This window comes from Oryctolagus cuniculus, chromosome 1 (genome assembly GCF_964237555.1).
Source record: "Oryctolagus cuniculus chromosome 1, mOryCun1.1, whole genome shotgun sequence".
Taxonomy (NCBI): domain Eukaryota; kingdom Metazoa; phylum Chordata; class Mammalia; order Lagomorpha; family Leporidae; genus Oryctolagus; species Oryctolagus cuniculus.
The window spans coordinates 50926644-51208472 of NC_091432.1; the positions used below are offsets into that span (position 1 = coordinate 50926644).

At 44.8% G+C, this 281829-nt stretch overlaps 2 protein-coding genes and 1 long non-coding RNA gene across 3 annotated transcripts; all 3 read right to left on the bottom strand.

Annotated features, from left to right (window-relative positions):
* Nucleotides 1-59202: 59202 nt before the first annotated feature.
* LOC138849461 (uncharacterized) lies at nt 59203-64898 on the bottom strand. Its single transcript, XR_011388311.1, has 4 exons — nt 64771-64898; nt 61522-61659; nt 59938-60050; nt 59203-59299 (listed from the first exon to the last, which is right to left on the bottom strand). It is a non-coding gene; the product is annotated as an uncharacterized lncRNA (long non-coding RNA).
* Nucleotides 64899-79780: 14882 nt separating this feature from the next.
* INSC (INSC spindle orientation adaptor protein) lies at nt 79781-208706 on the bottom strand. The gene is made up of 13 exons (XM_017348278.3): nt 208585-208706; nt 179095-179195; nt 150406-150751; nt 149383-149435; nt 147904-148027; nt 130898-131011; nt 123367-123492; nt 103282-103453; nt 99186-99364; nt 89922-89988; nt 87424-87579; nt 85685-85761; nt 79781-80366 (listed from the first exon to the last, which is right to left on the bottom strand). The coding sequence occupies exons 2-13, from the start codon at nt 179148-179150 to the stop codon at nt 80238-80240; spliced, it is 1599 nt and encodes a 532-aa protein (XP_017203767.3). The 5' UTR covers nt 179151-179195; nt 208585-208706; the 3' UTR covers nt 79781-80237.
* Nucleotides 208707-236151: 27445 nt separating this feature from the next.
* LOC100008770 (calcitonin gene-related peptide 2) lies at nt 236152-240664 on the bottom strand. The gene is made up of 5 exons (XM_002708831.4): nt 240535-240664; nt 239501-239595; nt 239070-239228; nt 237137-237321; nt 236152-236609 (listed from the first exon to the last, which is right to left on the bottom strand). Exons 2-4 carry the CDS (start codon nt 239584-239586, stop codon nt 237162-237164), a joined length of 405 nt encoding a protein of 134 aa, XP_002708877.2. The 5' UTR covers nt 239587-239595; nt 240535-240664; the 3' UTR covers nt 236152-236609; nt 237137-237161.
* Between the last annotated feature and the right edge of the window lie 41165 nt (nt 240665-281829).

A 281829-nucleotide genomic window follows, 5' to 3' on the forward strand; every position in this document is an offset into this window, starting at 1 on the left:
TCACACCGTACCTGATACAATGATCTCACTCGCTACAAGATTTTATTCCTTAGCAATTACACTCCCACATGGCACTGCGTGCCGTTATTGCCTGGAGCACACATGTCAAATTAAAGAGCAACTTATGCACCTGATATTTAATTATTGCCTAGTACTACAGACACCCGGGGAATGTCAAAGTGAGCAGTCCTGCTTGGGAGAAACAGAAACTGAAATCTTCTGCGAGGGAGCAAAAAAAAAAAAATAGGGATAAAATATGTATAGGCTACTATAGTTTCTTATTCAGCCGTCTTACAATTCACAGTTACAAAACCTGCTCTCCCCAACCTTGAATAATTTACCATTTTTTTCCCTTCATCCAGAAAAGTCAGCAGAAGGAGAGTTGCAGGTGAAGGTGCTGGGACCCTATTGGTACTTGTTTGCTTATGTGATTGAAGCCATCTGGGTCTGGTCAAAGTTGAGTTCTCCGGCCAAGTTATTCTTTCCCTAACAGGCTCTGACAGGGGAGAGGGTGCCTCGTGTGCCTCACCAGCCCAAAGGGAAATGTTTGCCCTCCAGGCTAAGCACTCAGGAAGCGCCATCTTGCACTTCAGTACGCTTGGCAATACATTTAAAAAGTTAACCAAAGTTTGTTCCCAGCATGTTTGTCCAAAAGCTGGGAAGGTGAGAAGCTATGAAGTTGTCAGGATCAGCCTCAATTGGGGGCTGCGCATTGGAATAATCTGGAGAACTTCTCAAATGTACTGATGCTCAGAATCCCATCACAGACGAATGCAGTTAAAATCCGGGAAGGGGACTGGATACCTTTGAAAGCTCCCGAGAAGAGTCTCATGTTCAAGTAGAGTTGAGAATCGCTGAACTGGACAGCAACCAGCCAGACATAAAGGGACAGTTATGGGAGCTGCTTCCTGTCCTCAAAGTGACAGATTCCAAGCCTCTATGCCTTTGCACCTGCTGGTCTTGCCTCCGGAGTGACCACCCCCATCCCTTCTTTCTACCTGGAAAAGAAAACGTTCATCCTTCAACATCAAGTGCAAATGTCACTTTGCCTAGGAAGCCTTCCCTGATTTCCTCAGGAAGAGTGGCTTCAGCAGGAGCCAGACGTGGGTTCACTCAGGGATGGTTCTATCCCACTGCCCCGTCAGAGGGGGTTCCAGAAAGGAATCCCCGTGTCTCCAGCCACCATCTGTGTCCCCCAGCTGAGCAAATTCTGAGAGTGTCTTGGTCTCTTTTGCTCCACATAAAGAAATTCAATTACCCATTCTCAGAATTGCACCACCTAATACTAAAAGGCCTTAATAAGAGTGCTTTGTATTTAGTAAACGGCACAGCTTGTGAAAACCCCCTCCAAACATCTGGCAGGAGGCCCAGCAGAGGTAAGGCTGGAACCTCTAATGATGGCAACATGTAAACAAGTGTTTTGTTTCAACTGATAGTCATTAACTTCCAGTGTCAGCCTTATCCCCCAGAGGTCTGGTTCCTCAGCCTTGCAAAGGCTTCTGGGAAACAGCAGCCCAGGGCGGGATCTGTGTACTTCCAAGGAGGCTGGGGAGGGGGAGGGAGGCTGAATGCTTCTAATGAGAGGGAGGAGATCTGGAGACTCTATCCGCTTTCCAGGGACTTCGATACTGGATGAGGATTGACACAACTGTGTCACCAGCTGGGCCTGTGATTGGAGCCAGGAAGCCTCAGTTTCTCTGTCTGTCAAATGGAGTTAACAAAGATCTCTGCTTCACAGAGCAGTTGTGAGAAAAGATGCAGCAGCCCGGCTCCTGGCACAACGCTGGCTTGCAGAAGGCAGTTGACAAGCAAAACAACTCTCTCTGTTGTTCCCTTCAGACATTCCAACTGGGAGCCCTTTTGCTAACTCAGTCAGGAAAGGCTCCTTGACCGCATGATCACTGGGCTGGGGTCTGTGGTGTTTGTGGACACGAATCCTTAAATAAACGCCATAAGGGAACAGGCTCTCCCTCTCTCTGACCACCAACTAGTGATCTGATCCTGAGTAACCCTTCACGTTCTGATTCAAGTGCAGCTACCAGTTCACTCAACAAACATTAATTGAGTAGCTACTATATTCCTGGCACTGTACACCCTAAAATGACTTAGGAGGCGTGGGGACACTGCGAAAGGAAGCCCCCTCAGCCCTGCAGGAAAAGAGGCCTCCACAAGAGCTAACCAGTGCACTTACTCCCCATGTAGGATCTCTGTCCTTAATGTGTTGTACTATGTGAATTAATGGTAAAACTAGTATTCAAACAGTACTTTATACTTTGTGTGTCTGTGTGGGTGCAAACTGTTGAAATCTTAGTATATACTAAATTGATCTTCTGTATATAAAGATAATTAAAAATGAATATTAATGAAGAATGGGATGGGAGAGGGAGTATGAGATGGGATGGTTTGCAGGTGGGAGGGAGGTTATGGAGGAAAAAACAGCTATAATCCAAAAGTTGTATTTTCGAAATTTACATTTATTAAATAAAAGTTTAAAAAAAAAGAGCTAACCATGGTGACTCTTTCTTCCTGAACTTAATACAGGAGACTAAGGAAGTGGGAAGGGACTGCAATGCAGGCTCAGTGCAGACCGTGGCTCTTCCCACAGCGGGCCCTGAAGCTGGGATGACCACCCAGAGTTATTTCTCGCTGGAGGGAGGGGCCAGCCCGGATGCCCCCCAGGAATCAGTCAGAGCAGGCTGCCCCTGAGCAGAGCCGGACCTGGGAGAGGCTGTTCTCTTCAGGACTCAGTGCACACAAGCAGCGCATCCCCATGAAGTTCCCCACAGCACACGTGAGCCGTGCCCTTGCTCCGAACCCACCTCGTGCCATGCCAGGAGCATCACTCCTGTCATTCTCTTTGATCGTCACAGTGCTTCTATGAGATAACATCTATGGTACAGAGATGGTCAAGCCACTTGTCCAAAGCCACAAAGGAGGGCTCTGTTCCCAGGGACCCCACCCTGCCCTTGACATTGCACTGACTCCTCCCAGGAAGTCTTCCTCTTCGGCAAGAAGCTCCCGCCGTCCTCCCCCAGCAGTTAAATGTCCCCATGGCACTCGCACAGCTCTCTACAAAGCCCTCACCCCTTGGCCTGCACACAGTCCCAGTAGCTGACATCTCTTTTCCATTTGCCTTGCCCCTGGCACCGCCCTAGCACTTTTCACTTATTTATTCCTCTAATCTTCCCAACTGCCCTCCGACATTTGGTTTGCACCATTCCTACTTCACAATGAGAAGGCTCAGGAGACACAGGACAGGTAATGACTTCCCCACGGACTCCCAGCCTGGCCTGGAATGCAGGAGTTCTGGGGCCAGACACAGGACCCACGTCCTCCACCCGGGAAATGTGCTCAAGTCTCACTCGCCTTTCCCACCCCAGGGCCTGACCCAGGACTCAGACATACTAAGTTCTTTGTAACGTTTTGCTGAATAACGGAATGCTGGCTTACACATAAACATTTTGAAAATAATTTGAGTGGATGTATATGAACAAATCCTGGAAGAAAAGACAAACATCGTTTGCCTTGTTGAAACATTAAGATCATGTGTGAATTTGATTCTTTTAATATCTGATTATTGATATTGTATTGGTTAAGAGTTCAAAAGGCATAGGAGAAACTTCCTCTCCCTTGTCCATCACTGTCAGGTAGGAAGAGTTCTATTACATTTCTGGCTGCATTATTGATGGAGTACAGGCCCTAGAGGATCGAACCCAGGTCAGAGCCCAAGTGGCACAGTAGGACAATGCCAAACCAATTCTAATATGAAAAGATCAAAATTCCTATCAACACTCCAACTTGGAAGTGACATTTGAATGGAGACCTGAATAGCAACAAGAAACCAACAATCTGGGAGGAGAGCATTTCAGGCGTAGAGCGGAAGTAAGTGCAAGGGTCCTGTGACAGGACTAAGGTTCTTGGTGTTCCCAGGGGCAGAAAGAAGGCCAGTGGGCATGGGAAGGAGGAGGAAGTGGAGAATAAGTTGGAAAACATCAAGGCCTGACCATCTGGGTCCTTATAGACCTTGGAAAAGGACTGTATTTTATTTCTTGTATAATGGAGAAAGAACCACTGGAGGAGTTTAACCAAAAGAGAAATGTAGGATGACTTGAAAGACTACTCTGGGCTGGCACTGTGGCTCACTAGGCTAATCCTCCACCTTGCGGCGCCAGCACACCGGATTCTAGTCCTGGTCGGGGCGCCAGATTCTGTCCCGGTTGCCCCTCTTCCAAGCCAGCTCTCTGCTATGGCCCAGGAGTGCAGTGGAGGATGGCCCAAGTCCTTGGGCTCTGCACCCGCAGCACGCCGGCCACGGCGGCCATTGGAGGGTGAACCAACGGCAAAAAGGAAGACCTTTCTCTCTGTCTCTCTCACTGTCCACTCTGCCTGTAAAAAAAAAAAAAAAAAAAAGACTACTCTGGCTTCTGAGAGAAGAATGAACTATATAGGTAACAAAAATGGAGTAAGAGATTCAGTTCACTTTCTCTTGGGTGTCTGGCCTAGCCATTCAGCTCCTGTTTCCAACACCACTCAGCAGTCTACATACCCTAGTTCCTCCTGCTACCACCCAATTCTCCCCAGGACTCAACCCCCTCATGCTATTAGCTGCTTCAACCACCCTCCCACCTGCCCAGCTGGCTCTGCACAAGTTGAAGCAGGGTGGATCTTCCAGATCCCAAATAGGCACTGGCAAAGGTTTTATAAGATCCATGAAAGCAGAACACGGTCGGATACAGTTCATCTCCAGGTTTCTCTAATGCCACACAGAGTAACAGCTTCAGAGATATTGGTTGGGTGAATGATGGATGGATACAGATGTGTATGTGACACATCTTTGGCTGAGATAAAAGGATCCTCCAAAAACAATGAGGGCAGAGCCATGGGGAGAAGTTACAAGGAAGTTGCACCCCAGCAAACATCACCTTGTCTTAAAGGCTCCAGGCTAAGTGGGGTGAAGTGCACAGGGCTCCTCCTTGGGTCAGGTGGAAACACTAGGCTGCCAGGCTGGTTCATTAGTGGTCTGCCATCGCACATGTGCAATTGAGTAATTTCTATGTTAACTACCGCCTCCCAGCCATAATGAGTGCTCATAACTGTGTTTTATATAAAGCCGATTACACATTGGCACAGAGCTCATAAAGGGCCAGCGATTATGAACTGTGCTGGGGCGTCCATGGTGCACAGCCCCACCACCCATGTGGACGCATGTGAATTGACAAAGGATCCCTAAGTTGGAAGGGGAGGGAGCTATGTGTGTACGACTCCCAGCAGACCAGGAAACGTTTCTGATATATGTTTCTCTCAAAGCATCCTGGTACCAATCCAGAAGAACTCAAGGCAGACTTGGAGCTTGATGAGAACACTAATCTAGGGGAAAGTTGTTTTCTAGAATGCTCTTTCATTTTCTCAGTCTCTATCATACTTACTCACACTGACCTGTGAATATAGAAACATGTACAATGTTTGACTTTTCTTTTAAAAGAATTTTATTTAAAAAGAGGCCACCTCTCATACCTGGGTTTGGTAATGAGGCAGTAAAGGATGTCAGAGGACTGGCATAAAGTCTGAATCTGCAGAATTGGGTTCCATTATCTTCCCCTCCACTTACTAGGCTACCTGGAGTCAGAGCCATCACTTTGCTGGGTCTCAAGCCCCTCATTCATAAAATTGGAGAATGGCAGCATCATTCCTTCCATTTTTGGCAGGGTTGTTGTAAGAATTAAAGTATAACAGGCCAGCGCCACAGCTCAATTGGTTAATCCTCTGCCTGCAGAGCCGGCACATTGGGTTCTAGTCCCCGTCAGGGCACCGGATACTGTCCCGGTTGCCCCTCTTCCAAGCCAGCTCTCTGCTATGGCCTGGGAGTGCGGTGGAGGATGGCCCAGGTCCTTGGGCCCTGCACCCACATGGGGGACCAGGAGAAGCACCTGGCTCCTGGCTTCGGATCAGCGCGATGCGCCAGCCGTAGCTCGCTGGCTGTGGCGGCCATTGGAGGGTGAACCAACAGCATAAGGAAGACCTTTCTGTCTCTCTCACTGTCCACTCTGCCTGTCAAAAGAAAAAAAAAGTATAACAATAATATGTTTTGTGATTTGTTAGTTTCAGGCCCTTTATATGTGTTAATTCATTTAAACTTCTTAGCAACTCTCTGGCATAGGCAGTAGTAACATTCCTAGCCTTAAAATGTGGATACCGAGAGGTTAGGGTGTTGGTTTAAGGTCACAGAGCTGGTTAGTCAAGGAGCCAGCGCCGAAGTCCAGGCAGTGTGATTCCAGAGCTAAAGAACAAGCCCAGTAGTTGGGACAGAGTGAGATTAACTACATAGAAAGAACCCACCACCTTCCTATTTACCACCTGCAGGCCAACTCTATGCACAAATCTTTGCTACCATCATCAGACCCGGTTCACTGTCATTAATAAAGGAATGGAAATGACATTAAGGGTCTCAGTGAGGCAGAGCCAGTATCTGGTGCCCCCAGGGACTAGGTGTCTGGGCTAATCAGGCAGCAGACAGAGCCCCTTAACCCCAAAGTAATATGGACACTAGGTTAGTGGGAAAAGACCACAGGGAGGGAGATAGGAGATCTGGACTCTAGTCCTTAACTGGTTGTCACCTGCCTGCCACAGAACCAATCAAGGTCCACAACCCCCAGAATTTGCCCAGAGAATGGCAGGTCCAATCTAAACTGGTGCTCGGATCCAGACATAACAAGTAAAATGCAGAGAAGAGAAGCAAAGACATTCGCATTGAAATGTGACGTAGACCAACCAAGGGGTCCTGGGTCCTATTTCACTCCAGTTTTCTTCCACCAGTCGCAAACCATGTTTGGATGACCCTGCTCCTTGTCCCAAGTCAGCCCCTGGCTCAAACATGGACACCTAGGAAGACAGGGTCAGGGTGCCAAAACTCTGGCTCAGACTCCCGGGGGTCTTTGGCACACCCCAGGGCAATCAGAGCCCCATTCTGGCCTCAGTTTTTCCCATGTGTAAAATGAGGAGGTCGATTAAACAAATTCTAATGCTTCTGACATCTTGAAAATTCCACATCCCCAAGCCTCACTTCATCCACAGCCATATACCAATATCCCTAGGGCAGAGCAGTTTCATTTAAGTCAAGAGCTTTCCCTGCACATAAACAAGAATGTAACAAAGGCCTCCTTTCTCTGACTTGTTAGCACTCTCACACACATGCTCCTACACCCTTACAATGCGCACACAGCCCACCTCCTCCGTAGTCACGCATAAAGGCACACACACAGGCCAGGCGAGGAGAGGCACAAACACCTGGACTCTCTAAGCTGCTCCTACCTCCCACCCCCTGTCTCACTCGCTCCCCACCCTACCCTCTCTGACTCCCCTGCTGGGAAGCAGTGGGGGCCTTACACGCCACTGTGAGCTACTTAACTTGATGGGCTGGTGCCACCCAATGGTCAGGTTCAGAAGTGCACCCTTCATTCCAGGACCCAAAAGGTATTGGAAAGTGCCCAGGGTATATTTGGTCTCCATCCCTCTCCTTCTCATGTGGCTGTATCACGAACTGCCCTAAATAGATGAGGCTGAATATGGTCTCAAAACCTTTCAAACAAAGGTTCCCTTAGGTGACTCCCCTAGTTCTTTCCAATGCTCGAGGGATTGCCACTGACACTCAGGACAGCCTTGGGTTAGAGCCTAAACATATTTGGTGCAAACTGTGTGCTTAGCACCATTCTAGACGCTTTACCTGTCACGCCTACTGTCTTTACAGGCCATGTATCACTGTCTTCATTTTCAAGAGCTACAACCAAAAAGTACAGCACCATGATATGACTCCTGCTCTGTCTGACTGAAAAACCAGGGCTCTTTTCAGCAGCTATGTGGCCACCCTGCACACTCACCTTGTTATTTGTACCTGCTCAATTCTAATCATTCCTTCAGTCATCAATTCCTTCAATGAGCAATGATTGCGCACTGTTTATAGACCAGGATTAGGGGCAGAAGATCCAATAAACACAAAGGTGTGACCCTTGCCCTTAAGAATCCCCTGCTTTCCCAGAACCAAAGACCCTCATGTCTTCCTGGGTCCCTGACCTGATGATCTTAGTGGATCTTCTTTGCTAAGTTGGATAAGAGTTCTGAGAAGAGGCCACAGGGAGAAAAGTGAGCAAGCTCTAGCCCACGAGTGACAAGGCAGCTGCCCCACAGAGGAAGAGGGAAGTTGGCGTCCTTGCCCCCAAACCCCCTCACCCACACGCTGCTGGCTGGGAATGCCGCAAGCCTGTCCAGACCCCAGACCCACCTTGAGAAGGAAGGGGAGGGGAATGCAGTTATGTGGGTCAGAGCAGGTGCCTTTTGAACTACCCCGAGAGGTGAGACAGGAGCAGCGGAAGCACATAAGTGCTGGAAGGTGAGGTGATAGAATAAAGCTTTAATGATAATTGGAGTTCTTACTTCAGAATGTTATTCTGACATTCGCAGCCCCTACAACCTGATTCCAACTTCCATTCCTAGTTGTCCGCATCTTCGACTATTTCCTCATGGATTTACACTGCTCCTGACCTACTTCCAATGCCCCGAACACACAGCTTACCAGTTCCTAACTTGTGCTCTTTCGTTTACTGATTAATGCACACAGAAATAGAATAATGGAATCCTGGAAAGTCACACACTTGAATAAGTCATCCTGTCCAAACTTTGTGGCAGAAAAGAAATAAAGGCTTATTCAAGATCACACAGTGACCGTAAGGTGTATTATATTCATGGTCTAATTGGATTCAGATACTCCTTTCTAATGTGAGGACATTTTGCTACTTTCACTCTTGGTTTCCCCCATTCATGTACAATTTGATATTTATGTACATCTATCTCCTTTCTGAAAAATCTTTTCATCCTCCTCTTCTCTCCACTTACCCAGTTCAAACTCTACTGAAGTATAAGTCTTTGAAGATAGAAATATATTTTATTTTTCCAAAGCCTTAACTCTTAGTACAATTGCTGATATGTAAATGCTTAAGATTGGATGAATGAACAGATAAATGGAAGAGTAGATAGTCAGGGGGATGGGAGGATGGATGGTTGGGTGGCCAGACAGAAGCATAGATGGGTAAAGCTGTTCATATTGGGTGCCTGAACTCACATCTTACTTAGTCTTCCTGTCTCCAATTTCCCCACAACCCAGCCTATCCTCCACAGTCAAATTAGAATGATCATTTTTAAAGACAAAACTGAGTCATTGTGTCTCCTCTCTAAAAGCAGTTAGAGACTTTCCTGTTATTTAATAGACAATTCGAGACTAGTTGTCATAAAATACTGGTCTTTTACATAGTTCACCAGGCTCACAAGCTACTGCCCTCCCAGTGCACACACATAAGCAGCACAAACACTAGGGACACTTGACAATATGCCAGTTCCTGAAAAAGCATACACATCCTCATTTTAAGGACTTTTTTCTGCCTTTCCCCAATCCTCACATTCCTTTCTCTACAGTATCAGAGTCTGTTAAGATCCTAACAATCCATCAAATCCCAATTCAGATGCCACCTCCCTAAGTTCTCTCCAATTTCCCAGTGAAATTGCTATGTTCAGAGCCTACAGTCCTTTGAGCTTTGGTGAACATAGGACATCTCGTTTTGCCCCTTCAAGAGTGACATTCTGAGGTCTTTATTCTGGATATTGTAGTTGGTCACTTTGCGTCCATCTCTTCCTGAAGATCCTTAGACACCAATATGACGCAAAAAGTGAGTGCTTATTCAGAAAGATGTCCTTACTATACCATATGCTCCAATTGTAACCAAGGATTCAGTTATATTTAACTCTAAAACCACTTAAATTACTTCCTAAGCCACTATAAATGGGAGCCCTATAGGACCTGGACACAATGTCTTCAACTAGAAATGGTTCTAGGGCAGGAACTGAATGGGACCGAATAACTGAAAACAATTTGTAATCAAAAGATGATCTCTTGAGGGAAGTAAGACCCATGGAAAAGAACTACATCTCAAGGATGGAAGCCCAAGGAGTCAAATTTTGAGTCAACATAAAAATATTTTTCATAATTAGAGCTGTACAATGATGGAACAGTCTGTCTCAAGAAGTCATGAGTCCTCTTTTTAAGAATGTTTAATAATTTATTTGAAAGGCAGAATTAGAAGAGAGAGAGAGAGGCAGAGACAGAGACAGAGAGAGACAAAGAATCTTCCATCTGCTGGTCCAGTCCCCAAATGGCCTCAATGGCCTGGGCTAGGCTAGGCCAGGCCAAAGACAGGAGCCAAGAGCTTCATCTGAATCTCCTATGTGGGTGCAGAAGCCCCGGCACTTGGGCCATGTTCTGCTATTTTCCCAGTTACGTTAACAGGGAGCTAGATTGGAAGTAGGGCATCCTGGTCTCAAACCTGCACACATATGGATGGCAAGGGTGCAGGCAAAAGCTTCACTTTCTATGCCACAATGCTGGCCCATGAGTCCACTTGCCCTGCAGATATCAAAGTAGTGGCTACAGTTGGTCATTGAGGACAAATCTGAGCATATGGGATCCTGTACAGGAGGCCACAGCAATGAGTGTGAGGTCAAACCATATAACTTGTAAGATACATTCCAGAACTGAGAATTTATGATCCAACAAACCCCCAAGGAGTGGCCCAAGAAAATTACCAAAACTATGAATTAACTTTTATTGCTCATTCCCAGCCTTCATTCTAGTGCTCCCACCCACACTGACTCTCCAAGATCTCTACCACCACAGAGTTGCTGGAGGTCAAGGATCCTCTCGATGGCCCTCTAATATCCCCTCCACCCACCCTGGAGGTCACCTGTGTCTTGGTGGGCAGTTCTCATATACACCAACCACCAGAAGTTCTCAGTAGGACTGGGGCCAGGTGCTCAGTGTGGTAAACCCACTTACCAGAGGGCAGCTTTCACTGGCTTCTCTCCTTTCCTTGTTCACTTCTTCATCATCTCACTGCCACCCGGGATCACTTTCTAAATAATCTACTTGTTCCCAGATCTTTATCTCAGGGTCTGCAATAGGAGATACTTTTGTCAGCAGAGTCTGTCTTGGGGGATCCAACCTACCCTTCACAGTAAGAGACCAAAATACAGGCTTCAAGATTACCCAGCACTGCATAGAGAACACAGTTTGATGTTGGGCAAGGTAATAAATACCTGTGAATCTATTTAAACTGTAAAAGATGTTCAGAAGACCATCTTGCCAGACTTCATTGTGACACAGTTCTCTACGGTGATTAAGCTAATGATCTCAAGAACATCTTGGAGTACAGGATAGGTCCTAACCCCAATGACAAATATCTTTATGAAGGACAGAATAGAAGACACAAAGTAGAAGGTCTTGTAGAGAAGGCAGAGATGGGAGTGACACAGCACAAGTTAAAGGTTCCTGGAGCCACTGGCAGCTGGAACCAGCGAGAAAGAATTCTCCCCTGGAGCCTTTAGAAGAAGTTCAACCCTACTGACACCAGAATTTTGGATTTGAAGACTCCAGAATTTGAAGAGAATATATTTCTGTTGTTTTAAACAACTACATATGTGGTACTTTGTTTGGGAAACTAATACACAGGTATTATTTTCCTGGTTTCACAAATAATACAACCAAGGCTTATAGACAAGTAGCCTGCCTAGAGTCACTCGATCAGAATATGGCAAAGCTAAGATTTGAACCCAAGTCTACCTGAGAGCATAGTAGCCACTCAAAATCCAATGCGAGTGAAATGAGCAGTGCAATGCACCTAGAACTACGTCTGCTAAATCCACACTCAGCGTTAATTCACTCCTTCTGTCTGAACTTGTCCTTCCTGACACCCATCCTACCCATTAACTATTAGAAGGTGGCCGAGAGTTAATAAGATAACCTGCTAAACCATAAGCTGATACCTCACTTCTCCTGGAGGGAGCTTCCACCTGGGATGCATTTACTCGCATGAAAAGATTCTTAAGAATTGACTTGTCTGATAAGTATTTCAGCTCCAAGGCAGCTGGTAGAAAAGATAGATTGGGACTGTGCTTTGAGTTAATGTCACTCTGAATTGAAGATGTGCCAGCCTCATCAGGACAGCTTCTTTAATTAACCTGCTAATCCTGTCAGGGATTGGGTTCACTCTCTTTCTCCAGAAATGTGTTATGTGTCTCTTCTTTCACCACTTTGTCATTTGCTCTACTTCAACTTCAAGGTGTCCTTTAAGCTGCACTTAAAAAGACTCTCTGTCCTCCAAGTCAGCAGCTATTGCAAAAGTGGCCCCTCAAACACAGCCTCATTGCTGAACCATCACAGCTTTTGTCACAGTGCCTACTCATCGAAAACAGTCAGCAATTTCCATGCAATAAATACACCTCCAGCAACCACTGTGTGTCTGGCCCTATCCTAGGTATGGCAAAGAACCAATGAATTAGTCACATCCAGGTGCTGCTGCAGGCACCTGCTTTCAGGGTAGCAGGAAATAAAGCTGGTGACCACCATGTTTCCCAAACTTCTCACTTCATGGCAGGCACAGAGAATGACAATAATTTTCAGGGCAGATGGGGATAAATTCACAAGCCTACTTGTGTTCAGAGGCAATTAGATCAGGGGTTCCTGTTCCCCATGTCCATCAAATCATCCCCCTGGACAGGAGGAACAAGGAGCTCTAGTTGCTAATAATTCAATCAGCCTGTGTCAATTTGGAAAATATGCTATAGAAATGAAACCCTAGCTGTCACCTTTTCGCTTTGCACGCATTTTTGTTCCACAAATAGATTCTACAGCTAAAATCCAACATTGGCAATACTATTCCAATTTGTAGAACACATTCTGTTAATGAGGGACAATTTTTTTAGCTACAACCTTTACGCTCTTTTTTTTTTTTTCTTTAAAACTTCAGACCTAGCTACCTTTGGATGGATAGACGGGGCTCACAGGAAGCAAACAGAATGAGCAAGATGTTACTCCAAGATGATTGATAATGTAAATTCAATAGCTAATTCCACTTATGGTTTTGTGTGATGAATTGGGGAGGGAGATTGTACAGTCTGTTTTCTGATGAACTTTTATGAAAAAGATCCTCCAAAAATGGTTCTGATTTCTAGGGATTCCACATTCTGAACAGTTTTTGAAAATATTGAAACAAAGCAAGAACTAATTAACTCTGTCCCAAAAAGAACAAATTGGTGCTCTGGAGATTATAAAATCCCCCTGCATATGAATGAACAGATGAAGACGTTTCCTCTAAAGTTACCCTTAGCTGTACTGATTAGTAACCTGTTGTGTTCATCCATGTACTGGAGTGTTTTGGGGGAGAGTAACTTGGTGAGTCAACTCAGCACCATGAGGGACACCCTGAGAGAGACAGCACAACCCCAGTGGTTTCCTGTAAAGTGCCCAACACAATTCTAATCAATAGAAAATATCTGACAAAAAAGGCATAGTCTACAAGACAGATATGATCAAAAATATGTCAGTATCTTCAAACTAAGGACCCTTTCTGTATAAAAGGAAAATAGAGGCTCATGAAAATTAAATGCAAGGCATGATCTTGAATTGGATCCTGAACCAGAGGCTGGTGTAGGGCATACTATAAAACACATGTTTGGGATAATTGATGGGAATTTAGTAGCATCTATCACTTAGTATCAGTGTTAAATTGAGTGATTTCCAATGATTGCACTCCAGTTACACCAGAAATGACTACCTTCGTAGGAAAAACACAAGGAAATATTAAGAAAGAAGAATAGGGTGATTTTTCTAAGAAAGAAGAATACATATAATGATGAGGAAAGATGACAAAATGTTACAAATATTGACAACTGGTATACAAGAGCTCTTTCACTGTGACTGAATTTTCTCATACAATTAAAATTATTTCAAGTTAAAAAATTGAATGATATGCAAATCCTGAAAAGTTACAGCTTGCATTTTCTATTGGTGCTTTCTCTCCCACTCACTATGTCGCTGTGCATTTTAAATAAATAGATAAATGTTAGAAACAAAAAGGTGAGCAAGACCAAGCTTCCAGTGGAACTTACATTCTGGTGGGAGTAAATGAAGGTCTTGCTCGTCATAGACCAGATCCTTCTGCTTTAATGCAACACAGAAGAGAGAGCAGGAGCTCGAGATATAGAGAGATAATTACTTAAACATGGGGCCATTCCACCCACAATTAGGACGTGCCCTGGAGGAAGCCTGAAAGGGGAAATTGCGGTGAATCACCACTCTCTCAATTGGCTCAGTTCCCATAGGCTTTCATCATGGGGCTTCTCAAGCCCTCTGGAGTGTGATTCTATGAAATTTTCAAGGGTTGTTTTGGTTCTGAGACTTTTGCCTTACACTTCTGGAACATACACACATACTTCCTAAGGTGAAATCAACTAATGTGACCAGTTGGTGGATTCATGATGAAGCCTAAAGTTGATAGTGAAGGCAGAGAAAGTGGTCCATGTATAAGAGATAGCAACCTAATAAACTCTCTTTGTGTTCCTCAGTTCCTTTAACTACTGCTTTCTTGTTTCAGGAAGCAAAGCTCTGAGCTTAAAGCACAGGCTGAAGCTATCACAGTGCTGAAGGACTTGACCTCCCAGAGGAAAGTTTACAAGGTGTATGAAATGTAATCTTAACTATAAAGCCATACAAAGTTTGGATTAAAATCAAATCTAGCTTTTTTATCCCCAAACCATCAGGGTTTTGCCCTAGTCCATAAGAGGCCCTCAATTACAATCTGTTGGTTAAAAAAAAAATTACCTTTCATTATGATGCATTTCCTCATTTTTCTTCCATATTAAGAGTGACAATTTCCATTTGTGATGATCAGCCACAACGTAGATGCAAATGTGCTAAGAAAAATTAGGTATATCGGAGCAACTGTCTCATAAAAGACCATTTTACATCCTAACCCAGCAAGCTGAGAATTACTCCTGCTCTATGTACTACATGCAAATGCTCAGATTATAGCTAATTATAATGTTGCAAAGCAGAGCCAAGAAACTGCTACAATACTCCTACTCTCCTTGGGGAACACACCATGAAAAGAACTTTTTTTTTCCCCTCCTTTGTAAATTACACTATGATATAATTGGGTCTCACTGTTCATGTAACACTTCGCTCAGGGATAACACAAGAGAAATGAACAATGTCTGACTAAGTCCCTGTTAAGATCATTAAATGTAGATCACAACACACTAGCAAGCTCCCAAATCTGGAAGTGTCACGGTAGCAAAACCGGGAAAAGGAAAAAGTGACAAGTTGCGTCATATTATTTCTCACGTACAATAGAGTTTAAGGTAATAAAGTGTTAATGAATTCGGCTTTGTGTAGTTGGCATTGTGAGAGAACTTTTTTTTATATATTTTTACTACATTGTAGGAAAAATTGTCATATTCTGTTAAGCAGCTGTTTAGAGAAAAGCTTTGACAGTGTGTAATTGACTCTATTTTTACTGCATTTTCATATGGCATTGTTAGGATTATATACTGTACTGAGTTCTGCTTTTCAGTTCTACACTGAAAATTTTCCCTTGAACAAGTTTTCCATGGGGATGAATTAGAACTCAGCTAGCCATGGCCGGCGCCGCGGCTCACTAGGCTAATCCTCCGCCTAGCGGCCCCGGCACACCGGGTTCTAGTCCCGGTCGGGACGCCGGATTCTGTCCCGGTTGCCCCTCTTCCAGGCCAGTCCTCTGCTGTGGCCAGGGAGTGCAGTGGAGGATGGCCCAGGTGCTTGGGCCCTGCACCCCATGGGAGACCAGGAAAAGCACCTGGCTCCTGGCTCCTGGCTCCTGCCATCGGATCAGCGCGGTGCGCCGGCCGCGGCGACCATTAGAGGGTGAACCAATGGCAAAGGAAGACCTTTCTCTCTGTCTCTCTCTCTCACTGTCCACTCGGCCTGTCAAAAAAAAAAAAAAAAAAAAAAAGAACTCAGCTAGCCAGGCACAAGTTGCACATCCCAGGCTTCTCCCACACCACCGGACTTCTTAATCAGAGTTCTTGAATTATTATCACAACACTTTAGACCATAAGGGACCTCTAAGAACCCCTGCAGAGCTGTTGAGGTGGTCACAGTTGTTCGCAGAGGTGTATCCTAGGCATTAAAACTGAAAATTATAGATGATTTTTCCTTTCTAGTGTTTTGCTTGGGTCTTTTGATTTCCTAGTTTATTTCAGCAACAGCATCTTTCTTTCATAAGGGGGCAATGTTTATATTAAGTCATCTCCTCCAACTCATATCCCCATCCTTCTTCTCATCCACCATATTGATTAGGTATTGCAAACACACTTGGTCATTACATTCCTAAGATCTTGGGCATTTTACATTTAGTTTTCGTTCCCTTTACATTCAAATCAATGTGTCACAGAGTCTAAGAAGACATGCCATCTTTGTCTCTTCTTTCCAACCATCTCTGACTGTACCAACGTAAAGGTGACTGAAGTTGAGAAGAGCTGTGGCAGTGGAACTATTGACCAATCATAATGACAGGGCACCTACCCATCAGAAAAGACACTGACTACCAACACCCCGTTCTGTCATCCTCTCTGGACATCAGCAGCAGTTAAGACCATTGCCTGCTGGAGTCAGAAAGGTTTGTGTCTTACTCTTGGTTCCATTATAAACTGACCATGTGATCTCAGATCAGTTAACCTCTGAAAACTCTTTCAAATCATTCTTCCAGGTATTATCACGATGAAATGAGATAACACACTTATAAAACACTTAGTAACATGCCCCCCACACAGGGAGTATTCAGTAAGTGATTGCAATTGCTGTTATGGACAAGAAGCCAGCACATTCTTTAAGAAAACTGAGGTAGTAATAATCTCAACAACTGTAAATTGATTCTCTGATTCTCCCACCCTCACCCCCATTTGTGCACCTTCCCCTTGCCTATTCATACTTTTTTGTGACCTTGTGCTTGCTGCCAAATGAGTAGAGCAAACTGGGAGCTCAAGTTATTTGCAAATGCATATGTCAATGTCATAGGGTGAAAAGGGTGACATCATTTCCCATCTCACACACACACATACACGGGGAAATTGTATGGTATTTGTCTGAATTGTTGTACAGCTCTCTGAAAAAGGAAATGCCACTGTTGCTCAGTGTAGAGATGACCATGTGTGGATGTAGAGTGATTACTTTTAATTATGATATTAATAGCTATAACATGCAACATGCATATAGCACTCTTACATGTTATTTATATTACATATATAATATTTACTTATTAATTATATTATATATTTATATGTAATTATATGAATGGATTTACCCATATTGCAGGTCTACAAAACAAGTGGTAACATGATATCCGTTTTACAGGTGAAGAAGCTGACACACAGAGAGGTAACATGAATTGAATTGACCACAATCATACAGAAAGTAAGGAGATGAGCTTGGATTCACAAGCAAGAAATCTAGCTTCAGGAGTATGCTTTGACTGTTCTCTTACAACCTAACATGTGCCACTTATGGATTATTACTTCTGTGCCAGGCTATCTGTGTTGTGATGTTTCATTTACCCACATTTACTCAACATCATAGAGCTAGTAAAGAATAGAACTCAGCTGCACACTCATGCCTACCCTATTCCAAAACCATGCTGAGAGTCTCTGGGATACACTAGGTCCCAAGCATAGGGCAGCTCTGGAGGACACTCCCAGGGACCCACCTTGAATGCTACTACCATTAGAAATGTTCCAATCAACACCTGCCCATGCTTCCCTCTCCTTGCTTGGAATCCACACAACACATAGTGCCTGCATCTCAAGAGCTTGCTGTCTTGGGGCTCTCTTACCTTGTCACATGAGTTATTTAAATCTTTCAGAAGCAAAATGCAAGTCACTTGAAAGTAAAGCTCTTATTTCCTCTCTCATATCCCTGAGTACATGGTATAGAATGACATTAAATGGAAACTCTCATTTTTGGAACACTTTATGTGTAATCTAAAGAGTGGGTTTTCCACAAAAAAATAACTGGGCAATCTTTGCACCCCAAATCCTCAACCTTTGTCCATGCTCCAATGACACCTTCAGTAGGAAACAACCTTGTCATTCTTATCAACAGCAAAATTCAGCAGCAAAGACAATGGCATCCTCAGAAAAGCTTCCAATAAAACAGGTAGAGTCAGGAGACATCTTAGATTAAATGTTCACGATAATTTTATTAAAGAACTCATCAAACCAGTGCATGATGTGACTTCAACTTCTGGATTTGATAACAATTCTAATTCTCTCCTGGAAGCCCCATGGTCACTGATATTACTTTGGCACTGGTTCTCACTCATTCTTCTAAGTGATCCTCCTGTCTCAGTTCATGACCTCTCTTTTCCATCCTGTCTACAGCAAAAACAAAAGATTGTATCATGGCCAAATCCATTCCCATTTCCTTCTGGGTATAGAGATAGTTGAAATGCACAGCCCTTAGATGAAGCAGAACAAAATCTAGGTACCAGCAGGTATGCTATCTAGTGAAGACACTCTCTCTGCTCTTCACAGATCATTCCTTCCTCTGGAGTCTTCTGATGGCAGAAGAGACAAACAAACTCCCTCTGGCATCTGGTCCAAGAGCTCTAATCCCATTCGTGAGGACTGAATCTTCTTTTTTTTTTTTTTAAAGATTTATTTTATTAGCCGGCGCCGTGGCTCAATAGGCTAATCCTCCACCATGCGGCGCCGGCACACCGGGTTCTAGTCCCGGTCGGGGCGCCGGATTCTGTCCCGGTTGCCCCTCTTCCAGGCCAGCTCTCTGCTATGGCCAGGGAGTGCAGTGGAGGATGGCCCAGGTGCTTGGGCCCTGCACCCCATGGGAGACCAGGAAAAGCACCTGGATCCTGGCTCCTGCCATCGGATCAGCGCGGTGCGCCGGCTGCAGCGGCGGCCATTGGAGGGTGAACCAACGGCAAAGGAAGACCTTTCTCTCTCTGTCTCTCTCTCTCACTGTCCACTCTGCCTATCAAAAATAAAAAATAAAAAAGATTTATTTTATTTTATTTGAAAGAGAGTTATAGAGAGAGGTAGAGACAGAGAGAGGTCTTCCATCCACTGGTTCACTCCCCAGATGGCCACAACGGCTGGAGCTGCACTGATCCGAAGCCAGGAGCCAGGAGATTCCTCCAGGTCTCCCACTCAGGAGACCACTCAGGTGCAGGGGCTTCTTCTACTGCTTTCCCAGTCCATAGCCGAGAGCTAGATTGGAAGAGGGGCAGCCGGGACTAGAACCAGCGCCCATATGGGATGCCGGCGCTTCAGGCCAGGGCGTTAACCCACTGAGCCACATCGCTGGCCCCAAAGCCTGAATCTTCTTTTTTTTTTTTTTTTGACAGGCAGAGTGGACAGTGAGAGAGAGAGACAGAGAGAAAGGTCTTCCTTTGCCGTTGGTTCACCCTCCAATGGCCGCCGCGGCCCGCGCACTGCGGCCGGCGCACCGCGCTGATCCGATGGCAGGAGCCAGGAGCCAGGTGCTTTTCCTGGTCTCCCATGGGGTGCAGGGCCCAAGCACCTGGGCCATCCTCCACTGCACTCCCTGGCCACAGCAGAGGGCTGGCCTGGAAGAGGGGCAACCGGGACAGAATCCGGCGCCCCGACCGGGACTAGAACCCGGTGTGCCGGCGCCGCTAGGCGGAGGATTAGCCTAGTGAGCCGCGGCGCCGGCCCAAAGCCTGAATCTTCTTACACCTCCCAAAGGCCCTACCACTAAACACTATGACCTTGGGGGCTAGTGTTCAACATAGGAGCTCCTGGAGGACACAAGCATTCTACCTCTGGCCCTCAAAACTAACACCCTTCTCACTTGAACATACATTCATTCTTCTCCAATAATCCCCAAGTCTTAATTCATTCCAACATAAACTTCAAAGTCCGGATTGAAGTGTCATCTAAATATCAGCTCATTTCAAATATGGATGAGATTCAAGGTTTGATTCATTCTGAGGCAAAGTTCTCTCTAGCTGCAAGTCTGCCAAATCAAGTTTATGTGCTTCCAAAATATACTGGTGGATAGGCATCAGATAGGCATTCCCATCCCAAAAGGGAAAAGCAGACAAGTAGGAAAATGTAAGTAGCACCACGTTAAGTTGAAAACCAATGAGGCCAACAACATTAAATTTAAATTTTGGGAATCATCTTTGACTCCAGATTTTGCCTTATGGACACCCTGGAGAGAGTGGTTGTTTCCTAGACTCTGAGTAGCCCCATCTCCTGGCTCTGATGGGAAAAGTCCACACCACAGCCTTCACAGGTGAGGTCTTGTGCCTTTGGTTCCCTAGGGCTGGAGTTGCATGCCAACAACCCTACAATACTGTGTCTCAGTATAGTCTCACTCTCACTTAACTCCAGCTCTTGTTTTTGCTCTTTTGTGCTCTAATTCCCTGATATTTAAATATTCTGTTCCTCTTCCTGGAGAGTCTGTCCCATCCTTATTCTTTTTTTTTTTTTTTTTTTTAACAGGCAGAGTGGACAGTGATAGAGAGAGACAGAGAGAAAGGTCTTCCTTTGCTGTTGGTTCACCCTCTAATGGTCACTGCGGCCAGCGTGCCACGGCCGGCGCACCGCGCTGATCCAAAGGCAGGAGCCAGGAGCTTCTCCTGGTCTCCCATGCGGGTGCAGGGCACAAGCACTTGGGCCATCCTCCACTGCACTCCCAGGCCACAGCAGAGAGCTGGCCTGGAAGAGGGGCAACCGGGACAGAATCCAGCGCCCTGAGCGGGATTAGAACCCGGTGTGCTGGCGCTGCAGGCGGAGGATTAGCCTATTGAGCCATGGCACCAGCCCCCATCCTTATTCTTTTTTTTTTTTTTTTTTTTTTTTGACAGGCAGAGTGGACAGTGAGAGAGAGAGACAGAGAGAAAGGTCTTCCTTTGCCGTTGGTTCACCCTCCAATGGCCGCCGCGGCCAGCACACTGCGGCTGGCGCACCGCACTGATCCGATGGCAGGAGCCAGGTACTTATCCTGGTCTCCCATGTGGGTGCAGGGCCCAAGCACTTGGGCCATCCTCCACTGCATTCCCGAGCCATAGCAGAAAGCTGGCCTGGAAGAGGGGCAACCGGGACAAAATCCGACGCCCCGACCGGGACTAGAACCCAGTGTGCCAGCGCCGCAAGGCAGAGGATTAGCCTATTGAGCCATGGCGCCGGCCCCCATCCTTATTCGTTATTCAGTTAATTTCTCATCCTTATAACCCAGCTCAAGAGATTTTTTTTTGAAATATCTGAAACCCCTGGGTCTGAGTTATTAAATAGCAGCACTGTTTTTTTTTTAAGATTTTATTATTTATTTATTTTTTATTTGGCAGAGTTTACAGAGAGAAAGAGAAAGGGATGGAAAGAGAGAGAGAGATCTTCATCTGCTGGTTCACTTCCCAAATGGCTGCAATAGCCCAGGCTGTGTCAGGCCAAAGTGAGGGATCAGGAGATTCATCCAGGTTTCCCACATAGGTGGCAGGGGCCCACGCACTAGAGCCATCTTCCTCTGCTTTTCCAGGCACATTAGCAGGGAACTGGATGAGAAGTGGGACAGTCAGGACTCAAACTGGCGCCTATATGGGAGTCCACCATCACAGGCACTGGACTCATTTGCTCCACCACAACATCGGCCCCTTAGCAGCACTGTTAACCTTTTGGGCCATTTAATTCTTTATTACGGGAGGTTGTCTTATATATTACAGGATGTTGAACAGCATTCTCAGCTTCTGCCCCATATATGCTAGTAGCAAGCCCCTACTTCAGTTATGAGAATTAAATATATCTCCAGACATTGCCAAATCATCTACAGTTGAGAACCATGCTTTGGATGGAGAAAGAGAGCCCTTCCCTAGCTAATACCCCACTCCATATTAGCATTTATCATATTGAGTTTTAATGGCCACCTTCCCTCATTATGCTGTATCAACATGAAGAGAAGGCTCTCTACCAGCACATTGAGCATGTCTGGTACATAACAGACTTCCAATAAATGTAAGTGAATGAATGAGAGTTAGACCCTCAATAATGGAGTGAATGCACCTCATCTCCTTCCACTTCCCTTCATAGCTATCCTGATTTATTCATTCTTCTTCAACCAAGTTCTCTCTTTGCTGGACTCCCCAAGAAGTTGGATTTTATTACAAATTGCCTCTGCTAAAGTCCAGATCTTTTCATTTGATGAGTATCTCAGCCACCAAGAAAATCAAATTTAAACAAATTGAAAGGCAGAAAGACAGAGAGGGAAACAGAGAAACAGAGATACAAAAAGAGAGAGACAGAGAAAGAAAGACTCCCATATGTTGAGTCACACCCCAAATGCCTGCAACATCTAGGGTTGGGCTAGACAGAAGCCAGGAGCCTGGAACTCCATTGAGGTCACCCACGTGGGTGGCAAGGACTCACATCCTGTTGCCTTCCCAGGTGCATTAGCAGGAAGCTAGATCAGAAGTGGATGAGCTAGGACTCCAACTGGTGCTCCGATATGTGATGCCATTATCACAAGCAGAGGCTTACTCATTTTGCCACAATGCCAACCCTGAGAAAGTCCAACATTTTGCTTCTTTTTAGGAATCAGTGTAAAATTTAATTTCAAGCTTAAAAATACTGGTCAATCTCTTCCCCAATAATGCATAGTGTTGCTCCTGAAACAGCTCCTTGAGAGCAGCTCCCCTGTTTTATTCATTTGTATCTTTTTTTTTTCTTTTAATTTTTTGACAGGCAGAGTGGACAGTGAGAGAGAGAGACAGAGAGAAAGGTCTTCCTTTTGCCGTTGGTTCACCCTCCAATGGCCGCCGCTGCCAGTGCACTGCGGCCGGCGCACCGCGCTGATCCGATGGCAGGAGCCGGGTGCTTATCCTGGTCTCCCATGGGGTGCAGGGCCCAAGCACTTGGGCCATCCTCCACTGCATTCCCGGGCCACAGCAGAGAGCTGGCCTGGAAGAGGGGCAACCGGGACAGAATCCGGCGCCCCGACCGGGACTAGAACCCGGTGTGCCGGCACCGCAAGGCGGAGAATTAGCCTAGTGAGCCGTGGCGCCGGCCCATTTGTGTCTTTGCTCATACCCAGTTGGCCAGCACTCTTCTGTGTGTACAGATGCATATGGGAATGAGCCCAGCAATATTTTCTGAATACAAGGCAAGCACACGCTACAGTAAACTCTGAGAAAGCAAGGGTGGTGTCTGTTCACCAGTGACTCTTCCAAGCTCTTAGCCTACAAATGAATGAATGAAAGATTGGATGGGTATTTCCTAAGGTATGTTTTCACACCTGGGCTGCTATTAAGCTTTTGCATCCCACTAGGGAGGATAAGGTCAAGAATTGGGAGCCACCCTTGAAGAGAGAAACTGACAAGTTTACATGAGGAGGAAAGCAAACTAGGGAGGGAGCCTGGAGCCAGTTCAGAAGAGGACAAATTAAAACAACTGGAGAAGTGCCTCTGTGGGGGCTTAGCCTGTAACTCCATGCCTCTGCAGAGCTGCCTTACAGAAGAAGGTTTGGACCTGTCTTGTGTTATCCCAAAGACTAATACAGAACAGAAGACATGGGTTGAGTGTCACTAACAGTGCAGAGTGTTTTATAGTCAGTACTGAGGAGGGAGGGAGAAATGGAAAGAGAGGAAGGAAGAGAAAGGAAGGAAGGGTATGAGCTGCCTCAGGTGGGTCTCTTCGCTATACCCTGTCAAGTCGGACTCCAAAAGCTTCCCACGAGACTGGTAGGTGCTCGACACAGAGTAGCCACTATTATTAGGTACTGGTTATTGTTGGATCAGCTGATCTTGAACGTTTCTCCAGCCCCAGGAGTCCCGGATTCTCACTCAGAAAGCCCCCGAGTGTGATGCCTCCCTTCTTGGTGGCGATTTTGCCTTCTCGCCTCCATTGCCCTTCACTGCTGTCTCTTCAATCCTTCCACCTCACCAGTTCAAAAGACTTTCCCAACACATGACAACAAAGTGAAAATAGCAGAAATCAAGTCCCAAGTTTCTGTCAAACCACCTAATCATAAAACTGCCAGAGTCAAATGCAGAGTCTGTTGATCAAAAGTCCCTGTTACAACAATGAACTCCTGACCGAGAGCTTGAGTGGCCAGCTGGCAGTGACATTGGTCCACGTAATTCTGCACCTAAGCTGTCCTTCCAGAAATGCTTCCCGAAACACTGGCTCATACCAGCCTCCATGGTGGCTATCCCAGCACCACAGAGATGACGGATAGGCTTAGGCTTTTTTTCCCCCTCCTTTCAAGGAAACAAAGGTGTGGGAGGCCCAGCCAGGTAGATGAAACTCCAATTTGCAAACCCTTTGGGAGGGGTGATACTATAAGAATAATCTCTACCATTAATCAGGTTCAATCAGGAAATGTTCCTTCAGAATGTAACCATGCATAACCGATACCTCCTCTTCATGTCATTCTCTCTTATTCACTTCGTCACAACAAAGATACACACACTCAAGTATAGCACAGCATATTCATCCAAAAATATTTATGAAACACATACTGTCAGGAAAATCCTTGCATATATATACACAGACACACTAGGATGCACTGACATACACATTCCACAAATGAGGTACATACATTAATACATACAAATACAATTATGCATAAAACACATAGCAGAGTGGTTTGCACATGTGTATGATCATACAAAAGCATGCATATAACACTAGAGTCTTGGTGAAAGTGACAGAAACTCAATTATCATTGGATTTTATTAGAAGGAGAATTCATCACTCAGAATCAAGATGTGGTGGGACAATGAAGTTGGAGGCTAAGCAAGAATGTTGTTGGTCTCAGAATTAGCTGAACTGCAGAACTATAGCTTTATCAATTCCATGGCCCACTTTGGTCTCTATTCTCTAATCTCTACTTTTTTTCTTATTTGTTTAATTTTATCTGTTTTATTTTTTTTTGAAAGAGAGAGGGAGCAAGAGAGAGAAAGAAAAATCTCCCATTCAATGGTGCATAGCCATGCCAAAGCCAGAAGCCCAGAACTCAATTCAGATCTCCCAAGTGTGGCAGGTGCCCAAATACTTGAACCACCTGCTGTTTCTCAGGGAGCTCATTAGCATGAAAATGTAATGGAGAGCCGGCACCACGGCTCAATAGGCTAATCGTCCACCTAGCGGCGCCCCAGTCAGGGCGCCGGATTCTTTCCCGGTTGCCCCCCTTCCAGGCCAGCTCTCTGCTATGGCCCAGAAGTGCAGTGGAGGATGGCCCAAGTGCTTGGGCCCTGCACCCCATGGGAGACCAGGAGAAGCACCTGGCTCCTGCCTTCAGATCAGCGCGGTGCGCAGGCCACAGTGCTCTGGCCGCGGCGGCCATTGGAGGGTGAACCAACGGCAAAAGGAAGACCTTTCTCTCTGTCTCTTTCTCTCTCTCACTGTCCACTCTGCCTGTTAAAAAAAAAAATGTAATGGAGAATAGAACCAGGACTCAAACCCAGGCATTCCAGTATGGGATGCAGGTTTCTCAAGCAGTAGCTAAATGCTGTTCCAGTTTCTTCTCCTCTGATCTCTATTTTTCTCTGTGTCGGCTTCATAAGAAAGTGTGTGCAAAGTCAAATGTGAGAAACACAGTCACAGGCCTCCTGAACCCTAGTATGAATTTCAATAGATGGAAGTTACTACCAGTACTGGCCAGTTCCAAGATCAAAAATCCAAGGTAAGGGATTATTGATCCTAATGCCATCTGTTCTAGTCAGCTTAGGATAGGTTATGCTGTAGTAACAAAATTATATATATATAAAAAAAAACACTTAAAATGTCCCTGGTTTATTGCCACAAGATTTATTTCTCATTTATGTAACAGTTTATCATAAGTTAGCTATGGCTTTGTCCCCAGTGCCATCTCCTTTCTGGGACCCAGGATGAAAGAACAGCCTTTATCTAAATATCACAAGTCTCCTGGCAGAAGGAAAAAAGAGATGGAAAGTTATGCAAATACCCTCAGAACTTCTGCTCAAGGATGGAATGTAGCACTTGGGATCTCACCCCATGGGCCAGAGTGAGTCTTTTGGTCATACCTGGCATCTACAGGGGGAAGGAGGCAATGCATTTTTAAGAGTAATACAATCTATCACACCATCATCTCCTGACACCTGTGACCAGATGAGTGTGAACTGAGACAAGAGTCAGGATCAGACTGGGCTACTGTGCTGAGAGTAAGAAAGGAAAGAGGCAGTTGCCCTAAATGGAGGGAGCTGGGCAGATAGTTTCATTGGGTTGCAGGAGTATCTTAATGAATTAGTGTGCAAAAATGTGCTTGGCTCAACACACTACACATCGCGAATGTCACCCTCCTGTCCATCAACATAGACACAAACATGCAGGCATGTGCACACATGTGCATGCCTATGCACACATACAAATCTGTAGTGGTGCATGTGAGAGTGCATGCATGCACACACTGGCATCCAGTATACCTTCATTTACATGTGAACCCACACACACTTGCCACCCTCAGGCACACATGCACACTCCAGCTCAGCAGGGAGTGGCTGCTTCTGCGGCTGGAGAGATCAAAGGCAGCTGCTCCCTCTGCATATTTAAGGAGCCCCTGCTGCTTCACTGTAGCTCTTAGCTGAACCCCCTGCCTAGCCAAAGCCCCACTCTGGGAAATGCCTCCCACAGCCCCAACTCTACCCCAGGGAAAAGCCTTGGGAATCTAATCACTTCCTTCCCCAAGCCTTTTAGGAAGGACCCAGAGAGAGCCTCCAGGCAGTACTGGGGGGCAGTGACCTGGCCCCAGCTTCAGAGCCCCCTGCTGTAGTCAGGGGCATCCCCACTGGGGCAGCCAAGCTCAGTCCCAGGGAAGAAAAGCCACTGGCATAGGCCATTCATGGAGAACACTGATGCTGCCCAGACTTGAAGTAGGAATTGAATTTTTGTGGAACAAACCCCAAACAGAAAGCCAAGCCTGGGTCATATTCCCGGCCTTGCCACAGACTCATCTGGACAACTCCCTTCCCTCTCTGAGCCAATGTCCTAGAACTGTAGCAATTCAGAGCTAAGAGAAACCATCCAGTCCAGGAATGGCAAACACCTGGCACATCTACCCCTTGCCGCAACACTTACTATGCCAGACATCACTAATCCAGCTCAGCATCCTCTCTAGCCAGCTCTGCAGGCAGCCTCTGAACAATTGCTTTTTACAAAATACTCTCTGTGTGGATACTAACTCACCAAAGCAGACACATGAACAGGAGCCCATCATCAATCCTAAAGTAATTCTGAGAACTCACTGAACCCATGAGGGAAATGAGGCTCACAAGAGGAGTCTTCTTCTAATCCCCCAGAAGTTAGGAGGTTGAGTTAGATAAACCCTCAGTTCTTGCCTCCTCTTGGGTACAGTTAGAAGTGATACGTGAGTTTCATCTTATTTAGTGTCTCTGATCAATTGGCAATGGCTGCAAGAAACACTGTGTTGAGGATACTCCCAATACCAGGCCTGGGCTCAGTGGGTAAGGGCACCATGATCAATTACCAGCATTGCCATTAGCACTAGCATGCAGAGTGGCATACCAGGCCCCAGTCTAGGTTAAGCCTCATTTATATGGGAATGAATAATACTTTCATATATGAGGACAAGCCAGGTAATAATCCTGACCTGCCTGCAAAAGGAAATTTGCTTTTTCCTAGGAGTGAAGATGTTTTGAGTTGAACTCTGGGAGGTAGGTAAATGCTTGTTTAAAATGCTACTGTCAAGAAGGAGAAAAGTCATGAACTTGATAGCCAACCACCATCTCCTTATCCCTGGGATCCTGCAAGAGTTCAATTTTATTACTAACTCAATCTGCCCATCAGAAAATATGAACATTGTATTTATATCCATACTCTCCAGTTCCATGAATGTGATGATATCAACAAGACAACCATCACAACAATTTACTGAACACTGCTGGTTACACACTAATTATCTCAGCGTTGTCTAATTCCCTCCACATTGCTGCAAGCTAGGCTGTATACTGCACTTTACAGACCAAAAAAAAAAAAAAGGCGATCAGGGAAGTTATGACTTCTTCAATATCATCAAGTAGTCAGAAGGTTGGATTTGAGTCCATATCTGTATGACACCAAAGTCTTTTTTCATTATACTAAGTAATGGTCAGGTCTGAGTTAAAATAAGAGACATAATGAGCTCTGTGAGTAAGAAGCCTGGACAGCTTTGGGAAAGGGGCAGAAGGAATGTGATACTGCTGTCTAAATCTTGGTAGTGTTTCCAACATACTTCACTTCTCAAACTGTGCACCCACTCTCCTACAAAATTTAATACTAGTCCACCAGTATTACCACATTTATAGGATTTGATAATTTATATTATAAAAATTGTATTAATTTAAATTTTGCTTGAATTGTACAAATTGTTTAAATTGCTGTTTAATATAATTTATTCCATCTTTAAGCAACAAAAGGTTTATATGAAGAGAATGGAAATGAAGAGAATGGAAAAAAATACAAAAAAGCACACAGAAGAAAATAAGAAACCCTCCTAATTTCCTAATCTCTCTGCCAGAAATAAGCATTGTTAATGCTATAATGCACAATCTTCCAGAACTGCTCCACATACAATTTTTATGTGGTAAATTTATTCCTCAATACTATTATTAAAGTTTACCTTTTTTAATGATATCTGATACTATTCATTTATATCACCATTTAAGTCAATATTTACTCAATGTTTACCAGTCCATTGTGTGTATATATCATATTTACTTAATAACTACTTAAAATTGGCACTTAGGTTGTTTCCAATTAAATGTCATCATCATATAGCTAAATCTTTGTACATCTTACTAATGAGTAATTTCTTTAGAATAAATTGCTAGAGTTTGAGGGCCAACTATATGAATATTTTAAGGATTTTGTTACTTAACCCAAATTGCCCTCCAGAAAAGTGTGTATCAATTCTATCAGCTTCTCCAGATCTTTGCCCCAACTGGACATTTCACTTTAAAATCTTTGCTTCTTAACACTTGTGAACATGAAAACAGAGTGATGCACTTTGGAAGAGTCCCCGGAGGCACCCATGGGCAGAGGCATTGACTGTGGAAATGGATGTGTTGATTTATTTAAGTGGACAAGTGTCAGCACCACTTGAAACAAAGGTGCTGATACACTAGATCATGTGACAACACTCTACACAATGGCACTGCTGTACTTAGATTGAACATACTGTAGAGTGCTGTCTCCCAGCCAGACACTAAGCCCTGTGAGGGCAGAGTCGATGCCATATTTATCTCTGAAACTTACTGGAGCTTAGAGCAGGATCCCACCAAGAAGTAGCATTTCTAAATATCGTGTCTTCATGTCTGTCAGTGTTGAGATGTATTGGGACTTAAAGCATCCAGCCTACAGTCCCACTAGAAATACTAGAAAGGGAGGTGGCTTGGCTCAGGAAGGCATGGGTGGTGTTTGTCTTCAGGAGTTCTAATCTCAAGTACTGACTCTTTACTTGGAAAAGTTCCTTAATTTTTCTGAGCCTCCTTGGCTCATCTAGAAAAAGGGATGATAATAATAATGATTCTACTAGTCTAGGGTAATTAATGAGGCAATGCAAGTGAAAGCCTTTACAAACAGGCACAGTAGTGATGTTCCCTGGCTTGTGGTTATACTGAACACTGGTAGTTGATTTATGGATGCCCCTCATCTGAGGCATAAAGGTAAACTCAAAATTAATCAGTTCAAACTTTTTTGCTTTTTGAAGATCCAAATGGGAGCAGACATTTGGTGTAGCTGTGAAGATACTCTTGTGATGCCTGCATTCCATATCAACATGCCAGAATTCAAGTCTGACCTCTACTTCCCATCCAGTTTCCTCCTAGTCCCTACCCTGGGAGGCCTCAGATGATGGCTCAAATACTTGATTTTCTGCCACCCATGTGGAAGACTCAGATTGAATTCTAGGCTCCTAGATTTGGCCAAGCCCTACTATTGCAAGTATTCAGAGAGTGAGCCAGCAAATGGAAGATCTCTCTCTCTCTCTCTCTCTCTCTGTCTCTCTCTTTCTTTCTCTCTCTCCTTTCCCTCTCTCTGCCTTTCAAATAAATGAAAATAAAGATTTTTTAAAGAGTATCCCAAAATGATTAGGGTTAGAGTTTCCAAGATTTGTAACATTGATGAAGAAACTTAAATATTTTTAATCTCAGTTATTATTGACTATAAAATGAGGAAAATAATAAAGTCTACTTCACAGAAGAAATAATATATCTAATGTGAATATCCAGTGAAATAAAATAAATGTGAGGGCTCAGCCCAGTCAGGAGGCATGGCAGGAACCAAAGAAATATCCCCTACTCCTTTCTATCAACTATAAACTTGATTCCCTTAAAAATCAGCTTCAGCACCCTGGATGTCATCTTTTGTTGTGTAAAAAATCACCCAAAAATTTACTGGCTTAAAATAACAACTACATATTTAGCTCAGAATTCTGTGAAATTAAATTTGGTCAATTTGGGCTGGGATCAGCTGGGTGGTTCTTCTGCTGGTCTCCACTGGGCTCATTCTTATGGTTTTAGTCAACCAGTGACCTTGCTCCATGTCTGGCAGCTGACTGAAGGTTAGCAGGGGCAAAGGAGGTAGTGCTCCTTGGGTCTCATCATCCAGCAGGCTATTGGGGGCTCATTCAAATGATGTTGCCTGCAGATGTCCAAGAGTAGTAAGAGGGATAGTCACTGAGAACATGGGTACTAGTGCCCCTCTGGTCAAAGCCACCACATAACCAAGCCCAAATTCAAAAGGTAGAGAAATAGACTCCACCTCTGAATGGGAGGACTCCAAAGTCACGTTAGACAGTGGTATACACACTGGGATAAAAGAATTTCTGGCCATATTTTTAATCCATCTCAAAAGTGAATACTTCTTCTATGGCTGTCTGTACTCTGGGATCCAATCGTTCTCCCAGAAAGTAAATCTCTGTGTTAAAAAAAAAAAAATCTTCCATACCTTTCCCAGGGTTCCCTCAAATCAGTGCCAAAATGGTGCCATGATCTCCAGCCTAGAAGCCTGCTGAGCAGGAAATGGAGACAAAAGAACAAATGCTTAAATTATCTGATGAATGTCAGATACATTAAACTAATTTATGTAATAATGTAAGCACAGTGATGGGAAGGTAATATGAGAGACATAAATTATACATTATTATTGTCAGCTCTAGCACTTATCTTAGTAGCGTGTCAAAATACATCCTGATATGTTAACATTTATAGAAATGAACAACAAGTGCTTGTGCTCAGGGATCCAGCAGTGAGAAGCTGGATGTAATTTGCATGTGTGCACCAAGCCGTCATTGTCTTTGCCAGTACAGACAAGGTAAGGAGAAGAGGGTGCCCTGGGTGCTCGACTTCCCCAGAGAGCCCTGGGATGGAATCCCCTGGGAATAGGTTCCAGGGTGTGGTCAATATAGGGAGCCATGAAAGAGCATCCTTTTGAGGTCAGACTCACAACTTACAGGTTTTTGATCCAAATCATTTCACTTCTTCAAACCTCAATTTCCATACCTGTGAAATGGGAATAGTAAATCTGTCTTTGAAAGATGTCATAAGGATAAAATCAAATTATTTTGTTTCTCTTTACACTGAGGCATCCTTTGGGTAGTGGTGATGGGAGGCATATCTGAAGCAATCATAAACATTGTGCACTAAAGGAAGGCTATCCCAAGCACAGCTAATGACTCTAGCTATTCTTTTGTTTATTTATCTCCATTACATCCACCAATTACTTTCTGATGTTCTTCATTCCCTATTGTATTATGGACAGACTATAATTCTCATGTCCACAGTAAAACACCAGGAAGCTCCTAATTAGCAACATCCTAGGGCTAGCAAGATCCACGGGGAACTTCGCGTTGATCTTGGACACAGTCAGGGCCTGGCCTCTGAGGCAGGTGAGACTCAACATCCATGAGACAAAGAAATCACTAAGCATTAGAGGAATCAGCTAACAGGAGAGAAGCACAGCCCTGGAAAGGGAATCTGGCAGGCAGGTTCAGGCAGGTGAGCAGCCATCCTCAGAAGGGATAACTCATGGATGACAGCCCTGGGCCACATACACACCCTGACTTCAGGACGGAGAACCAAGAGAGGGTTTCTAGCTAAACCAAAACTAAGCCCAGAGGGAGATAGGATGGTTGTGGGTGGGAGGGAGATTATGGGGGGAAAAGTTGATACAGTTCAAAAGTTATACTTTGGAAATTTATATTTACTAAATAAAAGTTGAAAAACTAAGCCCTGAGTCTAAGCAACCATGCTACAGGAGACTGAGAGAAGAGGCAGGCAGAAGCTCAGTGGGCAGCCCCAGACAGACAACATGTACAGCCCCAGCAAGGGCAGAAGCAGACAACAGCTGTTTATATTTCGCCCACCCAGTGTCCCCACTGGTCTGGACACAAAGGTAGGCTGACTCTACAGTGGGAACAGAGGGGACAGAGGTGGAGCAGGAGAGCAGCAATGGTCTGGAGGCTGGAGACTGGATCCCTGGAGTCTGCCTCCCTTCCTCCTCCCTTTCCTTAAGACTGTTCCCTTCTAGGTCTATCATTCCTTCCAAAGATTCATCTTGGGCCAGCCCAGATCCCCTTCTGGACCTCATTTCTCCACTCTAAACATGAGGCAGAGAGTCCTTTTCTCCTAGTCTATGTATCTTCTGGACTAGGAGGATCTGAGTGATGCCTTCTTAGATATGGGATAACTTAAATAAGTTATGGTTATGCCTCCTTAGCTACCTTGTCTGCCTCACCCTATCCCAGTCCTGCCCCTCCAACTCCTAGGACCTGTGTGATGTAACTATAAGTTTATTGGAAGTTTCCAGAAAAAATCTCATACTACTCATGCTCTGCTCTCACACACCCCTAGATATTTGATTCAGAAAGTTTAAAATCAGTAATTCCTGGCAGTATGGTAGCAGATTCTAAAGGAAGAGTTTCACTATCAGGACATGACCTCTTCAAGGCCAGGACACTTTTGAAAAGAACAATCTATGGGGCCGGCACTGTGGCACAGTAGGTTAAAGCCCTGGCCTGGAGCACTGGAATCCCATATGGGTGCCGGTTCAAGTCTCTGCTGTTCCTCTTCTGATCCAGCTCTCTGCTATGGCCTGGGAAAGCAGTAGAAGATGGCCCAAGTCCTTGGGCCCCTGCACCCCTGTGGGAAACCTGGAGGAAGCTCCTGGCTCCTGGCTTTGGATCAATGCAGCTCCGGCCCTTGCAGCCATCTGGGGAGTGAACCAGCAGATGGAAGACCTCTCTCTCTGTCTTGCCTCGCTGTAACTCTGTCTTTCAAATAAATAAAATAAATTCTAAAAAAAAAAAGAGAGAGAGAGAGAGAGAGAGAGAGAGAAGAACAATCGTGTTACCATTTGCCCAGCAGTGCCTCATGCTTTAGAAAAAGATCAGAAAACATGTGATGACTGAGCAGTCATGGTTCTTTCTTAGGATACATTTAATGGAGAACATTCTGTTGAGAGCATTCTGATTGGAGTCTCCAGACCAACACACAACATTCAGCCTACAGCATGGGTCAGCTAATGATAACCCTCGGAAGAAAAAAATAAAAAAAAACCTCCTATTTCATTTTTAAAATAAAGTTTTGAAAAACCCTAGCCATTCCCATTTTTTTGGCTGTGGCTCCTTTCACATGACAGTGGCAGAGTTGAGTGGTTGTGATACAAACGGTAAAGTCCTGGGCAGAAAGTTTGGTCTCTGAACTAGAGAATCACAGAATACAAGGCATAGGCAAGGGCAGATTGCCCCAGGAACAGATCCTGAGTGCTCCATGCCTTTGCTTCTGCTACAGCGTGGTGGCTTCTCCAGTTTTCCCAGGCACTGTGTTGGCATAAAAGAGCACAGAGCCCCGCACCACACAAGGGCACGCCAGAAGGAAGGGATGCCCAGGAAGCAGGCTTCGGCTGGTGGGAAGGCCAATCCTCCCCCAATCTGATCTACAACCCCCCTGATACCCAACCAGCAGTATCGTTTTCCCCATCTCCTAGCAAAGCCAAGCAACTTTGCCCACCCATTTGCCATTCGACAAAGTCTTTTTAACAGATGACTTTTAATAAGTTAATCCATTCATTGTCTGGAGCTCTGCAAACTGACATAAAAGCACAATGACGCCTAATTAAACTTGTTCTGTGAAAACTAATTTGTCAAACCCAGAAGCACAGTTCATAGATAAATGCTAATATTTGAAAGTCAAATTAAAGTTGAAAAGGTTTGTAATAACAGTTAATTAACTCTTGTTTTGTTTTCCTTCACTGCAAACTTGAACCAACTGCATCGCGGGCGCCTCTTTAACATTTTGGACCACAAAGATAAAATTCAAAGCTTTGAGATACGCCTTTGATGTTGGTATTCTCTGCAGATTCGATATTATTTTAAGTCTCTTTGTTTAAAAATTCATTTTTATTATCCCTGCATGAAATGCATGGCAATTCCCCAAATAACGAGCCATCAGTGCAATTAACATCGTCGATCGACACCCGCGTCCTGATAATTAATACAGACGCGCTGCCTCCCCAGCGAGAACTGTGAGGGCTTGATTTTTCAGAGCAACTGTTCATTTACAGACTCAGCTTCAACCTAATGAAAATGGATTGTGAAACTTTAATGAACAAGACTTTGCTGTCATAATAATAAAGACTTTGAAACAACGCGGAGGCCTCCATAGCAAGCGTCTGGCGCTGTGCTTGTTGCTACGGTACATCAAACCAATTAAGCTGTATGATGAATATTTACACCGAGTTTTTTTTCAACTCTATGACATAAGATAAACTCGTAAAAGTGAGCATTAATTCTGCATCCACAGTCTCTGACATTACATTGCAGCAAAAGACGCATTTGCCTATTCAAGAGGCTGTGCCTGCCCACCTCTGTTTTGTCTTCATAAATGTCAACAAAGGATTAGAACGTTCTGAAAATCCAATTTGCATACACAGGTTATGAGTAAAAGTAAAAGGAAATTATCTTCCTTGAGGAGTGTATGTGTGTGTGTTTATGTTGCTTGTGTGACATGTATAATATTCCTCCTGTGGGCCTGTGAGTGAATATGCATCTCTGTACTTGGGGGAGTGTGTGCCTGCTTCATGCCTGTGGATCAGTGGTTGTATATGAATCATTGTGCATCAACGCATCTCTTTGGACGTATGTTTGTATATAAATCTATATTGTTGTCAATGTGTATCTGAGAGTGATTTTGCTGGTTGACTTGGGTTTATGTGATCATTTCTTGTATCTATTCAACAATTTTTATTGAGCATCTATTATGTACAAGACATGTAGAGTTACAATGATTATAAAATCTTTGAAAGCATATCTACTCAGAGAGTTATGGTTTTGTAGGGAGGCTATATATATATATATATATATATCAATTAATAGCCAATCACAGTCATGCAGGATAAGAAGGCAGAAAGAAAAAGTGTTTTTGATATGCATAAGTGGGGCATATAACTTAACCTAAGATCAGTTAGCAGAGAGTTCTTCAGAACAAGTGGTACTTGAGCTGAGACTTGGAAAAAATGAGGAATCAGCCAGGTAAATAAAAGGCACCAGGTGCTTTTGAATTCATACGTGTACCTGTGTACACACCAGATGGATTTTGTCCAGGGTCTGAGGTCTGTATGCATCCTGTGTATGTACACATATGCACCTCTGAATACTCAGGTCTCAGTACCTAGGAATGAGAACCCTCCCTGCCAGGCAACATCTCAAAACCAGAAACCATTCCTCTGCTTTATTAATAGTCAATAGGAGAGAAAAGGGGCATGCCTTGGGAAGGTGCGAGGAAGCAACTCTGGCTCTGAAGATCTGTTGCCCCCATTTCTGTTCTAACCCAAGTTTGCAAGCCAGGCTTGCACATTCCCACCATTGCCTGTGGCCTTTATTTATAGATGCTTTGAGCCTCCCAGGGGTTGCTAGAAAACGCATTTACTCTCTGGTGTTGGGCAGAATCTCATTAGCTTAGGATTTTTTGAGTCACACATTTCCAAACTTTTCCAGAAGTTCAAGTGCCATTTATAAGCAAACTTCAATAAGTTCTGAGCCTAGCTGTATCCCAACCACACACAGCTGTGCACACATATATGGACACAAAAGAGGAAGCCCTGATAAGAGTACATTTTAAAAAAGAAAAGAAAAAGAAGGAAGAAAACCAAGGAGTTAGCACTGCTAACTCAGGTTTCCCCATGCTTCTCAGATAAGCCATATCAAATTCATCTAAGATTCCATAATTTGTTTTCCAGTTGGAGGTTACAATATAATTTACCCTGTGTGTCCAGAGTGCATCCAACTACAAGGAAGAAAGCAAATAAGACCTGAACCATCCAAAAGAGTTGTCAAGAACCAATGTACTCTATCCACAGGGAGTCCTTCAGGCATTTGTAAACTCATTTGACTCACAACATTCTTGCATGTTATTTTCCCAGCCTACAAAAGAGGAGAGGGAGCCAATTAATTTGTCGAGAAAAGCTACAATTCAGGGATGTGATAAACAGAAGTGGTGATGCACAGGTTTTGTTCTGGAGCCATCCATCAGTGGAGGGAAACTGTACTCCCCACCTTTCCTGTGGCCACGCCAAGCAGTAGTGAGTGTCTATAGTGACAACCCTGAGCCACCCGGAGACTGTTGGTTGTACTCAGCTTTCTCTGGTTAAGAAGAATACCTGTCAGTCCTGCAAAAGGTACAGATTCAGTTTTGCTAGCACATACCGAGTGCCAAATGAGCACGGGGCTTGCTGCTTCCACCAGTTGCCTCTCAGAATCCTTACGGAAATCCTCAGAAGTGGCATTTGTTACTTGTAATTTAGAAAAGAGGACATAGAAGCAGAGAGGAGCTGTGTGGAAAGGGGCGAGGATGGATTTATCTTTCTCCTTCCCAATCCTTCTTCCAGAGCGAGTAGACCCCGGGGCGCTTATAAAGGAGGCTTACGACCTCTCTGCACCTCAGCCAGCAGGTGGTGCCCCATCATTTTTAGAGGCTCCTCTCCCTTTTCACTTCTGTACACCTTTGGGCAGCATCCTAGCGCCTGCTTGGCCTCCCGTCTCAGGACCAGCAGAAATAGGGGATTCTGAAAGTGAAGTGTAAAGAAAGATACATGGCTACTGTGAGTGACATTGATCAGAGGACAAGCAGCCTCCCACACATCACAATGGCTTGGTGACATCTATACTCCCCCAGGTGTTCTCTCATCTAGTCTGCACAGCCTGACAATTTTATTAATGAGGGGTTTTCAAAAAGTTCATGGAAAATGTGTTTTAAGAAAAAAAAATGTGGGGCCAGCGCTGTGGTATAGTGGATAAAGCCACCACCTGCAGTGCCAGCATCCCACATGGGCGCCAGTTCAAGTCTCGACTGCTTCACTTCTGATCCTTCTCCCTGCTAATGTGCCTTGGAAAGCAATGGAAGCCCTTGGGCCCCTGCACCCATGTAGGGGGACCCAGAAGAAATTCCTGGCTCCTGGTTTTGGCTTGGCCTAGCCATGGCCATTGCAGCCTTTTCGGGAGTGAACCAACAGATGGAAGATCTCTCTCTCTCTCGATCTCTCTCTCTCTCTCTCTCTCTCTCCGCCCCCCCACCTATCCCTCTCTGTAACTTTGCCTTTCAAATAAATGAATACATCTTTTTTAAAAATACCCATGTCCCATATTTCAGAACTCGAGTTTAAAAAAAGAAAGAAAGAAGAAAAGTGCATGGATTTCAATTTCTTTGCATGATATAAGCCCATCTTTCAGTTTCATTTTCCACAAACTTTTACAAATACACTGGCACACCGATGTATATTACAGAACTCATCTACACTGCACCAGTCGCCATGCAAGCATTATCTTTCATCTTTATAATGCAGTAATGTATCGCTAATCTTTACAATGTAGATAACATGACTCCAAGAAATATGAGGTTCTAAGTTTCACAAATTGGCCAAAGTAACAAAATCATGAGTGTCAGGACTAGAATTTAATGCAAGGATGTCCAACTGCAAGACAAGTGTTCTTTCTATTATATGATGCTGAGAATAAGTCTGCAGCCCTAAAGGGGCTAAGGCTGTCATATCCACAGAAAGCCATTCCAATCTGGGTTCCCAGTGCAGAAAAAAAATCAATTATTTCTTATCATAGGCTACTTAAGTAGCCCAGCTTCCTGGTAGGAGGCTCTGAAATTTTCAAGTGTGGAAAAAGACCTGGTTCAATGCCTCCAGGAGCAAAATGGCCTTGTGGTCCAGCCTAGAAATTTAGGACGAGAGTCTCCCAGAGTCCTAGCACCCTGAAGCATCATCTTGTCTAACATCTTTGCAACAACTCCATGGACCTTACTGAAAAACTCTGAGAGGCTGGAAACTCCCCTTAAACAGGACTTGTACCCTTTCGTGGGGCCTAAGGGGAGGCCAGGTGCTCTGGTCAGGTCTGAGCCTTAGCAGCCTCCACTGGTCAGGACTCTCCCTTCCCCCATATAACGTTCATTCCATCAGACAGCATCTCCTCACCTCCTTCAACACTGGGGCACAGGACCCTTAGGAATTATTATCCCAAAGGGCTAAGTATCTACAGAGTTACTAGCAAAGTACCCCAGAAGGAGAGTCCACTTAGTATATGTTAGTACCACTATCATGGTTGTTGTTTAAAAACAGTATCACAGGGCAATTAGCAGGAAGTGCCACTGATGCCTGCTGAAGACCCTAAGCTGCCTTTGATGAACATAAATTGTGCTGAAAGGGGGATCTGGATCCTAATCAGGACTCCATCATTCAAGGTGATGAGGAGGAAGAGAAGGGGAAGGAAGGCGATGATTTTGATGACTAGAACCACATCGAGAGCAGCCACTATTTCCACCATGCTTCTAGAACCTGGCATATTAAATGGAATGCTTACTTTAGAATGTAAGAATGGATGATCTTATTCCACCCCACCTCCCATTTTACAGATAAAGAAACTGAGGTTTAAAGAGTTCAGGAAATTGCCAAGGTCACAAAGTCTGTGAGAGATGGGATCAGAATCCTGGTGACCCAAGAATCCCTGAGCCCTGGCAATTAATCACTGTGTGAAAGTTCCTATCACTCTCTTGCTGTGTGAGTTCGAGTTAAACAAGTCCCCTTCCTGTGCTTTAATTCCCCGTAGTCCAAGGATTTTACAGTTCCAGCAGGCAAAGAAATTACCCAGAGAAAGACAGCGGGGTTCCTGAGGAAGCCAAGTCTCCCAGACAGGGCATATCACCCTGTACCTTCCTGTGTATGATTTCCCTCCCCAACTGCCAGGGCCGCTATTGGACCCATCTGATCATGCAAAGCAGAAGGAATTATTCAAGACCAAACCTACTTTGCATACCAATTCCATGTTCTTCTGTGTGGGAAGGTTCTCACCCCTTTTAACAGTTTAGAATAATGTACATCAGATCTCAAAAAAGAAAACAAAAGTGTAACAGAAAACTGGAGGAAGAGGAATGGGCTGGCTCTTCTGCTGGTTGCTCTCTCTGGCAGGGGCTGAACTGGGGCTGCCTGGAAACCAGGACGGCCAAGGCCAGGCAGGCTGGGAAGACTTCTGCTATTGGTACTGGGCAAGGGGTTCTTGAATGTCTAGATCATGGATATGTTGAGAATCTGGTAAAAGTCATGGACTCTCACTTTCAGGAAAAAAAAAAGGCAAACATAAAATTTGTTGCACAATGACGGGATGTTCCCCAAGAAACTGAAGCTCAGGCATGGATCCCTGGCTCAAATAAGAAGGAAGGGCTCAAGTAAGACGTATCATGGAGTTTAAGGCCCATCGGGTCTTTTGGGTATGCAGCTATGTCAATGAGCACTAGGGAAGATGCCTGAGTCAGTAACCCCGCCCCCAAGTCAAATATAGTTCATTTGAGCTGCATAAAGACCTCTGTGTCCTCCATTGAGATGAAAGGTGGGCCAGGAGCCTCCTCAAGGCAGCAGAGCCTGCATGGGCTCATCTGAAAATATGTGTGTGGGGGGGTGTTCTGCTCTCACTTCTCCCCAGAGAAACAGAAAGGCCTGCCCTGGCTGCTGACTCTCTCAGGAGACGTGGCTATGATTCCCTCCAGAGCTCCATGACATGCTTTGAATCTTTCCCACAAATCTTTTTGGCCTATGTTGGCTTGAGTGACCTTGTTCACGTAACGAAATAATACTGAAGACAGTGTGGAGCCAAAGAGAACCAGCAAGTCCACACCAGGTCTGAGTGTCAGGGACATCTGTGTGAGTGCGGGCGAAATCTGAGCAATTATGTGTAACATCTGCATGGGTGTGTTTGTGTAACAGGCTGAGTGTGTGTAACATCCAAGCGTTTGTGACATCCTGAGAGAATGTGTGTGTGAGATCAAAGTACGGGTATGTAGCACTGGAATAAGTATGCATACTTAGCTGGAGTCAATAAATGTTTAAATCTGTGACCTGTCAGTTGTGATTTGTATCAATTGCCCCTCTACAATCTGGTCTTACGCTCAGCCCAAGGGTCCCATCTTTGAAAATCTCACCAGGGCAGATGTTCTCTGGAAGCTTTTCTGCCCAGACTCATGGACCGTCACAGACAAGAGCAGCCAAATTCTTCCCCTCCCTGCTCTTCCGCCACTGTCAGCTGATACCCTGTAACCCCTTAGCAACAGGGGAAGCTCACCCTTGACCTTGGTGTCAAGCCAAGTTCAAGCATGATGCTCAAAGCAACCTTGGGTGTATTCAGAGCAGCGATAACTACTCTGGATCACAGGTGAGTAAAAGTGAGGTGCATAGCACTGAAGGGAGTGGTCTGCATCACACGGGTTAGGAATAACAGGGTTTGGACTCTTGTTCTCCTAATTCCAGAGTCGGGGCCCTTCTGATTATGTCATTCTCTTTCCAATCAGACTCTGCAGATATACTGGTCAGCTTTCCCCAGTCCTACTCTGGCCTCAGCTCACTTTCAAGCTGCGATCAAGAGCTCTCATATGAGCATTGATGGAAACGCTGAGCCTGTGACAGCAGAAGTACCTACACTCCATTTGCTGGTGACTTTGAGCCCGCTAGCACTGGGGATGACATGGAATGAAGAACACTGAGACCACCAGATGAGCAGAGCTATCATCTGATAGGTGCTTGGAAGGCAGGTTCATTCTGCTGGGTTTTGGAGATTGGTCTTATTTGGAGAACAAATGACATACAGCTTGCTGCATGGAAAGTCCTCCTATAAGAGCTACATCAGCCTTGTTTCATCAATGCCGAAGCAGAATCCAGAAAGTCCAGGAAACAGCTAGCCTGGCTGAGCACTTCTTGTAGCTGTTTCTAAAGCTCTACCAGAAAAATGAGGAGACTCTAGCAACATCCAACAGACACTAGAAGGCATCTTACTTGACTGACACCTGGGAGAATGGATGGTTTCAGCATCTGCTGAGGCCACTTGAGGAGTTTAGCATTGGCGGCTGACTGTTTACTATTGCTTCCTCTTAATTTGGTTCAACAAGACCTGCACAGCCCATAGGTGTGCCAAACAATTGCATGAGTTAACACCTAGCTCATTCCCCCAAAGCATGTCTTCCTTTCTCAGAATTCCTCAACTGGACTTCAAACTCCAATGAGATTCTCCCTGTAAAATGGGAGCTCTCTGACTTCATGCCCCATCCTAACTCTGAGATTACACAGAACAATATCCATAACTGACACGCCACTGTGAATCAGTCCATCAGAGCCTTTCCTAGGAGCAAGGTTTTATGAAAGGATGTGGGAAGCACATTCAGAACCTGGCCAAGGTGAGGGAAAGGTAGAGGAAGTGGAAACTCCGAGACCACAAGCTAAAATCCCAGACGATGGGCTGTACCGACATCTCAATTTGCAGAAGTCCTGTCCGCACACATTAAAAACGGTGATCGTTATGACTGAGCAGTAATGAAATGAGTTCTGCCTGCTGGACTCAGTTTTAAGCACTTCATATATATTAACTCTCTTAATTACTTTTATATTCAGCTCTTGGACTAACTACTTTGCACCAATAAAGTAATCCATGGGCTAAAAGATAATCAAAGTGGCTAAGATGAGTAGATATAATAGTGAAACTGTAAGAAACAAAGAAAGAAAATAGCCTATGGGTAATGACTCTGTGTCACCTATATTAGCTTGGAAAACACTTTCCTGCTCTTATTAAACTATTTTCATTGGATGTATTTCATCCTGACTGTCTTTTTCCACCTTGTCTAGAAAAACATCAAATGAAAAATGATAGATTTCTATTAGAAATAGAAGACAAAACCACCAGCACCACTATTAATGAGGTGATTTAAAAATATATATATTCAATCAAGAGTAATTGAGGCTGAACATAGTAAGTCATGGAAAATTATAAACTATGCCCACTCTAGGGCATGACTGACTATTAAAATCTTTTTCACACCATTGCCTACAGCAAGCAGCTGGGCACAATGCCATGATGGAGGTGGCAGCAGAATGGCCTCATTCCCTAGCCAGGCTTGCAAAGAAGAGGACAATCAGATGGATTACCAAATCAAATTTAACTCTTTTTATGCCACCCCCAAGTGGATTTTTTGGCAAAGAACAGCTAAGACTTCTCAAGAGCAAGTCTTGAGACAGCTTATTTATTTGAAAACATCTATCAGATAATTTTATTAAATATCCACCATCTAGTTTTGTATTAGCTATCCTATTTAAACAAGGAGATGTGGCCCATTTTACTGACTCACAGTTAGAGAAGCAGAAATGGAGTTAAGAGAAGTCCAGTGATCTCCCCAGTGTCACAGAGTTGATCTGTCACAGAGCAGACAGTGTATACCTTAACTCCAGAGTTCTCCTGACCCCACAGTTGCCTGGTTTGCTTGTACATTCCCAACCCTGGCTCAGTGCAAACCACCAAATCTCAGCGAACCAGAATTTCTGGCACCTGCAGAATTCCTTTAACTTCATCTTGCATTTTCCTCAGTTAGAAAGAAAACTTCCATTCAACCTTGGCAGTAGAAAAAATTGTTACAATGCCCAGATCTCTTCTGGAACTAGCCAGCACAGAACATAGAGTGAATTAGATGATTTCTCAGAAGGAACTACTTGCAGAAATAATGTCTTTGCGTGTATTTCCCACCGCACAAGGCTGGGAGTAGATTTGGAGGGTGAGTGGGAATCTCAGGATCCCAGAAAGTCCAAGTTCTCTAAGGCAGCCCCTTATCTTCTTGTCATCCTTCTGTTTCCCTTACCCATACTCCTTATATTATAGATTAGGATGTAGAAGGAGACAGAAACTTAACTTACTTGGATGTGAGCTGATTCTAGCATGTATTATTTGTTTCTTTCTAATAAATCCTTAATATGAGGCTGATTCATTGTGTTATGCTCTGTATCTTAAAAAAAAGAAAAGTACATGTTCTATTTGGGTGAAGTAATTTATTAGCTAGGTGCTATTTTGCCAAAGCTTGAGCACTCATGGTATGATGGAAAGAACTCTGAATCAAGCATCAGTTAACAAAAATTCGAGCCTCAAATCCACACTTGTTGCTAGGATGACCACTGAACATTATTAAAACACCTCTGAGTCTCAATTTCTTCAGCTTTGGGCAGAACAAATGATACCAATCTATGCCCTAAGATGGTTGCAAAGATCAAGTAATACAACAGCTATGAAGGTATCTGGAACATTTACAAGGGCTGTAAAACATGCGTGTATCACCATCTCTGATATGTGCAAGTCAAGCACTGCCTGGTCCGGAAGCAGAGTGGCATGAAAAGAACAAAAGGCTTTGGGATCAGACCAATGCTGGTTCAAGTGGTGAATCGACCATTGACTAGTTGGACGCCATAGAACAATTCGTTACCCTGAGTTTCAGGTTTTCACCTACAAAGTGAAAACAGCAATGCTCTCCTCACTGAGTTATGGGGAGCACTACAGGGGTGTGCTGGTGAGTGTGTAACAACCAGACATCTGAACAAACAACAGCAGCAGCAAAAACCTTGGTTTTCAGCATTTACTGATGTCTGCGGTGTGAAGATTCTGCATCCGATCTCATGTTGCCAACATGGCGACACCAAGTGCCAGATTTGGCAGTGGTGGGCATAACTGGAGCTCACAAGTCAGCCTGAGCCTGCCCACCCCCTAGCTCAGATGAATTCATTCCGATCTGGGACAGGTGCCCCTGGTATAGGAAACCAGTCACTTTATTTTGCTTGGGCCTTGTCCTCCAAAAGTCAGAATCTGTGGCAGACCCTGAAACAAGCTGGAAACAACATCTATAGCAGACTCATTACTGGAGCAAAGGATGTAAGCGTGATGCCTGGTACCACTGTGAGGACCACATGACTGGAGGATGGCGATCAGCAGAACAGGGAGGAAGCTTCCCCTCCAAGCCTGGACACCGAGGAGGACCTGGAATTCAGCCCCACTCTCAACATCGTCCAAACCCTCTTCACGCCACCATCACCTAGGTAACTGGGGCAGTGTGGGATTAGTTGCCTGGCAACAATGCCTACCACTCCATTCCTCAGCAAACCATGTGCCCTGACCACCGGTGACATTCCCTCCTGAGACCACTGCATGTCTCAGCTACCAGACCCTGGCTAAGCCAGACCCAAGGGCCATTTTCAAGAAACTGCCTACCCAGAAAGCCAGAGTTTTGTGTGTTTGCATGGGAGAAAATCTTCAAAGACAAAGATCACAGTCAAGCATCCAGCAGACTTGAGTCTAGTCTCAGCTCCATCCTGGATCAGCTGCTGTGGGACCTTAAGCAGGTTGCTTAACTACTCTGAGTGTTTGTTTCTTCATCAACCAAGGAAAGATTTTTCCTCAGATCTGTACAAGGGGTGGATTTTCTCTCATCTGCAAAATGGGAACATCTAATGCCTGCCACAGTTTCTTTGAATCCAAGTGTATGACAAGTCCTTTGAAGTATACAAATACAGGAGGAGACAAGGTGATTATTGTCATCGCCAGGAGGACTGGCATCATATCAACTTCCAGCCTCTGCAGAGTTCCCCCAGACTAGGATGAGGCCCTGACACCAGGAAACCAAGAGAAAAGCGAAGCAAAATCTCTTCCAGGACAAAGCAGGTGACACGTTCTAATGGACTCTGAAGAGGGTTTGTGTTCCTGCCCTGAACCGGCATAGTTGTAGTCATTTGTACCGGCAGCCCGGAATGCTGCCCAACAGCTCTTTTTGTCCGAGAAGGAAATTGGCAGCCCAGGGAAGTGAGCAGCTCTCAGGTTGGACTTGATTAGGAACCAATTTGGGCCTGTTAGCCGAGCCTCCAGTATCATCTCAGCCAATTACTGACCCAGCCTGGCCTGCAGCTGGCTGCTCCCTTCCAAGCCGGGCTCTTTTATTTCCAGCAGAGCACTCCCCTGTGCCTGAGGCAAGAGACCAGGGTGACTGTGCCCCATTAAAAAGATGGAGAGAGAAATAACTCACTCAGGAAAGTAATGGTGTGGGTGGGGCTTGAGCTGGAGCTTTAATTAAAAGAAAATTCTCAATAAACCGTCTTGTGGCATGCGTATAATAAGTATGGGAATTTATAAACTCTCCCCAGCTATGGGGCTCTGATGACTATTAAACTTCCCATCTGGCAGAGGAATTTTGGCCTGATGGGCTAAGTGTGCTGCTCCATCTCTGCCAAGCCAAACAGGCTGGCAACCCAGGAGGGAGGCCCCTGAAACCATGCTCAGACCTCCCCTGCACCCCCCTTCAAGGACTTCATGCGTTGGGCTGTCCCCCAACCAGGGCTGGCCCTGGGAAGAACCATGTCTGCCAAAAGACTCCCCTCCCTTCCCCTTTCCCAGCCACTGCAAGAATCCATGCTCACCCCTGCCTCCCTTCAACAAACGCTGCTCCAAGGATTGCGAGGGAGAAGACCAAATCTCAGAACAACAAGCTGCCTCTCCTCCAGGGCTGGTGCTGCCTTGTAGGTTGAGCACCTCTCACTCTTCAGCACGCCATCCAAATCTCCCCACTGTCTGCTCCCTCTCTACTCTATTTCTTGCCACTCTCTGCTTCCCACACACCTCTCCATGGACTCTTCTCTTGCCTGTGGGTCTTTGCTTATACTGTTTCCTCTGCCTAGAACATCCACTTTCTTATATTCTTCCATGGTGTAGAGAAGTCATTAAGGGCATGGACTTTTGGGCCAATCTAGAGTTGCAATCCCAACTCTACGACTTTTTAGTTGTTCAACTTGGGGCAAGTTTCTTCACCATTAGTGCCTCCCATTCCTCAATGAGAAAATGGCTGTGATATCTACATCATAGGGTTATTATGAGAATTAAATGAATATGTGTGTGTATGTGTGTTTTACTCGGTGCATGCTATTATGTAGTTACTTGTTATTATTAGCCTTTAAGACAAATGTCACAAAGTAGGACCTGCAGGCCAAATCCACCTGCCTATCTTCATCAATAAGGTTTCATTAGAGCAATGTCACATCCATATGTTTGCATATCATCCACGACTACATTGCTGCTACAATAGCAGAATTGAACATTTATAACAGAGGTTGTGTTGTCCCCAAAGTCTAAACTCTTTATCTTCCGTCTCTTCGCAGAATAATTCCATTGACTCCTACTTTGAGATTCAGTTAGAGAAGATACTAAAACAAATATCCCCATCTCAGGTTGCATTAGGCCACCCCCTTCATCCTCCCGTGCCCCCTCCCCCCCATGGCTTTCTCCCTTGCATGCTTGTTGCATTAGTGCAGTGACCCATTGAAGCATCTGCTCCCACCTTGCACCAGAAGCCCTTCAAGGGAAAGAACCACATTTTCTTCATTTGCTTTCCCTCAACAAGGGCACACTACCCACATTATGAATAGTGGATGAACTAGGTGGGGACTACCCCTGGAAACACACAGAGACCCAATCACAAACTTAGTAAGCTCAACAATGCTGCCCAATTTGGGGTGAAGCAGACCGAGCTCACTGAGTGGGGTCTCCTGGGACATTTACATGATGGACCTCAGGCTTATCTGATTTTGTCTTTGCTCCCCAAGTCAGAGCCATTTCAGAATGAAGTAACTTTAAACACACAAGATGATGAGAGATAAGGAAGGAAACCTTGATGCACATACATATTTTTCATTATCATTAATTTTCAATGTGAAGATTTCTTCACCATCTTTCATTGACATTAGTGTGGTGCTCAGAGGTACTGGCCAAGCTGTTCACATCACATTGAGGGAATGGTGATGATGAAGTGGAAATGGGAGTAGAAACCTAGAAACACAACAGAGAATAACATTCCCAGTATGGGGGCTGTGTAGATGGAAAGATTATCTAGTCTGAGGATTTTTAGAAATTTTTTTCTGACTACCTTCGGTCAAGAAAAGAAAGACATCTAAGCTTGAAGAGAAAGGTAGTGGGAGGAAGAGTAATATGACATTGATGTACACCTAGTGTCAGATTCATACAAACAGGAGCTACTAACTACTCAGCCCTGTCACCTGAACTGTTCTACGTCGTGCATAAGGCAAGGATCTGGCCATAGGTAAGCAAAACAAAAAACAAACAAACAAACAAAAAACAGAAAAGGAACCTTAGTCCCTGCCTTCAGGGAGTCCATCATTGAATCAGAGTTTAAAACCAGTAGGACTGTAATAGTCTTTGTAATCCTGAATGAAAACCCAAGCAACAATGGGACAAAGAACACCTGAGACTGGATGGGAACTACTACCATGAAATCTCAGTTTAACCAGATTCCCAGCTAGTGATGCACTCATCATCAGCAATGTTTAAAACAATAAAATATCCCATAGCAGAGAGATAATTCAAAAAAGCCCTTGGTATCTTTGTAAAAAGATTTAGCCTATGTAAATGCTTGCTGCATAAACTGAGTACCCAAGAACACTGAGCAATGGACCAAGTGAGATAACTGAGAGTTGCCAAGAGAACCATGGGCAGCAGAAATCCCAGGACTAGAAGTCCCCATCATCTCAGCATTTTCTGAAGTATGTTCCTTGGAATATTTCTAGACATTTTACCTAGAAATTGCTTAAAAGTTGTCTTTTTAATGAATGCTGCAATGTTTTGTTTTAGTGTGTTTCTTAGAGAGAGCGCATATATTATTTCGTAAGTGACTCTCATTAATTTGACCAGGAAACATCTTTTCTGTAGAGGGTCACCAAGCTCTCAGGTTTTGAGAAGCACAGTTGGCAATAAGGGTATCAATAACAGGGTGAGCTCTTTAAGGAAAGAATGATTTACTTATCTTTTTTTTTTTTTTTATATCACCACTGCCCAGGACAGAACTTGAAAAAGACAAAGTGCTTCTAAAAATGTCAGTGTTTGGAACTGATCCAAAGTAAGAGGCTGATGTCCTGAGCTTACACCATGAACCTTTCCTAGCCTCAGGCCTGTATGGATCTTCCCTCCCTCTATGGTTTCCAGATTCGAAATAAGCTCAACTAATACTAGGGGATTTCCAGAGGAAATTTAGGTAGCCCTGGAATTTGTCCCATCAGCTTTGGAGAAAGGGTATACTTCCCTGAGAGATAAGAGAGTCCAATTCTTTTGAAATAGTGACAGCCTATGGACCTTCCTTCAGAACCCCATGGTGGTCAACCAGCTCATGACTACCCCAAAGCAGCCTTCACACAAGAAGAATATCATGTGTCAATGTCATCTGAAATTAACAGGTTGTCCAAGCTGGTAGAATCTTAGATAGTGTTTTAGCAGAAATTCTCATGCCAGTTACAAATAAGTTTCAATAATTTCCATGCACAAAATTCCATAAACATTATTCCTGCACCATTCCATAGACTATTAAAGTGCCTGATAATTATAGAAATTCTTTTATTGGCTGCACTAATTTCCTCTTGAAACATCTCAATGTATCAACTCAAAATTAAGCATCGAGATTATGCAGTTGCATTTAAATATATTAATAATCATAGGTAAACAAACCCAAGGCTGAAATCATCCACAAAGAATGGGGGGCAGCTTGTTGGAGGTTCACAAACACAATGCAGGATAATTATATGCTGAAACACTTAACCTTGGGAACACACAGAAAATTTACAAAGATCAATTGCTCATAAAAAAAAAGAAAAAGTTTTAATCAAATGAGAGAGTTATCTGATAAATGGTTAGAAAATTGATGGGAATTCCATTTTGATTTGATTAGTTGTACTATTTTTATGTCTTGAGTAAACAGAATTTGATTATACCGCTGAGCTCTGTTTCTGCAGAAATATTACAAACCCATTAGTGGATAACAAGAAAGTGGAGGTGGAGGTTTCAAAAGACACTTTTAAAATTACAACCCACCTTATCATCTCCTTCTCCTTGTTTTCCAGTTGTATTAATTTACTAGAACTGCCATAACAAATACCACAGACTGGGTTACTTACACAACTGAAGTTTATTTTCTCATGATTGCTGACGCTGGAAGTCAGAGATGGAGGTGTCAGCAAGGTGGGTTCTTCTGCAGTTCCTCTCCCTTGGCTTGTATATGACTTTCTTCCCCCCATGTCTTCACAGTGTCTTTCTTCTCCCCATGTGTGTGTCTGTGCCCTAATCTCTTCTTCTTTAAGGATCACCCATATAACCACACTGTACATTATTTCTCTCCTTGAAGACCTGACTCCAAATACAATCATATTCAGAAGTACTCTAGGTTAGGGCTTCAACATATGAATTTGGGTGGGACACAAATGGACACTAACATTCTCTTCCTTACAAAGTAGGATAATGTACCAAAAAATCATGAAAAAAATGTACAACTGCACTCCCCAAATCTGTCATCCACTCCAAATGACAAACATTTCTATGCAATAATCTCCTACATTTCTCCTTCAAGTCCTCAGCATCCCTCCCACGGATTCCTATAGCAGCTTCTATCCTTGACCTCTCCAATATCCAGCAGTCAGTGTGATCTTTCAACATAAAAACCATATAGCTGTTTCCTCAAAGCCTTTCCTGGATATTCAACCATCCCCAAGTGCTAAACCATTGTCATCCGTGTATTTCTAAAGGAAGAATCATCGGAAAGCTACGCTGACACAAACTTGGAAAAATTTTTGTTGTAGTATTGTTTCCAACAGAGAAAATTTAGAATAACCCAAATCGCTAAGAATAGAAGACTAGTTAAATAAACTCTACAAGTGTGTCTATGCATTAAAATATCATGTAGCCATGAGAAGGATGGGGCAGGAAATATGTTTATTGACAATGTAAAGATCTCTGTTGTCTTTTAAGTTAAAAAAAAATAGCCTAGTGGTTAAGATACCCACTCCCCACATCAGAGTGCCTAGGTTCAGCTCTCCACTACGCCCTTGATTCCAGCTTCCTGCCAACACAAACGCTGGGAGGCAGGGGTGAATGCTCAAGCGTGTAGGTCCCCGTCAGATACATGGGAGACGCGAGTTGAGCTCCCAACTCCCAGCTTCAGCCTGGCACAGCTCCAGTGGTTCAGGGCATTTGGAGAGTGAACCAGAGAATGGGAGATCTGTCTTGTCTATCTGTCTCTGTGTCTCTCAAAAAAAACAAACAAATAAGTAAGTAAATAGCATTATTTTTTTAAATCTAAGAAAGTAATGATGTATGTATATAAAATGTTTGTATATGAAATAATAGTCCTTATAGATGTATGAAAGACAGATTTACAGAAAGATATAGATCGAATTGTTACCAGTGGTTATTTTTATTGGGTTAGGTTGAAAGTGAATATTTTGTTTATTTTTCTGTATTATCTAACTTTTAAAAATAATTCTATATTGTTCATGTGATAAAAAAAATTAAAGCTTAGAAAGCAGAACTTCTATTATTTCCCTCATCCTCACAGATATAAGTTAAAACTTGATATCCAAAGAGCGTGACTTCTAAAGATCTTCATCTGGAACCAGACTATTTTTCCAGGTGCACCTCTCCCAACCCCAATCCATCACTCCATTTTCCCCAAAATGACACACTGCCTCCTATCCCAGTGACTTTCCCATGCTTTTTTCTCTCTACTAGATTATTTGTCCTCACACTCGTTGATTGCAAACTCCTCTTCGTTCTTTAAAACCCATATCAGGGGTCGGCGCCATGGCTCACTTGGTTAATCCTCCGCCTGCAGCGCCAGCAGCCCATATGGGCACCGGGTTCTAGTCCCGGTTGCTCCTCTTCCAGACCAGCTCTCTGCTGTGGCCTGGGAAGGCAGTAGAAGATAGCCCAAGTGCTTGGGCCCCTGCACCCGCATGGGAGACCAGGAGGAAGCACCTGGCTCTTGGCTTCAGCAGCTCCAGCCGTTGCACCCAATTGGGGAGAGAACCAACAGAAGAAAAACCTCTCTCTCTCTCTGCCTTCCTTCTCTCTTTATAACTCTTTCAAATAAATAAATAAATAAAATCTTTAAAAAAAAAATAAAACCCATATCAAATGTCATTTCCTTGTGAAGTTTCCCTACTCCTCAAGGCATGATCCCACCCTCTTCTAGATCCCCACTATTCTTTGTTTATACTTCTTTCACAGCAAGAGCCTTCTTCCATTTGGGTTACTTTTTATGCTCTGTTCACAACTCCATGAGAACTTCTAAGACAATATCCAAAAAGCCCATGAGATATTGGTTCCCTCTGCTAAAGAAGTAGCCTTGATGTAGAATGGGAGAATTAAAGAAATTCTGATTCCATCACAAAGGCACTCCATGGGTCCTCTTGTCCTCAATCAACCACGCTGTAGAATTCAGATTGTAGGCCAAGGAATGCTACATCCACCATCAGCCAGACCCACTGGAATGAAGAAATCAGCACAGAAAAGCTTCCTCCTTACACAGTGCAGGCCTTTGGATTTGGTTTGTCATTGTCTTGATCCATTTGGGCTGCTATAGCAAACTACCAGAGACCGGGTGGTTTCTAAACAACAGAACATTGATTTCTCGCAGTGCCGGAGGTTGTGAAGTCCAAGATCAAGGCACTGGTACACTCAGCGTCCAGTGAGGGCTGGTTTTCTAGGTGACAATTTATTTGCTGTGGCAGGGACAAGGAGCTCTCTGGGGCCCTTTTTATAAGGGCATTCATCCCAGAGCTCATAATTTCATCACTTCTCAGTTTTCTCTTACTATCAATTCGAAGGTTAAGATTTCAGCATACAGATTTTGGCAGGACATAAATATTCAGACCATAGCAACCATGTTTCTGAGTCTGCATTTACTCATTTGCAAAAACCTCACCTCAAAACAAAACCAGCACTCAGTGGACTCTCTCTTAACATCTCTCATTCTGCACTTCCCGGGCAGCTGTCACCTCGGCCAGTGTGAGATCCCTAAGCACACTGCCAAATTCAGCTAGCATTTCCTTGTACTGAGACTTCCTCCGTGAAAGCAGCAGCTCCCTGGTTTTCATTCAGGAGAAAGCTTATCTACTTGCCCACTAGTAACAAACAGTTCACAGGCCAGCTCAGCCCACAGATCTCACTTTGCATGGTTTATTAAACATGTGCGAATTGTATATTGTGTTTCCTCATTGAGTTAGATCATTCATTCAGTAAACGTAAGTGTGCAGCTTGATGAAACTTTACATACACAACCTTTGTCTAACTACTACCTGCAAACAGAAATTTTCTAGAACCCTGTAAATTTCCTTTGTGTCCATTCCAGGGAATAACAGCCCCTCAGAGATAACCACTACGCTGATGCCTATCTATCATCATAGATCAGTTTTACCTGCTCTGAACTTCATGTAAATGAATCATATTTCTTATTTGATGCAAGATGTGTCTGTGTTATTCACCTGTGTTATCACACACACTAGTTCATTCTTCTAATGGCCCCTAACTTTGTTGGCATCTCGCTCCCCCTCCCTCTCTGTGCTCTCTGATCTGTTTTCATCTCCGTGACTGTACTGTACGTCCTCCAGATAAACACTTTTTGAAAATCCTCTCCCTGCTTCTTGGAACGCTTCTTCTTCCTCTGCCTACACTCAATTTCATTTCAGCCTTCAGGCCTCAGACCCAACCCCTCTTCCCTTGGGCTAGCCTTTCCACCCTTGTCCAAGACTAGCCGAGTTCCACTTTACATTCTCTGGGGTGGCCCCGAATGAAACCTCTCAGCCTTTCCCTTGACCCAGCTTTCACTGCGAGCAGGCCCCATGCTTGCTCTCCATGCTCCCCATTGTAGGCCATGCCAGCACTGAGAGTAGCCAGACATTCTTGAACAATAACTGAGTAAAGTATCCAACTCGGTGCTTGGCCAACAAAAGCTGGGCCATTCTCTTCTCCTCTTATCAATCTCAGCCCTGTAGAGAAGGCCCTGGAAGACATCACCTCATGACTCTCTTTTTGCAGAACAATTTCTAAAATATTTCCACCATAGACATTCATTTGAGGTTGAATAAAATCTTGGCTTCATAAGGGACTGTGATATTTCTTTGACTCCTTTCAAGGTCATGGTCAAGGATGCAGCTAGGGATATAACGAGCACAGGAAGAAAAGAATCAGGATAAAGTGTTAACACTGGCTTTCTCAGGGTGGAGGACACTGTAAGTTAGGTGTTTTTTTTTTTTTTGTATTTTAGTGCAATTTCAAAATTTTCTGTATTGACTATGCTTTGATTTCATTGTGATAATATAGCATCTTTTTAAGGAAAAGATAGTCCTCTCTGTCTGCAGCAGAACCTGAGAAAACCTCAAATTGAATTTTATCATTGATGCCCACAGTCAGAATCCTATAATCCCTGCAAAAGATTCCCTTATTAGACAGCCTAATGGGAAGCCAAGGGAGCCCAAGCAGCCATGGGTCAGTCTCCTCCCCAGATCACAGGGTCCTTACCCATCTGGGACAGATCACATGGCTTTGGCCCAAATAAGCTGGAGAGTTCCCTACTCAGCAGAACTCCCTAGGCCTTAGGAAAAAAGTTGCTGCACCCCCAGACACAGGGAGGTCTGAGAGTCCATGCAACTATTCGAGAGCCGTTTTCCTGGCCTCCACCGTCAGGCTATTTTGTCCTCAAGTAAAGTGATTCCAGCACCCTTGGCACCTTCTTCTAGGAAGCTCTCAGCATCAACCATCTCTCTTAAAATATACTCCCATGGGCTGACCACCGCATCCAGGAATCATTGCAATGTGCAAGCCTGTATTAGGACTAGCATCTCCTTTGTTCTGATGTTACACCCTCATTAATGTCAGGATCCAGCTACAATGGAGAGGTTCAGAGCAGAGAGCATCAAGCCAGACTGCCTCCTTCAAATCCCAGACCCAGTACCCACCGTGCAGTGTTGGCCAACACAGCCGACATCTCTGTGCCCAGATCCCTCATCGGCAAAGTGGTGATGAGAACAGTACCTTCCTCGGAGGGCAGAGAGGAGGATGAAGGGGTCTGCCTGTGAGAGCATCAGAACAGCACCTGGCACAAGGTGAATGTCATGCAAATGTTAGCTGCGATTATTATCGTGAGTGAAAAGGCACCAGTTTTCTGTCAGCCTCTTCTGTTTTGTCCCTATCAAGAGAGAGTTTACTTCCCAGAATTCCGCACTGGCAGACACTAAGATTCAAGTTAAACCCCTCAGGTCTCAGACTTTCCCCATCTAGGAACTGTGAGATGGATTCTTGAACCTTGAGGCAGCAAAACGAATTTGCATTTTTCCCAGAGAAATTCCAGCGGGAAAGTGAGACACAAAGTGAGAGAGGGGCAGAGAAAGAACAGTGACAGAGAGGCGGGGTGGGGGGCCGGGGAGGGGGAGGCAGACAGAAACAACAGATTGAAACTGCTAGCTTGGCACCAGGAAGGAGAGCCTCGGAAAAGATGTTCATTTCCCAGCTGGGTTTTGTTTCTGTGGATTTTTTTTCCCTTCCTTCATTTGTGTTCACACTTCCCCCTCTTGTGGCTCATCAGAAAATCACAGGTGCTCCTTGTCTCCAAAGGATCTCACAACTGGTGAACACTCGGGGCTGGCAGTTCTGGCTAAGGCAGCTGAGTCAACCCCTACCTGAAGCCAAAGAAGGAGAAGAGACAGGTGAGAAAGGGAGGCCAAACTGTTACCTGGTCCTTACTCAAGTTTCACATAGCCAGAAAGAATCTTCTCCTCCTCTTGTAGTCAAGACAGAGAAGAGTTCCCGGAACGACTCACAGTGCCAGGTCCTCTCAAGGATACTCCCAGAAGGCTTGAGGTGGAAGATGGATTCATTTAGGGACAGGCCAACAGGAGAGAAAAATGATACAGAATGGCCCAATGAATCCATCATCACTTACTCTCACCTTGCTCCGAGCCAACTCACACCGCAATCTGTAACAAAATGGCCCAACATCCAAGGGTTAGGGTAAGAGTCATCCTTTAATAGTATCTTTGCCAACTTGTCCCCAGACCCTTATCCCTAGCAGAAGTGTTTGTCTTCTCCTTCTCCACAGCACTGTACCTATGACTCTAATGTAGCACTGATCAGATCTGCTTCCTACTGTAATTACATGGGTCCCTGTTTTATCAGCCCACAAGATAGCAAAGAGGAAATGGAAGAGATTGGATTTCATTCATCTCCAAAGACCTAGCCTCTAGCATAAGGCTTCTTGTACAAGAAGTGTTTGGCCAACCTTTGATGAACATGACCTTACCCGTGGGCAATGAATGGCTCCACTCCATGATACAGTGGCCAGTGAGGAGGGTCTGAGAGTGAAGTTGTCCCAGAGGGAACCCATTCCTTTCCATGAGGATTTTGCATATAGAGACAAACATCTATTGCTCCATTTCAAATTTACAGTCTACCTGCATTGAAAAAGTAGTTAAATGATCTCTGAAACTTATTTTCAAATAGTTCAGGAGAAGAGGAAGAAAAGAGGGAAGCAAGAAAGGAAGGTAAAGAGGGAGGGTGGGAGGAGGTAGAAAAAGATGGAAAATGGAGAGATTTAAGGAGGGGAGGAAAAAGAAAGAGGAGAGAGGAAGATGCAACTGCACCATCTGATGAATCAAGCTGCAAGATACATGGATATCCATCGGACATGTCTTTTGTTTTTTATGCAGTTTTGAAATGTTAAACAAAAATTTGAGAAAAATAAAAGCAATGATTTTAAATTGGCACATCAGCTTAAAAATATGGGAGATGCCAGTGTGAGCAACAAAATCAAGACACAAATTGAAATTAGCTTCTCAACCTGGAGACAGGTTGTAAGCCTTACAAACAACAGGAAGTTTGAATACAAGTTGTAATGTTAGTGCATTTTTCATGGGAGAAAGTTTCTGTATTTTTCATCATATTCTCAACAGGTTTATAACATCCCATATCTCCCCAAAAAATGTTAATTTGGTAACCTAAATGGAACCCAAAGAATTGCTATTAGCAGGCTTGTAGGAATCAATAGCTGGAGATTGATGGACTGACTAATCAATTTTCAGAGACAAGAAATACCTTGGAGATCATGTAGCCCAGAACTGTGCATCCAGATGGGGAGCTAAGCCCAAAGAGAGGTCAGGGAGTTTGACACTAACAAATTTAACATGTTTCACTGCCTCATAAATGACAGCCAGGCCCACAATGAATGCCCTCCTTATACCATGGGGAATTTTTCGCAGAGAAAAGCCATCCTAAAAAACATTCTCAGACAATGGGCATCTTGTCAGGCCTCATAGACAAGGACATGCATCTTTGTTCTGAACCAGATGACCACATTCTTACAGAGCTGATTGCAAAGGAAGCTTTGGGAGGGGGTTATGGGTGTCTCGGTGGGACCAGAGACATTCTCAGCTGTAGGGTAGAAGGAGCAGGCCACTAACTAAGATTGATGGATGGTGCCAGCCCTGGCAGACCAAACACAATGCAGGGATGGCCAAGTGGGGGAACAAAATTAGTTTGCAAGATTAGAACGTATTAACACAAGTCAGACAACTGTCATGTCACAGCTCTTCACCGTAATGCTGATTGGCAGGCAAGCATTTCTGATTCTGATGGCCACGGAGGCGAGGCGTCTGCAATCTGTCTCGCATGACATCCCGCTGGCTGGCAAATCCCCCCTGCTGGAGAAGTCAGCTTTTCTTAGAAAACTGTGTCCCCTGGGTCTTGTTTGGCAGGCCCCCAGGCCAAAGGTGTGTGGCAAGGTAGTGAGGGCCGGAGGGAGTAGCAGTTGTCAAGAACTTCAGCTGAAGTGGAAAGCTGTTTCGGGCTCAATGCAACAAGTGCTTTCTGATCATTCACAGGCCTGGTATACTGGGATGAGGAAAGAGACACCATAATCCCTGTCTCAAGGAATGTTCATTGCCTCTGGGGATCCCACACCAACACATGGGGTCAGGTTCAACAGTGATACAAAGCAAAGCTGGAATCAGCAGGCCCATCTCTTGGCTGAGTCCCATCTATTTGACTGTAATGAATGCCCACTTATCTCTGTCCCAATCGCTCTTCAATGGGCCCTACATAAGGTCATTAGATCAGTATATAAATTTTCAGTACCATTCAAACTGGTAGAAGTCAGTCAGGACTGACTTACACCCAAGTCCTAGCTGAAACTCTATTGGTTTGCATTGTTAGAAATTTTGAGTGTGGGTCTTCTAAATTAATTTGATAATTGATTTTTATCTATATTCATTAAATTATAAGTATTATATTAAATATTGACTTTACTTATGAAAGTATGTGTGTTAACCTCGGCTCAGTTATATGGCAATGACAAGCACCCCTGAAATGCCAAGGGCTTAATGAAACAAATGTGGATTTCTCACTTCTGCAAAATTGGCTGCCAGTCTAGACACCTATCCAGGGTAACTCTTCCTCGGGCTGCTTTTATTCTGTGGCTTCTCTATCTCAACATGAGACCACTGGATGACAAGAATCAACTGGAAAAATACTCAATTCAAAAACAGACATGAAAGAAGATAAAAAGAAACAAAAGTCAAGATACACAGAAAGCACAAAATGAGGTGACAGAAATGAATGGTTGCAATAAATGTAAATATACTGGGCCAATTTGAAGACAAACATTGTCAGACTGAGTAGAACTCAAAGTCAGGCAGCCCTCTCTGATCAGAAGGAGCATCCCACAGTAACATGGCATTCCTGGGTATGACCTTTGGAACTAGGATGTGACCCCACATGCGTATATGCCCTCAGGTGGTGGGCCCAAGGCTCCTTGGATTGTCTGTATCAATGCTACACTTACTTTTTAAAATAAATTGCAAACTTCTTATGTTTGTTCTTGAGCTGGAATAATTTCAGCATTATCAAACTTACTTGTTCTTTGAATATTAGCTCCTACTCAGCTCTCAAACAATCTGTTTTGGTTGCCATTTATAAGTTTCATCACAAATGTGGTAAAGAAAAACTATGCCCAAAAGAGCTAGGATATATTTTTAAATGGAAGTTGGAGATAAATAGTTTTGTGGGTTATGCATTGGAACAGAAAGGAAGAATTGAGTTTTAATGCAAAGTTTTCAATCTAGGGTAAAAGGATGGATGGAGGGAATTGTCACTCTCCGAAATGAGGATGACCATAGTAGCACAGGAAAAAACCCTGCTGGAGATGGGGAATCATGAAAAGGGTTTGTGTGTAAATGTTTGGTAAAGAATTTCACAATAATGGAAACACTAACACTGAAAAATCTAGATCATTCCTCTTGAAGAAGACCTCAGGGACAATTAAATATACAAAAACCACAATGACTCACAAAATTCTATAGATACATACATACAACTTGGTCTGGGGAGTTTGAAAATAGCAAGTTCCAAGGATGTAGGGTGGGATAATGCCAGAGAGCATGTTTACCTACACTGTAATGTGAACCATGCCCCCTGGGAATTGTGCAACCAATAGCCCTGATCCAACCAATTTAACTCTCTTTGGAAGAGTGAGCATGGAGAAAGAAAGACAGTGAACCTGGGCAGCAGGTGCTGCAATGAAAACCTTCCTCGGTAAGAAATGACATGTTCTACATAGAACTTGTCATGTGATCAAGTCCTACATTGGTTTGCAAGGCCAACTTGAGCAGAAGGTTTTATTTTGTTTGTTTCTTTTTAGTCATGGAAAGCCACATGTCTTAGATTTATAGGTAAAACTTTGATTTCCACAGGGTTGATCAACAAAGACTCGAATGACAGAGACAAACTAGATGATTTTCCATGGGATACTGTTCAGCAGATATTTCACTTATCCATGCAAACCATCTTCTTTCCATAGTAGGGTCCTCCTTTCCATTATTGAACAAATTTCCATGTCATTCTGGAAGAAAGGGACACCAAAACCAGAAGATATCCAAATACCAATCGGCCACAGGCAGGGAAAAAATAAAGCACCAGAATGCTGCCACAGAAGAGGGGAAAAGGCTTCCAGGAAATGGAAACATTGAAAGCCTTACACTGTAAGTGCCTAAAGAGAGCAGGGAGACCTTGGCCATTTGATTACAGGTTAGGAAGTCGTAGTGTCTCAGAAGACGCTCACGACACGTCAAAGAATCATGACATCTCAGAGCTGTGAATGATTGGGTATTTAATAAGCTACTTTAAATTAAACAAGCAAAATTTTCATCAAAGTACCCATTCCAAAAGGATAACTGAATATTTGAGCACCTGGAACAGAAAAAAAAGGATTACTGTATTGATAGAATAATAACTGCTAATGAAATACATATACCGTTGAAGACAAAATTGTTGACATACTGAGTACACTTTCATTGTTTCACAAGCAATGATGGCAGGTTAATTAGGATATTTTATTATAAGGAATTCAGATTCAAATGAATGCAAAAATATAAAAATTGCAGATTACTCTGTATTTCTCTGTATGAATAACAGATGTTACATTTTTAATACCAATTTGAAGTTGCTAATGTAGGTATTTAGGATAATTCTTACTTCCAAACAGCATATTTTCAAGAAACTAAAGCTGTAAGAAAAACTCCCATAGTGTATGTTATTTCAGCTTCAATGACCACTGTTGTGACTGACTGAGTGAAACATAACAGACAGACGCTGAATAATCAGATAACTTGACCAATTCTGATAGGAACAATAGATACCTTGAAACTTACAGTATTTGACTCCTTGATATCATAACAACTATTTTATCTGCAACATTGCTTCTGTTTGGCTAAATACGAACAGTCCTTATACACCAAGGTATGACCTGCTCATCAGTTGATGTAGGATAATAAATTGTCTGAGAAAGGAAAAACAAAGAGAGACTTCTGATAGCTCCACACCACTACCTGAGGAGTGTTGCCATTCCACAGTTTAGGGAGGTAAAAGGCAGGCAGATCCCAGTGGTCTGCCTGAATTAAGAAGATGAAGTTGGGACTGAGAATCCAAGGCACTTGAATTCCTAGGATGGAAAAACAGAGAAGAGAGGGTAACGTGTGCATGTGTGCATACATTAGAGCTAGGGGAAGAACTACTCAAAAGGATTATAGTAAATAATACCTAGTGCTCACACAAGGCCAAGAATATTCCGTATTCCTTCTTACAAGAATGGAAAACATCTTATAATTCATAAGACATTGGATACACAGTGTTCAGAAAAGCACTCATGCCTTAGTGGGAAAAAATGTATACACAGACTAATGGCTACTCTGGTTCTCCCTAACAACAAATAAAAACAACCCTTGAAAGATGAAATTGTTTCAAAATAACTTTACTGCATCCTAGCACAAAGCTCACAAATGTATGCAGGAATATAAAAATATCCAGTTCTTAAGAAGTAAAATCCATACTGCTTGCAAACAAACAATAATAATCAGGTACTTAAAGACGTATGAAGCTAAGACCCATTATAAGAAAAACAACAGCAACTGATCACAAAATACTGCAGATGGTAGTTTTGTCTCGGAGAATATTAGTTACTATTTATGATCCATATGTTCAAGAAGGTAGAACATGTTAAATTAAGAAGATAGAGCATACAAAGATATGACAGACATTTTTCAAAGATTCAAACTAGGGCCAACCCTGTGGCATAGTAGGCTAAGTCTCTGCCTGCAGCGTGAGCATCCCATATTGACACCAGTTCATGTCCTGGATGCTCCTCTTCCAATCCAGCTCCCTGTTAATAGCCTGGGAAAGCAGTGGAAAACGGCCCAAGTACTTGGATCCTGGAGACCTGGAAGAAGCACTTGGCTTCTGATTGGCTGAGCTCTCGCTGTAGCAGCTATTTGGGAAGTGAACCAGTGGATTGAAGACCTTTCTCTCTGTCTCTCCCTCTGTCTGTAACTCTCACTCTCAAATAAATAAAATCTTTTATTAAAAAAAGATCCAAACTGAACACCTTAAAGATAAAGCTGAGCATATATTTATACGTCATTAACAGATTAGATATTGCAGAAGAAAAGATTAGTGAACTTAAAGATATAATAGTAGAAATTATAAAAAATAAAACAAAAATTTTAACAAAAACTGGGAAAAAATGAACAGAATATGAATGAGCTCTAGAATATTTCAAGCAACCCAATATACAAGTAGAGTACTTGAATGAGAGGAGAATGTGTAAACCAAAGAACTCAAATAATGACCAAAATATCTTCAAACTTATAAAAATAACAAATATACCCAAGAAGAGGAAATAATTCATATCACCATAATCATATAAGAAAGCACATCATGGAATATCACAATCTAATAGCTTAAGACAAATGATAGAGAAAAAAATTTTAACTGCTAGAAATACAAAATTTGTTATACACAGAGGAGCACAGATAAGAATGATAGCAGACTTTTCATCAGAAAACACACACACACACACGAAAGCCAGAAGACAGTGAAACAAAAATGGTTTTTAGGACATGGGGACAAAAACCTACCAACCAAAATTCTGTGTCCAGGGTAGCCATTTGGCATAGTGGTTCAGATGCTGCTTGGGATGCTGGCATTCCATATCAGAGCTCCTACATTCAAGTCCCAGCTTTGCTTCTGATTATAGCTTTCTGCTCAAGCACAGCCTGGGAGACAGCAGGAGATGACTCAGTGGGCCAACCTGGATTGCATTAAGGCTCCTGGCTTCAGCCTGACCCAACCCAGGGCAATTACTAGCATTAGGGGAATGAACCATTGGATCATTCTCTGTCTCTCCCCGTCTGTCTGTCAATCTCTCTCCCCCCCCTTCAAAAATTAACTAGCTGATTAATTAATTAAATTCCATATCCTACAACAAATGCTTTTACAGTCAAAAGCTAATATAATGCAATACTGTCTGATGCCTGTTACAAGAAACGTTAAAACAAATTCTTCAGGTACAAGAAAAAGTGATACTAGATAGAATTAGATAAAAATTAGATATTAGATGCTAGATAGAATCTAAAACACAAAGAAATGAAAATTACAGGCAAAAAGCATTATATTTTTTGCTTCACTGATTAACAGGGACTGGGGATGTAGGACAAACCTCATCATCTCTGAGTGTCTTACTATCCTCCATCTTCAATCCAATCATGAAATCTTCCTTTTCTAAAGTTACTTGCAAAACACATGTGAAGTAGTTAGGAGAGTGGATCGGATGTGAAGTTGAGCATCTTGAAATGCATGGAGGAAAAAAATACCTGCCTTCTGAAACCTCTTCTACTTCATGATGAACAGGGCTCCAATTTCCCGATTGCTGTATATGCTGAAGCCTCTCATTGCTCACTAATATTGGGCACAAGTATCATAATGCATCCTTATAGACCAGTAGGGTGAACATAAGAATGTGTCTTCTAATTAGATACCACATAATCTGTGATAGCAACCAAGATATATAAGGAAGATATTTTCCTTTCTTCTGACCACTAGTTCTACCCATCTAAGAACAGTTTTATTTGCCTTTCATAGCTTACTCCTTGTAAAATTCTGTGATCCATTCCCAACCTGATGAACATGATCAGAAAGTCTGTAAGTGACCTGAAATTTGCTCACAGACCACTATGAAGGCCAGGGCAGTTTCCAAAGCATCTAGAAAAGTTTTTATTCTGGTGTGTGTCCCTGCCAGATTGTGACTACTGTGCCAAGAGGCTTTTTCAGAGCATATCATGTCATCCATTGCTTGAATCCCATCCCTGATTGAAGATGAACACAATGTGATGTGCCCCTTCAATTCACAATTCAAAGTGTGAGTCAAGAACTGATCTGGAGAATGCAGAATGCTTCCACCACCTCCTAAGGAACATCTGGAGTATATGAATCCTCTGCTGCCTTTGTCTATTTCAATGCTTCCTTGATGACTGCTATCCACATTCCTTCTTTGACACACCCCCTGTGAATGACTGTTATCTCACTGAAGTTGGCTTCAAATCCAAACTTTCCTTTTACAATGTGTGTGCCCAGAATAAAGGCTGGACAAGGGCTTCCCTTCATCCTAAGCATGCCTTGAAAAATAAAAATCTTCCTCTTTTCCGGGTCCTGGTGCATCTCATTAAGGAACAGTGATCAATGTTCCTGTTGGTGATATCTACCCATTTATTCTCCATATTCCAAAATTCCATATCATTGTCAAAGACATTATGCACATACGATGCAAACTATGTGGAACTTCCCCTGGTTCTACAGAAATCTGAACCAGCTTATAAAATTCTTACTTTTATTTGAGCCCTGATGGTATCTCTTTGCCAAAAATTGGAAAGACGCTGCTTTTAGCTTTGAGTGTGATATAAGCGGAAACTGGTATTTCTTTCTTCTGCTCTTAACAGCATAAATGTGCCTAAAAATGCTTATATACAGAGTTAAAATCATCACACCAGCTTTGAGGAGCATTAGATGATGTTCAATTGAAGAACAATAGGCTTAATGTCCCTTTTAACCCTCTGTTACTGTTGGAGTACCTCATCCTCTTATTAATTACATACAGATGTATGACATTTCTCTTTTCCTCTGAATAAAATGAGTATACCTTATATTACCATGAGACTATGAGTTAGACTCCATTTGTTTATAGATAAATAATTTTAGAAGCTGTACACAAATTGCTCTGTTCTTGGTCTCATTCTAGAGGAGAATTTAATGTTTTATTACATTCTAGAAAAATACAAATAACTTTTCATAAAAATAAAACTAATTCTTGGGTAGATCACTTTTTCTCCACAACTAAGAAGCATTTTGATATTAGCCCTTGTATTCTGGTGGAACAGCCCTCATCCTGGAAGTCACATCAAAACTCGAGCAAAAATCTGCTCATGTTCTCTGGCCTGATGAACTTTGTTCCTACGAGGACCTCCAGAAACTTCTCACCTGAGAGAATCACAAGACTCAGAAAATTGCATTTAGACAAAGGATTTCACGCACTTCTAAGTTTTAGATACATTTTACTATGCTGATTGGGAAAAAAAATGCTAAAATAAAAGAATACAGAGAGATAAAATTAAAGAAAAAAGAAATTAAAAAAACATATACCTGAATTGTCTACCAAATGATAGATTAAAAAATTATTTAAACATTAGAACCTAAAACAGTACAAAAGTCATGAATAAGTTCTTTGAATACACTAATACAATCTACAAACATCTGGCACACATGATCAATACAAAAGATACTAGAAATGAGGAATGGGACTTAATTTGGATTCAATAGAATTTAAAAGATCATAAGGAGAAAGTATAAAATCTTTATGCCAATAAATAATTGAAACATGAATTTTAAAATCCTCCCAAGAATACAATTTACTAAAAGTGACTCTTGTAAAATAAAAGGGGACTAGTCTAATAATTCCCAAAGAAATTTGAATTGTACTTTAAAATGTTTAAAAATCTTCTCATACAGAACCCTAGCAGCAGCATCTTACAGTTTTGCATATTATTCAAAATATTCCTATGTTGCAAATTATTCCAGAAAGAGGCCTTTGTAAGTTTCATTAACTTTGATCCCTAAACTTAACACAGACAAGTGCAGAGGTCTTCGGTCTCAAGCACATCCTTCACTGGAAGCCCCTTTGTATTCAAACAATGCATACAAGACCCAGAACCCATGCACTCCACCCAACCTGTACAGTCTTTTCATCAGATACTTTCAATTAATCTTATTTTTTAAATCCATAAAACACTCCTACTACTGTTTTATACAACATTTACTATGATGTATCCACATACCTGTCACTTTCTTTACTTTTTCTTTCCTTCTTGCATCGCAAACCCTCCTTCTAGAGGTTTCCTCTACTTAAAACAATCATTAGAATGGCAGTGGTTTGATGACAAATTATCTTAGCTATTGTTAATCTGAAGGTGTTACTTTCCCTTTACTCTTGAAAAATATTTCCAAATAAATAATTCTTTTACCATGTGGTAGGAAGAAAAATGACCACTCCCCAAAGGAGCACACAGCCTAATGCCTGGGATGGTGAATAAGTTACACTCATTGTATGGCCAAAGGGAGTCTGCAGATATAATTAAGGCTACTGAACTTTAAAACAGGAATATAGGGAAGCCTGCAGATGAGGCCACTCTAATTGCATGAGTCTTTCAAAGCAGAGGGTCTCTCTTCCTTCAGCAGAGATAAGCAACTTCAGAGTAAGAAGAGAGGTGCAACAAAGGGGAAGACTGAAGATTCCAAGCATAACAAGAACCTGAGATTCTGTTGCTGCCTCTGGGATACAGGGGCCTGTTTGCAAGGACCAGAAAGAAGCCTCCAGAACCTGAAGGTTGCTTCCCCCTTGACAACCAGCAAAGAAACAGAAAGTCTAGTCCTAGGCTGCAAGGAAGCAAATGACACCAACAACCTCAATGAGCTTGAAAATGCAGTCCTCCCAGAACCTGCTGGCCAATACTTTGATTTTAGCTTTTACCTGAAACTCGGAGAAACCACCTGAGCCCACCTGGACTTGTGACCCACGGAGATAACCCATTTGTGTTGTTTCAAGCTGATAAATATGTGATAATCTATTGACAGCATTAGAAAAGTAATGCCCACTACAATAACAACATCATTTCACCTACAGCTTTCACTTTTGTTGTTGAGAAATCAGCTGTTGTTCTAATTATTAGTTTTTACAGTAATCTAGTTCATCTCTACCCACCTTTAACATACTGCCTTTGACTTCAATGTTCTGCAGTGTCATTTTTCATGTCTGAACGTGCCGGCACATCACACTGATCCAATGGCAGGAGCCAGGTGCTTCTCCTGGTCTCCCATGTGGGTGCAGGGCCCAAGCACTTGGGCCATCCTCCACTGCACTCCCGGGCCATAGCAGAGAGCTGGCCTGGAAGAGGGGCAACCGGGACAGAATCCGGTGCCCCGACCGGGGCTAGAACCCGGTGTGCCGGTGCCGCAAGGCGGAGGATTAGCCTAGTGAGCCGCGGCACCGGCTGAGTTCTCCTTTTTATTTTATTTATCATTAGAGTCTCTGAAAGTTCTTCAACAGTGTTGAACAATGTTGAGCCCTTACTTACATCTTCAGATATGGTCTCTGCCCAATTCTTTCTTCTCCCTCTTCTGGAATTGTAATTTAATACGTGTTGAACCCATTGACTCTGTATTCAATTTTTTCATAGCTTCTCTTCCATAATTTTTCCTTAAAGACTCTCAGATGTATGCTTTTTTCAGATATCTCTTTCAGCTCATCAGCTCAGTATTCAGCTGCTTCTGATCTGCTTTTAAAACCATCAAGTGAATCCTCACTTACAGTCTTTTTGAAATTAACTGAAAAGTTCTATTGTTTGTTTTAAATCCACTTAGTCCTTTTGGTAGTCTTATTCTTCTCAAATATTGTGAATCCCCTTTTTATTTCTCTAAAAATTACATATTCTAATTTATATTCTGTATAGGTATCTATGTTCAGTGTAGATCTAGTATAATTTTTTTCTCTTGACTTTCTTGTGAGTTTTTTGGACTTGGTTTATGTATCTTGGAACTTTATCTGTCGAACTGCTTTTTGAGGTCTTTGAAATTGTTTCTTCCAGAGAGAATTGGGCTGTCATCTGACTTAAGGACCACTTTCATCAAAATTCTTGGCCAGGAGATTTTTCTTTGGATCACTCAGATAATGTGAATTCAGGCTGAAAATTCATATGAAGGCCATCTTGTGGCACAAATTTCTCTCTTTATTGGTGCCAAGAATACAATCAGGAAGTTTTTCCTCCAACCTTCTGGGTCATATGTCTGGGTTTATTTCTAGCTCACCCTTACACTAAATATGAAATCCTTTATGGACCCAACATTTTTCTAGGGGCTTCTCTTTAAATTCTCCACATGCAGAAAGTTCTGAATTTTGTTTTAATTCACAGTACCATGCAAGATTCTAAAAGTTAAAAACTCTTTTATAATGGGTTTAGCAAATGCGCTCATAGTAAAAACCCATTTTGGGTTTCTACTGTCAGTTGATTCATGGCTTCTTATTCTTTTACCAGTTCATGCAGGTACTTTATAAGATATTATATATAATTTATTCAGTGTTTTCCATTGTCATCAGTAACATCAGTGTACCTTGTATCTGTCACACTGCTAAAAATGCAAGCTCCAGGCACCGTTCCGCAAGATGAGTTCTTCAAGTAGAGGTCAAGGTACCACCTACCTCTCTTCCTCTCTTTCAAGTACCTTCTGAGGAACCAGGACCCAGAAAGAAGGGAGCCTGTCCCACACTCCAAAAATTAGGTAAACTTACTTGCCTGCTTCAGATCTGCTAATTCTACCTGTCCCATTCCTGAAGCTCAATCTCATTCCTGTGTCTCTGTCAAATCCTGCCATGCCTGCTCTACAGTTCTGAATCTTCCTCATTCTCTTTCGGCTAACTCAAACCAGTCCATATCTACACAGAAGTATAGAAGTGGATTAGACCAGAAGTTCTCAACTGCAACTCATTTTTAATAAGCCAATTCCATTTTGGGAACCCTGACAACTTCTCCATCTCTTTCAGTATTCTTTGGGAAAAACACTAAAAAGTTCTACATCCTCTCCTGTGCTAAATACTGGCAATAGATTCTAGAATGTAGCTTGTGGTATGAGAGGAAGAACTCCAAACTTTGGAAGCAAGGTTTCTAACCCAGATCTTCCATTTTGAGTTACCACTTAAATTCTCTAAGCCTTTGTTTCTCTAAGCTTTCATTTCTTCCTTTGCAAGCATATCTTTGTCAAATTATTAGAAGTACCACAGATTATTTCTGATTATTTTTGTAAAGTATTTAATTCACAGTATTGTACTTATAGGGTGGACTCTGGTGCAGCAGTTAAGATCCAACTTGGGATGCCACATCCTGTATCCAAGCACCTGGGATGGAGTCCTGGCTCTGCTTGTGATTTAACTTTCTACTAATGCATACCTTTGGAGACAGCAGTGATGGTCAAGTACACCCAAATGGGAGACCCAAACTGAGTTCCTGGCTCCTGGGTTTGGCCTGGCCTAGGGCCTCAACAAATAGGAGTTCAGTCTATCTCTCCCTCTCACCCTTCCTTTCAAATAAATAATTTTTTTAGATAAGGCTTAGTTAGGTATTAAATTGCTAGAACAAAAAAACCCACACATATTATGGAGTTCATGTGGTCAAGATTGTATTACTCTATACTTTGAAGACTGGACTTAGAGCGATTGCAGGAAGAATGAGAAGACTTCATGGTCACATCTCTCTCAGCTGTGATGCCATAGTATTTGAAGTTAGCTAAGGCCAAAATGGGGCATAGATCAGTTTGGGATATAGAATGGACTAAAAACCAAAACAACAATAGTAAAACTCAGAATATGGTAGGAGAGAACTTGAATCAGAAACAGGCAGGCAATATCAGAGGAACAAATGCTAAGTACATGTTTCACACTGCTCTTCCCTTCCTCACCACTGCAGAGGTTGCTAATTAATAACAATGATAAATAATAACTATGTTGAAAATAATAACAGCTAAAATTGGCACTGTTATAAGTTCTTTAACAAATTAATCTTAATAACAATCTATGGTACAGGAATTGCTATTGTGAGCATTTTACAGATGAAGACACTAAAGCAGAAAAAGAAATTTGTCCCAAATCAAGCAGGAAAGAGAGCCATCTGGCTTCAGAAGCCAAGGCCCCTTAGTCTATCTGATATACTGCTTCCCTAATGTGAGCATACTTTCTTGCTACTGTCAGAATTCCCACCAAGAGAGTCATGCTGGAAACCACCATCAATTATCAGAGTTGGCACATGAAATGTAATCTAATTTCCATCTTCAGTCCAGAGATTCCTGGCTTAGGGATTTATCCTAGTGAGGCACTGGTGAAAGCAACAGCCACCAATGTCTTTAGACCCCAAATTATTTGTAGCTTCTTTTTTTAAAAAGATTAGTTTTATTGGCTGGCGCCGCAGCTCACTAGGCTAATCCTCAGCCTGTGGCGCCGGCACACAGGGTTCTAGTCCTGGTCGGGGCGCCAGATTCTGTCCTGGTTGCCCCTCTTCCAGGACAGCTCTCTGCTGTGGCCTGGGAGTGCAGTGGAGGATGGCCCAAGTCCTTGGGCCCTGCACCCCATGGGAGACCAGGAGAAGCACCTGGCTCCTGCCTTCAGATCAGCGTGGTGCGCCAGCCGCAGCGCGCTGGCCGCGGCGGCCATTGGAGGGTGAACCAACGGCAAAAGGAAGACCTTTATCTCTGTCTCTCTCTCTCTCTCACTGTCCAGTCTGCCTGTCCAAAAAAAAAAAAAAAAAAGTTTTATATATTTATTTGAAAGGCAGAATGATAGAGAAAGAGAGATTGATTCCATCTGCTGAAATTTGTATACCTTATATAAAATGTAAAAAAAAAAAAAAGAATTTGGAGTCTAAGATCTCCAAATGACCTCCTCTTGGCTCCTGGGTCTACATTTACATCTCCACAGGCTCCAAGATCTGGAGAACCACTTTGGATTGGACTTTGATTCTGGAGAGATGATCAGGCCACAAACTTGCATCCAGAGGCCACTGTATCAGAATCTGACACAATTTCCTTCCTGCTGTACAAAGAATGGAGCAATTGCTGAGCTGGGTCCTGAAAACAAGGACTTTGTTTTGTGTGGTTACCACATGGTCCCTTCCTCTCTCTTTGGAATTTGACAAGCAAATTGGCATTTGTGTTGCTGAGACTGTCATAGAATAGTGATTGTTAATTATACCCTAGATGTCCTGCCTCATTCTGCCATAGATGTATTATGCTAAATGTGTGTAGTGAGCAAAAGATCTTAAATTTGATTTCAAGTTGCATATCTCAGCATGCTGCCAGACCCGCCCCAGGTCAGAGAGCGCCCCACGAGGCCTATTGGGAGTTCTCCTTCAGAATTCCTGGTTCTTACTTACACCAGGAAGTATTCAAAGGGTCCAGCAGATGTCAGTGTGAATTCTTAAGTCTCTCCAGGTAGAGTATTCACAGATCAAATTACATCACTCACTGCCCTGGAGAGCTGTCTCAACGGGGTATTGTGTGAGCCTTAGCTTCAGAGACAGTATTTTCCATAAAGATCTACTCCTCTAATTGGTAAAATTCTGACCTTACATCTCCACCCCAAAGCCACATGAATGATGCAGTCACAATTATAAAGATTCTTCAAGGGATGAGACAAGTGAATAAGGCGTTTGTTAAATATAGCTCTGTCTATGCCAGCTATCTGGTTTCCTCTGCATAACCCGTCTGGATTGACTCAGTGTCTCAGTTTCTGACCCAGTAGGCTCTCCCTTTATAAGCAGTGATGATCAGGGAATTAGTCTGATTATAGCTTCAAAAATCAGCAACCAGAGATATTACAGCCATGCTGGTCTTTGGTATGTACATATGCTCCTCTGAATAACTTTTTGATTTGTTCTGGGGTAATTTACATATTAAGAGAAGTACAGAGAACAATATAACAGACATGAACATGTCCAGATTTAACAAAAATTGGTATTTTACCATTTTTTCCATATATACTTTTATTTCATTATTAATTCAATAGGGACTTGTTTATCGATCCTCAATTACATTCCCTTCTCTCCCTCCCCAGGAGTAGATATTATCTTGAAGTCCATGTGTATCCTTCCTATCTGTGTTAGTTTTCTGGGGTTGCATTAATGAAGTACCCCAAGCTAAATGGCTTAAACAAAAGAAATTCATGGTCATACACTTCTGAGGGCTGGGAGTTGGAGATCAACGTGTTGGCAGGGCCATGCTCCCTCTGCAGGTGCTAGGGAAGCCTCTCTTCTAGTGTCTGATAATTCCTTAATTTAGGGCAGCAAAACCCCTACTTCACATGGCACTTCCCCCATGTATGTGCCTCTGTGTCCAAATTTCCTCTCTGTTGAAAGGATACCAGTTATGCTGTTAGGAGTCCCCCTTACCCCAGTATGACTTCATTTGAACAAATTAGAACACTATTTCCAAAGATCACATTCTGAGCCACTAGAGGTTCTGAGGGGGACAAAATTCAAGCCATAATATGTAATTCAAGCATTAATACTTTCACCATATCTGACTTTTCCATAAACATTTTATAGAATTTTGAGTGTATTCAAGTTTTGTTATAAATGGTATTGTAATGTGTATGTCTTTTTTAACTTTTTTAACCAACAATACATGTATTTTTTTGACAGATTTTTCTAGTTAATGTATAGTTCTTCTCTGTATCAATTTACCACTATCTCTTACCTCTGCTAAAATTTAAAATATCTACAGGGCTCAAAACTCATTGGACTAGGAGATAATAAAAGGCTTAGGCCCCATGAGCTCCCTGATTCTGGCCCTTGCTAAGGTGATAATGCCTCTTTAATTGTATTTTGTGTACCTGCAATTTCATGATTTCAGGCCTCAGCAGGCTCCACCATGAAGCAAGTTCCAGGCAGCAAGAGGAGAGTCGCATAACTGTTAAGAAATATTTTTAAACAACAAAGAAGAGAAGAGACATATTTAATTGATGAATATATCTTGAAATTTGAATTTAGCTAGGGAGAGCCCTGGGATGAAGGCTGCATGTCCCAAGCTAAAGGGATAAACCTGAAGTGGGTTTCTGTGGCCCATAAGGAGGAGTGAAAAGTCCACCAGTGGATCCAAGTCCTCCACAAAGCCGTCAAACCCAGGTGCCAAGAACTAGACAAAGAAGTGGCCATCCTGGGCAAGTCCTTAGAGAAAGTGAAACGTCCACCGATGCCTGGACTCTGACCTCCCAGTGGGGGTGAGACGATGAAGCACTTCCGAAGGAGCAATCCTGGAGGGAGAGATGTCAGTCACCACTCCTGAGGGTCACTTTCTTCCCCTTTGATGGTGCAGCATCCAGGGACATCCAGGTGTGACCACCTTCTGCTTTTTGTATCTCCATCTCCATTGCTCTTTGAGGAGCCCCCATGGGAGAGCTCCATGTCACTCCCAAATTCTGAGCTCTTAAGGAAAATGCTGGAAAAAATGAAATGCACCTTCCAGTGGTAGCAAATGAGGTTGGATGTGAATTTTAAGGAAAGACCTCCACTTTGCCCGCTTGCTACCTGGGCTTTTAAAACATCTTGTTCAAAATTCCATAAATTCTCTCCAAGCACCTCCACACAGAAGCACCAAGCTGACGTGAGATGGTGAACTACTCCAGGTGGAAGAAATTGCCACCACCACCCCCACACCTTGTTCTTCAATGCGAGTGTGGGTTTAGCAGAAAGCACAGCACAGCTGGGAACAGGGTGACACCCTGAAGCTGCACTTCTCTGAGCCTTCAATGAAGACGGAAACATAAGGACCCTCCCACAAGTGATGTGACTCTCAGGTCCCTGCTGTCATCCACAATCACTAGTGTGAGAGATGTGCCTGTTTCCATGCTGATGATGGGATGGGTGTGCTTGCCGTGACACTGCCTCTGTCTCAGGGTGGGGCAGACAGAAGCCAGGACTTAAGAAAAATTCTATGTCAACACATAGGTAAACTGACAAGATTTTTGTTTGCATGTGATGCCAAAATGTGGAAAGAAGCAAATTGTCTTTTATAGGCTTTTCTGTGCATTTCCATTGGAGATCTGCAGTTTCTTTGGAAGACATCAAATCTGATACACACACATACACACACCCACATTCATACATAAATACCTTCTAATTACTGCTTTTACCAAACATATATATAGCTTCCAAAGCTACATAAAAGTCGCAATGAAGGAGACAATAAGATTGTGAACATAAATAGAATCACTACAAAGGGTTCGTTGGAAGCTTCTAACAAAAAGAAATTTAAAGCAGTTGTTCCCAAAAGCTCTTTCTGCTTTATAAACAGGGCTGCTGATGTATAGCATCCACTTTTATCTGTGATGATTTGGTCTGAAACTAGAACAAGGAGTAGCTATTTTAGAGATTTTCTCGGTGTTGGTTAGGAATTACACTGGTTTTCTATTTCATTATTTAGGTTATATTTCATTCTCATCCTTATTTAGGTTATATTTCATTCTCCTATTCTCTTTCTCTTTGAAATAATTTATCTTTCACTGCAATTTTTATTTATTTATTTGAGAGCCAGAGTTACAGAGAGGCAGAGGCAGAGGGCGACGAGAGAGAGAGAGAGAGGTCTTCCATCTGCTGGGTCACTCCCCAAAGAGCTGCAATGACCGGAGCAGGGCCAATCCGAAGCCAGGAGCCAGGAGCTTCCTCCCTGTCTCCCATGCAGGTGCAGGGGCCCAAGGACTTGGGCTATCTTCCACTGCCTTCCCAGTCCATAGCAGAGAGCTGGATTGGAAGTGGAGCAGCCAGGACTCAAAACGGTGCCCATATGGGATGCCAGCACTGCAGGCGGCGGCTTTACCCACTATGCCACAGCACCAGCCCCTTAACGCAGTTTTAACAAGTGAATAATTAAAATTATCTGTGTTTAAAAATTAATGAATTTTAAATGTAAGCACTTTTTTAAATAAGAGAAAATTTAGAATTTGACAGAGTGTTTTACTTTGTATAGAAATGAAATAAAACATGTGTAATAAGTATGATAGTTGTGGGCCTTTGATCAAATCCTGTCTTCTGTTACTAATTATGTGGTCTTGGACAAGACGTAGAGTCTCTCTAAAACTCAGTTGCCTTATTTGTAAAAAGGATCATAATCACTACTTAGCAAGGGGCTGGCACTGTGACTTAGCAAGTAAGACAGCCACTTGAGACACCAGCATCCCATAAGGCCACTGGTTCAGGTCCTGGCTGCTCCACTTCCAATCCAGTTCCCTGCCAATATGCCTGGGAAAGCAGAAGATGGCCCAAATACTTAGGACCCTGCACCCACGTGAGAAGCTCTTCTGGAAGAAGCTCTTGGCTCCTGTCTGGACTGGCCCAGCTCCAGTTGCTGTGGCCATCTGGGGAGTGGACCAGTGATTGGAAGATCTTCTCTCAGTCTCTCTGCCTCTCTCTCTCTCTCTCTGTTACTCTGCCTTTCAAATAAGTAAATGAATCCTTTAAAACAATCTACTCAGCAGGAGTATTTTAGAAATTTAGTGTGGTGTAGGTACAGTGTCTGGCATAAAGCAGACGCTTATGCTTAAAACTGCCAGTGTTGGTGGCAAGAGCTGTCGTTTCTTGGATCCAAGTCCTGACTTTTCCATGCAATTGTTCTAGGCATATTTCTTTACTGCTAGATGCAGGATTTAGAGATGGGCCAAGATGATCTCTAAAGCCTTTGCAGGAGTAATACTCTCTTTCTCCCACACAATGGGTCTGCATTTGCAGCACTGTCAAGTGGAACCAGGCAACCAGAACAGAGGCAAAGCTGGGATGTGGTTGACTGTAACTGAAGTCGTGTTTACTGCGCACTTGCCATAAGGCATTGTACTAAGCCTTTCCCATGTGTTAAATCTCACAACAATCCTAATGATTAAGGCAGTCCTTATCCTATCCTACAGATGAGGAAACTGAGGCACAGAGAAATATGCATTTTCTCCAAGGTCATACAGTTGGTAAGTTATAGAGCCTGCATTCAAACCAAGATACCTATAGTTTAAACAACTCTAGACTAAGAATTTTGCAGCTTTTTTGGAATGGACTGACTTACAACTAACCCACTATCTTCGAGTCTAACATCAAAGATAATCCTAGCACTTACTCATTTTTATTCTTCCCTAACCCTAGAGCAGCCCCTTATAATAAGTTTGCTGGAGAATGATGATGGTTCTACAAAGGCCCAGAGCCAAAGCTACCTTCCAAGTAAGGGTCCAGTGCTAAGTTTCTACTTTCTTCCTAATTAGTTTTTGAAGGCAAACAGATGTGACTGAGTCCCTACATCCATATTAACTGATTTTGGAAATGCTCATTAACCTCTCTAAGCCTCAGTTTCCCCATCTGTGATGGAGAATATAAATGAGAATTTTCATAATAGCACCTAACTCATAGATGTGAGAATGAGAGGTAACACATGGGAAAATGACTGCCCCCAGGAGGCACTCATTAAAGAGAACCAGGATTAGTCCCATTTCGGGGCGGGGCGGGAGGGGGGTAGAGAAGATAAAGTTCAAATGAAGCCACTCCTTCAATTCTCACTTGTCCTGAGGCCGAGTGGGTTCTCAGCCCCGGGGCCCTCTGTTATGATTTCCTGCCTAGCGTGGCCCAGAAGCTGCTCCTAGGCGTGTGCAAGCTCTCAGTTGACACACTCCAAGGCTACTTTAAACTCAGTGGGACTCAGGGTCTCATCAGCTGAGGCTGAGTCATGTCATCCTGCCTGCCCTGCAGGGGAGGGAGGATGGGACAGTCTCCCCGCTTCCATGGCCTCTAACCGTGAACTCCATCCAGGGCTGATGTCATCCTTCCAGTCCTCTTTTCAACTTTCTTCTTCAAAAGCTCTGCTTTTTGTATTAATATTATTTTTAAAAAATCTCAACTCTTTGGTCTGCATTTTCCATTCTTGCTCAATTCTTTTTTTTCCTCCTCCTCCTTTGCGTATTAATAAAGTTCCCTTTATGTGTAACACCATCTCTTCATGCTATGAATTTGCGGGTGTTACAAAAAGATGCTCTTGAAGGGACAGTAATTATTCGGAGGCATAATATAACCAGAGACAAGATGTGACCGATAAGGTCCTCTAAGGGCGAGATTCAATCACAGAGGATCTTACAATGCAGGCTTAAGTGATGTCCTTTGTGTCCCTGCACCTGTGAATAGTCTCAGGTTCTTCATTCTTAGATCTTTCCTTTCCATTCTGTATCACAATCTATGTTACAAAATTAGATTTATACACCTACCGCTCCCAACCCTCCTTATCTCAAGCAGAAAAACCCAAAAAGGTGCAAGAATATGTTCTTTCACTTAGTGCATTTTCTTTAGCTTCCCTTTTGAACTCCTGCCCCTTGAAGTAAAAATCTGGTGAAAATCATCACTTTTCCCTTTATCCTTCTAAAAAATGCAATTGTTGATGGCCCTGTTCTACCACACTGAGTGGCTGGAGACCCAAACGAACGGTGGAGAGTAGCGGAAAAGGGGGTGGGTGTGTTTTCAGTTCTGACACCTCATTTTGATGAGTGTGGGACTTGAAGAGATGAATGAGGGGTGAGGGATATTGACACATTGGACTTTCTAAAATTGAGTGAGCAGTGGGAGAGAGTTCAGAAAATATGTCACTCAGAAAGTAGTGTAACAGAGAAGACTTGATGGAAATATAATCAATGTAGTGGCTTTTAAACATGTCTGAAAATTCTTTGCTGTTCCTTTCTTCAAATGTGGAGATTAATTCTCCTCCCTTGAATGTGGGCTAGGTTTAGTGATGTGCCTCTACCTAAGAAAATGTAGGGGAGGGAAGTAATCACAGCTATTTCACAGGCCAGGCCGGACCAAGGATGGATTCTGCCCTGCTCTCTCCTTGGATCACTAACCCTGTGGGAAACTAAATGCAGGACTCTCAGCCAGCCTGTGGGGAGGACTGTGTGAAGAGGAACAAAGGCCTCCCACCATCTCGCCAGAGTGGTGAGTGAGCCATCATAGAAGTGAATCCTCCAATCCTGTTCATGTCGCTACATGAGTGTACCCCTGGACTACACCTTTTTTCTATATAACAGTTTTTATGGATTGAGATGTAATTTGTATATCATAAAATTCACCCTTTTAAAATGTGTAATTCAGTGGTTTTGGAAATACTCTCAGAGTTGTGCAACACTCACTACGAACTTCCATCTCCTCCAAAAGAAATCCTGTACTTGTCAACAGTGACTCCTCATCCCTCCACCCCCACCCCGCCAAACCTCTGACAACCATTCCTCTCGAACATGTACTTGGAGTGGAATTCTCTTTGTTTAACATTTTGAGGAACTGGTTTTCTTTTTCAAAGTGGCTGTGCCATCTTACATTCCTGTAAGTAACATACAGGGATTACAACTTCTCCACATCCTTGCCAGTACTCGTCATCGTTGTCTTTTATTTTTGCCATCCTAATTGGTATAAAGTGGTATCTCATTACAATTCAGATTTGCAGTTCCCTAATGAGTGATGACACTGAACATTGTTTTATGTTCTTTTTGGACATCTTCATGTCTTCTTTGGAAGAATGCCTATTCAAACCCTTTTTCCATTTTTAACTGGGTTATTTGTCTTTTTATTATTACTGTGGATTCATTATTGATGGTAATGTCAATCCTTTATCAGTTGCAGGACTTAAAAATCCATTTTTCCCATTTCATGTGTTATCTTTTCATTTTCTTCATGATGTTCATTAAAGCACAAAAATTGTTACTTTTGATGAAGTCCAATTCATCTAGTGTTCTTCAGTCATTTGTGTTTGAGTGTCATATCCAAGAATTCATTGCCTAGCCCACACTTATGAAGATTTACACCTATGCTGTATAGTTTTAGCTTTTTTTTTTAAAGATTTTATTTGTTAATTTTAGAGGCAGAGCTACAGATAAAGGGAAAGACAGAGAGAAAGGTCTTCCACCCTCTGATTCACTCCTCAAAGGGCCACAATGGCCAGAGTGGGGCTGATTTAAAGCCAGGAGCAGGAGTTTCTTCCAGGTCTCCCATGCGGATGCAGGAGCCCAAGCACTTGGGCCATCTTCCTCTGCTTTCCCAGGCCATCAACAGAGAGCTGGGTTGGAAGAGGAGCAGCTGGGACACAAACTGCATCCCCTAAATGGGATGCAGGCGCCACACGCAGAGGCTTAACCTACTACATCACTGCATGGGCCCCATAGTTTTAGCTCTTACATGTATCATGCACTTTCCATTAATGTTTGTCTAAAATGTAAAGCAGTGATCCAACTTGAGTCTTTCACATATAGATATCCAGTTGCAGGTCTTATGGAAACTCCCAACTCCAATGGCTATTAGGCTGCTGGTTGGCATAGCTACTGTGGTTTTGAGACTACTGGTTTTCAAGGATACAACAGAGCTGTGGCAAGGGGTTTGGAAACAGGACAAGTTAAAAATACAACAAAGCTCACTGTTCTTTCTGAAACTTATCCTTTTTTCTTGCATAAACACTCCTTGAATTATTTCAAGGCTTTGATTAATTCCCAGAGTTCCAAAGAAGCTGATTTTAACAATCTTTGACAGTGTTCTCATTGCTTTTATGGAAGAGCAGACTTTGTGAGTCCTGACTCTGCCCTTCTGAAATACTTCCAACATCTTGGAAACTAATGAGAAATCTGGAGCCGTATCTGCCCAGATAAGCCATTCCTGAAAACCTGACCCACAGGAAATATAAGAACAAATGTGCTGCTGTTTGAAGCCACTAAATTTCAGGTTAATTTGCTTTGTTTGGTGGATAACATGCAATCGATCACTACTTTCAACAGTTTTGAAGGCTGATTGTGGAAACAGATAGTATTCCCTGACATGAAAACTTGAAGCATCAGAAAAATTTTCAGATTATGGCTTCACCTAGGGTGGAACTTTGTGACCTTGGACACTGCTCAATAATAGAGTGAGGTAATGAGTTTCACTGAAAGTGAGTGAGCAACTGCAAAGGATTATTTTAGAGGGGAAATTGTCAAGGAGGTTAAGGCATAAAGATAGGTAACTACTAGATCATCCATAGTGCCATTTCCAAATTGGAGATGATGACCAAAATGATGAAAGCAATAACAATGACAACAACTTACATCATCTGGACAGTCTAACTCAGTAAGTTATGTAAGACACTATTACTAAAAGCAAGAGCTTTATATAAGTACTTAGAAGACCTTGATTTGAATCCAGGGTCTACCATTTTCTTGCTACTTCAGCTTCACTGTCTCATCTATAAAGTTAGTTTTCTGTGTTTCCTTGTACATAAGACAAGAATGGTAGCTACTACACATGTGGAAGAATTGAATAAACAATATACTGAAATACATTTTGATGTATATTCATGAGTTAACATATACAAAGATATGGAATAGGTGTTTGGAACATGGAAGCATTATACCGTGTTTTTATCCTTTTCACCCATATTACTTCAGGTGGGAGAATATAGACACTATCTTTATATTCAGCATAGGACATCAGAAAAGGCTCTGGTAATAGATGCTGTCAGGTTCAAATCAGATCCCAGCACCACTTACTAGCTATTATCGATGGGTGATTTATTAATATCATCATGTCATAATACATCTGGATATACTGATGATCGTGTGATTATTGTGAAAAATAAATGAAATACTACATTTTAGATGCTAAGACCAGGATGTGACACATTAGGTTAACACACACTGGTATTTGGGAATTCAAGAAATGTTTCTGGAGTTATATAAAGATCACATCACAATATGATAGCATTAAAACTTTCAGAAAGATTCAGAGATGTTTTGTGAAAACAATCAAAAGCTCTGACTTTTGCATCTGCCAATTTCGGTAGTATAAATTCTCCCACCAAGGCCAATTTCCAGCTAGCTAACGTGAGATCATTGAATGTTCAGTTGGGAGAGATTCTCTCAGCTATTCCTTGAAGGCCAGTATGAGTCAGCTGTAGGATATCACTGCTTTCAAGCATCCTTTTGAAGAGGAATCACTCAAAAAAACCCTTCATCTTAGGATTCTATTCACCAGCAGGTGAACAGGAGATCACACAAGAGCAGAGGAGAGGCCAAAGGAAGCTGAGATTCTGGTGTCTTTGGAAATATTTTTGAAAGTCATTGTGATTTCTTATTAAATCACTCAGAACTTGATGCATTAATGTACCTATGAAAACAAGACAACTCTACGCAGTTTTCATAGTTGGAAACATTTTTGTGGTATGAAACCTTGGGAAATAAGAATTTAGTTTAAGACACAATTTAATCAGAAAATCCAAAACACATTTTGCATGATTCTATTTATTAAAGAACAAACTTTCCTTCCAATATTCTGTCCAACTATGAAATTCATCTTACATTTTTGGAAAGAGTGAATTCAACTTTTAAAAAATTTCTGGACAGTTAAAATACTCTGTTTCCAAAAGTTTTAAAAAATGATAAGTGAGAGTAGAAAAAACAAGATGAAGTGAAATCGCTCATGACAATCTGTCATATAAACCATTATGCATTTCAACATCTGCAACTGAAAAGCCACAGAAGTCAAAAAATAAAAACAAAAAAGATTCCAAGGACCACAGACTGTTAGATGATGTTGTATAACATATTACTCCCTATTTCATGTAAAAAATAAATTAAGTATAAATAAGGAGGTGAGGAGAGCTGGCGTGTACTCAGGTGCGTCCACAGTGTGTATTCAGAGAGGGCATGAGTGGGGTCCGCGGCTTTCCTCTCCAACAGGCGCTACACAAAACTCTCCTCCATGTTGCTGCAGAGTAAGAAGGAATCCACAAGCCGGGGCTGGACCAGCTGCTGGAAGTCAGAGTCCTGGAGGCCTTCAGGGCAGACCCCAGCCAACTGACGCAGAGCAGCCTGGGGAGGAAACAGAAAGATGACTGAGCCAGGCTCCAGGGCAACGATTTCCTTCCGCCACACGGAGAGGTGCGTTTCAGGAACAGTGTACTCACCAGATCATTTGAGCTGCTCACTATGTGGACCTCCAGGAAACTCAGTGATCATTTTGGCCACCTGGACACCATGGCAGTTTTATCGCATGGTCACCCGGTTTCACCTGCACCTTGCTTACTGTGACACATTTCATCTGGAACTGTCTTAACGACTGATAATAATGGCCTTGCTGCAGAGACAGTCTGACCATCTGCTGTATACTCAGAGTTCCTGCGCTGACCTCAAGCTTCTCACACAGGAATAGAACTGGCTTCTGGTGTTTCTCTCCTACACTGGAGTCTGAGCTCACCAAGGGTAGAAATCCTGTTTTATATTTCTCTCCCCCATCCAATCTACAGCTGGCACCACAGTGTTCACCATGGCTTTAATACATTTTTGCTGAAAAGAAATGAACATATAAACTGCTTTAAAGCTGAGAGAGCAACCTGAAACTGTAAATGTGACCCACGTGCCTTCCTTGACCTGCTTATATTGACTGAAACACGGCATCCTAAGTTCTCCACGAATATTACATCTTTCCCTCTTCCTAAACAAGCACATTGAAGGTACAAGGCACCCCTCCTCACTCACTCCTGGAAAAGCAGAGAGTCGAGGTAGTACCCAGAATGGCAGAAGAAGCAAAGAAGGAAGGCATGCCAATACTTACTGAATATCCACACACAATAGTCCGTTCATTCCCTACACCATTCTGCAACTCACTTTGGAAACAAGAGAATCGAGGCTCCGACAGGAAAAGCAGCCTTCCTCAAGATCACTCAGCAATCTTACTTCAGGACCTTCTGACCTACACACACAGGTAGGATGCTGCAGCCTAAGAACTCTGTTATACCGAACAAGGCAGGAGTAGAGTTCATTACCTAGACATGGCAAGTAGCCTGTTGCTGAGGAATCTGACCAAGGGCCAAGAAAGAAAGGAGACAATGGTTTGAGCCGACTGATGAAGTCACAGTGCTGGCATGTCTATGGCAGATTAAGTATAAGGAATGTGTGCCTCTGTACACATGAGCAGATCTGAGATACTGGCGGCACAGAGGTGACTCCCCAAGGCTGGCTTTACTCAGTCTGCCTGCTTCTCCTAGGATGTAATTTACCCCAAGGGCTGAGCTCCATAGCACTTTTGACCCCTCTTGGGGCTCCAAATGGAAGGAATACCCAGTAGGGATGGAATTGGGGAATCATTTTGCATGTGAGGATAGGAGGCCCTGGGGCATTCTGCATCATTAGAGGTAAAAATAAAGCAAGAGGGAGAGGGGACAAAGAGAGACAAGGAAATAAACAGAAAGCAGGTTGCATAAGATGATAGCAAAGAGACAAAGAAAAAGAGGCAACAGAGAAACAGAGCAGAAAGTAAATGCACAGAAATGAACTTGGTAAAGAAAAAGACACCAGGCATGAATTGTGATGGAGACAGCAAAGAAAATAGTGACAAAGGGAAAGTGCCTTTGCTGGGAGAGGGACAGGAGACAGGGAGGAGGAGGGGAGGGGGAAGAGAGGAAAAGGAAGTCGAGGGGGCCAAGGGGATGATGGGTGAGGGGGACAAAAAGAGGAAGATGGGGCTGGCACCGCGGCTCACTAGGCTAATCCTCCACCTGCAGCGCTGGCACACCAGGTTCTAGTCCTGGTTGGGGCGCCGGGGTCTGTCCCGGTTGTTCCTCTTCTAGTCCAGCTCTCTGCTCTGGCCAGGGAGGGCAGTGGAGGATGGCCCAAGTACTTGGGTCCTGCACCCACATGGGAGACCAGGAGAAGCACCTGGCTCCTGGCTTCAGATCAGGGCAGCACCGACCATAGCAGCCATTTGTGGGGTGAACCAATGGAAGGAAGACCTTTCTCTCTCTCTCTCTCTCTCTCTCACTGTCTAACTCTGCCTGTCAAAAAAAAAAAAAAAAAAAAAAAAAAAGGAAGACAACCCTTGGGAAGAGGGAAAAAGGAATAATAATAATAAAAAAAAAAAAAAGAGAAAAAAAGAACAGATCCTCTTTTCTCCAGGGTCCCCAGAAAGTCAGCCAGACCTGAACCCCACACAGCACAGAGCACCCACTCCTCAGTGTGCACCACTCTCAGAGGACCCCGCGCCCTTCCCTGGCCTTTCTCAGCCTCTGCCTCCCTGGGAGTGTGGATAGCCCATCCTCCCAGAGCCTCCTTCCCAGACGGCCTGAAAACACCCAGGGATGAACCAAGCCCAGCAGCCCACTGACAGCTGCTTCATTAAGGAAAAATCAATTCTGTCTGTGAGAGGTGATCTTCGGCGCCACCTTGCCAGACGCGGAGATGGTAATGGAAATTTCCTCCCTCCACCTGAACAGAGGTCTTTGGGGCTGGAAAAAAAGCTATGGGGAGGAGCAGGAAGGGTAGCTTCCAACTCTGTCTGCCAGGCAGGGCTCCTAGTGGAACCCATGTCACCAGCTGGGCATCGTACCCAGACATTGCAGCCCTTCTGAAGCCAAGCCACAAATACCCACCATCACTGGGGGCTGCAGGTAAGTAGACAAGTCGGCCAGTCCCAAACTGAGGCAATAAACAGGCAGGCACCAAGCTCAAGATCCTATAGAAATACTAAGAGCTAACTAAGGGCCCTTGTCCTAAGGAAGCTTCCCAGGCCAAAGGGAGAAATAATGCTTCCCCATGGGTCAATATAGTGAGACCAGGGCCACAGATGACCAGAAGAGAAAAACTGTGGCTGGAAACAAGATAATGTGGCCCTAAATTCCAGACTCCAAGAGGCAGGCAGGCCTGTTTGAATTCTAAGAGCTTCCCCTCACATCACAGGGAACATGGTTAACACAACCTGTATCAGACAAGGTGCAACAAATCCAGGGAGGGAAGCCAGGGAACTTCGGTATGCTCATTGTCTTTGCACCACAGACAGCTCCTGGGAAACTTGATGTGGAAGAGGCATTCAGATCAGAGCCCAGAATGATGGCAGGGCTTGAACTAACAGTTGTGGGGAGGGCACTTACCTGGGGCAAGGGTAAGGCATGGTTCAGGCTTGGCCAAGCTGAACAGGGCCTAGAAGCCACAGATCTCCGGACCCCAAGATTGGGTTAGGACTACACTGTCAAGGGCTGAACAAGGGCCCACAGATAATGGGCAACCATGGCAGGGTTCATGGAAGTGTCATGATTATAAACTGCCATTAGGAAAATTAACTCAGCAGTCACACGGAGGGTGGATTAGGGAGGAAGAAGCTCTCCATAGCATCTACCGACTCATTCACAAGAACAAATACAGTTCCCTTTCCACCTGAAAGTCATTGTAGACTTACACACAGTAGCCAAGCCCGCTGTGTGCTCTCCTTCAAGTGAATAGTAAAAATGACAATTGTCATAATAAGCCATCATATCTAAATGGGGCTTTATGACTACCAAAGTGTTTTCAATGCTAGCAACATTTCAGACTCAGGCAGTCACCAGTGGCTGAAGCTGTGAGGACAATCACAGCTGGGGCTGTCATTTCATCTTCATCAGCTGTTGATTTCCCCCTATTTTGCTCGTTAGTTGGGGCAGAATTAAGAGAGTCCGTGAACCTGCATAAGAGTTACATCCTTATTTCCAAACTGTCAGTGAAACTTAGTGTTTCCTTCTGTTGCGAATGTAGAACAAACCAGTAAAAATCAGATATTTTCATATCCCACGGCTTAAAACACCTCCAAGTAGCATTCATGGCAATTGGTAGTCAAGACTACAATGCTTATTAGACCCACTACTAGATCTGACTTAATGTGTTGATTGAAAAGCACATATATCATATGGTTAAATATTTTAATATATTTGGTTTCTTTCTTAGTTCTACACAGTTTATGCATTTAAAACAATATTCTGGGGTGAGGACTTGACACAACAGTTAGGTTGCCAATGGGGACACCTGCAACCCATACCGGAGAATGTGGGCTCAAGTCCTGGCTCTGCTTGTGATTCCAGCTTCCTTCCTGCTCATCATACCCTGAGAGGCAGCAGGCAGTGAGAGGCCCAAGTAGTTGTGTCCCTGCCACCCATATGGAATACAATTCTGGGCTCCTGGCTTTGACCTGGCTTAGCCCTGGTTGCTGCAGGTATTTGGAGAGTGAACCAGAAAATGGAAAATCTTCATCTCCACCCCTTCCCTTGCCTTACAAATAAAATGGAAATAAATTTTTTAAATGTTCTGAAAGGGATCCATTAGCTTCACCAGACTGCCAAAGGTACAAAGAGTTCAGGTTGCTTGTGTGACCCAAAGTAAAAGCTTCAGGAGAGTTGAGATTATCTCATGTTTCCCCCAACAGCTGTGTCCTCAGAGCCTAGAAAAGCTAACAGCACATACACTCATCCAGTCAATATTTACTGAATGAAATTTGTAGCACTTAATGACTTCCGCACTGTCACATGGCTCACCGGTGGTAAGACCAGGGCAGGTCTGACTGCAATGCCCTGCCATTTCTACAACCACACAGCACACACTAGGAACACCCAGAAATGAGATGCTCTTGATAGAAATATGATGGGGAAGAAGATAACTCTGAAATGGCTTGCAGGATCCTTAACTCCTTAAGTGGCTCCACCTTTGTGTTCTTGAGGACCAATGATTTGCCACTGTCTTCTGGAAGTCCCATCGCTGTGATGAAACAATGGCTCTCATGGTATCCAGGGAGGAACGTGTGAACAAGCATGCTCCCCACCTGGTACCGCTGATTCTTTCACGGTAGCACCTCAGCGGCAAGCGGCTGAGAGGGGACTTCCCAGGATGCATTTTCTTGGGTTCAAGGTGAAGACCCTGGTAGCTGGCTGCTGTCTGGTCATGTTCCCTCCTTTCCTATTCCACAAAGGAGGAGCCCAGCAGAGGGGTAGAGGGAGGCTTTTCTCACCAGGTCCACTTGGCGGTAGAAAGGAGATACCATATGCTAGCTCCCCGGTTCTGCAGGAACCATCACAACCATACCACCACCTAGCATTCCACCTACCTGCTGCTCTGGTTTGATCTCTGTTTCCAGAATCTAAAAAGTTCATGGTTACTAAAACTGTGATAATAGGATGGGGGCCAGTTGCTCAGGCCCTATCTTTCATACATACCTCACTTAATTTTCATCACAATTTTGTGAACTGAGCGAAACAAGGATGATAATTATCACCATTTCAAAGAGAAAAGTTGAACGGAAGAGAGATTTCACTGGCTCACCCTGCATATGCAGCTCTCCAGGCCCCTTGTCTGCACTCTCATGGGCCCATGAAACGGCTGGGGGAAGAACTTACCAGGCAGGCCACCAGCACAGCGTCACTGCTGTTCCTCTCCGACGGGGACCTGCAGAGCTCGATGAGACGGGACATACCTGCGGAAGAGCCAGGGAGAGACTCAGGCTCAGGATGCGAAGACCAGGCCAGACTGACACAGAAGCGCTGGCTCTCTGCATACCCACGCCACACACGGGCCCTGCACACACAGGAGGCTCACCGGGAGGGCTCCAGCCTGCTGCAGAAGGGGACTGAGCCCACCCCCAGGAGTCTGCGGCAATTTTCTGCTGACCAACAGGAGTGGCACAGCGCAGCCAGCACGAGCAGCCCAGCAGCCCAGCAGCCCCGCAGCCCCAGCTACAGCAGCTGCACAGGCCCCGCCCATCTCTGAGAATGCAACTTCCTGTTTGAGCACTTCCGACTTGAGCAGTGCTGGCTCTGGCCTTTATGTCTTTACCAGAGGAACTCCCCAGCCAACATTACATTTTTTTCCACAATTGCATGTTTCGATCAGAAAATCTACTGTGGCTAAAATTATTGAAAACTACAGATTCTAACCATGCTTCCTAGAACTTTATGAAAGTTAAATAAGTGATTTTCAACACAGATTTAAACTATTTAAGAAAGCATAAGATCATAGCAAAAGGTATGCAGACAGCATCTGCGTGTTTTTCCTGCATCCGATCTCTCTAAAGCAGGAACCCTCCGCTGCCCCAGGTACCTCCTTCTCTCTCTCAGGGTACCTCCATGTTTGGTGACACTACTGGGCCTTTCCCTGCCTCCACTTAGAGTGCCCCTCCTCAGCATTCACACCAGAATGACTCCCCAATGATTCACCTCCTGGCTAAAACCTCTTGACTCATGGAGATACGCATGCGCTCCTTCTCCTGTCTGCCTAATTTGCCATGCACGCTCTCTGAGCACTGCTCCTGTAGCCAAGTGCATATCTCCTCATATCTCTCACCCCCATGAGGCTGTACGTCCCTGGGGTCAGGACAAAATTATATCTAATGTTTCACAACCAGCAGTCAGAGCTTAGCATAGAGCGAGTGAGCTGTAAATATTTGTCGTGTAAATAAGTGACTAAGTAAATGAATGAGTGACTTAATGAATGAGTTAACAGTGAAGAAATGGGGGCTGACACTGTGGCACACTGGGTTAATTCTCCACTCGCTGTGCGGGCATCCCGTGTGGGTGCCGGTTCTAGTCCCAGCTGCTCCTCTTCCAGTCCAGCTCTCTGCTGAGGCCTGGAATAGCAGTGGAGGATGGCACAAGTCCTTGGGCCCCTGCATCCACATGGGAGACCAGGAAGAAGCACCTGGCTCCTGGCTTTGGATCAGCCCAGGTCCGGCCATTGCAGCCATCTGGGAAATGAACCAGTGGAGGGAAGACCTTTCTCTGTCTCTCTCTGTCTGTAACTCTACCTGTCAGATAAATAAATAAAAATATTTTAAAAAATAGTGAAGAAATGAAGTGATGAATGAACAAAAGGACAAATTAATGAGCAAATGAATAAGCAAGGAAATGAATTAGTAAGCGAATAATTGCATACATGTATAAATGAACAGTGAATGGAAGTACGGGGCCCAGGGACTCCACAGGTGAGTAATCATCACAGCCAGCTTACTTCTCTGGGTTCCTCCCTCTAGGTGCTGTGCCCTGAGGCTCTGGCACAGCCTTTCCCAGCGCCCCAGCCAGCCCCTGCCCATGTCCACTGTTGCCAGCACACAATCACTCCAGCCACAGCCCACACCACTCACAGCTGAGACGCACAGCTTCCCGGGCCACCTCTGGGTCTCTGCTGAGCCGGGCCAGGGTCACCGCTGCTTTCTGCTGGACTCGCTCACAGGCTGCCACTTCGGCGGGGGTCCCAGACCTTGGCTTTTCAGACAGCATGCCCATGATGAGCTGAACCCCTAGGCAGGAAGCAATGAACACTTGGTACCCGCAGGGCCAAGCTGGCAGAAGGCTGCAGGGCTCAAACAGAAACTGTCAGGGAACAAGCGGAATAAGGCACCTCCTCTCCTCCTTCCACTCCCTGGGGGTGTCCCTGGTTTCAGGTAACAAGTCACTATACTTGGAGGGGACATGGAGAGCACATATTGATTTTTCCTAACCCTTTGAGAGTTTTTGCTACATGCCTAGCGCTGTGCTAAATGCACAGTAAATGCACAATCCTCTAAAACCTCCCAGTAGTCTCATGAACTAGTACTGTTATGATTCTACTTCGACGCCCAGAGAGAGGTGAACTGTCTCACCCACAGCCACTTAGTAAGTGGGGAGCAGGTGTTGGAACTCCAGTAACTGGTTACTCCCATCACTTCTTCAACCTCTGATGCTGCTTGCATCTGAGACAGGTCCAAGGGTGCTAAGTCCCCTGACAGAAAGCGACCTAAACCTAGACTGGACATTCACTAGATGAAGTGTTTTAGAGTAGACTCAAGCACTAGAAGAGGTGGAGTGGTCAGAACAGGTGGCTTAGGCCCTTAGATGGCTCAGAAGCCTTCCCCAGAAACCAGACCCATCTTCTGATTGTTCTACAAACCAGCGTACCCACAGGCACGCCTGCCTGCCTGCCTGCCTTCGCCCACCCTCTCTGCAGGAGATGCCCCTCTCCATCCTAGCCTTCATTGGAATAGCTCCTGCTCTGCAGCTTTGTGGCAAAAACCCACCTTTTTCATGCAACCTGTGACTTAAACCATGGGCTCTCAAAGTCCAGAAGGACTCCTACTGTCTTCCACTGGCCCCTCATTGCATCACCACCATTGCCAACTGCCCAAATCCTGCCTCACTTTTGTAAGTAGCCCCCTTATCAGACAGTCTTCACTTAAAACCTGGAGATGGCCACTGACCCCTGGAAGAGCATGCAGACTTGGCCCAGTGCTAATTCTGTGCCAGAAACTCTTTTAACACACATCAGTCCTCACATCTTCCCTAGGAGGTAGGGCCTGCTGCTATTCCCATTTTATAGATGGGAAAACAATGAGGTCACACGGTAAATAACAGAGCCATATGGTCTCTGCTCTACCACTCTCTCTCCATGGCATTACTGTACTGTGGATGTCACACTTTTGTCTTGCTGTCACTTTTGTCAGCTTGGGCTCTCCTTCCAGGCTGTGAGATTCTCCAGGACAAAGGCAGGTACATATTTATCTCTGTGTGTGCTTGTTAAGCACAGTGCTGGGCACATGGCCATCTCAGGAACTACTGGCAGAGTCAGCCAGCAGCCCTTCATAAACCACAAAACCATCTACAGACGCCAGCCATTGCAATCTCAAATTCATGGGCCTGGGGAGACACGTTCCCACTGACCACTTGAACCTGCCACTGACAGAACAGGGCACAGATGATCCCTCTCAGCCTCTAGGCCTCAGCTGGCTCAGCAAAATTTCTCATTATTAGCTCAATCACACAAAATTAACACAAAATGATGCCTTTCAATTAGACACAGAGCCATGGGGGATGGGCAAGGGTACGTTTGCTAAGGCAGCAAGGCAGGCTGGGCTTACCACTAGCAAAGGCAGTCACCAAGGCTCCCAGCTAACTCAGCCTCATTAGCGTCTCTGGTTTCCAACCAGTTGCTAATTGTTCCCTTATTATCTGTCCCAGGAAGCCCTCGGCGCTTCCTGTTCCCAGCTGCAAGGCAGTCACCTTGTCCTCCAGCAGAGGTTGCTCAGATCAGCTTCCAGGGCAATGAAACCTGGCCCCACCTCCACTGGATCTTAGGGACACACTCAGCACAGAGCAGAACAGGGGAGCCAGTGGGCGCAGACGTGCTCTCACTGCAGGCTCAAGGCATTCCGACGACCTGACACCCACCCTCACCCCTTCCCAGGCACTTTAGTTTTCTCCTGGGGGTAAATCCAGTAAGATGGAAACGATTTAAAGTTGGAATGCATCCCCTCTGAAAAATATGTGTACTCTGGGATCCTAATACCTACCTTCTCCTCACCACCACCCATAGCCCCTTACCCTGGGGCTACCCCACCCCCTCCCTGCCTTCTTCTCCCTATGGTACTATCACCATATGACATTCTCTATCTTCTTGTTCATTGTCTCTCACTAGACTTTCAGCTGCAGGAAAGCAAGCAAACATTTACATATTGACCCTGCTGCATACACACTTATGTTTGTGCAAATGTGGAGACATGGGTATTTATGCACCTATACCTATGCATAAACATTCCTATCAGCATGAAGGCATGTGGCTCCCTATACCCAGATGACCCATAAAGCACGCACACTGCTGCAGACACACCATTTTCCTGAATGATGTCAGAGGCACACTGCTCCAGGACGGACATGTTTGCCAAGATGGTCACAATCTGGAAAAGAAAATTGGGAAACTAAGAAAATATGCATCACTGATCCAAATGGAGCTCTCCACAGGTGGTCAGTCAGGGGCTCAAAGCATCCCTTCATCCCATGACTCCTTACTGTCCCCCTGGCCACTCCTCCTTCCATCCTCATGGGCTCCTGCCACCAAGATGTGTTACCCCAGTGACCAATGTCCATTCACCAGCAAATGGTCCTGAGATGTCCCTCAAGGACCCCAGGACCCAATGGAGAGAACAGTGACACAGGTGACACAGGGGCCCCGCCATTTTTCTGCATGGCCCCTCTGATCCCAGACCTTGAAATACAGACAGGATGGGCAGGTTCCTGGCCCCTCTAACTCTTCTGTGCTGGCTCATCCTTGTGACAGCTAGCACCTGCCCTGGATTGGGTTCCCCCATCTCCACTTCTCCATGACACTGTCTCCCACCTACTCTCAACCTGAAGTGAATGGAGAGTAAGGTCAAAGTAGAGCACTACACTCCAAGCATCAGATGTTGCCTGGAATCTGATGAGGAAGTTCACACTCGCTCTGCTTGACAGGCCTGTGGTCTGAAAGCCTTGTATGTCATCCTACAGAAGTCCACAGGAGGGTGGGTTCTGCCTATAGGAAAGGGGCACTGACACCAGGTGGACTGGAGCTGTGATTACAACTTCATGATCTTCATGAGCTGCAATCCTCTTTCCTTGAACTCCCCGGCATAGTCAAGAGAACACAAAATTGAATTAATGGGCCAATAAAGGACCTATTCCAGGGACCCCAAACATCAAGGTTCCCAAACATCACTGGAATATATTAGAAATGTAATATCTATTAACTCAGACACTACTGGCATAACCAGCGAACTGAAAATTCACTCACTCTCAGGAAGCAGACAGCACTCTGAAGTGCTAATTAAAATAAATAGTTAAGTAAAAGAAAAACCCTTCTCCAAGGTACGAGTCAGTCTCTCCTCTCTCACTCTCTCTCTCTTTCGGATTCATTTTATTTATTTGAAAAGAAGAGTGACAGAAAGCGAGAGAGAGAGGGAGAGAGAGGGAGGAGAGAGAGAGAAACTCCTCAAATGGCCACAACAGCCAGGGCTGGGCCAGGCCAAATCTAAGATCCTGGAGCTCCATCCTGGTCCCCCACATGGGTGGCAAGGGTCCCAGCACTCGAGCCAAGTCCCACTGCTTCCCCAGGCTCATTAGCAGGAAGCTTGATCCGAAGCAGGGCAGCCGGGACTGAAACCAGTGCTCTGATATGGGATGCCAGGGTTGTAAGCAATGGTTTGCTTTGCTATGCCACAATACCTGCTGGATGTTCTATCTGTCTTTAAGTGTTTCTTCAGAGTGTCTGGCACAATCTAAGCAGAGGCAGTGCCCCCAAATCTAGGACAGTGATTTGCAGTCTTCTGAGGACAAGCTAGGCAGCTTCAATTCTGAAACTGGGCAGCAACATGATCTCTACTAAGAATGATGAATACGTCCATTATTCTGGATAATCGATGCACATAAAATCTCTTCTTTTATGCAGAAACTTAAGAAAAATTTGCCATCTCAATAGAATGTCTGCTTACCCCTTCTCTAAATGCATACTGAAGAAGGAGACTGCATTCCTAAGCTACTGTGGCATTTGTATGTGTCAGCGGCCCCTTCCATCTCAGACTTGGCCAGGGATCTGGATGGGGAAGCATGACTGCAATGGGTAGCCGGGGCAGAGACAGGAAAAAGACCTGGAAACTTTCCTGAAAGCAACCGTGCAACACTGGATGTTTTAAAATGGAAGTGACAAACTCACAATTTGTGTTTCAGAAGATAATGAATTAATAGAGGTTTAGTTCTTAGAAGCTCTTTTTCTCCTCTTTCAGGACTATGAGTGCTTATAGTCAGTAAAAGGAGTTAGACAAAGACAAAACCCATCCTTCTGTGGACTTCTATAGGACTGATATACAAGGCTTTCAGACCAAAGTTTAGTCAAAGACACAGTCAAAAAATGCAAGATTCCCAAGAGGCATAAAATGCAATCTTGCAAGAGAGGAGAAATAAGTCAAGTTAGTGACAGATCGGAGTTCATTTGGTTTCCTCTGGGCTGTTACTGCAGCAGGTATCATCAGCCTGGCCTATCTGAACAAAGACACCTGCATGATATCTAGGCTCATGGAGGAAGGGCAGGAGGGAGGAGGGGGGAGGGGGGAGAGAGGGAGGGAGGGAGGGAGGGAAGGAGGGAGGAAGGGAGGAAGAATGGAAGGAAGGATGGAAGGAAGGAAGGGAAGAAGGGAGGAAGGATGGAAGGAAGGGAAGAAGGGAGAGAAGAGAAACTTTTGTCTGCAGCAACGGGTTCATTACATGGCAATTATTAGCTGTGTCACAGGCACAGGTAGGTCTTTGTGTCAGACTAATTTAGATCCCGTTAATGAAAATTACTTCCTCTTTACAGAGCCTATACCCCATGTGGTTTTCTGAGGTGCAGATGAAGTATTCAATTAAGCACAATTTGAATAAATGCCAATTATGATCTGCTTTGAGTCCCCCTTATGCAACATCTTTATGTGTACCGTGATGTGGAGGGGAAAGAGGTCAATGCCTCTTCTCAGAGCCAACTCCACGGCTGAGATTTTAGAGACAACTGGTTTACCCGGCTGCATGCAGGACAGCAGCACTGTCAGGGAACAGCAAGCAGAGTCAGGCAGGCAGCTTTCCCTGGTCCAGGCTAGTTCAATACTAGCTGATGATGTCAATTAGCTCCTATTTCCCATGAGGGGAATGACACTGTTTCCCCTGCAGCTATTTGGTGAACACAGAGGATATCATCAATGGGAGAGATGCTAGGTGAGAGGTAGTGTGGTATAGGGCTAGTCAACCAGATCAGCCTCAGTTCAAACACTCGCTTCACTTATTTCCTGTAGGGCTTTGGCCACATTATCTACCTTCCATGTCTTGGTTAATGAAGGTGTGTCAGTTTCCTGTTGCTGCTATACATAACAAATTTCCACAAAATAGTGCCTTAAAACCACACATCTTTATCTTGCAATTCTGGTGGTCAGAAGTCCTAAATGGGTATTAGGGAGCTGACATCAAGTGGTTCATGGGACTTCATTCCTACTGGAGGCTCCAGCGGAACCTAAGTCCTTGCCTTTTCCAGCTTCTAGAGACTACTTACATTCCTCAGCTCTTAGCTTCACCTTGCTCTCACCACTGCTTCCTTAACTGTATCTTGCTCTCTGACTCTGACCCTTCTGTCCCCCTCTTATAAGAATCTTTGTGGGTCTGGCGCTGTGGAGTAGTGGGTAAAGCCACCGCCTGAAGTGCCAGCATCCCATAAGGGCACCAATTCAAGTCCCGGCTGCTCCACTTCCAATCCAGCTCTCTGCTGTGGCCTGGGAAAGCAGTAGAAGATGGCCCAAGTCCTTGGGCCCCTGCACCCACGTGAGAGACCCAGAAGAAGCTCTTGGCTCCTGGCTTCAGATTGGTGCAGCTCCAGCCGTTGTGGCCATCTGGGGAGTGAACCAGTGGATAGAAGACATCTTTCTCTCCCTCTGCCTCTCCTTCTCTCTGTGTGTACCTCTGACTTTCAAAAAAAAAAAAAAAAAAAGAACCTTTGTGATTACCTTGGGCTCGCCTGGATAATATTCTCATATCAAGGTCCTTAACATAATCATAATGTGCAAGACCCTTTTGACACATAAGATAATTTATTCACAGGTATGGAGGAGTAGGAAATGGAATCTGGCACGGCCATTATTTGGCCTTACTACAGGAGATAGAAATAAGATAATATATACGGCTGGCACCGTGGCTCACTACGCTAATCCTCCACCTGTGGTGCCGGCACCCTGGGTTCTAGTCCCAGTTGGGGCGCTGGGGTCTGTCCAGGTTGCTCCTCTTCCAGTCCAGCTCTCTGCTGTGGCCTGGGAAGGCAGTGGAGGATGGCCCAAGTCCTTTGGCCCTGCACCTGCATCGGAGACCAGGAGGAAGCACCTGGCTCCTGGCTTCGGATCAGCGCAGCATGCTGGCCATAGCAGCCATTTTGGGGGTGAACCAGAGGAAGGAAGACCTTTCTCTCTGTCTCTTTCTCTCACTAACTCTGCCTGTAAAAAAAAAATAAGATAATATATACAACTATTATGATTTATTGTTTCACTAAGCACTCAGAATCTGTGTTAAATGAAATGAACATCACACGACCCCAGGGAGCAGAGTCTGAAAGGACTCAGGCCCTGAAGGGCTATGTCCAGATGCACTAACTAAAATGACAGGATCATCCATGGGGCCAGGCACTGGTGTTGCCCAAATGTGCTGCTCGTGGGAAATCCCTCCCAAAGGGAAGTAAGATGTCAGAGGAGGAGAAGCCCTTCTGACCAAACAAGTAATTTGGTGCCCACTACCTTCTGGGGCACTTTGAAATTGTTCCTCCTTTGGCCTCTAAAGGTCTTAGAAAAATTGAGGCAACTAGTAAATTGACCCAGAGTAGCAGGGGAACCCCCCTCTCCATGTCATTACTTTAAGAATAAAATATCCTGTGCAGTAGGAAGGAGGTTGGTAAAGCCTTTTGATATCCACATATGCAGAGGAACAGGCTCGCCCTGTGCTGGCCCAGAGCAGGTGTTCTGGAAACACCTGTCCACAGACCGATGTGAAGATATCGATCAGGCCCACCTCACTTCCTTAGAATGACCTCAGTGGTCAGTCCTGATCACATCCTGATCTGACTCTTCCTGGACTCCCTCTCATGTGTCATATAGGAAACTCATAATGAAGAACAAACCATGTGAAAGATCTATGAAGAGTGCCCAGGAAACCCAAATGGAGACAGGTGCTCTCATTTGACAGAATTTACAACACAGAAAATCTGACATAGATTTAATGAAAAGTTATTATTACTTCTATGCTGTGTAGGAATTAGGACAAAAAGGCCAACAGTGCATATAACTGTAATTAGAATTACTCTTTAATTGCCACATGGAACATTTAGATTTCTATTATCACTGCATTAACTATAATTAACAATGTCAGTGTAGTATTACCTATAGCAGTTTATACTCTTTCATATATGTCATATATGAGTAAGCATGGATACCAAAAAATTTTGCACCAAAATAAACATGTTAATTCCATTTTTCCATGAATTTTGTGAAGTATCCATGTATGTACTTGACAGAGCTTTATAAACTATGGAGGAATTTCGAGATGTCAGTCAAGATTACAATCCCTGTTGGCATTTCTGATAAGTGAACTCCTGCTAAGTGGTAATCAAGGTGGGTAGAAATACAATCTGATCATTCTAAAATGCCATACAGGGTGGACATTTGGCAGTGGTTAGGACACCACTTGAGATGCCCATGTCCCATATCAGAGTGCATGGTTTGAGTCCCAGATCCTCCACTTTGCCATCCAGCTTCCTGCCACTGCATACCCTAGGAGGCAGCAGCAGGTGATGGCTCAAGTATTTGGGTCCCTGATGTGCACATGGGAGATCTGGACTGAGTTCCAGGCTCCTGGCTACAGCATGGCCCAGCCCTGGCTGATGCAGGCAATTGGGATGTAGACCAGTGGACAGAAATTTTCTCTCTGTCTGAACTGTGATAACTAATAGAGCACCTAAAAGGGGATCTATAGAAGTGAAATTAACGCTTCAAGACACAATGACTTTGAACAGCCCTTGTCTCGACTGTTGAGGAACATTTCTTTTTCATACTATTTGTTGAACTCTTTACTTAGTATAGAGTTAATCATGTGTATAAAGTTCATTGAAAATAGATCTTAGTAAAAAATAAGAATGGGAATAAGAGAGGGAGGAGGGAGAGTGGTGGGAGTGTGAGTGGGAGGGCAGGTATGGTGGGAAGAATAACTATGTTCCTAAAGTTGTACTTATGAAATGACTGAAGTTTGTATTCCTTAAATAAAAGGATTCTGGGGAAAAATTTTAAAAAATGAAAATAAATAAATGAAAATTTTAAAGTAAGCAAAACACCAGATGATATATTTCTATGGGAAATGTATATCACCCTCTATCTCAGTGAAACCAATTAATTTCTGAAGATTATAGAAAGTTATTCTCAGTGAAAGAGTTGGTGTGGGTTAGTCAAGATGCCCAGGTCTCTTCCATCCTGGGTTGTTACTGTTTGATGGGCAGAGCAGAAGTTCACCAACACACAGCCCACTTCCTATCTCCCTTTGTCATGTCTGCTGGATTCCCCAGGCAACACAGTCCCTGGAAAATATGCCCTGGTCATGAGAACGCAGGGCCCACAAATTGCTTGAGCACATCCACCTGCAGGCCACAGTTCCCTCCTCTGGATCAGCAAAAGGGGTGAACAAGTCCAAGCCCCAGGCTTCCCTCACCACTGTGCCAGTGAACTCCTGTAGGACAAATTAAGTGAAAGGGTTCTCGTTAAGATGTCCAAACAAAGGTGGACAAGGTGTAGATTCAAGTCCAAAGAGGCTCCATGCAGCACTGGCATCGTTGGCAGATTCATTACCGGAAGCCTCACGGGAGATTTAATCTCCTAAGTATTTGAGGAGGCGGTGAGCACTTCAGAACCCAATTCATCTTCTTTGTCTTCATTACAGAGAGCCCTCTGATCACCTCAATCCTCCCTCTGCTACAGGAAAGAGCCATTTGTTTCATTAATGGGTACACTCTCACTAGCTAAGTGGTTGCTCAGAGCCAGGGCAGAAGGTGAAGCCACCACGAGGACAGCAGGAGACGTGCCTGGCTCAGGCAGGGGCAGGAATAGCTTCTGATTCAAGCTGCAGAGAGAACTGCTCTCTGCCCAGACCTTGACCATGTTCTCCTGCTACACTGAGCACCCTCCTTCCTAGGAATCAGTGAGGCTTCGAGAGAAGGCCGGCTGCTCCAGGTGATCAGAAAGGGGTCTCTGCACAGAGTCACAGGATGTCTGAGCTGGGAGAGATCAGGCCCTGTCGGAGGTTCCCATTCAGTGCTCTGTGCTACACATTCAAGTGCCAATACCAACGCTAACCCTGACAGCAGCTTCCGTTGATTTTATAGTTGCTGTGTGCTAGGATCTGCGCCAAGAGTTTATACTCATCAGCTTCTTTAATTCTTATTGCAGATTTGAAAATATGTGTTATGTATCTTCACTTTACAAGGGAAGAAAGTGAGACACAGATTGAATGGCCCAAACTGACATGATTATCAATAGGCGAAAAGCTCTGAACTCAGGTCATGTGATTTACCACTGGCTCTTAAATGAAATGACGGGAGTGAGCCATAGGAGAGGCACTTGAAGACACCTCGGATAGGTGAGAGGCCAGGCAGATGGAGGCATCCAACCCAGGAAGCAAACAGCTTGAGTAAAGCTGATTACACCTGGTGGGCCTTCCAGCCTCTTCCCCACACCCAAAGGCTGTGAGAGCAGTGGGCATTGGGCAGCCCTCCCTCAGGAACCAACTAGGCCAGTGGTGAGCTCAGTAAATATCTGTTTCTATCACATCTTGTCTCTATGGGGGCTTGTCCAGCTGTAAGGAATGAGAAAGGAAGACACTAATCATATCATGCATGGCTCGGTAGGCCAAGCTGAGGATTCGGGATAACTCACTAGTCATGCTTTTCTCTAGAGCAAAAGTTTTGAAAAATAATGATATTCACCATTTACTAAGAACTTAGTAGGAGCTAAGCATTGTATCAGGCCATTACATCTATTTTCTCATTAAACCCTCACAACAAGCCTGCAAGGTAACAATTCACGCCCCAATTAATAGATGAGAAAGCCAACACCCAAGAGGCTGTGACTTGCCCGAAGTCACCCAACTAGTAAATGGCCCCAGCAGAATCAACGCTCAGTCTCCCTGATCCACAGCACACTGCTCCCTTCACTTCATTTCAAAGGTGGCAGTGGACAAGAATCAAAGACCAAGGTCCGAGTCAGACCAGAATTTAAATGCTGGTTAGCTAGTTGCCAACCACACTATTTGGAGGACATTCTCATCTATAAATTGGGGCAAATATCACCAGCATCATAGATTATGGGAACCCTCATATACTAGAAAAGCTCTGCCTTGGGAGGGTCTGTGGTCAGCTGCCCTTCCACAGGTGGTTCTAAGGACAAGAAACAGCTGATGATGTGCTGCCCTGCTTCGTCCCTTTCTTGCCTGAAGCAGGCATTTAGGGAACTGGGCCAATGGTGCCAGCTCGAGGCTAGAGGCCCTAAGAAAGTCTGGGGAAGTATAAACGTGGAGCGTGCCCTCATAAAGAAAAATGTACATGAAATAACAGATTAGGAATAGATATCATTAGATAAGTCAACAGTGAGATGTGGGCTGTGACATATGGGTCTTATCAGAGCAGGCAATTCTAGAGCTCTGGAGCCAACAGGATAGGCCATCCTGGAGGTGCTGGCATAGGCGTTGGAACTCAAAGATGTGTCGGCTTCAACTAGTAAGGTGAAAAGAAACAGATGTGGGGTGGGCTAAAATTGTGGCAGTGATGAACTAGCTTGGGAATTAAAGGACCATCTAACTTACAGCTCAGGTACCTGGTGAAATTTACAGAGCTCCAAAATTCATTAGATCCATCCCCAACATGTATACACTTTGGAGGGGAAATAGACCTAGTAAGGCCAAAGGTGAGATGGCATAAAGTTCTAGAGAATCACAGAACAAAAGGTTTAAAAACCCCACTCATGCAAAGTTTTCAAACCCTTTTAGTAGCAAAACCCTACCTCACCCCAACAAAACCTTACATGGAGCTCAGATATAAAAAAAAAAAAAAAAAAAAAAAAAAGAACTGTGACTGAAATAGAGACTGAGGCCCAGAATCAAGGCTTTGCCACAAGCCCCTAATTTGATGGAGGCAGACAGGGCAGCAAATTCACCACATCATTACAATGTTAGACAGGCACCAAGTCGACTGGAACACAGACCTTCCGAGGAGGTCCGGGAACCTTCCCATGTGTGTCTCTGCTTCCCAAGGTGGACAACCTGAGTGGAGATAGAGGAAGGCCCTGGAGTGGTTGGAATGAGCAAAGTGGTAGGGAGAGGACTCAGAAAGACACTACAGAGCCTATGAGAGCTGTTGAGAACACATTCTTTTAGCTTCCCACAGAATGCAAAGGCCAAAAGTCAAGAAAGGGGATTAACAGAACTCATTACATGCTGCTCGGCATGGTGTCCTCCCTGCCCTAGAAACTAAGTCCTGGCCAGGCTCTGTCTCCATGGTTACAGGCCGGCCTAAGCTTCTCACCTGGTCCCGAGTATAAGGCGTGTCCACTCTCTGCTTGTCACTGCAGGCTTCCAGGAGGACGCGGATGGCATTCAGCTGCAGGAGCATCTCACAGGCCATTGTGTCAAAGAAGGTGATGTTGGCAAGGGCCGCGGAGGCCAGCAGGAAGACTTCACCAGAAGAGGCCTCTTGGCACAGTTCTGGATGGCAAAAAAGATGAAAATAGCTTCAGGGCCCAGTGCTTCATGGAATGACCTCATTTGTTTCCCACGACAGCTCCGGGTGATCATTTGGGCAGGTGTAATAACACTGGTTTTACAGGTGAGGAGAACAGTTACTCTAAAGGGAATAGTATCTGTCTGCATCAGTGGCAGATCTGGAATTCGAAATCCAGTGTGTGACTCCTATTCACTCCTTCACCAACTGTGTCTCAGGCACCGCTGGTGGCAGGGTGAACAAAGAAAGCACAGCTTTGCCCTCGTCAAGCTCTACCCTACTAGTAGCCAAGAGAGAATGAAATTTTAAAGAAGTTTGTAGAAATAACTTCAAGTTCTGATCAATATTGGGAGGAAAATATGGAAGCACTAAGATAATAGCTAGGGACAAAAAGGGTGCATAAAGAATGGGTCGCTAAGAATGGGACTTCACAGTTGAGTCCTTAAAAGAGGAAAAGAGCTAGTTGGGGAAATACTTAGGGGGAGAGAATGCTCTCAGCCAAAGGCCTAGCAGGTGTAAAGGCTATGAGGCAGCAAAGACCTTCTAGTCCATTCATGTCTCAGGTAATAGACACTACATTGCTGCAAATGTGCCTTAAGGAAGAGGCAGGCGGAAGGTAAAGTAGAATGATTCAACTTCTCCAGCTGTCATTAGCAAAGCCTCTGTACTTCCTTTTGGTCCCAAGATAAATATTACCCAGCTGAGGAAAGTTCTACACCAAGCCCCTGAATGTCAGACTCTTTGTCCCTAATCCTAGTGGTAATGGCCAGGTCCTGTGACCAAATTCTCCCACTGGAATTCTCCAATCTGGAATTGTACTTAGGACCAATAAGAAAAATCAACCCCATCCCTCTACCACCTATCACATTCCCTCATGGGCTCTACAATACCAGGAATGGACTCTGCCTCAGGAGGAGGCAAAACAGCCTATGCCCACGGTGCTGCCCTCATCCCAATGGACCTGACTTCTGATCCTCAGCTCCAACTTGAGGACCAATCAAAGTGTTTCCTGAGCCCAAGATCTTTCCTACTTATAATTCCTCTACCAAAATCACAAAAGGAGAGGCCACCATTCAGAAGAACAGCCCCAGGAGAGAAAGAAAGTTCCAGAGACAGAGTTGAGCTGTGTTCTAACCTAACCCCTAAGGGGTTCTTGACTCCAGCCAGAGAGTTGGTATTCTCAGGTTCTGATACTGCAACTGGCCCCTCTTAGTCCCTTCTAGTGAATGCAGTAACTGGTCCCTGCCTAAAAAGGGACAGATAGAGTCACACCTATAGTGTGACTCAGGCCATTTAAATTCTGAGCACAAAGTAGAAAATTACTGTCCCCATTTACAGGTGTGAAGCTGAGCCTCAGAGAAGGCAATAGCAGTCAAAGTACCACTTACAGAATGTTTACTCTGTGCGAGCCACTACTATGTATTTTTATCCCATTAAGTTATTCAGTCTTCACAGCAGTCCAATTGTTGTCACATTTTTATAAATGAAGGAACTGAGCATTCAGATGATAAGTGATTTGCCTGAGGCCTTATGAACAGTAAGGTAATTCCTGGGGCTATGATACCTAAATCCCCAATCTTCCTATACTCCAGGTTGCCCTTGGCTCAGTCCCGCACTGAATCACTGCCTTATTCTCAGTGATGCTCCTGCAGACCTAGGTTTCAGTTCTATCAGGAGAGGAAGGCTTATCTCTGCAAGTCTGCTCCCACAGCCCAGCTGGGGCCATTAAACAATCCAGTCTTGACCTACCCATTCAGGTATAGGACAATAGATTAGCCAAGAAATTGAGGATTCCTTGATTCCCCTCATCCAGTGACTGCTCCATCATCTGGTTTTTAGGAAGCCACTGGTGTCTTCCAACCCCTTCCAAGTTACCTCCTCCATCCAAGCTCTGGGATGAGACTATAGAACTCACCAGCCCAGTTTGCTGTACAACTTCTTCTAGGTCCCCTCATTCTCATGCAGTTGCTGTTGCTGCCGACACAGCAATTATTAACACAACCATCTAAGTGCCTTTTAATTTTGCTGCACATTTATTTGAACTCAGGCTGAGTCACCTGGGATGTGTTAGGGAGATTAAATTGAGGATTCTAGTGACTCATTTATAAATGTTTCCAGGGAATGGCAAGAAACTGGAGAACTACTTCCCACCAAAGAACAGAGCTCTGGCTTCCCGCCCAGAAGATATATTCCATCTGCTGAATCTTGGAGTAGACTCTACAATGCCCCTTATCAGGATGAAATAAGTAGGAGGACTCCCCTACTTCAGGGGGAAATTCAGCATGGGCAAAGAAGCAGGAATGGACATGTGAGAAGAGTGAAACATCATTTGGGCTATATTATGTTTTGGTTCATTTATTTGTTTTTTAATTCGTGATATTTATAAATTGAGGTATTTCCTATAAAATTTAATATTTATGCCTTCTCTGTAAAATGTAGGCATTTCCTACATGGCAACAATCAGATGGAGTTGACCAGTGACTGTCTCCTTTATGTGCTTTTCAATTCCATACAGAACCCAAACCCCTTATTTTCTTCTTCCATCTGACTCAACTCATTGGTGTTTCCTGTTGGTCTCTTGAGGCTATCTGTGCATGAGGCTCCTGGTACAAGTGCATCTTGATGATGTTGTGAGACCTTAAGAGTTCCTCAACCTCCACAGGCCTAGATTTCTTCCCCTAGCGTGATCTCTTGAGCTCCTGCCAGCCATGACTTTCAACAGTTGACTTTCATGGTTTCCCAATTTTTTTGAAAAAAGGTGACACTGACAGATGGATTTCTGCCAGCCTGGCCTGTGGGTACCACTGCCCTGGCTAGAATCATCCACAAAGTCAACTTAATCAATGTCTCCTAGGTGAAAAGTGTTTGCATATCTTAAAATTCTAGAGCTAGAAGGATCCTTGAGAGAAACAGGTTGCAAGCTTTCATTTTACACACAAAGAAAATTGTGAAGTGAGCTTGTGATCTGACATAGTAAGTCAATGGCAGAGTCTCACCTGGTTCCTGCACAGGGTTGCTACCCAACAACTCTTCATAGAATGGAGGAGTGAAAAGACAGAACCCTAAGGTATTCTGTGCTGCCCCTAAATCGGTGTTTTTGCAGGTATTCCCAGCTCTGATATGTTAACTCCAAACACTAGCCCTAAGGTTTCTAATAAAATTAATTAGAGTTCATTTCCAATAAAATGTGGATATAGAGACAGTGACAGAGTTAGGGATAGAAGTAAAAACAAAGACCAGCACCAGGGCCAGTACTATGAAAAGAAAGGAAGTGGCTTGCAAAGCAAGTTCCCTGAGGACTGTTATCCAGACAAATCCTTCTAGTTTCTGCAAGTCAGTAAAGAGAAACTAGAAGAAAGCATATTCTAGATATTGGACTATGACTCTCTTGCCAGGAAAACACACGTCTGCTGGAAGAGTCAAATCTTTCATGGCCACCTGATGAGAAAGCAACAGAGAGATCTCAATGGCAGACTGTGGAAAATTGATGCTCTCAGAGAAGTCACTGGCCAAAATCTTCGCTGCCATATTCTTTGGGTACAATAAATCCTTTGGAGCAAAGTCTATCAGAGGTTTTCTGGTCAAGGATCTGAACCTCAAAATTCAAGGGCCCCTCCTCCATGGACCCCTGAACTCCCTTCTAAAAGGCCAACTCATCCCAACCTGACCACAATTCAAGGTGCTTCTTAGAGGACTCTATGCATTTTCATCTGAGACTTTAGACAATAGAGCCCTTCAAAGCCTGCCTGTGATCCACCAATGGCTGAATTTCAGCCAGTGTGCTCATCCAGGAAATACGTGGGGTGCAATGCTTAGCAGACTGGAAGGCCTTCCTCACCTTCCTGAAAACAACCACCAACACCCTCTCATCCATGGGTACCGCCCACTGAGGGTGACTCACTGATGAGGGCTGTCACGATCTCCTCCATGCTCTCCAGGAAGCTACTGAGGTGCTGGGTGAAGGGCAGGTGCGGGGAGGTGACCTGGGCCACCACGGCCGCAGCCTCAGCCCTTGTAGCCTCTGAGTGGCTGTCGTCTGTCAGGATGTCGGCCAAGCACAAAACGCCATCCACCTGCAGATGGAGAAAGGGAGCTTCCCTAGGCATCCTGACAAGGCACCACTGCTCATGACAGTAACAAGACACACAAGGACCCCTACATGTCCAGCCCGGACTTCCTGGGACAGCCTGGAATCCAATGCGGAGCAAAGGACAATCCAGCGATGAGGCCCCCACAAAGACCCAAACTTGAGCAACTGGAGGTTGCTCCTTTGAGTCCACCAGAGATCAGTAACCTCCCATGGACTCTCTACATAGCAGACATCCATACAGTGTGTAGGAGCTGGATTGCAGTCACCCACCACAGCCAAGCGTAGTAGAAAGAGCAACCACATAGAAATTTCACATCCCCAAACTCCAGCCTTGGCCCCCTCTTCCCTGCCTCATGACTTGGCATTGGTCACCCAGCATCTCTGAGACTGTTTCCTGCCCCCTTCAGCAGAGTATGGAGAGATTAAAGAAACAAAGCAAACAATGACTGATCCAGAGGAGATCTCCAGAAATGCTGCCTTCCTCTTCCCTTCCTTGGATTTAGCAGTAGGCCAAACCCAACATCTTTCCTTCTCCATCTTCTTCTTGGTTTGAGTCCTGGCTACTCCACTTCTGATCCAACTTCCTGCTAAAGCACGACCCGAAAGGCAATAGATGATGGCTCCAATACTTGGGTCCCTGTCACCCACGTGGGAGACCTGGATGAGTTCCAGGCTTCTGGGTTGGACCCAGCCCTGACTGTTGTGGACTTTCGAGGAGTGGATCAGCAGGTGGAAGAGTTTCTCTCTCTCTCTCTCTCTCTACCCCTCTCCCTCTCCCTCCCTCCCTCCCTCCCTCCCTCCCTTTCAAATACAAAGGAAATAACTTTTTACAAAGTCATGGGTTTGGCATTTGCACCCGTATAGTTTGGCTTCAAAGGCCAGGTTCTGAACAGGACATCCCACTGCCTCCTACAATGCGGCACCTGAACTCAGACCCCAGCCTCCACCAAGGGTCAGTACTTGAAATTTATTGGATGAAAAGGGAGCAGTAGCTTTTCAAAGCCAGTTCAGCTGCACTACTGCAGCCCCTCAGATACCCAGGACATGAGTCTGCCTGAGGATCCCACCAGCGACCATCAAGGAGAATTTCCCCAGTTAGGAGAGGGAGACACGGATGGGGCAGGGAGGAAGGAGAAGCATGCACGGATGCTCTCCCACCTGCCCCAGCCTGCAGCTCCTGTCCTTACATCCTCTTTTCCTGCCACTCAGCTCCAGCACCTCTCTCGAGGCCTGCATTCCGTGTGACTAATTACCACCACTGAGTTCTGGCCTGCCTTTAATGGCTCTTGGGAGCTGTAAGGTCCATTAGCTGTGAAAGCCTTTGGCAATCTCAAACTCCAAGGAGACAAATGTGGAAACAGGAGCTCAGGGAACTGTCTGTAATAAAACTCACCTGGATGTGCTTAATAAACAGGAACAAACAGCAGCAGCCAGCCCTGGCAGGACTGGATTTGCGCCAGGCGTCTGACAAGCAGGCCCTCAGAGAGGGGCCTCGTTTGGCCCAGGGAAGGGTGGGGGTGCCTCTGGGCCCAGAGACAGGAAGCAAACCTATTGCCAACATAAGAAACCTCTTAGGCCGTCTGCCCATCATTCTCTAGCCTCCTTCCAGCATGAATCATGCCCGTTGCTAAGAAACTATGGGGTCTCCAACAGGGAAATGTCTCAATCAAGCCAGTCTCCTTAATCTCATATCTTGGTTGCAGTTGGGGTTGCTACCCAGGTCCCCAACTCAGTTGGAAACACCAGTCAAACTAACTCAAATCAGCACGCTGCTGTATTCCCCAGCACATGCTTGGAGATAGGCCAATCTGAACAATCAGAGAGGCCACAGAGCGGATGTTCCCTTGGGCCGGGGTGCTGCCCAAGGCCGAGGCACAGACCTACTGTCCTGGCTAGAGAGCTGCTCTGTAAACACAACAAGCAAGATTTCCCTGAGCACATACTACATGCCAGGCCTGGGGCCAGCGCAAAGATGCAGGGTGGCGGGGTGCAGGGGTGGGGTACAGTGTGGCCTCCTATGAGGATGCTGTGTGGGGAGGCCTCTTGGAAGCCTGGTTCTCCTCTTCTGGGCTCCTGTGCCCAAGTACTTCTGGTGTGGTAGCCTCTGTCCCACTAAAGGGCCCTGTTGCTCCAGATGTGGACCAGATGCATCAAGTTCACCACAGGCTTCTGATGGGCAGATGCCTGCACCCCACCCAGACCTACTCCAGCTGAGTCTCAGGGGACACCTGGGAGCCTGCTTCTCAACAGGCCCATAGCTGATTTTTCTGCACTGGCAATTTGGAGCAGCACGGCTGTCAAGAATCTCTGTTCCTTTGTCTGGTTCCCACGCTCCTCTGCCATTGCTGCCAACCCAGGGACTGCAAGGTTGCTCACTCTTGGCTGCTCCAGGCCAGGCAGCAAGTGGCTTTCAGTAAAGGGGATACATGCAAGAAAGTCATTTAGATCTAAGACTTGAGGGCACACTTTAGGCAATTAAAGGCAAAGGAACAAGCCTGCAGATGGAGGAGGTTGGTGAGCAGAGGCAGCTGCAGGGAAGAACAGCATTGGAGCAATCGTCAGCACAAGAACACAAGCTCCCCAGGTTCCCGGCCCTGCCGAGCATGCCCAGCCTGACGGGGACCCCAGGGCCTTCTTCCCTTTGGGTTCCCAGAGGATCTGTGAAGTCTGCCTCTACAATCACCACCAGCTCATTGTCTGGATCTCCTTATCATTTCTGTCGTACGCTTCAGGTCTCTTTTGGTAATTCATGGAAATAGATCATCCCTTCCAAAGAGAATATATGTGGCAAATTTATAAGGTGCAACAGATAATAAAATGAACATGTCTACAATGGTACTTCAAAAAAGTTCATGGAGGGGCAGCCACCTGGCAAAGGGGTTAAGACACTGCTTGAGATACCAGCACCCCATATGGGAATGCCTGGGTTGGAGTCCTGGCTCTGCTTCTGATTCCAGTTTCCTGCTAATGCACATCCGGGGAAGCAGCACATGATGGCTCAAGCATTTGTGTCTCCGCCACTCACATGGGAGACCCAGGTTGGGTTCCCAGCTCCTGGCTTCAGTCTGGTCCAGCCCCAGCTGCTACGGGCATTTGGGGAGTGAACCATTGGGTGGAAGGTCTATCTTTCTACCTGCCTTTCAAATATATAAAATAAACATGTATTCTTTTTTTTTTTTTTTTTTTTTTTTTTTTTGACAGGCAGAGTAGACAGTGAGAGAGAGAGACAGAGAGAAAGGTCTTCCTTTGCCATTGGTTCACCCTCCAATGGCCGCCCCAGCCGGCGCGCTGCGGCCGGCGCACTGCGGCTGGCGCACCGCACTGATCCGATGGCAGGAGCCAGGTACTTCTCCTGGTCTCCCATGGGGTGCAGGGCCCAAGCACTTGGGCCATCCTCCACTGCACTCCCTGGCCACAGCAGAGAGCTGGCCTGGAAGAGGGGCAACCAGGACAGAATCCAGCACCCCGACCGTGACTAGAACCCGGTGTGCCAGCGCCGCAAGGCGAAGGATTAGCCTAGTGAGCCGCGGCGCCGGCCACATGTATTCTTAATGGATGGAAAATGGAACCAAACTGTAAGTTTATTTTGTTGCAAAAGGTTTTGAAATCCATATATAATTTTTTTTCATAATATAGTTTTTCCTTGAACTTTTGGAAGACCCATTCATATGCAGGGATCTCAACATTCTTTTAAAACAAAATAAACTTATCTTTCAATTATATTTCCCCAAAACTTTCTGAGCCACCTACATATGTATAGGTGTATATCCCAACAATTATAGTCTTAGAAATTAAAAACAAAACTCTGCTGCAAGCCTTGGCTTTCTTCTGCTGATGGTTATTGAGTTTTCTGCTTATTAGTCCCTTGTTTTCTTTAGAGATTTATTGTGTGCATATTTTGTTTAATTTTATATACTTTTACACTTGCCATAAGTACTATTATACAGCAATTTCCTTTTCTCCCCAGTAAGCATAATGCTTATGAAATTCCTTCCTTTTGTCTTATGTGGCTACAGCCAATTTATTTTCTGTTTTATAGAAACCTTTTATTTAATAAATATAAATTTCATAAGTACAACTTTTGAATTATAGTGGTTCTTCCCCTCATACCCACCCTCCCACCCCCAAACCGTCCCACCTCCTACTCCCTCTCCCAACCCATTATTCATTAAGATTAATTTTCAATTATGTTTTTATAATTGAATATATAATTTTATATTCAGAAGATCAACTCTATACTAAGTAAAGATTTCAACAGTTTGACCCACACAGACACACAAAGTATAAAATACTGTTTGAAGACTAGTTTTACTGTTAATTCTCATAGTACAACACGTTAAGGACAGATGTCCTACATGGGGAGCAAGTACACAGTGACTCCAATTGTTGATTTAACAATTGACACTCATTATGACATCAGTGTTCACCCAAGGCTGTTGTCATGAGCTGCCAAGGGTATGGAAGCCTGTTGAGTCCACAAACTCTGACATTATTTAGATAGGGCTATAATTGAAGTGGAGGTTCTCTCCTCCCTTCAGAGAAAGGTATCTCCTTCTTTGAATGGCCAATTTATTTTCAACATTGTGTGATATTTCATTGTATAAGTTGATTGCAATTCATTTTTTTCTCTTGTTGATGGACATTTGATCAGTTTTCCAGTTGTAGCCATTATGTACAATGTTACTATAAATACTCTTTTAGGTGTGTTCAAGGAACACTTGCCTGTTTCTTAAGGGGTGTTGATCTAGCAGTGAAATTCCTAGGGCCTAGGTTTGATAGCTTCAACTTTACTAGTACTGACAAACTGTTTTGCAACATCGTTGTGGCAATTTACACTCCCACAAACAATATATTTGCATAAGTTCATTTAACTCCATATCCTTACCAATACTTCCTATTGTCAGATGAGTGTAAAATTCTACTTTAATCTGCTTGTCTTCACTTAACCAATGAGGTTGAAAGGTTTTTCACATCATTTTGTTTTGCTTTTCTTTAGTTTCTTTTAACTTTTTTTCACAAGTCAGATTTCCTCTACTATGAATTGCCTGTTCACTTGCTTTCCTCATGTTCTCTTTGGTGGGCTTTCATAGGGACCAAATTTCCCTTGGCTTTAATTGTGAAGCTGCTGACTCACCAATGCCCTGCTGCCAGCATGATGTCACCAGGCCAAGTTCATCTCCACATCCACCATGTCTAAGCAGGCACAATGCAACCCAGATCAGCCCAGAAGGTCAATGAAGGGCCCTAATCTCCAGGCTCTGGACCTGAGCCAATCAATTAATCAATTCCTATAGCATCAGAGCATGCACAGGCATAGAAGTCAGATCTACCCAAGTCTTAATCCTGCCTCTGTCTCTTCCTTGCTGAATAAGTGTCTTACCTACTTTCAATGCTCATCTATAAAACTGGTATAATAATACCAATCTCACAGGGCTATTTTTCTCATAAAACAGAGAGAAAAATATCAACCTCATTAAACAAGGGGTGCATGTGTAGCTCCTGCCACATGAAACACCATCACCCCTTCCATCCCCAACTATTGGCGGCAGTCAACTCTCCTAGTCCTGGAGCCCTGAATACCAGTTCACCTCACTTCCGCTTGCCCCAGTATCATGACTGAGCTTCTCTCCAGGGCCCCTCCAGGACAAGGATACTACTGAGAAAAGCAGTACTTTGGGTTGGGACACTCAAGTTTACCCACTTGTGTGGACATCCTGCAACCATGCAGACCAATAGTGGAAGTGATTCCTGCTTTAATTCAAAGCCAGGGACAGGAAGCAGAATAATTATGAGGAACTATTTCCTCAGAAAGGAAAGTAGAGGAAAATCAGTACTTTCCCTGCATTTTTGCAGTTCAATAAGCAGTGACTGAACACCTACATTGTGTCAGGTGCTGAACACAGAGATGAAGCAGAAGAGACAAAGACAGAAACAAAACATCACAAGTGAGACAGAGCATGAGAGAGAAGCAGTTGGGGGCAGAAATGACTGGCTAAATGGTGAGGATACAGGAGCTCAAGGAAGAAAAGACATTGCCCAGGCCACACAGCAAGTTAATGTCAAGGCCAGGGCTTCAATCCTGGTCTCCTGCTCTTTGACTTACACTTCCCTCAGCAGAGCCCTTGGGGAGGAAAGAAGGAAGAAACTGGTAGGAGGGCCAGGTTGGCAGGAGATGCTCAGCTCAGCTCCTATAATGGTTCCAGGAGTAGCCCAGCCTGAGGCCAGCTTCCTCAAACACTGGTCCCACTTCAGGAATGTCTCCATCCTCAAACCACCCACTTCCCATCCCTGGTCATAAACATAATGATGCCAAGAGAACAATCTAATCAACGCACCTTCAAATCCCTAAAGAAATTGCTACTGGAAGCACTTATAGATAATTAGCTTTTCCACAGAGTGAGCCTGGGCTGAAGGCCAGACTTTCCTCCTGCGAGGGCGTGCAAGTAGTAAGGAGGAAGGCCAGGCCTGGCCATCACCTGGGCAGCAGAGCCAATGCACCTGAATGTGGACACAGAGGAAGCTGGAGAATGCTGAGATTGCCCTGCAGAGTGGGAAGAGGAGCATGGAACCCATGCAGCTGGAGAGCCCAAAGTGTACAGGAACCACCCTGCCAGACTGATGAGCAACTCTGTCCTGCAGGTTACTAGGAAAGCACCAGCGTGGCTCTATGCAACCATCAAAGGCACACAGGCTCATACACAAAGCATATCATCTATACTGGTCAGCGAGTTCTTAGTTTTGGGCTTCTTTGGGGCAGGGGGTGGTTGTTTATGTGTTTGTTCTGTTTTTAGTTCTTAGGCAGAGGCAGAAGAGCTGCTTGCTGGACTGTAACAATTACGCAGCACCACATGAATGTAGTGAACTCTCAACCACAGAGAGGAAGAAGGATCTAAAGACCTCAGAGTCTTCTCCTTCACTCCTCTGTCAATTCAGACATCTAAAGGCTGCAGAGAAACACAAACAAGGGGGAAGCACAAGGCACTCAGAATCCTGTTCGTGGGTCCAGGCAGGAAGGATCTGGCTGTCCAGACTGGTTGGAAGGAAACATTCAGTCCTAATAAGAGAGGGGCACAGAGGACGTGCCTGAGGAAGCAGACAAGTGAGGGGCCAAGTGACAGGGCAAAGCACATGGTGGAACAAATGAACCCTGGGGTCAGAAGCAGAATCTGAATGCGGAAGTGCAAGGCTCAGGACGGAGTCTGAGTCACTCAAGGTGAAAGCCTGTCTCTCTAAAATGACGAGCTTGTTCCATGGCACAGCGGCAGAGCTCACAGCTCAAGAGAAAGCCGTAGAAGCTAAAACAGGGCTTCAGACGGATAATATTACTTTCCCCCAAACTAATACATCCCAGGCCCCACTCAGCCTCTTTCGTTATTTCAAATCAGACTCTGGGTAAACGCCGAGTGCCAAAGTGGACAAAGACAAACATTAATATGGAACAGGGAAACACTGGATGAAAGGGATTATACTACCAGTTTGGCAGCAAGTCAGTGGGGGAGGGGATGGGAAGACAGAGAGGCAGAGAAAGCAGAGATGAGTTATTTAGGAGGAGAGAATTCATGGATTGAATCATTTAAGAGTATAAATAGAAAATAATTTCCCTGTCAAACAGATGATTTTCCTTAAAACAGATTTTCAAACAGATGTTCCAAAAGCATTTGGGGGATGGGCTTCCCTTTGGACTGTGCTGCTATGAAAATATCAAATTTTCACCAAAGCACTGGTAGGCACAGCTGGGACCTGGATTATACCAAAAGCAAGATCAGTGGCTCTCAGCCTAGTTCTCAGATGATTGGAATCATCTGTGAAAGTTTTTAAAATATTAATATCTGGGCTTTCCAGCCAAGAATTTGAGTTTTATTATGGTAGACTCAGCATTAAAAAAAAAACCCTCAAATAAGTCTAAGACATATCCTGCATTGATCACCACCATGGTTTCAGAGGTGCCTGTAGTACAAGAAAGTTGCAAAATTTAGGAGTGAGGAGAGCCTGGACTATTTGCTGTCTTGGTGAAACACACAAGTTACATTCTCTGAGCCTCTGTTTCTTAATACTTAAAATGATAATAATGTCATTCTTAACAATAAAATCATGAATGAAATATTGACATTCACCCTGAAATCAGTATCAAGACAGATCTACCCCTCATCACTGCTCTCACTTAATACTGTACTGGGCAAGGCAATTATACCTGAAAAGAAAAAAGAAAGGTTTATACCTTTGATTGGAAAAGAAGAGGCAAAATTGTTATTATTTACTGATGATATGATCAGGTACACAGAAAACCCAAGAGTCTACATAATATCCAAATTAATAAGTGAATTTAGCAAAATCATTGGATGCAATGTCAAAATTGCATATTCTATATAATAGCAACAGTTTTAAAATAACATTAATGAAAACCACTGACATTAGCATAAACATATCCAGAAATAAACCTAAATAAAATGTGCAAGATATCACCACTAAAAACTCAAAACACTGCTGAGAGAAATTAAACATGGCCTATAGTAAGTAGAAAGATATACTATGTTCATTGAATGGAACACTCTGTATTGTTAAGACACAGAGTACTTTTTTGAAATTATCCAAAATACTATAAATTTTAGTATATGTGCTGCCAAAGCGAGCACCCAAAATACTATAAATTTAAAGATACCAGTCAAAATCTCAAGAGATATTTTTGTGAATGTTGCTAAGCTGATTATAAAAGAAAAAGCACTTAAGAACTACCAAGAAAAGTCTTAAATTAGAACAAAGTGGTAGGATTTAAACTACCAGATATCAAAAATGTATAGGACTAGAGAGACCTTTTAATATATTAGTACAAGAGTGAAAAAAAAAAGACTAATGGAACAGAAAAAAGAAGTCTAGAAACAGACCCATCTATCTATCTCCACTTTCCTTATAAAAAAGCCACCACTTTAATTTAGTAGTGAAGGGATGGTCTTTTCAGTAAATGATTCTGGCTCAATTGGATATCCTTAGAGAAAAAAATAACCCTATAATACCATTAAAAAGTTAATTTGAAATAAATCATAAGCCAAAATGTGAAAGGTAAAACAATAAAGCTCTAAAAATAAAATAGAATTATCTCCAGGACTTTAGCAGAAACAGTGATCCTTTAAATGGAAACAAATTAGTGCTAACTATAAAAGATCAACAAATTGAACATCAGTAAGAAAATGAAAAGGCAAACCACAGGTTGACAATACATATTATATATTAGATATGACACCATATTTTTAAAATATTTTTAAACATTCATAAATCATTAAAAAAATGTCTTTAAATGGCAAAAGTCTCAGACCAAATTTTACAAAAGAAGATATACAGTCAGGAAAAGAAAAGTGCTTAAAATCACTGCTCATCGGGACAATAAAAACAGTAAAAGATGACCGCAAGGCAAGCAGAGCACAAGCAGCTGTCCCAAATCTACAGGCAGCCTAACTTCTCTGAAGCAGCCAAAGAGAGACAGAAACAGCCTTGGTAAACCGTGTACGTTCATCCTCGGTGTGTGTGTCTTTCCTCTCCCCCCTCTTCCTCCCCCAGGTTTCCACCTCTTTCTCATCGCCCTTCCCTCCCTGTTTGTCTGTGTCTCTGTGGACAACCAGAAGACTCACCCCTTGGTGTCAGAGACGGAAGATGCTGGCCCCAGTTCCGGGCTTTGAGGGCAAGCCTGCTGTCAGGGCCAGACTGTGCCCAGAAAGTGCCCCCCAGTCAAAATCCCCTAAACATGCACCTTCATCCATCCTCTCCACATCCCGGCCCCAGAGCCCCACTTTCCTCCGCTCTCCTCCATGCTAGCACTTGCCCCACTCCAGGAGCCACAGGGTGAGCCAGCAGGCACCGCTGCACCTGCCCAGTGCCCTGAGGGCCCTCCGCTTCCCTGCAGGCTCAGCGTCCTTTCTCCCTAGCACCAGCATCACCTTTCCTTCTGGCTTCCTATTTTCTGCTCTCACCAGATTATTTGGGGTCCAGGCAGGAAATGCACACTGCCTAGCATTTCACCCTGCCAAGTTCACTCTTCTCATCCCACACGGTCCCCCAAACACACACACACACACACACACACACACACGTCTCCAATGCCAGGCTCCATCTGTGAATTCTTAGGGATAGAGAGGTGCGCAGCTCCCTTCTGGCAATTCCTGGAGGGACACCACCCCCTCAACACACCCCAGCTGCAGAGAACAGGCACCAGGACTCCCAGGTGTGCAGCGCTGCACCTGACAACTTTCGTTCCTCACATTACATTTCACAAAATGACTTGCCAAGTCGTTTGATACCAGTAGAACAGAGATCTCTATCCAACGAGAACATTCAGACTCAGGGGGATTAGGAACCCTCCTCTGGCCCCTGAGCACAGCAGTGCTAAATGAAGGGCTGGTCCCAGAGGGCCTCCACTGCCCCCAGCCCGGTGGCCTCTACCCAGTCTCAATGGCCTTTAGTTCATCTGGCAAATCGCAGGCTGTCTCTCACAGCTCACCTTGGCCCACCAGCCACCCTGAGTCCACCTGGGAGCCTAAGAACTTGGACTCAGGGCCAAAGGCGTTGGAGGAAGAGATAGTAGAGAAGCCGGTGCAAATGATCAAGGCTAAGTGGTCCAAAAGGGGGCCAGGGCAAGCCCGGTAGCAAGGTGTGTCTCCCTCTGTCCTTGCTGAGTGATGCTATGGGGATTCCTTTCCCCTCTTCCCACCCCATAAGGGCTGGAAACCATTCAAGGAGGCACTGCCAGGCTGTGTGAAGTCAGATACCCTGCCTTCTGGTCCCAGCCCTGTGATGCTAGGGACAATGTGGGTGTCCAAGTCACTTGACCTCTCTGAGTCCCTCCTTGTCACCTGCAATGGGGAAGAACTCTTAAAGCTGTATTTATTTAGTCCCGTGTGTGTAAGCCCATTCCCAGGTGGGCTCAGGGGGCTGGTGAGTGAGTCTCTCTGGGAGGAGAAGCTCAGATGAAGCTCTGAGGCCAGATGGTGCAGGCCACTGCATACAGTGTGAGATCCTAGCCCGGGGCAGCAGTCAGGAGGGAGGCTCAGAAGAGCAGGCAGCTGAGTCGGATGTCTACAGCTGCAGGGGGACACTCGGCTGGGACACCCCAGTACAGGCAGAGGCAGCCCCCAGACCCTCTGGGAAGGGAAAATGGCCCCCATTGGCAGAGCACTGACCCATTTCAAGTTTAGCATCTGCAAGGCAGGGGTGACTTTTACCCGTGATGAAACTGGGATCAGAAGGGTGCAGGGTCACACACCTGCAGAGTAATTGTGAAGCTGGACGTCGAACCAGGCCTGTTCACCACAGCACACCGTGCCGGAGGCAGCTTTCTCAGGGTGCACCTCCAGGGCCAGGGTGAGGGCTTGGATTTTGCCAGTGGGGACTGCAGGATCCAGGAGGGTTTCCATCCCAGGAAGGCATGAAACTGACTTTGGGGGGAGCCCGGGAGTCGGAGACATGCCGGATTGCAAGATTTGCCTACAACCTGCCCTGGAGGAGACTGGCTTCCTGGGAAGAAGCCCTCCTTGCCCTGAGTTTGTAAATCCTCCCTCCCCGCCACAGGACGCTCTGGCCAGGTCTGCTGATCCTGGGCCCGGACCCCATCAGCCTGAGCAGCTCCAGGAGCGAGCCGCCTCAGGCAGCCTGGAGGCGCTGCTGCTGCCCAACTTGTCCACCAGGGGCTGCTGTTGCACAGCGCATGGGGTCCCGCGCAGCCCCAGAGCACGGAGCCTGCTCCTACAACCTGACCGCGGTGCTTAGACGCATGGACTGCTCTGCTGCCCCAGCCCTTCTCTAAGCACATGGTGGCCCGGGAGAGCAAGGAGCAGCCCTCCAGCGGGCAGGCGTTCTTTCAGTCTGGACAGCACCAGTGGCTCATCTCAGCCTGGAGCTTGCGAGGTGGGGAGCGGGAGGCCGGGCAGTGTGCCTGATTGTGATCCTGCCTCCTCACATCCTCTCCCATTCCCTTGCTGTAGACTTGGCAGAGGGGACGCGAACAAGCTCACTCACAGACCCCGGCCCCCTTGCCAGCCTGGGGAGGTGACAGTGCCATTCCCCACTCCTCTCTGCCTGTCAGCCACCGGCCCATCCCAGATAGCTGGCCTGGGACCCCTCAGCCCATTCCCCAGGCAGTTGAAGGCCATTTCCTGGGGGCAGGGGAGATGGAGGAAGGTGACAGGCATAGGTGGGCTGAGCCCCAAAGAGAGGTGGGGAGCATGTGGGCCCTCCATTCTGAGCACACTTTCTCCCTCTCAAAGATCCTCCATCCTTCCCTCCTTCCTTCATTTAAGTCAGAGTTACAGAGAGAGCAGAAGAGACAGAGATAGACCTTCCATCCACTGGTTCACTCCCAAAATGGCCGCAACAGCCAGGGCTGGGCCAGACCAAAGCCAGAGCCAGGAGCTTCATCCAAGTCTCCCATGTTGGGGGCAGGAGCACAAACACTTGAGCCATCTTCCACTGATTTTTCCCAGGCCATTGGCAAGAGCTGGATCAGAAGTGGAGCAGCCAGGACTTGAACTGGTGCCCAAATAGCATGCCAGCACTGCAGGCAGCAGCTTTACTGGCTAAGCCACAGAACTGGCCCCAATCAAAGATTTCTTACTGGCACTCGTAACCCCTTTCTCCCTGGTCAGCCTCACTTGTATGTAGGAAAGTACCCACATTGCTCTGAAGTCTAACACCACAGGGGCGGGAAGGGGTGGGCTGAGGGAAGATACCTAGGAGTGGGAGTTAAGAAAGCAGGGCTCTCAACCCAGTTCTATCTCTCCCGATGCCTCTCCCAGTGCTGTACAGCCTCAACTTGCTGCTGTGTAAAATGGGGCGGAGGTGACCATCTCTCCTGGCCTTCCTTAAAAATGAGCCTAAGAAAGGAATGAGCAAAAGGATGGGAAACACTGGTTAAAATGCTTTGTCAGGGGCATGCGTCTGGCCTAACCGTTAAGCCAGTCGTTTGCTCCAGTCCCACACTGGAGTGCCCGAGTTCAAGTCCCAGCTCCAGTTCCGGATCCCAGCTTCCTGTTAGTGCAGACCCTGGGAAGTCGCAGTGATGGCTCAAGTAATGAGTGTCTGCCACCCATGTGGGAGACCTGGATTGAGTTCCTGGGTCCTGGCTACAGTCCTGGCCCAGTCTTGGCCATTGTGGGCATTTGGGCATTGAACCAGAGGACAGGAGTCTCTCTCTCTCTCTCATAAACTCTGTTTATCAACACTTACTGTCTCTGACCATCTGCAACCACACAGGATGAAGGCAGTAGAGAGAGATACTATAACACAGCAGCTGGACGGAGCCTGCCCCACCCTGCCCCTCTTGCAGCCCCCTCCCTCCTGCCCAGGCTCTCTCTGTCTCACCTCTCATCCACCAAGCCCCGCAGGGGTCAGGGAAAATGCAAATAGATCACAAGAAGCTCCCCAGGGACCAGGGAAGGGGAAGGAGGGAGCGGTGTGGAGACAGGCAGCAGTTTTCCCGTCTCTCACCCTTGGCGATTTTCTTCTTGGACTTGAAATTGAGCCCTCCCCCTCTCTCCCTGCTCATCTTTAATTTCTTTATCGATTTTCATTAAACTCTCCCTTTGGCTCCAGTGCAGGGTAAACTAACTCCTTATTTGAAAAAATAAAGCACAAGCGAGGAGCTGGAACTAAAAGGAAGCTCTTTGGAAAGGGAGCTTGTCTTTGGCATTAACCATGGAGGAGGCAGGGACTAGAACCGTGCAGGACACTGTCCGAGCACTGGGCCGAGTGCCCCCCAGCCCCTTGTGGCCCTGGATCTGGAAGTCCCAGCCCCTCTGATCTCTGGCCTTGTGAGGGACCAGTCCCCAGTCCAGCTCTAGCCCCCAGCCCCCTCCAGCCCCACCCTGGTCGGCTTCACCCAGCCCTGGTGCTGACCCCATAGCGCTCTGACCATCCCCTTAGCCCCTCGGGACACCTGGAACCTTACCGGGGTCAAGGCAGACTCCCTAGACGCAGGTTCTCTGGGGACAATGCAGAGTTCTTCCAGGCCTCCCTGAGGAGGCAGACACATGGGCCAGGGAGGAAGAAAGAGAAACAGACCCCAGCAATGCTTCCTCCATGCAGGCTCCAGGCTGCATACCCCACCACGTGGCTGCAATGCATCAACACAGCAGCCCAACGAAGGAGATGTCATCCCCATTGCAGAGAGGAAGCTGAGGTTGAGAGAGAAGTGACTCGCTCTCCTAAACACCTCTGGCCTTCCCCAACCCCTGCGGGCCATGCCTTGGTGATGCCAGCTCTAGTCCCATAGGAAGGCCACCTGCCCAGGCCACGCTGGAAGACCTGGGTCCATCTACTCCCACTGAACTCTGTGATCTGGGGCCCTCACTCAGCCCCCGCTTTCTTCCTCCACACTTCTCCCATGCATGGTTCACGGAGCACTGCCTCCAATTCACTGAACGTGGAGCTCCTTCAAGACTCACAGTCCCACAGGCTGATCCCCAGAGGCTCTCTGCCTCTGCCAAGGCTGCTCTCCCAGGCCCAGCTGGGGGCTCCTCCCTGCTCCTTCTGGGCCAAGCTCTACTTCCTAGTGGCGCTGCCTTCCAGTGGCCCCAGCAAGACAGCCCTTGCCTCCCCCCTGCTATGCCGCCGGCCCTCTGCACACCCAGCCATCTCAGGAGCCAAGCAGTAGGTCAACTTGTGTCCCTCCCTGGAGCCCAGGACGGAGCTGCAGAATGAGGAGGGAGTGCCTGCTGGGGACACAGGGAAGGCAGGATAGGCTTCCGGAAGCCAGGCCATTCGGGGAGAACGCTGTGGCAGCGTGGGACCACCCTGAAAAGAAAGACGGACCCTCACAAGGCCCTTGGGACACTTCTGGAGTCACCTTTGCTGTTGTTGCAATCTGATGCTCTCCAGCCCTGCCCGGCTGCTACCCCCTGCCCAAGCCAACAGCAAGGCCCTGCTCCCAGGGAGCCATTCCCTGCCATCCCCACCGTGAGCGCCAGCTCTCCCCGGGGTAACGAGCAGCGGCTTGGAAGCAGCCAGGCCTGGGTTTGAATCCAATTTCTCCATTCATGGGCCGAGGAACTCAGTCTCTGCTTCTCGCTCCCTCTCCTGTTGGGAATGCTGTGGGCACTCCTGCTGCAGCCCCACCACACTTCTCCATGCTGTGCACCTCGCTGCCTCTTTGACCATGCCGGCCCCCTCCCCTTGGTGTGCCAGCCCTCCCTTCCTCGCCAGACTGTAGCCTTCCCAAGCCCACTCCTTGTCAAAGCCCCAGTGATCAGCAGTGTAACTGCCACCATCCTAATAGCGCCCATTCCTTCATGCCTCCTGTGTGCAAGCTCCATAGTACTGCACATCCATTGTCACTAATAGTCCTGGGAGGTATTCTCTTATGCTCATTCTACTGACCAAGGAATTGCATGTCGGGGCCAGCGTTGTGGTGTAGTGGGTTAAGCCTCTGTCCACAATGCCAGCATCCCAATGGGGCTCAGGTTCAACTCCTGGCTCCTCCACTTCTGAATCAGCTCCCTGCTAATGTGCCTGAGAAAGCAGCAGAAGATGACACAAGTGCTTGGGCTCCTGCACCCATGTGGGAGACCTGGACAGAATTCTAGGTTCCTGGCTTCGGTCTGGCCTGGTCTCAACTGTTATGGCCATTTTGGGAGTGAACCAACGCATATAAGATCTCTCTGTATTCACCCCCCCCCCTTTTCTCTACCTCTGCCTTTCAAAGAAAATAAAAATAATAAATATTTAAAAAATGAAGGAAGGAAGGAAGGAAGCAAGGAAGGAAGGAAGGAAAGAAAAGAAATTGCATGTCCAAGAAGCTAAACAAGTTCCCTAGGGTAACCCAGCCAAGTTCACAAGTTAGCGAATCTGGGTTCAAAGCCAGGATTTTCCAACTCTCTTATTGCCAAGTCTCTCCTCTGCCCTGGAGAGACAGCTTTGCAACATGAGGGACAAGTGACTTCCTAGAGTGAACCAGCTGAAGCACGATGTCATGAGACAAGTGAGTGAAGTTAAAAGTGATGGCGCCAGTGCTGTGGCATAGCAGGTAAAGCTGCCACCTGCGGTGCCGGCATCCCAAATGGGCACTGGTTCAAGTCCCAGCTGCTCCTCTTCCAATCCAGCTCTCTGATGTGGCCTGGGAAAGCAGTAGAAGATGGCCCAAGTCCTTGCGCCCCTGCACCCATGTAGGAGATCCAGAAGAAGCTCCTGGCTGCTGGTTTCAGATCAGCCCAGCTCTGGCCACTGGGGAGTGAACCAGCGGATGGAAGACCTGTGTGTGTGTGTGTGTGTGTGTGTGTGTGTCTGACTCTCTGTAACTCTGTCTTTCAAATAAATAAATAAATCTTAAAAAAAAAAAAAGTGACTGACTGGCAGACAGCAGGTGTGGAGAAGCAGAGAAGGGGCTTCACCTGAGGGACTGGATGAGCCCGTGGCTGAATCCCCAACCTCGGAAGTCGCCCGGTTCCAACAAGGTGTGAGCGTCACAGAGCAGGGCTCAGGATGGGTGCAGAGTCTGGTGAGGGCGCGAGACCCGGGCCTCTGCTGGGGGCTGTGCACAATACAGTGAGCCCTCCGAGACTGGAGGAAAAGGCAGAGGAAGTTGCAGGACAGAGACGCAGTTCGCCAAACCCAGCACTTTTCTCGCTGCCTATTAATTAAACAAATCCCAGGAAGGATGCCAAGCCAATAAATCAGGAAGGGGAGGCTGGGATGTTGACAGTTCCTAATTAGGCCAGGAACCGTGAGCTGTGGTGAGTTGTTGGTGGGCAAGCGCTCCAGCACGTGGTTCTTCCCCACCTGCCTGTCATTCTGTGGTTTCCACAGCTTAGCCAGCACCTAGGCTACCGCACCTCCCATCCTCCATACTGGCAGCTGCTGCTGGCCTCACTGGAGCCTTGGAGGCCAGCGCTGAGCAGCTCACACCAGAGAGGGTGGCGGGTGTCAGGGGGCACCCAGGGAGGGGCGAGGATGAGGGAGACGAAGACCTTCCCACCTTCCTGCGTGTTTCTAGAACGTCTCACAACTTTGGAAGCAGCATGATATGGAGGCAATGAGTGTGGGTGTTGGCATCACATCATCAGACTTAGACTCCCGGGCTGCAGAATGGTTAACAGTCCTGACTTTGGCCCAGCAGAACTGGAATTAAATTACTGCTGTGTGCTCCTGAGCAAGTTGCTTCACTTCTCTGAGTCTCCCTTCCTTCTGCAAACAACAGGGATGAGAACAGCATTCAGGGAAGGCAACTGTGGCCTGGACCGAATCGCACGGTGAAAGCAGGGGGCATAGCACAGCGCTGGCCCAGAGCAAGCATGTGAAGTGTGCTTGTGCTGGGTGTCACTGACCTGGCACCCCCCGCTGCCTGCTAGAACAGGGAGAAACACCTCCCGTAGATGGCCACACAGTCACTATGCTCAGCTTTGGGGACACAGTGATGCTGCACTGACTCAGCCATGCTGTTGTGGAGTGAGAGTGGCTACACACGACCAAAACAGGCAGCAGGCTGAGTGTGACCCACAGGCCATTCCATGGGACATACTGGGCTAGAAGTTGAGCTCCAGGAGATAAGGGGTTTGGCCTGATCTGTTCACTGCTGTATTCCAAGCACCTTAATGATACCTGGCAAACGGCAGATCCTTAATAAATATTTGAATATTTGCTGAGTGGTCGAATGCCATGCTGTGTGATGCTGTGGAAGCAGCTATTTTACTTCTCTGGGCCTCCATTTCTTCATCTGTGCGATGAGGATGCTTTCGAGCTTGAGACAAGCATCCAGTTAGACCAGCGTACTTGTGGAGTCCCTGTGACGGTGCTGCCACTGCAGGAGAGTGTAGTTCTGCCCATGAGCCCTTCTCGGGGAGTTCTACTGCTGCTCAGAGCCCAGCACAGGGGAGACGTTACAGGCCCCCTGTCTGACCTGCAGGAGGGGGTGCCCAGATGGACCGCTATCCCCTATGCCGCAGGTGCTCTGACACACAAGTGCAGGGACACATTCAGTGTTCTCAGAATGTGAACAGCAAGGCAGCAGAACAGGCTGGGCCCCAACTTGGCTCCAGCACTTACTAAGTGATTTTAGGAAGTTGCTTTTCAGTTTCTTTGTCTTTAAGATGGAGCTATTCAGAGTGCTTGCCTTACAAGGTTCTGGTGCATTAACCAAGGGATGTGTGTACTAGGTTGCCTCAGCACCTGCACAGGGTAAGCCCTAGACAAAGAGCATCCTTGCCTCCTCTTGTCCAGCTGAGCAGAGCCCAACTCTCAGGCCACGGCCAGCCTGTCTGGCCTGAGATGCAACCGGAGTTTGGAGCCGCAGCTGAAAGGTGGAAGGAAAAATCGCCTCCAGTTGTCCCAGCTGCACAGATTTTCAGATCTAAACAAAAAAAGCCCTACTTGTTTTTCTTCCCTGAATTTAAAACTTCCTGCTGTTCTGAAAATGCATGAAAGCAAGTGACCCACTGCCTTTGGAGGGCTGGTGATACCAAGCCCCCGCCCTTTCCTCCTTCCATTCATCGCGCCCACCAGAAACACACTGATTGGCCATTTGGCCTTTTTCCAAGGAGGAAGTTTTAAGGGAGAAGAGAAGAAACGTCAGCACATAACACTGAAGGTGCTCACTGCATGCCCATCACTGGACTCCCCCTGCCCAGGTCTCTCTGTCTCCTCTAGGTCCCCATCTAAGAAGGCACACTCATTTGCATGTCTGTGCTCACAGAGTCCACTGGAACCCAGAGAAGCACAATTGGTTTCAGTCTCAGGAGACCTGGGTCTGGATTCTGGCTGTTGAAATTTGTAGCTACACGACCTTGAGCACATCACTTCACTCCTTGGCGCACACTTACCCATTGTTCAACAGTACCAGGGCATCAGTACTGACCTCCTACTGCCAAACCCAGTGCTCACAGCAACTGAAGGTGAAGGCTCCCAACCCTGTGGGAAGGGGGCATTGTCCAGAGGGCTGGCTCAGGCTCCTATGCTATCATGCTGTGCACCCTTAGACAAATTGCTTCCCCATTCTGAACCACAGACTGTCATCAGTAAGATGAGCAAACTCCCCATCCACCCTTGGCTGACAGTCTCTCTGAGTCATGATCCCAGGACCCTGTCCCAGTGTAGCTGGAAAGAGACAGGGTGGAAAATAGGATGATCACTTGTCTAGGAGCCCAGACCAATGCGAAGAAGCTAGGAGTAGAACGGGGGATATCTGGGCGGCCAGCACCAAACTTCTGGACACAGAAACAAAGGAAAGGGGACAGTCTGCTTGCCCCATTCCCACCCAGAGCAACGCACAAGAGCAGCCAGAGCACCTACACAGGACCCCATCGGCACCACAACTGTCTTAAGACACACCCAGCCTGCCTGCTTCTCCCCCATAGGTTTTCATCCTCTTTCCTGGAAACTTGGTGGGAAATTCCAAAACATCAGCCCCGGCTTCCCCCACCCCAGACAGGCCCATCAGAGCACCTCCCCGACCCACCCTACCGTGTGCCATATTGACCCAACTGCCACTTGGATTTGGACTTCAGTTTCCATACCCAAGCCCCCTGGCCCTCAGTGGAATGGAACCCTACCTGCTCTCCTTCGTACGGCTCCATCCCCTGAGGAGTTGGACCCCTTCCTTCTCCTGGGGCCCTGCTGGGAGTGAGAGACCAACCACCCTGAACCTCAACACCACTCTCCACCCAACTTGCCCACTCCTGCTCAGCTCCACCCACTGGGCTCTGTCGCTCACGGCACCCAGGAGTGGCAGAGCGCACCTTTAGGCCTGGACTGGTCGTGCTCCTCAGTCTCTGTCCCCTTCACCTCTACACTCACTCCCACAGGTAAGGTTCCAGAAGCCACACCTGAACGGTGCCAGAGAGGAGGAAGGGCTGAGAGACTGCTCTGTGAAGAGGGCCAGATGGCCACCATCTTCCCGCCTGGCTCAGGGACCTGAGCTGGCCTCACCTTCTCCAGCTGATGGACACCCTCTTCCACGCAGCAGATGGAGGCCAGTGTGCGGAGCGCCTGGGGGTACAAGCACCGGAGGTTGTCCTGTCTGCAGACCTTGAACAGGGCTACAACACCTCCTTCCTGTCAAGAGAAAGAAAATGTCATGTGACCTCACTGTGGCACCTCCCCTGGGGCTGCCTGGAGAATGACTGACGCCCACACCCAGCAGACAGCTTCTGGGTCCACACTAGCGCTCACACACTCACAGCCATGCTACAGTCACGGCTGGCTCCACAATGTCCCTCCTGCTAATCCAAGACGGAGCAGGGATTCCTCAAATGCTTCTGGGGTTTAGAGGCCAGGGCCAGGTTCAACACCATTCAACATAGCTCTCATATCCCTGGCAACTCCTTTCAGCAGTGCCCCTACAAAGCAGACCTTGAGCCATCAGAAACATGAAGGACTTCAAAAAGATTGTGGAAAAATCAAAGGAAAAGAGAAGCTGATATTAGTGCAAAAATATTTGCAACTGGTACATAGATTTTTTAAAAATATCCATGTTCCACAAAATGTTTGAAACCACTTGTAGGTCCTAGAAACAGCTCTGAAGCAGGTGGAGGGAAGTGAAGAGTAGACGCCCAGCACTGGCTGGCTGTGCCAGCAGTCAGTCACCTTGCTGCTCCTCACACCTCCTTCCTCCAACTGCCGGGGGAGGCAGACAGAAGGAGACTTCTATTTACACCAATAACAATTTATTGCTGCTGCATGATGGGAAAAAATGAAGTCCAGGTGGGTAAAATTATTCACCCAAAATTCATATTATCCTTATTTTGACTCCTTTACTCTTGCTTGTAAAAATGAATCCTTTAGTGTGAGCAGAGAGTTCTCCTTCTGCGAGAGCTGTTTATGCAAACTTCTTTACCTTCTCTTGGGAAGTCTTGCCAGCAGTGTTTCCCACCAGGCAGAACTCTGGGAGTGTGGGGCTCATCTCCCGGCTGCCCAGCTGCGAGTCTGAATTATTCTGTAATAATCACTTGGAGCCTGCCCTAGCTCTGTGAGCACAGGTTACACAGGCGACTCACCACGGTGCCCGGCAAAGCAGTGACAACACTACCTCGCTATCCAGGCTGAAGTTGGACCTGCGTGCCTGGGTACTCACCTTGTCACTCCTGGGTCTAGCTAAGCCCATTGCACCTGTTCCCAAACCAAGAAAAATGTTGTAGACAGCAGGTGAATTCAGCACCATATCATCCTCTGACACATTTCTGAGAGCTCTGTCAATGGAAACATGTCTCGAGTATCTACTGCGCGCCAGTCCTGTGCAAATGACTGAACCAATGGTGAATGAGCAATGGGAAGAGAAAGCAGTGACCACCACGGCCCAGCAGAGATTCACCAAAATCACTCCACTCCAGATCTTCCCTCCCCTCCACTCCAAAAAGACCGGACCTTAGGCCTTTTCCTTCAAGGAGTTTATCTCCTGATCACAACAAGGATCAAGAGGAAGGCGTCCAGCTCGGGGTGTGGGATGATTATTTCTGACATTTTAAAATCAAGTAAGAGAAACATTTCTGTCCCTACTTTCCTCCTTGATCTGAAGGGAAAGAGGACATAGCTTAGGGCTGGTAAAGTCATCCCTGCATTCAACAATACTAACAATACTAGTGCTTACTACATGCCAGACCTTGGGCCAGGCCCTGAGCAAGACTGCCTCAGTCGCCATCCTCGCTGAGCTCATGGACTGGCAGTGCAGGCGATCTGAAAAGCAGGCACAAAGCTGTGTGTAAGGGCAGTGAGGGGCAGGTTCCAGGAGCCCCTAGCATAGGCTTAGAGGTTTGCAGAAGGATCAAGACAGAGACACTCAGATTTCCAATGCACATCATTACTCCAGGAAAAATCAGTCTGCCACATGATAAGACTCTTACCCTCTGACCCTTTGTTCCACAATCCTTTATCCCTGCCTTCCTACCTTCTCATGGGACGGCTGCTGAGGATCCCACACAAAGACCCTGCTCAGCGAGCCACGGGAGCCAAATCAAGTTATTCTTTAGAGAAGGAAAGAAACAGGAATCCCAGCATCTCCCCAGCCTGCCTCTGGTCATTAAAATAAGCTCCTTCCATATGAAAATACATGTGAATGTATATTTATATATGCATGTATTTAATCATATAAATTATATAAATATTTTGTTGATAGGTACTGATGGATAGCTACATCTGGAACAAAGAACACAAGGCCCAAAGCCAGGATGGATGTGGCTGCCTCCTTGGCTCAGGAGGCACTGAGCCCAGCACAACTATATTTAAGCCTCTGCACACACTGCACTAGACCCCCATTGTGTCCTTACCCAAGACTGTGAAAAATGTCCTTCTTAGCATTTTAGTTTCTGGGAGAGGAAAAGGGAAAGTCTGGGGCCTAGACTAAGAAAGACCAGATTATTATGGCCCAAAACCTGGCTTTGCTGCTTGTTAGCTTTGGCTAAAAAGAGGGTGATGACTGCGCAACTGGGGGAGCAACTGAGTTGATGTATGTGGAAGACCCTAGAACCTGGTTCAAGGCAGAAGCAGGCAATGGAGGGTTTCCTAGCTCCAAGGGCATCTTGTGCCCTCACAAAAGGAGTCCCGAGGGCTAGGATAGGTGAGAGAAAGGCAGTAATGTGGAGTGGCCTCATGGACCATTCTGAAGCCCCCATTCAGGACGCAAGAGCAACAGTCAGCCTTGAGTACAGCTGGGAATCTCCTGAGCTAGCAGAATCACACTGCTGGCTGGAGCTTGTTTAATTTTATAGAAAGCTCTGGGCTCAGAGCCCAGCTATATAACAGTATGAATTATTCACACAGGCTTAGGATGAGCTGTCAGAGCGCTGGAAGAGGCCACTTGTGGGGTATCTATTCTGGTGGTGGCAAGAATAACCAAGGAGAGAGAGTGGGGGTGGGGGGGCAACTTTGAGACAGCACACGGAAGGGAAGGTCTGGGGTCTGGGGTCATTCCGTGACCTTCAGAGGAACCCGAGAGCTAGACAGGACAAGCCTGAGAAAGGCTGCCCAGAGCCTCTCCTAGAAATAGAGAAAGGCCCCAAAGAGGTAGATGCTGGAGGCTGCTGTGAGGGACTGCCCCTCATCTGTCACAATGTTGGGACAGCTCCTGAGCATCCAAGGTGGGGATTACGCATCGGGCATGCCAGGGACGCCAGCTCCTGCCTCGCCGTCAGGACTGGACACCAGCACAGTGATTCTGTGTGAGGAACTCCCCTGGCCATCTTCCAGGCTGCAAAGATGAGAGGCACCACAGAATCTCCTCCCCGCTTCAAGTGTCTGTCCATTCTAACCCGAGAACCAGAGACACAAGGGTCAGTCGACCTGGGTAAAATCCCAGCTCTGCATGAATGTTTATGACCTTGGACAAGTTGTTTGCATTCTTTCCGAGACTCTCTTTTCCTCAACATGAAGACGGGAATTGGAATTCTAGCGCATCAAAGAAGTGTTGAAAGGATGATCTGAGATAAGGATTGGAGAGCTTAGCACAGTGCTTGATACACGGGAAGACTCAGTAAATAAGGAAGGATGTAGAAGAGGGAGGAAAGCAAGGGTAGGGAAGCGGTGAGAAGGGAGAGGTTGGTAGAAGGAAGAGATGCCCCCAGGAGCAGCTCAGAGCATAGCTGTGGTTGCCAAACAGCTGCTTCAAATCCCACTCTGTCCCTTGCTAGATGTGTGATCTTCTCACTGCCTCAGCTCCTCCACAAATATAGGATGGGGGTAGACATTGCACTACAGCAGACTGTTAGAAGGTTTAAAGAAGTAAAGCACTTAGAACATTATATGACACATAGTCTAATAAAAATGTTGATTTGGGGGCCAGCCCTGTGACGCGGTCCCAGCTCCCTTCTAATGCACCTGGGAAAGCAGCAGATGATCCACATGTTTGGACCCCTGCCTTCCACATGGGAGACCCAGATAAAGATCTGTGTGTGTGTGTGTGTGTGTGTGTGTGTCCCTCTCTCCCTCTGTAATTCTTTCAAATGACTAAATACATCTTTTTAAAAAAATGTTGAATTTGTTATTACCACTGCAACTTACTACAGCCATTGTCACCTCTGTCACCATCAGAGTTGACCACTTCCAGCTTCAGAAGTCTCAGATTGGCTGTTCTCCCTCTCGCCTGCCGGAGCCTCCCCAGCCTAGCCTTCGCCAGCCTCACACCTGGAGTGGACCAGCTGCTCACTGTGTGCTGCATCGGAAGCAGAGGAAGAGGATTCGCTGATGAAGAGGGAGATGGAGTTATTGTATAGGGGTTTCGCTTGGAAAGAGGAGGACTCTAGCTTTTAGACAACTGGGCTGGTAGCCTAGAAAAGGCATCAACTCCAAAACCAGATAAATCTGGTTTCAAGTGTCAGTTGCTCAAGACATCCAACTGCTGTGTCTTGGAGTCCATATCTGTAAAACAGGGTCACCGATGCCCATGTCAGAGAGAGGCGTGTAAACGACATGACACCTGTGTGGAAAGTGCCAGAACAGGGCTTGGCACAGGGAAGCAGCCAACACACAGTAATTCGTATTGTCCTTGTTGTTCATGTTCAGTGAGACGCACGTATCCCTGCGGCAGGCTCTGCGAACACTCAAAGGATCATTCCAAATCTTTAAACAAGTACTGTTTTTGAGAGCTGGGAGCTAGTGTTAGGGCAAACAGGAGAATTAAGTAGCAGAGGTAGGGGTGGAATAGTAGGAGGATTAAAGAGAGAAATGGAGAAAACAGTGAGTATATGAGGAAAATAGATCACTTACCTTTATTTTGAAAAATGATGGAGAATAAAACTAAAATTACATCCTGAGTTTTCCCATAAAAGCGCCAACCAAGCCAGGCAGCATGGTGGATTTGGAAGGCCTCTTAAATACCACAAAGCCCAGCCTCCTCAGATCATGAACCGGGAGCCAGTGCCCCAGTGGCCCAGCCAACCACCTCCAGTGAGTTCAGGACAGAGGTGGGATGAGCGCTGCTCTCAGGCCCCATCCCCAGGCCTTTCCACAAATGCAAATGTTTAGGATCAGCGCTAAAGTGGAGCTAAGTCCTCGTTCCCAGAGGAGGCTACCTCTGAGGGAAACACCAGCTTTGGCTCAGCCCTGAACAAGTGTCCCTTCTCTGCTTTTCTGAAAGAGGAGCGCAAAAGCAGGCAGGGGGAGCTGTCTACATCAAGCAGCACTTGAGATGAGATCTTGAGTGCCCAAGCCCTGGAACAGAACCCCTGCAGCTTCAGAGCCTGTGCCCAGCAAAGTTTCATCCCGAGGAACCTCAGAGATCTGTGCTTTTCAAAAAGTATAAAACACCTTCAGGTCCCATGCTGCCATTCAGAGTAAGTCTCACCTCTCCCAGGCCTCACATCCACACCTGGAGCCCAAGCCCAGCCAGTGTTTGCAACTCATTTTGGAAGGAAAATACAGTCATCATTTCAAAAGAAATTCAGCTAGCTTCCTTTGAAGTCAATCACTAAACTGATGCTGAAGGGTTGAAGCAATTGTCCGTTCCACCACAGCACCAGGACAGACCTGCACAGGGTCAGCATGCAGGAAAAAACTGAGAGGAAGAGGATGCAACCAGAGTTGAGATGAACTAGGGCAGGCATCTGGAGCAAAGCCACCAGTAAGGACATTTCTATCAATGCGTCTGGGATCGAGTCCCAGATCCACTTCCAATTCCAGCTTCCTGTTAAGGTACACTCTGGGAGGCAGCAGGTGATGGCTCAAATACATGGGCTCCTGCCACTCATGTGAGAGACCCAGATTGAGTTCCAGGCTCCTTCCTAGCTTTGGCTTGGCCCAGGCCCAGGTGTTATAGGCATTTCAGTAGTGAACCAGGTGATGAAAGATCTCTCTGTGTGTCTGTGTCTGTGCCTGTCTCTGTCTCTCTAAAACAAAGTGAAAATAAAATATTTTTTAAAAGAAGATTTAAAATGAATTTCTGAAATGGAGCCTGTTCCAGTTCAGCCTAAACTCTTCTCTCTTTTCATTTTTCTTGGAAAAGCCCTTGCATTTCCATTTGCAAGGAGGAGGAAAGCACTGGACAGGCACAGACTAGGTGGATTTAGGAACCCACGTGGTTTTGTTTTTTTTTTTGTGGTTTTTTTTTTTTTTTTTTTTTGATAGGCAGAGTGGACAGTGAGAGAGAGAGACAGAGAGAAAGGTCTTCCTTTGCCGTTGGTTCACCCTCCAATGGCCGCCACGGCTGGCGCGCTGTGGCTGGCGCACCACACTGATCCGATGGCAGGAGCCAGGTACTTATCCTGGTCTCCCATGGGGTGCAGGGCCCAAGTACTTGGGCCATCCTCCACTGCACTCCCTGGCCACAGCAGGCCTGGGAGAGGGGCAACCGGGACAGAATCCAGTGCCCCGACTGGGACTAGAACCCGGTGTGCCGGCGTCGCAAGGCAGAGGATTAGCTTAGTGAGCCACAGCGCCGGCTTGAACCCACGTTGTCTTGATGCCTGCTGAGCACTGGCCAGCGTCCTTTGTGACAAAGTGACAGAAAGTCAAGTTCTCCTCCTGTTTTTCCAGAGCATATAGCCAGATGCTGAGGTTCACAGGATTCCAAGGGGCATAGGAGGAGAATGAGGTGCTGCACAGGGCCCTCAAGAATAAATGCCTCTGAATTTCAGGTATTTTTGTCATCTTTGTAGACCCATTCCTCCTATTTCTCCTGATAACACTACCACTAATGATTATGTGGTACAAGTTGTTATGGGCAAAGGATTAAGAGATATGGAGGGGAAGGCTCAATAGGCTAATCCTCTGCCTGCGGCGCCGGCACACCAGGTTCTAGTCCCAGTCAGGGTGCCGGATTCTGTCCTGGTTGCTCCTCTTCAGTCCAGCTCTCTGCTATGGCCTGGGAGTGCAGTGGAGGATGGCCCAAGTGCTTGTGCGCTGCACCTGCATGGGAGACCAGAAGAAGCACCTGGCTCCTGGCTTCGGATCAGCGCAATGTGCTGGCCAAAGTGCGCTGGCCACAGCGGCCATTGGAGGGTGAACCAACAGCAAAAGGAAGACCTTTATCTCTCTCTCTCTCACACTGTCCACTCTGCCTGTCAAAAAATAAAAATAAAAATAAAAAAAGAGATATGGAGGGGGCTTAATCTTTTTCCTTTGAATGGGGTCAGAAACATTACATAATCTTATACACAGGATGCCAATGGGCCAGATAAATCAAAACGCTATACATCAGGTGGTCTTTGTTTTAGACTTCGCCTGTGGATACCAGGGGTACCACAGCTATCAAGGAAGGAAGGACATATGGAGATAGGGAAGGAGGTTTGATACATATGATAGACACTGCAGAAAGAAAGATGGAAGATCTAGGGGCAACAGCCATCAAGTTAGAAATGAAATCAGAGGGGCTACCCACCAAGTCCCAGGTAAGGAAGGTGACCCTCTTAAGGCTAGGCAGCAAGCTAATGCTGGAGCCAGAACAGACCTTCCAAGCCAGCAGTTCCCACCGAACAAGGGATCTCCCTCTCCTTTCCCCTGGGCCTGCCATTTGGCCCCAGATTATGCAGCTCACCTTAGCTATGATGCGACACAAGGCAGCCCCCTCTTGGGTCAGGCTGAACAGGTTCCCTGTGCTGCACTCCGTCGTATAGATGTTGTCTGAGGCATCGATTTTTCTCACCAGTGCCTAAGAAGAAAAAGAAAAATCAGCCTATTACATACCCATCTGTGCTCTGATCATCTTCCTTAATGGAATACCCAGTGGACCCATGCCCCCAACAGTCCCCATGGAATCTACACTCCTGCTTCCTCTACTGCCCCGCGGTGGGGCAACAAGGCTCTGGCTTTGGGAAAGGCATGGACCTCGGTGAGGTCTGAGCTATATTTCAGAGATCAGGGCTCATTTCAAACCTAAGGGCTTAAGCAACACATTTGGAATGTATTTTCAGTTCAACTGAAAATCGGCTCTCAATACCTGCAGACTCACCGGATTATTTTCTTGAGCTACTCACTCCTAACAAGAACAGAAAATATCAGTGAAATAAACCATCATATTGAATACCAATGGGGCTGGAGCTGTAGTGCAGCGGGTTAAAGCCCCAGCCTGCAGCACCAGCATCCCATATGGGCACTGGTTCGAGACCCAGCTGCTCCACTTCAGATCCAGCTCTCTGCTATGATCTGGGAAAGCAGTAGAGGATGGCCCAAGTCCTTGGGCCCCTGCACCCACGCGGGAGACCTGGAAGAAGCTCTGGCTCCTGGCTTCAGATTGGCGTAGCTCCAGCCATTGTGGCTATCTGGGGAGTGAACCAGAGATGGAATACTTCTCTCTCTCTGCCTCTCCTTCTCTCTCTGTGTAACTCTGACTTTCAAGTAAATAAATAAAAATCTTTAAAAAAATAAAGAAAACCAATGAGTTGTCACAGCTATGACCAAAGAATCTGCTCAGTTTGGATGGCTATTATCCAATGGTAGACTCCATCTGAGTTACAGAGTGGGGTTAAGTCAAGAAAATCACTCTCCTGTGGCTTCTGTTCAGGTGACATCTCTATTAGGTGTATAGTCAGGCCAACTTAGCAACATGGGAATCCTGTCCAAGGGTGGGTAACTCAGTGAGGAATGCCATCCTGACCAAGGATCCAAAACTAATGGTTGGAGGCACTGGGAGTGACTGAACTAGGACCAACAGAGGTCTAGAAGAAAAGCAAATGCAAGATTCACTAACAAATAAGATATGAAGATTATTCCTAGAAGAGCTTTGCTAATTTCTGGAAAAAAACCTTATCGTGTAACTTGAGACCACTTCATAATCAGCCATTTGCTTTGGAGCATGTGATTTATTGATTGTAAATGAGTCCTGCCTGCTAATTAATACGAGTTACTCAAGTTTCTCCTAGGGGGTGTGCAGATAGAGGCTGGGAGACTGCCTTTGAAACCATCAGATGGGGAAGTTAAGAATTCCTTAGCTGGGTACTCTGAGCAGCCACGTGTGCCATTTCAGCTGCCATGTTTATTTTTTAAGATACAATGATGGATTTGTTTTTAAACAACCATGGTGTAATGGAAATGACACCTAAAAGGAAATGAGGACCCCAGGGTTCTACTGCAAAATAGGATGATTATAGATAATGTTAAATCAGGTGGTATTTCTCTGTTTTAGAAATAGAGATGTTTTCACTGCAAAGAAATGCTCAGATAAAAAGATTTTCTTTGATTGGACATTGAACAGTGTACATATGTAATAAAACATCGCATTGTACCCCCATAAATATGTACAATTTGTATATGCCTGTTCAATTTTTTAATTTAAAAAAAAAGGAGATCTGAGTTCTAGTCTTAGCTTGCCTTTAACACACTTTGCTAATGGAGTGTGCATATGATTCAAATCCTGGTTCTGCTACTTCTGTTTATATGTCCTGGAGCAAGCAATTTAGCCTTCCTTTGCCTCAGTTTTCTTATACATAAAATGGTGGAAACAACAGTGTCTACCTCTTAAGGTACTTGTGCCCATTTCTTAAGACTGTTAGTTTATACAAGGGACTTCTACTGGTAGACACAAATATTAGCATTTACTATTCTGTGATCTTGGGCAGTTGAGATAAATCCCATATACTTTGGCTTTCTCAGTTGTAAAGTGGTTAAACTTAAAGGAGTTGAGGTTCATAATAAATGGTTTTATCTCTTCTTTATTTAAACTCATAGGAATTCCTCACATGCATAGCATGCTAATCCTCTACATATAGAAGCCCAAGATTAAACATGTATTTACTCAAAGTACATTAAATATAAAAATCATACCCAAAGATTAAGCAGAGGCCCTTGAAGGAGAGTCAATAAAAGGTAAAATTAATAACTGAGACTTGTCACTACAACCCTCTACAATGAACATACTTCTTAGAATCTCCCCCATCATTACTGTAAGCAATCACACATGTGATACTTATGCTCATGTAAAAATGCAGATTTCATATATTGGGGTCCTGTACCTAAATAGTAATTACCTAATGTTCCTGATTAGTGTTTGCACTTGAAGCAAATTAGCATTACATTAAACAATTCAAACCCAATGTCTTTTGCAATCAGCTGCTAATATTAGACCATTTATGTCTGAGAATAAATTCATGTTAATGTCTATACACATATATACACTAATTACACCTCAGATATGCCTCATTTAATCAGATCTCTGACAAAGAAAAGTTGTAAGCATCTTTTCCAGAGCTTACATTTGGAAAGATACAAGACCAAACGCCCTACTGAAACACCACAATCTGTCAGAATAGGAAGGGTCAAAGCTTTTGTCCAATCCTCATTTCAGTTAGTGAAACTGACACCCAGAAACTTGATCTGGGGTAAAGCTAGACCCTGACCCCTCTGTACCTGATTTCTTATTTTCAGAGGTCAGTGAATCCATCTCCTTCCATACCTGCAGGACACTTCATGTCACCTGCACTAGCAGATGGAGGCCTCGAGGCAAGGATAACTAGCTGGCCGCATTAGTGGTTCTTACCAGTAGGAGAGTGGTTCTCCACCCTGGCCTCTCATTCCCATCTAACATTCTGTGCAGGAGTCACTAGGGCTCCTCCAACAGAAAGCATAGCTGACTGGAAACCCTGCTGCTCCTGACCTTGTGTTGGATCTTTCCCTGAGCTACTCCAGCTGTGACTGAGAATAGCAGGACTGGGCCAGGAGCCTCTTCTCTCAGGTGGCCGTGGCTCGGTTCTCTGTCTGCTTCTCTTCCTGCTCCACCCCTCCTTCCTCCTTTTCTTTCTGAGATGTCAGGCCTGCAATGTGCTTTCCAAACTGCAACTGCTCTCTCCCTTCTTCCTTCACAGGAATTGCCTACCCATTCCTGTCCTGATCTCTGTTTCAAACTAATACAGTCTCGAAAAATCAAGATCCTTTTTTTTTTTTTTTGCCCCCAAGAAATCAAGGAGACATTGGAGAAGTTTCAAAAATATGCTTCATCAGTCTGTATCATGAGAAGAGTGGTGAAAGAATGAAAACAAAATAAATAGCCTGGATAATAAATGTTATTAAAAGACAAACTAGGCAGATATGAGACAAACAAGTGAAAAAATTCTAAAGACCAGGACCCAGGAGTAACAGGAGTTAAGGAGATGTGTGCACTCTAACTGCTCTAAGTAAAAAATTGGAAAAGAATGATCTGTTTTGTTTCACAATAAGAAAAAACTGCAACCCAGTAAAATCTGTCTGACATGAGGTAGGCTCTCAGAGAGCAGGTGGAAATGAGTTCCTTGGAGGATCCTGGAGAATATTATGAAGCCTCCCCCTAACGCCTAAGATAGAGAGTCCATAACCAGACATGGCAGAGCAGCTCATCTATGCAAAGGAGTTCCTAAAATGTGACAGATTAAAAATGGCTACAGTCTTTTCTACTGCTGTAGAGAGATGTGTTCTGATTCTCCTTCCCTTGAATCTTGGTTGGCCTTAATGCCTTGCTTGACCAACAGAAGCTAACACTTGGCTGACATAATGTCCTAGGATTCCCAGGGCCAGATCATAATAAGCCTTGAAGCTTCTACCCAGGCTCCCAGGCTCCTTGAAACAGCCTTTTGGGAGCTATGAATTGACAGGTAAGAAGTCTGATAACTCTGAAACAGTCAAGTTGGAAATATATATATATATATACACACACACACACACACACAGACACACACACACATATATGTATACATACAAGATCTCTATCAATACTCTTAGCTGAGACCAGCCTTCTAGCCATGCCCTCCAAGGTGCCATACATGTGAGTAAAGCTGTATAGGCCTCTACAAACCATCTTCCAGCTAAATATCACCTCTGCTGATGCCTCATGGAATGGAAATCACTCAGTCAAGCCCTATCCAAATTCTTGGCCCTTAAAACCATGGAATAGAATTAAAGTGGCTAATGTTGGGATTTCTTTGTTGCTGTTTATTCTGTTTTTGTTTTGTTTTGATGCTTTAAACGTGTTCCAGAACATAGGAACAGACTACAGAGATCAGCATGCATAATGCTAAGGCTTACTGGATACACATCCAGAGGAAAGGTTTTGGATGTGGGAACATAACATCATTTCTGTCTCAAGAGAACATGCTGGAGAAATACATGAAGTTTGGACATACTAAAGAAGAGCTAGACAAAACAACAGCCTAATCCAAATGTAGATTAGTAAATGTTCAGATGGGAAAATATCTTTTGTGTGAGGATATCTAATTTAGGAAGATAAAAGTGGTTAAGATTTGTTGGATTTGGAGGAATTTGGAAGACCCAGAACTTAAGTGATTCCATTTGTCTCAATGAAGGAAATCCTAAAGTCTTTAAGAGTTGCTAGAAAAATAAAAGAATGTGCCAGAATGCAAAGGGAAATATAAGTGGGGAAAGCTGCTCAGATCCAGATCCATTTACTCTATGAGCCAGACAGAAAGACATCCATGTAAGAAGGAAAGTAAAACATTAAAAATTCAACTGAGTTCCTCTTAACAATTTTTTTAAAGATTTACTTATTTATTTGAATGTCGGAGTTGGAGAGAGAAAGCAGGGAAGAGAGAGAGAGAGAGCTCTTCTGTCCACTGGTTCATTCCTCAGATGGCCACAGTAGCCAAGGCAGGGCCGGGATGAAGCACGGACAAGGAACTCACACATGGGAACAAGTGCCCAAGCTTCTTTTAGGTCTCCCACGTGGGTTCAGGGGCCCAAGCGTCTAAGCCATCTTTTCTGCTTTCCCAGGCCATAGCAGAGAGCTGGATTGGAAGAGCAGCTGGGACTAGAACTGGAGCCCATTTGGGAACCTGCTGCAGGCAGAAGGTTAACGTACTGAGCCACAGCGCCGGCTCTGCTCCACTTTTGATCCAGCTCCCTACTTATGTGCCTCGGAAAACAGCAAAAGGTGGCCCAAGTGTCTGGGCCCCTGCCACCAGGTGGGAAACCCAGATGAAGCTCCTGGCTTTGGCGTGGTCCAACCCTGGCTCTAGTGGCCATTTGGGAAGTGAACCAGCAATTGGAAGACCTTTCTCTCTCTCTTTCTATAATTCTGCCTTTCAAATAAATAAATGAATGAATCTTTTTTTCTTTTTTTAGAAAAAAGAGATTGACAGAAGGAAAGAGAACAGTAGAGACATAGTTCATTACTGGGAAAAAAAAAAAAAAAAAGAAATACTACTCAAGCCTGAAATATTCAAAAGGTGTGGAAAGTTAGTACACTGAGAAGCACGTGGCAGAGGGGCTGGTCCTCACGAGGCCCACGGAGCCAGACCACAGGAACATCAGTTGTGGTCTCAGTTTAGGGATTTTCTGAGGCTGATTCTCCATATGCAACACAGGGATCTTAAGGGCTAACCAACTTTCTAGCAAGAGGCAAGGACAACAGCCATGACGATATAGAACTAAAAGTGCCTTTGCATCCTATCCCAAAGGAATAGTTGCTCATTTGTCCCTGACTTGAGAAATGAGTGACCTCTTACACATTTTGAATTCGATAGCTAAAATTTTTTGTCATACATTTAAAACACAATGTTGGAAGGGATGTAATTTCCATAAATATTGCCATAAATAAAACCATTACATCATTCTTTGAGATGTAGTCAATGGAATGTAAATACCAAAACAACTTGATACCATCATCATCCATTGAAAAATAACCTATTTTTCAACATTTTGCATCTTTTCTTCATTATATGTATATTCCCATTCTAATTTTCCCTCAGAATGTTACCTTAATATATTTATGTTTTAAGTGTTATATTGATCACCATTATCATACTTCCCATTGAAATTTGAAATTTAATTTTATTTGTCATTGTTTATTGTCTCCAAAAGTTTAAAAACATTGCCTTGATTGAGTTACCACTACATTTATTATTAGCATAATCAGTCAAAACAAAATAGTTTATAAATTTTGTTGAATGATTATCAATCCCAAAAATTAAAGTTTTGTTATAAATATATCTCAATGAGATGAATGAGGCTTTTATCCTTTTCAGATTTTCATATTCATACACTTATCCTTGACTGAATATTGGCTGAAAGCTATATGTTTAACTATAAACTCTGAAAAATCTTGTTCCCATAAATCCAAGGGGGAACAGGAATTTATACAGCCACATGCTCAATCCTTGCCGCACCTTCTAAATTATGTGACCTATCATCAAACACTATTTTTATTATCTGGAAGCTGATAACTCTTGTAAATTAGTCCTTAATTCTGGTGAGAACAATGAATTGGAAACCACTAGACTTGATTTACAAAAGAATTTGTTACCCAATTATTAGAGATGTTCCCTCACTCATTCTCAAGTTCTGAGGCAAATTAGAAAAGTACTTCATCAAGACTTATCAATTAATTATAAATAGTAATCATAGACTTTTATTTTAGAATATTTTGGTCACCCAAATTATTCAGAAAGAATCTGGAAAATTCAAAATGTTATTAATTTCAGTACCACCACACTTCTCCAGTAAAATATTTTGTGCTTCAAATGTTTCATCAAACCCTTGAAGCTACACTTTACACATATTTAATTTATAGAAAATACCCTAATCTGATTGGCAAAGACAGTCCTTTCAAGCCAAGCCAATCAGACAAGTCACACTTAACTTTCTCTCAATAAAGACCTGATTTCATTTTTAACTAAAAAATGTGTTGATATGTTTTAAGAAATCCTAGAAACCACTGATAAATAATTATGAAGATCATTCTCTAAGGTACAAATGTTAAAAACTGTTGATATTAAAATAACTTAGATCTAAAATAAAATGTATATGTTATAAAGCTGAGATAAAATTATGTACTGAATTTGTGACCCTGCAAAATAATATATTGCTAATGTTCTAAGTTACTATAAATCAAGGGCCAGCATTTCAGCATAGTGGCTAAAAACACTGCCTGCAACATGGGCACCCCATATGGACACCGGTTCCAGTCCTGGATACTCCACTTCTGATCCAGCTCCTTGCTAACGCACCCAGGAAAGCAGCAGACGATGGTCCAGGTCGCTGGGCCTCTGAGCCCATGTAGGAGACCCAGATAAAGCTCCTTGCTCCTGGCTCCCGGCTTTGGCCTGACCCAGCCCCAGCCACTGCAGCCATTTGGGGAGTGAATCAGCACATGGAAGATTCTCTCTCTCTCTCTCTCTCTCTCTCTGTGCCTTTCAAATAAATACAAATAAAACTTTTTGAAAAATTATAAATCTAAGAATACAATAAGAGACAGTGTTCCTTCAGTAAAGAGTTGTATACATGTATTGAACTTTGGTGTTTTTCTGTAGGAAATAATTAAAACAGAATTTTAAAATCAGAAATAACTTGATCAATTTCAGGCATTCTTATGATCAATCTTCCTTACATTTAAAGATGGAAAATGATATACAATGCTTAAGTCTAATTATAATTAGTTCATCTTAAGCAATAGTTTCATCTTCTGCTAACAGAGTATAAACCGATACAAATATTTCAAAGAATATTCCCAGAAAATGGACTTTAGCTGCTTTCTTAAACAATGAGTAGCAAATCTGAAGAAAAAATCATGTAAATCTTGTATCCATATTCAAGATGTATTCCAATACATCTTGAAATACTTGATTATTCTCAAGAACATTCCAGCTACATTTAAAAGAATTATAAATCCTTTAGAATTTTTGGATCTTCAAAAATGCTTTTCCTTCCAGCTAATATGACAACTGAGAGTTGAATATAAAAAACAGCTGAAAGGAATTGTTTTGATGGAAATAGTGCTCTCTCTGCTTTGATCTAAGGAGAATGTTTCTCAAGAACAATACCCTACAGTAGTCACACCATCCATGGGGCATGTGCTACAGGACCCTCAGTAGATACCTGAAATTCTGGCTAGCACCAGATCAAATATACACAGTTTTTCCTGAAATAAAGTTTAATTTATAAATTAGGTACAGCAAGAGATTAACAACCAATACTAAAGAGAACAATTAAAACAATAGACCATGGCAAAAGCTATGAGTGTGTGGTTTCTCTTTCTCAAAAAAAATCATAATTCCTCATTCCACTCTGGTAATATTTTCAGACCACAGCTGTCAGCAGGTAACTAAAAATCACAGAAAGCAAAACCTCAGATAATGCGAGCACTACTTTGAGCATAAATGGATGAAAGAAATCAAATAAGCGGGAAACTTTCAGAACCACCCCTCCAAGCACGCACTCACACGCAGTGTACCACATATCTGAATTCAGAAAATTCCCACACTGGAAAAAAATACACAATTTCTAACGTCTCTCTCAAGAGAAACAAGTGAAAAACAAGGAAATAATTCACAGGGACCTCAGGGTTTAACGGTTCATTCATGATGGCTTCTCCTTGGCTTGAGTCACCACTCTCTCCCTGAGGTTCCTTCATGGCAGTGCAACACCGTGAGATTTGGGATGGGTGATAAAGACTTTTTCTTTGGAGAGTGATAGAAGGAATATCAAAATCTCAGAATATTATTGGGAAGATTATTTTTAGGAAAGAACACAAATAAAGATTGGAGATCTGGAAACAGATTTCCTTGAAACTCTATATGCTTACATTTCTCTTAGGAAATATTTGGGACCCTGGATAATGCAGTGCAGTTAAAGCAAATGTGAAGAGCACTGGTCTAAGTCACTTCAAGGAGCTTAAGTCAGCATTTAGCAGAGGCTAGGAATGAAGACATCTTGAATATGCTGGATGGGAAAGAATGTAAGTCAAGCAAGTCCTAGTAAAGTAGCTGCAAATTCCTGACTTTGCAGGAAGATAAAAATCTTATCAAATGCCTTTCAGTGAGAAAGGAGACATTTTTCTCCCATATATGGTAAACACAATACCACAATTAACCTATAGTGCCTGCTTTCCCAGTGAGTGTCTATCCACAAATCTTTGTGGACTGTGGACAACAGAAACAAATTGACATCTTGCTGAGGCTGCAACCAAAACCATACCCTCAACCCGTCCACTTTCTCTCAGCCACAAACAAGAGTCTGTTAAGGCCTTTGGCAAATCCTTAGGCTGAGTCCCAAGGCAAAATGTTGCCTGGGGTCTCTGCCCTAGGAACTGAGGGTTGGCCTATTTTAACTCTCTATGACTGTAGGGCTAGTGCTGCGATACTATTGTGCATCCAGTGCACTAACAGCCCTTTCAATTTTGTTTGGGAGAAACTGAAAATTTCTGCTCAAAACCTTCCTGTTACTATACAAACAGCTTGAACTGCAGCTGCTGAAGGAAATACAACTTTATCCCACTCCTACCCTGCCCTGGGAGCCTCACCATGGCTGGCTGAGATGAAGAGAATAAGAAAATTGAAAAAATGGCATTTACCTATGGAGTTGGAACTTTGAATTATTCTCAAGAGTAAATGGATTCTAGATAGTTTTCCCCTTTATTTATCTTCCATGAAGTTTTAAAATAGGATAGGCAGTACATCAAAATTTTGCAAATCTTTATTTTTCTCATCTTGCAGTTACATTTGCATTGTGTTTATGTTGCCATTTAATCTCACTGCAGCCTCTGCTTACCAGTATCAGAAATAGCTGTGCAAAACCTGAGCTTGGAAAATACACGGCAACTTCAAGAAGTTCATGGAAAAACTAAGACAAACGTTTTATTTATTTTTGTCTAAAATTGACAGAGACACAGAGAGAGAGATAACTTCAACCTATTGGCAGACTCCCCACATGCCTGTGAGGGCCAGGACCAGATCAAGACTGAAGCTGGGAGCTGGGAATTCAACCCAAGTCTTCCACATGGGTGGCAGGATCTCACATTTGAGCTATCATTGCTGCCTCCCAGGGTCTGCATTGGCAGGACGCTCGAATCAGAAGTGAAGCCAAGAATCTAACACAAGTTTTCCAATGTGGGATGCAGTTACCTTAACCACTAAGCTAAGCATCAGCCCAGATGAGTCTATTTTGTGCAAAGAATTGTGAAATTTATGCATATTTTTCCATATTACTCATTTTCCATGAACTGTGAAGACCTCTCATGGAGTAGGAAGCAAATGTTGAGCTTGAGTGGCAGCAAATCAATCTAGGAACCAATTTAATAACCATAATATTTCTGAACCTTCTGTAAGCAAGGTCTAGGGTTGCCCCAAGGTGATTCCAAAAAGATCCGCAAAGAGGTGTGGGCTGTTATTCTGGGGGAATGGCTTCATGAAGGTGAGAAAGGACTGCTTGCACAGATGGCCAACCTGCTCCCCTAAGGCACCCCAACACACTCTTGCCTCCAACCTAGATAGGGATGTCGGCAACACCACCTTGCTGGCTTGCTCCCCACTCCTCTATGTCACTCACTGAGAGTGTGGGATGAGTTGTCTGGGAAGAAGGAACAGAGTGTGCTCAAATGAGTGCCTCTCTTCTCTTAGGAAGGTCCCTCTCATTTGATCCCTGTTGGAAGACAGGTGCATCCCTCAGGTGAAATCTGAGATTGTCCAATTCAACCAGGGACAAGGAGAAATTTAGTTGCAAGATAAAAGTTTTAACAAGCTCACCTAACCACAGAGCCAAAGCTATGCCTCTTAATCTATTTTATTAGGATAAATGTGAAACACTAAACAAAAATAAAAATGATTGATTCAATGAATAAATGTATGAATATAACATCTATCCACATGAAGCTGAGTCAAGGATTCCAAGATATGGAGGAGAGTCAACTGATTTACTAGAGCATGCCCTAAGTCATCCTCAAGTGAATGATTTATAAACCAAGTTTTCTCCCTTTATCTGCCACATGGCTAACCCTGTATTCCCAGATAGATTCATCATTGCTCATTCATTTTCCCATTGCTGCATCTTACCAGTTAACCTTTAACTATCTCCTTCCCTACCAAGTACTTAAATTATCTTAATCAACAATCAGGAAAGTAGAGGAGACCTCTTTAGCAAAGCTTGTTGCTGGTCTCTCTTAAGGCAAAGCAGGTCACTTATGAATAGAATAGATGACACACTCAGAAGGGTGCCACCAATCCTTCATGTATTATTTCATTTAAATTGAACCACATTCCACTGTAGAAGGGAGGTAATTCAGGGTCAGAGAAATTAAGTAATTTGCCCAAGTTTACATAACCAATAAGTAGAAGTCAGGATTTAAACTGATAGTCCTCCAAATTCCATGTTTAGTTCACTACTCCACAGTGCCTGAATTCATAGAATTACATCCTACCAAGAATGGAAGAAATGGAAGAAACTTTACAGTTCATTCAGTCCAACGTCCACCTACTGCCCATGTCCTCCCAGCCACAGCTTGCTCATCTCAGCAGTGCGCAGTTCCTAAGTCAGCTCCTTAAATTGCTGGCCAGCCCTGCTGCTCCACAAACTTCTTTTCCTAACATCTTATTTTTATGCCTCATAACAATCATAGATATTTATGGGGCTCAATGTGATATTTTAATACATGTATAAGTTATATATATAATGGTCAAATCATGGTAATTAGTATACTGTGTGCTAACAAACTTCTGTTTACAAGGATTATCTTGTAGATTCGATCCACTGGCCCAAACCTATCTTCCCTTTGGGTCCCTAAAGCACAGAACCTTCTAGATAGCACAGTTTTCAGCTTAACCACCCCCTGACCCTCCAAATATTCTGCAAAAATCTTGATCTTCAGCACCTCCTTTCCCCAGAAGCTTCCTCCAAGTATACTCATTGCCAATAATACACCGAGAGCCTGAAACTGGACAGAACATTCCAGGATGGGGAAGATCAGTGTAGAGTAGTGCTAGATTAATACTACCCCATTGTGAGCACCTATCACCATGTTGTGTGTGTGTGTGTGTGTGTGTGTGTGTGTATGAGACAGACAAAACGACAGACATGGGGGAAGAGAATGATTCCTCTGCTTGAGAACTGACAAGATGCCCAAGTGCTAAAAGGATATTTCCCAAAGTGCATCTCTGGAAACACCATCATCTCAGTATAAACAAGTAGGTCATTTACCAATAAAATAATAAAATCTGTGCTCCTGTTGAATATTCTATGCCAGGTATTGTGTTATTCACTAGAGATATCTGCATGAACAAACCAAACCAAAATTCCTTCCTATGGAAGCTACAAGACAGACAAGAAGTATTATGAGTATCTGAGGACCTTTGGAAAGATTTTAAGTGCAGAATGGAATGTCAAAAGAATTATGCCACAAAAAAACCGGTTTAATTAAATTAACTAATTGATTGATATGGATTTATTTAATTAATACAAAAACAACCCAAGTGCATAATCCTGTAATAACTAATAATCATTATTATTAGCATCCTAGGGGACAGCATTTGGGTCACACAGTTAGAACACTGAATACAAATTGCTCTGCCTTCAGCAAGACTATCTTCTGATGTCACCCATGTCCTCTGTGGAGTTTCTAATGTGAAGACTCTAGGGGTGGGCATCTGGCATAGCAGTTAAGACATTTCTGATATGCACTTCATATCACAGTACCTAGGTTTGAGTCCTGGCTCTGCTCCCAAGCCCAGCTTCCTGCTAATGTGCATCTTGGGAGGCAGCAGGTGATGGCTTAAGTATTTGGGTCCCTCCCCCAACATGGGAGATCCGGGATTCCCAGTGCTTCAATATTCTTCACCCATCACTCCCTTGATTTCTTCATCTTTTTTGTGTCCATGTCCCACTGCTCCCTCTGGGACTTGAGGGCTCAGTTCAGGGCACTGTCCCCAGCTTGAGCCATTACTGACCCTGCATGTGATTGTCAGCATTGGCTCATCAAGATAGAAGCACCTGTCCTAGTTCCCAAGCCTTCAGCAATCCCTCCCCTTTGTTCTAGACTCTCAGAACAGGGAGGGTATCCTTTGGGTGGTGGTCTGTGATTGAAAGTAGAACTGATGTGAGATGCTGGCCTAGGAGCATGGACCCAAGATAAAACTGAAATAAGCCAGGCCCTAAAGGCCCGTGCCCTGTGCCAAAGGAGGTACATACACGGGAAGGAGAGAGAGGGAACTGTGTCGGGAGAATGACTGAATTTGGAGAGAAGTCTACATGGAAAGGGATTGGTTATTTGTGGGAAAAGAATGGCAAATATGTAGCACGATATTTCTGTAACTATAAATAACATATAAATACCTTTCCTAATGAAAACCTTATGAAATCTGCTATCCTGAGAGGCTTTAAAAATAGCAGAGGGCAGGGGAGAGAAATGTGTATTTAACCCATACTACATGCATGTGCCAAGCCCCTTCCATATGTGTTTGCTCAGTCCTCTCTCTCCTCTTTCTGTGGATGAGGAATGGGAGGCTGAGAGAGGCTAACGAACTTGACGAAGGTCCTCTGGTAAACCAGTTCGAAAGGAGATCTGTCAGGCTCCAAATCCCTCCCACTTTCTGGAACCAACAGGAGCCTGCCTAGGGGCAGGGGCTGGACCTCATGCCTTTTCTAGATTTGGTTCTGTTGCCAAAATGTCCCAAATTTCCAGCCTTATTCTCTGCAGGCGCTTAAGTAAAGATCCACTGGGTACACTGTGAATGATAGTTCCACAAAGAAGACTGAAGCTGGGGCAACCATACTGAACATGTAATGGGAGATGCCAGGTTCTGCCATCACCTTGCTGTGTGGCCTTCAATAAGCATCTTCTTTCTCTGGGCTGTCGTTTCCATACCTGGGAAATGCAGAGTTGGGTTGGACATCCAGGAGGCCTCAGCCCAGGGCTAAGGATCTCATGTCACAGATGCTAGAGATGATTTTGGTGGACATCTTCCAAGAAAGGTCACTTTAGGGGACAGCGCTGTGGTGTAGTAGGCTAAGCCTCTGCCTGCACCACTAGCATCCTATATGGGCACCAGTTCAAGTCCCAGCTGTGCCACTGCTGATCCACCTCTGTGCTATGGCCTGGGAAAGCAGTAGAAGATGACCCAAGTGCTTAGGCCCCTGCACCCACATGGAAGACCCAGAAGAAGCACCTGGCTCCTGGCTTCAGCCATTGCAGCCAACTGGGGAGTGAACCAGTGAATGGAAGACCTTTCTCTAGTCTCTCCCTCACTCCATCTGTAACTCTAACTCTCAAAGAAATAAATAAAACCTTTTTAAAAAAACTTTAAAAATCAATAGTATTAAGTAGAACTGACAAAAAAATACTAAGAGGGATAACATATTAAGTTGTTCAGGGCAAGGGCTGATCACGTCACCGTTTCTCATGGTGTCCATTTCACTTTAACAGGTTTCCTTTTTGGTGCTCGGTTAGTTGTCAGCGATCAGAGAAAACATAAGATATTTGTCCCTTTGGGGCTGGCTTATTTCACTCAGCATAATGTTTTCCAGATTCCTCCATTGTATTGCAAATGACCAGATTTCATTGTTTTTTACTGCTGTATAGTATTCTATAGAGTACATATCCCATAATTTCTTTATCCAGTCTACTGTTGATGGGTATTTAGGTTGATTCCAGGTCTTAGCTAATGGGAATTGAGCTGTAATAAACATTAAGGTGCAGACCGCTTTTTTGTTTGCCAATTTAATTTCCTTTGGGTAAATTCCAAGGAGTGGGATGGCTGGGTTGAATGGTAGGGTTATATTCAGGTTTCTGAGGAATCTCCATAGTGGCTTAACCAGTTTGCATTCCCACCAACAGTGGGTTAGTGTCCCTTTTTCCCCACATCCTCGCCAGCATCTATTGGTGGATTTCTGAATGTGAGCCATTCTAACCGGGGTGAGGTGAAACCTCATTGTGGTTTTGATTTCCATTTCCCTTATTGCTAGTGATCTTGAACATTTTTTCATGTGCCTGTTGGCCATTTGGATTTCCTCTTTTGAAAAATGTCTATTGAGGTCCTTGGCCCATCTCTTAAGTGGGTTGCTTGTTTTGTTGTTGTGGAGTTTCTTGATCTCTTTGTAGATTCTGGTTATTAATCCTTTATCTGTTGCATAGTTTGCAAATATTTTTTTCCCATTCTGTCGGTTGTCTCTTCACTCTCCTGACTGTTTCTTTTGCAGTACAGAAACTTCTCAATTTGATGCAATCCCATTAGTTAATTTTGGCTTTGACTGCCTGCACCTCCAGGGTCTTTTCCAGAAATTCTTTGCCTGTGCCAATATCTTGCAGGGTTTCTCCAATGTTCTCTAATAATTTGATGGTGTCAGGTCGTAGATTTAGGTCTTTAATCCATGTTGAGTGGATTTTTGTGTAAGGTGTAAGGTAGGGGTCTTGCTTCATGCTTCTGCACATGGAAATCCAGTTTTCCCAGCACCATTTATTGAATAAAATGTCCTTGTTCCAGGAATTTGTTTTAGATCCTTGATCAAATAAAAGTTGGTTGTAGATGTTTGGGTTGATTTCTGGTGTTTCTATTCTGTTCCATTGGTCTATCCATCTGTTTCTGTACCAGTACCATGCTGTTTTGATTACAACTGCCCTGTAGTATGTCCTAAAATCTGGTATTGTGATGCCTCCGGTATTTTTTTGTCTGTTCCACTTAATACTTTTGGTTGAATACTGTAATCAATACACAATTATTCTTAAGTGCTGAAACTTAACTGAAAAGTGATTGCTGTTAAATATAAGAGTGGGAATAAGAGAGGGAAGAGATGTGCAATTCGGGACATGCTCAAGCTGACTTACCTCAAACGGTAGAGTTAGAAACATACCAGGGGATTCCAATTCAATCCCATCAAGGTGGCATGTACCAATGCCATCTCACTAGTCCCAGTGATCAATTTCTGTTCACAATTGATCATAATGATAGGACTAAGAACCAAAGGGATCACATAAACAAGAATAGTGTCTGCAAATACTAGCTAATAGAATAAAAAAGGGAGAGAATGATCCAACATGGGAAGTGAGATACACAGCAGACCCATAGAATGGCAGATGTCCTAAACAGCACTCTGGCCTCAGAATCAGCCCTTAAGGCATGCGGATCTGGCTGAAAAGCCCATGAGAGTATTTTAGGCATGGAAAGCCAGACACTCTGGCAAAAAAAAAAAAAAAAAAAAAAAAAAAAGACTAAATGAAAGATCTCCATGAGTGAGATCCCAGTGGAAAGAACAGGTCATCAAAGAAGGAGGTACCTTTCTCTGAAGGGAGGAGAAAACTTCCACTTTGACTATGACCTTGTCTAAATATGGTAAGAGTCAGTGAACTCAAAAGGCTTCCATAGCCTTGGAAACTCATGACAAGAGCCTAGGGTGATTACTGATGCCATAAACAAGAGTGTCAATTTGTTAAGTCAACAGCAGCAGTCACTGTGCACTACTCCTCATGTAGGATCTCTGTCCTTAATGTGCTGTACATTGTGATTTAATGCTATAACTAGTACTCAAACAGTATTTTTCACTTTGTGTTGCTATGTGGGTGCAAACTGTTGAAATCTTTACTTAATATATACTAAACTGATCTTCTGTATATAAAGAGAATTGAAAATGAATCTTGATGTGAATGGAAGGGGAGAGGGAGCAGGAAAGGGGACAGTTATGGGTGGAAGGGAAGTTATGGGGGGGGGGGGAGAAGCCATTGTAATCCATAAGCTGTACTTTGGAAATCTATATTCATTAAATAAAAGTTAAAAAAAAACTTTAAAAATAGAAAAAAAGAAAGGTTACTTTAGCAACATCCCTCCAACCTGGCTTTACCGCTCCCCCCAGCCCAGCTGCACTGACCTGCACCTCCCGCGTCAGGGCCAGCTCCAGCAGCTGGCCAAAGTGCTGCCCCAGCGTGCTCAGGGTCTCACTCACGCAAGCCTTCATCGACTTCAGGACATGCTCACTCTCAACCTGGAGGCACCTGGGCAGGAGAAACAAGGGGGAGAGTCACTGGAAGAGGCAAGGGGTCAGCCCAGAGCCCTCGCAGGGACCGAATCTGGACCCACTCCAGACCTGGGGTGTGGTGAGAGTGGGCTAAAGGGAAAGAACTTCCTGCCTCCAACTCGCCCCTGGGTCCCTCAGTGTGCAGGGAAGTGCCAGCTGCCATGGAGTAACAGTCCCTGCCAGGGGGGCAAACGGCCATCAGAGAACAGCACATCCATCTCTGCAGGCTCCTCCCTCATGAACCACCAGCCTTGTGGCCAGAGTCCATCTGCTCCAGTGCTGGGGAGGGAGGGTGGAAGCCTTGTGGCCAGAGTCCATCTGCTCCAGTGCTGGGGAGGGAGGGTGGAAGCCTTGTGGCCAGAGTCCATCTGCTCCAGTGCTGGGGAGGGAGGGTGGAAGTCTTGTGGCCAGAGTCCATCTGCTCCAGTGCTGGGGAGGGAGGGTGGAAGCCTTGTGGCCAGAGTCCATCTGCTCCAGTGCTGGGGAGGGAGGGTGGAAGCCTTGTGGCCAGAGTCCATCTGCTCCAGCGCTGGGGGGGGGGGGGGTGGAAGCAGAGGGCTGGGGGCCAAGGCTTTGCCACAGCTCACTCTGGAGCTGGATGCCAATGCCTGCGGCCCTCTAAGAAACGGCTGCCTACAACGTGCAGCAAGCAGTCTTGAGGATTTTCTCTGGACAGGAAGAACAGAGGGGAATCAGGCTCACGTTTACCCCTGGGGCCTGAGAATGTCCTACCTAGGCAAGGCAAGCCAAAGCCCCCTGAGAGCCCCAGGCAATGCCAAGCTCCAAGTTTTGCCTTCAGGACATGGGGCTGGGAACGCTGTCAACAGACACTTGGAGGTGTGTACACACGACAGGGAGCGTGTGTATGTGTCTGAGTGTGAACAGAGGTATGTTTATACATGTCAAATGCAGGAAGGGGTGTGAATTTCTGTGATTGTGCAAGAGTGTGTTTATCTGTGCAGGAGCCAGTGAGTGTCTCTGAGCATTCGTGTCTATGGAAGGATGTGACAGTCTGCTCTCCCCTTGCCTTGACTTGGGCGAGCAGCAGGTCTCTGAAAGTTGTGGGAAATCTTCCCCTTGTTACCAACTTCTCAAAAAATCTTTCTTCCTATACCCCAGGCTCCCCTCTGCTTCTCATTTTATCCCTGAGACCAAAAGATAGGATAAAAAATTCCAAACAAATTATCCAAGCTTTCAAAAAAGTCAGAGAAGAAACCTCTAGGTGCCCCCGCCATCAGATCTCCCCATTCTGTTTCCGAGAGAAGGCAGCAGCTCCATCCTGGGCTGAAAGATGGGCTGGCAGACGCTGGGAGGCCCTGGCCCCGGACATACCTCTCTGTGATGGCCGAGAGCTCTGAGCACTTCTCCATTAACAGCTTCTCAACCTGCAGAAAAGCACAGCAGTTGTTCTCGATTCCATAGCGTTGGTGAGGACCAACTGCTGCACCAGCTGTTCTGGGACACAAAGATAAGGAACCAAGTACTCTGACTTGGGGAACAAGTACATCATAAACTAGATCCCTGAGTGATGCGGTGGCAAAAGAGATCACTGTCAGCTGCTTTGGAAGCCCTACAGGAGAAAACCGAGCAATTCCTTGTGCCGGGGGATCTGGGATACTTCAGTAAACACAGGCTACTTAAGCTGGGCTTTGAAGCACCACTAGAAGTTCATTGTCTGCAAAATGGACAAAGGACAAGTTAGAAGCAAAGAGCAAAGTACTCAGTTGAAAAGTGCATGAGGTAACACTCTGAGCTTTGAGAAGAAGGTTCAAAATCATGGGCTGTGTAATCAGAGAATCTTGGGTTGAAGCTGCTCGCACCATCCAGTGCATCCCTTCGGGCAAGCTAGTGAGCCTCTTGAAGCTCTGTGTGCTAATGAATAAAATGCAGAGGACAATTGTAATACATTTTAATCAACTGCTTTAGTTTATATGTAAAAACTCACTTAGTCCTCACAATAAGTCTATGAAACAAATACTATTATTATACCCACTAGGATCAAGGAACAGGACAGAAAGAAGTTAAGTACATTGCCAAGGTCACACAGCAGAGCTGACAGTTGGACCTAGGCAGCCTTACCTCAAAGTTGGTGTATTTAACCATTAGTAGCTTTGCACAGTGGTGGTGCCTGCCTCTCAGGCTGCACAGGTTAAATCAAATGTGTAAGAACACCCAGCACAAGCACTTGGTAGAAAATCAGTTCAGATTCTAATAGTCTTTCTCCACTCCTTTACCAAAGAGGGAGGGAGGGAGGCCCTGGGGCAGCAAAGGTTCACTCAATGCAGTCCAGACCCACTCTTCTCCAAGGCACCCCTACTCCCAGCACCCACCCACCTCCATCCCGGGGCAGCTGACCTGGCTCATTTCCTGTGAGGAACTCCTGCTGGCAGCAGTGTACTCGCTGACCATGGAGCGGGCGTGGCAGGTGAGACGCACGCTCATGCTGTGCACACGAGCCCAGCGGTCTTGGGCCAACTTCTGCCCGATTCTGCGCAGTTCAGTGCTGATGACCCAGCCCCGCTTGAGCAGCAACTGCAGGGGGTCCCCAAGGCTGGGGCCACCCGCCAGGATGAGGTCGCCCTGTGCGTCCTCCTCCAGACTGATGGGCTTTGCCTGCAGGACGCACATGCACTCACACTCGGTCATGAGCTTCAGGTCCTCCATCCAGCGCTGGACTGAGTCCACCTGCATCAGGTGCAGCCTGCAACCAGGGAATAGTGCCAGGAAGACCATCAGTACCCCACAGTTTCCAAGGGCTCCAATTCCAGTCCATCCGGTGTTTCCTAAGCATCTACTATACGCACTCAACACTGCTTCTTCCATTCATGAACCTTTGTTTTAGAGATAGTAAGATGGAGGCAGAGGCCAGTGCTGTGGCTCACTAGGCTAATCCTCCACCTTGTGGCTCCGGCACACCGGGTTCTAGTCCCGGTCGGGGCGCCAGACTCTGTCCCGGTTGCCCCTCTTCCAGGCCAGCTCTCTGCTGTGGCCAGGGAGTGCAGTGGAGGATGGCCCTAGTGCTTGGGTCCTGCACCCCATGGGAGACCAGGAGAAGCACCTGGCTCCTGCCATTGGATCAGCGTGGTGCGCCGGCCGCAGCGCGCTAGCTGCAGCGGCCATTGGAGGGTGAACCAACGGCAAAAGGAAGACCTTTCTCTCTGTCTCTCTCTCATTGTCCACTCTGCCTGTCAAAAAAAAAAAAAAAAAAAGAAGATGGAGGCGAGAAGTTTTGAGGATAAGTGATTAGACTAATAAATAACAAGCCATGAAGTCTGACAGAACAGCAGATGGTCTGTACAATAAGGGTGAAATGGAAATAGCCCAAATTATCAAATAACACATTAAGTGAGCTCTGGCATAGCAATGTGGTTATATAGTATACATGTATTTAAAATAATGCTTTCCAGAATATTATAGCAAATAAAAATGTGTATGTAAAACAAGGAAAGCAGTATGCAAAATGTAACTGCACACACAACAATTACAAGAATGTTAAATAGCTCTGTCTAGAAAAAATATATAAAGATATCTAAATGCTAAAGGCTCTTTGAGTTGTAAAACTAAAGTCTTTAATTTTTTCAACTTTTTACTAATTTCCAAATTTCCTATAGTGAGTATGGATGTCACTTTCATAATGGAATAAATTTAACTCTCTTAAGTATAACACCATGAGAACATAGATTAGTTCCGAAGATCTTAATCAAATAAAAATCACTCTAAAATCCCCTTAGTCAAATAAAAGCCAGTAATAGCAGATAATTAATGAAGCATTGGACATCTGTCAAGAGCCTTAGTTTAGTATCACATAAGTGCCAGGCTCTGCAGGAAAAACAGAGACGGAGATGTCTAGCCTCCATTCCCAAGGAGCCTTGACTCTGCCTTAAGAATCAAGACAAATGAATGAGAAGTTAAAAGCCAATAAGAGGCTTCAGCACCATTTTACAACAGAAGACATATGCAATTAACCATGAAGGCTGAGCTCAAGTACCGTTGTCTCTGGCTAGTAATAGAGCCTTCCAAAGAGTCTTTCTGTGGCTAATCCTACATCCCTCAAGCCATTCTCCACCTGCCATCAACTCACTCAATCATTCTACAAATAGGCCTGCAGGCTCTACAATGTGCCAAGTATAGCTTGAAGACCTGGGCTGTGACAGCAAACAGATAATCCTTTCCCTTGTGAAAGTTAGATTTAGTAAGAGGACCATCAATTTTCAAAATAAACCAACAAGGTAGCAATATGTTGGTGGCAGTGAGTGTTAGGAAGGAAAAGAATAGAGAAGACACCTAGAATGTATCAAGGATGGAAGGGACAAACAGGCATTGCAGTTTAAAAAAGTGGGTCCAGGGAGGCTCACAGAGAAAGGGACATTTTGAGCACAATGTGAAAGACATGAGGAAGTGAGCCAGGAGGATGTCCAGTGAGCATTTGTTCCAGGGAGAAGGAATGGCAAATTCAAAAGCTCTGGGGCAGTGAAGTGACCTGGAGATGTGTGAGGAATTCCAAGGAGAAGTCAGCCAAGATGGGAGAAAAGGTAGAAGCAATGGGGGCAGGGAGGTGGAGCCTATAGGCCTGCAAAGCATAAGGTGAGGACTTCACTTTTATTCTGGGTCAGTACAGCCTAGGGCACCAATGAGGCCCTCCTGGTGAAGCAAAGCTATCAAGTACAGTTGAAGCAATTAAGGCATACTACAACCATCAAGGTTAAAGTCATGTCTTCATGCTTATGGATATTTAATGAGAAGGAGCAGGACTTTCTGAAAGATGCAGTTGTTTGGGTATAAAGCTTTCAGATGTAATTTTTTTAACCAGGTGGCATATAATGTATAGCCATGGAAATTACATGTGTGTTTGTCTAATAGGAAACTGCCTATTTTAAACTGTTAAAAACAAAAACTCACCAAAGATCTTTCTGTCTCATTCATCTTTCATGAGGCTATTGTATTTTTTTACAGAATTTGCATATACACATATCTACATGTTTGGGTCTATGCATATGCATACAGACACAGATACAGAAAAGAGGGAGAAGAAAATCGCCTAAAGTATGAAATCACAGCATGCTGCTTCCTATTCTATCTTTATAAACTCATATTTAGCTTCTCTGGGGTGGAACTGAGCCACATGTACTATGTAGACCACTGCTAGTCTTCACAACTTATTATCACTTTCCTGTCATTGCACAGCCCCGCCCCCAGTTGACTCATGGTGACCTAGGAGGAGTCAGTTCATATTTTTCCCCACACTCAAATTCTTACACAGACTTATATTTAAGAATATATACATATACATAGTTTTCTGACCCACTGATTGTTTTAGAATATACACACCTAGCCATACTTTAATCTTCTTACTTAACACAAAAATCCCTCCAAGTCAACAGGATTCTAAAACATTATTGCCAAAGTCTAAAACTTATTCAGCTTTCATATATACCAAATTATCAAATAATTTTTTCCATTGTTGGGTATTCATTTTGTTTCCAATTCTTGATGACTATCAACAATGCAGCAGTAAAACATTCTCATACATATATGCCCTTTCATGTCAGTATCTCAAACCAGTAACACAAATCTCCAAGAGCAGAACTGTATTCAATTCATGTGGACATATTCACTTCCTAAAGCAGCAATGCTTCATATTCTCCAGATAGGGTATTAGGGCTTTCTACCTAGATTCTGAAATGGGTTGTTCCTCTGGTCAAATACCTCAGTGCCCTCCCTCCCCACATCCCCAGGCCATTACTCCCTGATTAAGTAAAAACTCCAGAGCATAAGATAAGAAACTTCCATAATCTGCGCCCAGTCTCCCCACATATCTCCATTCTCCACCTTCTCCCAATTCTTAGTGTCCCTGTCACAAACACACTCTCTATACTTCAGGCACACTACACCCACCGATTTCCCAACCACACCACCCTCTTTCACAGTCCCTGGTAGCCTCGAATATACTTAAAATACTCTCAGACTAAAATCCCCTTTCCTTCTTCTCTAACTGGCAAGCTCCTATTCACTCTGCAAGACCCAGCTCTACTATTACTTCCTCTAGAAAGCCTCAGCCGAGCACCTCAGTACCTCCTCTGGGTCCCCGCAGCATCCACTGGTGCACTAATAACACTCTTTCACAGCTGATATTTCTCTGAACTCTCAAGTCCCGGGAGGGCCAGTCCCATGCATCTGACATATGGCCTGTGCCCAACACGGATCAGTTACTCAGTTAATACACACCAAGACATGAGTGATCAAATGCCAGGCATTTATTGCTATACCTCTGTACCATACAGAAGATTTCATATGCTTTCCTCCTCACTCAAGCTACCCAGAGAGCACCCGAGGCTGACATGATTAATAAAGGAATATAAAAGTTGGAAATGCATATTGTGGTTGTGTTCCAGGGACACACACCTGGGAAACAATCTGACCTAAGGCTCTAAAGAGGCAACAGATGTACTAGTCATTCCACCCCGTGACTCATTCGCTCCATAAACACTTTGCAGTGGATGTATGCTACTTTGTCTTCCCAGCATCCCTCTTCCCTCTTCTATCAATAGCAGAGACAACTCACACTAGCTACTCCTTATGTGGCTGCTCTGGCTTCAGGTTTTCCCTCTTTTTTGAGAAAAGCCCCCCTCCTTCAGATTCTATGAGTGCCCCTGGTGGTCTTGTCTGAGCAGTGTAAAACTTCTGGGTTACAGTTGGTGGTTGATGGGGGGTTGGGGGAGGAGCGCCAAGGGCCTGAAACATGCTGCACTAATTCATTCTCTCCAATTGTGACACTTAGAACCGAGAGTCACAGAGACTGGAGTTACCACACAGGGGTCATGTTAAGGATAGTGACTTCAGTTGTTCCATGAGAAACCACAGGATCATTCAGGGAGTGAGGAGATAAATCCGAGAGTTGATTTCTATTGCTTAGACCAAAAGATCCTTCCCTAAAATGCAAGTGCACAAACCACTAGGCAGTGATGAGTTGGTGTCATTCCTCAGAGTAAAAGTCTTCTGGGAATTCAAAGGAGAGAGCCATCCCTTCCAGCTGGAGAGCAGGGCAAGGTACTTGGAAGAGGAGGCTGTGCAGCTGGGTAGAGTTTGTGCATGTCAGGATAATGGGAGCAAGTTCCAGAGTGGGGCACTCAGCGGGACAACGGGCAAATCCTTTGGACTAGAGCTGTACATTCTGGAAGAGCAGGAGCTGCAAGGAAGGCAATCAGAAAGACAGAACAGGGCTCTGGTCTTGAGAAGCCTTGGATACCAGAGCAGCAGCAGGGTGTTTATGGTGCAAGCTCTAACAAGCTGTCAGAGAGGCAAAGCACAGCAACAGCAGTGGTGACCGAGAGGGCTGGTAGGCCACACCACACCCAGGAGAGCGCCTGACACAGCGGAAACCCATGTGCCTGGGCTCAGGGTCAGCTTTCCGCACGACTTCCTGAGGAAGAGCTCTGGGACTCTCTGAAAAGAGACACTTGGACCCCCTTACCTCTGGCCTGCAGGAGAAAGAGCCATCCCAGCCCTGCAGTCACGGAAGGGCTAGGAAACGAGAAAAGGGGTGTCAGGGCCACCAAATGCCCCAGGCCTGGGCTCATCCTGACACATCTGCTTAGATCCCAAACTCATATTTTTGTCTAGCCCTCCACCCCCAATGCACACAGGAGGCATCATCACTCTTTGCTCCTCAAGATCTTTAAAAAATTAGAATGAAAGTGAAATTTCAGAAGCTGTGTTAATTAAAATCCTAGTTGATTCCTCACTCAGCTAGAAGAAGTAGACAAAAACAAAACTATTGATTTCTCCAGGATCTGTGTTTTTGTGGCTATGTCTGTGTTTGTGAACAATTCATCTGAGTGGGTGTCTGTCTATATTATCTGGATGCCTGTATCTGCATGTGTGGGTGTCAGTTTTTGTTTCCCTACATGCACAAATACTCAGCTGAGTATGTGTGTGTTTATGGGTCTTAATGTCATATAAACTTGATGATTAAAAACAGTGGGGCATGGGCTACACTTAGCATCCCTCTGTCCAAGAAGAGAATATCAAAAGGGAAGAAATAAAGTAACTTCACAATGGAGAAACCTGGAAGACACCACCTTAACTAAGTGCTCGAGGTTCACCTCACCAAAGAGAAGTCATGTTCACAGCATGCATCCTGGTTACAGGATGGTAAGAAGCCTACCTCCTCCTCCCTGGGCATTCATCCTCCAAAAGACATAACTTCAGTCTCATCATGGAAAAAAACATCAGATGAACGCAAACTAAGGAATTATCTATAAAATACCTGGTCAATCCTCTGCAAAGCTGTCTGAGGTCATCAAAAACAAGAGGAGACTGAGAAACTGTCCTAGACAGGAGGAGACTAAGAAGTGATGACTAAATGTAATGTGAAAAACCAGGTGGAATCCTGACACAGAAAAGGGCCATTCACTGAAAAAAAAAAATTCAAATGATATCCTGAGATATTAGCAGTAATATCTCAAGTAACTGCAACGGACTAATGCTGATTCCTCAGCTGTGACAAAAGCAGTGGGGAAGTTGGATGAGGGGTCTATAGGAACATCCTGTACTATCTTTGCAACTTTATGTAAAACTAAGACTATCCTAAAATTGCAAAGTTGAGTTCTAAAATACAGAGTAGATAGGGGAATCCAAATGAATTTCTCTTCCCTCCAGGAAGAGGTTCACTTCCCTTGCTTCTTCCCCAACCCAATGCACAAGCCAAACCTGGCTGTCTCTCCAGCTTTGTGTAGTGAGTCCCACGGGAGGAAGACCTAGAAAGCCTATGCTGCAGAGAATGGGCAGGCAAAAACCGGCTAAAAAGCAAGTATTAGACCCCTTCTCCAAGAACTTGGGAGAGGAAAGAAAGAAAGGGGACCCTAGTCGGGCTGGCAGGTACAAAGTGTTCTCTCAGGGGAAAGGAACAGGGCAAACCCCACTGATATTTTTCTCCAGTCCACAATGGCTGAATCCCAAGCAGGCCTCTTGTACCTGTGCCTTCAGTGCTTGGCTGCCTTGGGGAGCCCTTCCTCGGAGGCCCTCTGCTTGGCTAATGGTGACTGTGCTCCCTCCTTATTCACCTGGACAAACAGGCCTTGAGCCAGATCCTCCTCAGGATGGAGCAGCCTGCAGTCTTAGGGCCATAAGCAAAGGAGGACCTAATCCAAGCACAAGCCAACAAAGCTTGCGTGTGGCCACCTGGAGGTACAAAGACCTAGCTCGCTTCCCATAACCTGTGTGTCTTTAGGAAAACTGCTGTTTCATTATTTTTTCTTTTCCTGAAAATTCTGAAATGATATATATATATATATATATTGAAATGTAATATATGCACATCAAAGTGAACAAATGATAACAAAAAATGCAGTTTGATAAATTTTCAGAAAGTCAACACATCCATGGGCCCAGAACCAGAAAAAGAAACAGAATTATGAGGAGAACCCAGAAGTCTCTGCCCTCCTCTGGTCACTCAGTACCCTGACTTTAACAACGTAAATTAGTAGTCTTCAAAATAAATTTCTTCACTTCTTTGAGCCTTGATTTATACCACTGTAAAATAGAAATAACAGAACCCTCTACACAAAGTTGAGGGAAGTATTGATTAATTAGTGAATGGGATGGGCCTAGCATATTGCATGATACAAGGGAACAGTTCCCCTTGCTGCCCGTTCCCATATCAACATTTTGATCCCTCAGTAATAACTCTAAATACAATGGCGGCTAGCATTTGCTGAACACATTCCATGTGTTGGGCACCATGCTGCATACTTTATATCAATTATTTGATTTACTCCCCAGGTCTTTTTTCTAACATTGGTATTATTGGTATCTCCATTTTATAGATGAGGAAACTGAGATACAGAGAAGTAAAACCACCCAGGTAAAAGGTGGTAACATTGATATTGAAACCTTGACCTCCTAGATTCCAAAGTCTGCTCTTAACCTGTTTGCTCCCCCTAACCCCTACCCTTTTCTAAAAGAAAAAAGTGAAGGGTGGGGGGGATGAGAGGAGTAAAGAAGCAGCCTTGATCCAGGGAGACCAGGACCACATTCCCATGCAGGGGCTTCAAGGGCCATTCTGAGAAACAGCAGGATGAAGGAATTTGTGAGTCACTGACTGTCTAAACTCTGGGAGAGTGGCTGGTGCTGTGGCGCAGTGGGTTAAAGCCCTGACTTGCAGCGCTGGCATATGATATGGGTGCTGGTTCGAGTCCCGGCCACTCCACTTCCGATCTAGCTCTCTGCTATGGCCTGGGAAAGCAGTAGAAGATGGCCCAAGTCCTTGGGCCCCTGCACCCATGTCGGAGACCCGGAGGAGGCTCCTGGCTCCTGGCTCCTGGCTCCTGGCTCCAGATCAGCTCAGCTCTGGCCTTTGCAGCCATTTGGGGAGTGAACCAGTGGCTGGAAGACCTCTCTTTATCTACCTCTCTCTAACTCTGTCTTTCAAATAAATAAAATAAATCAAAAAAAAAAAAAAAACAAAACACCTCTGGGAGAGAGGGTAGAGGAAAATGAAGAATGGCAGGCCCCAGGGGCGCAGACCTGCTCCAGGGTGTTCACTTGCAGGAGCCACCTTCCCGAGTGACAGTCTCAGAAATGAGGATGGATACGGCACAATGGCGAAATCACAATCTGGTTTTCTTTAAGAATGAGCTGAAAATAACTTATTTTTAGACACTGTACAGATCCCTCCTCTTTCATCCACCAACACACACACACAGTGGGAAGAACAAACAGAGCACACCAGTCAGCTGCGGACTCCCTGCCTCCTCGTACCCCCGCTCAGCGGCTACTCCCCACGCCCTGTCTAGCTTGCACATCTCACTTAGGTCCAGGCCCACGCTGACCAGGCCAGGGAGGACACTGGGAGGTTATGGCCCACCAGCACAGAAATTCTAATGAAACAACTCTGTCATCTTAACTTTCTTACTTAAATGTGAGAAGATGAGGAAAACTTCTAGGAAGATGACAGTGATGGCAGCTTAGTTTTTAATGTCTACAGGTCTCCACACAAATACTGACAGAGCAACCAGATAATGGAACTCCCCTGAGTAATATTTACAACAAAACTGAATGACAAGGTATCTCCAGAAGCCACAAAACACAAGCAAGTGGAGACAAACCTCAACAACTGTGGGACCTGTTCGGTATCACTTTAGGACAAGAAGAAGGAAGTAATAGGGTGGCTTCAGACAACATGAGAAAGGAGAACCCCAAAACTGGGTACTTACCAGAAAGCACAGTATGAAAATTTGAGAATAGTAGTTGAAAGTAGAAGGGTGCTGGTCTCTTTAACAGCAGGTGAGCACAAGGGGTCTACTGTGAATTCCCAAACCTCACCCAGCAGGAACCTCTTCTATAACCAAGTACCACATTAAACTTCTGGGAGTAGAATCAGAATTGGGTAGGACAAGTACAACAGAGGTAAAAGACAGAGATATTTAGATCAATGTGAGGGAAGGAAGCAGAGCTAAGAACTCGCCATATTTTGGTCTCTGGACAAAAACAAAAGTCAGTGGAGCTCTAGGAAGTCAGAAGAGCTTTCTTGAATCCTGTGTTCCTCTAAAAGTTCATAAAAGCTAATTTTACTTAAAAATGAGCAATAAAAATTATTGCAATATTATCCCACACATAGCTATTTTTAAAAGAAAATAAAGAGCAGAAACATAGCCCTTCAGTGAGAAAAGGCCAGGAAAATGCACTCATGAAACAGATAAAATCATAATTTACTATTTCAAAATAAATTTAAAAATCTTAAGAAAATGACATAAGACTTAGAAGAGAAGCATAAATTCTCAGGAAGGAAATTGTCCTAAACCCAGAAATGATCCAAAATAAAAGAAGAAAAATCATTTTAGAAACAAAGCCTCTACAAGAAACACATAATATCTTAAGAAGTCAAAAGTAAAAATTTTCAAGAATTTAAATGAAAAAACAAGATAAAAAGAATTTAATAGGGCTGGCACCGCGGCTCACTAGGTTAATCCTCCACCTGAGCACCGGTACCCCGGGTTCTAGTCCCGGTTGGGGCTCTGGGTTCTAGTCCCGGCTGCTCCTCTTCCAGTTCAGCTCTCTGCTGTGGCCCAGAAGTGCAGTGGAGGGTGGCCCAGGTCCTTGGGCCCTGCACCCACGTGGGAGACCAGGAGGAAGCACCTGGCTCCTGGCTTCGGATTGGCACAGTGTGCCAGCTGCAACGCGCCGGCTGTAGCAGCCATTTGGGGGGTGAACCAACGGAAAAAGGAAAACCTTTCTGTCTCTCTCTCACTGTCTAACTCTGCCTGTCCAAAAAAAAAAAAAAACCAGAATTTAATAGAAAATGGCAAATATTAAAGTTCAGTAGAGATGAGCCAACATTCACACAGTTAAAGTTACTGTGGAAAACACTCAAAGCACAGGAATAAAATAAATACTAAAAACTATATCAGGAAAACTTTCTTGTGGAGGAAAAAGGATTTTAAAGTGCATATTTGGGGGCATAGCAAGTTGTAGCACAACAAGTCAAAGTCAGTGTGTGGGACACTGCACCCCACATTAGAAGACCTGGGATCGTGCCACCCTTACACTTCTGACCTAGCTTCTTGCTCATGTGCCTGGAAAGCAGCAGATGACGGCCCAAGAACCTGAATTCCTGCCACCCACCTGAGAGACCTGGATAAAATTCCTGGACCCTAGCTTTGGCCTAGCCCAGCCCCAGATGCTGTAGGCATTTGGGGTTTACCAGTGGATGGAAGATCTTTCTTTCTCTGTCTCTCCCCCTGTGTCTGTAGCTCTGCCTTTCAAATAAATTAAGTAACATTTTTAAAAAAAATTGTTAAAACTTTATATACAAAGGACATACTTCATACATGGAAACAAACACATAAGACATTACTTAGTAAGATTATGGATAAGAGAAAACAAAGTCAGGAAAGAAAGGAGACAGACAGGAAAAGAAAAAGGGAGGGAAGGAGTCCTTTGTGGATAAGGGACAGAAAATTATGCTATTATTAGATTATTTCCGAGAAAATATTTTATATCAGAAAAAAATGTAGAGTTGTTGATTTAAAACTCTGAAGAAATAAAGGGTGAGCCAAGGATTTTCTATTCATCCAAAGTGCTGTCAAGTGTAAAGAGAGAAGGAATCCTGAGTTCCAAGGGCAGAAGTGACGTTGGTCAACAATCCTTCATGAATAATCGGGAAGCTAAAATCAACAAGCCCTGGACACTGATTCACACAGATGATGACTGAGAAGGAATAGCCAAAGATGATATCCAGATTTTAATGTGAGCACTAAATGGGCAGGAGGAACAAAGTGAGAAGACAGATTGACATAGGGTGAGTCCAACAGAACCACCAGCTCTTTTGTTCAAGAATTCCAGTCCTAGGCCCAGTGTTGTGGCATAGTGGGTTAAGCCACAGCCTGTGGCACCAGCAACTCATCTGGGTGAGTCCCAGTTGTTCTGATCTAGCTCCCTTCCAATGAAACCAAGAAAGCAGTGGAAGATGGTTCAAGTGCTTGGGCCCCAGCCACCCACGTGTGAGACCTGGAAGAAGCTCCTAGCTTCAGCCTGGCCCGGCCCCTGGGCATTGTGGACATTTGGGGATTGAACCAGTGGATGGAATAACTCTCTCTCTCTCTCTCTCTCTCTAACTCTGGCTTTCAAATAAATAAAATAAATCTTTTCTAAAAAAAGAGAATTCCAGTCCCTCTGTCTTAGAACTTCATTCCAAAAACCCCCAGGCATTCCCAGCATCCATGTAGAGTGTGCAGCCCACATACTCTCATAAGTCCCACTCTAAATATTTATTCACTCATTCAATAAATATTTACTTAATGCCTCCAATGTGTCAGGAACTATTCTAGCTGCTTGGGATCCATCAATGAGCAAAACAAATCAACATCTCTGCCTCTGTGGAGGGGCCACTGGAGCAGGGGGAACAAACAATAATAATCAATATAATAAATGTAGAAATATACTATGTTAAAAGCAGACTTCTTTCAGTAACAAGTAGAGGCAGAGTAAGAGTAAGAGGGACCAAGATTGCTCATGCGAGAAGCAGGGAGGTAATTACTATTTTATATAAGTCATCAGTGTAGTGTAGTATCATTGAAGGTAGGACCTGGGCCAGTAATTTCAGGAGGTAACAGAATTAGCCATGTTGCAATGTGGGTACTGAGCAGTCCTAGAGGAGGGAACGGTTAGGGCTGGGCAAGAGTATGCCTGGTTTGTTTGAGACAGATCAGGGATGACTGGCTGGAGCAAAGTGAGCAGGGAAAAGCCCTGGTAGATGGTGAGCTCAGAAAGGGATCAGACCCGATCACATGTGGCCGTGGAGGCTGTTGTAAGCACTTGGGGTTTTTCTGAGTACCACCAGGTGTCAGCTGGGTCCACCCAGCCCACACACCTCTCTATAATGCAACCTGGAAGAATCTTTCACTGAGTGCTTTCTAAAGCCAACACATAGAGCAATAGAGTGACATAACCTCTGCTATGCACTGAACTATAAACTATTTACCAAACAGTTAATTTAAGCATAATTATTTATGCAACAAGCTATAAATAATTTACAGTGAGATTAGTGTATTAACTTCCAACCCCTCTGCAAAGGGTCTGGAAGGGCCCCAGCCAAGTGTGACTAAAGGAAATGTGACTGTACCGATCTTAATATTTTCCAATGTTTTCATTGTCCTGCTTCCGATCCCCTTCTAAATCTCACGCTCATCCACACAGGACTTTCTGTGCATCAGGCTCCAAGGTCACATTTAAACAGAGAGCCTACCACACTTAACCAGTTCACAGCAACCCTGTTTCCAAGTTGGTGCAGACCTCCTGTGCAATATCAGACACATTAAGGATATTGTCTTCCCTTCAATGGCCTCTAAAAATAGACCCTTTATCCACCTTTTATTTGAGGAATGGTCAATTTTCTTCTGTGCTTCTCTGAACTCTCTCCCATCTCCATGCCATGACCTGCTCTAAGCTGTGGCAGTAGAAGGAAGTTTCAGGTTAACATTACTCAGAAATCCCAATTTTCAATGTTCACTCTACCACATAATGTTATGATTGGTATATGTGTTCCACATAATTTCTTATTAATGTAACTGTTCAGATAACAGGGAAGAGAGAGAACCTCACGTTTTTGGATAACCCTTAGAGTGCTGGGGAAATGGAAACATGGACCACCATCACATCTTAAAGCTAATGCTAGGAGTAAGGGGGAATAGACCATGGCACTACTGTCACTTTGTTGCATCCATTTCTCCAGGCTGGGCTTGCTCTCAATCCATAGGAGGGTTACAGGGTAGAGCAGAGATTTGACTACTCTAACAAATCATTTTTTAATGTAACACAGTTCCAAGCATGCTATAAGAGAAACTATTTATTGAGTACCACTTGTGTACAAGACACATATAAAGTACTTGCACATATGATATCAAACTTATATGATTCCCATCTTACAGAGAAGGAAAAACCAAGGCTGAGAGAGGTGCTTACAACTAGTCAATGATAGTGCCAAGACTTCTGCCCAGGTCCACTTGACTCCAACACCTAAGCTCTCACCACTCCTGAGTCTGTCCAGCATTCTAACAGTGCTCCCAGCCATCTCTATTCAGAAACCCAACAACACTGAATGTGGCTGCAGGCCACTGCTTCCAGCCCAGATGAGCCAATGTGTACACAGAGCTGCCTCCTCTCCCTTGACTCAGAACCCCATCTTGTTTTTTTTTTTTTTTTTTATTGCCAGGCAGAGTTAGACAGTGAGAGAGAGAGAGAGAGAGACAGAGAGAAAGGTCTTCCTTCCATTGGTTCACCCCCCAAATGGCCGCTATGGCCGGCCGGTGCACTGCGCCAATCCGAAGCCAGCAGCCAGGTGCTTCCTCCTGGTCTCCCATGAGGGTGCAGGACCCAAGGACATGGGCCATCCTCCACTGCACTCCTGGGCCACAGCAGAGAGCTGGATTGGAAGAGGAGCAACTGGGACAGAATCCGGCGCCCCAACAGGGACTAGAACCCAGTGTGCTGGCACCGCAGACGGAGGATTAGCCTAGTGAGCTGTGGTGCCAGCTTCAGAACCCCATCTTGTTAACTCTCAAACTCTGGCATTTTAGATGGACTCTGATTGAGGGGAGACAACATTAACACCACCTGGCTTTTCATGAAATCATGAATGCCTTACATCTAATCTCTTAAAAGGGTGTGTAGGAGTGGGCGCATTGCCAGTGTATGTATGAGCATCAGTATGAGGACAGCAGCAGCAAGAAGATCTGATGAAGAACCATCACTCCTCCCACGCTCACCTCTCAAAAGCTGCATGCCTGTGCACAAGACAAGCACCACTGGAGCCTCAATTTCCTGAGCTGTTCATGGCCCCCTCATTTCCAAACACTGGCCGAGCTTCACCGAGGTCTTCCAGTCCCCCGGCTGGGACTTCCAGCCTCTCACCTTCCGTGCATGCTGATTGCTTTCCCCACCTCCTCTTCACCTTGCCTACCCACACGCATCCTTGAAGTCTTGGCTTTAATATCTCCTCTGAAGGTGCCTTCTATTCCTAGACGAGTTCACATCTCACGTTTACTAGGGGTCTATAGCACCCTCTCTTAAACCTGTCATGCTCCATCCCAATTGCTTCCTTGTAAATGTCTGCTTTATCCTGTAGACTATATGCAAAGCCAGCATGCTTCCCCTGGCACTGGACCTGACACAGGAAGATACATTCATGGAATTGAATTAAGTTTAAACATCCACCAGGGGCTGGTGCTGTGGTCAGCAGGGTTAACACCCTGGCCAGAAGCGCCGGCATCCCATATGGGCACTGGTTCAACCCAGCCACTCCACTCCTGATCCAGCTCTCTGCCTATGGCCTGGGAAAGCAGTAGAAGATGGCTCAACTTGGGCTCCTGCACTCGTATGGGAGATGCGGAAGAAGCTCCCAGCTCCTGGCTTCGGATCGGCACAGTTCTAGCCCTTGCAGCCAATTAGAGTGAACCATCAGATGGAAGACCTCTCTCTCTGCTTTTCCTTCTCTCTCTCTCTGTGTAACTCTGACTTTCAAATAAATAAATAAGTCTTTTTAAAAAATCTATTAAATGGGGTGGTGATAACCTGTGCTATTGGTCTCATTGGATTGTGAGATCCGAGGGAGATAGAATCTGTAATCATTACAGGAACATTTACTGAAGACGCACCCTGTGCAACTGTCCAGTGGACCACTTTAACATGTTGTACCCTGTGAGGAGGGTACACCTGGGATTTTATTTTTACAGATAAGGAAACTATAGCTTCGAAAGAGTGGGTAACCTAGCTAGGATCACACAGCTTATAAGTGGTCAAGTTTGACTCTGAGCCCAGCTCATTGGACTCTAGACGCTGTGTTCCTGAAGTGAACTATCTGATGAAAAGGCTGTGCTCTGTTCAAATACCAGGTTCAGCATGATTGGTTACACAATGTCAATGCCGCCTCACATGTGGGAGTCTGGCTAGTCCTACTGTTTATCTTCAGTCTTTGTGGTGGTAACATGGGATCTGATGTGTATACCAAAACACATTTAGCAGGGCAAGTATTTGGCCTACTGGTTAAGATAACGTTAGGAAGCCTGCAACCACATTGGAGCACTTACCTGACTTTTGTACCTGTACTTTTGTTTGTACCTGACTCTGGCTCCTGACTCCAGATTCCTGCCAATGCAAGCCCTGGGAGGCAGCAGCTGATGGTTCAAGTGATTGGGTTCCTGACATCCAGGTGGGAGACCTGGATGGACCCCTAGCTATAATGGGCATTTGGGGAATAAACCAGGGGAAGGGAGCTCACTTGCTCTCTCTCTTGCTTTCCCATAAATAAGTAATTTTTTTAAAGGAAAGCAGTGAACTTTTTCATTCCTATTCTGTTCTCCTTACTTAAAGAAGAATACTTTTATTTGCCAAAGTGGAACGTTTGGGAGATTCTCAGGTCTAATGACTCCCTCACTATCCTGAGACCTCAGTGTGGTTCTGTGACATGCAGGTGAGGGTAAAGAAATCACCACTAGAGGGTTTCCAAGAGCTAGTTACAATACCATCTGCAAGGTTCCAGAAACTGACATCAGCCCCCGGAACCCAGTGGGAGGACCTGTTTCCCCCAGAAAGCCCTTGTTCTACTTGCAAGCCTCAGGCTCGGACCAAGGATTTTCCATCTTCATTTGTGGGAAGACTGCAGGAACAAAATATCCTCCACCTTGGGCTGCCCTGGCAGCTCTGTCCTTCAAAAAAACCCTCAAATGCAGGGTCCAGGAGACGTGTCCTATACCTGCAACTCCTACAGCAGCACATGGAGAGGCCAGGCCCGGAGCGTGACCTCCACATGTGTTCGGTGGGTCTGCTAGCACGAGCCTGTTCCAAGAGCTGAGGCACAAAGGTGAACAGGAGAAAACTCAGCCCTCATGGCACTCCGCCAAGACAGGCAGGGAAGCACCAACCACCCAATCTGGTAAATGGAACAACAGTAGCTAATGTGTTGAGTTCCAGCGTGGAACCAGGAGGGGTTGTAATCCTCCAAACATTTTATCTCCTCTAATCCTAAAAGGACAATTGCTACTCCTGTTCGGGGATGAGGAAGCTTCTGCTGGAGAGGTCGCGTGGTGTGCAAGTTGGGGAGCCATTACTCAAACCCAGTCCCCCAGAGTCCAGAGTCTCAGCTTTTATTAATAAACATTGCACGCTGTCAAGAAGCCATGAGCAGGACAGTTTGGGATCACAGAAGACTGAGGGCCTGACTCTGCCTGGGAATATTTACACAAAGGAAATGACATTTGCCCTGGTCCTTAGAGGACAGCAGATGGCTAGGACAACAAGGGCAAAAGGACTTCCATATACAGGAGACACCGTGTGCTTAGGCCTGGAGACACAAAAGCAGTAATATGACAAGAAGTTTCCCTGACCCAGTGCATCAGGGGCCTGTGCATGTGTGGCCAGGAAGGAGTCCAAAGAGAGATGGGGACCGCCTGATCCAAGACCATGAATGCCATGATTAGGAATTTGGATTCAATCCTGAAGGTAATTTGGAGCCACTGAAAGCATTTAAGAGGCGGACAGTGAGCTAATTATGCAAATCATCTGTAGAAAATAGACCAGAGCAGGGTTTAATACTAGACCAGAGGGTGGCCTGTTGTGAGATGATGGTCATAAAATGGAGAGAGAGGACAGAAGCCTGAAAAAGGCAGTGGCATAGGGCAAGAAGATACGCAGATCTTGGAGGGTGAAGAGGAGCTATGGGGGGCAGGGAGGGCAGGACCAGAGTGGGCTCCTGGGGAGTCTGCACTGGCCAGCATAGGAAAGACGTCCAGGGAACAGCCAGCTTCTGTTTCACTTGACTTCTGTTGTGAGGCACCTGTGAGGTACACAAGGCCACATCGGAAGTGGGGCCCAGGCCCTGCAGAGAGATGCCCCAAACAGGGCCCAAGCTTCCCAGGGAGAACAGCCATGGTGAACCCCACATGGCCTCATCACAAGGCCATCAAATCCCAGCCATGGTCACTGTGCCGCCACATAATGAGCTGCTCTTCTCAATGCTTGAGTCTACGGACTGTGGCTCATTAAGGTTTTGGACTGCATTAGTGCTGAACTTCCCATAATTGCATAGCTCGCCTGACTCTCTGTCATTAGCTCTCTGGTTCTCTGGGCTCCACCCCTCCTATTGGATTTGCTGATTGACCCAGCATAAGATGTCTGGTTAAATAGGGCCACCGGGCTGTGTGGTGGGGGCTGCCCCTCCCCTGCCCGCCCCCCTGTTCTCAGGGGTTCACCTGTCCTCATTGATGAACTTCAAGCTGCCATCCCACTACACAGACAATCTTTGCTTTGCAAGAATAGTCGGCTGGTCCTATCACTCACAATGAGGCAAGGAACCAACAATTGAGGTCAAGGCAGAGGGACTGGAAATGAGTCACATTCCCTTCATGGTGGAAAACCACCAAGTGGGAGCCTGTAGTGTCTCTGGCCAAAGAACCAGAGGGGCCAGGGGCCAGGACTGGGTCATTGGATTTCCTCCTTCTTCATGATGAGCTGGAACCTACACCTGATGCTAATAAAGAGGGCCTCTGGGCCTGGGGAGCAAGGAGGGCATCTCAGATGGAGACAAGGCTCCCAGGAGCCCTACCTGGCTCCCAACAGATGTCTCCTCCCCAAGGCGCCTGTCACTGCTCTCTGATGGAGGCTTTCCCGGACATCTGGAATGAGGTGGCCAAGCCCCCAAATCTGGACTTTCTGGAGTCTGGCAGACTGCAAACACAGAGCCAGCTGCAACCACAGTCGTCTCCACATGCCACGCTACTGGCCAGATGACATGGTTTTCATTTTTTGTGCTTTTTTTAATACTGGAATTATCCAGGGTGGAGTAGGGCTGAGAGAAGAGAGTAGCCAAGTCTCATTCCAAAGGATTGCACTATGAAATAATGCTCTCCAGGACTGTTCAAAAGTCAGAGGGCATTAACTACCTACACAACAGAGAGGGAAGATTACCAAACACAGAGCACCTGCTGGGTACCAAGGTCCCTCTGCTCCCACTCTCGTAGTGGTTTGATAGTTGCATATTACATTCCCATTTTACAGGAGTAGAAATTGAAGCTTGGAGGCACTGCATAATTTGTCAAAGGCCTCACTGCTTACAATGATAAAAAGCTAAATTTGAGTGCTCATTACATTAATGCTTGAAAAAAATCCTATGAGGTTTTCATACTGAAACATGGATAAATAGAAACAAACATCCAGGCAATATGATACTAGAACCTTGCTCTTGACCATGACTGCTCTGCTCTTTGGCGGTCTTTAGCAACTTAGCTGATATTCGGACCTGTACATCTGAAGCTGGGCTCTTTCCACTACAAAGACTGCCCTTTTATGACACACTACTGCTTTTTTTAAAGCTGTGATCATTTGAAAACGAGGCTGTATCTGGTCATTTTTCAAACTCTTGCCTCATGTCTTTCTGAGAGAGAATAGGATTTGTGTTATTAAAATTCAGGACAAACTGCAGTTCCATTATCCTCATCATCATGGATCTCTGATGAACATGTAGCACAAGCCCCACCAGGGCTAAGGGGCCAGGGAGCCAATATTAATGGTGAATAGCGGGAAGTGACAGTCTCTGGACTCTGCCCACCTTTGTGTCTCTCCTCCCTGTCACTGCACCTTGCCTCCTGGATTGACCACTTCATTCTTTAAAACTCATCACTGGGGAGTGTCACTGTGCCTGACCCTTTGGATGCCAGTGGGAACAATTTTCCCAGCTCAGCAGACACATGCCTGGCTTCCAGCTACTGGCACCAGTTCCCCATTCCCAGGTTATCCTGCTGGACTGGTATCCAGTGTTCCTTAAGTAGAAATCTATGTCTACTTTCCTTGCTCATTTTAATTTCTTTTTACTTAGAATAAAACTTCAATTAAAAAGTCTTCAAGGGGCTAACAGGTAGCCTGGTTGTTCAGATACGTGCATCTCACATAGGGGTCCCTGGATTTGCTCATAGGTTCCTAACTCCAGCTTCCCACTAATGTGGTCCCTGTAAGACAATGAATGATGGCTCAAGTAATTGGGTCCATGCACCCCACATGGGAAACCTGGATTGTGTTTCCAGTTGCTGGCTTCTTCCTTGGCCCAGCCCTGACTGTTAAAGACATCTGGGGAGAGAAACAATGGATAGGAGCTCTCTTCCCCTCATTTTTCCCCTCTCCTTCTCAAACAAATAACTATTTTTAAGAATTATAAAGCCTCCAAAGTTGGAATTCATACTTTTCTGTCTTATTCCATTCCTCCTTTTGAATGATATGGGGAGTTCTCTGAAAAGAAGTGCTTTATATGCCAACAACTCTTTGTAATGGACTCCAAAACATTTACTGAGTACAGTTCAGCAAACAAACGATTATGGCTCACTGTGCTACATTTAACATTTCAATGTTAACAGAAAGGATTATGGAAGTACAGAGAAGGATTACCTAACCCAAGCTAGGGTATCCAGTAGGTTTCCCAAGTCAATCCCCATAGGATGCCTGCAAGTTCACCAGGAAAAACAGCAGAATCAGAAGAGGATAAAGTTTCAGTCAAAAGCAACACTGTGTGCACAGGAATGGAAGCCTGGAATCACACACTGGGCAAATGGCAAGTGCTAAGTGGAGCCAGAGTAGGAGGCAATGGTGAAAATGGCTGTGTCAAATCAAATCTGGAAGCATGGTAGAGTGCGGGGATCTGTAGATCTATCTGCATTACATTCCATCAAAGCAGGATACCCCATGTCCCTTAGAACAATCATTCTGGCCACATCAAGTAGCTTCCATAAAACCAAACAGGACACACACTCCCAAGCTATAAGGGCTCCCAAACCAGTATTTCTTGCAATTTCCACCCCAGCTACAAGGCAAACATTGGACCCCTTTGCACATTTCGTAGGAAGGTATGAGAAGACCTTGTTTTAAACAGCAATTGCTTTCCCAAACCTGTGGCACTAAACTCAGACTTTTTTGTCCAGTAAAGCGAGAAGGGCATCCAAAATTCACTCACAGGCTCCTAGAATGTGAAAGCTGGAAGGACTGCAGAGGTCTTTGGTCCATTGCCTCATCCTAAATAAGGAAACTCAGGCTCAGAGAGGAAGAGGATTGCCCATGGACACACAACATAGCGGAAGGCTGGCCCTTGGCTCCTAACCCATGCTCTCTATTACACTGGGCTCTCCTGCAAGAGACTTGATGATAAAACCACAGGCTTTTCTTTCCAGTGATCTTAAAGACAAAAAATATTTCCGAGTAATTCTTTAGAAGAAAAAATGAATCTTCAAGTTCTCTCTTTCAACCAATTAAATCTTTGGCTCCCACTCAGACAGAACACTTAATCAATTTAAAGCTCTATCTTATCCTGTCCCGACAAATTGCAGTTTTCTACCAAAAAGAATGAGAATAGCTTTCTAGACAGAGAAGAATGGCTTGGAGAAAAGAACAAAATTAAGCTGTTTAATTTCTCACACTCACCTGAGACTCCCAGCCAAGGGTTTGTTATTCATTCCTCGAAGATTTATTAAACATTTATTTATCTAACTATCACCTAGCAAGCCCCTGCTGTGTGCATTCTAATCACAATCAGAAGCACAAACTTGAATCAGGTATCCATTTAGCCCTCAGGACATTGATCATTGGGAGGAGAAGGTGGCATACACATAAATCACTGTTGGACTACCCAGGATCTGGCCTAAAGCAAGTTAATCCAAAATACAGATCATTTGAATAAGCGGTGAATGAATGAAGTGTGTCTCTCTACTCCAGACAGTTCCTACATGAGACCTGCCCTGGGGGGAGGGCACAGAGCCTCTACACTGACCTGCTAGGGGCTGGATAGGAGGAGGAGCTCACAAAACACAGCTCAGGAAAGACAGGGCACTAAATAGGGACAAGGGGCCTGCAGAATATTGTGACACTTCTACTACCTCTTTCTGGGCCTCAGTTTCCCCATGTTACCACCAAAGGACAGCACCGATAAGCTCTGAGAAAACTTCCAGCCACAATATTCAATGCCTCCATGATCCCAGTTCCCGGCACTATGTAAGAATTTCAATCCCACCTCTCTTCTTAAAAATAACTACTGAATCATGGCCCTCTGCCTTTTCAAGGTCACACCCTGTATTTCTGTGGATTTCTCTTGGGAAATGGGAGAAGGGAGGGAATTTGATTCTAGCTTTGATTGGCCTTCAGTTCAGCTTAAACAACAGAAAAAAATGTCCAATTATCCCATTGACAATTACAGTCTGCACATTTCACCACAGTCATAGAAAATGACCCAGTAGCATAAAACCAGCCACAAACCAGAAGTGCACACATGCAAGCCATTATCTACTTCGTGACAGACTTGCCTGCACCGGCCTCCATGGCTCAGGAGAGCTGGACGTCTCCTAGGTGGGGCAGCAGCAACCCAGGAGGCTGCCTGTCACTAGCTGCATCCGCACCCATCTCTGAGTCTTCTCAGACTCCAGGTGAAGAGAATCTGGAGGAAGAGATTCGTTCACAACAGCCCTTGCAGATGAGAGCCCCAAGTTGTACACATGCTACAAATCCATGCCTGATCAGCCCAAGAGGGAAGTGGATTAAGAACGTGTAAGTTCTGTGCAAGCAGAGACATGTTCAACCCAGTCCCCAGCACGTCCCTGAGCACACAATGCGAGATCTGCACTCAATAAATATTTGTGGAAAAATTTGGTTGGAGAGTAATGAACAAATGACTACCTGAATAAATGATTAAATGATTTGCTTGTGTGATGCCCCATGAACACTGCAGACAATGACAGAGACTAGATAGGCTATGGACATGGTTTAAGTACCATCTAGCTACATCTATCCTAGCTCTGCTACCTATAAGCTCTGTCCTTTGGAAAATAACTTCCTCTGAGCCTCAGTTTCCTTAGGGATGGACATGGTGGCATGCTGCCCAGATTCCCTTTTATGGAAGGACTTGTTATCCTAGCCACTGGGAACATCATTAGTCAACAGCTTTTAGCTGCCTGGCCTTCCAGATACTGTGTCAGAGCCACCTCACCTGAAACCATGTCCTTCCTACTTCTGCCCACGTTAAAAGAAAAGTGGCTGGCGCTATGACGTAGTGGGTAAAGCCACCACCTGAAGTGCCGTCATCCCATATGGGCGCCGGTTCAAGTCCTGGCTGCTCCACTTCCAATCCAGCTCTCTGCTATGGCCTGAGAAAGCAGTAGAAGACGGCTCAAGTCCTTGGGCCCCTTTACACATGCAGGAGAGCCGGGTGAAGCTCCTGGCTCCTGGCTTCTGATAGGCGCAGCTCTGGCCATTGCAGCCAATTGGGGAGTGAACCAGCGGGTGGAAGACCTCTCTGTCTGTCTGTCTGTCTGTCTCTCTCTCTGCCTCTCCTTCTCTCTGTGTGTAACTCTGATTTTCAAATAAATAAATAAATCTTTTTTTAAAGTGCTCAACAAAATAAGTGTAATAGAATTTAGTCTGGCAAATGACAGTTCATGAGGTAGGCATCACTCAGAGCCAGAAGAGGTTCAGAGAGCTCCACAGCACAGGTGCAGGCAGCCTGCTTTGAGGTTTATCCTGGAGGAAGACAAAGAAAACACAGTTTACCGATTAGAGTGGACAGACCCTGATTAGAGACTAGTTGGTGGATTCTGACTTGTAGTCTCTAGTTTTGTTTTACTGTTTAAGATACATAGGAAGCTGGTTTGCTGACATAGGAACGTAAAGCACTGGGGAAGCCTCAGCCTACTGATTTCCCAATTAGAATGTTTTTTGGTGCTTGTTTGGTTTTGTTTATTTGAAACGCAGAGAGAGAGAGAGAGATCTATCCACTGGTTTACTCCCTAAAATGCCTGAAACAGCCAAGGCTGGGCCAGGTCAAAGTCAGAAACTCCATCTGGGTCTCCCATGTCTCCCTTGAGCCATCATCTGCTGTCTCCTGGAAGCATCAGCAGGGAGCTGGATTGGAAGCAGAGGAGCCTAAACTTGAACTGCTTCTTCTATATGGATGTCAGCATCCCGAGCGGCAGCGTAACCCACTGTGCTATAACACCTACACCTTAATCAAAAGTGCTTAACTTCTTCCAAAGACAGTTCAAGTTGGGTATAAAGGCCCTGGCCATTTTGGACAATGAACGACTCTAATTCCAAAGCTCCCTATGAGGTCAGCTGAGGCTGTCAAAGTGCCAGCATCACAGCTCGGCTTCACCTTCTACCCAGGCCTCCTCCCTTCCTCTCCTTTCAATGGTGCTGACCCCACAGGTGCTGCCAAATGACCATCTATCTCCAAACTCCATCTCAAAGGCTGCTCCTCAGAGAACTTCAGCCCCTCACTGGCAAAAACATGCATAATGATTGTGCACATGGGCTATGGTGAAGATTAAATGAAAGCTGTGTATAAAAGTCCCCAGCCCATAGCAAGTTCTTCAAAGAGTGAGCCAACTTTGGTAACTGCCAGCCCTTTACTCAGTACTCCCACTCTGACCATTCACTGGCAGGAACCCAGAGAGAAAATATCAAGATGCCCTAGCTTGATTTCCAGGCAAGAGAAGCACTGGAAAGAAGTGAAGGATGGAAGAAGACGTGTGGACTTGGCTTTGTGAGGACAATGAGCTCCAACTCATCCTCCAGGGACCACCCCATGCAGACAATTAAACCACAAGACTTCAGGGTCATCAGGACCCTGAAGAAGATAAGGCCCACGCCACGTGGTAGCAGGCACAGCCCTGCTGGTGCATACAGTGGTGTCAGGACGCTGACCAGCACGGTGGCACCATAGCTAGGTTCCAGCACCACCACCACACTCAGAGTCTACTCCAGATGTGAACAAAGAGGCCCAGAGACAGAAGACCAAACAAAGACCAGCTAGGGAATAACAGCCACTGTCTCCTGTTGTCCAGGGAGCTCATATCTGGCCCCCTTCACTCCCACCAATTAAGCCTTGACCCTCTAGGAAAGCCCTCTGACCTGAGCAGTGAGCAGTGCTTCCCGACAGGAGGAGGAATTCGTTACTGCTGTGGGTATGGGCTGGCGAGGGAGGCTGTGCACTGCAAAGCACCCTGAGGCCCTAGAAAGACTTCCTTCCAGGACCAAAGTACTTCCACGGGCTTGTGAAGCCGCCATCACTGCCGCCATGTTATGGAAGACAAAACTGGTGCTCAGACAAATTAAGCAGCTGTCCAAGGTCATAGAACTGGTAAGAAGTGGAGCTGGGATATGAGTCCAGTGCTTTCAACCATTCAGGCCTATATTTAAGGATTCTAAGAGTAGAGTTATGTGATTTTGCTTTCTGGTTTCATTGTTTTGAAATATGAAAGTATCCCCAGAGATTCAGAGGCAATGAGCGTTGGTAACCTCTGCACTGGTCAGACCACCTGTCTTGGCCCGTGCCCTTAGATCAGGGCTGTTGCTCCCTGCCTCCTACTCTCTGCTGGGAGGCTGTGCCTAGAACAGCTCCTTTCTACTGCTACTTACTCACAAAGATTTCAGATACCAATGGTCTAACCCATACGATTCACCCAGGCTGCTGGATGATCCCATGCAACTTGACTGTACTTACTTATTTATTTTTGTATACTGAGGTGAACAATGGCCCTACAAAGTGAAATGCAGTTTCCATGGAACACAACAGAAAGAAGTCAATTACCCAGCATTACTTATTTATCAGGGAACAATAACCATGGTGTTATTTCCCATGAGAGGCCTCTGCAGCTTGAAACAGGAAAAAAGAAGGGGTGGCTGCTATTGTCTGCCTATAATGCAGCATCAGATTGGACAAATTAACCCCTCTGACATCCTGTAAATACACAAGAGCCTTCTCTGGGAACATGGCCCCACGCACCTGATGCTAGAACCTGGTAGCCCCAGGGATTGTATCCCCACAGTGTTCCAGGTAGCCCCAACAAGACCAGGCTGTGAAGGTATTAGAGGGAAAAGCACCCAGTCTTCGCAGCACAGCCTGCCCAGTCAGAGCTGCACATAATCTTGTTCATAGGTTGCAGGTTTTATGGCTGCCAGAACTCTGGGAGTTAGGCTAGTCTGAGTTTTACTCCCAAGGTATTTGTTTTGTACGATCAGTTTAAAATCCTACCCTGCTTATGAGGGTAATAATTTGATTTCTAAATCATTTTTATGCAATTTAATTTCCTTTTACCATTAAACCTCCTGAGGAGGTAGAAAGTGGTAAAGAGAGACAAGTCAGTGGTTTCCAGGGTACAAATGGTGTGATCTTTGTCCCACAGACTGGACACTGAGGACCTGTTCCTCATCTGAAAGTTCACGTTGACTGAGCAGTGTCTGTGTATTAGATAGGAGCTTTATACGTATTATTTTAAATTCTCATAACAACTCAACCATGTATGAATCATCCCCATCTGACAGAGGAAGAAACTGCAGCCCCAAGTTACAGCTAATAAGTAACAGAATCAAGAATCAAGTTGGGGCCAGCTGTGCAATGTAGCAGGTAAAGCCACCACCTGTAAGGCCAGCATACGATATGGGCACTGGTTCGAGTCCTGGCTGCTCCACTTCCAAACTCACTTACTGCTAATGGCCTGGAAAAAGCAGCAGAAGATGGCCCAAGTGCTTGGTCCCCTGCCACGTACATGGGAGACCTGGACAGAGCTCCTGGCTCCTGGCTTTGGCCTGGCCCTGCCCTAGCCATGGCAACCATCTAGGGAGTAAACCAGTGGATGGAAGACTTCCCTATCTCTTCCCCTCTCTATCTGTAACTCTCTCATAAAAAATTTTTAAAAATCAAGCCAAGGCACTCAGAACTGCTAAACACAATCCTCAAACTACCCTGTGACAATGGCTTTCCCAGTCTGTCCAGGCTCTGCTCTGACCATCAGAGCACCCTGCAGCCAAAGTTGCTCCACCCAACCCATCGCCTGGGGGCAGGGCAGGGCAGGAGAGACTCTGCTTCATCCAGAATATGTCCACATTTTCCCAGTTTAAAGTCCTAGGCTATTGGGAGTCTCTGACTGTGACTCCTCATTTTCCCAGTGAAGCCACCTTCTGAGAGTGAGGGGTCTGCAGGAGGTCTCTGGAAGAATACTCTAAGATTGCCTGCAGGAAGAGCTCCTGGCACAAAAGGCAATCTGTGAACAACAGGTCCTATGCATGCCACACACACTGCATGTATGAATTCATTTAGTCCTCATATCAGCCCTGTGAGGTGGGTACTGTGCTTATTCCCTCATTTGACACATGAGGGAACCAGGGCACAGATGGGGTTCAGGAACTTGCACAAAGCCACGTAGCTGGTAAGAAGTAGAGGTCAGCTTTGAAGCCACGCAGTCTCATGTCCAAAGCTGAACCCACTTGCTTACCTCACAGAAGGCCATTAGCCATTCCAAACCAAGGTGGGCCCCGTCCCTGAGAACACACACAGATCCTGACAGGTCTGTATCTCACCACCTCTGGGTTCTGCCTTACAAACACTGTATGCAAAGATGACAGAGCCTCTATGTGGTTTTGCTTACACTTGGCTTCCAGCTGCACAGAAATTGTTAATTATATCCTAACAGTGTTCTCAGTCCTTTGGAACATACCTAAACTAACCCTATATCCTTAAACCTCTTTATTTTAAAAGCATTTATTTATTTATTTGAACTGTGGAGTGATAGAAAAAATGGGAGACATAGAGAGAAAGATCTTCCATCTACTGGTTTACTCCCCCAAATGCTTGCAATAGCCATGGCTGGGCCAGACTGACACTAGGAGCCTGGAACTCCACCTGGTTCTCTCACAAGGGTGGCAGGAGAACCTTGGCCATCATTTGCTGATTTTCCAGCTGCGTTATCAGAGAGCTGGGTTGGAAGTAAAGCAGCCAGAACTTGAACTGGCACTCCAATATGTGATACCAACATCACAGGCAGTGACTTAACCCACTGTGCCACATGCTGGCCCTGAAACCAAGTACTTGACCCATCATCTGCTGCCGCTCAGGCAAAATGACAGGATGCTGGATCAGAAGCTAGGATCCAGGACTCAAACTGGCACTCTATATGGGATGCCAGTGACCCAAGTGGCAGCTTAACCTGCTATATCACAATGTCCACCCTTTAAATCTCTATATAATGATCTCTTTGGGGGAGCAGACCAGTACCTTTATAGAGGATAACCCAGTTCTAATAAAATTAAATAATTCATAATTTTTCTCAATTTTAAAAGCAACATATACACAAAATAAAACACTCACAATCCAAACAAGCAGTATGAAAATGAAGGATGGAGTAAACAGATACCCCTGGTAATCCAGAGGTGCGGGGGTGAATGTAAGATTTAAGTATACATTTAATATGTAATACAAAACATTACAAAACAAAACCATGAGTTCATATTCTCATAAAGACCACTCTGATTCTGTCATCTCAAAACAATCCCATCAAAATGTCTCAAGAAAAACAAGGCTAAGCAGAAGCCCTGATCACTCTGAGGTTGCAATTTTCTTCTGTGGGTCAACCCTACCTTAGGGTGACCAACTGTCCACGCTTGCCTGGGACTGAAGGGTTCCCAGGGACACAAGACTTTCTTGCCAAAATCAGAGCAGTCCCCGGCAAACTAGTACACTTGGTCAACATGGATCTGGGCTCTGCTTCTTGCCTCCAGGATGAACCAAGTTAAATCTACAGATTAACTAAGCTGTGGTATACACTACTTGTGGTCCTCAGTTTCCTTCTTCAGGCTAAAAGCTCCAAAGCTCTTCTCCCATTATTTGCTTCATCTGCTGCTCAGTGGGGGCCTCCTTCCCACTCCCAACCCTGTTCAACTCAGGCATCAAAGATCAGCTCGGGTGATTCTCTCCTTGGTGACTTAGGGGAAAGAGAAGACCTCTGGATTTACACCTGCAAAAAGCTCAGGAGGACCTGCACCAATCCCAAAGACCCCCAGTGGCTCCAGCCCCATGACCAAGAGAGATCAAGAAACAACTTTTTTTTTTTTTTTTTTTTTTTGACAGGCAGAGTGGACAGTGAGAGAGAGAGACAGAGAGAAAGGTCTTCCTTTGCCATTGGTTCACCCTCCAATGGCTGCCGCGGCCGGCGCACCACGCTGATCCGATGGCAGGAGCCAGGTACTTATCCTGGTCTCCCATGGGGTGCAGGGCCCAAGGACTTGGGCCATCCTCCACTGCACTCCCTGGCCACAGCAGAGAGCTGGCCTGGAAGAGGGGCAGCCGGGACAGAATCTGGCGCCCCAACCGGGACTAGAACCCGGTGTGCCGGCGCCGCAAGGCAGAGGATTAGCCTAGTGAGCCGCAGCGCCGGCCGGAGATCAAGAAACTTCTATGCGGTCTCCTTCTTAGCAGCACACCCCTCTCAATTCTTTGTTCCATTGTCTTCCTCCACATTACACTGCAGCTCCTGGGGGGATGGGATGGCCCTGATTCTTCTCTGTCCCAGGGCCCAGTCCTCGCCATATTAACTGATTAAACGCAACATACCCAATGCCGCAACCCAGGTCTCCTCCACAGACAATGCTTGGAGAGATGGGGCCACCTGTAGCCTCAGGATTCTGAGGCTTGGCCTCAGCCAGAGTCCAGATGGGTGCAGGTCTGGCCCTCAGAACCACTGTAGAACTTACCGCTGCCCTGGCAGGGGCATGGAGTCCAGGTGGCGGCCTCCGGGCAGCGCCATCATGTTGATCCCAATCTGTAGCAAGGCCTGCCCACAGCGATCGGGACCCTGGAAGGCGAAGGCAGGACAGGTCAATGAGGACCTCACAAAGAGGATATGCAATCACTCTGTCTTCAGGATCCAGGCCACAGGAGCAAGGCAGGTGTGGAGGGAAAGCGTCCCAGCCTTCCTCTCCTTTTAAACTGACCTCACTGACCTCACACAAGTAAGGCAGGACTCAGGTCTGACCTTGGTTCTAAGTCTCTAGCACTTTATATGCTCTTGCAATCTTTTCTGATGTCTCATTTCTAAACATTTACCTGACCATTTTGGTCTGTACCAAATACCAGGACACATAGGCTAGCAAGTATTGCACAGGACATACTTGTACTAAAACAGTAGCCATGGTTTATCTGAGATTCACATTTAACTGGGTGTCCTATATTATTTTCTAAATCTGGCAACTCTACATGCTAATTCTCTAGCTAGACACCACCACAGCATTGGGTTACTCACTGTGATTATGCTTAGCTCTGTCTTGGAAAATTTGACCCTGTAATGGGTATGGTGGTTGCTTTCCCAAATCCATTCCACTTCAGCTGATGTAATGTCACCCAGACTGCCAGCTATTAGTTCAGGAAGAGTGTGGGACTCAGTTCGAGCCAATGAACCATAACAGGATTGCTCCTAGGAAAAGTTTTCTTCACCCTAACAGAGAATCACAAGGTAAGACACTCTCTCCAATTGGACTTGACCAGAAAGCATATCCACTTCATCGCTGCTAGAGATAACCTTGCAAATCATACCAGGAGTCAGTTGGTGGACAAAGATAACTGTGTTTCAGCACTCACCCACTGAATCCTGGAGTCTGGCCACCTTCTGGTTTCCTATTATCTAAGTAGGAGATCTCACTGTTTAAGTAAGTCTTGGTGGAGGATTTTGTTCTGCACACTCTAAAGCATCCTTACAGAGTTACCAGGTTCTGAGACTTCCAATTCCAGCACTGAGAATACATCTGGCTCACCTGTGCCTCACAGGTTGAACAAACAGCATCTCCTCCTTCCCCATAAAACTAGCTGTCCACCTCTCCGTTCCCAGAGGGTTTTTTTTATACTCCCTTTCTTTTCATTCCCTCCTTGTCTGCTAACCCCTGATAGGTAAACCCTAAGTGGAGATTCTGTCCCCGTTATCTGCATGCATCAACAAGAGACCCTTACTCGATGATTACGTGGGAGAAAATAACAGAGGAGGGCCTGGCTGCACACACAGTCTGAAGATGCTAGGAATAAGCAATGAAACAGTTAACCTGAAAAGTACAGGGAGGCAGAAGCCCAGAATAAAAGTAGGCATTAGGTCATTCCAGAAAGTTACTGCCATTGCCTTGCTGTGAGCGCCACTAAACTGTGAACCTCTCGAGGCCAGGGACAAGGTGTGTTCCTGGCACTGTCAAGTGCTGGGCATTTGGCCTGCATTCTATGAGTCTGTTGAAAGAAGAGTAGAATGACTTATGTTGAGCCCAGGTTTCTTCAATTGCAGTTGAGGATAATACTATCTATTTTACAGGGATATTATAACGATGACATGAGGTCAGGAATGTGGGACTATCAGGCCAGAGTGAATGCTAAATAAATAGTATCTGTTATTATTAGTATGGCCTGACAGTCTGCCTGTATGTCCAGTTCTGTGGTCAGCTACTCTAAGGGAGATGCACAAAGAGAGATACAACGTATAAAACACTTTTCACAAAGAGTGCTCAATGAACAGTCATTATCATGTGTTAGCTCCACCTTTATTTCTATCATTGTCAATATTGAGAAAGTGTATCTTTAAAATCTAGTAAGCCAGCTGTCTGAAAAGGATAGCACAAAAGAAAAGCTAGAAACAACAAAATGAGTTGCTTATTGCCTTTTTGATATGCTTAACAAAAGTACAAAAAAAGGAAAATAGCAACTTCTCAGGGTCAAAGCTAAGATGTGATTAGATGAGTAGATTTTTACTTCCAATCTTATCATGGGGGGAAAAGAGACAGTGTAAAATGTTGAAGTGGGAATTATAGCCTCAGGTAGGTGACAGACAGGGAGCTCCAAGGCCCTTTCAAGTTTGAGGCGGCAGGATTCTGTAGGAGGAGGTAAAGCATACCATGGAATACAGGGGACCCTCTGCACCAGATTCAGGTCATATGTGAGGGACTCAGAGAAAGCAGAGTTGTCATGAGCAGAAGCCAGAATGCAACATGCTGTGAATTTCTAGGAGGCAGATTCCAGAAACACATCTTGGTAACTACAAAATTTTAGAGCCAATTCCTAATTCTGAGGCTGATTGCTAATTCTAGAGCTGCCTCCCAATCACTGCTCTGTGAACCATTTGGAAAGAAGCAGTGCGTGCAAGAAGCCAGCCAGAGTAGAGGAGGAACAACACATCGTGCCACGCAATCTACTTCCCTTCTCTAGGGCTCTCTGAGCTGTGAGCTCAGGGGATGCAATAAGCCCTATATGTCTTAATCTTGGTTAAAACACTCTGGTGAGGGGCCCTTGCTCATCAATTCACCCACAGCTCCACCATGCAGGTGGAGCCTGTCAGTTAATAAAACCTTGCTTCCTGTGAATTTGTATGTTACCAGGGGCTAGGGAGGCCTCTTGGGCACATCTGGGTTGCATGTGTATCGATGCCCTATCCACACACTGTTCTATTTATGCCTGTCCCTTTCCTGCAGTGGGACAAGTTTCCCCGAATGCCCGAAAGCACATCTTACTCAATGAGGGAATGGGCACAGGACCCTACACAATGACGAGCATGGTCAAGGGCCTGGATCATGAATCAGATCAGCTCTCAGAGGAACCACAGCTCATGAACATTGAAGATGAGGGCCAAGAGAGGAAGACTATCTGCAAGATGATATAGGAACACTAGGAGATTAACTCATATGATATTCACAAAATACCTGTAACTAACAATAGTTCATATCTAGTGAGCATGCACTATGTTAGGTACTGTTCTAAATGCTTAATACAGTATTAACTCATATACTATTTTCATCACCCCCTTGACAGTGATGAGATCCTTGAGATTCTCTACCAACCAGAAGGTGACAGAGGACTAGAATCCAGGTTTTATGACTGTAGGGGAGGTGCTACAGCAGGTGAGGGTGATGAGAACAACAAACAAGTGACATGTGTCCAGGCTCTGCTGGCAGGCACCGTACCTCCATCCCCCGCCCCCTCTTCCTGCAGCCCCAGGGCGCCCTTCACAGACAGCCCTGCACTCTGGCCTCCCACCAGCACCCCTCACTGCTCTCACCTTCCAGCCCTGAGCCCTCCATCTTTACCCAGTGCCAGCCCTCAGTGATATCCCAAGGAGAGGACGATTCCTCAGATGAAAAGCAGAGCAAAATGCTGGGAGGTGCAGGGGCACAGAAAGTGGGGACTTTTCATGTATTGACTTGTTTTGTGGATTACCCAGACAGGAATGGGTCTGAAAGGGCCCTGAGGAGCTAAAACCACAGTCAGCTAAATCTTCAAAGTGTCAGCGGCTTTACAGAGTCCTGTTTCAAGCATGCAGCCTTCAAGGAAGCTCCTAAAGCCAACCTCATCTTCAGTCTGATGCCCTTACAGCCAACCCGTTCCCACTGCCCAAAATCTGACTCACCCTGCTGAGCAGAGACCCAGAGAACAAAACTCCTCCAAGGCTACAGAGCAAGTTGGGAAACCAAGAATGAATTCAAGATAACCCCTTTGCCATATATGGTGTGTCCTCTTCAGTGCTGCAAAAAAAGAACCTGAACTGTAGAGGCTGATACATTCAAATCCTGACTCTGACCTTGGGAAAATCTCTGATCTTCCAAGAACGTGGTTTCCTTACTATACCTACTTCCCAAGAGCTTCATGAGGATTAAGTGAGAGGACTGGTAAAATCCAGTGCTTGGTGCATTACAGCCTCAGGGAGGGAGAGTCCTCCCTCTTGAAGGAGGGGTTGAGAAACACACCTCCGGCAGCGATGCTTTGCCAGTAAGGGAGGTGAAAGACACAGATTGGAGTGGGCAGAGAAGAGGAAAACCTTTCCTTTGCCTCCCCTTGGGGGGCTTCCGAATTCACTGAAAATCCCACCGTGGATCCTGCAGCCTTGCTACTTCAGATCTCTGGGTTGTGACTTCCCCCAGGAGTGGCTCATTTACAGGAAGAACTGGAAGCCTGCAGTGTCTCTTGAATCAACGCTGCTGTAACAATGGTTCCATTTGGACAGCTCACAGTGGCTCCCACATCCCATTACAGGCAGCCTGTACTCACCTCCCTTTAGCTAATTGAGACCGGGCTGGTGGAGGAAATGGAGGCTATTTACAGTGATTATTCTTTTAGAACCAGGAGCAAAGATGGTTTCTGCCGTTATCCAATGGGCTACTCCAGACACGGCTCAAGCACAGTGGGATTGCTTAATCTGGAGACACCATTAGGGCTGTGCACACAGGAGGGACAGCACAGTGGGATTGCTTAATCTGGAGACACCATTAGGGCTGTGCACACAGGAGGGACAGCAAATATTGTGGGAAGCAGTTAAGCTCCTGCAGCAGCAGCAGCAGCAGCAGCAGCAGCAGCAGCAGTGGGTGCAGGGAGGAGGCTGCTGGGGAGAAGGAGAGGCGTGAGACTGGACCAGGCAGGGGTCAAGTGCTCTAAGTCTTCTTTCTTAAAAGACCTCAGAGAGCTCACGACCTGGAAGCAGCAGGGCTATCTGGCCATCCCACCATAATACATGACTCTGCATTAAGAGCTAAAAGGGCTTTTAGACAGCACTGCTTCCCCAGGAAAGGAAGAAGGGCTTTTGCAGAGTCTTGATATCAGTTTTCCCAGCTGCAAAGTGGGAGGAAGATAAACGCCACCTAACAAGACTGTTGTGGCTACTCAGATAACCTGTGTGTAAACCTCTTTCTTTGTGGCTCCCTACCATGTGAGCCCACTTCCCACATTTGAGAAAGATCCCTACCTTGTGAGCCTTAGAGCAGGGGAAGCCTGCTTCCCATACAGGAAGTGCCAAAGCCACGTACCTGTTACCCTGCAGCCACTGCAGCCAAAGCAAACTACGAGACTGAAATCTCGCCCATCAGGCACGCAGAGCAGAAGCACACGACCCAGTTTTCACCAATTAAGGACATAGGGCTGGTGGCTTGAAACTGGGTCCTGCGGTGGAGAATCAAGTTCCCCATGCCTGGCATCCAGTGTACACCTTGAAAGGCCCTGTAATTTAGAGACCAGAAGGCTGGATTCTGAATGTCTGAGCTGAGAATTATGCTGGAGACCTCCCTTCCCCCGCTACTCCGTATCTCTCCATCTCTGTTGCCAGCTCCCTGGTCAAGCACACTGTTGTCCCTCACTTCAACCTCTGCAAGAGCCTCCTGGTGGTTTCTGCCCCTCACCACTTCTTTCCAGACCTGTCCCTTTCCAAACCACTCACACATACCCCAGAGTAAACTGAAACACAGATCCAAGCACCTGCTGTTTAAAACCCATCAGTGATATCCTGTTGCTATTAAGAGTCCCCCCAGCCTGGCACAATGCTGATCGTGATCAATAAATGATTGTTGACTTGGCTGGGTGAGTTTGTACTGAAAGAACCCTAGCTCCCTCATTGATAAACCAAAGGTGAAGGTAACTCTTTCACCATGTGGTTACGAGTATTAAAAAGGATGTCCGTGGAAGGACCTTTGCATGCCACACACACCTGCATCTAAATGGCTCTGCATTTGAACACCCATGACACAAGGCCACCTGTCCCTACTGAATTCTTAGTCTCTACTGCCAGGTCAGGCCCAGCTGAGCAGCCTGTCTCCCCACCCAGCTGTGTTCATCAGGCTCTCCCAGATGGACAGGCAGATGGGAGAAAAGGACAGTCACAGAGCTATATGAAAACCACAGTGGTGGGTCACCAAGGGAATGCTAGGGCCAGGGGAGGCAGAGGGCTTTAACCAATACTAGGTCAGAGTGGAAGGCGAGGAGAAGTCTTGGAAATGTTCTCAGTACACGTCCCCATGAAAGAGGGACGTGGAAAGAGCAGAGGAAGCAGAAAGGGCAGAGAGAAGACTGTGTGAAAGGCAGAGATTGTGAGCATGGCAATATTAAAGAACTGAAGATGTTTCTAGAAGCCTGGGGAACCCTGGGCAGGTGATGGAGTTTAGAAAAAACCATATCTCTGCCCTGGGAAAGCTGAAAGTGGCCTCGTTGAGCTGAAGGAGGACAGACTTCCTAGAAGAGGTGATGTATAAACAGGGCCTTATATGCAGGGTGGGACTTTGCTGGATAAAGATGGGGCAAGGGCAGGCCCACACTGTGGCGCAGCAGGTTAACCTGCCAGCTGCAAAGCCAGAACCCCATCTGGACACCGGTTCCACTTCCAAGGTAGCTCCTTGCCAATGAGCCTGGGAAAGCAGCAGAACATGAGCCACCACCTGCTAGGATCCCTACACCCACGTGGGAGAACTGGTTGGAGTTCTGGGCTCCTGGATTCGACCTGGCCATTGTGGCCATTTGAGGAGTGAACCAGGAGATCAAAGATCCCTTTCTTTGCACAATTTTGCCTTTCAAATAAATAAATCTTAAAAGGGAGGCAGGGGGATTCAGAGCCAAGGAGGTAGCGTGTAGGAGTGAGGTATGGCAAAGAGACCAGAAAATGCAGCAAGCACTCAGAGACCCAGGTCTCTCAGGAGGCTGGAAGGAAGGTGCCTCTAGGGCTCTGAGTACGAAAGGAACTGATTCTTCATACTCTATCCTGTGGGTTACAGGGAGCCATCATAGGTGTTTGAGCAGGGCAGCAAAGTGATCAGAGTGGAATTTCAGCCGCATGGCAACCAGTGAGGTAGATAGACCTCAGAGACATGACCGGTGACAGGGGTTCATTTCAGACACAGGTACAAGTGTCAGGGAGAGTAATGGGGAAGGAGAGGTAGGGCCCTCGGGGTAGAAAGAAGATCTGCAAAGGGCATTGGGAGGCTCCGTCCCCAGACAGATTCTGAGCCTCTGCTTGACCTGTGTGTGGATGACAACAGCCATCAGAGCTATTCAGCATGGCTAGCGAGGGTGACCAGCATCCTGCAGCAATCAGATACTTTAAGATCCTTCATTCCCAGGAGAGGTGCAAGAAACCAAGCAACTGCGCCCAGCTTGCCGAATGGACTGAGCTTCATGAAATATGGAGAGTGCTCTGGCTCCCTGGAGGAGGCCTGGCAGCCTTCACAGCTGTCAGGCGACAGAGCCCAGCAGGCAGCAGAGGAGACCTCAGTACTCACAGAACTGGATCTTGGTTCCTCCAGGCCCTGAAAAGCCTGGCTGGACAGCTCAGGATGGGTAGGACTGTATGTCAGTCCTTATTCTAGGTCTTACCTAGAAGGCAACAGGAGGCCTACCTACATAGATATGTCCGTGAACTTATCAGGGAGAAGACTATAGGTCCTGGGAAAGGTCCCGGCAGCCTTCCTGGGGGAGTGTCCATGGTACTCTTAGAATATTACAATAGAAGATTGTAATCTCAGAGATTACCCCTTGTAATAACAGCAACCACAACAATGAGGAGGAGGAGGAGAGGGAGTAACCCTTAAGCTTACTAGGTGAAAGGCACTGTTATAAATGCTTTAAATTTAGTCTTCAAAATTACTCCTGTTGTAGGTTAATTTTATTTATCCCTATTTTTCAGATGAAGAGTGGAAGCATGGAAAGGTTAATGTGGACAGATGGGAGAGATGTTAACAGAGAGGAAGAGACTTGCCCAAGGTCACACAGCAGGCTGAGCTACACCCAGACATGAAAAGGGTTTCCAGATCCCCATAATCCCCCACCATGGGAAGTCCAAATAAGGCTCTGCCTGGCAGGAGCCCGGAGAGATCCACCAGGGCCTCAGAACGGTTCACCCCATTCCCCATCTGTGAGGCAGGCATTATTATGCCTGCTCTTTCTCCTTTTCTCTGGTTATCAAACAAAGGGAAACAGAGTGGACAAGGACATCTGAGGGTCCTTGTTGAATTCTGCTCAGCCCCAAGATGGGACAAGCAGGTGGGCTCAGTGGTACCCTTGAGTCCCTAGAGTTCAGAGAGGGCAATATGGTGTCAAGCTCAACCCACTGAGGCCCACCTCTTCCTGGTTTACATGACCACCCATCCTTTAATGGCTCCAACTTATCCAAGCAAACCACCAGGAAGCCTCCCCAAAAGGAGCTTGTGTGGCAGCCCCAGAGGCAAGTTCTGGCTCCTGGAGTCAGGGAAGCTGTGGCCACCCTCACCTGTGTCTCAGAGAGTGCCTTTCCTGGCTCCGGGGCTCTGAATGCCCGGCTGCCCATCAGAGAAGCATCCAACCCGGAGCTGCACAAAGATGCAGTAACTGCGCTGTTGGGAGCTGACATGACTCTGGGGGCTTCCTAAGGGCCGAAAGTGAGAAACTGGCGCCCAGCTCTCCCAGACTGCTGTGCAGTAGAGCCCCCAAGGGACACTCAGGGACACTGGTTCTTTGGACCACTCTCATCTAGAGCTGTGTTGTTTAAGAATACAGGTTCAGGGGAAGTCATTTGGTGCAGTGATTATTATTTATGCTGCTTGGGATGCCTGCATCCCATATCAGAGCCCTTGGATTCAACTGCTGGTTCTGCCTCTGATTCCAGCTTCCTGCTGATGCACACCCTGGGAGACAGCAGGTTATGACTCAAGTAGGAGACCTAGATCAAGTTCTGAGCTCCTAGCTTTAGCTTACCACAGCCCTAGCTGTTGTGGACATTTAGCAAACAAACCAGTGTATGGAAGGGATCAATCTCTCTCTTTCCCTCTCTGTCTTTTTCTCTCTCCATTCAAATAAATATTTTGAGAAGAATATACATTAAGCAGTCAGACTTTCCAGGCTCAGCTCCAACTCCCATTGGTTATTAGCTGTGTGGCCTTGTGCATTAGACTTCTCAGACTGTAAAATGGGATACGTAACAAGGACAGAATGGAAATGCTGTGCCCATCAGTGGAACCAGTGGATGAAGTTCCTGGCACACAGTGGGGTGTGACATACAGATGGGTTCCATTCCTCTTCTGGTAAAGACAGTGCCTAGCAGTAGGGAGGTGGGAGACAGAGGCCATTCTGCCACCTCCTGAAGTCCAACTATCAATTGCTTTTTACTCTTTAACATTTTAATTATTCTCTCTTACTGTCTAACTTTGCCTGATGTGAATGGTAGCCAACTGCTCCAATATTCCTTAGCTTTGATTTGCAAAAGTGAGAGACCTCTCCCACTGGGCCCAAGTCCCATGGTGCTAAAATTAACAAGCAGTATACTTTAAGCTAATGACTTACTGGTTGTGACTGCCACGAATAGACATAACTCTCAGATAAAGACCATTAGAGAAAATTGAATAGCTCCGATGTGGTGAAAACTTGGATACATCCTGTTTCATAAATCACCCTCAAAGGTCACACTGGGCAAGCTCTTTCCCTCTCTGAGTCATGATGAGGACCCAGGAAGAAGGGGTCTGTATACCCTTGGGAAAGAGAACATAGACAAGAGAATTGTACAACCTCTTAGAGTTTCACAAATATAATTTCCTTTCACCTCTGAATCCATGAGCAGAGGACAGCGCTACTTCAACAATTAGGATAATCCAATCTTTGATTTTATTCCTTTCCAAACCCTCCACCTTGGAGTTTTCTCAATAACATTTAGAAGGCTACATGGTGAGGTCATGGAATACTAAAAGCTCAGTATTGGGTTCCAATCCCAGTCCTGCCTCTTACTAGGCCTCTGACCTTTGCTTCTTCATCTGTGACACGGGAATAGAACCTATTCTTGAGGTTGTCGTTAAAAATCACATAAGCTGGCTGGCGCCACGGCTCAATAGGCTAATCATCCACTTAGCGGCGCCGGCATACCAGGTTCTAGTCCCAGTCGGGGCGCTGGATTCTTTCCCGCTTGCCCCTCTTCCAGGCCAGCTCTCTGCTATGGCCCGGGAAGGCAGTGGAGGATGGCCCAAGTGCTTGGGCCCTGCACCCCATGGGAGACCAGGAGAAGCACCTGGCTCCTGCCATCGGATCAGCATGGTGCGCCGGCCACAGCGTGCCAGCTGTGGCGGCCATTGGAGGGTGAACCAATGGCAAAAGGAAGACCTTTCTCTCTGTCTCTCTCTCTCACTATCCACTCTGCCTGTCAAAAAAAAAAAATCACATAAGCTCGTGTATTCTGCATGATACTCAGAGCAGGTGAAATAATACCAGAGGCTACTCTGTCCCAGGAGCTGGTTAGCAGGTAGGAAGTTTCATGGTGTCCATCTTCGTGCCCAGAGAAGGATTCATTTCCTACCCAGGCCTCAGATCCAAAGAGGTGCTTCCCACCACAGGGGATTAAAAGGCAGAATAAATTAAATATATTGGGAAAAGACAAAGTCTCCCAGAGAATGGATTTGATTTTGAAAAATCTGCTGTAATAGAGATTACTATAGTTTCAGTGTTGTGTGTCTCTTTCAAAATCAGTAGATTGAAAACTAACCCCAATGTGATACTATTGGGAGTGAGGCCTTTAAGAGGTAATTAAGTTATGAAGACAGAGTATTCATGAAGGGAATAATGCCATGGCAGAAAGGGTTTGCAGAAGGAGATTCATCATCTTGAACCTCCTGCCTTCTGCTAGGTGAGGATCCAGCCTTCTACCTCCCCAGAGGCTGCAGTGTGTAGGGTGCCATCTTGGAAGAAGAGAGACACCTCACCAGACACCAGGAATGCCTTGGTTTTGGACTTTCTAGCCTCTGAAATGGTATACCAAAAAGTTCTGTTCATTACAAATTACCCAGTTATGCCAGTGTGTGGCATTCAGTTATATATAGCACAAAAGGGACTAGGACAGAGACCAGGCTTTGAAAAACAGTCGAAAATACTAAAACATTTTCTTTAATTACTGACATTTACCTCAAGGCAACAACTAATGCCCTACCTCACAATCTTCATGATCAATGTAGTGTGGGACATTCGATGGAAAATCCAGGCTGAATCAGAACCTTGGCTCCACCACAATGTTGAAGAGCTCCTACTAGCTCATTAGTGAAAAGTAACCCTAAGAACCCTAGTAACCCCAGGAACATCTGCTGAATGTTGTATTTTCTGCCTCCTGTGTATGTAGGGCAGGGGAGACAAGAGGGAAGAGCCCAACAGGAGTGAAGGAGACCAGCAATTCAGTGTGAGCAGGAATGAGAAAGAAGCCTCTGTATCCAGAGCACCAGCAAGGAGAGTTCTGAATTACTTCCCATTATAGTAGTCCCATCCAGTTTTGTGGCCTGGATTTACATGATCTGTTGCAGCAGTGGCGGGAATCAATTAGAAAATTTAGTTTCAAGAAATGAAAAAGAGTCTTGGAAACAATTTCAAGGAACAAAGGCTATAAAGTATGACTAAATTTAAGAAAGAACTACATGGTACATCTATAAATTAGAATACAATAATTAAAATGGAAAAACTCATTGGACAGATTAATCACAGCTAAAGGATAGATTGGTTTATTAAAAGATAGAACAAAAAACTTGTTCAAAATGGAGCCCAGAGGAAAATATAAGAGAACTAAATCTCAGGAACACAGAGTGATGTAGTTTAACAAGTATTTGTCACATTTTCAAAGAAAGAAGGAAAATTTGGGGGTGGGGGTGATATTCAAAGAAATAGTACCTGAAATTTTTCCCAGAATTTTTGAAAGACACAACTTTCAAAATCAGAAACCTATGAACTCCAAGCAAGATAAAGACAAAAGATCTACACATCCTACACAGTGCCTATGACTAAAAAACCTCAAAGACAAAGAGAATTTCGAAAGTGTCTGAAGGAGAAGGACACTTAGATTGGCAGGTTTCACTGAGCAGCAATGAGTGTCAGCAAGCAGTGGAAACACGTGGTGACAGAACACAACTCTGAATCCAGATAAGCAGTCCCCCAAGATGAGGATGAAATAAAGGCATTTTACACAAGCAAAACCCCACACTGAAGGGAACCTGGAAGCATCTACTTCAGAGAGAAAGGACTAGAATGTCAGGTGGACATTAGGAGATGCTAGAAAGAACGATGAGCAATGCTATTGGACATCTGATGAGTACACGGATTCTTAGTTCAACTTTAAATTTATCTCCAAACAAATTTTGACTGTAAGAAACAATTATATTTCATGTGTGGGTTAGAGAGAAAAGTAATAAATTTCAAACAGTATATCTAAATTTAGAAGATGATGACTAAAACAAGTTAAAATGGTCTTAAGGTCTTCTAAGGTTCTTCTATTTGGGGAAAGGAAGAATAGCTATGCAAATTAACTTTAGGTTTATTGCGTTATTATTGTTACAATATCTAGGGTGATTAGCTAAAAGAATAAGCACAGAGATACAGAAAGAAATATCCCCTCTCTAGGTATCTAGAGGGGAAAAATGAATAATAAAGAAAAACTCTATCAAAGAGAGAGAGAGAAGGGAGTAATCACAGTAAGGAGAAATGAGCTAAACCAGTCAGTTACAAACACAGATTGTCAAGAACCAATTCCCAGACACAGAGAGAGGGCAGGAGAAGGGAGAAGGGAGAGGACGGGAAGGGAGAGGAAGGCTCCCATGTGCCATATGCTGGCCACAAGACATATTTCTAAAACAAATGATCCAAAACAGCTTAAAGTTACAGAATACACACACTCAAAATGCTTCCCTAAAAAAACCTGGTGCTAATGTATTCATATAATACAAAATGAATTTTAAGAACATCAGCATTATAAAGATGAAGAGATTCACCACATAAAAATAAAAAGCTCAACTCATCAAGAAGGCATAAATAATGATGTATACTACAGCATGCTCTGAAGATACACAACTTAAAAATTGAGAGGGTTCAAGGAGAAATGAGCTGGGACAGAAACACTGCTGGAGACTTCAACACAATTCTGTCTTGAGGAGAGAGCAAGCAGAAAAATTACCAATAAGGATATAGGAGATTTGAATGGAACAATTAAGTTAGATTTAACATCTATGACAAAAACACCACATCCAATGTGTCAGAAGTACACATTTTTTCAAGCATGCATGAATGATTCTTTCTTTTTAATTGACTAATTTCCGGCTCTTAAAGCAAGCCTCAGCAGATTTCAAAAGTCTGACACACTATGGATTGTAATCTTTACCTAATATAAATGCCCCAGTACCTTTGAATATTTTTTAACAAACAAGTCAGAGGTCAAAGAGGAAATCATAACAGAAATTAAAAAACAAACCCAAATGATTATGAAAATATGTATATAAAAGTCATGTGGTATATAAAGTAGAATCAAAGGCAAGAATCAAAGGCTAATTTAAGCATTTAAATCTTAAATTAATTAATTTAATTTAATTTAATTAAATAAATTAAATTAAATGCTTAAATTAGAAAGTGAGAAAATCTGAAAATTAGAAGAATATTTAACTTCTAACAACACCAGAAATTTTAAAAAGAGGAAAATAATAATAGTATCAGTTCATCATAAGGTGATTTCTAGATTCAATGCAGTTCTCATTTAACCCCCAGAGGGTTGTTAGAACTTGATAAGTTGAGTCAGAAATGTAGTCAGGATATCCTTGAGAAGGAAAGTGAAGTGGCTTTGCCTGCCAGATATCTAATAGTAAATAAATGGGGATATTGATTCGGGAATAAACCTGGAAGGCCAGGGGCTGATATGCAGCAGGTTAAAAACCAGTTCTTAGGATGCCCAAAGCCAATATCAGAGTGCCTGGGATGGAGCCCTGCCTCCACTTGGGCTAATGTGCACCCTGGGAGGTAGTAGATAACGATTCAAGTATTTGGGCTCCTGCCTCCCACATGGGAGACCCAGTTGGATTTCTTGGCTCCTGGTTTTGTTCTAGCTCAAGCCCAGCTATTGAAGAAATTTAGGGAGTGAACCAGCAGATGTAAGATTTCTCTCTCTCTCTCTCTCTCTCCATCTTTCAAATAATAAATAAAAATAAACCTTTTTGAAAAAAAATAAACTTAGAGAACTGAATAATAGCCCCAAGATACACCCAAGCAGCTATGAAGTTTTATTAGTGACAAAGGATGAGGAGGCAGAGGGTGACAAAGGCAGAGTTCACACAACTGCAGATAACAAGCAGAATGTGAGAGGGAGAAGGGAGAGGCAGGTGATGCTCACCGAAGCTCCTTTTTGCCCAAACACCTCTGCCCCCTGAGTTTCCCTCTTGCTCCAGAGAAAAGATCTGGCTGTATTGAGCCAGAGAGAAACTAGTTAACTTTAAGAGCCCCTTTCTGCAGCCAGAGGGAGCCAGCCTAGCTCCAGGACCAAGCAGATGAAGCAGCTTCCAAAAATGAGACAGGGAAGGTTAATTAAGAGATGCTGGGCTTTACCAGATACCTGTCACCCTGCTAAAACAGCAGGGAGCAGAGCAGACCCCATATCCATGCTGCAGGGGCCTGCTGCTGCTGCTGCTGTACCCTTTGCACATCTGGGGACAGGGGACAGGCCAGCCCTTCACCCCTTCACACCGTACAGGTTTACGGTGGCAGATGCTCTCATCGTGGTAACTCCGTAAGCTGGTGAACACCACAACCCCTACCCAGACCCAAAGGGTAACACAAAAGAGCCCAGACCAGCAGCCAGGAAACCTGCAGCCTGGTCTCAGCCCTGCCAGTAACTGTGACCTTAGTCAAGTTTTAACCTCTCTGAGCTACCTTCCTCCTATGCAAACTGGAGAAAATAATAAATATTTTATTTCTCACCACAGCTGTGGTAAAGATTGAAATGTACTAATGGACATGACACTGTGACACTGCTTTGTAGATTTATAAGAGGTCATGAAAACAGGAGGGGCTTTCTCAGGCAATATGGTCCATGGAAACAAGAATTCCAAGAATACCACCCAAAGGAATTAATGCATGAAACTGGAATTGCAGACAGTTTAAAAAAAAAAAAGTGTCCTGGGCCAAGATAAAAACCTAGAAGGCAAGGTCAGAATCAAATCCCTGTTGGCATGACGTAAGCACGTCTGGGGCACTATAGCAAAAACAGGTCCTCAGGGACTGTCTTATCCAACCCTGGAGTTTACATAAAAGCCCCGATATAGCAAATGACTTGTCCAAGTCACATAGCAAATCTGTGACACTGCCCAGAGGAGTGTCCCTGTCAGGTCCCTGATTGCTCCCTTGGAGGACACAATGACTCCACCCCTGGGCCTGGAACTGAGAGCTGGTTTTCCTGCATCTGCACACAAGCACAGCTTACTCCCCACCATGGGGAGCCTTCTACCAGCTCCACAGCACAGGTCAGACAGGAGGTGGTGATGAAGGGTTGAAGAACCAATTACACACCCAACACTGATGCTCTGGGGCCGGTGCTGGCAGGGTCTAAGGCTCAGATCCCCCTGACTTTTTGGGAAACTGCCCCCAGCTTCCACTCAAATGCTGAACACGGGGATAGAGGCACTTCAAAGGATGCTTCCATCTGAAATCTTGCTGTTAAACCACCAGATTCTGCATGCTGTGGGGACAGACAGATTTTACTTAAAGAGGTGGCCTTCAGATCCTTGGGACAGCACAGGATCAAATACGTCCCCAGCGGCCCAGCCTTAGGCCAGACCAAGCACTGGACTTAAGCCCCAAATACGCATCCCAGGTGCTCACCGCAGGCCGTGACTCTCCCTGTGGGATGCTCTCTCTCGAGCTGAGCAGGGGCTTCCTCCTCTTGCAGCAGCAGGCACAGGACACCTCAGCCCCTCAGCAAAACCATCTCTCTTTTTCCCTCTCAGCAGGCAGCAACAGCCTTGAACCACTCATGCTCATGGCCACTGGCAAGTCATTGCCAAGGGCTGCGAGAGCAACTGAGGTAGAAACTGGTCACAGGCCAAGCCACGTGACTGCACAAGGAATCCAGAGACTGGCGCTATTCCCATCAAAAGGCGGCTCTTTCTGATTCCACATTTGGCCAACGCTGAGACTCATCTACCATCCTGCCTCGGTCTGGGTCAAGAGCAGACAGGGTGGTCAAGAAGAGCATCTGCTCTGTATCAAGGAAGATGATCGAGCAGGAGGTGGATAAAACAATTTTGCCTTAGCATTTCCTCTTCTATTGCAAGATATATGCAAAGGCACAATTAAATAAAACCTAGCGATTCCTCCAGCACAAGTTCAACAAAATGCTTGACCTTTCTCTGCCACAAGCACGGTATGTGACCTTGGAGGATTTATGCCCCTTCTCTGGGCCTCTGATTTCCCATCTGTAAGAGGAGGGGGCTGCATTCGTGAGCTCTTGCTCTGAATCTAACGCTCCTACAGTTCAATGACCCCTCACGCCCACCCCCTGCAGAAGCTTGTAAAGGAGTCATTTCTGACCCAAATCCCTTTCTCCAGCTTCTCTCCAGAACCCAGGCTCCACTGTGTCCTTTACTCAAAGGAGACATCAGGGATTTGTCCCAGTGGCAGCTGCTTGTGTTAGCCATTAGAGCCCCCACATTATTGCACCCTGGCTACCGCATGCCTGAAGACCACCCCCCGAAACTGCCTCCAACCTTAGTGTCCCTTCTGGCCATTAACCCAAGAAGGCTCATATAAGGCAAGTGTCTTCTTGCTGGTCTCTGACCCTCAGCCTAGCCCTCCTGATTCAGATGTCAACTTCAGCCTCTTGAAATTCTCATTGCACCACCTCTGGGACTTCTGGAAAAAACTGTTGTCTCCCCAGCATCAACTCAGGTCTGAAGTCCTTAGCCTGGTCCTCATGCCTCTCCAGATCCTGTTTCCAGTCCACCCCACATCTTTTTGGCATCACCACCCTGTGTTCCCCAGCTCGTCCCTTACATTCAAGCTTTAGAGGAAAGCCCATGCTATTCTTTGGAACTGATTTACCCTCCCCATGTGTTGAAATTCAGGTCAAATGTGGACTCCACCAGGAAGCTTAATCTGAGCCCCAGCCCCAGGACTCCCAGAACACTGAAGTACTGACACCATTCAGCCTGGGCCTTCCAGAGCCTTGCTGGTCTCATGACAGACTGGCAGCCTCCCACAGGTACATCCTGTCTCCCTACTAGGATCAAAATCCCACAAGAATATGCCTGTGTCAGCCAGCAGTTAGCACAATGCTCCCCACACGTAGCTGGTAAAGACTTATTAAAAGTTATGAAGATGGCTGCACAAACCACTAGGAGACAGAAGGAGTGAATGGCTAGTGAAGGGTCTCATGATAGGCAGTGATGCATAGATATTTGCACACTTTAAAAATGGATGGGTAAATTGATCTGGAAGCAGACCTTGGTCCTAGCTGCCATCACCACTCTCTTAAGTTACTACAATCAGTTCCTAATTCATCTCTCCTTCGCCCTACAATCTATTATCTTCGTAGCAGCCAGGGCAGGTCATTTCCTGCTCAAAGCCTTCCAATATCCACCCATTCCACTCAGATTAAAAGCCAAAGTTCTTCAAATGACAAAGCCTGCATGACCCGGCCCCCATTATTTGCACTGACCTCAACTGCTACCACTCTCTGCTTCTCTCACGCGCTGCAGTCACACAGACATCCAGGCTCCTCAGTCATGCCTCAGGGCCTTGTCCCTACTCTTCCTTCCACTTGCCCTTCCTCCCCTGACAAACAGCCACAGAGTTTGTCCTTTCACTTCCTTGAGGCCTCCGCTGCAATGTCTGCTTCTTAGAGAGACTGACCCCCCCCATATAAATGTGCAAACACCTCCTCCATCCGCACCCCCTACCATCCTGTATTCACATTTCCCCAGCACACTCAGTACAATTCTGCATGCTGCCTCTTGATCTGTTTGCTCTCCCTCTTCCCAAACCAAAAAACCAACCCTCCAAGAGGGTGGAATTTGTTTTGCTCCGTGTTGTATCTCCAGCACCTAGAACCATACATGATACCAAGTGAGTACCGAGTGGATACTTGTTGACCCAATGGGTGAAGGAGGAAGGAGGCAGTGAGTGTGTAACTTAAGCCACTGGCACCTTTGGGCATTTTTCCAAGATGCTCTTATCTGATGTGGCTGCCATTGCCGCGCCTCTGACCAGCTGCAGCCCTGTCTGCCGCTGCAGCAGATGGACAGCACACGTTCTGGGGAGTTCTTTGTAAATGACAACCCTCAGAGGACTGAAAGAGCAGCTTCTGCACGGCTGGGGCCAGGATTAGTCCCCTGCCTTGTTTCTAAATGCCACATTTTAAAATCCTGCTCTCCCACCCTTTCCCCAGCCTCTCTGCAAATTCCACAAGGTTAAAGTGCAATTGTGGAGAATGAGAAAACAAAGGCATCCTCTTTTCCCCAGTGAGGCGCACAGGGAGCTGTGTTTCTCTTTTCCCTTCAGGCCTAAGCCCCTAGACCCTCTGCAGAGACCTGCTACCACCTGACATCTATCTGATCAAGGAACTCAATTCTTAAAAAACAACAAAAAAAAGACATTTTATTTATTTGAAAGACAGAGTTAGAGAAAGAAGGAGAGAGAAAGATCTTCCATCTGCTGGTTCATTCTCCAAATAGCTTCAAAGGCTAGGACTGAGCCAGTCTGAAGCAAGGAGCCAGGAGCTTTATCCAGGTCTCCCATGTGGGGGCAGGGGCCCAAACACTTGAGTCATCTTAAATGCTGCTTTCCTACAATTAACAGGGAGCTGGATTGAAAGTGGAGCATCTGGTACTAAACCAGCACCCATACGGGATTCGAGTGCTACAGGCAGCAGCTTAACCCACTACACTACAACACTGGGCCTGGGGATTCTTAAGCTCCCAACACTACTGAACAGGGGAAGCCAGGAAAGCAGAGCATGAGACACGAGAGGCAATCAGTGTGGCAGCTCTGGTCTTCCATTCCTGTGCTAGCACCTGCCATGACACGTGGCCCAGCACTCAATGAGCACAGCGACATCTCCCCGATCCCTAATGCCCTACCCTCCTGGGATTCTGGGCTGTGAGGACCTTGAGAGAGAGGGGTGAGTGAGAAGAGGGTGTGGGTGACACACCAGCCCTGAATCCTGCTAGAAATCCAACATGAATCTCTTTGTGGATAGACACACGGGTGACAGATAGGCAGGTGGGTTGCTAAGTGACTGGATAAAGAATAAATAGATAATTTTTTAAAAAAGAATAAAGAGATAATTAAATGAGTGAATGAGAAATGCAAGAGTGCGTGAGGTAGAAGTCCTCCATGGGCCGGTCTGTCCTAGTGGGAAAGACATCTTTGTAAGGCCAGCTCACCAGGTTCAGGAACACCCACTCTCTGAATTCCATGTCAGGCCTATGCCTAGTGCAGTGGCTCCCTCGTCTGCACAGCTGCAGCTACACTACTACCTCTGTGATAATGAGATTTTTTTCCCATTTTACAAAGGATGGGATAGAAAGGAGCCCGGCAACTCCTACCAAGGTAACTCAGCAAGGCTCCAGGAGGTCTTCACAGGGTTTGTAAGCTCGTCCACAGAAGCATCCAGCGGGCCAAGCCAGAACCACCAGCGGCCCCTCGAATCTCCTGTGTCCTCCCAAACCACAGACAGGGGTAAATGGAGGAGGTAAAGCTCAAGGATGTGACCCAGCCACATGCTCCAGGAGCTCTTTAGGATTATCCAGGAATCAAATGTACTCTTTATCAGTCACCCAGAAGCTCCTGAGTGCCAGCTTGCCTGGAAGGTGGTAGGTCTTCCAAGGATAGACAAGTAGCTGACAAGGACCTCAAATGCAAGATATCCCCCAGTGAATTATCATTTCCTCCTGAAATCTTCTTTGTTCAAATTTTGTTCTAATGAACGGTACCGTCACCTATCTGGTTGCTCAGCTGAGTAAGTTTCATTCCTTCATTCATTCATTCAAAATATATTTGCAGCATGTGTCAGCAACGTGTTACCTGCTAGGATGAACGAATGAGCTCAATTGGACTTGGCCCCAGCCCCAGCCCCAGTGAGCTCATCATCAAATACAGAAGAAAGAGAGTAATTATTACAGAAATAAATGTAAAACTGTGACAAAGTCTTGAAGGAGGTCCACGGTGTCTTAAAACTCTGTAAAATGGGACCTGACCTGGTCATAGGGCTCATGGAAGCGGCATTAAGGTGAGGACTGGGGTGTGAGGAGGAGTCAGTCGGTGAAGGCAGAAAGCAACAGAAACGCAAAGGCCTCTGGGGGCGGGAGCCTCGCACACCTGAGAGAGACTGAAGCGAGGCCAGTGTGGCAGCAGGAGGAAGGAGAGGAGCGCGGTGCTGGAAGATGTGGGCGAGGGCAGCGGGGCAAACAAGCAAGACCTCACAGGGCTTCTTAAAGGGAGTTTGGTCTTTATCTTAGGATCAGTTGGAAGCAACTAAAGTATTCCAAGGAGGAAACTGATGTGAATGGAGTTGTGTTTTGAACTGCATTCTGGCTGCTGTGTGCAGAGCAAATTGGAGAACAGACGTGATAGACAGAGGTGGACCACTGAAGTGGCTCTTGTGGTCCAGGCTGAAAACGGACCTTGAACTAGTGTGATGCTGGTGGGGATGGAGAGAAGTGGTGAATACATTTATGAGATAACATCGACAAAAGGTGGGGGTGGATTGAATGCTGGCTTTGAGGCAATCATGCTGAAGATGACTTCCAGATTTCCTTGACTTATGAAGCTGCACAGATGAAGGAGTCATCCGACAAGATCTGAAGTACCCTGAAGAAGTACCCCGGAATGAGTAGGATAGCGTCGGGAAGCAGCCCAGGGATGCTGTTTTGAACATGTTGAGTTTGAAAGGCCTTTGGGATATGAATCTGGCAGTCCTCTTTACTCATTTATCCCCTCCCTCTGCATTCAGCAGCCACCGTGTCCTGGTGATTCCACCTCCTCTCCATCCTGACTTAGTTCAGGCTGATATAAGTATTGCCCAGATAATTAAAACAACCTGCAGACTCTCATCTTCCAAAGATATCCGCCTACACTGTGGGTCTTTCTCGACATCACCTCCCTGATGACCCAATCTAAAGTTAACCCCTACCCTATTACTCTCTGTCTCAGTAGGTTGGGATTTTTCTTCTGAAAACACCTAACGATTCGTCATGTCTATTATATAAATGTACATATCTGTCAGAGCTCTATTTGCTAAGAGGGCATAGAAGTGATGACACTTCAATTTCCATGAACACACATGGCCTCCAGATCTTGGCTTCTAAGAACCATCTCCACTGAAAGGATGCAAGGGATCTTTGGACAAACAGCTAATTCCAAGACTGGAGCAAGCAAAGAACAAAAGGAGCCTGTAAAGTCTTGCTTCAGCAAACAGTAAGGAAATGCTCAGAGAGGCATTAAGACGAGTCAGAAAGAAATTGAAGGGGCTAGTGCTGTGGTGTAGCAGGTAAAGCTACCGCCTGCAATGCCACATCCCATATGGGCACCAGTTCAAGTCCTGACTGCCCCTCTTCTGATCAGCTCTCTGCTATGGCCTGGGAAAGCAGAAGATGGCCCAACTGTTTGGGCCTCTGTGCTTGCATTGGAGACTCAGAAGAAACTCCAGGTTCCTGGCTTCAGATTGGCACAGCTCTAGCCATTGCGGCCATCTGGAGAGTGAAGCAGCGGATGGAAGACCTCTCTCTCTCCCTCTATGCCTCTGCCTCTGCCTCTCTGTAATCCTGCCTTTCAAATAAATAAATAAATTATGAGGAGAGGAGAGGAGAGGAGAGGAGAGGAGAGGAGAGGAGAGGAGAGGAGAGGAGAGGAGAGGAGAGGAAGAAAAAACAGAAGCCATCGTGTTGAACCTTGCCCTGATCAGATCTGGGACAATGTGAACATCAAAGTAAAAGAGACAGTCATTGATGATAGCCCAGTGAATAAGGATCCATGAGCCCCTGGGTATAAGGAGGAAGGGAGGCCAAGGGAAATATTTTTCTTATAGTAGAATGACAACTAATAAATACAGAAGAAATGATAAATTTCAAATTATCAGTGATGATAAAATGAATGAGCGTAAACTTGGGGAGAACAGGATACCTACATAGTCTCAGAGTATCTCTGCCAATTGCTTACTCCTTTCAAAGCAGAAAAACAGTAATTTCACAGAGAAGCAGCCAGTGGTCGTTACCTCAAGCTTCCATCACCAACACTGGCACAATCCCTGCATCACCTGCTTGCTGAAGAGGGTATAAACTCGCTTCAGTGGTATTCCTGCTAAAATGGGCATTGTGAGCCTAACCACACGGAACCATCAGACAAACTCAGACTGAGGGACATTTACATAATAGCAGGCCTACACCATTCAAAAATATAAAGGCAGAAAAAACAAAGCACAGGGATAGGACAACCAAATATAATCTGTGGTTTGGATCCTGAACAAGGTATAGAGATTGGGAGCTACAAAGACTCATTGGGACAGAGTTATACTGTGGTAAGACTTTTAAAGCAAATACATACTTAAGTATTAGGGGTAAAAATAAATCAGATCTCCAATTTACTCTTAAATTGACCAGATATATAAACACTTTTAGGCATATTTATATATGAGCGTATTTCAAAAAATTCATGAGAAGGAGAATTAAACAATAAGTCTTTTAGTTGCAAAATCTGGAATTCACACACAATTTTCCCATAAGATACCTCCTCCATAAACTTTTTGAAGACTCCTCATTTATAGGTACCTTTCTCTGAAGGGAGGAGAGAACTTCCACTTTGAATATGGCCTTGTCTAAATAAGAACAGAGTTGGTGAACTCAAGAGGCTTCCATAGCTTTGGCAGCTCATGACAAGAGCCTCAGGTGATTACTGACGTTATAAATAAAAGTGTCAATTGTTTTGTTAAGTCAACAACAGGAGTCACTGTGCACTTACTCCTATGTAGGATCTCTGTCCTTAATGTGTTGTACATTGTGAATTAATGCTATAACTAGTACTCAAACAGTATTTTACACTTTGTGTTTCTGTGTGGGTGCAAACTGTTGAAATCTTTACTTAATATATGCTAAATTGATCTTCTGTATATAAAGAGAATTGAAAATGAATCTTGATGTGAATGGAATGGGAGAGGGAGCAGGAGAGGGGAGGGGTGCAGGTGGGAGGGAAGTTATAGGGAGGGAAAAGCTATTGTAATCCATCAGCTGTACTTTGGAAATTTACATTTATTAAATAAATTTTAAAAAATTTAAAAAATCATTGTCTTCTAATAAACAGATTATTTTTCACAAAAAAAGAGTGTCAATTGTTAAATCAACAATGGGAGTCACTGTGCACCTGCTCCCCATGTAGGACCTCTGTCCTTAATGTGTTGTACTATGTGAATTAACGGTAAAACTATTACTCAAACAGTACTCTATACTTTGTGTGTCTGTGTGGGTGTGGTCTGTTGAAATCTTTACTTAGTATATACTAAGCTGATCTTCTGTATATAAAGATAATTGAAAATGAATCTTGATGAAGAATGGAATGGGAGAGGAAGTGGGAGATGGGAAGGTTGTGGGTGGGAGGGAGGTTATGGGAGGAAAAACTGCTATAATTCAAAAGTTGTACTTTCAAAATTTATATTTATTAAATAAAAATTGAAAAAAGACTCCTCATATATAATGAAATCATATATTTTAACAACATGTAATGTTATATAAATTATATAGGCAGTAGAAATATGTGTAAAATAGTATTCTTTTATAGTATTGTAGAGAGAGCACATGAGAATGATAAAGCAAATTAAACATCATGTAAACAACTGACCGATATGGATAAGGAGAAATTTCTTACATCAGTTTGGCAAACCTTCATTGAATTTGCTATATGAAAATTAAAAGTGATATAAAACAGTAAACATGCAATAAATGTTTGTTGAATGAACGATTGCACCTATATCCAACAATGATCTCCCCCTCATAAACTCCTCAGTGTCTGCCCATAAACATTATTATAAACATCCAGGGGCTGGCACTGTGGCTCTGTGGGTTAAAGCCCCAGCCTATAACGCCAGCATCCCATATGGGCGCTGGTTCAAATCCTGGCTGCTCCACTTCCAATCCAACTCTCTTCTATGGCCTGGGAAAGCAGTAGAAGACGGCCCAAGTTCTTAAGCCCCTGCACCCACGTGGGAGACCCAGAAGAAGCTCCTGGCTCCTGGCTTCAGATCAGCTCAGCTCTGGCTATCACAGTCATTTGGAGAGTGAACCAGTGGGTGGAAGACCTCTCTCTCTCTCTCTCTCTCTCTGCTCTACCTCTCTCTGTAACTCTGTCTTTAAAATAAATAAGATAGATCTTTTAAAAAAGAAAAAGAAAAATACAAACACTGGGGCATAGCAACGAAGGCCAGAGACACTTACACAGCTCTTCCTACCATCTCCCGCCTCATCTGGCCACCGACTCCCCATGCTCCTGTCATACTGACCGCTCGATGGCCTCCAAGCTTACTACTGCTAGGCAACACCTGCTGCGTAGGCACAAGCTGGTCTCTCTGTCTGGATTGCCCTCCTGTTACCTTCCCAGCAACTTCTTGTCATCTTACCACATGCAAACCCAGAAGTTGCCCTCTGGCAAGGCCTCTCTGATTGCGCCCACTGGAGCTGACACTTGCACACTTTGAACATGCCCTACAAACAGGCTCTTGTTTATTTACTGGTCTCTCTGCCACATGGTCTCACTGCTGCTTGAAAACTGGGATTTTTCCTTCTCCCTTCTTTCCCCAGTGCCTTACCCAGGGTCCTAGCACATCAAGGGATCTCAATTAACACTGGGGGTGTAAGGAAATGAATCAAGAGGGACTGAACTTACTTAAGCTTTCAAGAGAGCCCCTGACTTTCATTATCTTCAAAAACTACAGGGCAGTGAGGGACACTAGTTCTTGTCTCATTTTATGCACATGGAAAGGGAGACACAGAGAGGGTTAGTTACTGAACCCCAGGTAACACAGGGTGCCAAAAACAAGTAGAGCCAGAATACAACCTCTCCCCAGCAGTGCGGTGTTCTTTCACAGGGACAGGAAGCAAGGATATCGCCTTTTATGGTTTGTCTATGCCATGCCTGACAGCATGCATCTGATGGAGTTTCTAGACATTCTGATAGAGCGCTTCTAGCATCACATCACACTGAATCACAGGAACTTCACAGATGAGGAAACTGAGCTCCAAGTCAGATCTGTCTAAAGCGGCTTTCTCTGCACAGAGCCAGTGTTTACTGCCGGCCTCTGACCAGCCGACAGAAGGGAGAGGGCCGGAGCTGGCTGCTTTGACCCTCAACACTACCTTTCCAACCAGTACCACACACAGCCCCACAGGGCAGCTCTCAGCCTCAGACCACAGGCCCCGTTCCACAGGGCTTCCAAACCAGGATATTTGGTTTGTAAGACAAAACCTCCACTTCTCCAGCAGAGAGTGAACACTATACACAACCACCCAGCCAAACTGCTGACGCCCACAGACTCTGCATCCTGCTCCACGGGGTCTGGGCTGCCCAGAGACGTCCTCAAAGGATCCAGCACTCCCCCAGAGCTTGGCACGGCACAGAGACTGGGTAGAGGCCCGAGTACCAGGACGGAGATTGCTCCGGGGGAGAAGTGAAGCCATGGGAGTCGGGTGCTGCCCCAACCCAGGAGGGCTTCCCACTCCACCTCCTACCACTGCTCCCACAGAACCACCACCTCCAACCAGGGCTGGAAATGACCGCGTTCTGGAAGTGGTGTTAGACACAGAGGGCAGGCCCTTCATCTTTTCCTCAGTTTACCCAGAAGCATGGCTCTTCGTGCTTTGGAAACTTTTGAAATCGCAGACTTCCTGCCCTCCCCACCCCACCCCCAGCGGTCAGTGGACACTCACTTACAGGTTCTGGAGTCAGAAGACCTTGCCAGCTCTGATGCCTGCTCATTTAACCTCACTGCACTTCCGTTCCTTTATTTTTAAAACAGGGGCACCTACGTCACACGGGACTGGTGGAAAGCTTTTGTGAAACAAAAGATGCAAAGATCCTAAAAAGGGAGCTGGCCTTCAGGAGACAGCAACTAGACGTGAATGAGCCACACTCACCCACCCCCCACCCCGCCCACGGAGGTACTGAGCGTCTCACACGATGCTCTCTTGCCGGATGCTCAGCCTGTTTTCACTGGTTGATTTTCAAGTGCATGCAACATCCAGAGCTTAAACAGTCTGGGGCCTCAGCAGAGATGCACTCAAGCTTTGAGCTAACCTTTGGAGATGACACTTTTCTGGGAAAGCACAAGCCCCCGACCTTTAACAAGCCACCAACAAACTGCCCAACACACTGACACTGACTGGTCCCTCAGCGTCTGTGGCAATTGTGTCCAGGACGCCCCACAGACACCAGCATCTTCAGATCCTCAAGTCCCTTTAATGCAATGATGCTGGTTTTGCATCTAGCCTACCTATACACATCCTCCTGTAAACGTTTAAGTCCCAGATTATTTATAATCCCAAACACAATGTGGTGCCACGGAAATAGCTGTTACTCTGTGCTGTTCGGGGATTAACCACAAGGAAAAAAAAGTCCATGCATGTTCAGCACAGGCACAATTTTCTTCTGAATTATTTTCCATCTGTCTTTGGTTGAATTCACAGATGTAGAAACCATGGATATGGAGAACCAACTGCACCGGGCCACAGGGCTTTCCTGTTTTTTGATCAAATGCTTCAGGGAGGATTAGTCTTGAACATGAGCAACAGCCACTGGCTTGGGTTGAGTTAACACATACTGAGAAGCAGGATGCCAGCACGCGGTCTGAAAGCCCCCACCTCTGTTGTTCTAATCATTCTTGGCAGCTAAGCACAGCTCTCCAGTATTGCTTTGCCCAAACATCCACAAGGACCCTGGGCAGGGTAAAGTAAGGAGTCCAGGGGCAAATGAGTTAGAAGTTTCACCAAATGTACACTGTGGCTAGAGCCTGCCCTGCAACCAGACAAGGTGCACCTCTGCTCGTAAGAGGTAGCCAATGATCCCCTGGCCACTCAGTGACCTGAGATCCCTGATGGCCTCACAGGCCCAGGGGAGAGGCAGAAAACACCCATTGACCCAAGCGTCTCATCCCAAGTGCCCACCTACACTCCAAGCACCTGATCCCAAGCTCAAGTTCCAGAACAGCCACCCGAGATCAGACTTGCTGAAGTCCAGGCAGGGGCAGGGAGAGCTCAGAGCCAAAAGACACAGATCTCCTGGCCTCTGCAAGGGCGAGGCAAGGCACATGAGGAAGGGGCGGCCATGGGGCAAGGGCCAGACTTAGGGCAAGGGTCAAACTCCTTGGGGCACCCAGACACTCGAGCTTTTGAGCCAGGGAGGGGCTGGCAGCTGAAGCACTCAGACCAGAGGGTGTCGATCAATGGCCCAATTCATTCTCAACAATCCCCATTGTCTGAGCCAGCACAGAGATGGGCATTCTCTGGCAGAGCCACTAGGAAGAAAAGCCCCAAGACACTGTCGCAAATCAAAGTCCACAGACACAGAAGCCAAAATTGAGACATATGGTTTGAAAACCAGATGGAGTATTTGAAATTTGGGCTACCCCCAAAATTCTTGCCATAGGGCTCCCATCCTCAGAGACCAACAGAACCTTTATTATTGGTCAGTCACTTACTAGTCTGATCTCTTTCTATAAAAGATGTAGGAATTCATCAAAATTCATTCATTAAAAATGCATATTCTATAAAGCTATTAAAACAGAAATTGAAAAAGCACTGGCTTCAACTAACACAGTTACTAGAACAGGGCAAGATGATGGACTAAGAGTCTCTTAGCAGCCAGCGTGAAAAGGGAAACAGAGAAATACTTCCCTCTTCCACCACCACTACTCTGCAGGAAGCCTGCTGGACTAACACCTGCCCTGATTCAACCACCTTTAAGGGGCAGGCCTAGGAGGAGCCTGAGGGGAACACAGAGCTTGGCACCCACCTCAGGATATGAATGAACCCAACTTGCTCCCCTGCATAGCAATGGAGTTGGTACGGGAGAGCTCAGGCATCCCTCAGACCAAACCACAAAGTTTAAAGCAGAAAGTATCATTTTTCTAACTTCCCAATTGACAGAGTCTGGGCACCTCACGGAAGCCTGTACAGAAGAGAATGGCCAAGATGGGAGATGTCGGAAGCCATCATAGCACTAACATCAGCAGCTAGCATCTGGGAGCTGTGGGACCTCCAGTGGTTCCCACGGGAAGCAGGTTCTGTCAAGCAAAGAGAAAACGACAGAGAGAGGGGAGAGAAGCAGAGCAAAGACGCCTCCCCCAGCCGCAGGTGGGAGACACCAACTCGGGTGGGTTGATTCTGAAGAAAGAAGGGAAACAGCGCGGCTCAACTCCCTGCTCCTCCCTGTCTGAGAGTTGTCCCAGGCCCCAGCCACCTCACTGCTCTCTGCTGCCGGGGGCATCCAGAACAAATGACAGGTGCTGAGCTGCACCACGGACCCCCTAGCCTGGCCGGCTCGCCTTGTGAAACTGGTCTTTTTGCCTCTAAAAGGGCGGATGCTGCTTCTAAGACCCAGGCCTTGAGGCCCAAGGAGGCTCTCTGGCTGAGCTCCATGGGCAGCCTCAGCTCCAGATGGCATGGGTCACCTCACTGGCGTCGTGTCACCACCTGCCCCAGCCAAGCCCTGACTTTAGATACTCCCTAGTGGGCCAGGTTCATGGACCCATTGTCAGAGATGCTATATGCAGGATACAGGGCAGTAAAGAGGAAAGGAGATAGAGGGAGATGTGTAGGACCAAGCCAGGGTCACATGTCTGTACCCATGCATTTTACAAATGCATATGTGTTGTATGCATGTATTCCACAGGTGTACATGTTGGTCATGTTTGCATGGGTGTCTTGGGAGGCTGTGTGCTCAAGACCAGCATGGGTGGGCAGCAAAGATGTATGTCCGCGTGAGAAGCTGCAAGTGTGTAGGTGTGCATGCACAGTGCGTGTGTGCGGGTGGCTGCTTGGGGGCTCACCCCCTTGCCCTTCTTCGGGCATGTGAATGGGGTTCCCCCAAGCAGTCTCCCCAACCCTGGCCTCAAAGAGCCTCATTCACTGCTGTGTTGAGGAAAGGCTGGGAACAGCCGTCCCGCCCTGAGAAACTAAAGCTTCCTGACCTACATGGAAGCTGCCCCAGCAGGGCAAGTCAGGACATCCTAGAAAGTGTGGGTACAGATGACGCCCCTTATTCCCCAGCTTCGGCCTTCAGGGACTCACACAGCTAGCACCCTCATGTGCGCAGGCATCCGCTGTGGGTGGAAGGATGCTGGCCTCCCTGCCCTATACAAGAATGCCCCTCCACGGGGCGGGCAGGCACGGCCCACCCAGGGCAACAGGTGCCACCAGACCCACAGCCACCTGTGGGCACACTCAAGACAACCACACACTGACACACTCACACCCCGGACCATATGCTAGAAAATTCCACAAGTTGCCACTCCAGCCCAGGCCCGCTCCCTTCCACCGGCACACTCGCCCTCACAAGCGCCCACCCTGACCCACTCACACCTACTTTCCAAATAGTCACGAGCCTGCCCAGCCCCCAGCCAGGTTGGCAGCCCCAGCGCCAGCCCCTGACTCCTATCAGCCGGCCGGGCGGGTCGACTCACTCACCCGGCGGCGGCGCTTGTGAGCAGCCCGCGGTTGGCGGCGCACAGCTGGAGCTCCCGAGGCCGCGGCGCGGAGTGGCCGCCAGCGCCGCCGCCGCCGGGCCGGCCCAACCCGAGGGCCGGCCGCTGCCCCCCGCCCCCGCCCCCGCCCCGCTCTCCCCCCGCCGGCTCCGAGGCCCTTCCCCACCAGCGCGCTCCCTGCCAAGCCTCTGTCCCGCGTCGCCCGGGCTGCAGGCGACTCCAGGCTGGGCCACGAGGGCGACGCGGAGGGGGCGCCCCCGGCAGGGAATCCTAGCGCGCTCCTGTGAGGGGACGCTGGCGGCGTGGGGCAGCGGGCGGGCCTCATTAGGGACCTGGCTCCCCCTAGGGCCAGGCGGGAGTCACCCGGGAGCCGCGGGGCCGTCCCGGTGGGGGCGCCCACATGTGCCCCGTGTGCCAGCATCTGGAGAGGGGCAGGGAATGCGCGGTGAAGTGAAACGAAAGGAGGAGGGGTTTGGGCACAGTTCACATCTGTGCGGAGGGAGCCGCCTGACTGTGAGCAGCCCCCAAACGCCGGGAAGGCGACTTGGTTTGCACACTACAGGTGCTTCCCTTCCGAAGCCAAGGCACCCACGCAGGTCACCCGGGCCGCGGCGACTGCTTCTGCCGCCCCTCGCCCTGGCCTCAGTGTCTAACGGCGATTTCAACCACAAACTCAGAAAGACTGCGTTTCTGAACTGGAGGAAGCTTTGAAGTCACTCCACCCTGCCACGATTTCTCGGGGGCCTGGGGGGCCTCTGTGCTCGGGAATCATCAAGAAAAGGCGGCCTGTGGCCTCCCTTGGACGGCGTTCCAAAGCTGGAGCTCTCCCATTGCAGGAAGTTCTCTCTGGCCTCTAACCTGAATCCCTCATGTGCAGTCGATGTCAGTCTGCTCACAGGGTGTATGGGGGGGATTAATCAATTCCCATGACACATGACCATTCAGCGGTCCCATTGCGGCTTGCTCCTCCTTCACACTAATACGCTCTGGTCTCTTTTCCAAGCTGTGGCTGAAAAAGACTCTTGTGCCCTGTCCTTGAACTCTCGGCAGCTCCTGGCATTAACTCACCTGCCTCAGCTGTCAAGGGGCCCAAGGCTGGGGAGGTGGCCAAGCCATTCTGCTCAGACAAGCCGGCTTTGACTCCAGCCTGCAGCCAGCCAGGGCCGGATTTCACTCCCTAGTTTCTGGAGAGACGCTTCAGTCTCTGTCTCAACAAAGGCCTCCGGTCAGCCACCTGACAGGCTTTACCACAGAGCCATGCCGGCCTCAGATTGGCAAGGTTTGCAGAATCTCCTCTTTGACTTTCTTTCTGGCAGGTCACGTGGAATGATAAAAAGTAGCCAGGAGCTTGCTCAGAGGGACCCAGCTCTGCATCCTGCCTCTACTGCTTTCTAGCTGTGTGTCCTAGAACAAGTCACTTTACCTCTCTGAGTTTCAGTTCTCCCTTAATAATCTCTGCCTAGCTCATAAGGTTGTTGAAAATAGGAAATGAGGCCAGGGATTTAAAAAAAAAAAAGGACCTGGAAAGCTAAGGCATTTTTAATATGCTAGAAATAGAATGAGGCTTGCAGCAGAAACAGCATCCATGTTAGCCAAAAGCCTCAGAGGTATTTTATTTCCAGGTCCAACTTCTGTGCCTGGATTTCAGGACAAGAGAGGGGCAGACTTAGTCAGCTCGATGTTCCCCCTGGAGTACTCGGCTTGAGTTCTCCCCTCCCCCACCCCATTCCCCCGAACACGCATGCACACATCCACCTTCCCAGATACGTACTGCACAACACAGCCTCCTGGGCACCTGGACTCCCCATAGGCCCCAGCCACCTGGACCCTTGCTGGCTGCCTCTGCATTCCCAGGGGGCCGCCGCATGGCTCCAGTCTTAGCACGGCAACTCCAAGTCTCCTTACAGAAGCCCCTGTGCACAGTTCCTCTCTCCCTGCCCATGCTCCTGGGCCATGGCCCCTGGACGGCCTGGGACTCAAAAGAAAGCTGCCAGAAGCCTTCTCCAAGGCAGCTCAGGAGCGAGGCTGCCTGAGGGAGTGCAGTCTGGAAGCATTCTCCCCATCGACCCCCTCTTCCCTGCTGCCTGGCTTCCCAGTGCTTGTCCTGCTTAATTCTTAATGGAAATTCCATCCCCGGCGCCGGCCCTGGCTGGCTCAGGGAGTCCAGGCTTGGGCCAACAGCAAACTCCACCCAGAGAGAGGAGGCCTTGCTGGCCATACAAGCATATGCACACACACACACGTGTATACACACACCAGCAGAGGGATGCCCAGAGAAATTCACAAGCTCAGAGACTCTCACCCCAACACATTTGAATAAGCACCTCAACCATTAGTGTGTTTACCGCACTTCACAGGTGTCAATTTGCCTAGTGCTCACATCAACTCTTCCTTCTGATGTTAGCCCCATTTGACACATGGGGAAACAGGCACAAGGGAGGTTCATTCAGTAACGTGCACAAGCCATCGGGGAACAGTACCCTCACACATAAACACCAGAAATTGCGCTAAGAGGCTCATGTGTATGGTTGTATTTTGCCACCAAAGTAGCTTTTGCAGAAATTATTATTCCTATGATACAGACAAGGACAATGAAGTCAGGTGGTTTGAACGACTTGTCTATGGCCCCACAGGTGTGAGATGAAAGATGACTCTAGGCAGATATACATGGGAACCCTTGTAGACATATAAGTAAAGACAGACACACACACACACACACATACTGAAAGGCACAACCACAAACAGCTGCTCTTACCTAAAGTTGGAGCCTCAGGAATGGTTCCAGCTGCATGAGGCATAGTCCCCTCCAGCCCAATTCCATGTTCTTCTCCACGGCCTATGCCAGCTCTACCAACTTCATACATCACTCAGGAAGGCCACGTTCAGACCAAAACGACATGCCAGTCAGGCACGTCTGTAGTCAACCCCCATCTCCAGCTCCAGCTCCAGCTCCAGTTTCTCCGGAATACCCTACCTGGTCACTGAGAGAAAGCTCAGCTACACTCTTCAAACACAGTCACAAGCCCCTAGGAGCACCTCGGAGACTTTGAGCACTGCCCAGGAGATGGCCAAGGAGGAGGCCAAGGAGGACTCCCAGCTGCCACTGCAGGGCCCGTGGACCCAGGCATGGCACAGGGGCACAAGCACCAGGAAAGACAACACAGGGAGTGAATCACATTGGAGAGAGATACAGAAAGACCATAGTGGAATGGGAAGAAAGAGGGGTTGGTTTGATCAGGGCCGTAATCTAGAACAAGAGGTGAAAGCCTGAGCCCTAAAAGATGAGAGCATAGACATGCAGAAGGGGGGATCAGTAGTTCAGCAATCTCAGAACATGTCCACCGCTGAGTTTCCATGCTGACATGTCTGACCCGGAACAGAAGGGCAGGAGGTACACTGGCCCAGAGCCTCCTGCCAGGTGGCACCAGTAGGGTGCCCAGAAAGACTAGTCATGACTGTTAGTAAAATGGCACAGTCTTATCTGTGGGGCAATCTACACCCCAGATGCCATCCTAGTCCCCAGCCCCTGCCGCCAGGGCTGAGAGCCAGGTGACCACATGGCCCAACCACCGGTGTCAGCTCCATCCCATCCTCATGAGATTTGCTGATCCTACTTCCTTGCCCGCCCCTCGGCAAAGTTTTAAGAGGACCTGTTCCTGAACACGTGGCTCGCTCGCTCTCTCTCTCACGCTCTACTTTTCCCTATTTTCCTTCTTCACCCTTCCCTCCCAGGAAACCTTTCCCTTACTCTGGTGTTTGGTGTTTTGTGGCAGCCTTACGATGACCAGAACAATCTCTATTGTCCCTGTGGTTTCCCCTACCCCAGGACCCCTGACCTGTTCCTGTTGTCCCAGCTCCACACATCAGCCTTTGGCAGAGACAGCTCAACATGGCAACTCTGCGGGGGCATCAGCATTGGAGAGGTTCTTTCTGTTTTTTGACAGAGGAGTGCTCAACCCTCACAAATGAAGGAGGAATCCTGGTGAGTCAGGCTATGACTGACGGACTCTAGGAGGCAGAGATATTTTAATCCCAAAAATTGCAGTTTTAAAAGTTCTCCAGTGATGTTCAGGCCATAGTTTTGTTGTGTCTGAATTTCCCAATCAATGCACAAGGCACAGTCCTGGATGCAAAAGCAGAGGTTTATTTGTTACCAGCAGGCTGGGACCCCCTACCCGCACACAGCCATTTAGCAGTGCACAGGCAAAAGGCCCTCTCATTTGCATAAGAGAGGTGTTTTTTTTTTTTTTTTGGTTTTTTTGTTTGTTTGTTTGTTTTTTTGACAGGCAGAGTGGACAGTGAGAGAGAGAGACAGAGAGAAAGGTCTTCCTTTTGCCATTGGTACACCCTCCAATGGCCGCCGCGGCTGGTGCACCGCGCTGATCCGATGGCAGGAGCCAGGTGCTTCTCTTGGTCTCCCATGGGGTGCAGGGCCCAAGGACTTGGGCCATCCTCCACTGCACTCCCTGGCCACAGCAGAGAGCTGGCCTGGAAGACAGGCAACCGGGACAGAATCCGGCGCCCCGACCGGGACTAGAACCCGGTGTGCCGGCGCCGCTAGGCGGAGGATTAGCCTAGTGAGCCGTGGCGCCGGCCTCATAAGAGAGGTTTTTATAGCCTCACACTTACAAGGGTGCAGGTCATCTCCTAGGTAGGTTACCTTCTTATTCTCTATATGGCAAGGTATTGGGACCTAACATGTTCATTGGTTCATTTAAATGTAAAGGCTATATACATTATGTGGTGGGAAGGCCACACAAAGGAGATGGCATGGGGAAGAATGGCTGGAAGCATGGGGCCATAAATCCCAGGGGAGCTGGTGGGGGGCAGGAGGTCATAAATTCCAGGGGAGCATGGTAGGCAAGCAAGCAGCCAGAGTACAGAAGACTCCAACTCCTACAGTTTCAGAAACACTGCCTTCTAGAATGAGAGAAAGTCAAGGGCCATTCCAGTTCAAAACTAATTTCTAACTAACTTCAGAGCCTAAATGGTTTCTCCTGAAAGTTACCTGAAGTTGCCTCTCAGCAGTCCCCAACTTCTATCCATTCGGCTTCTGCATCACCTTGCTCTCTTTTGATGGGACTTTTGGGAGCTTTATAATGGCTCTCCCTGCTTCAGCGCAGATCAAGACAGAAATGGCATCTGGCATAGCAGGGTGAAGCCCCTGCCTGTGATACCAGCATACTATTTGAGCGCCAGTTCAAGTCCCGGCTGCTCCACTTCCAGTCCCGCTCCCTGCTAATGGCCTGGGAAAATCAGTGGAAGATGGCCCAAGTGTTTGGGCCCCTGCCACCCAGTGAGAGACCTGGATGAAGCTCCTGGTTCCTGGCTCCAGCCTGACCCAGCTATGGCCAGTGTGACCAAATAGGGGGTGAATGAGTAGATGAGCAGATGAAAAATCTGTGTGTGTATGTGCGTGTGTCTGTACCTCTGACAAATAAACAAATAAATATTTTAAAAAGAGAGAGAGAGACTCCATCTGCATAGAGAAGGTTATCAAGATGAGGGGCCCACATGGTGGTTTTTAAGTACAATTTCAAGGAAAAAAATCTTGGCAATCAGATTGGCATCCAGTTACCAGGAGAGAACAAAACCCATCAAAAGACTTGATTTACAGTTCTCCATCCTGTCTGGCCTGCTTTGGATAAAACAAAAGATCATCCAGAAGGTGGGATAGGCAACTTATTTTCACCACAAGCTGTGAGCTCTGGAAGAGCTCCTTTGCTATTCTCATGGTAAATTTGGAGATTCTGAGGCAGGAGGTGGCCTGTGTGTTCTTGCTAGAGAGGAGGGAGGAAGAATATTTTACACCCCAAATTCCATTGGGGCCACCCTGACTACCTATTAACCCATCTGACTCCTCACACCAGACAGGCTGTGTGGGTGCACCACTAATTCACTTGGGCTTTGGCACATGGATCTCTCCAGGCCTTGCTTCATGATTCTCAAGAGGGAAAACATTCACAAATCCAGTGTGAGAACACGTGATATGACAGAGTGGAGTTCACGGAGCGCAGGGATTCTGAAACTTTGTAATGCAGCAGAATCACAGAGGAGGCAAAAGGCAGAGTTCCAGGCCTCCCTCTGAGGTTCCCAGTCAGTTGGGGGTGGCGTGCTGGAGCCTGTGGGCACCTCCTTTCCCAACGTGAAGTTCAGTGACTTCATGCTGTTGGCTTACATGTGGCTGCGGTGGGAGTATTTATTTACACACAGAAACTGAGCAAACATTGCAAACGGAGGTTTTCTTCCCTCTGGGGTTTGGGTGAGCCTGCTGTTGAGCATGTACTAGCACACCCTGGGGCACATGAGTCTGTTTTAAAGCATCCCAAGCAATGATGATGCAGGCCCACTTTGAGAAACAATGATCCTCTGATGAGGTGCTAACTGCAACTCCCCATCCTAGGATAAGTAAATTGAAGCCTAGTGAGGGGGAGAATCTTGGCCAAGGTCACTGAAATAGCCCCCCCCCCCAGGTCAATCTGCTCAGTCCTGGGCTGTGGAGGCTGGGGGCTACCCTGCCTGTTTACATAAACTCCTGCTGCTCCTGTACCACCATCTGCTTTTGTGGTTTACTGACTAAATGGGAGGAGGCAGGAAGGGCCAGTCAGATCACCTCCTGTCAGCATTTAGACGAATCACCTGCCTGGAGCACCCAGAACAACAGGCACTTGAATCTCAGCTGCTGAGGGTCCCCGGGCTGCCCTGACATTCCCTTGCCCTAACTGCTCAACTCTTCTTGAATCCAGAGAGATTCCCCCAACAGCCTCCCAACATGTTCCCTTCTCTTACTTAAAGTAGCAAGTTATGTTCCCTTACAACCAGAACCACCCTCAGAAACGCCATCTCAAAGCAAGTCAGTGCAAATGAGAACCCAGGTTTCCGGCCCGCTTGACTTTCCCCTACAGCACGACTTGCCCTCAGACATGACACCAAAGGATGAGTGTGCAAATGTGCTCCTCTCCCGGGCAATGGTTTCCAAAGAGTGGTCCTAGACCAGCAGCTTGGCAACACCTGGGACATTATTCCTAAAACTCTTGGATCAGAAGCTTCTGGGGCAAGAGTCCAGCAAGTTATGGTTGAACGAACCTCCCAAGAGATTCTGATGCCTGCTAAACTTGGAGAACCAGCACTCGAGCAGGAGGGGCCATAGCTTCTGCCTCCCTAACAATGAAGCAGGTCAGGAAGGAGAGTCCACCAGGGTGCAAGGCCACCACAGGCTGTGTGGTCAGTCACACACCCTCCTGCCCAGATTCCCTAACCCTCCACCTCTGGGGAATCATGGGGTATATACCAAGGTGTGCTTTACAAAGTCTAGGGGCCACATATTTCCAAAACCCGAGGCATGGCAGGAAAACCCCACTTCAGTCACTGTCTTATTGCTTAAAGGGGCAACCCAGTGGACCTTTCCTGGTCCTTTGGATTCCCAGAGGTCTGGGACAGCTTCTGGTGTCCTGAAAGGAGGCTTGCCAGTGAGCTGGCTCTAGAAGCTTCTAGAAGGCTCTAGAAGACTTGCCAGCCCTAAGTCTGATATTTCCTCCTCCTCTTGTGCTCCCCAGGCTCAGGGAGAAAGATGAGATTTGAGGACAATTGAGGAAGTGAAAGCTTGAGGAGAGGGAAAAAATAATAACATAAAAATAACAATTACTGGGGTGCGCATTCAGCTTAGCAATTAAGACACTCAGGACCTACATCTGAGTACCTGAGTCGGATCCCTGGCTCCACCTCCTGATTCTGCCAGTGCGCACCCTGGGAGGCAGTGTGAGGAGTCAGATGGGTTAATAGGTCCTCAGGAGATCCCAGTGGAACTAACAGGCTGCCCTTCTGAGCTCACAGCTTAAAGTGATAACAAGTTACCTATCCCACCTTTAGCAGGTCAGACAGGAAGAATTGTAAATCGGACCTTTTCATGGGTTTTTGCCCCTGCCTGGTAACTGAATGTCAATCTGATTGTCAAGTTTTTTTTTTTTCTTTCTAAATTTTACTTAAAAACCAGAACACTAAGGGGTTTCTTGGTTTTTTTCCTTTCTTGGAAGCCCCCTTCATGCCACTCCAGCTGGAGGTCTTTGATTCTAATAAATACTTTTAACTCTCTCTGCCATCCACTTGGAAATTCTTCTTCCACATGAGACAAAGAACCGAGCTAACAATAATTTTTCCACAGCCATTTTCCGGTCACAGCAGCAGATGATGGCTCAAGTGATGGGGTTCCTGCACCCGTATGGGAAACTTGGATTAAGTTCCTGGTTTTTGGTTTTGGCTCTGCCATGCCCCACCACTGTGGCTATTTGGGAAGTGAATGAGCAGATGGACACTGGGCGTGCTCTCCCCAACCTGTCTGTGTGTGTGTTTCTGCCTATGAAATAAATAAGTAAAAGATTTAAATTTTTCTTTAGAAACTAATATATTAACACACAGTAACTTTCCCTGTTACCCAGCTCCCCTGAACTAAGTACCTCCTGGGTTTTACCCCATTTACGAGGAGGAAGTGCACCTGCGGCTGAAAGGCAATGACGAGAGGGTAAGGGCAGGTGGGAGGGCCCTTCTCTAAAGTGGGAGGCCAGGTGACTCGTGCAGAACAGAGAGGCGGAAGGAGGAGTGGAGCCTTGAGGAGTAGGGGGAACGACAGACCAGCCCCCATGGAAGTACAGAAAGAAGTAGACTAAGAATGACCAGAGGGGCCAGGCTACAGCTGAACCGTACACAAGCCACAACTTCGAGACCCCACCTCTGACTTTGGGGATGTGAGCCAACCTCAGAGACAATGGGGCCTGCAGAGAGAGCTGAGCAGTGCAGGCACTAGGGAGCCATCCAGGGAAGAAATTTCCCCACCTGCAGCTCCAAATCAAGGCAGGCCATTGAAGGCCCTCCCTCCGCCCAAGGCATCAAAGCAAAAACCTGAGCCATCTCCCATACCTCTTTGTCCCACCAGCCCCCTTCCCATGTACCCAGTGGGTCCCCTTTACCTGCAGGTTCCTGTCTTGACTGCCACCATCCCGTCAACCCCATCACCTCCTTCCTCCACTTCTGCTAACAGCCATTAACCACACACAGCTGCAGTCATTGCTTAATGATGGAAACAAGATCTCATCTTCCCCCAACCTACAATTTGTCAACAGCTTCTTCTTGTTCTACCTAAAATAAAAGTCACAAGATTTGTGCTCTGGCTCATGAAACTTTGCACGATTCTTCCTTTCATTAGGGTTTCCGGTCACATGTCCCTGAGAGGTTCCAGCCCCTCCCTGTCAGCCTCCTGTGAATACCATTCACAATTGAATGAAATTTCCTTGTTTATCTATTTGATTACTTCCTGACTCTTCCACCTTCCATGTCACAAGGCCAAGGTCCCTGTCTTTTAGCACGGTGCCTGGCATGTATTCCACAAAGTTCTACAGAATGGCTCCAGCATGTTGGAAGAAGTAACTGACCCATGCAGCAGATCAGAGAGAGCACCTGGAAATCAGATGCAAAGAGAGAAATGGGCCAAGGAAACCACAGCTCCCAAGGGAAAAGGACTTGGCTTTCCAAGGATTTTCCCTGAGAAGGGCATTTGCATCCTGGTTTGTGGGACTCAACAGCTCCTCTGTCCTAGAAGTTCTGTAAACACTACTACAATCTAACACTTTTTTTTTTTACTAAGCTTGCTTGAGATTTTTGTTTGCTTGTTTACAGGCTTAAAAGCCATGGTGGGACTGGCGCTGTGAGATTGCAGGTTAAACCACCACCTGCAGCATCAGCATCCCATATGGGCACCGGTTTGAGTCCTGGCTGCTCCACTTGCAATCCAGCTCCCTACTAATGGCCTGGGAAAGTAGCAGAAGATGGCCCAAATGCTTGGACTACTGCACCTTCATGGGAAACCTGGAAGAAGCTCCTGGCTCTTGACTTCGGACTAGCCCAGCTCCAGTGCTTGCAGCCACTGGGGGAGTGAACCAGCGGATAGATGCCCCCCTCTCTCTCTGTCTCCCCTGCCCCTTTTAAAACTCTCTCTCTCTGTCTCCCCTGACCCCTCTGTAAACTCTGACTTTAAAATAAAGAAATCTTTCTTGGGGGAAAAATTTAGTAGCCATGGAGCTGAGATTGTGGAGCAGCACGTTGTACTGTCGTCAGCGATACCAGCATCCCATATGGGTGCTAGTTCAAGTCCTGGCTGCTCCAATTCCAATCCAGCTCCCTGATAATGCACCTGAGAAAGCAGCGGAAGACGGCCTAAGTGCTTGGGCCTCTGCCACTAATGTGGGAGATCCATATGGAGTTCCTAGCTCCTGGCTTCAGCTTAGCCTAACATGGCTTTTGTGGTCATTTGGAAAGTGAATTAGTAGATGGAAGATCTCTGTTGCTTGCTCATTCTCTCTCTCCCTCCGCAGAGCTCGGCTGTTGCAGCCATTTGTGGAATAAACCAGCAGATGGGAGACCTCTCTCTCTCTCTCTCTCTCTCTCTCTCTCTTTCTCTCTCTCTGTAACTCTGCCTTTCAAATAAGTAATTTTTTTAAAAAAATAAGAATAATAAAAACCGTGATTCATACCCTTTCCACAGGTCTCCTTAAAGAAGATAGCAAGAGAAGGCCCATGATTTAGCAGGAAGCACAGGGGATTAAGATTCAAGGTGTATCTCTCATCTGTGTGACCCTGGGCAAGTGTCCTTCCTTCTCTGAATCCTGGACTCTCCAGCACCTGAAACTAAGAGTCCTTCCAGAGGGGTGGGAGTGCAGGTAGGGTGGGAAGAATCACTATCTTCCTAAAATTGTGTTTATGAAATGCATGAAGTTTGTAGACCTTAAATTGTGTTTATGAAATGCATGAAGTTTGTAGACCTTAAATAAGAATTTTCCAGGGGGAAAAATGTCCTTCCAGATGTATCTGAAAAGGACTCTGAACCCCTAAAGTAAGGAATGGGGCTGCCTTTCTGGCAGAACAGGTGTCTCGTACATTTCCATATCCCAGACAGGTTCCAGCAGGAAAAGAAGGCCACTCAGGTGGGTTTGGAAGACAACTTAATGAAGGGCTATTTGTGGCCAGAGTCAGGTGGTTGGCTGGAGGCATCCAGGAACCAACAGCTGTGAGAATCTGTAACCATTTATAAGGCTAGATAGTAAGGAGAGAAATGGCTTCCAGGTATTCCAGGGAATTGTGGAAGAAGTTACCCAGAAGGAGCTACAACCATAAAAGCATGGCTCCAAAACAGGGAGCCAGTAGGGAAGAAATTCCCTAACCTCTCTTGCCACCTCCTTTGGATCTCCAACCAGTGCCTTCAATGGCTGGACCCAGCCAGAGAGCAAGGGGCTTGAGTGATGGGGTCTGAGGACAGGCTTCTCAAGACACAGAGCAGGGAAAGTTGGAGGAGCTACCAGGGAGAGTGCATGGAACAATGAAATAATAACCATAACCCAGGGAAAACCAAGACCCACAGATGGTAAGGCCCACAGACTGCCTCTTATTTAAACCTCTATAGAGCCCTGAACTTTCCAGAGAGCCTGGATTTACAGCCCTTGGATCAGGGCCTGCCAAAGACACAGGCAAAGCTAAGCCATCAAGCACACACAACGGTTGCCACAGGAGCTTCCAGAAGAGTTCCACTACAAAATGAAAAATATGGTCATTTGAATAATTGAAAAGGCTAAATGTCAACCTCCAGATACATTACTGATGATGGATAGGTAATTGCCCAGAAACGACCCTTCTAATAGAAACCATGCCCAGCCCAGGACTTCATAGTAAAGAAGTAGAAAAAGATTTGCTTAAATTCCCTACAATTCTACCCTTGGTTTAAAAGATCTGGCCTCCCCAATACATATATGCCCAAGTCCTGTTAGGATGGGGTAAGAGAGTGGGTCAGAGAGAGACAGATTTCAATCCATAAGATTAAGAACCGTCTAAGAATAAGAGCATTCTCAAAGGATGTCTTACTTCAGAACATGGTGACCTCACTATTGCTGGAGGAAGTTTGGTCCAGCAAATGTTAACAAATAAAGGCTAACCCTATACTTAGCACTGTGAACATCACTTGGGATACAATCATAAGATTAAGGCAGAGTCTCTGACTTTGGGATGCTCACAGCTAAGCAGTAGAGAAAGAGATATAAATAGATCATTCTCATACAAAAGATACCTAATAAAAGAAATGAAGAGTTAAAATGACCCACTACAATTGTGAAGTTTGGCTTTATATATTGCGAGGCTGTGTTATTAGGTGCCTATACATTAGGATTCTTTCATCCTACTAGCAAATTTTTGATGCTTTTATCATGAGGTGACCCTCATTATCCCATGATGTTTTTGCCTTAAAGTTAATTATATTCAAAATTAATATAACTACACTATCATTATTGTGGTTGGGGTTTGCATGATATATTGGATATCCAAACTTTTATTCTATCATTGCTATATTGTTATACTTTAGACAGCTTTTGTAAAGAGCCTCCAATTAGGTATACTTTTTTTTTGACAGGCAGAGTTAGACAGTAAGAGAGAGAGAGAAAAGTCTTCCTTCCGTTGGTTCACCCCACAAATGGCCACTACCACTGGCGTGCTGCACCAATCCGAAGCCAGGAGCCAGGTGCTTCCTCCTGGTCTCCCATGCGGGTGCAGGGCCCAAGCACTTGGGCCATCCTCCATTGCCTTCTTGGGCCACAACAGAGAGCTGGACTGGAAGAGGAGCAACCAGGACAGAATCTGGCACCCCAACCGAGACTAGAACCTGGGGTTCTGGCGCTGCAGGCAGAGGATTAGCCAAGTGAGCTCCGGCACCTGCCTACGTGTACTTTTAAATGCAGTCAGTGTAAATGAGGTGGGTTATCTGTTATACAAATGGTTATCTTTGAGAAGAACTCTCCCCCAAAAAGGAAAAGGAAAAGCAAAGTGCTAAGGCAGATTGTGCCTGGTGTCTTTGAGCAAGAGCAAGAGGACCAGTGAGGTGGAGCAGAGTTACAGGGAGGTGAGGGGAGGAGGAGGAGATGGGGCAGGAATAGAGAAGAGCTAGAGCAATGCCCCTGAGTAGTGGAAAGGGGGTAGGAACTGGTGCACAGATGTCTCTTGCTAGGAGCATGGGAACTTCATCCATGGCAGCCAGGGGAGAAGAGTGCCTGGGTGCGGAGGCCAGTAGAGGTAGAAGTGTTTTGGGGGAGTCTGTGGAGCCTCTCTGATTGGCACCATTCTCTCAGTGAGGCTAGAAACAAGGACAGGAGCTGGGACTAAGGATGGCAGAGGTGGTGGGGGTTTGAGGAGAAAGTGTGAACTAGAGATCTAGAGGTTAATGGTAGAGTGAATGGACTTATACATGAATGACTTCCTATCAGCAACAAGGGCCTAATTAAGACTCATGGGCATGGATTCATGGATTTAAAGTGTGGTGGTCAATATGGTTATGAGTTTTTTTCTAGTCTTAAAAGTCTATTGTCCAGGTGCAAACTGTGCTAAGATCTCCTCTCCCACATTGTGAATGGTCATCTGGTCTCTCCTTGAGCACATCCATTGGCAGCTGTCTATCACTTCCTGAGAATCCTATGCTATCTTTAAAGAGACATGACTAACAAAAAGCACTTCCTCATATTTGTTTGACATTTCTCTTTATATTAATTCCTCCTAATGTGAAGTTAGGGGTCTATTTCTCCTGTCTGTTGTTTATGTAGCTCCATCTGCCCCTACATCTGATCATCCAGAAAGTCATCTAGAAATTTGACAGCATATCTAATTGTTGAGCCTGGGAGAAACAAGAAGCCCACATAAAGCAAGTAGGAATGCAAAATGGTGCATTGCCTATTTATTCTTGGACCACGCAATCCCACTTATAGAAAGGAAAACAAATGGTACTACAGTAGATTAAAATTAGACTATGATGATAGCATGTTGTGCCAATTTATGTCCCCCTCCATAAGAAAATAAATATGAGTATTTTATAAAATTTAGCTACAGGGGCAGGCATTTAGCATAGCAGTTAAGTTGCTGCTTGGGCTGTCTACACCCCACATTGGAGTGCTTGGATCAAGTCCTACCTCTGGGATCAGCTTCCTGGTAATGCACTCCCTGGGAGGCAGTAAGTGATGGCTCAAGTCCTTCCCACCCAATTAGGAGACCCAGATGGAGTTCCTGGCTCCTGGCTTTGGCCTAACCCACCGAGGTTTTTGCAAGCTTTTGGAGAATGAACCAGTGGATGGAAGATCTTTCTCAATCTATCTCTCTGTCTCTCAAATCACTTTGCCTCTCAGATAAAATGAAAACAATTTTTTTTAAAAAAAATTTTACAGATAACTACAAAGATTATTATCATAGAATTTTTATGATAGTAAATATCTGAGGCCAGCGCCATGGCTCACTAGGCTAATCCTCCACCTGTGACTCCAGCACCCTGGGTTCTAGTCCCGGTTAGGGCACCAGATTCTGTCCCGGTTGCCCCTCTTCCAGGCCAGCTCTCTGCTATGGCCCAGGGAGTGCAGTGGAGGATGGCCCAAGTCCTTGGGCCCTGCACCCACATGGGAGACCAGGAGGAAGCACCTGGCTCCTAGCTTCGGATCGGCGCAGTGAGCCGGCCAGCCGTAACGGCCATTTGGGGGGGTGAACCAATGGAAGGAAGACCTTTCTCTCTCTCTCTCTCTCTCTCTGTCTAACTCTGCCTGTCAAAAAAAAAAAAAAAAAGTAAATATTTGGAAATAATTTCCATGTGTACAAGGGATTGATTAAATAAATTCTGGCACACTTATTCAACGGAATGTGAAAAAGACATGAAAAATACTGCCGTAGAACACCAGGTGGCATGGAAAGATCTAAAATGAAAGATGCAGATTTCAAAAAAGTTTGATGTGACACATTTTTATGAATACTGGTAACGGTGAGTTTTCCTGGATTGAGAGATAACCAGGAAACACATGTGTCTTTTTTTTTTCACTTTCCTTTATTTTCTATATTGATTGTGTAGTATAACTAGGAAAAAAAAAGTAATTTAATTTTTTTCATCAAAAAGCAAACCCTCCCAGCACTTCAACAACCCGCTGAAGCCTAACTCCTGCCTAAAACTTCCTTCACCCAACCTTCAAAGCCAGCCAGGCCTCTCTAAGCCTCCTCCGAGCTCAGACAACGTTTTGAAATAATAAATCTTAGTGATTCCTAAGACAGGCATGGAGAGAAGAGCAATCCTGTGTCAAAACGCAGGGCTCCCTCTTCTTGCCCCGGGTGCCCCCAGCGGCAGCCCCAGCACCTGTCCTCGGAGGGCGATCGAGAGCACAACGCAGCGGGTCTCACGGTGGCTGCCCCTCTCTCGATCTCGGACAAGCAGCTTTACATCTCCCTCCTTCCTAAGGGTTATCCTCTACCTCCAGAATCCTAAGAGACTTGGAGGAATTTGCCTCACGCTTGTGAAGGGGCCCAGAAAACTAAGGCTCACAGGGAAGGAAGAATTCAGACGGGGAGGAGATGCGAGCAAAGCCCCTGAAGCGCTGCTTTGTGCGCCCTCTGGTGGAGAAAAAGCTGTTTCGCACCCAGGGGAGGGCTTGGAAAGAGGACCATGGAAGTATTTAAGATGCTGCCAAGACTCCTACACTTTCATTTTGAAATCATCCCCACATCATATTAAAATAATCTATATCTCACATTAAATATAATTCCACACAACTACATAATAACTGGCTTAGATTAAACATAAATAAACATTTATCTGTTTTCCCAATAACAAACGTTCATAGGTCCTTGAAAATATTCAAGCCCTCATCACGTAGTTCTCGGAGCTGAGTGATAAGAAGTCCAACCTTGTCTTGAACTGAGGTTGGCATCCTTCCTAAGGGATACCACTCAAGTTCGGGGTGGTAAGGAGGCAGGAAAGGTGGGGTTCAGCAGCGTGACCACAGCCTGGCCTGGGGAGGCCCGCACAGACGGGACAGTGCCCCAGGCACAGCCTCAGTAGGACATGGAAAAGCATGGAACATGCCCATGCTTCCTTCTCCATCCATAGTGCAAATAACCTTCTGGCCAAGAGCGCCTGGACAGCGGCCTCTCCCTTATACCTCCAGCTCATACAGAACAGGGGCCTCTGCCCTGAGAACCCTCAGATAACGTTCAGCCCGATGGGGAACAACAGGTAAGTGAATGCCAAAGGCACAGGAAATCAGACTTCAGGGTCCCAGGCTGGTGTTTGGCTGCCAGGAGCTCATTCTCAGGGCTCAAAGGCCTACAACACTGCTCTTCCAGCCCAGAACGATTGCCATGGGCCAGCTTCAGGAGAACCCCCGTCCTGGGTCCCCACACCTTCAGCTCCAAGTCTGCCTCCATACACCCATCCCCACTGCGCTCCCTCCTGGACAGTTCTCCAACCTTCTCCCCAAGCCAGGGATGAAACAAGAGAGGAGAGAGAGACCAGTTCATAGTCCCTCTTGGTGACCAGGAGCTCTTCTTGTAAGTTCTAGTTGCTGATCTTAGAGACAGGCTTATTGCAGAAATTTTTCCAAATATGCTGATTAATTCTCATACTTTATTTGTGTATTTTTGGAGATGCTATGTATATAATTATAAAAATGCTTTGCCTCATTTTAAGCCTTCATTTTGCTTGTTTTAGTGGATTATCTAGGGCCGCTTGTAAATTGCGGAATAGAATCGGCAATACTGAGCTCCTTTAGCCTGTTCTTGATTCTAAAGGACTATTGCTAGCGCTTCTTCACTAAGAGTGATATTTGTCGCAGGTCTTTGGAAGGTACCAATAACCAGTTTAAGAATGTTTCTTTCTATTCTCTGATTTCACTGAGGTTTTCTCAGGCCATCTCAGCTACCAAAATAATCATATTGTTTTCTTTAGTTTGCTAATATTGCTACATTTGTGGGTTTTCAATGTCAAATCATTTCTATGTTTTGGGAGTAAGAAAACTGTAGTTATGATGCATTGTTTTATGTGCACTAGTATATTTTGTTATTGTTTTGTGTAGGATATTTGCACTGTTCATGGGTGAGACCGAGTTATAATTTTTCTTTCTGATAAACTAATTGTCTGGTCTTGTTATTGATATTGTGCTGGCCTAGAATGAGTTTGTACAGAATTTCTTCTTTTTCTGTTTTTGGAAAAATTTTGTATGGGAGTAGAATTTGTTTCTTGAACATTTGCTACAATTAATCTGTGAATCCAGTAGGCCTGATCCTATCATTGTGAAGAGATTTTTTTTTTAAAACAATTCAATGTATTATGCTTAAATAATTACTCGGGTTTCCATTGCTTCTTGAGTACACTTTAATAGGTTTAATGTTTTCTAGGGATTTTTCCATTTCATCTAAATTGTGAACATTGTTGGCATAGAGTCACAGTATTTTTTTTTACTATCATTTAATCTCCTGTAATTGCAGGTATGCTTTAGTTTTTATCTTGGTTTTATTTGTGTCTTCTCTATATTTTTGTTGCTCAGTGTCAGTGGAGGTTTATCAGTTTCATCAGACTTCAAGAAGCAACCTTTGGCTTTGTTGATGCCGGCCATCATTTCCTCATCAGCTATTTCATACATTTTTGTTCTTCTCTTTATTATCTCCCTTACATACTTTGAGTTTTTCAGTTTTTCCAATTTCTTAAACACCTAGTTAATTCACCCTTAGCCATTTTTCTTTTTCTAATTTAATGACATACAGCTATAAACTGTCTCAAGTTACCAGCTTCACTCATTCCCAAATCATGCCGTGAGATGTTTACATTATCATTCAATTCTAGATCATTTAAATCTTCCATTATGATCCCTTCTTTTAATTTTGACTTGTTCAGACATGTCTGATATAATTTCCAAGTACCTAAACAACTTAGCTATTACCATCTCATTGGTATTGTGGCCAGTAACTGTGCTGGCCGATGTTAAGTGCACTACAACGTGACTCCCACACTAATTATAAAACCTGCAGACAGACTACAACAAGGATCTACTTGAAAGGCAAATAATAGCAGGTGAATTCAGAAAGGAAAAAGAATTACAGTGATGTCAGTAAGTTTCCTGATTTTTTTTTTCTCTTTTATCTTCTAAACTTAATCCAAAGTTGGTCTGAGTCACTGAATTGTGCAGAGGGCACAGGCAACAAAAACCTTGTGAGAATCCCCCGACTCTGGCCAGAGGAACAACAGAATCCACCTCAAACTGAAATCTGCTTTGTTGTTTCTTCTCTCTTTTTCTTCTTGGTCCTGTTTCGAGCCCACCCCATGTTGGAGCTGTCCAGACACAGTAACAAGAGCAGCACGTGAGCTGAAGAACTGTAAACCTGATAAAAGCTATTTTGAAAGTGATCTCTGTGCCAAAAAACAGGTGAGCAATCTCAGATCAATTTTAGTGTCTTTCTCTCTCTCACTCTCTTTTTTAGCTCAAAATACTTAAGTTGCACAAGACCATGCACTATCGCAGTAGTGGAGACATAACTAAAATTCCAAGAGAAACCTGTTTCTATAGCCAGTGGAAACAGAAAAGAAGGCCTCTAGGATCCAGAGACACAGGGACGGTCTAAGACAGAAAAACCGGGAAAGCGGATCCCATAAATCTGTACATGAACCAACCCAGGTTCAGTGCTCACCACAAGCTGGTTATATGCAGATGGACCCAATGACACAGCAAAGGCTTTGAAACATGAACAGATACTGGAACCACTACCAAATAACACTGCTGAATAACACCAGTGTCTAAGTGTGATCAAATTTTGTTCTGCCCAAAAGATCAGCATCCTCTGTAGAAGTCTAACAAAGTAAAAAATAATTGTACAATATAATACTCAAACTTTCCAGCACACAATCCCAAAGTAATTTCGTGCCCAAACCTAATAATCTGAACCAAATCTCAAGAAAAAAGACAATTAATAGATGCTGAACTCAAAATAATATAGGTATTATATATCAGAAATATATCAATTACATGTATATAATACATATAAAACAATCATAAACATGTTCACCTAAGCAACAGGGTCCCAAATACATGAAGGAAAAAAACTGACAAATTTTGAGTAAAATGTAGACAACTCAACAATAGTTGGAGGTGTCAATACCCAATTCTCAAGAATAGATAAAAAATTAGATGAAATATGGACAAGAAAGCCGGCGCCGTGGCTCAATAGGCTAATCCTCCACCTTGCGGCGCCGGCACACCGGGTTCTAGTCCCGGTTGGGGCGCCGGATTCTGTCCCGGTTGCCCCTCTTCCAGGCCAGCTCTCTGCTATGGCCAGGGAGTGCAGTGGAGGATGGCCCAGGTGCTTGGGCCCTGCACCCCATGGGAGACCAGGAAAAGCACCTGGCTCCTGGCTCCTGCCAGGATCAGCGCGGTGCGCCGGCTGCAGCGGCGGCCATTGGAGGGTGAACCAACGGCAAAGGAAGACCTTTCTCTCTCTGTCTCTCTCTCTCACTGTCCACTCTGCCTGTCAAAAAAAAAAAAAAAAAAATATGGACAAGAAAATAGAAGGCTTGAACAATAAGTCAGATAGAACAAATATCTATAGAACATTCTACATAGCAAAGCAGAATGAGTTTATTATACTCTTCTCAAGGGAAAATTGTATATTCTCTAGAATAGACCACTGATTAGATGAAAAGTTAGTGTAAATAAACTTAGGAGGACTAAAATAATATAAAATATGTTTTCTGATCACATGGAATGAAGTTGGAAATCAACAGCAGAAGGAAATTTTGGAAATTGACAAATATGTGGAGATTAAATAATACATTCTTACATAACAATGGGTCAAAGATGAAATCCCCAGGGATATTACAAAAACACTTTTAGATCAATTAAAATAAATGTGTAACAAGCAAATAAACTATACCGAAACACATAATGTGATTGCTGTGATTAGAAGGAAATTTGTAGATGAAAAACATTTACCTTCAAAAAAAATAAAAAACCAAATGTTCCATTAAGAAACTAGGAAAAGAAGAGATGAGCCCCCACCCCGAAAAAAAGTCAAAATGAAAGGACTAATGAGCATTTGATGAAAATAAATAGAGACTAGGAAAAAAGACAAATCAATAAAGCCAAATTTTAGTTCTTTGAAAAGAACAACAAAATTGACAGACTTAGCTAAACTGATAACAGAGAGAGAGGGAAGGAGAGAGAGCAAGGCTCAATATTTCTAAAATCAGCAATTATGCAGGAGACATTACAGAAATTTAGTAAGTGGCATATGGGACTACTATGAACAATTCTATGTCAAAAAAATTAGATGATACAGACACATTTCTAGAAAAATGCAAACTGCTTAAACTGACTCAAGAAGAAATAAAAAGTCCAGAGTAAAAATATGAAAATTTCACAGACCTGTAACAAGTAAGGACACTGATTTAGCAATCAAAACATATCCCACAGAGATTAGCCCAGGTCAAGGTGACACCACTGGTGAATTGTACCAAATGTTTAAAGAAGAATTAACACCAGTTCTTCACAAAGTCTACCACACCCCCAAAAGAATCAAGGGAGAAGACTCCCTTCCCACCTCATCCTATAGACAAACATTACCCTGTCTTACTCTGCTTGGGCTACTATAACAGAAACACATTAACCTGGCTGTGTATGACAATAGTAACTCATGTCTTACAGGTGTGAGGTTGGATCCAAGCAGCAGGCATCAGCTGGTCCAGTTTCCAGGGAGGGCAGGCTTCCCGCGTGTCCTTGCATCGCAGACCAGATGCGGGTCAGGGGCGTCTGTCATGGGCCTCTGTTCTGAAAGCACAAATGTCCTTAATGAGGAACTCCACCCCATGACCTACTCACCTGGCATAGGCCCCATTTCCTCACACAGTCACCTTAGGAGCTAGGGCTTCAGCATATGAACTGGGGGACATGCAAGCATTCATGTCATAGCATGCCCAGGTACAAACCAAAGGTATCACACACAAAACAAAACAAAAATAATCACAGACATCCCTTATAAATATGAACATAAAATCTTGAACAAAATACAGATAAGCTGAAAATGACAATATATAGACAAGATTATGCATTATGACCAAGTGGGATTCATCACAAGATTGTAAGACTGTTTTAACATAAGAAAATCAGCCTAACATCATAATAATCTAGCGTGGGAGACCCTAAGAAGCTCCTGGCTCCTGGCTTTGGACCGGTGCAGCTCTGGCTGCTGTGGCCAAACAGGGAGTGACCCAGCAGATGGAAGACCTCTCTCTCTCTGCCTTTGCCTCTCTGTAACTCTGCCTTTCAAATCAATAAATAAAACTTTAAACAAGTAAATAAAGAAATAAAGAAAGCAGAGGCAGGACTGGATCTGAGGAAGTGCAATATGATATGCAGCCATCCCAAGTCGTGGTTTACCTTACTGCCCCACAATGCCCATGCCCTCAGACAAACCTCTTAGATAAAATGAACAAGTTCAACAAGGTTGCCAAAAACAAGCTGAATATAAAAAATCAGTTATATTTTTAGACACTAACAATGAACAGAGAACTAAATTAAGAAAAATAATTCCATTTATAATACTATAAACTAATAAAATATCTAGGAATAAATTTAACAAAGTTAGAGAAAAATTTCTACACTGAAAAATACAAACATCATTGAAAGAAATTGCAGAAAACCTAACTAACTAAAAGACATCTGTATTCATGAATTGGAAGGTGTAGTACTGTTGGGAGGCAGTTCTCCTAAATCTACAGATTTACCCAATACCTATCAAAGTTCTAGCTGCCTCTTTTTTGGAACTAGACATGCAGATTCTAAAAATTAACATAGAAAATCAAGGGACCCAGAACAGTTTTAAAAAATGATAAAAGATACAATTGGAGGACTCACACTTCCCAATTTCAAAACTTCCTACATTGTTACAGTAACATTTTTTTTTTGACAGGCAAAGTTAGACAGTGAGAGAGAGAGACAGAGAGAAAGGTCTTCCTTCTGTTGGTTCACCCCCCAAATGGCTGCTAAGGCCCGCACGCTGCACCCATCCAAAGCCAGGAGCCAGGTACTTCCTCCTGGTCTCCCGTGCAGCTGCAGGGGCCCAAGCACTTGGGCCATCCTCCACTGCCTTCCCGGGCCACAGCAGTAACATTTTAAATGTGTATTGCTGGTAAGGAATAATAAAATTGAGAGTGTAGAAATAAATTTAAATATTTATGCTCTATTGATTTTCAAAAAGTTTGCATGACAATTCAGTACAGAAAATAAGCAACTTTTTAATAAATTACACTGGGAGCAATGGGTAGCCACATACAAAAAACTACCTGCACCTGCACCCTCCTAACTCATACCATAGAAAGAAATCAACTAAAAATTGATCAGACACCTAAATATAAGAATTAAAGCTATAAAGCTCTGAAATTTCATGACTTTGGATGAGCCACTGGATTCATATGTGTGGCATCTAAAGTACCAGGACTTTCCCCGCTCAAAACAAATTACAAACAGAATTTTGGTCTACAATAAACAACTTATAGTAAATGAATGGATAAATAAATAACAAGAATTTGAATAAATATTTGTTTTTAAACTTACAAATGCGCAGTAAGCACATAAAATTAATGGCCAGCATCATTTGACATTAAGGAAGTGTAAATTAAAAGCTCAAAAAGTTATCGTTTAACACCCACTCCTCCAAGGATAGTTGAAATCAAAGAGAGATGATAGCATGTGCTAGTGATTGTAGAGAAAACTGGAACACTCACACAGTCTGGCAGGAAGATAAAATGGTACACTTTGAAACATGGTCTGGGAGTTCCTGAGAATATTTAACAAAGAATTATCATATTACTCTGCAATTGCACTCCTGGATACATACCCAATAGCACTGAAGATGCATGTCCACACAAAAACTTGCAGAAGAATATTCATAAAAGTGCAGTTGACAAAAGCAAAAAAAAAGGAAAATTTCTCTTTCACTTAATGGATGAATAAGCAAATGAATGAATAAGCAAAAATGTGATATATCTATAAATATCCAAAAGAATCCAAAAAAAAGAGTGTTAATATAGTGCATGAATGAGCTTCAGAAGTGTTATGCTAAATGAAAGAAGCCAGATGCAAGAGGCCTCATGACTCCATTTGTATGAAGTGCCCAGAATAGGCAAATTCAAACAGAAAGGAGATTAGAGCTACCAGCAGGTATAGGAGGCAGGAGTGGGGAATGAAAGCTAATGAGTATGAAGTGTCTTTGGGAGGTCAGATACCTCTGACAGTTGCACAACCATGAAAACATGCTAAAAATTTATTCCTTGTATACTTTAAGAGTGGATTTAGGGCAAGTGAGGGCCTAGCAGTTAGGATGCCACTTGGGATGCCCACATACTGTATCAGAGTTCCTGAGTTCAAGTTGCAGCTCTACTCTCAATTCGAGCCTCCTGCTAATGCACAGATGGGAAATAGCAGTGATGTCTGAAGTACTTGGGTCCACGCCACCCACATGGAAGACCTGAATTCAGTTTCTGGCTCCTGGTTTGTTGCAGACATTTGGGGGAAAGAACCAGCTGAAGGGTGCTGGAGTGAAGCAGCAGATGGGAACTCTCTCCCTCTTCCTCTCCTTACCTCCCTCCCTTTTAAATAAAAAAAAAATCAATCTTTTAGAAGTAATAGAGTCAATTCACTGAGAAGAACTAACAGCCCTAAATGTAAATGCACATAACAACAAAAGCCCAAAATGCAGAAAGCAAAAAACTAAAACTAGAAATAGAAATGGACAAATTTGCAATCAACGTTGGAAATGACAGCAGTCGTGTCTCAGTAACTGATAGACTAGACAGCTTACCAGAAGTTTTCTAGTTATTGACAAGTTGGTTCTAAAATGTATAAAGAAAGCTGAAAATGCAGCCAGCACCGTGGCTCATAGGCTAATCCTCCGCCTGCAGCGCCAGCACCCCGGTTCTAGTCCCAGTTGGGGTACCGGACTCTGTCCCAGTTGCTCCTCTTCCTGTCCAGCTCTCTGCTGTGGCCCGGGAAGGCAGTGGAGGATGGCCCAAGTGCTTGGGCCCTGCGCCCGCATGGGAGACCAGGAGGAAGCACCTGGCTCCTGGCTTCAGATTGGCACAGCATGCCGGTTGTAGCGGCCATTTGGGGGGTGAACCAACGGAAGGAAGACCTTTCTCTCTGTCTCTCTCTCTCACTAACTCTGCCTGTCAAAAAAAAAAAAAAAGAAAGAAAAAGAAAGAAAAAGAAAAAAGAAAAGAAAGTTGAAAATGCAACATAGCCAAAACAGGGGCAGGCATTTGGCACAGAGGTTAAGATACTACTTGGGGTGCCTGCTTCCCATCCAGGAGTACAGTGTGAGGACTGACTCTGCTCTCTGCTCCTGGTTCCAGCTCCCTGCTAATGTGCACCTTGGCAAGCAGCAAGGGACGGTTCAAGTACCTGGGTCGCTGCCACCCATGTGGCAGACTCAGATTGAGTTCCTGGCTCCACACTTAATTTTAAGATAAAATCACCAAAATCATTTTGAAAAAGAATCAACTATATTAGGAGGACCTGATCTCCAGGCTTTCTTTAACACTACAGTGATAAAGACAGTGTGGCTTCGGCAAAATGTAAGGCATTGCTCAAATCGACCGGTGACAAAGAAATGAGAGTCCAGAAATAATTCACTCAACTATAATTAGTTCATTTCTGACAAAATGTAAGGTCAATTAAATAAGGGAATAATATTCTTTCCACAGTGGTACTGGAACAACTGGGCATATGCAAAGAAATTAATCTTGACCTTTACCTCTTACTTAATTCAAAAAAATAACTCAAAATGGATCATAGAAGTAATTAAATGTAAAAATAAAACATAAAACTATAAAATTTTTATGATAAAGTATAGAATAAAATTATTCTGACCTTGGGACCTTGTTAGGCAGAGAGTTCTTATATGTGAACCAAAACTCAATTCATAAAACAAAAATTGATAAACTGACTCCATAAAAGTTAAAAAATATTTCCTCTAAGAGAGATATCAAGAAAATGAAAAAAGTAATCCACAGATTGGAGGAAAATATTGACAAATTACTTACCTCATAATAATTTTGCATCCACAACATATAAAGAACTCTCAGAATGCAACAATAATAAAGCAAGTAACACACTAAAAATTTAGAAAACTATTTGGACACTTTGACAAAGTAATAGATAGCAAACAAGCACAGGAAAAGATTCTCAGCTCCATTAGTCATTAAGAAATTCAGATTAAAACCACGTGAGAGGCAACTATATACCTACTTGTTGAAGTATTAAAACTCTCATACATGGCTGATTGGAACACAAAAGGGTACAGGCACTTTGGAAAACAATTTGGCATTTTCTGATCAAGTTAAACATATCCTTGCCAAATAACTCAGCAATCCTGCTCTAGGTATTTTCCCAAGAGAAATGAAGATGTATTGGATAAATTTCCTAGGGCTGGTATAACAAATTATCAGAAATGTGGTAGCTTAAATATAGATTTGTTCTCTCAAATTTCTGGAGGCCAAAAGTCCACAATTTCAGTGTCAGCAGGGCTGCACTCCTTCCACAAACTCTTCAGAGAGAATCCATGTCCTGCTTGCTTCTTCTTGCTGTTGGCAGTTGCTGGCCTCTGTGGCTATCTTGGCTTGTCCCCCTCTGCCTCTGTCTTCTTGCCAGCTTCTCCTCTGTGACTCCTTCTCCATGTATCTTCTATGAATCCATCGTTGGACCCACCTGGATAATCCAGGATGACCTCATTTTAAGATCCTTTTTCCAAATAGGTTCCAGTGATTAGGACATGGACATGTCTTTTGGGGGATCCCCATTCAACCCACTGCACGTATCTTCACACAGAAGTCTACCCATTAATTTTTATTGCACTTCCAGTCACACATAACAAAAACTACAGACAAAGGTCCTTCAATGGATAAACCACCTGTGATACATCCCTACAATGTAATACTGCTCAGAAGGAAAAAGGGGCAAACTCTTCACACATGCAACAATATGGATAAATCCTAGATGTGCTGTGCTGAGTAAAAGAGACCAAGACTCCATTCTGATTCCATTTATATAACATTTTGGAGAAGGCAAAGCTATTGGACAGAGAAGAGAACAGTGGTTACCACAGGTGGAGAAGAGAGGAAGCAATTGACTGCCAGGGGGAGGGGGGAGGGGCACTTTGGGGAGTCATGAAGCTGTTTCCCACCTTTATTTTGATGGCAATTACAGGGCTCAACGTATTTGTCAAACCTATAGAACTATACACCAGCAAGAATGAAACTCTTCCATATATAAATTTAAAACCACCATGTTTAAAATAAGACACTGGGTCCAGGACTCTGCACACCACATTTTCCTTCATCAGGGGATCCCCTTTAGGCTCTGCCAGTTGGGGGCTCCAGAGACAAGAAGGAACGGGGAAGGAATTGTCTTCTAGTTTTGGTTCCTGAGTCTGTCTGCATCACCCAGAGTTGTTTACTCTGGCAGTGGAGTTTTTCCCCACTCCCTGAGCAGCTTTGTTGCACTCCCTCCAGGGTGCCAGCTCAGCTGACTTCCCGTCTCACTGGTCTGGGAATTGCTCCACCTCTCTTGTTCTCCTAGCCCTGTGGAAAGTAGCTGCTTCCTACAGTTTCTCTCCCTGCACTGTCTTTGACCTCTTTTGCCTTTTTCAAAAAAGGCAAACAACTACTTAGTCAATGTTTTACATCAAATTCTTTCTGCTAAAATTACTGATGCAGTTTCTGTCTTCCCTACTAGAACTTGACTTATAGGAAGCCCAAAGTCCCACAAAGTCCGACATAATCTGTCCTTCCCATTTCCTCTCTGAACTTGTGTCCAATTTCTATTCCCCATCATTCACTCTAGGTCTGATTGTATGATAGGAAATGCACATTAAATCTCACCACAAGGATGCAGTCATCAGAAGTGTGTGAAACCTTATTGGACAAATAACCTAGTCTCTGCAGCAAATAAGTTGCAAGAGGGAAAAAAGAGAGGGAACCTCTAAAATAGAAAAGTCCTAAAATATCAACTAGCAACAATGTAAAGACTATATATAAAATATATATGTGATAGTAAAGAATTAAGAAATTATTGTTAATTTATTTTAGCTATTAAAATGGGTTATTGTTTTGCTTAAAGAACCCTAATTTACAAATACTTGGTGAATGTTTACGGATTGCTCAATAATAATATACTGGGATAGGGAAGTACATGATATATGGATATAACAACATTGATCACTGGTCATTTTTGAAACCAAGTAATGGGTACAAAGAATTCATTGTATTATATAAAAGGTTGTAAAATTTTCTATGTATTTTCAATATCGAAGGGTCTACCACGTCAGGCAGCAAGACCAAATAATGGCCCATAGGTCTCTGGAAAACATCATGAGACACTGTTGAAAACTCCACAATGCAGTGATTTCTACCATAAGACCCAGAAACCAAGACCTTGATCTGCCCTTGACTACCTGGGTGACCTTGGACTTCGGTTCTACATGCCTCCATTTCCTCAGAGGTGAGGTGGAAGAGTAAAATCTATCCCATGGTTTTGTCATGCAGATGAGATGAATTCACAGGTTTGAAACACTGTCTTAGGACATCATCTGGCTCATGGCAAGTACTCAAAAGATGTTAATTATAATTCTCAGTATTATTACACAGAAAATGAAACGAATCACAAGGGTCTTGAAACAGATGTATCCAAAATATGTTTTTAATCTTGATGAAGTTCACAAATGGCACAATATTGACATTTCCTTAAATAAGTTATATAGTCATGTTCTTAGACAACAAGGCACAGCATCACCATTACCGTGTGTTCCCAGAGGCCACAGAGGCAGTGATTTCATGTTCCCCCAACGATTGGCAGAGCTGCCAAGATCAGCAGGATGGCTCTCAAAGAACCAGTTTGCTACCAGATAAGCCAGTGAGAGATGCCATCAGATTTACTGGACATAGAATCAAATACAAAAATGATGCACAACAAATATGGAATTAGCTTATTTTGCATTCAGTTTCATTCCTTTCCAGTGACAAAGGTGCTTTTTTTTTCAATATTTGTTAAGATGCAAACATGTGTGTCTTCCATGGGGCATTCTCACCAGGTTGTGGTCAAAAGAAATCAATAGAAGTGGTGAGTTCAGCATCATGGTGACCTGTGATGAGAAAAAAAAGAGGAAAAAGAAGGAGCAAAAGAGGAGGGGAAAGGGAAAGAAGCAGGAGAAGAACAAGAGTGAATAACCACAATTGTCACTGAAACAAATCCCAGCTTACAGAGGCGCTTCTTTATAGCACTAATGCATTATGGATATGAGATATGAGCAGGTTTATAAAGCAAATGAAGATTAGAAATACTCCAAACTCTGAGCCTTCAAGTCAGTGTTCGTATGATGACAGCTTTCCAGTCTGAACCTGTGAACACTGTTCAAGGGTTGAGCCCTTTCTGAACTTTGGCTCAGTAATGACGGGTGATGCTGACTGAAGTGTGTGCTCTCCTCCTTTAAACTGGTCCTGACGCTCTAATTTCAAACTCAGTTCTTGCAGGAACTCACTACCTCAGCAGGAAGATTGTCACTGGAAACAAGCGACTTGAAGAACCCAACAGAGTCACCGGGTTTCAAACGTGAACCTTAATCTCCAAATCCCTTCCGTCCCCAATCCCTTAGCACAAGGGTGGTCTCACCTTCTTCCTGGAGTCATTCGGCTGCTCAGGCCTGAAGGTCCCTGCGACGCCGGCCAAAGGCTTCAGAGCCCACATTGGTGGGCACGAAGTTGCTCTTCACCATTCCGCCTGACCTGCTCAGCAAGCCTGCCAGCCGATGGGTCACACAGGTGGCAGTGTTGCAGCTTCTCTTCTGGGCAGTGATGCTGATTTGCAGGATGGGGAAAGAAGAGGAGACCCGTCAATGGATGGCTAGGAGAGGTGTCTTCCCCGTGGGATCCTCATAAAGAGAATTGCAGCTCTGCAACATACTACTTAACAGTAAGTGTTTCTCCTAAATGCAATTATGCAGTTAAGCTGTTAAGGGAAATGGCTGGCAGCCTTGGCAAGGAGCTAAACTCAAAAATCATCACACACGTGCACACACACAGAGGGCAGTTCCAAACCAGGATGCTATGCTGAAACTCCAGAGAAAGAGCGAGCAGCAAGGCCCAGTCCACTTAATGACACACAAGGAGTATATAGAGATTATCTCACAGCCACTAGCACCCACAAAACCATCTCCATGGGCAGATGAAATTCCCCTAAAGCCTTTCCTGGAAGGCACTGAGAGATCAGGGTTGGCAGCATCTTCTCTCAGAAGTGGTTACGCGCTTCTAAGTACATGGGTCCTGCTACTTGCATGGAGTCACAGAAATCACGCACCACTGCATAGATGCAGCTACCTCGAACTAAGGCTACTTCTAAGCATGGGCACGGACACCCTCAAGCCTTGGATGTGGACCAGAGCAGGTCAGGTGCTTTAATTCATCAAGTGGTGAAGCATGAGGCATGTGCTGATTTTAGCATATTCAGAAGCAGGAAACAGATGGGCCTGCTGTGAAATCCTCTGGAGTGTCAATAAGCTCCCTTCACTCTCATCTCTATCCCGATCTGTGAGTTCTGCTCTCTCCCCTTCCATCCTAAGGTCCCCAGTATTCTTGGTCAAATGCAAAGCAACATACACTAGCCTGAAAAGCAATCAGAATGGAATCCACAGGCAATCGTGTTTATAAACGGGAGCATGAAAGAAAATCAGGAAGGAGTGGGACAGGTTCAGATGGCATCCTGAGACACCGCAAAGTGGAGGCAGTTGTCTTGCTGCAAGCCTTTGGCTATGTTGCTTTACTGGCTTTGCATTTCAGTTCTGAAATCAATGCCAGAAAATGTACAAAAGTTGTCTGGGTTCTGTAAGTATGTGCCCAGCACATAAGCACTCAGATTACTACACCACTTAGATTTGCGGAGGTCTAGGTTTCAGGGAAAAGACAAGCCAGGAAAAAATATACTATGTACCCCATGGGCCATCAACAGAAGGTCAGGCCAGGCAGGGGCACTGCAAGTGGGGGCACAGCCCTCCAGCAAGAGAGCTCCAAGGTGCTGCAGACCAGGGTGGAGTAAAGGGTGAACTTGACCTGCATTCCACACACTGCTCAGTTCCTCACACTTGGCAGAGGGGTTCCCATGGCAGATACATGGGCAACGCCTATCTCTGCACAGGCAGGGCTGGGGCCAAGCCAGGGACTCCTCTGTGCTCTGGGTCAGGGTACACAGAGGAGTGGGACTGTGGGACGGGGTGCTCCTCCTGGCCCTGTGGCCCCTTGCACATCTCTATAGCTGCTCAACTAAAGTGAGCACACTCTTATCACAAGTTCTAACTCACAAGGTCTCCCCAGCACTGCAAGACCAATTTCCAGACTAAGCAGTTACTCAAACCCCATTTTATTTCCTAATGCCTTTCAGAAATGGATCTTATCACTGGGTCTGACCACAGTCCCTTCAGCTGCAACACAGAAACTGACAATCACTGGGACACAGGTCCTGATGAATAACAACAGACGGGGCAGGTGCGTTCTCTCCTCCCTCTCTGGGATATGTCCCCCTGACTATGTCAGAGGCTGGTGGGGAGTCTTACCTGGAGCCCTCAGTCTCTAGCTCCTGCTCCTGCTCTTCCCGCTCCAGCTCCAGCTCGCTGGCCTTCATCTGCACATAGTCCTGCACCAGTGCAGCCAGCAGGAGGCGCGCTTCCTCTTCATTAAATGTGGCCAGGTCTGGGCTGCTCTCCAAGGCGGATCTGTGTAGGGCAAGCAAACCCAGCGCAGGTTCTGAGCCTCTGCAGACCCCAGCCCCCAGGATAAGCAGCGAGGCTTCCAGATGCCTGCTTCTTCCCCTGAGGATGTGGGCGCTCTGCTCTCCGCCTCCCCCCACCCAGTGGACAAGGCATGAGGCCAGTTTCCACCTAAGGGCGCTGATTCACCAGGAGCCACGCGTGACTTCAGAGGCACGGAACAGTCTGATCCCAGGGTCAGAGGGAGAGGAGTGCGCGGCCGCTTTGGGCTGGCTCACCTGAAGGGCGCCGCCTGGAGGCTGCCTGCCTGGCACAGGACCAAGATGCCTAGAGCCAGGAAGGGGGAGAATTTCCGGAAGCCCATGACGCCTTTCTGTAAAGGGAGAATGGCATTACCACTGCGCCAAGACCACTGACCCAGGTTCTACTAGGTTCCACAACTGCCACATGACCCCGGACCGGCCATCCACGGCCCGCGCCTCTGTTCAGTTCTTGGCAGAAAAGCTGTGGTGAGTATCCTAAGATGCAATACTGTGAGAGGCTTGGTGGAGCAGACACTGGTGTCCTGGCAGAGATGTGGGGGTGTGGCTTTTGGAGAGGCGCACAAACCCACACCTTTCATCCAGGTCTATGCGGAAGCCAAGCGCGGACCCACCCTCTTGTGGACTTGAGCCTGTCTCATCCATAGCCTCGACCATTTGGGGGCCACCTTCTCTGCGGGACCTGAAGCCAACCCGTGCGAGTGCAGGATGGGAGGGGTGGATCAGAAAGTGAGCAAACCTCGCAGCCCGCAGATTTCGATTTGGAGAGATTTGTAACGTGCCAGTTACAGGTGTCTCGGGACTGCCCGGATCGCCAGCGCCCTGCGGGAGCGCAGTTTAGCAGCAGGTGGCGGGCGCCCGCCCGCGGGGATCTGTCCACTCTTGCGGTCGGCTGACAACCCTGCCCCGCATCCGACAGATGTCGCAGGAATGCCTGCGGACTAGGGCGCCTCAGAGGAAAGCTCAGGACTCCGCCGTCCAGGGAACCGAGCGTAATCCCTAAGGCTGCACTTCCACACTAAACTCGAATACGATCCCGCAAGGGCACAGACCCGCCTACCTGGGATCGCCGAGCTTCCAGGGCCCACACAGAGCCCCAGGGTTGCTTCTGGGTTCGGCTCTCATAGGTGCGTGGAGAGCCCTAAGCGTACACCTACCTCGAGCCAGGACCAGGAGGGGGTAGGCAGGCCCAGAGATCCGAAAAGCGTACGAGCAAAGTGGATGAGCTAAGGAGACAGGCAGGTTATTAGAGTAATAGGGAACTTTCTCACCTGGCGATGAGAGGCAGAGCAAGCGACAGGTCCACCCGGAAAGAACACGACGCCTGCAGTAGGGGCCTTCCCAGCGGAGCCCCAAGCTCTTATTCTAGTGACCTCGGGAGGCGGGGGCACCCCACCAGCAGACGCGGCCAATCCAAAGTGGCCTGGATCAGCCAATCAGAGGCCCGACCGAGCTCCGATTGCGTCATAGCCGGCGCTACCCGCCGGGTTCACTGCCGAGGGCGCTGTGGACTGCCACCGTCATTTGCTTTGAGGTCATTGCTTGGGGAGCCGGAGGGCCTGGGAGAAGGCGGAGAGCATCACCGTTCAGAAAGTTGTGGACGAGTCAAGGGAGAGTTTGGCATTACCTAAAGCGAGGGACCAGAATTTGTCTCACTTCCCTGGCGCCTGAACTCAGGCACACCAATGGGACACCTGAGTCTGGCCACCTGGATCCCCAAGACTGAACAGGAGTCCTGGGTTCTAAAGCGGTCTCAGCTGAAATAGTAGCTGGTGGTGGGGAAGGGGTGGGGGCCTCTAAGATTGATGTCTTTAAACTATCTGGGTGGCCCCTGGAGTATCTCTCCCCGCCCCCCCCTTACCCTCTTCCCCGGAGCGCGTGCGCCTTAGCACCCAGGACCCCAGGGAAGGTAGCTTTGCTTCTAGTCCAGTCTGGCAGCTTAGGCTGAGAGCCAAAGAGAAGAGAGGACTCTGGAGGGGGTAAGCCGGCACCGCCTGCCCGAAGAGCTCAGCATTCCCCACCTGGCCCCCTGCCTCTAAAATTCTGGGCTGCAGGTTCAGGGTTCCTCCCCCAACCCTAGGACCCTCCACAGCTGCCCTGCGCCTCTGGCAGAGTCCAGCGGAGCTGTCAGGCCCGGGCCAGTGCCCAGGTCTTTATCGCTCGCATCCCCATCCCGCATCCCCATCCCTCTTCCCTGAAGAACTAAGCACGCCAGGTCCAGTGCCCAAAAGCAGGTAGGGGGAAGGTGCTGCTGCCCAGGCGGCAGTCGGCGACTTTCACAAGCGCTCCCCTCGAAGCTACAGAAAACCAGGTGCGCGCATCACGCACTCGCATGCCCGGACCTCCACCACACATTCCACGTTTCCCGTGCTCACCCACACTCCCGCAGCCCAGGCGCTCGCTGGGATGCGCGCACCTCTCCAGCCGCTCTCAAAAGGGAGCACGCGCACCAACCCAAACCAGTGCGCCCGGAGCTGCAAGCGCGCGTGTGTCTGCTTTTCGGGCATAGGCACGTTTTGTGTACCCTGTCCAGCAAACCTAAGCACCGGCACACGCACCTCCACGCACACGAACTCGGACTCTTCCTTTTTTCCTAAAGGAAAGCGGGTTTCTCCGAGTCTGCGCTGCCTGCTCTTCTTGCTTCTGGGTCCGGAGAGACCCTAGCTCTAACCGTAGGGGCCCGGATTGGGCTGGAGGTGGGGACGGTAGGGAGGAAGAGAGGGAACGCCCCCCAACCCCCAGGCTTAAATCTCACTCTGTACCACTAGCTAAAAAACTTCTGCCCGTGCCCCTGGGCTGGGAAGGCGCGTCCAGGCAGCATCGCTGGGGACTGCGGTGCGGGTGAAGCCAGAGAATCGCTGGACCCCCGCGCTGGTGCTGTTTTCTGGAACTCAGTGGGTGCCTGTGTAGCCCCTCCAAAAAAAAAAAAAATCCGTTTTCTGTGGCAGGACCCTGCTAGTGGGAAGAAGGCGGGTTGACTGCCAGCAAAGAAACAATCGGAACCCCAGGTGACACCCCCTCCCCCAAAGAAGCTGAAGAGACCACCGACTCTGGTGACGCCCTCGGTCTGCCTCCCCAAGACGCAGAACGCTCCCAGGCAGGCTGGCCCGAAGTCGCGCCCTCCCCTGAGAGGCAGCGCAGCACAGAGAAAGAGACTCGCGGCTGCGGCTTAATTGGATGCAGGGCAATCCCGCACCGGGAACCGTGGCGCTCTCTCCAGCGGGTTCTTGTACGTAATACGTAGGTTTCCCTGCGCCTACATTCTTCAGGAGGCAAGGAGGACCACCAAAGCGGCCTTCACTTGGAGGCTTCTCTGCCTAGGCTCTGCATACAAGCTCTATGTCTTGTTCCCGGATTCCCAGGGAGAGGGGCTCCCCAGCGGAAAGGCGAAGTTGGAAGATGCCGTCAGCAGGAGGCCTCTTCCCCTCCCACTGCAGCATCCGCGGCAGCACCACTCCCCTCGAGGCTCTGGGGCAGCTTGGAGGGTGGCGGGTGCAGTAGGAGAGAAGGTGCGCAAGGTCCCAGACCTTGAAACCCTGAAGGCATCGGTGCCTCTCAGGGCAAAGGAAGCAGGTGGAGAGACAAAAGCAGCCCCGATTGGTATCTGGCATCCAGGGCCTCCTAAAACAAACTTGGCAAAACTCCCACTTCTGAGGGGTAGGGGCAGGAAACCTAGGGCAGTCTCCAGAGATCCAGTTTGTGTCGTTAGAAGTCTTAAGGATAGTGCTGACCGCCATATTGGCACCGCGAAGGGCACAGTGCCAGGATGCCCCCTCTGCTCCATCCCCGGGCTCCGGGTGTCCAGCCACGCTGTGCAAAGCTCCTGCCTGGGGCAGGGTAGAAGGTAGCTTCTATGAAGGCCGCCAGGAGTCAGATCTCAGCACTCTGAAAAGAGTTTAGCAGACTCCAAGAGAAATTCAACAATCTCAAAACAATCATACTGGATTCGGCGAATTGAATTCTTTGGTGCCCCCATGAGACTGGCTATGTCAGCTGTGAGCACCGAGAATTATTTGACCTAGTCTTCTTCAGCTATTAACTTCTTTGCACAATGTATGGCACACAGTAGGGGCACAGCAAATGCTTGGTGAAGACAGAAGAGCAGGGTGGTGAATGAATGGACAGTCTGAAGCACCATCAGACAGTACATTCACAGCCAAGATGAAATGGAAGGTAGACCAATTAAGATCCATTAGATGGGAGAGCAGACGTTGATTCAAAGATACTCCTCTTTATTTACTAAAAGGAATCAATGGCTTGGTGAAAACTTTCTGGAATCTAATGTGAGAGGAAATGCAGGGTTTTCTCTTTGGGAGTCCACTGGATTGCAAAGCAAAACGAGGCAGTTTTTCTCAGCCCATCCTTGTATTGTATTAGTGAGTGGATGGGAGGAAAAGTCCATAAAATGATCGGCTTTCTAAATTGAGAAAATTACATCTTGGTTTCCCTGGAACTGTTCTGAGCTTCATGGCATCTCACTAGTCTAAAGCGAATGGTTTCCTAAGAAAATGTTTGGCTTTTAAATCGTCTCTCAAATATTTTGATGCCCAATTCAAATATATTATAACATTACTTTAAATTTTTAAATATGATAGTTTTAAAATTTTATAAAGAAACAGGTTCCATGAACTACAGCTTTTGAGGTTGATTTTTTTTTGTATTTTGATGTACTCCATTTTCTTAAGAAATTGTCCAGAAGAATTTTCCTTAAGAGAAAGTTTTTTTCAGCCAACATATATTTACTGAGAGCCTACTATATGTCAGCCATCATTCTAGACATTAGGAACTGCCAGGGAACAAAACAGAACCTCCTCGCTCAGTGTCCTTCTATCACAGTGATGTATTGAACAAGTCTTTGTAGACCTCATAGCTCCCCTAGTGAAACTTCCTCCCTTACTCACATAAACTCATCTATTTGTCAAATAGATATTTACATTAAGACTATATAGATGTTATTCCTGCCTGGGTCACACAGTCTACTCAATTACATTTCCCTGCATATTCGTTTATTTTGAATACTAGTCTCTCTCTTATTTTTCCCCAGTTTTCTTTCTCCTGATCACTTATTATCCCTTTTCCTGGACACTATCTGTGCCTCATTCACAATTTACTCCCTCACTTTGGTGGAGTATATTAACCATGACATGATTGACAGCTTCTCTGGAAAGAATACTAGGATGGAAATCATTTTCACTGAGAATTTTGCAAGTATTCTCCAACTGTCTTCTATCTCTGGTGTGATTACTGAGAAACATATTTCTGTGTTTTTCTTTTCTTTCTTTCTTTACTGTAATTGTTGCTAGCTGTTGTTGTTTTTGTTATAGATTCTCTGTCTCTTCTCACCAGTATTCTAAAATTCCATGGTGATATATCTTGGTGTGGACTGTTTATAATTACTGTTCTGAGTAATGAGGGAATCCTTACAACCTAAAATTTCATGTCTTTCACTTCAGGGAAATTTTCTTACTTTGCTTTTTTTTTTCTTTTAATAAAACACAAATGATTATATAGTTCATAATGCTCTGTATCTTACTCTCATAACACTACTTTTATTTTTTCTCTTTTTTCTACACTTCCCATAATCTCCTTTTTTAAACTTTTATTTAATAAATATAAATTTAAAAGTACGACTTTTGGATTATAGTGGTTTTCCCCCCATAACCACCCTCCACCTGCAAACCATCCCATCTCCTACTCCCTCTCCCATCCCATTCTTCATTAAGATTCATTTTTAATTATCTTTATATACAGAAGATCAACTTAGTATATACTAAGTAAAGATTTCAACAGTTTGTACCCACATAGAAACACAAAGTATAAAGTTCTGTTTGAATACTAGTTTTACTGTTAATTCGCATAGTACAACACCTTAAAGACAGAGATCCTACATGGGGAGTAAGTGCACAGTGACTCCCACTGTTGATTTAACAACTGACACTCTTATTTATGACGTCAGTAATCACCCAAGGCTCTTGTCATGAGCTGCCAAGGCTATGAGTTCACCAACTCTGACGTTATTTAGACAAGGCCATAATCAATGTGAAAGTTCTCTCCTCCCTTCAGAGAAAGGTACCTCCTTCTTTGATGGCCCGTTCTTTGTGCTGGGATCTCACTCACAGAGATCTTTCATTTAGGTCATTTTTTTTTTGCCACAGTGTCTTGGCTTTCCATGCCTGAGACATTCTCATGGGCTTTTTAGCCAGATCAAAATACCTTAAGGGCTGATTCTGAGGCCAGAGTGCTGTTTAGGGCATCTGCCATTCTATGAGTCTGCTGTGTTATCCCGCTTCCCATGTTGGATCATTCTCTCCTTTTTAATTCTATCAGTTATTATTTTGCTTTGCTTCTTGATAATCTCTTCCTCTCATTTTTCTGGGAGGGATTCAAGTTTCTGGGAGGTTTTTTCTTGTTTTTTTGGCAATTTTATATTGTTATCTTAGTTATATCAATTGTATTAATTTCTGAGCAATTTTACTCTGTGAACATTACTTTATATGGCCTCCTGGTTTTCTATCATAGTGTGCAACATCTTCTCAAGTTATCTGAGGCTATTAAATATCTTTTATTTGCTTTTTTAATTTTAGAGGCTATCCTCACATTTGTAGTTCTGGTTGGCTGCTGATTTACAAGTAAGAGGTGATGAAGTGCTAATCAGAAGATGGGGATGTACTGATGGACCAGACTCCAGAGTGATAAGGTGGGAAGCGACTTTGCAATTTTACTGAGAACTGTAAAGTATAAATAACTAAAATCTTTATTTTGGCTTTTCCTTTTTGAGCCCTAAGAAGTGTCCTCCAGTCTCTCGTGTGGGGCAGCAGGATGGAGGTTGAGGTAAAGTAAAGTTAATGAGTGAGGAGGGAAGCTGAGAGTTTTGCTGTTCATTGTGGTAATGCCCCACTGTTTTCTGGAACCCAAGAGGGGTAGTCATCTAACTGCCTAGGACCTAGAAGGAGATCCTTGATATAACTACCCCTGCCAGAGGCTTGCAATCACTCTTACATTCAGCTCATTCTCTAACTCGACCAACAGAGGCAACCGGCTCATCAAAGCCCTGAGCTTTTCTGAGGTCCTTCCTTCTTGATGTCTTTCCTTGCTTGACCAGAGTTTATGCTAGAAACATACATCTTTACACTGCATCACCTTCTGCCAAACAAGTTAAGAAGCCTGACCTAAGGTACGAGATACAGACAGTCTTCATGGGCTCTGAAATGACACTCAATCCCTGGGGTGCCTCTACCTTAGCTGATTCCCACCCCCATCACAAGGCCATCTGCCTGAAGGCTGCTCTCCCACACCCCAGAGAAACAGAGATGCCAACATCCAGCTTGCAGAAGTCCCTTCTAGAGAATATTTTTAGAGTTGTCTGTGTCTGCCAGAGCATGAGCAAAGCATGGTGGCCCAGACCCAAGCTGGTCACTCTGAGAGATGAACAGACTCAGAGAGTGACGTCAAGGAATTACTCAGGTTGGGTTCCTCTGAGATGATTAAAATTCTGTCTTGGCACACAATTCTATTACAGGACCCAAATTGACTCTCTCTCCCTGTCTGAGAGCATTGTTCTGCACTGCAAAGGAGGTGGAAGCACAGGTCCTTAAAACTTCCTTATCAAGCTAATTAGAGTAAAATCTTCATTCAACACTCTTGGACAATGAGAGTTTTTGCTGAAGGTAAATTCCTAGTTAACTGAAACACACTTGAAATGAAAAACACCTTTGAAAAAGCCATTTGGGGTGGAAACCTTTTTAAAATGCATTACACTCTCCTCGTCACCTTCTCTGGATGACTCACAGCCATCACCCAAAGAACATCAGTCACAGCACTGTATCCCGAGTGAATGACCAGGCTATTGCCCTCCACACCTGCTGACCCCCAACTGCTGTGCTTTTGAGCTCTTGATCCACCATTTTCAGCTGGAGTTTTTGAGTTTGGGTGGTTCCTTCTGGTCGCTGTTCAGGGACTAGTGTTGTGGCATACTGGGTAAAGGCGCTGCGTGTGGTGCTGGCATCCCATATGGGCTCCAGTTCGAGCCCAGGCTGCTCCACTTCTGATCCAGATCCTTGCTAATGTCCCTGGGAAAGCAGTGGAGGATGACCCAAGTATTTGGGCCTCTGCACTCTTGTGGGAGATCTGGAGGAAGCTCCTGGCTCCTGGCTCCAGTCTGGCCTAGCTCCAGTCGTTATAGCCATTTCAGGAATGAAGGAGCAGATGGAAAATCTCTCTCTCTCTCTCTCTCTCTCTCTCTCTCTCTCTCTCTCTCATTCTGCCTTTCAAATAAATTATATGTATCTGCTTCTAGTCCCAGGCCTAATCTACCTGAATTTCCACCTTCTAACTCAATACCATCAGGAAAACAATAGAAATGTTCTTAGTAGAACTAGCTGGAGCAAATTAGAAGTAAGGAGGGTTAAGGGAAGATCTGTGTGTCTCTTCCATAACCACTGTTAAAGAATTCTAATGCATTGGGACCTGCATTGTGGAGCAGTGGGTAAAGCCACTGCCTCAATGCTTGCATCCCATATTGGCACTGTTCTGAGACCCAGCTGCTCCACTTCTGATCAACCTCCCTGCTAATGTGCCTGGGAAAGCAGTAGAAAATGACCCAAATACTTGAACCCCTGTCACACATTGGGGAGATCCAGATGGAGTTCCAGGTTCTTGGCTTTAGGCTGGCCCAGCAAATGTGGCCATTTGGGGGGTGAAACAGTAAATGGAAAATTCTCTCTCTCTCTCTCTCTCTCTCTCTCTCTCTCTCTCTCTCTGTCTTACAGATAAATAAATCTTTTTAGAAAAATTATAATGCATTAACTTATGAGTTTTACTTCAGCCAGTCAAAGGTCATTTTCCTATCTTTTCTAGCCCTTACCTATGGCCTGTACAGAGGAAGTTTCTTGATAGAGGACTGCCTCTGTGGTTAATTTAAGTGCTCCCTTGATGTTGAGGAAGTTTGAGATAGACCATAGGTTTAAAGTGGGGTCTTGCATAATAGTGCTGTCCTATATAACTTTGTGTAGCAATGGAAATATTCTGTATCTACCATGTCTGGTAATATAGCCACTAATCCCATGTGGCTCTCAAACACACGAAATACAGCTAGTGCTATTGAAGAGCTGAATTTTTCATTTTACTTAGCTTTCATTAATTTAAAATCAAATGGTTATAAATGACTAGTGGCTCTTCTACCAAGCAGCACAGGCCTATGCTACAGACTATCTGCTCATTGCATAGAAAGTGGAGTCAGACTGGATATTGTTCAAATTCCGGCTACCACATTTATTAGCTGGGTGACCACAGGCAAATCACTGAAACTTTCTGTGCCTCTTGATCCCCACTTGTAAAGTAGGAATAATAATGTTTCTTATTCCATAGGACTGTTGTAAGGAGTCAATGAGGTAACATAAAGTGCTTAAAACAGCATATTGCAAATAGTAAGTGCAATGTAAATATTAACAATTGTCTTTCTTTGCATTTCTAGAAGCAGTCACTAAGACTAAAATTTGGATACAAACCATTTACTTGGGAGTTGTCCCAGTAAAAGAGAAGGGAAGTTAGTCATTATGGAGTATTGGCCAGCGCCGTGGCTCACTAGGCTAATCCTCCGCCTTGCAGCGCCGGCACACCAGGTTCTAGTCCCAGTCGGGGCGCCGGATTCTGTCCCGGTTGCCCCTCTTCCAGGCCAGCTCTCTGCTGTGGCCAGGGAGTGCAGTGGAGGATGGCCCAAGTACTTGGGTCCTGCACCCCATGGGAAACCAAGATAAGTACCTGGCTCCTGCCATCGGATCAGCGCGGTGCACCAGCCGCAGCGCGCCAGCCGCGGCGGCCATTGAAGGGTGAACCAACAGCAAAGGAAGACCTTTCTCTCTGTCTCTCTCTCTCACTGTCCACTCTGCCTGTCAAAAAATAAATAAATAAATATATAAATAAATAAAGTCATTATGGAGTATGATAATGAGCAGGTTAGTGCTATAGGCAACTTGGTCATAATCCTCTGTAGACTCTCTGGGTCACTGTAGAGAGCATGTCTCAGAATTATCCCCCCACCAAGGAATGATAAATTATTTATCCACCAACTCCTGTCAATTATGTGATGTGTGCTCCCATGGATACTAACCCCTAGCACTTTTAGTCACTCTACATGGCCATGTTTCTGGGACTAGAAAAGTCTCTCTGCAGAATGACAGTGTCTGAAGTCAGTAGAGAGTGTAAGGCCCCCAAACTGAAAAGGAATCCTGACTGAATGAAAAAAACTTAAAATAAGAGTTTAGAGGTCATTTGGGATGATGACTCAAATCACTAGGAGGGATACCCTCCTCTGATGTCAGAGTGCCTGGTTAAAGTTCCAGCTATTCTGCTTCTAATTCAACTTCCTACTAATGTGTACCCTTGGAAGTAGCAGATAATGGTTCAAATACTTGGGGCTCTGCCACCCAAATGGGAGATCAGCTAGAGTCCCAGGCTCCTGAGGGCAGCTTGGTCCAGCTGTGGTTATTACAGGCATTGGGAAGTAAACCAGTGAATGTCAGATATTTCTCTCTCTCGCTCTCGCTCTCTCACTTTGCCTTCAAATGTTCATGAATGCCTCCAAGTGACAGAACCTAAATCTTTTTTATTTAATTTTTTTTTTATTTTTTATTTTTTGACAGGCAGAGTGGACAGTGAGAGAGAGAGACAGAGAGAAAGGTCTTCCTTTGCCATTGGTTCACCCTCCGATAGCCGCCACAGGCAGTGCACAGCGCTGATCCGATGGCAGGAGCCAGGTACTTATCCTGGTCTCCCATGGGGTGCAGGGCCCAAGTACTTGGGCCATCCTCCACTGCACTCCCAGGCCACAGCAGAGAGCTGGCCTGGAAGAGGGGCAACCGGGACAGAATCCGGCGCCCCGACTGGGACTAGAACCTGGTGTGCTGGCGCTGCAAGGCGGAGGATTAGCTTAGTGAGCCACGGCGCCGGCTCAGAACCTAAATCTTGTATGGAACTGCAGCTATAGGACAATTGAGGAAATCATGTTTCTAGCTTCCTAACTTAGACTTTGGACATATCTTGAGTAAGGCACATACAGCATCACATGAATATCTAGTAACCCCTCTAATCATTTCAGAAAAAGGATTTTTGGTGTTCTTTTCTCTATCCAAATTATGTTCTCACTTTTACCCATTATAGTAAATTTCAGCACTAACAACCCTCCTTTCCCTCATCTATAGTCAATCTGCCACTTACTTGTTTCTCTGCCTAAACAACTCTTTCTCATCTGTCAGCTCTTCCCTTCCCACCTTCGGGATACCACCACACACACACACACACACACACACAGAGCATCACCACCACTCTTTTGGTAGCTGGCTCCAAAATTGCTGAATCACTGATCAATGAATCTGAATCACTTGTCAGTTTATAGCTTAAAAATCAATGTCATCTACTTAAAAGAGATTTTTGCTGGCCACCTTCTCTAAAGATGTCTCTTCAATCTCTTCATGACATTAACTTGTTTTATATCCTTTATGACACTTACCAGTCTCTGAAATGATATTTTCTTTGGGTATTATTTGTCTTCCTTCACTAGAATATAAGCTCCTGAGAGAAGTCTCCTTGAATACCTTTTTGTCATGGTACCTTAGTATCTGGAACAGTTCCCAGCACAAAGATTGGGCTAATAAACATCTGAGAGGGGCCGGCACTCTGGTATACCAGGTAAAGCAGTGCCAGCATCCCAAATGGGCACCAGTTTGAGTCCTGGCTGCTCCACTTCTGATTCAGCTCTCTGCTGTGGCCTGGAAAAGCAGTAGAAGATGGCCCAAGTCCTTGGGCCACTGCACCTGCATGGGAGACCTGAAAGAAGCTCCTGGCTTCAGATAGGCTCAGCTCCAGCCATTGTGGCCATCTTGGGGGTGAACCAGCAGATGAAAGACCTCTCTCTCTATCTGCCTCTGCTCCTCTGTAACTCTGTCTTTCAAATAAAATAAATAAATCTTAAAAAAATAAACATCTGAGGACTGATAGGAACATAGGAATGTTTACCCTGTACTGCTTAGTGTCCTAGGGGCTCTATCAAAATCATTTCACACAATTCTTACAACAACCATATGAAATACATACTGTTAGCTTCTCTTCCCAGTTGAGAAAACTGAGGAGAGAGAAGCTATGTACTGGTCAATGTTGTATCTACTGAACATAAAAGCAGGATTTAAGCCCAAGCAGTCTGATACCAGAGTATAAATATTTGTGATTATTTGCCTCTTTCATAGCAATTGCAGATCTTTAAGAAGAAGCAGGAAGTTTGTGATAAATAGCCACCTCATACTCAATCATGTAAAACAGGCCTGGAAAGCAGAGGAAATTTCAGGCAGCCCTAACCATCTCTCTAGGTGCCTGCCTATAGTCATTACAGAAGACTCTTAGAGGGCTAAGTTCACATGCAGTACAAATTTCAGTCCTTTGTGGGACATCACATTCCTCTGATTAGCTCATCTTTTCAGTGTATCTGAAGACCATTACAATGCCCTACTTAACAGCTTTCAGATAAGGAACCTCCAGCCCCAAGGCCAGATCCCTAAATCTACTTAGTTGACTACTTCTCTACAGTGAGGAGTTCAGATGGGTCAGAGACAGTGTCTGTCTTCTAGCTCTGAATGAGTGAATGGATAAGTGAGTGCAGAAGTCAGAATTAACCAAAAGCTCTGAATAAGTGAATGAATAATGAGTGCAGGAATCAGAATTAATCAAAAGCCTTAGCCCAAGGGCAACCAAGGCGATATTCAGGATCAAAATTAGATGCAATCTTAAAGAGTAAAGATGCTATGCAACATTTTGCCTAGAGACAGCTAGTGCCTAAAACCATGCCTGGCACATAGTAGTTATTCAACAAATATTTGTTAAATGAATAGTGGTGGTGCAAAAATCACTTGCTTGTTTTTATTTCAGCTATCCATCCTTACTGTTGCTTCATTGGATCCCTTATGGATTTGGATATTCAAGCTGTAATCCAAAACCAGAAAGAACTGAATTTGTTCTCCATAATAGAGGGAGGAAAATTTAAGATTAGAAAAAATATGAAAAAAATATAGGAGACAAACAGCAGAAGCCCCAGAGCTCACAGGGATGAAGATCAAGTGAGAAACTACCTATGATTGTTAGGAGATGAGATAAGGACAAAAGAAATGAAAGAAAAAAAAAAGCCTAATGGGAACATTTAACCTTTCTGTAACCTATAAGCTATAATGAATCTTCTCCTGTAACCCTCATCTCTTTAATAAAAGTCAAGTATTTTTTCTGTTTTGTGGAACCGGATATTTTTGAGAAAATCAAGGAAGGGACTGAGTCTCATCTCTCAAGGCAAGACCAAACGGAGCAGACACAAAAATTGGATTCTAGAGAATATAAGGCATAAAGCAGAGTTTGAGCTAACTCTACCTTGCTTGGGGTTGGCACAGTCCAAGTCACATACAGTCACATAGAGTCTACACTAGCTTCAACACAGCCCACTTAGTAATGGAACTCCTCAAGGTTATTACCTTCCATTTGGCATATATGGGAGTCAGTCCCTATCCTTGGGCTCTGTGGGACCCTAGGAAGAGTTGTTCACTGAAACATCTTTACCACATTGCACCAGTCCCTTTGATCTCACTGTGCCTGCCCCCAGTCCAGCCTATGACTCAGAAGTACCTTGTAGCCAAAGAAATCTGGTAGAGGACAAAGCCCTCACCCTATATTCCTTTTTAAGACTTTTGACGTTCTCATGTGTCATTTTGTAATTGAGATTATCAGTTAGTTGCCTGTATCTGATCCTTACTTTCCCTCCCTCCCAGCTAAACTCAACCTTCAGGCCACACAATGGAATTCAACAAAATGAGCTAACAGTTTTCTGTGTGAGTCACTGTGGGTGACTCTGGTCAGAGAGCACTGTAGAGTGAGCAGGCAGAGCCCAGGCAAGTATTTCAGCCATCCAAGAACTGGCAGACAGCCCAAGAGACACTCTCACCTGATGATGGACTAGCGGATGAGTCCTGGAGGAAATGGTTTCCAACAGCCTCAGAGAGTCTCTTGGCTCATGCACAGCAATGCTCTTCCCGATTAAAAACGTTGTCATCATTCACACTGCAATGTGAAACCCTTTTTTTTTTATTTTTAACATTGTGCTCACATTTCTACAGGCTTCCATCTACTCTGCATATTAAAGACAAGACCCTTCCACAGAATGGTGACATCTCTAAGTCACTGTTCCACCCAAACAGCCTGCATAATGGACAGAAAATTATTGGCTGATCCTCAAAGGGCAGACACAAGCAGGGGCCTTTCCATGAGCTGCTTCTCTTTGCTGACACTAAGAGGAAAATCATAAGTGGGAGGGTGGGAGAAGGCTTTCTTTTCTAAAAGACTTTTAGTTATTCCTAAGAAATTCCTCCTCTTATTCCCGGAGGAAGTCATCTCTTAGATTCTGTCAGTCAGACAAGGAATGGCAGCCAAGGAGAGGCACTCAGAGAGGTTCCCAACTAATGCAACCAGAGGAAAACTGCCAAAGAAGCTGGGCTCCTTAGGATAAGTAAATTGAAGGATATTTTGGGGATAAAAATAAATCCTTTTTGTAAATGAAAGATGGAGGGCTGCTGGATATACAAATTGCCCTGTTCTGAGCAATGATGTCGCCAGGGCTGGCCTTGCAGACCAATGACGCAAACAAAGATGCTCTCAGACATACTTGATGACCCTTTCCTGCAGAGGGCTCTATCCTGTTTTCATCCCATGCTCACAGGACTTGCTATGGGCTTCTCAAAAAGACTTCACTTCAGTCATTATCCTCACGGGCCCAGACTGGGATTTTTCAGGATCAAGACTTCCATATAGGGACTGGAGGAAGCTATCTAAAAACAGAAATGGAAAAGGAGCGTTGAGTAGTCCAGGGTAGTCTCTAAAAGGACACTGCTTCTGATTTTTAATTTCAGATGCAATGACCACTGAGTGTCAGGTGTCATTGGAGAAACAGAGTGATCAGAAATCTACAAGAAGAGACACCACTCAAGAGTCTGAAATATTTCAGGTCATAAAGTATGGATCTCATCCCAACATCCAACCAGAAAATTGGGGGAACTGGAGGCCCCAATCCCCCCTCCCATTGTGGAGGGGTTAAAAATGACAGTATCAGAATTCTGCTCTAATGATGGAGGAGACAGCAAAGCAACTAATCAGTGGACCACACAGGAAATCAGTCCTAAGTATTAGCTCTTCATAACAGCAGTAGAGAAAGTACTAATTTGATGCTATATGAAGATCCTTGGGAGCTGGTTCCTAATTAAAACTATTCACAAAAACCCAGTGGTGTTCAGGAAGAGAGTCTGAAAGAGCTCCAAAGGTAGCCAAGAGCTGGTGAGTGTTTTGAGTATGGCAACTCCAAGTCCCGGAAGGTGACAGCACAGATACTGTTGAAATATCTTCTACCTGCAATGAGACTAGTCAACATGGAGGACTTACAACTACAATAAGCAACCAGGAAATCTAAGGCAGAAGCCAACAGTGCTTTTTTTCTGCCCCCCCCCCCTTCTTAAAGAACTCCAATAACAAAACCTAAATGACTCTAGAGACTGAATAGTTCATGGTTAAACTTTAGGTAGTTAAACAGGCAGTCAAGAGTTTCTGGAAGTCTCCACCATTCTTCTCTCTTTTAACCTAATCTCAGTAAAGTACTGCAGACCCTGAGTTTGGCTTTGTAGCTTACCTGTGTTCGATAGGAAAGAGATAGTTCCACAGCAAAATCCTTAGGCAGCCTGGCTTGGTTATTTCCCAAGAAATACAGCTCCTTTGAGGACATGGCCACTGTAACAACAATAATAATAAACACATATTTCACAATTTCCATACACCTAAGTCTGTATAAGTATTATCTATACACCTACACTAAGTGGTATACATATATGATAAAGCATGTATTTTATAGGATAGAATGCATGTAATTAATAGGTAAGCAGGTTCTAAATGGTTCTCATTTTCACACAATCCATCCTTACCAAAGAAAACTTTAAAAAGAATAAAAATCTTTCAAATGTTGTTAAAGAGTAACACCTGAGGCCAGCGCCATGACTCACTTGGCTAATCCTCTGCCTGCGGCCCTGGCACCCTGGGTTCTAGTCCCAGTTGGGGCGCCGGATTCTGTCCCTGTTGCTCCTCTTCCAGTCCAGCTCTCTGCTGTGGCCCAGGAAGGCCACATGCTTGGGCCCTGCACCAGCGTGGGAGAGCAAGAGGAAGCACCTGGCTCCTGGCTTCGGATCGGCGCAGCACGCCGGCCATAGCAGCCATTTGGGCTGTGAACCAACGGAAGGAAGACCTTTCTCTCTGTCTCTCTCTCTCACTAACTCTACCTGTCAAAAAAATAAATAAAAAAAAAAGAGTAACACCTGAAAGAAACTGACCTAATTGAGGCCTTAGTTCCTGTAATGGAAGACATCCCCTTATGTATCCATACATAACTTAGAATAATGGAGATCTTTATTAAAATGAATTATTTCAGATTATTGGTACAGTATAACTAAGCCATCCCAATAATATTTTAGATGTTACACTTGTATATGATAACAATAAGGCTACAACTAACTGTCATGGAGAGAATTTCACAAAATGATAGCTCAAGCACCTGAAATAGTAATGGGAAAAACTAATTACAAACTAATGTTTGTAATTAATATCCTAAATGGCTATAATATAGGATTCTTTGTTTTTTTAAGAGAATAAATAAAATATGTTCTCCAATTTCAAAATATCAATTAAGAGGCCATTATTTCCTCTTGGGATTGCCAATTATTCCCCAAAAATGAAACATGAAATACACCTAATAAACATAGAATCTGAGCTAGAGGGTGTTCTTGCTTAATTAAAGGCCAAAATTAAACAGGTCTGAATTATTAAAAGGCCTATAAATACAAAAGTCCTTTCCTGACTAGGAAAATGATTTAAATTCCTGTGTTCAAGGGGAAAAATAGTACAGTTTTTCAAGGGGCAGTCAAAATTATTTCCAGTAGCTTATGAGAATAAGTTATACAAATGAAAGGCAATTAAGTATAAAGGACAGTGGGTTTTTTTTTTCAGTCTTGCCCTAATACATACATGGCATGAAATGATAAATCCATGATCTAGTATGGAAATTTGCCCACCCAGACCATCAGATGCTAGAGACAACCTTGCAAGAACTGTAAGGCTTCTAAAGGCAAATTGCCCAGGGCCTTTTATCTGAGAGCACTTTGCTAGGTGCCCCAGAGAAAGCCAGAAGTATAAATGTTTTGTTAGAATTCATACTGTAAATGTATTCTTGATTATTCTTGTGGCATTTTCTAGGCAAGGAAAGGTCTTTAGGAAAACAGATCTGGGCCTAATCACTATTCCATGAACACTGCTTTACCAGACTCAGTGTTATGATGTGAATGTGTCCCCCTAAACCACATGTGAAAAGCGATTTGCTAAAGTAACAGTGTTGGGAGGTAGGGCTAATGAAAGATGATTAGGCCACAAGGGTCCAGAACTCATGAATGGACTAATGATATTGAGGGAGTGGGTTCATTACAAAGGGATGACTTTGGCTTCTCTCCCCTCCCCTCTCCTTACCTCGTCACCTTCCACAATGGGCTGATACAGTAAGAAGGCCCTCATCAGATACTAGCCCCTCAATCTCAGAGGTCCTAGCTTACAGTTGCAGGAGCAAATACATTTCTATTTGCTAAAAATTACTCAGTGTCTGGAATTCTGTATTGCAACACAAAATGGACTAGGGGTGTTTATGCCTTACTCCCAATTTCTTATGGCTATACCTATTTTCCACTGTTTGTGTTCACCTCAACCAATTAGCCTTAACACAGATCCCCATGTTCACAGAGCCAGGCCACTGAAGCTGCCCACCTTCCACCAGCCATGCACACATAAATCAAATGTCCTGAGACATTAGCTTGATTGGGAAAGATGAACCCATAGTTTTCTGGAGAGAAGAGGTAAAATAACCCAAAAGTGCTGAAGAAGTAATATCTCATGGGATGGACTTGACCAATAGGAAAAAACACAGAGGGATGGCATAAATGATCTCCTTTCTTCCTTCTCTTCCCTTCCCCACTTCACCTCCTCCCATCCCTTAACAAAGACTATTCCAAAGAAGGCAGTAATAGCATATTTGGCTTCTCTGAGGACGTTCTATTATATCATTCAGTGAGCTATATTTGCTGTCTACTGCTGGTGGCCAGCTCAGTAACGCATCTCCTTGTATTTACCTTCCCTCCTCCCTTGCTTCACTTCCCATCTTCCCCTGGAGTTGGATTGCTCACTGATCTCAAGATAATAGGGACCTCATGAAGTTGGTAATAAGAGTGATGATGAAATCAGGCATGCAGACCTCATTATTAATGAGGCTTTTGCCTGAACTTAACTGGGATCTGAAACTGTAGAAAATTAGGCATTGATACAATCAAGAAGCTACTTCACTCAGTTGGGATAATTTTATGTGGTTAATCTATTTTAGAGTCTAAAGACTACTCTGTATATACATGAGGAGTAGCTATTTACCCTCATTGCAATTAACATATAATTTGAATATGACTTTGCCTTCCCTGTTCAGAACCACTTCTCATGAATTTATGAATGCTTGATTTTTTAAACCATGTCCCCCATAGCACTACCTAGGACAAAGATATACGTGTATCTCAAAGAAGTGCAGCATTTGATTTTCTATGTACTCATCCCACTAAGTATCCAAAATATGGAATGGTGCAATGACCTGTTACAGGCTCTGATAAGATACCATCTCAAGGACATTCTAGAGTCAGTGATAAGATACCATCTCAAGGACATTCTAGAGTCAGTGATAAGATACCATCTCAAGGACATTCTAGAGTCAGGAAGTTGTCATCCAGAATGCATGCAAGGAATGTATTAAGCCAGTAACGTATCTGTTGTGCTGCGTCTTCAGTAACTAAAAAAAAACCAGCTAAGAGGTGGAAATGAGATTGGCACATCTCACCACCATTACTCTTAGTGACCTAGCTATAGAATTTGTGCATCCTATCCTCCCAATCTTAGTTCTGCAGTGGATCTCATGAAATCCATATCGACAAAAAAGTAGATATTTGGACTGAAAGAAGGACACTGATTAAGTAAGCAAAACTAAAGATTGACTTAGAGGAGAAAATGTCTACTGATATGTCATATAGTCTACATGAGTATTTTGATCAATGATTTGGATATATCTATTGAACACTTGTCCAGTAGATACACCTAAGGACTCAGAACATGCTCTGGTTTTCCAAAAGTAGGTAATTTATTATTAGATAACTATTAGTGTTAGCACAAAAATAGATTTCACCTTGGCATTTTGGGGAGCTTATAGGGCTTCAGTCAATATCTTAATGTCTGAGAACATTTGGAGCACCTCAATTTTTGTCTGTCTGGAAGATGTATTGTTCAATTGTGTCTTATGGTACTTTATACACTTTACTATTCTACAATTTGAGGTATTCTTTAGAGATAGTTCATGTGAATAAATACACAGACTACCATTAACACTGCTCCTTAGAGAAAACATCTGCCTGTTATACTTCTACATTCCGAGGATATCTGGAAAATGATATCTGGCAAGTGTTTTAAGGAAAAAATACAAAAATCTAGTAACAAAGAGTGAGAACAAGTGAAGTTGGTTGAAAGCAAAGGGAGACTTTGCACTGCTACTAGTAAACATTCACTACTGAAATATTCATAGAGACAGCTGTTCTAAGGACAAAGGTCTGTTTCAAGCTAAGGGATCATGTTAGCACACACAGTTCAGTGGAACCTGTACTCTGAAGAATTACAGAAACTATACCTACAGGAAGACTCTGTTTACACAACAGGAAGAATCCAGAAAAACTCAGCAAGAAGAGTGAACCACGAATTTCGTATCAAACTGATTAGTGGGCAACAACTACCAGGATGTCTAATCTGTAACATGAATGAATGAAAACATCTGCACTGAAGTTGTCTCAAAGTTGTCAGCTATTTTTCTCTCCTAATTCCAATATCTAACTTCAGATATGGTACACTGTGCTCAGAAATATAGTTGCAGTTTGGTTCAGTGTTATCACTGTACCTATATACAAACCCTCCACTCAAAGGAGGAATACATGACTGTATTCAAACCTTTTTTAAGCTTCTAAAAACCTTCACTGATCCTTGGCACAAAAATGTGTCCCCTTAAAACTAGGCTGTTGGGCAGACTATAAGTAGTTAGGATATTGTGTGTAAAGAATTTATCAGAGATCCTGAAAATGCAATTCTATTTTATGTCCTTCAGCATTCTGGCACAATTGCTGTGTATGCTGCCAAGTTTTCTATTCACAGGGCAGGGCTTCCCTGTGGGGTTGGCAGGGGGAATCAGCTCTCTGTTCATGTGTATGAAGATGACACTACATCTGGCAGGTGGCAACTGACGTGAATACTCTACCTGCTCATTCAGACATGTTCAAGCAAGAAGATAAAAGAGATGTTGATACGCTGGCTGGCAATTCAAGCAAGGTCTCACTGCACTTGGATCCTTGGTATTGTCTATATCAGGCTACTGTTCTAAGCTTTGAAGTCGTGAAACTCAAACACTTTTTTCAGAGTACCCAGAGGTGATCAGGCTTGCAAGTTTATTTAAACAATAAGACGCTTGACTTGAAGGGAAAACTATCTAGGATTCATTTTTTAAGAGTAATTTACTCCGACTTAAAGACAGATTGCCCCACATGTAACAGCTACGTACAAAAAAGTTATAAAATTGTCCTTGGTTTTACAATGATAAATGAAAAACATTAAAATTCTCCGATCAAACAAGGTATGCAAGGATTTTTATGTTGTTGGTTGTTGTTGTTGTTGTTGTTGTTAAAACAGTGAGAGCAAAATAACTTACTGGACTATAAAGATAAGAGCTGAATGAGCATGCCACTCATGGAGAAAGGGGGTATTTTCACAGAACCAGGATTTTTCCCCATTCCATCTCCATTTGATGTCAATCGAAACATACCATTGGCCATTTAGTTTAAAAAAAAGGGAGAGAAAGAAAAGAAAAAAATGCAATATGCTTGTGCACATACACCAGTTACTTTATGTACAATAAAGGAATGGGGAGGGGAAATGAAAGAATAGAGAAAACTGTGCTGCAGTAGTCAGGATGTGATGGAACCCAATCGCAGTTTCTAGTTGAGAGTGTGTTCTTGGTCTGTAAGGGCAGAGTTCTGGAGTAAAGCAGCAGGTTCCCTTTTCAGTAGACACCGCCCATCTGCTGCTGGAACACACCAGTCGTATCTTCCTCCTCCATTTCCAACTGTGCAGGTGTGTCTGATTCATTGATTGGCTGCCCATCAAATCGGAATCTGCTCTGCCTCATTGACAAACCCTGTCATTCACAATAGGCTTTCATTAGTTTACTAAGTGGTGTACTCTTAATCTTAAACTGCACCACAGAACCATCCTGCTCCGTCACCTTCAAATTAATATGATCGTTGTTCTCAGTCTTGACTCCCATAAATGGAACTCATCAAATGTGAATATATGAAGGTTATACCTACCTCTTTCCAAAAATCATAATTTTATGCCACTTTCTAGAGCTTATTCTTCTTCAGATTAACACAACTGAAAAACTAAATTAGCCTCCATGATCTTTCTTAGCGAGCAGAAAAAAGTTAAGGCACCAGAAATTTGAAAGCCAACAGGGATAATTCATCTCATTACTGGCAAAGCCTGGTAAGGTCCTGCCCCACAACAGAGTTACTCTCTAGTGATTAGGATCCTTCACTAAATATAGTCTTTGTGCCCATGGGATGATGCTGAACTGACTTTGGCAAATTTTTATCTTACATTTTTCCTTTTTATAGACTTCACCTAAGATGCTTTTATAAGACAAAATTCGAAACAGATTGTAAAATATATCTTTATTTATGTAAAATATATTTATTTCAAGAATGTATGCAAATACTTAGCTGTTACAAATATCCCCTTCTCAAGAAGCCTGGGTAATATTGGCAAATTCACATTTGGCAATGAGTAGGTGGTACATGAGTGATAGGATAAATTCTAATATAATTCTCTGAGTCCAAGGTAGAACTGGCTTTAAAATTGCTTTGATGGGTTGAAAGGAAGGGAATAACAAAAAAAATGAGCTAATCAATTAAATCTGCATTGGAGGGGTGAACAGTCAGATGGAGAGGCTATATGTCTTTGGGCTATGTGGCTGTATCTTCCCACATCTTTGGACATTGCTTAATGTTGTTATGACTAAATGTTTGTGTCCTCCAAGATTCATATGTTGAAGCCCTTACCCCCAAAGTGGTTGTTTTTCGAATTAGGGTCCTTGGAAATAATCAGGCTTAGATGAGGTCATCAGGATTGGGCCCCCATAATGGTGGGTATTTACAGATGTCCTTATGAGAAAAGGAAGAGACCAGCACTGTCTCCTTGTGCATTGAAGAAGGTCATGTGAGCACAGAATGAGATGACAGGAGAAGGAGCCTCACAATGAAAGTGACCTTGCCACCACCTTGATCATAGGTTTCACAGTTTCCAGGACCATGAGAAATACACTTTATGATTAAGCCTCCTTGAATATGGTATTTGGTTATTCAACCTGAGAAACTTAAGATAAAAACCACCTTTAATAAGATCATACACATTGTTATATCCACCTTCCTTGAGAGATTTTTGCAGTATTTTATGCCGGTCCATGTGAAACAAGCAGATCAATTCTTAACCACTGTTCCATGGCATGGTGAGTCAGTGTTTAAATTCACCAATAAGTAACTGCAAGTCCCTTTAATGGCATCTTGGAACTCTTCCAAGAAAAAGCATAATTGCCCCGGGTTCATTTACAGGTCATAATCTGTAATTTGTCTCCAGGGTTTTTGAAAAGAAGTATGTATTTATATTCAGATTGATGGTCCGACATTTCTCCCTGACTAAGTAGGTCTAGCACAATGTCCAGGCTACTAAAATTACTGTGGAGGACCTATTTCCTGAAAACCTCTTTGAGTTCTCCACTCTCAGAGGCTTCACATAGTAAATGTATAGAAATTCATCAAAAAATCCTGGCCAAAGATAAATCTGTGGGTATGTGTGCAACAGCTGAAATGTGAATTTGTTATTTCTATGATCCCATGACAAGTTTTATCCATTCCAAAAATATTTATTTATATCCTGAAATGTGCTGATAATGTTGAAGGGCTTTTTACCTACTTTATGGTTCAAAGCAAGCCCCTGTAGTAGGTATTCCATCTACTTTACAGCTTGGAATAGCAGAGAGAAATTAACTAATGTTCCAAAGAGTATGCACATAGCTTACAGTAAAGCTAATAAGAGAACTCTTATCTTTACATTACATTGTAACTTTCTTTTCACCAAATCCAGCTATTTCTTAAGTCAACCAAAATAGTTCAAAAACATTCTAAGTAGCCAACAGGGCAACACTTTTTTAAAGTATTCACCAAATTCAAGAGTGTCCCCCAACACTATTAATTAACATAAAATGGGCTTCTTCTTCCACCTGTTCACCCAGAATTGTCAGAAGAAATGCTTGCAGGTGGGAGGGACGTTATGGGGGGGGAAGCCATTGTAATCCATAAGCTGTACTTTGGAAATTTATATTCATTAAATAAAAGTTAAAAAAAAAGAAAAGGAGGGAGGACTTTTTAGTTGGGAAATGAGTCTATTTCAGAACCCCTCCTCCCAAGAATCTTCAGTGCGTGATGCTAGGGAGCGTTGCTGGATCCTTCTCTAAAACCGTGAATCTGCAATTGATCCTGGAAAGAGATTGCATTAAGCATCAACAACAGCCAAAAAGGCTACTTTTTCAATTTTTAAAAATTCCTTACACAAAGAAACAACCTATCTAAAAAGTTCTCAAAAGAAGAAATATGAATGATCAACATATGAAAACAATGCTCAATATCAGGAAAATGCAGATCAAAATCACAGTGAGCTATCATGACAACCATGTTAGAATAGCTATTACTAGAAAGACAGAAAATGACAAATGCTGGCAAGGATGTGGAGAAAGAAAGACACACACTTTTGGTGGGAATATAAATAGTACAACCACCATGCAAATAGTATGGGAAACCTATTAAGGATGAGACAATAAAACAAAGACCAAAAATTTAAATACTTTGTTTCTACGTATCATTTATTCATAAAAACTTTGTGAATCTAATATTTAAATTAGATCTAAATATATGCTAATTTTATGCTTTTTTTCTCTAGCAACTCTCCACACTCCCTTCCTCTTTCTTCATCCCCATTGCCCTCCCAATAGGCAAGCATTAAAAAGGAAGCTTTGTGATCCTGAATGTTTTCACCACTAGAAATGATAAGTGTTGAAGAGATACATATACTTGCCTTGATTTAAAATTACATAGGGTAGATGTATCATAACAACACATGATACCTCATATGTATGTACAATTTTCATGTACCAGTTAAAACTTTAAAAATAAATTTTAAAAAAATGAAGTCTTTTAGCACAAACCAATTTTCTTCTAATTTAGTTCTATTTGCTATGGTTTTATGTATACATTCATTTAAAATTCATATGTTACAACTCTAAACCCCAACATTCCTCTAGGAAATTAAATCGGGGAGGGTTCCACCCTCACAAATGGGATTATATTATAGCCTGATAAAAGAGGCTCTTGGGGCCGGTGCCCTGGCACAGTAGGTTAACCCTCTGCCTGTGGCGCCGGCATTCCCATATAGGCACCGGTTCTAGTTTGGACTGCTCCTCTTCCCATACAGCTCTCTGCTATGGCCTGGGAAAGCAGTAGAAGATGGCCCAAATGCTTGGGCCCCTGTACCCGTATGGGAGACTGGGAAGAAACACCTAGTTCCTAGCTTGGGATTGGCACAGCTCCAGGTGTTGTGGCCATTTGGGAGGTGAACCAACGGAAGGAAGACCTTTCTCTCTGTCTCTCCCTCTCACTGTCTGTAATTCTACCTTTCAAATAAATAAATAAAAATATTTAAAAAAAGAGGCTCCATGGAGCTGTCTGGTCCTTCAGCTCCTTCCACCATGGGGGACACAATGTTTGCACATTACCTTTCTGCATGAGCAACTTAATCAAGGAAATTTATTTATTCATTTATTTATTTATTTTTAAAAGATTTATCTATTTATTTGAAAGTCAGAGGTACACAGAAAGAGGAGAGGGAGGGGTCTTCCATCCAATGGTTCACTCCCCAATTGTCTGCAATGGCCGGAGCTGCACCGATTTGCACTGATCCAGAGCCAGGAACCAGAAGCTTCTTCCAGGTCTTCCACGAGAGTGCAGGGACCCAAGGACTTGAGCCATCTTCCACTGCTTTCCCAGACCACAGCAGAGAGCTGGATCAGAAGTGGAGCAGCCTGGTCTCAAACCGGCACCCATAAGATGCTGGCACTTCAGGCCAGGGCGTTAACCCACTGAGCCACAGTGCCAGCCCCAATCAAGGCAATTTATAATAAGTCCACAGCTAGCATCTTTTTGAATGGGGAAAAGTTAAAAGCATTCCGACTAAGGTCCATAATCAGACAAGGATGCTGACTTTCATCACTGCTTTTCAATATCATCCTGGAAGTTTTAGCCGGAGCCATTAGGCAAGAAAAAGAAATAAAAGAAATTCAAATTGGAAAGGAGGACATCAAACTATTTGCAGATGACATGATTTCATATATATATTTCATATATATATATTTATATACACCAAAAGACTCCACTAAAAGACTATTGGCACTCATAAAAGAGTTTGGTAAAGTGGCAGGATATAAGATTAATAAAAAAGTCAATAGCTTTTGTATTCACTGACAATGTCATGGCTGAGAAAGAACTTCTAAAATCAATCCCATTCACAATAGCTGCAGAAAAAAATTAAACATCTTGGAATAAATTTAACTGAGGAGATAAAAGATCTCTCTGATGAAAATTACAAAACATTAAAAAAGAAATAGAAGACACAAAAATGGAAAAATCTTGCATGTTCATTGAGAGGAAGAATTAATATTGTGAAAATTTCCATACTACCAAAAGCAATTTACAGATTCAATGTGATACCAATCAATAACATTCTTCTAAGATATAGAAAAAAAGATGCTGAAATTCATATGGAAACACAAGAGACCTCGAATAGCTAAAGCAATCTTATACAATGAAACAAAGCCAGAGGCATCACAATACCAGATTTCAAGACATACTCCAGGGCAGTTATCATCAAAACACCATAGCAATGGCACAGAAATAGACATGTAGATCAATATAACAGAATAGAAACTCCAAAAATCAATCCACACATGTACAATCAGCTAATCTCTGACAAAGGAGCTAAAATCAATTCCTGGAGCAAGGACAGTCTCTTCAACAAATGGTGTTTGGAAAATTGGATTTTTGTGTGTAGAAGTATGAAACAAGACCTCTACTTTATATCTTACACAAAAAATCTAGTCAAAATGGATCAAGGATCTAAATCTATAACTGGATGCCATCAAATTCCTAGAGAACAATGAGGAAACTCTGTAAGGCATTGGCATAGACAAAGACTTCTTGGAAAAGACCCAAGAAGCACAGACAAATCTCAAAATTGAAAAATGAGATTACCTTTGAGAAGCTTCTACACTGCAAAAGAAAAGCTCAGCAAAGTGAAGAGGCAACTGACAGAATGGAAGAAAATATTTGCAAACTTTGAAACTGATAAAGGATTAATATCCAGAATCTATAAAGAACTCAAGAAACTCAACCAACAAAACAACAATCCAGTTAAGAAATGGGCAAAGGACTTGAATAGGCATTTTTCAAAAGAGAAAATTCAAATGGCCAACAGACACATTAAAAAAATGCTCAGGTTCTATAGTCATCAAGGAAATGCAAATCAAAACCACAATGAGGTTTCACCTCACCCCCCCGTCAGAATGGCTCTCATAAAGAAATCAAAAAACAATACATGCTGGTGAGTATGTGGGAGAAAAGGTACCCTAATCCACTGTTGTTGGGAATGTAAACTGACATAGCCACTGTAGAAGACAGTATCAAGATAATGCAGAAATTTGAACATAGACCTACCATATAATCCAGCAATCCCAATCCTTGAAATTTACCCAAACCAAAAGAAATCAGCATATGAAAGAGTTATCTGTACCCTCATGTGCATTATATCTCAATTCACAATTGCTAAGATATGGAATCAAATAAATGCCAATCAACTGAACACTGGATAAAGAAATTATGGTACATATACACTATGGAATACTACTCAGCCATAAAAAAGAAATCCTATCTTTTGTAACAAAATGGTTGCAACTGGAAGCCATTATACTTAGTGAAATAAGTTAGCCCTAAAAAGACAAATACCATATGTCTTCCTTGATCTGTGATAACTAATAGAGTACCAAAAATGTAATGTATAGAAGTGAAATTGACATTTTGAGATTTGATTATTGTTTGAAGCCCTTGTCTCTACTTTTGAAGAACAGTGTTTTTTTTTCTTAATAGTACTTGTTGAACTGTTTATTTAGTGTAGGGTTAATCTTATGAGTGTAAAGTTAACTGAAAATAGATCTTTGTAAAAATTAAGTCGCGAATAGGAGAGAAAGGAGGAAGAAGGGTGGGAGCATGGGCAAGAGGGAGAGTGGGGTGGGACATATCACTATGTCCCTAAAGCTATATATATGAAATACATGAAATTTGTATACCTTAAAAAAACTTTTAAAAAACTGACACCACTGATATACAAAGGGTCAAAAGAAACTACTAGGAGAGAATCAAGAAGGCGGAATAGGAAGGGAGCTTACTTCTCTAGTTAGGGGAAGATAGTTAAAAAAAAAAAAAGTGTAGCGAGCATAGTCTCAGGGAAGACTGAGGGAGAAAACAGCAGAGGAAACTCTACACAAATTAGAGGGACACTGTGGACCTACATGGAGGGTTGGATATACACAACTCAGGACCCCAGCAGCCAAGAGCCTCAGCAACAGCTTTGGAGTGAGGTGAGACCAGACTGCAACAGCCCAAGCTTCTGGTGTTAAAGCTGCATTAAGAACCTGGTGGGAGTCCAGCATGGAGCCCTGTGGGGGACAGTGTATCTGCCAAGCTAGAGGGAAAAAAAGGACACATTTCTCTTTCCCTGACCACCAAGCACCAGTGTCCTATAACTAGCCAAGAGAGGGCAGGTGCCATTTTGGATATCCACAAAAGCTGCACCAGATCGTGTCCACGTGGCCAACAACCAGCCACGAGGAGATGCAAAAGTTTGGCTGTGAGAATTGACAGGGGGCTGGGAGCTCGTGACTGTGGGAACCTTGTGTGCCTGGACTGTGAAAACACTGTGGCTGCTTCAGAGGGTGGAGAGTGTGTCTGGAATTTTAGGCAGCCACTATGGGCTGCTCCATATGCTCAGGGCTCCCTGATTACCTGGTGAGGGTAATTGCTGCAGTATTCATGTTCACACCAAGGACTGCATGGATCTTTTGAATGGTTCTTGTGGGAGCACAGATGAAAAAATGTAACCACTGTGGCATTGGCCTCCTTTGAGGAGAGGAGGTGAGTTGAGATTTAGCCAACAGAGCCAAACAAACCTTCCCTCTCATTAAAAAAAAAAAAAAGATTTATCACGCCCAACTTGGGTGACACTTAGACATTTCCCTCACCCTGAAGTACTAAACAGAGCTCCCTAACCACACCTAGCACACACCTCTGGGTATTCACTAAAAGAGCGGACACTCCACTAAGACACAGAGGTATAGTTCAAAGATAAAAGCCATCACAACGAGTACCAACAGAAAATCCTAAAAATAAATAAAGTAATTCAAGAAACAAGAATAAGGGAGACAACATGATGCCCCCAAAGGAACACAATAAAACTTCAATACTAAAATGTGAAGATGTACAGACTGATGAAATGCCAGAAACATAATTCAAAAAATTGATTGTAGGATTACTTAGAAGTAATCAGAAGCAAAGTCATAAACTAAAAAAGTCCATACATGCATGAATGAAAATTTTTCCCATGAAATTGAGGTTTTAAAGAGAAATCAAAATGAAATATTCAGAATGCAGAATTCAATAGAATAAATTTAAAAATATTGTGGAAAGCCCTAAGAACAGACTTGGTGAGGCAGAAGAACGAATATAGGATTTTTGAAGACAAATCTCTGGAAATTTTACAGACAGACCAAAAAAAAAAATAAGAAATAAGAAAACTAAAAAGCAGTATCAGAGATTTATGGAATACTATCAAACAACCCAACATATGGGTCTTAGGAGTGCCTCAAGATGTGGAGAGAATGGGTTAGAAAGCCTTTTTAGTGAAATAATTACAGAAAACTTCCCTAATTTGAAGAAAGAAAGGGAAGTCTAAGTACAGGAAGCACATAGAACTCCTAATAGACATAACCAGAAAAGATCTTCACCAGGATACATTTTAGTCAAACTCACCACAGTAAAACATAAAGAAAATAATCTAAAATGTGCACAAGAGAAATACTAGGTTAGTTCCAGAAGGTCTCCAATTAGACTCACAGCTGACTTCTCATAAAAAACTCTACAGACTAAGAGAGAATAGCGAGATACATTCCAAGTCTTAAGAGAAAAAAAAAGTCCACCCAGAATACTGTACCCTCCAAAGCTCTCATTTATGAATGAAGGTGAAATAAAGACCTTCCATCACACAAAAAATTGAAATAATTTGTCACCACTAGTCCAGCCTTACAAAAGATGCTTACACAAAGAAACACAGAAACACGGTCATCACTATGAAAGAAACTGAAGGCAGAAAATCTCCCAATAAACGTGCAAAGGAAATACAAAGTAAACAATAGGAATATTTATGGAAAAATGGCAGGGCCAAGTCCTTACTTATCAATAGTCATCTTGAATGTAAATGGTCTCAACTCTCCAGTTAAAAGCTATAGACCAGCAGAATGGATTAAAAACAAAACCCATCAATTTGTTGCCTACAAGAAACTCATCTCACTAACAAAGATACTTGCAGATTGAAAGTGAAATGATGGAAAAAGACATTCCATGCTAACAGAAAGCAAAAAAGAGCTGCTGTAGCCATCCTAATATGAAACAAAATAGACTTTAACACCAAAACTGTTAAAAGAGATTAAAAAAGGTCACTAGGTAATGATTAAGGGATCAATTCAACAGGAAGATGTGACTATTATAAATGTATATGCACCTAATTATAGGGTACCTGGCTATTTAAAAGAAATGTTAATGGATATAAAAGGAGACATAGACTCCCATTCAAAGCAATGGGGGACTTCAATAACCCACTTTCAGCAATGGACAGATCAACCAAACAGAAACTCAGCAAGGAAACAATAGAGTTAATCGACTCTATAGACCAAATGAACCTAATGGATATCTACAGAACTTTTCATCCTACAGTTGCAGAATACACATTCTTCTCACCAGTGCATGGAACTTTCTCTAGGCCAGATCACATGATAGGCCATAAAGCAAGTGTCAGCAAATTAAAAAAACTCAAAATCATACCATGCATCTTCTCTGACCACAATGGAATGAAGCTGGAAATCAACAATGCAAGAACTCTAAAGCATATGTAAATACATGGAGATTGAAGAGCATGCTCTTGAATGCTAGTGGGTCATTGAATAAATCAAAAGAGAAATCAAAAAATTTCTGGAAATGAATGAAGACAATACAACATATCAAAACTTATGGGATACAGCAAAAGCAGTGTTAACAGGAAAGCTTATAGCAATTGGTGCCTACATCAAGAAATTGGAAAAGCACCAAATAAATGAGCTATCAATGCATCTCAAGGACCTAGGAAAGCAACAGCAAACCAAATCCAAAACTAATAGGAGAAAAGAAATAATTAAACTTAGAGAAGAAATAAACAAAATTGAAACAAAAAATACAAAAAAAATCAGCAAAACAAAGCCAGTTTTTTGGAAAACAAAACAAAAATGACACACAGATGGCCCAACTAACCAAAAAACAAAAAATAAAGAAAAAACCCATATCAATAAAATTAGAGATAAAAAAGGAAATGTACAACAGACACCACAGAAATAAAAGGAATCATCAGAAATTACTACAAGGAGATGTATACCAACAAATTGGGAAATTTAGAAATAATAGATAGATCTCTGGACACATACAACCTACTAAATTGAGCCATGAAGAAATAGAGAACCCAAACAGACCAATAATCAAGTCTGAGATTGAATCAGTAATAAAGACCCTCCCAACACTGAAAAGCCCCAACTGGATGGCTTCACTGTTGAATTCTACCAGTCATTTAAAGAAAAACTAACACCAATTCTTCTCAAGCTATTCAAAGCAATTGAAAGGGAGGGAATCCTCCCAAACTCTTATGAAACCAACATCACCTTAATTCCTGAGCTTGAAAAAGATATGAGAGAAAGAGAACTATAGACCAATTTTCCTGATGAACATAGATGCAAAAATCTTCAACAAAACACTGGCCAGGCCGGCACCATGGCTCAATAGGCTAATCCTCCTCCTACAGTGCCAGCACTCCAGGTTCTAGCCCCGGTCAGGGTGCCGGATTCTGTCCCGGTTGCCCCTCTTCCAGGCCAGCTCTCTGCTATGGCCCGGGAGTGCAGTGGAGGATGGCCCAAGTCATTGGGCCCTGCACCCCATGGGAGACCAGGAGAAGCACCTGGCTCCTGGCTTCAGATCAGCGCGGTGCGCCAGCCACAGTGCACCAGCCGCGGCGGCCATTGGAGGGTGAACCAACGGTAAAAGGAAGACCTTTCTCTCTGTGTCTCTCTCTCACTGTCCACTCTGCCTGTCCAAAAAAAAAAAAAAAAAAAAAAAAAAAAAAACCACTGGCCAATCAAATCCAACAACACATCAGAAAGATCAATCACCCAGATCAAGTGGGATTTATCCCTGGTATGCAAGGATGGCTCAAATTTCACAAATCAATCAATGTGATACAACACATTAACAAACTGAAGAGAAAACACCATATGACTATCTCAAAGATGTACAGAAAGCATTTGATAAAATATAAGATCCTGTCAAGATGAAAACTTTAAACAAACTGGGTATAGAAAGAACATTCCTCAACACAATCAGGGCAATTTTTGATAAACCCATGGCCAGTGTCGTATTGAATGGGGAAAAGTTGGAAACATTACCACTGAGATCCGGAACCAGACAAAGATGCCCACTTCTCATCATTGCTATTCAATATGATCCTGGAAGTTTTAGCCAGAGCCATTAGGCAAGAAAAAGAAACTGAAGAGATACAAACTGGGAAGGAGGAAGTCAAACTATCCCCATTTGCGGATGATATGATTCTATATAGAGAGGATCCAAAAAGACTCCACTAAGAGACTATTGGAACTCATAAAAGAGTTTGGTAAAGTGGCAGAATATACACCAATACAAAAATAAATAGCTTTTGTATACACAGACAATGCCATGGCTGAAAAAAGAACGTCTAAGATCAATCCCAAACACAATAACTACAAAAAAAAATCAAATATCATAGAATAAATTTAACCAAGGATGTCAAAGATTTCTATGGTGAGAATTACAAAACATTAAAGAAAGAAATAGAAGAAGATACAAAAAATGAAAAAATCTTCCATGTTCATGGATTGGAAGAATGAATATCATCAAAATGTCCATACTACTGAAACCAATTTACAGATTCAATGTGACACTAATCAAAATATCAATAACATTCTTCTCAGATATAGAAAAAATGATGCTGAAATTCATATGGAAACACAGGAGACCCCAGATAGCTAAAGCAATCTTATACAACAAAAACAAAGTCAGAGGCATCACAAAAAAATACCAGATTTCAAGACATGCTACAGGGCAGTTATGAACAAAACAGTCTGATACTGCTACAAAAACCAGATGGATAGACCGATGGAATGGAATAGAAATGCCAGAAATCAACTCACACATCTACAACCAACTTATCTTTGATGAAGGAGCTAAAATCAATCCCTGGAGCAAGGACATCTCTTCAACAAATGGTGTTGGGAAAATTAGATCTCCATATACAGAAGCATGAAGCAAGAACTCTATCTTATACCTTACGCAAAAATCCACTCAAAATGGATCAAAGACCTAAATCTATGACCCAATACCATCAGCTTATTAGAGGACATTGGGAAAACCCTGCCAGATATTGGCATAGGCAAAGACTTTTTGGAAAAGAACCCAGAGGCACAGACATTCAAAGCCAAAATTAACAAATGGGGTTACATAAATTGAGAAGCTTCTGCACTGCAAAAGACACTCAATAAAGAGGCAACTAACAGAATGGGAAAAATTATTTGCATACTACAAAACTGATAAATAATTAATAACAAGAATATACAAAGAGATCAAGAAGTTCAACAACAACAAAACAAACAACACATAAGAAATTGGCAAAGGACTTATTAAACAGGCATTTTTCTTTTTTTTATTTTTTATTTTTTGACAGGCAGAGTGGACAGTGAGAGAGAGAGACAGAGAGAAAGGTCTTCCTTTGCTGTTGGTTCACCCTCCAATGGCCGCCGCGGCCGGCGCGCTGCAGCCAGCGCACCGCGCTGATCCGATGGCAGGAGCCAGGAGCCAGGTGCTTTTCCTGGTCTCCCATGGGGTGCAGGGCCCAAGCACCTGGGCCATCCTCCACTGCACTCCCGGGCCACAGCAGAGAGCTGGCCTGGAAGAGGGGCAACCGGGACAGAATCCGGCGCCCCAACCGGGACTAGAACCCGGTGTGCCGGCGCTACTAGGCGGAGGATTAGCCTAGTGAGCCGCGGCGCCGGCCTAAACAGGCATTTTTCAAAAGAGGAAATTCAAATGGCCAACAGACACATGAAAAAATGCTCAGGACCACTAGCCATCAAGGAAATGCAAATCAAAACCACAATGAAGTTTCACCTCACCTCCGTTAGAATGGATTTCATACAGAAATCAACAAACAACAATTGCTGGTGAGGATGTGGAGGAAAATGTATCCTAATCCTTTGTTGGTAGCAATGTAAACTGGTACAGCCACTATAGAAGATAGTTTGGAGATAATGCAGAAATCTGAATATAGACCTACCATATGATCCAGCCATCCCAATCCTGGAAATTTACCCAAGGGAAATGAAATCAGCATATGAAAGAGTTATTTGTACCCCCATTTTTATTGCAGCTCAGTTCACAATAGCTAAGATATGGAATCAATCCAGATGCCCATCAACTGAAAACTGGATAAATAAATTATGTTATACGTACACCATGGAGTACTACTCAGCTGTAAAAACATGACATCCTGTCATTTGCAACAAAGTAGATGAAAGTTTAAAACATTATAGGTAGTGAAATAAGCCAATCCCAAAAGGACAAACAACATATGTTCTTCTTGATCTGTGATAACTAATAGAGCACCTAAATGGCAATCTATAAAAGTGAAATAACACCTTGAGACACAGTGACTTTAAATAGCCCTTGTCTCAACTGTTGAGGAACAGTTTTACTTTTCATACAACCTTTACTTAGTACAGAGTCAATTGTATGTGTATAAAGTTAATTGAAAATAGATGTTAATAAAAAACAAATTAGATTAGGAATAGAAGAGGGAAGAGGAAGAGGGGTGAGAGTATATGTAGGAGTGCAGGTACAGTGGGAAGAATCACTATATTCCTAATCACTATATTCCTAAAGTTGTATTTATGAAAAGCATTAAGTTTGTATTATTAAATAAAAGGTTTCTGGAAAAAGAAAGAATATAAATGAAATAATATTTAGATTTGGGAAATCTGAATAAAGTAGGGTCTGTAGCAGAAAGAAAGAAAGAAAGAAAGAAAGAAAGAGAGAGGAAGGAAGGAAAGAAGGAAGGAAGGAAGGAAGGAAGGAAGGAAGGAAGGAAGGAAGGAAGGAAGGAAGGAAATAAACTCCTATGAAAAACTATTATGCTAACAAACTGGAAAACCTCAAAGAAATGGATAAATTCTTGGATTCACATAACCTACTAAGATTAAATCAAGAAGATATAGACAAGCTAAACAGATCCATACCAAAGACATTGATGCAGTAATCAAAAGTCTTCCATGAAGGAAAAGTCCAGGACCTGATAGCTTTACTACTAAATTCTGTTAATACATTCAAAGAGAAAGTAACTACAATACTCTTCAAACTATTCTAAAATATTTATTTATTTATTTTAAAAGATTTATTTATTTATTTATTTATTTGAAAGTCAGAGTTACACAGAGAGAGATGGAGAGACAGAGAGAGAAGTCTTCCATCTACTGGTTCATTCAATTGGCCACAACATCTGGAGCTGTGCCAATCTGAAGCCAGGAGCCAGAAGATTCTTCTGGGTCTCCCAGGTGGTTGAAGTGGCCCAGGGACTTGTGCCATCTTCCAAAGCTTTCCCAGGCCATAGCAGAGAACTGGATCAGAAATGGAGCAGCCAGGACACAAACCGGCACCCATTTAGGATGTTGGCACTAAGGGTAGTGACTTTACCTGCTACATCAAAAAAGCCAGCCCCTCTAAAATATTTAACAGGATCAAATTATAACAAACTCTTTTTATGAGGCCAATATTACTTTGATACCAAAACCAAAGACATGATAAAAAAAAAAAAAGTAAACTACAGGCCTGTATCCTTAACAAACATAGATGAAAAGATTCTCAAGAAAATACTAGCAAATCACATCTAAAACCGCATCAAAAAGATCATACATCACAATCAAGTGGGATTTATCCCCAAGATGCACGGGTGGTTCAACATTCACAAATCAATAAACATCATAAATCAAATCAATAAAATTAAAAACAAAAACCATATGGTCATCCAATAGATGCAGAGAAAGTGATAAGATTCAACACCCTCTTCACAACAAAAACTCTCTACAAATTGGGCATATAAGAAACACTCCTCAAAATTATTAAAGGCTATATATCACAAACCAACAGCTAATATCATATCGAATGAGGAAAAGCTGAAAGCATTTCCCCGCAGATCAAGAACAAAACAAAGATGTCCACTTTTACCACTCTTGTTCAATACAGTACTGGAAGTTTCAGCAACAGCTATTAGGGAGGAAAAAGAAATAAAGGGCATCAAAACTGGAAAAGAGGAAGTCAAATCTTGTTTTCAGATGAAATGGTCATTTTTCTATTCAACTGTTGTTTATAGCCATTATCTATATTCCCATTAAACTACTTGTTAAATTTCTCATTTGGTGATGTATTAAGTCATTTTACTGTAATGTAAATTTAAAATGTTACCAAAAAACTAAAAAAAAAGAAAGAAAGGGAAAAGGAAGAAAGGTAGGAGGGAGAGAGGGGGAGGGAAGGAGGAAGGAAAGGAATATCATTATGTTCTTAGAATTGTATCTAGAAAACACCTTGAATCTGTTTTTAAAAAACTAACTAAAAATTAAAATAAAAAATTTCAGATCTCCGAAGAGAAGACTTTCTCAAGGATTTTTGTATGACATTGCCAAGAGGTATCACCAAGGTCAAAGATGATTGAATGAGGAGTTGACAGTAAACTGGACTTTCTCCTGAGACTCTGGAAAGCACTATGAGAAAAAGGATTCTTTTTTTTTTTTTTAAATCAGAGTTCAAGAAAGGTGGCATGCTCATTCTGGCCATGGGGACTGGGCACCAGGAGCAGGCACATGGAAGGAAGCTGCATGGGTTTCAATTGACTTTTTTTTTTTTAATTTGACAGAGTTATAGACACTGAGAGAGAGAGAGACAGAAAGGTCTTCCCTCCGTTGGTTCACTCCCCAAATGGCTGCACTATGCCAATCCGAAGCCAGGAGCCAAGTGCTTCTTCCTGGTCTCCCATTTGGGTACAGGGGCCCAAGCACTTGGGCCATCCTCCACTGCCTTCCCAGGCCACAGCAGAGAGCTGGACTGGAAAAGGGGCAACTGAGACTAGAACCCAGCGCCCATATGGGATGCTGGCGCTGCAGGCGGAGGATTAACCAAGTGAGCCACGGCGCCGACCCCCTCTATTGACTTTCCTACTCCTGATTCAGGCCTTCCTGGGGCCTGGCTACTCTCTGGCCCTTGGGTTGCATTTGTCATCCCCCATACTTTGCAGTAAGTCATTTTTTGTTTAGGCCAGATCAAATTGGTATGTATTGCATCAACCAAGGAGCACCAAAATATAGGATTTCCCAAATGCTGAATTTATGATTATTTCTCAAATACTTCACTCTTGTATGACTTCTCTCAGGATGTTTCTTTGACCTGAAATTCACCTTTTCATCTCTGATTTCCTAGAATCTAGTGTAGTGTTTGGAACAACATAGGTGGTTACTATGGTAGACAGAATGATAGCCTCCCCAAAATGCTATTTCCTTATCCCAAGGACCTTTGTATACCTGATCTTACATGGCAAAAGAGACTTTGGAGGTGTGATTAAATTAAAGATCTTGACATGAGGAGATTATCCACAAGACTCAGCATAATTACAAGGATCTTTATAGGAGGGAGGCAAGATACTGAGAAAAAATGAGGAAAAAGGAGCTGTGACCACAAAACCCACTATTAGAGTGACGTGCTTTGAAAATGGAGGAAGAGGCTATAAACCAAGAAGGTACAAAAGGCAAGGAAACTGATTCTTCCTTGCAGACCCCAGAAAGTAAACAACTTTGTCAACACTTTGATTTTCGACCTTGACCACCAGAACTAAGAGAATAAGCATTTATTCTGTTGTTTTAGGCTATTAAGTTTGTGTTCATTTGTTACAGCAGAAGTACAAAACTAATATACTTATGCACTGACTCTTATGCACTGACTGGTTGTTGAATAGTTGAAGGAATGAATGCAAAAACAAACAAAAAACACCTCTGTGGAGTGTTTTTCTGCTTTTAGCCCTGATGCAAACTGAGCTATCATAAGTCCAGGTAGTAGCCAAATCTACTGACCTCCTGCCCCAACCCTCACTGGTTGGAGCCCTGCTGAGTTCTATCGATTCTTAGCCACCTACAATGGGCTACTGGGTTGCCCTTCGGAGTAGGGAGGTAGGCTACCCCGCCATCCCCACTGCGGAAGGGGCTCCATAGCTGCATCCAGACCAACGCCAGGCTGCCTTTTGAAGGCTGGAAAACAAGCAATATCATCTCTTTCTCTTAAGCCACAGGAAAAACTAAGGTCAAATTGTGATTATCTATGAAAGGTAAAATTTTAGGTGATTTTTAGTTTCATATTTGTTCTCTATGCTTTATAAGATTTCATATGAAACAAGTTCTGCCTAAACGCAAAAAATAAATGAGAAAAAAATTTTGTCCCAGGAAGTAAAAATCATCTTTTACACAGGCTTTCAAAATGCATGCCCACATCCATGACTGTTTTGTTTCTGAAAAACAAGTCAACAGTTTCAAGAACCATCCTGTTTTCAAAGGAAATGCATATTGAGATGAGAATGGAGTGTTATATGGGATTAGGCTGACTGTTTTTCTCTGGCTGTCTCCAATGATTCCATTCAGCATCCGCAGCCAAATGAGAACTCTGCATGTTGGCGGTGGAGGGGCAAACACACGCTCAGCAGGGGATGCAGGACTCTGGCCTTCGCAAGGATCTTTGTGGCATTATTTGCTTATTAGTTTATCTCAGGAGTTGGCAGACTTTTTCTGCGAAGGGAAAGACAGTAAATATTTTAAGCTTTGCAGGCTCTACAATCTCTGTCACAACTACTCAATTCTGTCACTCTTGTGAAGACAGCCATCAACAACATAAATGAAATAAGCATGGCTGTATTCCAATAAAACTTTATTTATAGACATTGCAATCTGCAGTACCTATAATTTTCATGTGTCACAAACTTCCATTTATCTTTTGACTTTTTTCCAACCATTTAAACATGTAAAAATAATTCTTAGCTCACAGGTCATACAGAAACAGGCAGCAGATAGATTTTACCCATAATTGTAGCTGGCCAACTTCTGATTTATATGACCTCTTGTTTTACAAAGAGTTCAAATAGTAGACTTTTATTGTCAGTTATGTAATAAGGAATTTTCCTCATAAAAAGGTATTTGTACTGTTTTCAGAAACACATACCAAAGCCATTACTTTATTATTACAAATATACTATAATTATGCCTACAAGTTTAGAATGTTTACATAATTAAAAGCTACTAACTACCAAAAACATTCAATGAATTTTTAGATACTTCATCTAATAAGATACCAGATAGGGATCTTAACGTCTGTTAAAAATAATAAGGGAGCACATTTTAAAGTTCATGAAAAACAGGAATTAAAATGTTCATTTTTGTGCAAAAAATTGAAGTCCATGCATAATTTTTTCTAAATATATATTTTCCATGGGCTTTATGAAGACCACTCATATGTTACATACATTGTGCTGTGTAAAAGTGAACCTATGTGCTTAGGAATTGCGATTTGGCAATGCAACTACTGTCTACAAAAAAGTGGACATAAAATGGTAAAACAAGAATGCCCCCAAGTGGCAGCAGCTAAAGGAGAGACTCTCAACCAGGAATCTTCTCACACTAAGGCAGGCAGAATTGAATACCTGAATTGCCACTGCCAAGGCAGAATGCTGATCCCCCAGAAACAGAGAGTTCAGATTAGAAGACAGGAAGCAAGAGGACCTGGCAAATAGAGATAGGTCATTCCTAGGGCAATTAGAAATTATGCTTTGTAAAGTATATTGGAGGTAACAATATTCCTTAGTGCAGTTGATAAATACCGGACTCTAAGTGAACTTTGAACAGGTTCATAAGCAGATTAAGAATGGATGCTCCAGTAAAAGGAAGGGACAAGCCAGGGAAACAATACTCGTACGAACTTGTCCTGAAATTCAATGCAGTATGGCTTTTAAGTTCACAGACCCCTGGAAGCATACTGCCTGAGACTGAACCCAGCTCTGCCACCTGCTAGCTGTGTAATTTAACCTTCTATGTCATCTCCATGCCATTTTTGAAGAAATGGTATCTATGACTGACAAAGTAACTAATACTCATATATTATAAATTTCCTAGAACAGTGCTTGGCACAGTGAGGGCTATATTAGTGTTAACTAGTATCAGTATAACTTTTTCAAACTTTTAACTTTCAATTCTTATTCCATGCCAGGTACAATGCGAGACTTTGAGAGGATTAACTCAGTTAATTCTATAACAGTCCTATGAGTTATACAATTATTTCCTATTTTATGGGTGACAAAATTGAGGCAGGGAAGTTACGTCAACCAAGAGCACCAAGCTAGTAAGCCTTAGCATTGCACTTGGGATCAAGTAGCCAAACTGTAGGGCTAGTGCCCTCCCTTCCTTGCCTCCCAGTGGAAAGGGGTAGCTCCAGGTAAGTATGACCTGAAAGGAAAAACCCACGTCAACTGCTCTATCTTAGCTCTGGTATACCCACCTCAACATCTCTACTTAGAAATCTAACAGTCCTTGCAAACTGTCAAGATGAGATTTCAGTTTCCCCAAAACCTGCTCCTCCCATACTTTTTCTATGTCTTGTTTAACAGAGATGCCATCTTTCCAGTTGCTCAGCCCAGACATTTGGGATCATCTTTGACCTCTCTCTCACTCCACACAGTCAATCTAACAACAAATTCCAGTTGGTTTTACCTTCTACCTTCTACCAGCTTCCATGCCCCATCACCTCCCACTGCTACGCAGCTTGTTGCAGTTGCTCTCACTGCTTCCTGCCTTGGTTGCTATGGGAACCTCTAACCTGTCTTCCTGCATCCTCTCACACCCTCTCCAGAGTTTCACAAAAGTCTATAATCAGCACAGTGGCCTGAATGCCCTGTGTCCCTTCCTTATTCTCTCTTGGTAGCATTTGTCACCTTCCATTATATAAAATTTACTTACATTCTACTAGAAGAGCGAGACAATAAGTAAGTGTCACACGGGGAGGAATTGTGTTTGTTCTGTACACTGTTAAAAATATAGGTCACAACACATCACTTCTGTATACTCAAGATCCACCAAAGCTCCTCTTTGCACTCAGAGTATCAAAGACCTTGCCAACACACCAGCCATCTCTACACACTCCCTGCTCTAGCCTGTGCACATCCTCTGCATTCCACCTAGGACCCTTCTTCCCCCAGGAAAGCTCAAGCCTTACTCCTTTTCCTTCATTCCTTTCATACTTCAATGATTCCCTGGATAATTGCATTTCCTGGCTACTCAACCCAAAATTCAACCCCACCTTACTCACAGCATTTCCTGACCTTTTTCATTATTTTTTCTTTTCTCTGTAGCACTACCTACCATTTGCATTTTATTTCATACACTTTTATATTGTACTTATTTATATTTTTATAGTATGACTTACCTCCTAAAATATGTATCTGTTTTGTGCATTGTTACAGCTGTAGCACCTAAAAGAGTCCTTTGCACACAGTAGAGACTCAATAAATATTAAATAGTAAATATCCAGAATGAATGAGTGGGTGAATAAGTTAATGAACTTGAATTAATGGCTAAGAAGTAGAAATGAGTATCAGAATCTCATTGTGTCATTGTCATGGTTATAGATGAACCCTGGACTTCAATCAAAATTTCAATCAACTTTGTTAAAAAGATTAGAGAAAGTAGTTTAGACCAGAGGCCAAAATGGGGGTTCCTTCTGAATTAGACGAAGGATTGACCTGACACAGCTGTCCAAGTAGAGATGAAGAATCTGAAACATAGAAAACAGAAACGCAGCCAGGCCTCCTGAGACAGGACTTGGCATCCTTTCCACATGCTGACTCCTTATCAGCAAGAAGCTGGAGAGAGAGAGGCAAGCTACTTTTCTGTTGCAGTGATCAGGCCCCTACTGAAGAAATCTGATTACTGCTGTGCTCTCCTCAGTGAAATCCATTAGCTAATTCACTCCTTCTGATGGAAGGAGCAAGTAGAAAGGAGAAGAGAAGAAAGGAGGCCTGTCTCTAGCACTTCCTCGAGAAGATGCACAGGTAATAATAAATTAAAATAAAGGGTGTGTGTTTGGCACAGCAGTTATGGCACTGGCACTGCTTGGGATACCTACTCTCCATATCAGAGTCCTACCTCTGCTCCCCATTACAGCTTCCACTAATGCCCACCCTGGGGGGCAGCAGTGATAGCTCAAGTCATTGGGACCCCACCACCCACATGGGAGACCTGGATTGAGCTCTGGGCCTCCTGATTTGGCCTGTTGCAACCATTAGGGGAATGAACTAATAGAGAAAGCTCGCTCTCTCTCTCTCTCTCTCTCTCTCTCTCTCCTTTTCAAATAAAATAAAAATATTTTTGTTTAAAAATAATAAATTATAAAAATAAAGTATTCTAAAGTCACTCATGTAAGTAAGGAGAACTCATTCTGGTTTCTCATTCCATAATGTAGGCTCAGCTAATCTCAGTTTAGCCTATTTTTATTTTCCCATAATCCTCAGTTAAAGAATGCTCCCAGACATTATTATAAATAGATTTCTGGACTGACTGGACCCAACAATAGTTTATAGTCAAGCTGCTTGTCCCTCATATGAATAATAAGAAAAATAATATCATGTAACATTAAATAAGCATTTGCCATATGCCAGGCACCATTCTAAGATCACTATAAATTGAATTATTTAAACTTAACTTGGACTGAGGAGAGGCTAAGGGGACT

Coding starts and splice junctions, on each gene's coding strand:
- INSC (XM_017348278.3), bottom strand. CDS start 179,150: ATGATGGCGCTGCCCGGAGGCCGCCACCTGGACTCCATGCCCCTGCCA. Junction 149,436..150,405: donor CCTCACAGGAAATGAGCCAG/GTCAGCTGCCCC, acceptor GCTTTTCTGCAG/GTTGAGAAGCTGTTAATGGA. Junction 103,454..123,366: donor GTGTCCATCAGCTGGAGAAG/GTGAGGCCAGCT, acceptor CTCCATCTGCAG/GTGGATGGCGTTTTGTGCTT.
- LOC100008770 (XM_002708831.4), bottom strand. CDS start 239,586: ATGGGCTTCCGGAAATTCTCCCCCTTCCTGGCTCTAGGCATCTTGGTC. Junction 239,229..239,500: donor CTCCAGGCGGCGCCCTTCAG/GTGAGCCAGCCC, acceptor TGCCCTACACAG/ATCCGCCTTGGAGAGCAGCC. Junction 237,322..239,069: donor CTAGAGACTGAGGGCTCCAG/GTAAGACTCCCC, acceptor CCTGCAAATCAG/CATCACTGCCCAGAAGAGAA.